The sequence below is a fragment of the Mustelus asterias genome, chromosome 1 (genome assembly GCF_964213995.1).
Source record: "Mustelus asterias chromosome 1, sMusAst1.hap1.1, whole genome shotgun sequence".
Lineage (NCBI taxonomy): Eukaryota > Metazoa > Chordata > Chondrichthyes > Carcharhiniformes > Triakidae > Mustelus > Mustelus asterias.
This window is the reverse complement of record NC_135801.1, coordinates 84,136,467-84,374,907: the sequence shown is the minus strand read 5'-3', so window position 1 is coordinate 84,374,907 and position 238,441 is coordinate 84,136,467. Positions and strand designations below refer to the sequence as shown.

Below are 238,441 nucleotides of genomic sequence, written 5' to 3'. Positions count from 1 at the left end.
AGCGTGGGGGGGGGGAAGGAGAGCGTGGGGGGGGGGAAGGAGAGCGTGGGGGGGGGAGGAGAGCGTGGGGGGGGAGGAGAGCGTGAGGGGGGAGGAGAGCGTGGGGGGGGGAGGAGAGCGTGGGGGGGAGGAGAGCGTGGGGGGGGAGGAGAGCGTGGGGGGGGAGGAGAGCGTGGGGGGGGAGGAGAGCGTGGGGGGGAGGAGAGCGTGGGGGGGGAGGAGGGAGAGCGTGGGGGGGGGGGGGAGGAGAGCGTGGGGGGGGGGGGGGAGGAGAGCGTGGGGGGGGGGGGGGAGGAGAGCGTGGGGGGGGGGGGGAGGAGAGCGTGGCGGGGGGGGAGGAGAGCGTGGGGGGGGGGAGGAGAGCGTGGGGGGGGAGAAGAGCGTGGGGGGGAGGAGAGCGTTGGGGGGGGGGAAGAGCTTTGGGGGGGGGGGGAAGAGCGTTGGGGGGGAAGGAGAGCGTGGGGGTGGGGGGGGGGGAGAGGAGAGTTTGGGTTGGGCGGGGGTGGAGAATGCGAGAATATGGGAGGCTAGGAGAGAAGAGGAAGAGCTATAGAAGGGACATCAGACCCCAGTAAGGGAGTTAAATACATTCTCATATTTATCATACTGAACACCAACAGAAAACAACGTGCAGCCACGGAAATACTGACGAATGTTTGTATCAGGGTTGATGGGCTTTCCCTGTCCTGTGTATCAGGAAACTGCAGGTACGACATGATTTGAAACCAGATGTCACCAATTTAAAATGAATGGCAAAAGAAGACAGGGGAAACATGAGGACATCTTTAAAAATACACGGTGAGTGGTTGGGACCTGGAATGCACAGCCTGGGATTGTGCTGGAGGTAAATTCAATTGGGGCTTTCAAAAGGGAATTGATAAGCAACTGAAGAGAAAAAGTTTAGAGTGCGACTACGAAATTGCTCTTGCAGAAAGCCAGCGCAGATACAACAGGACAAATGGCCTCCTTTAGTGCTTCAATCACTCTGTGAGAATATGGGGTGAATTTTCTAGATGTGCATAGTTGTCAGTGAGACTCCACACTGGGAATGCAAATCTGAAAACTTATGGGACGACTGCAGCTCATAAGAAACTGAAAATGGTCGAGAACAAAGCAGCCCACTGGATCAGCACCCCACCCATCACCTTAAACATTCACTCCCTTGACTACCAATGACTGCGTACCATCTACAAGATGCACTACAGTGAATCACCAAGGCTCCTTCAACCACACCTTTCAAGCCTGCAACCTCTTCCACCCAGAAGGACAAGGGCAGCAGATGCATGGGAACACCATCACCTACGTGTTCCCCTTCAAATCACACACCTTCTTAACTTGAAACTATGTTACTGTTCCTTCACTGTCGCTGGGTCAAAATCTCTCTTCCTAACAGCACTTCCTACCTACAACAGATCTAGTGCATCTGTTCAAGGAGCTGGCTTAACAGCACCTGCTCAAGGGCAATAAGAGATGGACAATAAATGCTGGCCTTGCTCACAATGCTTATATCCCAGAAGTTAATAAAAAAAAAAACTCTGATCCTACATCTACTGAAAAAGATCACACACTGCACAGGATACTTACTGTCTGCTGATGCATGAAGAGACTGTAAAATCCTTTCAGAGCATGTAGCACTGCTCAAAAACCTTTGTACTACCAGGTCTTTTCCAAAAATGTGGATACTGGATATAATGCAGGAATCTACCAATTCAATCTGTCTGTTGGTTTAACTGTGCATGTTGGTGTAGTGATCTTACGTGCAGTGACCATGACAGAGGAGGAATAGTCAGCAGAGGTGCCCTGAGGCACTGGTGGGGAGGGAGTGCCGTTGGGTTAGTTCACAACTCTGGAGAGCGTGGTGGGGGGGGGAAGAACAACTTCATATTAAAATTCTTTACCACGACTTAAGAATGCAGCATGCTGCCCCAAACATCACCCACTTCCCAGAAACCTACTTACTCGGTTGGTGTGGTCACTGACTTTCAGTATTGGCTCATTCTTCCGCAGGTCCCAGACAACAGCACGACCACTTGGATTAGCTGAAGCCAGAATATGCTGCACTTGCCTGTTCCAAGCTACACAACTAATGTCCTCAGGAGGCTAGGATATAAAATAAAATATTTATCAGGGAGAATCAAAAAAATGTGATATACATGGCCACTCTTAACTTCAGCCTCTATTTCATTAAGAATGATGGGATTGTGTAATCTGGAACAGAATATCAGTTAATAACACAGTATGTGACAGCTTCCAGATGCACAAAAAGACAAGTTGGAGGTTGTAACAATTATTTAGAATGAATATGATAATAAATGCTATGGTCTATGGTTTTGTGACTGCACTGGCAGAACAACTACCCATCAATAGAACCACCTAGTTTCGAAGAACATCATAGAATCCCTACAGTGAAGGAGGAGGCCATTCAGCCCATCACCGACCACAATCCCACCCAGGCCCTATCCGCATAACCCCATGCATTTACCCTAGCTCGTCCCCTGACACTAAGGTGCAATTTAGCATGGCCAATCAATCTAACCCACACATCTTTGGACCGTGGGAGGAAACCGGAGCACCCGAAGGAAACCATGCAGACATGGAGAGAATGTGCAAACTCCACACAGACTGTGACCTGAGGCCAGAATTGAACCCGGTCCCTGGCGCTGTGAGGCAGCAGTGCCATCCACTGTGCCACCATGCTGCTCACAGTATATCAGGCACAGTGACACAAATCATTTCAGTAGAGTGAACATCTGGCATAAGATAAAGATAAGTGTGACATACTTTCTGAACACTTCAATCAAAGTGGAAAGGGGTGAATGGGTTCTTTAAACGTCCAAGACTTCTAAGAAAGATTACGATCCCCCCCTCAATCCCGCCCCCCCCCCCACAAGCGAGCATCATCCTCAACTTTTAGTTAGAATAGATAGCTAAATACCTGCTGCGTCAAATCTCCCAGATAGAAAAGACCCGCATAGATGTCTAATCCAACAGGCAACCTCTCACCATACAACAAAAACAGCATTTATACAGCATTTTGAAGTACAAATAAATTTCAGTGTAAAGGAGCTGTCAAACCTTCAGCAGCGAGTTTGAGGAAGTGATTGAAAGCTTGGATGAAGAGCTTATTTTGGGAAGAAGGCTTTTTAAAGTTTGTGCAGTACTTCCACACACAAAAACCAAATGGTTCCTCCCTCCGAATGGGCAGTCACAATTTAAGATTTCCCAGCTTTCAATGGGGAATATCTCTATTCCACAAGCCCCAGTGCACTGAGAAAGTGGGCATTTTGTTACAGACCTGCCAAATGCATCTTCAAAATGATGGAAACATTTCAATTTCCTTCCCTGAAGTTATTAATAAGTGGTCTGATTTAAGCAGGAATTTCTATTTAAAATATTCAGAACATGCTGTGCATTCCCTTGAATCTAGCTAAACCCCACAAGCCACAATCCAAAGTTCTGCATGGCTGCAAGCTACAATCACTTTCAGGGCATACACAGCCAATGTCAGTAACTTGCTGTATAACAAAAATAAACAGATGACTGCTGTTTCACAAAAGCCCACAAAGAAAAAAAGAGCTGAAATGAGAATCACTTTGCACAGCACATTGATAGAATTCCACAGATAGCACAGAAATGTAAACAGATTTATTCTCAAGATTGTTGAATTTTCAAACCCAGAATTAAAAAAACTTAATTACAGTCAGTCATAAAAAATAAAACAACAGATACAGGATGGAGTGAGCCATTCAGCTCCTTGATACCCGAAGCTAACAAAAATAAAATAACCATTGTTGAAAGCTCTACTATCCACAGTCTTTTGGGGGGGTGGAGGAGAGTTCCATATTTCAATCACATGATGTGGAAGAGTGCTTCCTGCTTTCTCCCTGAATGGCTAATTTTATTATGTTTCTATGTTTCCGATTTCATTAGTGGAAGTAGTTTGCTCTCGATCTACATTTGCAAATTCTTTCACCATTTTAAATAACTCAATCAACCCAATAGGTGTCAGCAATCTGACTTCATAATTTACTTTAAACCTTGTTATTCTCCTGGTGAATTTCCTCTGCACCCCTCCAGTGTCAACATATTCTTCTTGAGATGCAGTGCCCAAAACTGAGCAGTAGAGTGGATAGAATCAGACCAAAGCTCTATACAAGTGAAGCAATACACACTCCTACTCCTGATTCTACACTGTTGGACATTCATCCATCTTTAATGGATTGTAACAAACTAAAATCAGCAGAGGTCAAACCTTAATTGGCATGACGATGGACACGGTGACTGAGTGAGATGTACCCATACTTCACCAGCTAATCAAAGACATATTGATCTGTTTAAAGAAGATGTTTTAAAATAAAACATAAGTGAAGACACTGATCAAAAGATGGCTGTCACAAGTCATAGGTAATTACGGGCCGGTGAGTCTTAGGTCAGTGGTAGGGAAATTATTGGAGAGGATTCTTCAAGACAGGATTTACTCCCACTTGGAAATAACTGGACGTATAGCGAGATGCAAGATGGTTTTGTGAAGGGGAGGTCATGTCTCACTAACTTGATCGAATTTTTCGAGGAAGTGACGAAGATGATTGATGAGGGTAGGGCAGTGGATGTTGTCTACCTGGATTTCAGTAAGGTGTTTGACAAGATCCCTCATGGCAAACTGATACAGAAGGTGAAGTCGCATGGGATCAGAGGTGAGCTGGCACAGTCATAAAACACAGAGGGTAGCAGTGAAAGGGTGCGTTTCTGAATGGAGGGCTGTGACAAGTGGTGTTTCTCGGGGATCAGTGCTGGGACCTTTGTTGTTTGCAATATATATATATATAAATGATTTGGAGGAAAATGTAACTGGATTGATTAGTAAGTTTGCGGATGACACAAAGGTTGGTGGATTTGCGGATAGCGATGAGGACCATCAGAGGATACAGCAGGGTATAGATCAGTTGGAGACTTGGGCGGAGAGATGGCAGATGGGAGTTTAATCCGGACAAATGGGTGGTAATGCATTTTGGAAGGTCTAATACAGATAGGAAATATACAGCAAATGGCAGAACCCTTCAGAGTGTTGACAGGCAGAGGGATCTGGGTGTACAGGTACACAGGTCACAAAGTGGTGGTCAAGAAGGCATATGGCATGCTTGCCTTCATCAGCCGGGGCATTGAGTTTAAAAATTGGCAAGTTATGTTGCAGCTTTATAGAGCCTTAGTTAGACCGCACTTGGAATATAGTGTTCAATTTTGGTCACCACACTACCAGAAAGATGTAGAGGCTTTGGAGAGGGTACAGAAAAGATTTACCAGGCTGTTGCCTGGTAGGGAGGGCATTAGCTATGAGGAAAGGTTGCAGGAACTTGGTTTGTTCTCACTGAACGACAGAGGTTGAGGGGCGACCTGATAGAAGTCTACAAGATTATATGGGGAATGGACAGAGTGGATAGTCAGAAGCTTTTTCCCAGGGTGGAAAAGTCAATTACTAGGAGGCATAGGTTTAAGGTGCGAGGGGCAAGGTTTAAAGGAGATATACGAGGCAAGTTGTTTTTACACAGAGGGTGGTGAGTACCTGGAACTCGCTGCCGGGGGAGGTAGTGGAAGCAGACACGATAAGGAGTTTTAAGGGGCATCTGGACAAATGCATGAATAGGATGGGAATAGAGGGATATGGTCCCCGGAAGGGTAGGGGGTTTTAGTTTATTCAGGCAGCATGGTCGGTGCAGGCTTGGAAGGCCGATGGGCCTGTTCCTGTGCTGTAATTTTCTTTGTTTTGTCACCTGATAGAAGATGCTGCAAAGGTGACCACTTCTGTGGAAAGTCTTAACAAATAACATTCCAGATCTTCTATAAGGAATTTCACACCTGGAAAGGGGTGGGGATTGTCAAGGCCCATTTTAAACAGGGGTTCTCGAGAGGATGGCATCAAAAATACAAAGTACTAGACTCTTAATCCACTGTAATTCTGTGAAGACAATGGGACTTGCTACCCAGCCAGTTACACCCCACCAGACACTCAACCCCATCTCAAAAATATCTCAACAGGTTTCTGAGATGCAAGATCAAAAAACTGGGATTACTAAAGATGGATGCAAGACCTGCCGATGGAATTCCCTTCCTATGATTTTATAGAAATTAGTTTAAAGCTGGTTCTGCAAATCATAGAGAGAAAAACACACAGGAGGAAAAGCAACAAGACTGTCATCTGAAAAGAGACTGTTGGGAGAGAGCAGTAAGATCTCTCTCTTCCTGGAAGCAAAAAGTGTGCTTTCAACAGAATGCAGACCTGAACTAAACCAACTCCAGAATTCTACCAGAAATCACCAAACTTCAATGGCCACAACGTTTCACAATGCGAGCCTTATGGACACACAAAGGAGGTACTCATATTCTTTTAACTTTTACCTGAGCTTGATTTTCTTCTGATCTGTGCATGTTGTCACATTGTTTCTTTTTCTCAGGTTTTAGTAACTAATAAACTTATTCTTTCTTTTGACTCAAGAAAATCTGGTTTGATTAGCTCATTAGAAAGCAAATAGCTTTGACCGGAAAAGGTATCTACAGGGGAAAATAATTTTCATTTTTATGTTGCGACAAACCAAGGGGGCTGAATAAAAAGGGAGTCAGTTAACTACTCCTTAACCCATTACAGCAGAATTAACAGGTAACTGATAGACCAAGAAGGTATATTTCACATTAACTAATATAACTGAAATATGCCTTACAAAATGCTTTTCCTTCATGCCATGCTTCAAGACAATATGTAGCATTAAAGGGACAGTCTCAAATTCACTCCTAGTTCTACAGCAGAGAACCTGCCATGCCAGGTCAAAACTTCTCGTCTCCTTCAACAGTAGTTTCATGCAATCTATATGGATACGATATTCATCAGCCAGAACCACTTTGACAACCCCCCATTCCCTAAATCTTCAAGAGCTCCATTTGTTCTCTTCCCTTTCTTTTGGTCAGAAACTACACCCTTAATAGCATCATTAGTTTTCCCTGCACTTGTGAGCTCTTTTGAAAGGTGCCAAAGTCTGCCACTCAACACCTCAAAAGAGTTTCTATTTGAGTTTCTCTCCCCTTGGCAACCTGACATGACCTGGAAACATCTCAGAACTGAGGTATTTTCCAGGAATTCTAATTACACCCCTTTCGCTCTGAAGGGACGTTTCAAAACATAAGCATTGTGTAAAGTTCAATGTTCATGACAATGAGTAAAACAAAGAAGGAAAGTATGCTGTAAAAATCTCATAGTAAGACAATGCCAAAGTCTCATCAGCAACGGACTGAAGAGCAAAGAGAAAACAATGTTCCTGACCAATAAACAGATGTGGAAATTAACCTACTAGTTCCAATCTGCAGTTAAAGACCATGAAACTGCAGCAGAAACCAATGGCACCTCAATATTTTCACTGCAAAAACTATAAAGTCCCAAATAAAATAATCCGTCACATTTAGAGTCTCTGATTGAGCAAAATCATAGGCAGGATATGAAGAAACTTTCCTCCAATAATCCTTTCTTGATAAAATATAGTCACTAACTTAATAATTTAATATTCTACTTCTAACTAGTTTCATAGATGAACAGACACAGTGCTATTATGCTGAACAGTGCAGACTAGGAAAGATGCCGGTTTTATCCCTGATCTGCACTAAGTGATCACAGTCAGGGTAACTAATAAATGGCCTCAGCATCTCTGAGTTAGGAAGAAAGATTAGGAGTGGGCAGGCAGGTTGGGGGAAACAATGAGATCGTAAAATGACCCATTGCCTATCCAGTGACTTTCTGTTAGAAAGTGGGCCGTTGGTGACGACTGGACTCTATTGTGATGACCTGAATTGTTTGACAGTGTGTCAGCCATCAAATGTTTGGCAAATATTCAACTGAACACCAATATATTTTCTATGGTACAAGTATTTGATATTGAAGATCCAGGGATAAAGTGCCAACAAGTCACAGCATGCTCCTTTTCAATGCCACTTTAAGATGAGAAGTAATCGCTTGTCAGGGTTTTTTTTTAAAAAAGTGAATTGCAATGGCCTACTGCTTCTTGAAAGCAAACAAACAAGACACATGTCCAGCTGAGTTTGTCAAAAAAGCCTCAATTTCAAATCAATTTGATTAAGATCCTGCAAGCTGTTCATTTAGTTAGTACTGGCCACAGAACAGTGACCTAGATTCACACATTATGTTAGAGCTGTGAAAGTAGTACCACCAATACTGAGACCAACTGAAAGCAGCAGGTTGAACAAGCTAATATATAATTCTTCTGATGAGTAAAACATAACCGCAATTAATAATTCTTAATCTTAAATCAAGATAAAATCAAACAGGTGGTTATTTTTGGGATGCATTCTAATTTAAATGACTAATTTCTGCTGCTTTGAAAAACACTGATTATCACTGGTGGATGGTTTTCATATTCTAAAAGAAAGCAGGAAATGCTCTTTGCACCAACTTCCCAACACTATGAGGAATGAAGCGTTGATTAAATACAAGGAAACATTAATGGAATAAACATACCTGAGATTTTGTTCCGGGTGTCAGTGGAGTATCAAAATTATTCAGATCCCAGATATAGATTTCAGACTCATTGGCTCCTGAAGCTACAAGGTTACTCTGGTCAAAAGAATCAATTAACACCTTATTAGATGTTCAAGAAACATTATCTCAAAGGTTTTCAGAAAGGCATAGAAACATGCATAGAAAATAGAAGCAGGCGTAGGCCATTCAGCCCTTCGAGCCTGTTCCACCATTCATTATGATCATGGTTGATCATCAAATTCAATACCCTGATCCGACCTCCCCCCGTCATATCCCTTGAACCATTTAGACCCAAGAGCTATATCTAATTCCTTCTTGAAATCACACAATATTTTGGCCTGAACTACTTTCTGTGGAGTGAATTTGCAGATTCACCACTCTCTGGGTGAAGAAATTTCTCCTCACCTTAGTGCTAAAAGGTTTACCTTTATCCTCAAACTATGATCCCTAGTTCTGGACTCCCCCACTATCAGGAACATTCTTTCTGAAACCGCCCTGTCTAACCCTGTTAGAATTTTATAAGTTTCTATGAGATCCCCTCTCACTTTTCTAAACTCCAATGAATATAATCCTAGCCAACTAGTAGTCTCTCCTCATACCACAGTCCTGCCACCCCAGGAATCAGCCTGGTAAACTTTCATGTACTCCCTCTACAGCAAGGACATCCTTTCTCAGATAACAGCGCCAAAACTGCACACAATACTCCAGATGTGCTCTCACCAACACCCTATACAATTGCAGTAAAGCATCCCTATTTCTATACTCAAATCCTCACACTATGAAGGCCAACATACCATTTGCCTTTTTTACTGCCTGCTCTACCTGTGCGCTTACTTTAAGCGACGGATGCACAAGGACACCAAGCTCTCGCTAAGTATCTCTCAATTTACACACATTCAAATAATAATCTGCCTTACTATATTTGCTACTGAAGGATAACCTCACATTTATCCACAGTATACTGCATCTGCTATACATATGCCCACTCAATCAGCCTGTCCAAATCATGCTGAAGCATCTCTGCATCCTCCTCAAAGCTCACCCTCCCACACATTGTATCATCTGCAAATTTGGAGACAACACATTTAGTTCGCTCATCCAAATAGTTAATATATAATGTGAACAATTGGGGTCCTAGCACAGATCCCCACGGAACCTCACTAGTCACTGACTGCCAATCAGAAAAAGACCCATTTATTCCAACTCTTTGCTTCCTGTCTGCTAACCAGCTTTCTATCCATTTTAGGATACCACCCGCAATTCCATTCTCATTGTGAAATGAAACCGATCCCTTGCAACCAAATTCCTTTTAGGCACAGATCCATAGCACAAGCCCCCTAATTTAACAATATTAGTTAGAGAGCTCACAAATAATGGCCTGTGCCACAGAGAAGGCCCACAAGGTTATAAAGTTAAGCAATATATTTGAGTGCAGCACAGTCACTGCCGCACAGCAACTGGGAGTGTTTTATGTTGACAATGCATTAGATGTTAGATGAAAATATACAAAGAACGGACTAGCTCGCCTTCCATCATCCTGGGAGTTGCACAATACAACATTAACGGAGCTATTGATTAATCATGGCAATCAAGCTCAATCAATTAGTCTAAAACAAACCAATTCACGAGATGAGAAAAATCCAATTGTGGCAGCCTTTGGAACTCAAGAATTATTTTCCCCAATAATGTCGCCCCTCACCTTGATCAAGGAAATAAATCATTCTTTCGTGAAAAGGTTTTTATTGAAATTTGTAATGAGCAGGTATTTTGAGCATTCGGCTAACTTACCTGAAAAGGATTGAAATCAAGTGCTCTAACCGGACCAGTGTGAGTGTCATTCTGGCCAATCACAACATCCTCTCCTCCTGCTATAATTTCAGATGGATTGTACAGAATTATATTCCCGTTTTCACCACCAGCAACCAGGATGCCAGAAGATAGACCATCAGATGTGATTTCATGAGCACCCCAAATAAGTTTATGGTATCTGGAGAATAAATTAGAATATTTATGATCGCACTAAGCCATACAGACCAAATACATCGCAGTTTGGCTATCGATTTGAATTGGAAAGGTCATTACAACCATCCATTGCATCAGGTCTACAGCACAGAAACAGGCCATTCTGCCCAACAGATCAATGCCTGCACAGATGCCTCCTCCAATCACTCTTTATTCAACCCTGCTGGCATTACCATCTATTATTTTCTCCCAGATGTGTTCCTCTTAAATCTATCAATGCAGAAAGGGTCCTAAGGGAACAGTGGGAGGGAGTCAACAGCAGTCAGCTCTCCAGTCATAGCCTCAGAAATGTCAGGCAGACAGTCACAAATCTCAGATGTTGGCAGAATGAAGGAGCATCCTTCTGTCGTCCCTCAGTCTGCTGTCACAAGCTAGCAGCATCCAGCTCAACAGCACAGAAGAACACCCCTGTTAACAACAGCGCACGGTGGAGGGAGCAACACTGATGCAGCAAAAAACCGTTTGAGCAGGATTACAAAGTAGTTTGGTTTTACCTGTGTGGGGAAGAAAAGGTACCACATGATTTCATATCCAGAGTAGATTCAACCAGGTCCAGCTCAAAGATCTCCAGGGAAGCATTTGTGCTAAAGGTGGCATCTAGCTGCTGGGCTGAGGTGCCTGCATTAAAAGTTGAAGAGAATGGAAAAAATTGTGCAATTAACTGATTTTTCTCAACAAGTAAATTGTGAGCACTATACCAAGGTAAATATTGTTTTTGGGTTGCTGGGTATGAACCAAATGTGCCTTTGCCAATGCTGGTTATTGACTGCTAATATCAGTTTTATAAGCATACACAAGCTACACAATCTTTCAAGCAATAAAAACTATTTCCCAATAAGTCTGCATAATGTTCAGGCACTCTCCCCAAACTCTATTCAGGTTCACAGCAAGATGCAGTTTCTACTAAATGACTGCAGCCCCTATAATTGGAAAATGATTAATCCTTTGCACATCATAAATATCAGAGATTTCACAAGATTTATAATTGTGGTTTTTATCGAGAGACTTCACACTATTTATTGCAAATGTTTTGCAACCCATCTTGCTGACCTCTCCGATCTGCAGAAAATACCATGGGTGCAGGACATAAAAACAGAAAATACTCAGCAGTTCAGGCTGGATGTTTGATGTAGGCCTCACCCACTGCTGATTAAATCCCAGCAACAGTGGGATAAGGCCCTTAAGTGGTCATTAATTGACTACTTAAAGGCCTCAATTGGCCCACGAGTAAGCAGGTCTCCTGAAGCCCCCCTACCACTAGTGAAAGGTCAATGGGAATAAGGACAGTTGGGTAGCAGTGGGCACAGCAATCATGGCACCCAATCTTATGGTTCACCCTGCCTGCCAATCCACACATTTGTGACCATGAAGTCCATGGAGTTTCCAGGTGATATACAATCATATTCACAGTCAGCAATGAAGCAGTGCACTCCAAATATTAGGGACGTCAGCAGGGTTTAGACAGTACAGTTTAGCCATGATAGGCAAGGTACTGCTCATGCACAAGCCACATGAACAGAGACTGCATTTCCCAAGCTGCCAACTGTAGCAATCAGCCACTCCATTAGACTCCTGCTGAAAGTGGAAGAGTTGGGATCGCTACCTGCTGCAGAGGCCTGGGGCTTGCTGTGCACTGAGAGGTTAAACAGCAACATGAAGAGAGCAGAATCTACTGACTGTGTGACCGTATTCTCTGATTTACCTTGTACAATTCCAAGGAAATTGACTGGTTATAAAATGTTATGCTTTGCGCACACTGTTTGCCACACTTTTACTATCACATTTTCCTGATATGCTTCTGTTTTACTTTGAGCCGATCGGAATTGAAGAAAAAGGTTTCATACGAATCAAAATGGCTTACATCTGGAAAACTGTGAAATTAATAAGGGCTTCTTCACCTATCATTTGCAGGCTTTGATGTCAGCCTTTTAACTAATCACAATTTAACCTTTCAAGTAACCAGGCCAAGTCACGGAGTTCTCTTAAAACAGTTGTTTTTAATCAAACTATAACTCGGTCCCTGGAAAGTCACAGGTCAGTGCCAGAAACTTTTAGTTTCAAATTTGATTGCAAGTAATTAGCATATACCAATCAAGGTATAGGCGTTATCTCCATCCACTCACAATTATTGATTAAGGTTACATCATTCATAAAGTACAGATATTAAAACCAATCACAATCACCTCACACTTGCTTAATATCCAATCAGCATGAAGACTTAATTTGACCAAATCCATCATTGTTACAAATTATCAGTGTCTCAGTTTGTGTCTGGGTCTGTGGATATCATTCCCTTTTTCCAGTTCCAGATGTCTGATTTAATGAATTCTCTCAGACTAAAGGCCCTGGTGATTATCTGTGAAGACTTTTATGAAGACCATTTTTCCTCATTGCAGCTTATGTGATTTTTAAACTTGTGTGATTAATCGTCCTTTCAGACCCAAGCTAAAGACTAGCAAATTCCATGAATCATTAGAGCAGGACTGTGAGGTCCTTCTCTTCACATCTGAAATAAATTCTTAATGGTGGAAACTAACAGCTGTACAGGAGCAATGAGGTTAGGTGTCGACAGAGTCAAAGAATAGCATTTTAACAGAAGTAGGCCACTCATCCATCAAGACTGCATTGGATCTTTCAAACAGCAATCCAGTTAGACCTATTCCCCATTTTATTCACAAGTTTCCTTCAAATATTTATCCAATTCCCTTTTGAAAGCCACTATTGAAAACACTTTAAAATGTGCCCCATCGATCTATCAGGTATTGGAAATTGTTCCTCAATTTATTTTACTTAAAACCTTAATGATCTATCAAGTCTTGTCTATTCAAAGAACCCCAGCATCCCCAGTCCACTCACATAACTATAATCTCCCATCCTTGGAACTGTTCCAGTAACTCTCTTCAGTACCCTCCACAGAATCTCATGTCCTTTCTAAAATGTGATCACTAATGGAGTAAAACAGATCTACATGCTGGCACCAATCCTTTTCAATATGTTTTTCTCCACATTGCTCTCCAATGCCTTCCAGATGGTGATCCTGGCATCAAAGTCAAAGACTGTATGGATGGGAAGTAGTTCATTCTGAGATGACGCTGTGCAAAGGCCATTGTCTCCAAGGACATACCTCATGATTTCCTGATTGCTGTGCACTGGCTGTGGTTCAGAACTGGACATGCAACGTAGCATGGACTTGTTCTCCAATACATGCAACAACTACAGCCTTACAATAAGCACAAAGAAAACTGAAGTAATGAACCAGCCTGCTCCAGGAAAGTCCCATTACAAGTCTAAGGTTTCAGTTCATGACCAGAACCTGTCAGCAGTGGCTAAGTTCACTTATCGCAGCAACACACTTTCTCAAGCTGTCTATATTGATAATGAAGCACAGGTAAGAATTACCAAAGCAAGTGTGTCTTTCCACAGGCTTTGAATATCAGTCTTGGAATGAAGAGGAATAAGTATGCTAACGAACTGAAAATCTATTGAGCAATCATTTTGCTCTATGTAGTTTAATGGGTATTTATAAAGACACCAGCAAAGCCTAATGGTTAAAAGGGCTAACTCTGTACCAGGTTAAGGACTGCGGGTAGAGCAAAGAACAAGATGCATAGCTATGGAACAAATACAGGAATCGATTGGACAGCGGCTGTTTCTATGCCTTAAACAGCCAGTGACTGAACACAGATCCCTGTGTGTTGTGTTCCTGAGAGAATTGCGACCCCAGACAGAGGCATGACTCACGGTATTTATGACCAAAATGACAGTGATTGATAGTGCCTGTCCTTGGAGTATGTGACTGGAAGTATGATCAGTGGCAGCAAGAACACCATAATAAGGAAAGACAAAGAGACATTGGTATCAGTAACCCGGGATCAACACTGTAGAAGCAATACTGCAAGTCTGGGACTCAGAGACATCGGAACAAAACCTATCAACAGGGAATCTGATCAATTCACCTCACCGGGGGTAGTATCTTTAAGTTTAAAGTCATGAATTTGAATATTTTGTGAAGTTTTGATACCTTGTGAAAACTTGTCTGTATAATGGAATAGGTCAAAAGTCAGTTACTTTGCGTTTGATTTTATTTTATTTATTGTCACATATATTAGTATCCAGTGAAAAGCATTGTTTCTTGCATGTTATCTAGACAAGCATACCGTACATAGAGAAGGAAAGGAGAGAGTGCAGAATGTAGTGTTACAGTCATAGCCAGGGTGTAGAGAAAGATCAACTTAGAGCGAGGTAGGTCCATTCTAAAGTCTGATGGCAGCAGGGAAGAAGCTATTCTTGAGTTGGTTGGTACGTTGGTAGTGACAGAGATTAAATACTTTGTGTACAGCAAAGTTTGATGCCTGGTGTAATTTTGTGGTAACTTGGAAAGGAGATTTGTTGTACAATAATTCAAGAGTTTGAGTGCCTTTGTCCATAGGTGACCCGAGTTTAAGGCCAAGATCTGTGTATGTGAGACTTGGACCAATGTCCTGCCCCGAAGCTCAAACACTTTCACTGGAGCTGCCTTCTGAAGATCAGATAGCAAGACAAAGTACTGGACACAGGTATTTTACACCCTAACTGGAATGCCAAGCACCCACGCCATATTGAGACAGGCACAATGGAGTTGAGCTCATTCTGTAGCCAGAATGACACACACTTACCAAAGCAAATCATGGTGTTTAAAGCAAATCCTGCATGGAAATTTTGATGGCTTCGCTGAGGAGTTTTGATATCGAATTTGAGACAACATAGAACATAGAACATAGAAAGCCACAGCACAAACAGGCCCTTCGGCCCACAAGTTGCGCCGATCACATCCCCACCTCTAGGCCTATCTATAGCCCTCAATCCCATTAAATCCCATGTACTCATCCAGAAGTCTCTTAAAAGACCCCAACGAGTTTGCCTCCACCACCACCGACGTCAGCCGATTCCACTCACCCACCACCCTCTGAGTGAAAAACTTACCCCTGACATCCCCCCTGTACCTACCCCCCAGCACCTTAAACCTGTGTCCCCTCGTAGCAACCATTTCAGCCCTTGGAAATAGCCTCTGAGAGTCCACCCTATCCAGACCCCTCAACATCTTGTAAACCTCTATCAGGTCACCTCTCATCCTTCGTCTCTCCAGGGAGAAGAGACCAAGCTCCCTCAACCTATCCTCATAAGGCATGCCCCCCAATCCAGGCAACATCCTTGTAAATCTCCTCTGCACCCTTTCAATGGCTTCAACATCTTTCCTGTAATGAGGTGACCAGAACTGCGCGCAGTACTCCAAGTGGGGTCTAACCAGGGTCCTATAAAGCTGCAGCATTATCTCCCGACTCCTAAACTCAATCCCTCGATTAATGAAGGCCAGTACGCCATACGCCTTCTTGACCGCATCCTCCACCTGCGAGGCCGATTTAAGAGTCCTATGGACCCGGACCCCAAGGTCCTTCTGATCCTCTACACTGCTAAGAATGGTACCCTTCATTTTATACTGCTGCTCCATCCCATTGGATCTGCCAAAATGGATCACTACACACTTATCCGGGTTGAAGTCCATCTGCCACTTCTCCGCCCAGTCTTGCATTCTATCTATGTCTCGCTGCAACTTCTGACATCCCTCCAAACTATCCACAACACCACCTACCTTGGTGTCGTCAGCAAACTTACCAACCCATCCCTCCACTTCCTCATCCAGGATCACTGCACCTGGTGCAGCCAAATAAAAAACGGTGCAGCCTTGTTTGAAAGCAAGAGGCAGACAGAAAACACAAGGGGGGGAAATCCCGGGCCAGAAACTCATCCAAAACTCAATCATCTGCCAAATCCTTTCCTATTTTCAGCAGAACCTTCCGGGTGCAGATCTGCTTTAACAGTCACCTACGTACCCACCAGAACCTGACTAAACACTCACAGGTGAAGATCGTGGTCATCTTTGCTCACCCAGAACTAGACATAGTGCTCCAGTTGAGACCAAACTGGCTTTTTCCTAAATATACAGATTCAATGCAACTTCCTGGCTTTTGTACTTAATGCCCCTGCTGATAAAGTCCAGATTCCCATATGCTTAATTAACTGCTTCGTTACCTGTGTTAATACTTTGAAAGGTTTGTGGACAAGCATCCACAACTTGTGCGCTTGCTATTCGTAATCAAATTGCAACTGGAATGTTAGCCTTTTATCTTTCCAGGCTACGCATTGATGCTTTAGTTGTCGAGTCTCAGCCAGGCCCCATCTGGAGTACTGTGATCAATCCCAGGAAGGATGTATACCGTTCAAATTCAATAGACAGATACAATTTATATGGTTGATGGATGGTCTCATAGGAATTTGATAGCTTGCCCCCATGCACCCGTTTCCCTCTGCTGGAGAAATCCAGAACAAAAGGAGAGGTAGCCCATTTAGAAGTGAAATCAGAAAGCACTTTTTCATATAAAGCGTAACCCAAATTTGGAAATCACATCTCCAAAAGTCTGTGAATGATGGTCAACTAAGATTTTTAATTCTGAGATCAAAAGAATATCCTTGGCTATGGAGCAGAGATGAATAGATGTCACTGTGGTACAGATTAACCACAATCTAACTAGTTGACAGTGCAAGCTCAGGAGGTTGAATGCCCTGCTCCTGTTTCCAAACATCTCTATGGCCCCATACCCAAGCTTTGCTAATCTACAGAATCTCCCCAGTGCTGCTGAAACCCACAACTTTCCCCCTTTCCTTTTGCTTCAAACCACCACACACTTACCTCAAATCTGATATGTGATGCCAACTATCATCCCATGTATCCTAAGCTTTTAAAATGCCAAGAGATAGAATTGAGGCGGCACTGTGGCGCAGTGCTTAGCACTACTGCCTCACAGCGCCAGGGACCCGGGTTCGATTCCCAGCTTGGGTGACTGTCTGCCTGGAGTTTGCACGTTCTCCCCGTGTCTGTGTGGGTTTCCTCCGGGTGCTCTGGTTTTCTCCCACAGTCCAAAGATATGCAGGTTAGGTTGATTGGTCATGCTAAATTGCTCCTTAGTGTCCCAGGTTAGGGGGATTAGCGGGGTAAATACGTGGGGTTACAGGGTTAGGGTCTGTGTGGGATGCTCTGTTGGAAAGTCAGTGCAGACTCGATGGGGCGAATGGCCTGCTTCGACATGTAGGGATTCTATGAGTATACGGCAATAATCAAGGATACTGATTAATGCTGGCACTGAAAAGTTGACAGAATCATAGAGTATAATCCATGTCATAAAAACATAATGTGATATATTCAACTTTTGCTGAGATAATTTTACAGTAAAAGCAGTTTGCCATTTGAAACAACTATACATGGGATTAATGTCAAATATCAAAGTGGAATCACTGTTTCTTTAACACACCTTAAACTGTCCTGAGATGCATTTTATTGGTATGTATTAGGACTCGAAAGCAACTGTTCACATAAACAGCTCGCAACCTGTGGAAAATTTGATCAAGTTTGACAGGATATCTAAACAAAATTCTTGACATATGAAGGCATTGAATTTTCACAGGTATTGTCCCAGGGTAACTTTGGTGAGAGATCGACAGAAAACCTGGAGAAATAGTGCAAATATTTAGCCATTCACATAATTTCATTGGGGAATCCACCATCTGCTGTCAAAGTTATGGCAGGAGGTTGGAGAAGCCACCAAGGGAAATCAGGGCTAAAGATGCTTCATTAATAGGTTTTATTTACATACACAAAATACTGTGATGGTGATATTTGGTACCTGAGGCAATATGGAGGAGGAAAGGCTAAAATTTTAAATATTTTATTGGCCTTCTCTATAATAAGTGACATCCTAGTATGTGGACAGTTTATTCCTATTTTACATGTCCCGATTTATTAATGTAAAAGTGGTGTCTATTTCGTGGTCAATCTCCTGTATAATTTTATGCAGGGGCATGCAAGGGTGTAGTCTTCATGTGAAAAGGGCATTAGACAATATGTGGCAACTGGATCAAGGCATGCAGATGGATTTCAATTTTCACTTAACATTAAGTATAAACATGAAAATGTGTGAAACAGGAGATTTATTAAGAAACAGAAAAGTAGAATTAGCTGAGGCAAAGGGCTTTCTATGCAGTACAGCAACCCCAAGAGGCAAAACAGTGGCTCAAGATGCCACTACTGGTGGGAGAATGTAATTCTAATACGATACATTTCCATACATAGTTTCCAGTATAAATATAATTGAAAAAGTTGAGAAAATTTGACAACAGGAACTTTTCGTATACTACATAGATGGATAAAGAACTTAATGTTTTTAAAATTTATTTATTAGTGTCACAACACTGCAATGAAGTTACTGTGAAAATCCCCTAGTTGCCACACTTTGCCGCCTGTTCGGGTACACTGAGGGAGAATTTAGCATGGCCAATGCACCTCACCAGCACGTCTTTCGGACTGCGGGAGGAAGCCGGAGCACCCGGAGGAAACCCACAAAGACACGGGGAGAACATGCAAACTCTGCACGGACAATGACCCATGCTGGAAATTGAACCCGTGTCCCTGGTGCTGTGAGGCAGCAGTGCTAAACAGTGTGCCGCACTATTGCCTACCCTCCCTGCAGGAAAGAATCAAAAAACACTTAGTCCACTGTCCGTAGAAAAATTTCTTTCAAACTCTTCATTTCCCTTTATAGATGTTCACTCTCTCCAAATTCCTTCCCTCAGCACCCACTCTACAACTCGCACACACAGTCAGCAGTGCCAAGAGCAGATATTTAGATTTTTTATTTTTTAAACTTAAACTCTTGCATCTATCACATCATTTGCCCATCGAACTTTAGTATCCCAATGCAAATCTCTTGCAACCAATTGCTTAAATGGTTACACCAGCTGTATATATCTGCTCAAATATGTCCATTGCATACTTCTAAATGTTACACAACGCATTTCAGAAAAGTCTGCGCTGTTGTATATTTTGATATGGAAATACTACAGTCTACACTTAATATAAAGTTGCTCAGCTCAATCAGCTGATCAGTTTTTAGCACTGAATTCACACTTTGCTATATTATGTGTGTTACGCCCTTCAATTACTGGACAAATCAACAATTGGGTAAAAATTGTGAATGTTAGAATTGGCCTTTACTGCAGTGTGGGTGATATTCAGCAGAACTCTATAACCATGTATGCATGTGGTACAAATTCCATTTACTTTGGTCCAACTATTTTCACTGAGTAAAAGATAAATCATTATTCACGACTCTTAATGCCTGAGTAACTTCTACAACTAAGGTCACAGTTATTAATTAGCATCATTGATCAATGCACAGCCAAGATGAGAAATCTCTCGCCAGGGTGTGTTCAACCAGAGTGAAAAGAACAAAGAACAAAGAAAATTACAGCACAGGAACAGGCCCTTCAGCCCTCCAAGCCTGCACCGACCATGCTGCCCGACTTAACTAAAACCCCCTACCCTTCTGGGGACCATATCCCTCTATTCCCATCCTATTCATGTATTTGTCAAGATGCCCCTTAAAAGTCCGCTTCCACTATCCCCCCCGGCAACGGGTTCCAGGCACCCACTACTCTCTGTGTAAAAAATCTGCCGCGTACATCTCCTTTAAACCTTGCCCCTCGCACCTTAAACCTGTGCCCCCTAGTAATTGACTCTTCCACCCTGGGAAAAAACTTCTGACTATCCACTCTATCCATGCCTCTCATAATCTTGTAGACTTCTATCAGGTCACCCCTCAACCTCCGTCGTTCCAGTGAGAACAAACCAAGTTTCTCCAACCTCTCCTCATAGCTAATACCCTCCATACCAGGCAACATCCTGGTAAATCTTTTCTGTACCCTCTCCAAAGCCTCCACACCCTTCTGGTAGTGTGGCGACCAGAATTGAACACTATATTCCAAGTGCAGCCTAACTAAGGTCCTATAAAGCTGCAACATGACTTGCCAATTTTTAAACTCAATGCCCCTGCTGATGAAGGCAAGCATGCGTATGCCTTTTTGACTACCTTCTCCACCTGCATTGCCACTTTCAGTGACCTGTGTACCTGTACACCCAGATCCCTTTGCCTATCAATACTCTTAAGGGTTCTGCCATTTACTGTGTATTTCCTATCTGTATTAGACCTTCCAAAATGCATTACCTCACATTTGTCCGGATTAAACTCCATCTGCCATCTCTCTGCCCAAGTCTCCAACTGATCTATATCCTGCTGTATCCTCTGATGGTCCTCATCACTATCTGCAAATCCATCAACCTTTGTGTCATCCGCAAACTTACTAATCAAACCAGTTACATTTTCCTCCAAATCATTTATATATATTACAAACAGCAAAGGTCCCAGCACTGATCCCTGAGGAACGCCACTTGTCACAGCCCTCCATTCAGAAACACACCCTTCCACTGCTACCCTCTGTCTTTTTTGACCGAGCCAGTTTTGTATCCACCTTGCCAGCTCACCTCTGATCCCATGCAACTTCACCTTCTGAACTATAATAACACAGTGCCCCACTTAAATGGAACTTGGGTCAACTCACTCAGTCAGTAAATAGAGATTTTCAGTTAAGAGCAGAGGGGAAATTCTCCGGCCATTCATGCCGGCAGAATTCTCTGGTCCCACTGGAAGCACACCCCCTCGAGCAGGTTTCGCGGTGGTGTGGTGTGACATCATTGGGCATTCCCATCAATAGCAGCTGGACCAGAGAATCCCACTGCCAATGAACAGCGCATCACCTCTCATCGCTGACAAACACAGGCCAGAGAATTCCCCCTTAGGTTTCCAATTCAGAACTTGTGAAAGAAGCCATGTTCTAGCAGAAAAGACACCAAGTAAAATAACTTCTCCCAGTGACAAAATTCAACTCTCTCTTCTCCAGTAAGTTAAAGTTAATTTATTTAGTCACAAGTACACTTACATTAACACTGCAATGAAGTTACTGTGAAAATCCCCTAGTCGCCACACTCTGGCGCCTGTTCGGGTACACTGAGGGAGAAGTTAGCATGAGCAATGCACCTAACAAATACGTCTTTCGGACTGTGGAAGGAAACCAAAGCACCCGGAGGAAACCCACGCAGACATGGGGAGAACGTGCAGACTCTGCACAGACAGTGACCCAAGCCAGGAATCGAACCCAGGTCCTTGGCGCTTTGAAGCAGCAGTGCTAACCACTGTGCCGTCCTAACCTTACTCGTGTTGGACTATGGTTACAGTGTCCCTGTACTTCGCCCAGATGATCATTCTTTTCTCGTGAAGCCAAACCTTAATGGCCAGCTGGACATTTTTATGTCTATTCCAGCTCTCGTCCTCACTCAAAATCCACACTTTTCAGCAAAATCACTGGATACGGAATAAAAACCTCACAATGTTATCCCAATCTCAGACATCATGGTCAATAATAATGGGAGAGTAATGCAGCAGTTATGATACTGGACTAACAATATAGTGGCCATGAGTTCAACTCTCACTGCAGTTGGCTGTAAAATAGAATTCAATAAATATGGTAAATTATGGCCAGAAAAATAACTACGGAAATTGCTTCACTAACGATCTTCAGAAAAATAAACTAGACAGGATGTCTAGTCACACTACATGGTTGACCCTTAATGCCCTTCAAAGTGGGCAAACCATTCAATATTCAAAGGACTATCACCACCTTCTCGGGGCAACTTGCCATTGTAAAGACCACATTTATTGTCCATGTTGCTCACTGGTTACACAGTGGTTAGCACTGCTGCCTCACAGCGCTAGGGACCCGGGTTTGATTCCCGGCTTGGGTCGCTGTCTGTGCGGAGTCTGCACGTTCTCCCCGTGTCTGCATGGGTTTCCTCCGGGTGCTCCGGTTTCCTCCCACAGTCCGAAAAACGTGCTGGTTAGGTGCATTGACCATGTTAAATTATTCCTCACTGTACCTGAACAGGTGTCAGAGTGTGGTGACTAGGGGATTTTCACAGTAACTTCATTGCAGTGTTAATGTAAGCCCTACTTGTGACACTAATAAATAAACTTTAAAAACTGGCAATGACAATTTTTTTTGAAATAATATGTCTCTTTTTGCCATTTTCCTTTCCACTGCAGCTCTGTCAAAGACCAATTGATTCATATTTACCTGGATCTATATCTGCTTGGTCATTTTACACAAACCAGCTATACTCTTTTTGTAAGATGCACTGACGATTTTTGTGAACTGTTTAAATTTCTCAAGCTGTTATTCTCCTGCTTCAGTTTTCTTACCTGCAGCCAGGTAAATCGGGTGTTGACGAGCTGGACTCCATGCCTGGATAGCAGTCCGATTGATTTCTTTAAGCTTCATTCTCACTGGTTGAGCTGAGAAAGAAAGAAAATAGCAAGTAGCTCAGTGCCATTAAAAACAAAAGGGATACGAACAGCAGCTTATTACAAAGTTGCTCAACAATTGAAATTTAATTCTGAAGCATCAAATACATTGAAGCAGCTGGAAAAGTCATTTATTTTTAAACTGAAGTCTAAGACCCAGTTTATAGCGCAGGTCCACACCAAAGTTGGTGGTGGTCACGCCAAGAAAGTAGGCGTGATGATGAGCTAAACAGTGTAGTCATGTAGAGCAACAGTTGTTAGCACTGCTAAGGGCTAAGATCAAGTGTAGTATGGATTGGATGCTGCACTTGGTTGAGGTCATTGGGTTACATTGAAGCTTCATATGTTTCATATGAAGCAATTTTTAAAAGCTGCATCCCGGCCTTTTGGCTAAGATGCAAATGAGCTCAAGTCTTGGAGGAGGTGTTGCTTTGCTCCTCCAATCAACTTGGCTCATGTAGATCAGGCCCAGGACAGGGTGGTTTGGTCGCTCGCCCTGTCTTGTCAGCCTGGATCTGAAATGTCTCAACTTGTTGAGACTCTGAATTGGATTTGATTTGATTGAATTGGAAAAGTATAAAAAAAAACAGTTGTTGGCACTGCTGCCTCACAGCGCCAGGGACCCAGGTTCGATTCCAGCCTTGGGTCACTGTCTGTGTGGAGTTTGGACATTCTCACCGTGCCTGCATGGGTTTAGTGTCCCACAGTCCAAAGATGTGTAGGTCAGGTGGATTGGCCATGCTAAGTTGCCCCTTAGTGTCTAAAGATGTGTAGGTGAGGCGGATTAGCAGAGTAAATGAGTGGGGTTAAAGGATTGGGGCAGGGGTGGGCCTGGGTAAAATGCTCTGACAGAGAGTCAGCGCAGATTCGATGGGCTGAATGGCCTCCTTTCGCACTTTAAGGATTCTATGATTAGGTGTTCCCCTTGGTTTTTAAAAGTTCATCACCAATGCAAAAGAATGAATACACTTGGGAAAGATAGAAGTTGACCAAGGTTCTAGGGGTTCCGCAGTCTTCCCCTTTTTTGTTTGTGAGAACCCAAATAATGTCAGCAAACTGTTTGATGACGGGAGGGGACATCAAAGTTAAACCTGGTCCTTTCCTCATCCAAAATCCATAAGCACACACTTTCCAACAAGGGTCATTGAATAGTGCTAAGGATTAGAAATATGGCTAACCCTCCCATACCCCAGATAGACCAAGATGAATCATATAGAATCTTACAGTGCAGGAGGTGGCCATTTGGCCCATCGAGTCTGCATCAACAACAATCCCACCCAGGCCCTATCCCCACAACCCCATGCATTTACCCTAGCTAGTCCCCCTGACAATAAGGGGCAATTTAGCATGGCCAATGGACCTAACCTGCACATCTTTGGACTGTGGGAGGAAACCAGAGCACCCGGAGGAAACCCATGCAGACACGGGGAGAAGGTGCAAATTCCACACTGATAGTGACCCAAGCTGGGAATCGAACCCGGGTCCCTGGCGCTGTGAGGCAGCAGTGCTAACCACTGTGCCACCGTGCCACCCATATTTGGTGTGGTAATTTGATGGCTATACTGGACAAGCGATACAGAGGTCTTGAGTTACCAAACCATCCTTGTGACACTAAACAATGCGTTTAAAAATTGTCTATGACACGATGGCACATTGGTTAACACTGCTGCCTCACAGCGCCAGTGACTTGGATTTGATTCCTGACTTGGGTCACTGTCCGTGCAGAGTCTGCACGTTCTCCCCGTGTCTGTGGGGGTTTCCTCCGGGTGCTGCGGTTTCCTCCCACAATCCAAAAGATGTGCTAGTTAGGTGCACTGGCCATGTTAAATTCTCCCTCAGTGTACCCAAACAGGCGCAGGAATGTAGCGACGAGGGGATTTTCACAGTAACTTCATTGCAGTGTTAACGTCAGCCTACTTGCGATACTAATAAATAAACCAAAACTATGGAACTCCACAAGCTGTCAACCGCTGAGTGCATTAGATAGCTATGCCCAACTGCACAAAGCTCCTTTTACCAGGAAGCAAGAATTCAGGATCGCCTATGACTTTCACAAAAAATTAAAAAAATATATTTTACAAAATAACTAAAATGCGCAGTAGTGGCAGCTCTTAATGACATTGTTCAGGGAAGGGGGAGAACAGAACAAATTGAACCCAGGTTAGCTGAGCTCACTGGATGGTTGTTTATGAAGTATAATTAATACTGGGACAGGATGCCAAGTGACTTCCTCAGGTCAGAAGCAGCAGAAAATATCACAAAATGGGAGAGAGAAATTTCATTCTTTAAAAAAATAAACAGTACTATAAAGTATTAGTAACTTGAAGACGAGTGTAACCGAAATACTTTGGCCATGCTAAATTGCCCCTTAGTGTCAGGGGGACGAGCGAGGGTAAATGCATGAGGTTGTGGGGATAGGGCCTGGGTGGGATTGTGGTCGGTGCAGACTCGATGGGCCGAAAGGCCTCCTTCTGCACTGTAAGGATTCTATGATTCTGTGAAACAGGGATACTGATTACCGGCAAGCAAAATATTTCCTAAAATCTTGTTTTTGTATTATATGCTGGGAACATATCAAAGTACATCTGAATGAAAAACAGATGGTCTTCAAAATCTCAGGGCTTCACTGCCAGCCAAATACCAAGATGACTGGCAATTTAAATTATACACCTTAAAAATCATTCAGAAACATGAGTCATTTTGACCAGATCACTGTCAGTAACTGGTGTGGGGAGAATGTATTCCTACAGAGAACAGTGTAGGGAATCAGCAGAATTTCAGTGCACAACCCAACAAAACGCGTTGACAAATTTCAGTGGAAACACTCAAAGAATGCTTTTAATTTTTAAAAATCACAATGGGAACTGAGGACAAGAAATGCTCAATTGTTCGCAATCCGCTTCTTTAAATAAAGGGATAGCATTGGACAGGTGCAAATTATGAACCAAAAAAATATTAAATTGAAATTCAAGAGATTGCGTGTTAAATGTTGACATGATATGAAACAAGAAATAAAACACTGCTTCTCGTGCACCAGGTATAATTTCTCCTGGAGTTGATTCTTTTATTCCCCTTTTTAAAAATCCCAATTTATTTAATCCCCGGTACAAGCTTTGATCTCAATTGGTGCTGATTTTAGTTGAGTCAGCAGTAGAACACTCCAATTGGCTTGAACAAACCAGGTGGTGGCGTAATGCAACATCTCTGGACTTACAAAATCCAGAGGTCCAGGCTAACTCCTGGGGAAATAGGTTCAAATCCCACCATGGCAGCTCGTGGAATCTAAATTCAATTAAGAAGTCTGGAACATAAAGAAAGTGACTGGTGCTCAATACTATTGTCGAGTGTCATCAAACCCGTCAGGTTCACTGATATCCTTGAGGGAAGGAAACCTGACCTGGTCTGGCCTATATGTGACTGCAGAGCCACAGCAATGTGGTTGTCTTAACCGCCCTCAGTTGAAGGGCAATCAGGGATGGACAAGAAATGTCTTTTAGCGATCCCATGAAAGTGTAAAGAAAAAAGACCTATCCAGGAATAAATGCTAGCAGCGCTCATGTTCAGGAAACAAGTGCAGGGGTGAGGTGGGAAGAAAACAAAGAATAAGGGAAATACAGAACCAGTAATAACAGAAGTCAGCAGGAAAGTAATTTCTTCCTCAAACAAATTGCTCAATAATCTCCTGGATTTCAAGGTTAGCTTCTCAATCCCTTTCTTTTTTTAAAAATTCATTTATGTGGCATGGGCATCGCTGGCTGCTCAGCATTTATTGCCCATCCCTTGTTGCCCGAGGGCAGTTGAGAGTCAACCACATTGCTGTGCCTCTGGAGTCACATGTAATGTCAGACCAGGTAAGGATGGCAGATTTCCTTCCCAAAAAGGACATTAGTCCTTTAGTCGGACATTAGACAATCGACAATGGTTTCATGATCATCAGTAGATTCTTAATTTCAGATATTTGAATTCAAATTCCACCATCTGCTGTGACGAGATTCGATCCCGGGTCCCCAAAACATTAGTTGAGTTTCTGGATTGTCTAGCAATAATACCACTAGGCCATCACCTCCCCAGGGGTTTGTTCAAATTTGATCAGCAATAGTTCTCTTGCCTATGCATCTTATTAGAGTTTTAATGCAAAATGCCATTTCCCTATCCCATCGGCAGTTAAGTTGTCTGTCTCATTGGGCCTGATTTTCACCAATTCAAAACCCAACCTTTTGCACCTTGGGCAGCACAGTGGCAAGCACTGCTGCCTCACAGCACCAGGAATCCGGGTTTGATTCCTGACTTGGGTCACTGTCTGTGCGTAGTTTGCATGTTCTCCCCGTGTCTGCATGGGTTTCCTCCGGGCGCTCCGGTTACCTCCCACGGTCTAAAGATATGCAGGTTAGGTTGATAGGCTATGCTAAATTGCCCCTTAGTTTATGAGGGACTAGCAGAGTAAATACTTGGGGCTACGGGGATAGGGGCTGGGTAGGGTTGTTGTCGATGCAGACTCGATGGGCCGAATGGCTTCCTTCTGCACTGTAGGCATTCCAGTGATTCCATGAAGAGTTAAAATTGGGCCCATTGTGTCTGCAAAGTATAATTGCCTTGAATGGGATGCCAATGTTGTCTAAAGTTGTTACAACTATCCTTATCGGCCTATCCATTCATTTCTTGCCTTTTGTGTTTTCTGTTGATTTTTGGGTGTGTTAATCTCATTACGCGACTCCCTCACCATCCAGTAACATGAAGTGAAAGCTCCTATACTGTTGCTTCTTCTAAGCATCTGTATGTGGAATGGAGGCAGAAGGTGAACGTTACTGATGAGGCCAGCATTTGTTGCCCATCCCTGATTGCGCTTGAACTGAGGGCAGTTAAGAGTCAACATTACCACTACGCCATGGTCTGATGTGTCGAAACCAACTGTAGTGTTCCGACTGCTGAGTCAGCAGAAATCAGCACAAATCAAGATCAAAGCTTGCACCGGGGACTAAATAAATTGGGATTAAAAAAAGAGGATAAACGATCAATTATGGGGGAAATCGTACCTGGCCCACTAGGGGCATTATTTCTTGTTTCAGATCATGCCAACATTCAACACATGTCCTATAGTGGGGGGCTATGCAAATTTAACTCACTATCTGATCTGCTATATATGCACTAAACACTGATTTACCATGCAGAAGCCATTCTCATCTCCCTCCCAAAAAAAGGGATTTGCATCTAGGCCTCTGCTAATACTGTTCTTGGTCACTGAGGTTATGCTGCAAAAATGGTACGGTATTAATTTTCCCTGTATTTTCCTGGAGAAATGTCTATCTGACACTCATGTAATAGTCTAACTTAACCATCACCTTCCTCAGTATTAACGCACATTATATAAATAAGGAGTGAATGCCCATATAGTGAAATTTTATGGTTGGATCAGATCTATAAAACTTAAAGGTAAGCCAATGTATACATTTTTAGACATCAATCTTTTTATTTAATTCAATTTTTGAAAAAGAATTCCTGACAAACTGATTAAACTTCACTGACTCTGGGAGGTGAAGTGTGGAATTGTAAGGCACATGCAGTTTGGTTAGATATGAGCCACTTGGAGTCAATTTATAGACAAACAGAAAATAACTGCACTCAGCTGCTACTATGGTCATCTGAACAAGCTTGAGCGTGGTAAAAGTTGCAAATTAAGTAATGATTTATGCTTGAATCAGAAATTCAGCACAGCCACAAAAATTGGAAGTGCGGTACATCAGAATTCTTCATTTCTAGATACTAAATTTCTAATCTGTGTTTTTTTCTCCCTGAACTAATTGTAATTGAGGCTCACAGCATTGTGAAAGCAAAATCTCTTGGCTCCCTTGAACCAGTGATCACAATATAAGCACAATACTAGCACGGTTCAAAAGCTACAGCTTTGAAGTTCCACATGGTTCTTCTTCTACTTCTGCACAAAAAAGGTCAACATTCAGAACACACTCATTAGTGCACTTTTAGCTGAAAGCTGTAGCTGATGGAGCATTTCTGTCAAAGGTTTTCTGGAGGTCACCAATAAACAATTCCATTAAGCTGTCAAAAAAGGCACACATTTAATGCATTTTCAAGGGGCGGGTGTACAAAGGGAAGGGAAGAGGCAAAATGGTTTTTTTTTTTACTCATGTCTCCCCGACAGGTCCCCCTATGAGTATGCATTTCTGCATTTAGCCATTTGCAGCATCCTGTGCGGACTGTTTCCAGTTCCAGACTAGCCTATCACCAAGAGCATGTCCTCCCCAGCCAATCCCAGGAGATCACAACATAAGCAATTTCATAAATTGATTCTGCACACATGACACTCTTGTGGCATGCTACAGTGCTGCTGAACAACCATGCTTTAAAAAATGGATTGCAGATTAATCAAAACTGCAAAATCTCCATCATAGACAATAGCACAGGAACTAAATCTTTACAAGGCCCTTCTCTAAAACTTCCCCCTAGAAGATTTACAACAATGACCCCAAGCAAACCCAACTGATTACTTGAGGATATTCAGTGCCAACTTTGCTCACTAAAATTTAATATTGTTATTGCTGATGACACTAAGATGTAAGCAGTGTAAATGGAAATATAAAATTACAAAGAAATTTTGAAACATTAGGTGAATGGGCAAAACCATGGCAAATGGATTTCAACGTAGGCAAATGTGAAAGCGCTCACTTCAAAAGTAAAAAAATGCATAGAGCAGGATATTTTCAAAATGGTAAAAAGCTTGTACAATGTGGTCCAAAGAGACCTTGGGGACCAGGTGCACAGGTTATTAAAATGTCATGAACAGAAAAGAAAATAAGAATAAGGGCAGCACGGTGGCACTGCTGGCTTACAGCGCCATGGACCCAGGTTCAATTCCGGCCTCAGGTCACTGTCTGTGCGGAGCTTGCATGATCTCCCCGTTTGTGTGGGTTTCCTCTGGGTACTCCAGTTTCCTCCCACAGTCCAAATATGTGCGGGTTAGGTCGACTGGCCATGGTAAATTAACCCTTCGTGTCAGGGGATTAGCAGGGTAAATATGTGGGGTTATGGGAATAGGGCCTGGGTGGGATTGTGGTTGGTGCAGACTTGATAGGCCAAATGGCCTCCTTCTGCACTGTAGGGATTCTATTCTAAGAATAATGGAATGCGGGGCTTAATATCTAGCGGACTAGAACACAAGGTGGGGTAGACATTATGTTTCAACTGCACAAAGTCCCTGTTAGAGAACACCTGGAGTACTTGAGCAGTTCTGGGCACCACACATTAGTGAGGATATTGGACTTGGGAGGGATTGCAGAGCAGATCTAACAGAATAATACCTTGACTCCCAAGAGTTAAATTAAGAGGAGATTACACAAGTTTGGGGTTGTATTTCCTGGAATTTACAAACTTATGGGGCGATTTATGAAGTTTGAAATAATAAGGGAAATGGATGAGTAGATCGAGAGAAATTATTTCTGCTGGTTGGGGAGTCTTAAGAATGAAGGCATAGTCTAATAATTAGAGTCAGACAGTTCAGAATTGAAATTTGGAAACACTTGTGCACGCACATATTAGGGCAATGGAAGATTGGAACTCTCTTCCACAAATGGCAATTGATCCTATTTAAATAGTTTAAATTTTAAATTGGACGTTTTTAGATTTTCATTAAATATGAGTATTAAGGAACATGGGCAAAGGTGGGTATATGAGGTTAGCTCACAGATCAGCCATGATCTCATTGTGCTTTTTTCACCATTCAAAGGGTTAAATGGCTTAGTCCTGTTCCCATGTTCCCTATGGTACTGAATGGATTAATTATGGAAGGGCCCATTATTACTTAGGAAAAAGTACACTCTTCCTTTCAAGAACAACTGCCTGTCCTCTCAAATATATTTTGACAAGTAAATGAACTGCAAAAAGAAGCGTATGCATATTTAAAGGGGTAAATCATGTGCTCAATTCTTGAAGTGAAACTCAAACACACAATCTCTGACTCAAGAGGTAAGAATACAAGAACACAAGAAATAGAAGCAGGCATAGTCCACCAGACCCTTCAAGCCTGCCCCACTATTCAATACCATAGAACCATAGAAAATTACAGCTCAGAAACAGGCCTTTAGGCCCTTCTTGTCTGTGCCGAACCATTTTTTGCCTAGTCCCACTGACCTGCACTTGGACCATATCCCTCCACATCCCTCTCATCCATGAACCCATCCAAGTTTTTCTTAAATGTTAAAAGTGACCCCGCATTTACCACTTTATCCGGCAGCTCATTCCACACTCCCACCACTCTCTGCGTGAAGAAGCCCCCCCTAATATTCCCTTTAAACTTTTCTCCTTTCACCCTTAACCCATGCCCTCTGGTTTTTTTCTCCCCTAGCCTCAGTGGAAAATACAATCATGAATGATCTATGCTGGCCTCAACTCCCTTTGTGTGCCATTTCCCCATTGCCCTCTATTCTGCAATCTATCAAATATTTATCCACATCCACTTTAAATACTTCTAATGATCCAGCCTCCACCACCCTTTGGGGCAGAGAATTCCAGAGATTCACCACCCTTTGTGAGAAGAAATTTTGACGCACCTCCGTTTTAAATGATCGGCCCTTTGTCTTGTAGCTATGTCCCCTGGTTCGAGACTCTCCCACTAGTGAAAACATCTCACCATCTATCCTGTCAAGCCCCCTCAGGATCTTATATGTTTGAATGAGGTCATCCCGCACTCTTCTAAATTCCAAGGAATACAGACTCACACTAATTAGTCTCCCTTGATAGGAGAACCCTCTCATCCCAGGAATTAGCCTGGTGAAACTCCTTTGGACCGCCTCCAATGTTATTATTTTTTTTTAGCAAAGAGGACCAAAACTGGGCGGCACGGTGACACAGTGGTTAGCACTGCTGCCTCACAGCGCCAGGGACCTGGGTTCGATTCCCGGTTGGGTCACTGTCTGTGAGGAGTTTGCATGTTCTCCCCATGTCTGCATGGGTTTCCTCCGGGTGCTCCGATTTCTTCCCACATTCTGAAAGACGTGCTGGTTAGGTGCATTGACCCGAACAGGTGCCGGAGTGTGGCAACTAGGAAAATTTCACAGTAACTTCATTGCAGTGTTATGGCTTACTTGTGACTAATAAATAAATTTAAATTTAAAATCTGTATGCAGTATTCCAGGTCAGGCCTCACCAACACCCTGTACAATTGCAACAAAACCTCCTATTCTTTAACTCCAACTCCTTTGCAATAAAGGCCAAAATGCTGTTTGCCTTCTTAACTACTTGTGGGACCTATCTGCCAGCTTTTAGTGAATCATGCACTAGGACACCTAGATCCCTCTGTACTTCACTCATCTGCAGTTTCTCTCCATTTAAATCATAATCTGCCTTTTGATTCCTCTTACCGACGTGCATGAGCTCACACTTCCCCATCTTAAACTCCATTTGCCAGATTTTCACCCAGTCACCCAATCTATCTATATCCCATTGCAGAATCATAGTATCCTCATCACAACATGCCCTTCCACCTATCTTTGTATCATCGGCAAATCTTATTCCTTTCTCCGGGTCATTAATGTAAATAGTGAACAATTGTGGGCCACGAACTGATCCCTGAGGTACTCCACTAGTTACATCTTTCCACTCTGAAAAGGACCCATTTATTCCAACTCTCTGTTTTCTACGTGACAGCCAGTTTTCAATCCGTGATAACTCACTTCCTCCAATTCTATGGTCTTTTACTTTCTGCACCAGTCTCTTATGCAGCACCTTGTCAAATGTCTTTTGGAAATCTAAACACACTAACAGTGCAACCAATAGGGTAGAGGCCACTATAAAAGATGCAAGTGATCTTTCTCCTATTTTATCATTAAAGAATGAGACCCAAATGAACTGAGCTTCCATACACAGAATATTTAATACAACTGCTCCAATTTTAAAGATGGCGTTGTCTGTCCCAGTAATGAACGGTTAAGGGCATCATCCAGATCAGACAGATTAGGTGGTCGTGGGGTTAATTTCCATTGTAAGCCCTGTACCTGATCTTAGCTAGGACAAGGGCATCATTAGACTTGGTTTCAGTGCCCCTGGGCTAGTGGAAGGGTGGAGGAAAACATTAGCCAAGAATATCACTTTTAGTGGAAGGTTGTGCATGCGGACGATGACAAGATTGCCCCGACTGTGATGTATCCAAATGTACCAGTGGTTCACACACAAAGAGTGTTTGATTTATTGTCACATGTATTGGTATACAGTGAAAACTGTTGTTTTTTGTGTGTATACAGCCAAAACATACCGAATATAGAGAAGGAAAGGAGAGAGTGCAGGATGTAGTGTTAACGAGAGTAAAGAATAGAATTAGAGCTTGTGCTGGGCACAGCTTGCAAGAAGTCGCCTCTCTCCAGCGCCATCTTGGATGCTTGAATATGTGACACTGAAGGTAGTAAAAGTTGACATGAAGTGATCAGAAGCAAACAATTGCAATTATATATCGCCTTTTATGACTTCAGAGTGTCTAAAGCGCTTGACATCAGGTGATACTTTTATTGTGTAGACACTGCTGTAATATTTAAAATGCAGCTGTTTTCAAACAGTAGTCTCACAAGTAGCAAAACCAACAAATAATTTTTTTAATGATGCTCATGTTTTTTGAAGGATAAATATTGGGCAGGAATCTAGGGCAAAATACCTCTCTTAAACAGCAGCATAGGATCCTATGTGTCCACCTCAGAACTCAGTTGAACATCTAATCTGAAAGACAGCACCTGTAACAGTGTAGCACTCTTTTAGCACTACATTGGTGTATCAGTCTAAATTACGTGGGGACCTCTTTAGAGTGGAACTTGAACCTACACCCACTTGACTCAGAGGAAAATGCTATCGCTGTGCCAGACTTGACACCTAGAGAGATACAGACATTACACAGTGTTCTACTGTACTGGGTTCAGTATCAAGATTCACTGTTTCCCTCCCTTCTTCGTTGGGCAAACAAAAGGATTCTAATCTTTAAAAGATTGTTGAAAACAACTTTCATTGTTTCGCAACACTCACTTTGCCCTCCATCCCTAGAAATTCATGTGTTCCATTGGCCTGTCAAATCATTATTTGCCTTGAGAGCAAGAGAGAAAAAAAAAGAAAATGTGTTGTGCTTGGTAGGTGCAGACACAATGGGCCAAATGGCCTCAATCTGCGCCGTAATAATTCTGTGATTAATAGCATCTTTCATGACAGGGCGGCACTGTGACACAGTGGTTAGCATTTCTGCCTCACAACTCCAGGGACCCCCGTTTCAATTCTGGCCTTGGGTGGCCGTGTGGAGTTTGCATGTTCTCCCTGTATCTGCGTGGGTTTCCTCCCACACTCCAAAGATGTGAAGATTAGGTGGATTGGCCATGCTAAACTGTTTCTTAAGTGTCCAAAAATGTGTAGATTAGGGGGATTAGCAGGGTAAATACATAGGGTTACAGGAAAGAGCCTGGGTGGGATCCTATGTTGGAGAGACGGTGCAGACTCGATGGGCGAACTGCCCTCTTCCTGCACTGCAGGGATTCTATGACCATAGGACTTTACAGACGATGAAGTACTTTTTTTGAAGTAGAGTCACTGTTGTGATGCAGAAAATGCAGCAACCAATTTGTGCACAGCAAGCCCCCCATGAACAGCAATGTGATAATGACCAGGTAATATATTTTGGAAATGTTGACTGCGGGATAAACATTGGCAAAGACACTCCCCTGCTTTTGTATGAGTGCCAGGGGATATTTTAGGTCTGCCTGAAGGAGCAGACAGAGCTCGGTCTAACGTCTCATCTGGAAGAAAGCACATCTGACAGTGCGGGCTCCAGAGTGGCACAACCTCCAGACCCAACTCCTGCCAGTTGAGCCATGGCTGGTTAATGTAAAGCCCTGCTCCTGAGTCTGAGTACAGCATAGTTAAAGGTGTAATTTGTTTTTGGAGGAACGATTATAACCCCTACCTGCCTGCTCACAGCCAGACATAAACAGAATTATGTGGAAAACACGAGAGAACAGGAGAGATCAGGTCAATATCCAGGGACCCAGAATAGTGTCCACACAGAGATTAGATACAGACAGGCCAGAGACAGGATAGAGTCCCAGTAATGGTGACATGTTGTATACAATGAGTAAACCCACTGACAATATATTTATACAGCGAGCCCGTCAATGTAAAAGAAACAGATACATTGAAACGACTGGGGGAGTCGAGGAACAGAGATTATCGCCCATGGAAAGTTACTAAGTGGAGAAATGAGTTAAGTTTTAAACCCCAGTAAAATCAAATCAAAACTCCCATTCCGTCCAGAGGAGTGGGCCCGCCTGCTGCTTTCCTGCGCTTCCCCCTTTCCCCAGCCGGCAGGGATTTAACCAGGTACCGAGGCCCAGGCTGAGGAGGAGCTTTCCACAGAGCAGCCCCGGGACCCCCTCCGCTTACCTCCGGCTCCGCTGTGTGTGTCCGCGCCGCGGCTCCGCTCCCCAGCCGCCGCCGCTGCCGGTGCCACAAGTCCACGTCTCCACCAACGTGGCAGCCAAAGCAGATTGGACCAACACAACAACACTTCCGCTTCCTCAGATTGCAGAGTCCGCCCAGCATCCCTGCAGCACACACTGAGTAAGGAAGGAATGCTGCAGCATAGCTACCAGCACACCCAGCCATGCACTGGGCACAGAGAGGTGCAACCCAGCCATGCACTGGGCACAGAGAGGTGCAACCCAACCATGCACTGGGCGCAGAGAGGTGCAACCCAGCCATGCACTGTGCACAGATAGGTGCAACGCAGCCATGCACTGGGCACAGAGAGGTGCAACCCAGCCATGCATTGGGCGCAGAGAGGTGCAACCCAGCCATGCACTGGGCGCAGAGAGGTGCAACCCAGCCATGCACTGGGCACAGAGAGGTGCAACCCAGCTATGCACTGGGCACAGAGGTGCAACCCAGCCATGCACTGGGCGCAGAGAGATGCAACCCAGCCATGCACTGGGCGCAGAGAGGTGCAACCCAGCCATGCACTGGGCACAGAGGTGCAACCCAGCCATCCACTGGGTGCAGATAGGTGCAACCCAGCCATCCACTGGGCGCAGATAGGTGCAACCCAGTCAGAGAGCAATCACACACAGGAACCCAGCAATGCAACGGGTATATTTACCTGTATCACAGGAGCAGAGCAATGACAAACAGGATCAAACTCCTGTATACCCAGCAATGTAATGGGCATATTTACCTGTATCACACTAACAGAGCAATCACACACAGGAACCCAGCAATGTAATGGGTATCACAGTAAAAGAGCAATCATACTGTAGTAGCAATGTTCCACCATGTAACAATCCTGGTTAAATGATTACATTTGAACAAATGCATATAAGGGATGCAGCACTAAGAAAAATATATCCTTAACGACTTGAAAGGTTTTCTGATGTAAGGTCATCAATCTGAAACATTAATTCTGTTTTTCCCTCCACAGATGCCGTCTAACCAACTGAGTTCGGTTTTTGTATGGTTTTCTTTTCCTTACTTTTGCAGGTTCACGTTGATGTTTTGCACCTGTTTTCTGTGAAATAATGAAATAACCCAGGGAAAGCTCCTATGCCTCTGCCATAAACATCGTTCTGACTTTAATTGCAGAAACTCTTCCCATGCTGCTAAAAAACCAAAGGCCCAGACCACATTTGTTGTTATTGGGAAGAGTTGGTATTTTCACTGGAGTAGATGATTCTCCACCCAGTCCACTCATAGGCACATAAAAATAGAGGTCTCAATTCATATAACATTTGGATTTACCTGCATCAGTGAACCACTTAGACCAATGGATGGTTTAACAGTCTTGCCATAGCTCATTTGTGGTAGCTCCTGTTGATACTCCTGGTAATTCTAGGTGCATATTGCAGTGGGGCGAGTTTTCCTGATTAGTCACAACACCAGAGGCCCCACCTGGCATGAAGCAGTCCCATAAAGTGAAACTTGCAATTAGTTGTACATTAACCACAATGATAAGGAGAGAAGATAGAGACCAGGAGTACATTTTCATTGCTAACGTCAGCCCATTATAAAGTATTACCCAGGCACAGTATAAGAGACTGGGCCAGGGAAGATTGCAGAACAGCTACAGAAGTTGCCTAATTTTCTTTCAATTACTTTAAAAGGAAGAAACAATATGTGGTTTCTGTTACAAATGTATGATCCTCCTACCTTGATCTTACTCTCATGTGCAATAGCTGTGCTTTACACCTAGACTTTACAAGATGACTATATATCCCTTAAGGGTAGACAGACCTAAAGCTGTGAGAAGAATCATAGAATTATGCAGCAATTCCCTTTTAATAGTGACTGCTGAATCAGCTTCTATTTCACTTTTAGGAAGTGCAAGCCAGATCAAAATAACTCACTATGTAAAAAAGATCTCCAAATCACTGTCCTCCAATTATAAGCTCACATATCAGTGGAAACAGTTTCTCCTTTCAGTCAAATCTCCCCTTGATCTTCTCCACTCTAAAAAGAACAATCCCAGCTTCTCCAGTCACGTTGAATGATTGAAAATTCAATGCCAGATTGTACCAATGATTACCTTTCTCAAAATAATTTTGCAAAGGATTATGAATTAAGTCTGTTGTTCTAACGCCAGTTCCCACATTCAGAGGATTTTCACAGTAACTTCATTGCAGTGTGAATGTAAGCCTACTTGTGACTAATAAATAAACTTTAACAGTTAAAAAAAATCTCCTGAGTGAAATTACTTGGTGTACAGCCAGAGATTCGATATTCAATTCTCTGTCTGTGTTGTGCTTATCTCAATCAGGAAAGCAATTTGGGGACTATAATTGACCTCAGCGCCCCAAGGTCAATAAGAGAAAAATCAGCCAGGATGCTCTTAATAGCCAACCAGTGACCACCGTGCACGGGGAAGCTTGATTTTCTCAGTTCTGAAACTCTCCGCTGTTCGCAAGCCTGCTGATACTAAGGGGTTGTATTTCCATGATGGTTGTGCTGACAATCAATTCCATTGCACAAGTGTTCTCCCTGGCATTCCCACACAGAGCGCAGAAGTGAAATGGAACATACTTCAAGATATCATTTACAATGCAGCACTCTCAACAAATGAGAAGCAAGAATGAGAAAAAAAAACGTTAACTGGTTTGTGGCTAACATCGCTGTATTGAAACTTGTTATTGAAGCCAACAACCCACTCTCATTAATTACAAGAGCGATTCGGATGAAAAGACTGACTGCACGAAGAGCTGTTTGAAGTCAAGTCCAACAGACTGCTAGGCCACTGATTACAACTTCGCCAGAATACCCAGATGTCCTCCAACATGGATCTTGGGATCAAAAAAGCAACAGGTCCAGGGCAAAAACAAACAATTGAAACAATGGCAGAGAAGGATATCATTGACTACAATAAACAAATGTGAAGATGGGTGGAACACTACCTTGAGTTGTACTCCAACAACTTACATTCAACTTCACCGGTGCATTATAAAATAAAGCACAACAGTGCATCGTATTACAAGATATCAGGTCAGTCAGGTAACTAAAAGTTTAGTCAAAGAGATAGGTTTTAAGGAATGTCTTAAAGGAGGGAGAAGCAGATGGGTGTAGGGAGTGTATTCTGGAGCTTGGGGCTCAGGCAACTGAAGGTAGAACCACCAATGATAGAGCAATTATAATTTTAAATGCACAAGTGGCCAGAATTGGAGGAGAACAGACATCTCGGAGGTTGAGAGGCTGGAGGAGATTACAGAGATAGGGAGGAGGTCAATCATTGAGGAATTTGAGAACAAGGATAAGAATGTGAAAGTTAAGATATTGTTTGACTAGGAGCCAAAAAAGTTAGCAAGCACAGGGGTGCTAGAATGGGACTCGCTACAAGCTAAGACACAGGCAGCTGATGCTCTCAAGTTTACGAAGAGCAGAATGTGGGGGACCAGCCAGGAGTGCAGTGGAATAGTCAAGTCTAGAGGTAGGAAGACATGGATGAAGGTTTCAGCAGTAGATGAGCTGAGACAGGGGCAAAGTTGAACAATGTTGAGGGGAGACAGTGGTGTTGTGACAATGTCACTGCAAAAGTAACCTAGAGGCCCAGGCGAATGCTCTGAGGACAGGGGTTCAAATCACACTACAGCATCTGGTAAAAGTTGAATTCAATTAAGAAATCTGGAATACAAAGCCAGTCTCAGTAATGTTGACCATGACAGCTATATCAATTGTTGTGAGATTGTTATAATTCAGGTCAGAAACTCCAAAATGTTTTATGAAGTCCGCCTGGATTGTAAATTTTGCACTTTGAATTTGACTAGGGTGAGTATGAGATATTTCACTTCAGGTATGATTCAACTGACCCACTAGGGAGCTTTTATCAAGCAAAGTTTATTTAAGTTAACATATAATGAAAAGAAAAGTGAAGTTTATTTATTAGTCACAAGTAAGGCTTACATTAAACCTGCAATGAAGCCACTGTGAATCTCCCTAGTCGCCACACTCCAGCGCCTGTTCGGGTCAATGCATCTAACCATCAGACTGTGGGAGGAAACTGGAGCACCCAGAGGAAACTCATATAAACATGGAGAGAACGTGCAAACTCCACACAGACAGTAACCCAAGCCAGGAATTGAACCTGGGTCCCTGGCATTGTGAGGCAGCAGTGCTAACCACTGTGCCACTGAAGAAAATTAGCAATAACTTTTACCAATTACAAACAAAACAACCATGATATTGTATAACCCTTAACAAATATATCTAAAATCTTCCAATCAAGTGTCCCATAGACAAAACCGTTTACCACGGGTTCAGCACAGAAAGTACAAATGTTCATGTGATGCTGCAACTTAGCCCTTTGGTTGAATGCTGAGGTTCTCTTGGTGCACACACAGACAAGCTTGGAGTCAGAACAGCTTCCCCAAACACCAGGGAGAGACTCTAGGCAAGCCAATCACCAACAGCAGAGTTTCCACTCCAGGAAGGCCAGGAACCTTGCTTCCAGCTAACAGCAGAATTTCTAAAACCAGGGAGAGACAGAAACACTGCTTTCCAGTCTGAAGGTCACCCTCTTCTAAACTAAAACTGCTGCTAGCAATCAAATTAAAAGTGAAACCTTGAATTCACGATGAAGAAAATAAAACTCTCCAAAGCACATGACCTGCCAACCAATCTTGCTCCTAACAATGTTGGGTCACAAAACAACTCCCAGAAAGAACCTGAGGCCCATAGTAAAAACGAACAAAACCCCTTTTAAGCCATTGAAGTAGCAATAAAAGGACTTCTAGCAGACGGCTCGGCAACAATGCAAAAAGTCCAAAAAGGCCTGCTTACCACTGTAGAGAACATGATTTTTTTTAAAAAATTCTTAAAGGTGCACTAACGTCACAGATCCCATCTGGTTTATTAATGCCCCTTTTAGGGAAGGAAATCTGCTGTCCTTACCCAGCTAGGCCTACGTATGACTCCAGATCTTCAGCGATGGGCAAACAAGCCAGATATTCAAGAGCAATTAGGGATGGCCAACAATGTTTTGTTTTGCCAACATCCCAAAATTAGGGAGGTGGGAATAGGTGGGTATGAATGTGAGGCTGACAGCTCACCTTGGGATCAAATGTGACACCAAGGCTGTGAAGAGACTGACTTAATCTCCGACTGTTTCTGGAGAGAACGATGGAGTCGGAATCTCAGGAAAGGAGTTTGCAGCAGAGACTGACAACAATGGCTTCAGTCTTCCCAATATTTCACTGGAGGAAATATCTGTTCATCCAGAGCTGAACATCAGAAAAACAGTGGAATAATTTACCTTCTGAGAATATACTGTCACCAATTAATCTCTAGACAGCAGAAAGAGTTTGCCTATCATGGAGGAGCTAGATGTTGAAGTTAAAGTTAAAAATCCCCAGCGGAGAAGCTTAGCTAAGCTATTGACTCGGTTCCCATTGGCAAAACTTCAAGTGATGATGCTATACTGCATGAACTCATCAATCTTGGGAAATGGGAACTCCTGCAGCATCTGCAAGAAGCTCTCTGTCTCTACTGGACAGAGGGGGCAGAGCTTCTGGATGCAGCGTGATGCAAATATCGAGGTCAAAATTTTCTGGCCATCCTTGATGGTGGGATCTTCCGGTCCTGCCTACAGTAAACCCCCGCTACGGGTTTCCAGGCAACAGTGGGTGCTTAGGACAGGAAACCCTATTGGCAGAGGTGTGATCTCCTGATCCTGCCGCTGGCCAATGGCAGGATTCCGCCATCGAGAAACATGCCATGGAAAATCCCACCCTGTGACCTTGTATAAAAACAAGGGCACCACAGCAATCACAACTATTGAGTTATAGCTCTGCTGATCATTGTGGGGAATGTATTTGCTTGTGCAGCCATTATCAGACTGCAGATCATGGCTGAATGCTTCTAGCTCAAGTCCCAGTGTGCTTTCAGAACTGGAAGTCTTACAATTAACATAATCCTCTAAATCTGGCAGCTGCAAGAGAAAAGCCATAATATATTATGTCTTATATATTGCCTTCATTGATCGCACCAAGGCACTTGATTATATTTTTTATTCATTGAAGGAATGTGGGCTTCACTGGCCAGGCCAGCATTTATTGCTCATTCTTAACTGCCCTTGAAAGGCAGGGGTGAGCTGCCTTCTTGAACTGCTGCAGTCCATATGATGTTGATGCACCTACAATGCTGTTACAGAGGGGATTCCACACTTTTGACAAAGTGACAGTGAAGGAATGGGGATATATTTCCAAGTCAGGATGTTAAGTGACTTGGAGGGGAATTCTGGGTGATGATGTTCCCAAGCATCTACTGCACTTGTCCTTCTGTCATATGAGCCTTGGTGAGTTCCTGCAGTGCTCACCAAGTTTCCTTATGTGAGCAGAAATGGTCTATTTAAGCTGCTGAAGAAAATTGGCTGCCCAGTGAAGCTGCTCAATGTGATGTCTTTCCATGACAGCATGGAGCTAGCATGCACGCAACATCAGAACTCTTCAAGATCCACAGTGGAGCCAAACAGGATTCCATTCTGGCACTGACACTCAAGCTTATTCTCTTTGCTGCTGTCTAATATCTTTCAGGTCATCTAGAGGGTGACTACTTTCATACCAGAACCAACAGAAAGCTGTTCAGCCTTGCTCCCTTGAGATCCAAGACAACGATGCACCAAGTTCTCATCAGAGAATCGCTTTGTGCTGATGATGCATTCGGGCATTCCATACTGAACAACACCTTCAGTGGCAAAGGGACAGATTCTCTCACGCCTAGAGTTCTATTTGACCATCAGTATAGAAAGATAAATATAAGTGCACAGAACATTACTAATGCTGATTTATGGCAACATGGCAATGTGATGCTGGAGTTTGTTGCTAGCTTCACATATCTAGTCTCCACTATGGCCAATAATCCATCATTAATTCTAGAGTCAACACACTGCAAAAGCCGCAGCCGTTATGTCCAAGCTGAATAAGGGAGTGTGGAATAACAGCAACCTGACTGAGAATATCAAACACCAAGCCTATGTCCTTAAGAGTGAGTTTCCACTGTTTCTGTCTGAGATTCATCCACGATAGCTCTTGGTTGGCCAAGAACACAAACTCTGAGCTAATTTCATCAGCATGCACTCATCACTAAGCCAACAAAATCTTTGCTAGCTCAGCCACTTTCATCATGATGAGTTCACCCAAAGACCTCCTGAACGATGAACTAGACACTGGGTCATGACCTGGTGGGAACGTCCATAACTCTGCCACAAGGACACCTACAAGTGAAATTTAATGACAGCTGACATTGACCATTTACACAGACACCCACCCATGACTCTCTGAGGAAGCATTGTCATAATTAAGGTGAAACAGAAAGCAGGCCTCAGAGGAAACGGAGGTGAGCGAATCCTGCACATTCTCACGCAACTGCCTTCATCTGCAACAAGTGTGGCAGAAATTGCCATGCCAGAGTGGGGCTCCTGAGTCACACCAGGGATTGTTTAACAGACTTGGCCACTAAGGTGGCAACCATTGTCTGAGGAGGTAAAAGGCTGCTAGAAGTTCAGAATCTAGAAAAGGAGATAAAAAGATAATAGAGAGAAAATAAACTACGAGGGCAAACTAGCAAGGGATATGAAAACTGACAAGATCTTCTTTGAATATATAAAATGGAAGAGAGGTCAAAGTGAAAATAGGTCCCTTAGAAAATTAATCTGGGGAGATAGTTATAGGGAACAAAGAAATGGCAGAGGAGTTAAACAGAAATCGTGCATCAGTCTTTATGGTGAAACATATTTTGAACATCCCATTAATACTAAAGGATGCGGGGAGGAATTAAGTACCATCACCATCACTAGAGAAGCAGTATTAGACAAACTAATGGGGCTAAAGGCAGATAAATCCCCTGGCCGTGATAGCTTGCATCCTTGGAACCTAAAAGAATTGGCTGGAGAGATAATGGATGCATTGGTTGAAATTTTCCAAAAATCCTTGGATTCTGGAGAAATCACAGTAAGAAGTCTCACAACACCAGGTTAAAGTCCAACAGGTTTATTTGGTAGCAAATACCATAAGCTTTCGGAGCACAGCTCCTTCGTCAGATGGGGTGGATATCCACCACATCTGACGAAGGAGCTGTGCTCCAAATGCTTATGGTATTTGCTACCAAATAAACCTGTTGGACTTTAACCTGGTGTTGTGAGACTTCTTACTGTGCTTACCCCAGTCCAACGCCGGCATCTCCACATTCTGGAGAAATACCAGAGGATTGGAAAACTGCCAATGTGAGTGGAGTAGGGGGGAACCAGTAGATGTGTTGTATTTGAACTTCCAAAAGGCATTCGACAAGGTACCTCACAAAAGGTTAAGTCATAAGAGCCCATTGTCTTGGAGGTAGCATATTGACATGGATAGAGAATTGGCTAATGGGCAGGAAACAGCGAGTGGGATAAGGGGTTCTTTTTCAGGTTGGTGACCTGTAACCAGAGGGGTTCCCCAGGGATCAGTGCTGGGACCGCAACTGTTTACAATACATATTAATGACCTGGAGGGCGAAGCAAATGTACCATAAACAAATTTGCAGACAACATAAAAATAGGTGGAAAAGCAAGTTATGAGAGGGATACAAACTGTTTATAAAGAGATATTGTAAGTGGGCAAAAAGTTGGCAAATGGAGAACAATGTGGGAAAATGTGAAGTTGTTCATTTTGGAAGGGAGAACAAAAGAACAGTATTATTTAAATGGAGAAAATCTACAGAAAGCTGCAACACAAAGGGTCTTGGGGGTACTAGTGCACGGAACACAGAAACCTAGCACACAGGTGCAGCAGGCAATCAGGAAAGCTAATGGACTGTTGATCCTTATTTCTATAAGAGTAGGGAAGTCTTGCTGCAACTGTACAAGATACTGGTGAAACAACTGGAATACTGTGAGCAGTTTTAGTCCTGTTATGACCAGGGCTACATTATTCCAAGGTGTGTCTATGAAGATAGCCTAGGCCCTAAATTTTTACCTTTGAATTTGGCACGGATGAACACAAGGTGTTTCACTCCAGTATGATTCAAGTGACCCACCAGGAAGCTTTTATCAAAAAGTTTATTTAAGAACACATTTAAAATATAATAAAAAGAATTAACATAACTTTTACCAATTGCAAGAATCAGACATGATATAGTATAAACCTATATCCATTATATAGTATCTATAATGTTCCAAGTCAAACAACACCCACAAACATACACCCCTTTCTCGGATTGGCACAAAAAGCAAATATGCTCATGTGATGCTGGATTGGATTCAAACTCTGAGGCTTCCCAGTCCTGGAACTTTCAGCAGACCTCTGGAGAGATAGAGACAGAGCCACTGCTCGCCTCCACCAACTTCTAGATCACAACTCACAGACAGCAGAATTTTCAACTCGAGAGAAAAGAAGAGCCACTGCTTTCCGTCTCACATCCAAACAGCATCTGAGCAAAATGAAACTAAAACCATGGATATTTCTGTGGAAAAAACTGTCCCAAGGCTGCACCTGACCTGTCAATCATGCTCAACCCAGCAATTACAAAAGCCTCATAAAACCCCAGGGCTACATTAGTCCAGATTAAAAATAATCAAGATGCCAATTATATTGCTTCAGTAACGATTAGAGGACACCGGTTACAGACAAAATGGTGCCAATAAAAACTTGCAAAGAAACATGATTAAAATACATCTCTTAAAGACACAGTATCATGACAGTTCCCTTATTTAAGGAAAGATATTATTTCATTGGAGGCAGTTCAGAGAAGGTTCACTGGGATGATCCCCAATATGGAGGAATTGTCTCATGAGGAAAGGTTAAATAGGTTGGGACTGCACTCATTGGAATTTAGAAGAATGAGAGGGGATCTCATTGAAACATATGGAATCCTTAATGGGCTTGACAGGGTAAATGCCAGGATATTTCCCCTCCTGAGAGTGTCTAGGACCAGATGGCATAGTCTCAGAAAAAAGAGGTGCCAATTTAAGACTGAGCTGAGGAGGAATTTCATCTCTCAGAGGGTTGTGAGTCTTTTAAACCTCTTTGCTACAGAGAGCTGTGGGGCAGTCATTGTGTATATTTAAGGCTGAGATAGATTTTTGATCGGTAAGGGAATCAAGGGTTATGGGGAAAGGACAGGAAAGTGGACATGAGGAATGTTGGATCAGCCATAATCCTATTGAATGGGGGAAGCAGGCTCGAGGGGCTGAACTGCTGATCCTTTTTCTTATGGTGTAAGTTATTTGCCATTAATCCACATAAATCCCCCAGAAACTTGTCAGAGAAATTTATGTCAAAGATTGAGATAGTGGTCTTATCACAGGCTTAGTATCCAGAGACCCAGGCTAATGCTTTGGTGACATGGGTTCAACTCCCACCATGGCAGCTGGTGAAATTTGAATCTAGTTAACGCTGGAAGTCTTAGTAATGGTGACCATGAAATTATCAATAAACCAACCCATCTGGTTCACTAATGTTCTTTAGGGAAATAAATCTGCCATCCTTACCTGGTCTGGCCTGTGTGACTCGACAACAATGTAGTTGATTCCTAAGTGCCTTCTGAAATGGCCTAGCCATTCAAGGGCAATTAGGGATGGGCAACAAATGCCCACATCCCATTAAATAAATTAACATAATTAAGGGATGAGCAATAAATGCTGCTCTTGCCAGCAGTGACACATCCCATGAGGGAATACCAAATGTTAAATCGGCTGTGCCAAAGGGATGAGAAACCCTCCATGTATGGCTTTTAAAGCACTTTTCAAACGTGTATATGCCCCTGAAAAACCTTTATTAGGAATCCTTGTTCACCCTCGGCAGTGGCCCCGGGAGACTTGGGTAGGGAACTGCAAACCATGACTGAAAGCAGCCGGTCTGATTTTTAAAAGCCTGCTTATCGATTCAACTGCTAAGTTTGCAGGCCTACCTCCACTCATATCAAACCACCACCCCCCCCCGCCCCCCGGCTTATCTTATCCATTACCTGGCTGCCTGCTTTAACCCTAATCCCTCAACAGCTATCTACCCGACTTCCCCCCCACATCAAATCAAAAGAGTGGATCTCAAGTACTTTCCCTATGCCATTGTCACTCCTACGCTCAGCCTACGATACCAAGGTGCCTTTTCTCCCAGCCAAGCAATATCTTTAAGAGCCTCACCTTCAAACTGTACCAAGGCCTCACCCTTCCCAATCTCAAATATCCTCCACATGTATGCTTCAGATTCTGACCACCTACGTATCTCAATTTTAATTGCTCCACTGATAGATGCCGAGGCCTTAAATGCTTCAAACCTTCCCCATTACTTTCTGGTTTTAGGACATGGTCATCTGCCATCCCCCAATTTAATGGGATGTGGGCATTTGTTGCCCATCCCTAATTGCCCTTGAATGGCTAGGCCATTTCAGAAGGCACTTAGGAATCAACTACATTGTTGTCGAGTCACACAGGCCAGACCAGGTAAGGATGGCAGATTTATTTCCCTAAAGAACATTAGTGAACCAGATGGGTTGATTTATTGATAATTTCACGGTCACCGTTACTAAGACTTCCAGCGTTATAACTAGATTCAAAGTTCACCATCCTTCCAAGCTTGGTAAGAATCCTGTGTAGTACCTCCTGACATCCTACTTTATACAAATGCAATTAGTTATGAGATTTTGTGCTCAGGTGCTTCCTTCCCTCTGCTACAGGCAAAATTAAGGGATGTTCCTTCCCTTTGTCAGATTCACCAGTTTGAATCAGTTTTGTGTTTACTGCAACCTCAACCAGACAAATGTTTTCAGGTAGTTAAGGTTCCTCTGGAGAGTTAAATGATTTCATAGAATTATATATAGAGGTAAAATGGGTGCAGTGGTATACTTCATTAGCTGCTCTCTGCAACAAAGAACCACTCCAAGTAGGATTAGGTGACGATTGATGTGCTCAATTAGGCCGTCATAGGCTCATCAAGCATGTGTGGAACTGCACCACACTATCAGGGAATAAATCACCTATTCTCCCAACAGGTTGAAATATATCTCAGAGGCCAATTAGCTATCAGTGAGGAAACTGCTATTACTCCTGCAGTAGTACTGGCCCCATCTCTTCCTTGAACTGCATGTGTCAAAACTGCACTGCTATAAAGCCAGGACAATATGCTTTTGCTAAGATTTGAATCAATGCTTTAATCTGCCTTTACCACTCATCATGTGGAGATGCCGGCGTTGGACTGGGGTAAACACAGTAAGAAGTTTAACAACACCAGGTTAAAGTCCAACAGGTTTATTTGGTAGCAAAAGCCACACAAGCTTTCGAGGCTCTAAGCCCCTTCTTCAGGTGAGTGGGAATTCTGTTCACAAACAGAACTTATAAAGACACAAACTCAATTTACATGAATAATGGTTGGAATGCGAATACTTACAACTAATCCAGTCTTTAAGAAACAAAACAATGGGAGTGGAGAGAGCATCAAGACAGGCTAAAAAGATGTGTATTGTCTCCAGACAAGACAGCCAGTGAAACTCTGCAGGTCCACGCAACTGTGGGAGTTACAAATAGTGTGACATAAACCCAATATCCCGGTTGAGGCCGTCCTTGTGTGTGCGGAACTTGGCTATCAGTTTCTGCTCAGCGACTCTGCGCTGTCGTGTGTCACGAAGGCCGCCTTGGAGAACGCTTACCCGAATATCAGAGGCCGAATGCCCGTGACCGCTGAAGTGCTCCCCAACAGGAAGAGAACAGTCTTGCCTGGTGATTGTCGAGCGGTGTTCATTCATCCGTTGTCGCAGTGTCTGCGACAACGGATGAATGAACACCGCTCGACAATCACCAGGCAAGACTGTTCTCTTCCTGTTGGGGAGCACTTCAGCGGTCACGGGCATTCGGCCTCTGATATTCGGGTAAGCGTTCTCCAAGGCGGCCTTCGTGACACACGACAGCGCAGTCGCTGAGCAGAAACTGATAGCCAAGTTCCGCACACACAAGGACGGCCTCAACCGGGATATTGGGTTTATGTCACACTATTTGTAACTCCCACAGTTGCGTGGACCTGCAGAGTTTCACTGGCTGTCTTGTCTGGAGACAATACACATCTTTTTAGCCTGTCTTGATGCTCTCTCCACTCCCATTGTTTTGTTTCTTAAAGACTGGATTAGTTGTAAGTATTCGCATTCCAACCATTATTCATGTAAATTGAGTTTGTGTCTTTATAAGTTCTGTTTGTGAACAGAATTCCCACTCACCTGAAGAAGGGGCTTAGAGCCTCGAAAGCTTGTGTGGCTTTTGCTACCAAATAAACCTGTTGGACTTTAACCTGGTGTTGTTAAACTTCTTACTGTGTTTACCACTCATCAGCAGGCCAGCAACCAACATTTGTCCCTTCTGAAATAATTAGATTGGGTGAATGTCTGCTAGAACAGAGCTTCAGTAAACAGCTAGAAAACCATTTGCATTGTTTTGGTATGGTTGCAAAATTACCACTTTTACTGACATATGTCCATTGGTACAAATCAGTGACAACTTCAGAATAGGAACTTAGGGTTGAAATCTCTAGTGACGAGTTCATTAAAAACACAAGCAATTAAAATTGCACTAGTTTGCTTGATCAATTTTTTATTTTTCACTTTTAGTCTCTGGAAATAGAATGTTGCAAGACTGCAGCAGCAGTTCTCCCAAGAGAAACAAAACATCTTCATTTGGTCCCAATAGTTACTTGCCAGACGTGGATCAGATGATCAGTTCAAATTGCAAACAGCACCTGTGGAGATGAAAACAAATCCATAAGTTGCGAAAAGAAAAAAACATCAAGTTTTATCAATATATTAATTGGCTATCTATTCCACAAACTTGTAACATGTATGATCTTCAAATATTCACTTGCATATACTATTTGGTTTGGTTTTTAAAAAAATTAAGACAAAAGTGCTAATCATCACTAGATAAAACAACTTCAAAGCTGCAATGGTTACAATACCAACTTTATAACATTCTGGACTGTACCCTCATTTGATAGGTTTATAATCTTGCCCCTTACAGGGTCAGCTGGGTAGTTAGTGACAGAATATAATCAATGGGACAGTCATGAACATCTCAATCAAGCTCCCTCTCTGCCACGAAACAAAAAACAATTACCTGAACAATGGCAGAATACACTAGTGCAAGGCCCTGTGGCACTACAGCCTTGCTCTTGGTGCTGACAATGTCTTGACACAGCTCTTCAACATGGTCTTGCCCTCTTAAAAGTCCCTTTGGGGAAAAATGAACAAGTTTAAAAACATGAACATGCAAAAATAACTACATCTGAAAATGTAACTAAGGACACAGAAGACTGAAATTGTCATCATCTTTTTAGCCAAGCCACTTCAGCGTAGAAAAGTCCAAAATGTCAGCAGAAAAGTGCCTATCAGAAATGCAGTTAGCTCAGGAACAGCCTCTGAAGTTTCTACAGATATAATCTCAGAAAGGCAAGAGACTCATCACTGCTAACACTGCACAATTTTCTTTAAAACAACCTTCATCAATTTGTATCATAATTCATCCAACCCAAAAAATCTATGGTGACCTACCCAAATCCAGATGCAGGGACCAGTAGCAAGTACAACACCAGTATCTGTAACGGTTGAAACAAAGTGTTTTCAAGACAGCCTCGCCATCCATAGTGTACAAACACTGCTTCTACATTCAGATCCCACAGAAGAGCATGACCATCCTACAAAATAAAGTGAGCAAGTCATAAAAATACATCCAAAATGGCAGTTGGAAAAGGCCATATATATTCCCTTTCAAATTGAGTGTTCGCTTCAAAAGTTTTGGGACACTAATGTCTGTATCTATTGCTAAGCTGCTTCAAATATTGTAAAGATCACTACTTTATTTTATTCTTTGTATGACACCATTAACTGGAAACCACAAAGTACAGCTTTATTTAGAATAAACAGCATTTTGTATTACTGTACACATGGCATTAAAACAAAAGAATGTTGATGCAATTTTCCTCACCATTCCAAAATGGGCAGCAAATAAGCCACAACACTGGATAGTACAAATGCCACGCATTTCTGTAACATCAATCCTTTAGCTTTCAAAATACTTTAACTTCAAATGTAAAGGTTTTATGATCTTACTAGCTAAGAATCATTAAAGACAGTTCAGAGTAAGTGCATACCTTTCCACCTGAGGTGCAGGGAACACCACCTGGAGACATTGCCACACAATTCAGGTACCCAGCCTGTCCAATGTGGTTGGGCGTTGCAGTTTGCAAGGTTCCAAACCTAGTGATCAGTAGAGAAAAAAATTAACACAAAAATCAGCCTACTCACTGAAGGAACAAAATGCTACATGGTGTGTGTTCTATTTGACTACATGTCCTCAGCTTTACAACATAATCATAGAATATCATGATGTGAACAGCAGTGAAAAGGTTCTCATCATTGGACATGCAGATTTAATCAATTCTACAAAAACCAAAAGTACAAATCACCACAGATGACAAGATATTTAAAAGTTTGGCTGGGTGACTATACAAGGTAGCCATGAAAGAAGCTAAACAATTAATCCTGAAATAGCCTTTAATCCACATTGGTTCATCTAATGAACTACACAAGTGTTCTCTTCTTACCTTCATCAGCTTGTGCCAGCCACAGGAAACAATGACTGGGTTATTGTTGTTTGGACAGAACCAGACAACAGATGACCACATGGCTCGTCCATCTTCCTACAAATGAGGAAATGGCAAGTTTAGAAAATTTTGTCTCTATTAGTATAAAAGAAAGAGCATTCTATTTACTATCGATCAATTGGGCAGACAAATGGCAGATGGAGTTCAATTTAGATAAATGTGAGGTGATGCATTTTGGTAGATCGAACCAGGGCAGGACTTAATTAATTGTAGGGCATTGAGGACCTACAGAACAAAGATCGAGGGGTACTGGTTCATAGCTCTTTGAAAGTGGAGTCACAGGTGGACAGAGTGGTGAAGGCGGCATTCAGCATGCTTGGTTTCATTGGTCAGAACACTGAATACAGGAGTTGGGACATCCTGTTGAAGTTGTACAAGACATTGGTAAGGCCATACTTGGGATACTGTGTACAGTTCTGGTCACCCTATTATAGAAACGATATTATTAAATTAGAAAGAGTGCAGAAAAGATTTACTAGGATGCTACCAGGAGTTGGTTTGAGTTATAAGGAGAGGCTGGGTAGACTGGGACTTTTTTCTCTGGAGTGTAAGAGGCTTAGAGGTGATCTTAGAGGTCTATAAAATGATGAGGGGCATAGATCAGCTCGATAGTCAATATCTTTTCCCAAATGTTGGGGAGTCTAAAACTAGAGAGCATAGGTTTATGGTGAGGGGAGATACAAAACGGTCCTATGGAGCAATTTTTTCAGAGGGTGGAGAGTGTCTGGAACAAGCTGCCAGAGGTAGTAGTAGAAGTGGGTACAATTGTCTTTTGAAAAGCAATTACGACAGTTACATGGGTAAGATGGGAATAGAGGGATATAGGCCAAACACAGGCAATTGGGACTAGCTTAGGGGGTTTAAAAAAAGAGGGGCAGCATAGACAAGTTGGGTTGAAGGGCCCGTTTCCATGCTGTAAACCTGACTCTAACACAGGATATTCATATTCATTATGTAGTCATCTTACAAAAAAAGTCACATGTGTTCTACCAAGCATCTCCAATAGACATTCAACAACCTACTCACCACCAAATCAGTGGTTTGTTTCCAATGACAATTGGAGCAGTTATGACATGATAAAAAGTTGAAATGCATCTGTAAAGTGTACTTAGACTCCTAATGTTCCACAGCTCGAGTGGCTGTGTGAGAGCCTGCCAAGGTGCTGAGGGTCAGCACTATTGTCTTGGACATCCTCCACATTATGGCAGTTATCTGTATTTATAAAAGATGACATTTAGTCAGACATGGATTCATCAGCTGAAGGACTGCAATAGGAGATCATCAACAGTCTCCCATGCCTATGTTTTGAATGAAATCAAGATCCAGAACCAACTTTGTGGAACATTGCAATGTATAATCATTGCAGCAGCATCTCTGCCGGGCATGTGGGACTGGACACATCCATGGATGGATGGAGGCAGAGAACAAGACACTGGCTATCGACTCTGCTGGTTTGACTGCACTGATTATGTCTTTGTCCTATCTGGCATTGGATATCCATTCATTACAGTCTGTGTTGCCAGACAACCCAGTGACTTGCTGGGTTTTTTCAGGCTGTAGTTTGTTAGCCACACATTGCAGTGGGGCTGGGAGGGAGCTGTGGGCAGAACCAGCAAGGGCTTCAGCCAAAAGGATGCAACGCAACCACCGGGCTGCTGGTCATTGTCCAGGCTGGCGGGAGGACGATCCGCCCGCTCCCTGCAGGGGGCGCCCGGCGGCACCACGTGGTGACAGACCGCGGCCCTGGAAGGGAGGCCGTGGCGTCCCGGGCAGAGGGAAGAGGGGAAAGGCCGCGGCGCCCGGAGCCGGCAATAGGCCTCCGCTCCTACGAGTCGAACCGATTTGCAGCCCCGGACCCACCTCCCCCACTCTCGGATCCCGGGCCTCGGAGGGGGTGACTGCGGCTTCAGCCCCACACGGCAGCCCGGCCTCATGTAGCCCCGATCCCCGCCTTAAGCGGCCTCACCCCCCTCGGGTACTTACCTCGGGCCGATGGCAGGCTGTGTGTCCGGTAAGCGCGGCTGAGGCCCTGAAGCCGAGACCGGAGGGGCCTTCCTCACTCCCAGTGCCCGATTGACTCCGATCCCAGCCGACTCGCTGCCGCCGCGGTGGAGAAGAGGAAATGTGGCGGCTCCCCGCCCCTTATAAAGGGCTGGGCGGTGAGGGCGGGGCTGAGCGGCTGAGTGATAGCTCAGAGCCCCGCCCCAACTGCCCCGGACCGGCCCCGCCTCCACAGTAAGCACAAATAGGCTCACATTAACATTGCAATGAAATACTGTGAAAAATCCCCTAGTCACTACACTCCAGCACCTGTTTGGGTACACTGAGGGAGAATTTAGCATGGCCAATGCACCTAACCAGCGCGTCTTTTGAACTGTGGGAGAAAACCGGAGCACCCGGAGGAAACCTACAGGGAGAACGTGCAGACTCTGCACAGTGATCCAAGCCAGGAATCGAACCCAGGTCCGTGGCGTTCTGAGGTAGCAGTGCTAAGCATTGTGGACCATGCCGCCATTGATATTATATTGATCCCTGGTGCCTGCTATGTGTGGGGGGGGGGGGGCTGGAGACTCTTGTTTGCAAGATTAGAATAATTCCTAATCCAATCTGTCAAATTCTTGTTGATATCACAATTTTACTTCATGAAGTAACCTAGGGTGAGGTAGCTCATCAATGGTTCTCTGTAGGACTAATTATCCATTATCACTAATCTACAAACTTCTTCAAACAACATCAATCTTGCAAGTTACAGCCTTTTCTGAGAGTTCTGTTATTTCCAATGGCTTTAAAGAAATAAGTAATTAATCCTTGTGTATAAAATCTATTATACCAAGTTTAAAGTTTATATGTAAGCACAATTTTCTGAATACACACTTTCATAGTACTTGCAGAGCTGTACATTAATTAGATTTGTTGGCACAGCTATGCTTTTAATGGGAGCACTGTTCACTCCTAATCTGGGGATCACCGCTGATTTGAGAGAAAAGAATTCCTGTCCTCGTTTTTATTGGAGTGTGACCACCCCTGCTTGGCTTTAAGTAGGTCAATTTGTTGGCTTATTTCACTTCCTAAATTAGCCTGCGATTTTTTGGGGATGTGTCATCTCCTTAAAGGAAAATACCACATCTAAATGATACTTAGCAACTCAAAGGCAGTAGCCAAATAACATTAATTTCTATTCTAATGGTCCCATAAGTCCCATTGAGTGGCATGGTGGCACAGTGGTTCGCACTGCTGCCTCACAGCACCAAGGACCCGGGTTCGATTCCAGCCTTGGGTTAAATGTCTAATGTGGAGTTTGCATGTTCTTCCCATGTTTGCATGGGTTTCCTCTGGGTGCTCCGGTTTTCTCCCACACTCCAAAGATGAGCAGTCAGGTTCATTGGCCATGATAAATTGCCCCTTGGTGTCAGGGGGATTAGCAGAGTAAATATGTGGGGTTACAGGGATAGGGCTTGGGTGGGATTGTCACCGCTGCAGGCTCAATAGGCTGAATGACAGCCTCCTGCACTGTAGGGATTCCATGATAAGCGAGAGTCGCATGTTGATCGGGGAAAATAATTTCTTGTCAACTATCATAGAGATAGCCTCTGTTAGAGAGGCCCAGTAAACTGAGGCATGGATCTTTAAAGATTACAATATCTTCAGTTTAAAAATAGCACATAATACATATCACACTGTGCACAAGTTTCTTTTCAATTAACTGGTCATTCTGTCACAGAGACAAAAGCAAGAAATCTGCAGTGAAAACAAAGGTTTGGAAATATACAGCAAGTTGCGATAAAGGGTTTAATATTTCAGATATTTTTTCTCAAGTGTCCTTTACTTATGATCGATTCCTATATCCAACCATTCTAGATTGAAGACACCAACATTTTCAAGCTTCAGCATGTCGAAATCAAGACAAATGAGAAATAAAGTGACCAATGATAGTTTTATTATAAATGCAGCTATTTTTCATATAAAATTAGCATAAGTACATACAAAAATCAGTTTATAATGTACAGAAGTTACAATTGAAGTTGATAAACATGAAAATGAAAGCTTCATTGAAAATGTGAAGTGGGAAATTATCAAGTACCTGCACAACTGATGAACCTTGCAGCGTAACACATTCTTATTCATTTTGTTCGGACCACTGGGACATTGTTTTCAGCTAAATACGCAACTAAAATCCTTTCAATAGGATACAGATCGCATGGGTGTTGCATCAAAAGTATATGCCAGTTATAATTAAAGCATATGTTATTCATAAAATTGATCTGATCTTAATTTCTCTCCAAAAGTCACCACTTTCAAGAAAAGCAAAATGAAAAATGCTGCAGATCCTTGGAGTGGTTGTATGTGAGGATTCCCTTCAAACATGAGAAGTAATGAATGATGAGGAGGGTAAAGAATTAGAAAACCTGTGGCAGGGTAGTTAAAGTTGATTTATTCTCCACAGAAAATGTGCGTGGAACAAATTTGACATTCATACCAATATCAAGCAATGCAGAAAGTCAGAAATCTTTTAGACAGCAACTGCAATTAAATACATACGTCAGTTTCAGCATATTACAATATAAAAAAGGATTAATTTAAAAAGTAGCATAGGAAAAGTAACTAATGAAAATGCAATGGTTTATGATCCTTATTTGCCTTTCAGTCTGAAGCACAGATATTCTTTTGCATTTGACAGCACCGGAGTTGCTCTCTGCCATAAGCGCAGAGTAAGAAGTGCATTTACACATGCAGATTTCATCCCCATCAGCAAGTATTAAATGTTGACAACAAATTCTCAGAACATTAAGAAAAATTTACTTCAGTTCCTAAATTTCTCAGGAGGTCCAACAGCTTGACAGCACAACCCCAGTACAGCATCAAGTCCAAGTGGTGTGAGATACCTCAATGAAGGGCAAAGTCTTAATTATTCCAGTCAAATTATGACTTAATTTTACAGATTTTGAACACTTCTATTGTACTGCAAAATGGAAACAATGTAGAAATGCACATATAACCTTTAAAAAGAAACCTCCTTAAGCTTGATTAAATGTTTTTCAGTCTCTTACTGAGATATAAGGAAGTTGTGCATTAAAATGCCTCCTTATTGTATTTAGTTAGATGGAAATACTTCACACACTAGTCTTTGATACCCCTTAAGCAGTGCAACTAGTAAGGCTGTCATGATTGCATCAGATCTGTACGATGATAAATGTGTCTCACATTATAGTCAATGCTTTTGAAAAAAAACCCTAAAAACACCATAGAACAAATTTTGTTAACGTGATTTATAATGGAAAAAATCTGGTATTCCCAATGATTAATGATCAAAGGTGAAAGGGCTCAGTTATAGCTTTAGGGTGGGAAAAAATGGTTTCAATTTCTGATCTGTCAGTGAAAGTCAAATATCACAACAGGGTCAAGTAGGATGAAATGATATTGGAAATCCTGGCACTAGCAACATGAATATCTACAGGAATTCTGAAGCAGTGCTTACTTTAGGAAACATAAACCCAATTTTCCCCCACATCTGCCTGGTCCATGCCTCAATTATGGCTAACCTCCTCTTAGGCCTTTGCCAATGACATTCTGAATTTGCTGTCACCAAGTATTCAAGGACAGACTGCTGGCCACTCTTCCCAGGGAGGAGACAGAAAGAGACACAGAGGTGTTTGGTACCTTACTACGACGCTGAAAGTGAAACACAAATCTGCATTTAGTACAGATGGGGTCCGTGATATGTCATCATAGTTGGAAGTTTTTAAAAAATCAGAGGCCCAGAAATATTTCTGCAAGTGATGCAGGACAGCATTTATCAAGTTTAACTGTTCCAGAGAGGCATAATAAGGGTTCAAACTCAGATGTTATTCCACTGACTCAATCATAAAATAACCATGTCCAAACCTTGCTTTGCATAATATGCACATCATGGTGTTTGCATGCTCCCTTGGCTGGAAAATGACATGTACAGATCAAAAAAATGAAAGCAAGGAAATTCAAACAAAAGTACAAGCAAGGTTAAACCAGAAAAATATCTCACTCAATTTTTCTTTTGGGAAGGTATGAAATCCTTTTCCCCTGGATCACACTGGGACTGCAAGTGAGAGGGTCAAGGGGCATTTGCTCATTGCTGTCATTTCAGTGCCACTTGACCAGCTGGTAGTAAGTGTCCAAAAGCAGAATACAGATGATCTGTGGGATTGGCTAGGCTTCTCCCATTACTTACCCCAGCAATAATGCTGGGGAATTGAAACTTAGACCAGAGAATAAAGGACACATGCCCCAGCAATCAATAATGGCATATATTAGTAATTCCTCCTACCGCCTGCAAAAATAAAGTTTCAATTCTGCAAGACTTTTCTTCCTTTAAAAGGTTACCGGCCACTCTTATTTAGCATATGCACTTTAAAACTGAATTCTTAAACATGAATTATCATGGGTTTGTTCCCTAAACTTTCTCATCCTTTACTAATCTCTTAAAATCAAGGCCTAAAATTTGTGGATATATTAAGATGGGCCCTTCAACATCATAAGCTAGTACAAAGCTGATCTTAGTGTGGCAACTCATTAAATAATGAGGGGTTAAATACAATAGTTCACGTATCTTGGATCTGTCTATGTGGGGCTCATTGAGCTGTAAAAATGACAGCAATGTCAATAACATATTGGTAATTATGCCTTTTTGTCCTGCCTAATCCTCCCAAAATTGAGACCAAAATGCAGTGAACAACAATAGCATAAATACATTACTTGTCTCATCACAAACAGTATTAAGGACAAACACTGCTTTACACCTCAAACTTGAAAATTGGAATCCTGAAGCTTGTATCTGAAATATCCAAATGTGATGGCTGTTTTTTGGACCTCATTGAATTATCCATTTATACATTGATGTTCAGTGATCTGTCTGGCAGTTTACGGTGTCACAGGATATTTAGTACTACTAATTTAAATAAAACATTTGATAATTATCTAAAGTGGCATCAATTATAACCTTCCCAGTTTGTATGAAATACAAGTCTAAACAAATGGATTTAACTGAAGCCGACAAAAAGCATACTTCTGCTTTCAGAACTGACAGAAGGCAATTAATCTATTTAATATTTGGATTATTACAAAAAGTTTCTTGCATTGTGTTTGACAAACGTGAAAAGAAAACATACACAAAATGAAGTACAGATAATTCAGAAGAAAATACAGAAGAATGAAATCTGTACCTTCAAATTAATGCCAGTGAAACAGCCACAGTAATAGTCACACTATTTTCACAATCTACACATGTATTCCGAATTCCATTTAGATAACCAAAAGTATTTTTGTATACAATATTTAAATATACATAATACAGCTGCATAAACTAAATTAACAGAATATATACAAATTAGTATTAGTCTTTCAATTCCTGGTACAGCAGAGAAAGACTACACATATCCCTACTTGAAACTTGATAAAGTACAAGCTTGAGAAGCCAGTTAGCTATTAATATACATTTTATACACCATTACTCACTTAGAATAATTAATCTAAGGCAGGTATGGATTTTAATTAGCATCAAATACCCTGTTCTAACATTCTGTAAAAATACCCTTTAAAAACATCCTCATCTTTCTTTATGTTAACAAGCTATTCCTTAAATGAAAATAGCAGTTTATTAACAAAAAGATTTTGTGAAGTTTAGGACACTGATCACTGCTGGTACCAAATTTTACTAAGTCGACTGTTCAATTGAAGTCAAACAGACAAACTTTCATTACGTCTTCCTTTAGAAAGCATTTTAAAAAACCATCAGGATACTGGAGCTTTAAATGTTAAATTGAAACAAGGAAAATTGTCAGTTTTGTCTATATTTACAAAAAATGTTTTAAGATTAAAAAAGGTGTGCCTTAAATTCTTGTATATTGCACTGTCACTGTTAATGGATATAATGACATGTTCAGAGAAACTCACTCACTTTCAGGTTCCTACCTCTTTTTATCTTTCTTTGAAATGGTTGTAGCATTTTTATTGAACAGAATACACTTAGAAAAAGGACGTGCAAATATGCTTTTTCATAAAATAAAACTTGCCCTAAAAAAGGTGTTGTTTTCCCACAATGCTCGGTGACTCATGTGACAAAATTATGTTCCACTGAAGACTTATTGTTTGGAAAGATAAAAGATGACCACTGTAGCATTTTCTTCCCCTTTCCTGATCTTCATTAATAGTTGAGACATCGCTTCTAGGCCTCTGCCCATACTACTAATCCAAAGGCAGCTCCATACTTGGATTTTACTTTCAGAAGACTAATGCCTGTGCCTCTGACAGCTTTCCATGACAAATGACCAAGATGGGCAACATAATTTTTTTGGAAGGGGGGGGGGGGGGGGGTCCAGAAAACCAATTTCTCCTTATTCCACTGTGCCACTTTGTGATCTTGTTAATTGGCAGTCTTGTTTAGAGGTGACTACATGCTGGAAAGTCTACAAAATGGTCAGAGGGTCAAGAGTGCTGATAATCAATAATACCTACATAGGTGAATTCTGTAACTCCTGATGCAAGGTGCATCCATCAGTTGATCAAGTGTGTGATAAAGCACCATTACAGTCTACTAATTACTCTCACACAGTAGGTTAACAGATTTTTGAAAGTGCCGTGGACCAAGTTACTAAATCCTTAATGAGGAGAAGTGGGTATATTTACATTAACAAGGACGGACATATGTAATGCAAAATTTACAGCCACACAACACCTTATTTCCATCCTCAGCCTCTGTTGCATTTTTAAAAGTCATTACGTCAAAAGCTTGTTCCTCATAAGTGCGCTTTGCAAGTAATTTCTGATAGAAACTTTAATTGAAGGGACTGTACTCAGATCATCCACTGCCAAGATCTTCATCTGCCCAGAGACAGTTTGCACTTCAGGCTAACAGATACACTCATCATTTGGGGGATAGAATATCCAGGGTGTCCATGACATCCTAGGGAAACGGTCAACAAAGAGAAAGCAACCTTGCATAGAGGGATGCAAAATATATAAAATGTCACCACTAGCATCAAAACAGTGTTTCCTTCATGACGGTTTTGCATATTCACACACTGATTTTACATCATAAAATCTACTTTGTATTTTAAGCATTTTGAGTTTAAAAAGGCACCTCAGACAGACATTGCACAGAAAGTCTGCTAAGAAGGAATAATCTGACTTATTGAAAGTTCTTGCTAACCGTACAGCTGTAAAACATCATGGCAAGCCCAAAACACTTCCAGCTTTTTCTTTTTAAAAAAAAATCTCAGCCGAAGTTTTCCTCACTGATTCGTCCTGTTCAGCTCTCACAGGAGAGCACAAGTGGATTAACAACTCAGAGCACAGCTATCTCCTTTAGCTTTCCCTGCGGAGTTTATAATTTGCATTAAACAGCGCCCAAATTCTTCTAGAATCATGCGTTCAGTGACAGCTTTAGTCTGGCTATTCTTCTCTCCTTCCTCTGCTTGTGCCAGAAGACATTCACAAGTTGCTTCTGCCACTTCTTTTGTCACAAACGTGAATGGCAATCTGGAAAAAAAAGACAATAAAAGTCAGAAAAGGTGAACAAATGAACCATTGGCTATTTCTACATTTTACTGACAAACAAACTTGAGATTTTTTTCTATATTTTTGGTGGTGTCGTCAAGCTATAAAATATGTTGCACACCTTATTGTTTGCTTCACAACTGAGACCCCTTCTTTTTGGATGGCAAAAGGGCCAAGTGATCTTGGGTATTGTGGAAGTTTTGCAATCTAATCAAGGTCCATTGGTCTGCCTCATTAGTTATGGAGATCCCCAAGGTGCAGAGAGGAAAGTAAATGAACCTGCCACTGCAGGACCTGGACCTCAGCAGGAACTAGCTGGCAAAAGACATAGGATTTGCATTAAGCGTATGTCAAACTCAAAGGATTTCTATTTATGCTTTTTATGGGAAGATTAAATAAAATCTTTATCCATCATGAAGGCTCCTAAAAATCTATGAAATAGTATTTGAAAGGTTAATCATTCATTTGATTCTTGATCCAAGTTCAAGTAGAGTCTTTTCATAATGGATCAATGGGAAAAAACTGTTGGTCCAAGCAATATAAAAACATGCTAAGTTAACGGGCTTCAGCAAGAATATGGAATAGGAAAGGTGAATTATTGTTCAACAGTTGAACAGCACCCAACCCATTCCAATTTTGCACAAACTGTGGTTTTATGGCACATAATTTATTCTCACTTTATAGTTGACACCCCCACCGAGAACAGGTCCTGAAAAAGTATGGCAATTTGTATCATAGAGCGACTGATGACATGAAACATTTTATTCTATGTAAAATTGTAATACTAAGCTGATCTGTATAATCAATTAGAAAAACATAATTTATTTTTGGTAATCATAACTTGAATGATCACGACAAGATGTGACTATGAAAAATTTCTAGTTTACCTTTAGGACATTGTAATGGTCCGGATAGCACATATGAAAGCAAAAATGACTCCTTTCCAATACAACAAATCCAAATCCAATCCAGACAAGTGGAATAAAAGGAGTTTGAACAACCTCAAGTCTAGTTCTTAATGGATATCAATGCGCACATTGCAGAACATCACAACTCTAACAAGAGGGAGTGGGGGTTGGAGACAAGATAGAGAGCAAGATTTCAGAAGTGGAAAAATAAAAAGAATAAAAAGTGATAAAAATGGATGTTTAGGATGAAAAGACGAAATTAAGTAAAATAAATGGAAACACCTCATGCTCATCCATGCCAAATTCAAATGTAAAAATTTAGGGTCTAGGCTTTCTTCATAAAACGCCATGCAGTTTCTGGCCTGCCTCATAACTTCAACAAATAAAGTCTGCTCTCAGATGTCAGAATCCAGTCTCAGCAGACTACATGACATGAGCCAATCAGTACTGGTTGAAACTCAACAGCATACCCCCAGATGTAGCTGCAGATTGTATGAGGGGGATGTATGAAGGAATCAAGAATAGGCCCAGCACAAACCAGATCAGCCTCTGAAAACAAAAGGATGATCATCACCAGACCTAGGAAGCAGATGGAGAAGTGGGTGGAGCACCATCTCAAATTGTACGCAGGAGAGAACATTGTCACTGAAGAAGTTCTTAGGCTTTTGTCATGGAGGAGCTGGACAGAGTCCACCATAGAGCTCAACAAGGCCACTGATCATCTTGCCAGTGGTAAAGCCACAAGAAATAATGGCATTCTATCTGAAATCATCTAAAGTGGAAAACTAGCACTGCTGCAGCTTTTCCGTGAGCGTGCGTGTCATTGTTGGACGGAAAGATCCATACCTCAGAACATGCGTGATTGAAAAATATTCAGACCAGCTTTCACAGACTGTACCAAGACCTTGGACCCTGTCAGCAGAGGCTGGCTCTTTAAAATGCTGTAGATTTTGGGCTGCTTGCCTGGACATCATTTCTTCTTTCCACAAGGATATGCACAGTTCCATCCATTCCAATGGAGGACCATTGGAAACTCTCAAGATCAGCAGTGGGTAGAGCAGGGCTGTGCTCTGGTGCTAACTGTGGCATATTTTTCTCCATCCTGCTCCTGCATGCTTTTGGCAACTCAAATGAGGATGCTCATCTGCAAGTCAGAGCTGACAGCAAGCTATTTACTGCATGCCAAGGCCAAAGTGCGTAATATCCTAGATCACAAGTTACTGCTGGCTGATGACACCAAGCCATCATCCCATACGGAAGCTCATTTTCAATAGTTTGAAGATAAGTTCTTCCAGGCCTGCAAGGAGTTTGGACTGACGATCAATGTCAGGAAGACCAACAGATCCTGGCCAGGGCACAGATCCTGGCTAGGCCCTTCCATCAACATTGATAACCTCAGTGTGGAGGCCACTAGCAGTTTTGCATACTTTGGATTAACAATTATCAGCAACTTGTCTCTTGTTGCCGAAATCAGCACCAGGATTATCCATATCAAAGTGGAGAAGTCGAGTATGAACCATCAGCACATTAACTGAAAATATAAAAGCCTGAGTGCATCAGTAGCAAGGAATGGATAACAATATGACGGTGCTGAAGGTTGCAAAGGTCAAGAATTACACTGACAACCAATTTAAGATCATCAGTCGGGCTCACAGTGTGGCTTCACAAACCAGGCCCTGTCCTTTGTAAACAGAAAGAGTATGTTCATGCACTGCACCTTTTTCAACCAAAAATTTGGGGACAGCCATTCCCTGGTTCATTCCCCATGGCAATGCCTTGACCAGAGTCAACATGCCTGGTTTGAATTTAAATAAAAGCTTGGCTATTAACTGTTCCCTGGTGCATGCATCATGGCAACCCCTCTACCAAAGTCCTCTTGTCAACCAATCAACATCTGCTTCTCATCCAGTATAAATTGTTGTTCCCTCTTGATTTGGCATTCTTGCAAATCTGTTCTGATGAGCACAAACCTTCAACAGGATGTCTCATCAGCAAAAAAATTACTAAATAGAAATGAAAACATTCAAAAAAATTATGGGGGAGCCAAGTAAATATGCTAAGGCAAAAATGTTCTATATAAAACTACTGTACTTCCATTCCAACAACCATGAAACAATGGTGCTTTGAGCTTCAGTCTGAAATCTGACCCAGGACCCAAGCTCTGAAATCAGTGAATGACCTACTTTCCTCCTCCACTTGTAACTGCTGGCGTTGTTCTGGTCAGTAGGTCAGAGATCTGTGATGAAAGCTTTGTTTTTGCAGCTGTCTGTTGCTGGACACGCACTTCTGCAGCATCTGCCAAATGCATCAGGGTCTTCCGCTCAGGGCTCTCCTCAAAATTTTTGCAGCCAATACATTTACATATCGATGAGCACATGATCTTTGCCTGAGGAGCAAAAATATGAAGGGAAAATATTAGATCTCAATCCAGTTTATTTCACTCATCCCTCATCATCTGACAGCAATGAGCTGGACAAAGTAATATGGGCTGAACAAAAGACCTTGATACTGGGTTCATTGATTCCTTCATTAAAATGCTGGATAAGTCTCAAATTCATATTCCTAACCGAATAAGTATCAGCTAAAATGATCAAATTCTTCAGAGGACACAATATTTGCCTCTAGATTTTCGTGATCTTTTTTGCATGACTTCACTGACGTGCTAGGTTGGACTGAAATTTGGCCTGAGGGTGGCAACAACTTGCTTCTTATTGGAGCTTCTCCCTGCTTGGCAAACATTCCACTATCTACAGCAAGTAATAGCAAAACCTTAGCCTCTCTTCCAATTCCTCTGGTACCTTCGCTGAGAACCTCATCTTGTTCCACCCCCTCACCCCTTTAAATTCTTCATTGTCTACTGATCCTTCAAAGACACGCCAATGATTCTGTGCCAATATCCCTTTTCAACATCTAAAACTATCCTTATCCTCCGATTTCTCCTTCTCGGCTCCCAATGCCTTCTCTCCTCAGAAGGTATTGACCTTTTATTCTTCTGACCTAACATCTACCTCCATAAAATTTCTTCTTGCGTTATTCAGCCCTTTAAGTCTATTCCACTATTCAATAAAATCATGGCTGATCTGATTGTAACCTTTCGTCTATCCCTGATAACATTCAACAACTGTTTCCACTGCAATTTTCATAGCAACTTAATTGCAGTGTTAATGAAAGTCTACTTGTGGTGTCGCTAATAAATAAACTTTTAAACTTAAAACTTTTGAGGAAGGCAGTTCCAAAAACTCGTGACCCTCAGAGAAACAATTTCTTCTCATCTGTCTTAAATGGGCGACCCTTTATTTTTGAACAGTGATCCTAAGTTTGAGATTCTCCCACAAAAGGAAACATCCTCTCCATATCCACCATGTCAAAATTCCTCAGGATTTTTTACAATTCAAATCAAGTTAATTCTTACTCTAAATTACAACAGATCCAAGCCTAGACTGTACAACCTTTCCTCATATGACAATCTGCCATTTCAGCTATCAGTTAAGTAAATCATCTTTGAATTGCTTCTAATGCATTTATATCCTTCCTTAAATGAGGCCAATACTGTACACTGTCCTCCAGGTGTGATCCTATACAACTGATGCATAACCTCCAACTCTTTTGTATTCAAATCCCATTGCAATAAATTAACATTTTATTAGCTTTCCTAATTACTTGCTGTACCATAGCCTTTTATAATTCATGCAGTTCAGAGCTCTGCAATATCACACCATTTCGATCATTGCTTCACTTTTATTCTTCCTGCCAAAATGGCGAATTTCACATATTCCCACATTATACGCCATGCCAGAATTTTGCCCACTCATTAACCTATCTCCCCATATATCATAGGTCCTCTTCAACTAGTATCATCAGCAAATTTAGCAACAATACCATCAGTCCCTTTATCCAAGTCATTTGTATAAATTCTAAAAAGTTGAGGCCCCAGCACTGATCCTTGTGACACACCACTCGTTACATCCTGCCAAAAAAAGACCCATTTATGGCTACCACATTTCCTGTTGGCTAGCCAATCTTCTATCCATTCCAATGTTATTCCTGACGTCATGAGCATTTGTTTTCAAAATAGCCTTTGATGTGGCACCTTATCAAATGCCTTCAGGAAATAATTCTCTCATCTTTGTCAACAACCATTGCTTCTCTGCTCCCATGGCCAATTCTGATTACTTCCATGCATCTCTCAACCACTTGCTGATAACCCTTTCCAATCCATTCCTGTTCTGCATATATCCTTGGGAAAATATAACTTTGCCGAGACCCCACGTTCTGGAATTACCTCCAGAAACCCTTTCAACCTATTCACCTCCCTTTTCTCTGTTACGACCCTTTAAAATTATTTAGCCTCATATTAAGCTGCTCCTCCAAAGATCTTCTGCTCCGACTTGGTGCATTTTTTCCCTGAAGCACCTTGAGACAGATTTTCTACATTAACGGCACTATATATATATTCTCTCCTCTTCAAGTCCCTTGAACTATATATATATATTTAATATATATTATATATAAATTCAAGGGACTTGAAGAGGAGAGAATATAGCATATGGAATGCAACTGTCCAGGGCAGTATACTAGGATACAGGAACAGATACTCTAGAGTATCAATATTGCCTTTTGGAATCCAGGATTAAAACCACTAAAGTTCCCAAAAATATGACACAAGTTGGGTACAGTCCATGGTAGAGAAAATTGTACAAGACATATTCAAATGGCAGATCTTGGTCTGCATCCAGACTATTGCAAGAGTCTAAGTGCTCCAAACCAGTTGCTGCATCTGTTCCAAGCCTCTCCCGTATTGTTGCACTCTAAAGTTCTTACAATATTTTTCACTGTAGATTATATAAATAACATCACAGAATCAAGTGTCCATCAAGAGGTGAAAGGGAGGGAGCAATTTAAACAATTACAATCACCAGGGAAAGGGTACTGAGAAAATCATAGAAACCCTAGAGTGCAGGAGGCCATTCAGCCCATCAAGTCTGCACCGACAACAGCCCCATCCCAGGCCCTATCCCCACAACCCCATACATTTATCCCGCTAATCCCTCTAATCTACACAGCCCAGAACACTAAGTCAATTTAGCATGGTCAATCAATCTAACCCGTACATCTTTGTACTGTGGGAGGAAACCGGTGCACTCGAAGGAAAGCCACACAACCAGGGAGAGAATGTGCAAACTCCACACAGACAGTGACCCAAGCTGGGTATCTAACCCAGGTCCCTCGGAGCTGAGAGGCAGCAGTGCTAACCACTGTGCCACCCCAGTGATTGGCACTGCTGCCTCACAGCAGAGAGTTAGTTAGTTATAAGAACTGAAAGCTGACAAATCCCCCAAATCCTGAAGGACTTCATCCTAGGGTCTTAAAAGAAGTAGCTGCTGAGATAGTAGATGCATTGGTTTTAGTTTTCCAAAGTTTCTTAGATTCTGAAAAGGTCCCATCAGATTGGAAAATACTAAACATACTTTATCTATTCAAGATAGGAGGGAGACAGAAAGCAGGAAACTCAGGCCAGTTAGTTTAACATCTGTCATCCGAAATTGCTGGAATCTATTAAGGAGATTATAGCAGGGCACTTAGAAAATCTCAATGGAATCAGGCAAAGTCAACATGGTTCTATAAAAAGGAAATCATGTTTGACCAATTTATTAGGAGTTCTTTGAGGAAGTAACAAGCAATGTGGATATAGGGGAACTTGTGGATGTGCTGCACAAATTTGTTCATTTTCAAATAATCAATCTATAAAATCTAGTGAGTTGGGTTGAGATTTGGACCCTCAGGCAGATCAGTGAAAGTTCTGGACTTTACTTCGTAATCAACCAAAAATGAATGTCCTGACCAAAATATCTACCAATCATTCTTACCTCATAGCATTCACAGTAATTCTTCAGACATCCTGATCTTTTACAGTTACATCCTTTGCTGTGCCGTCTATCAGATTCACCTTCTTTTCCTTTCCCAATCTTCGGTTTAAATGCTTCTGGATTTCTGTCAAGGCATGCCTGGAAAGGAATGGTGATTTTAGGACATTGAGGGATCCAGATTTATAAAAAAAGTCCAATGAACAAAAAATAACACAGTATCCTTTATGTTACACACCAACACCACAAAAGCATTGTAAAAATCCTTCCATAGTTAGATGGTATCGTGAGCAACCATGCAGCTAAAATACAGACTTCAACCAACCAAGAAATCTCAGACACAAGCTGGATTTGTGATATTTTCCTACAACTGTTACAATCCTTGTTAACACTTGCTTGGCTTCAAGTGGGGAAAGAAAATATTTTCGTAATACCAGAAAGTACCGAATCAAATAAGGACTATTTTGCCCTGCCCTGGAGTCAAATGCACAGTTGTCTGTCTCAGCCGCCGACTGATTTTCTCAACAAATGCTTCACCATCATTCCCTCTTCTAGAATCACAGAATTGTTACAGTGCAAAGGATGTCATTCAGCCCATCATATCTGCACTGGCTTTCCAAATGAGCATTTCACCTAGTGTCTTTTCCCTGTAGCCCTGCATATTCTTTTTTATAATTCCCTTTTGAATGCCTGGATTGAACTAGCCTCCACCAGACTCTAAAGCACTCCAGATTCCAACCACTCTGAAAATGTTTGTGCTCATTTCGCGATAGCTTCTCTTGCCAATAATCTTAAACCTGTGCCTTCTCATTCTCAATCCTTTCACAAAAGGAAATATCTCCATACCTCCTCAAACACATCATGGTTTTGAATCCTTCTAACAAATTTCCTCTGTCTTCTCTTCTCCAAGGAAAGCAGTCCCAACTTCTCTAATCTATTTTCATAACTGAAGTCCCTCATCCCTGGAACCAACCTCGTAGCACTTTTCTGCATCTTCTCCAATGCCACCACGTTTCCAAATAGGACACAATACTCCAGCTGAGACCAAATTAATGTCTTACACAAGTTCAACACAACCTCTTTGCTCCTGCACTCTATGTCCTTATTAAAGCCTAGGATATTGTATGCTTTATTAACTACTCTCTCAACCTATCTTGCCACCCTTCAATGACTTATGCACATATACACCAAGGTCTCCCTGCACCTGTACCCCCTGTGCAGTTGTACCTGTTACACTGTCTCTCAGTGTGCTGCCTACCATAATGAATCACTTCACATTTTTCCGCTTTGAACACCATCTGCCACTCATCCGTCCATTCCACCAACTTGCCTATGTCCTTTCAAAGTTCTACAATATCCTCTGCACAATTCACAATGCTTCCAAGTTGCATCTGCAAGTCTTGAATTTGCCTCTTGTATCTGCCTCTTGTATCATTTATATTGGGAAGAGCAAGGGTCCCATCGCTGACCCCTGGGGAACTCCACTACAAATTATCTTCCGGTCCAAGAAACATCCATTATATACACTACTCTGCTTCCCACCATTCAGTCATTATCTATGTCCTTTTTATCTCTGTCCCTTTTATTCCATGAGCTATAACTTTGCTCAAGTCTGTTGTATGGCACTGTATCAAATGCATTTTGGGAGTCCACCTACAGAATATCAACAGCGTTACCCTCATCAGCCCTCTTACATCTTCAACAAACTCCAGCAAACTGGTTAAACATGATTTTTCCTCTAGTCTGTGCTGGCTTTCCTTAATTTGTCCAAATGACTTAACTTTGTCCCGATTTAATTGTTTCTGCAAGTTTCTCCAGTACTGACGTTAAACTGATTGGCTTGCAGTTGCTGGGTTGACCTTTATCCCATTTTTTGAACATTTGCAATTCTCCAGTCTTCAGGCACCAGTCCAAGGAAGACCGTGAAATTATGGTCAGTGCCTCTACAATTTCAACTCACTTTCCTCAGTATCTTTCAACACATCCCATCCAGGTGCCTCAACCTTTACGCAAATCCACCACATCATCATTTTAAACCCTAGTGTATTAATTACTTCCTCCTTCACCGTGACTAGGGAGGCATCATCTCCCTTGGTAAAGATAGATGCAAAGTATTCATTTAATACCTGTGTCATGTCCCTGCTTCATGTGTTAATCGCCTGTTTGGTCCCTAATCGACCCGACTCCTCTTCTAGCACCCATTTATTATTTATATGCCTATAGAAGACTTTGGGATTTCTTTTCATGTTAGCTACCAGTCTCAGCAATTCACTGAAGGGCAATGGAGACCATCACTTACCACTGCATATGATTTTATTTCAAAACCAGGGCCATTTTGAAAAGTATACCAGTCGAATCTCACTTTAAATGGATTTGAAGAACAACATCAAACCAAGCAGACCAACAAACATCAACTTAGCTGAAGCAAGTTACACAGTCCTATTTTAATACTATCCAGTATTCAGGTAGGAACCTGAACATTACTCCGATTTCTATTTCACTTGTCATTTTAAATCTTCATTCACTCCCAAGCCGACTTCTCTGTTGTTGGCCTCCGACGCTATTTAAATGTAGCTCAACGAAAGCCCAATATTCTGGACCTCAGCATGGCACAACAGGGGACCAAAGTAACACTGCCAGATGCCAAGCTCCACACTCCAACTTGCCCACCGTTCTCCAGCACAGGATACCTCAGGGTGACACTCATTCCCATCTGCCTACTTGCATGCACCCGGAAGTAGTCATCATATCCATTGTCCCTTACTCCTCTGAAAATAAGCTACTCCTAACATTCGCACTTCCCTGCTTTCCCTCTTTGGAGGTGGGGTGGGGAGGGAAATCACATAACTTGACAAGAATCAGAGGCATGGGCTTTAGGAGCAGGAGAGGGGGCATGACAGGCACCTTGCTGGGTACTGGCAATGCACACAGTCACCTGCTTCATAGAACCCCTACAGTGCAGAAAGAAACCAGCCGACCCATCGAGTCTGCACCAACTCTCTGAAACAGCATCCCACCCAGGCCCTCCCTCTGCCCTATCCCCGTAACCCCATGCATTTAGCGTGGCCAATCCACCTAACCAGCACGTCTTTGGATTATGGGAGGAAACCCAGAGCACCTGGAGGAAATTCACGCAGACACAGGGAGAACATGCAAATTCTACACAGACAGTGACCCAAGACCATAATCAAACCCAGAGGAGAGGAGAATGGTGTTCCCAGGCCGCTCTGAGGCTGGCAGTGGGAATGTGCAATTGAGGGTGGGTCAAGTGCTGGTAGGGTGATGTGTCTTCCAGCCAGTTGGCACACATCTGCACAGCAATGATACATTCTCTGACAGTATCAGTGCTGTGCAAAGTAGCCTCAAGAATTTCTGTAACTGTTCAGTGTAACTACAAAACTGTCACAACTTGTCAGTTTCACTGAGGCAGCTCCTCCTGCTACGGTCTCATTTTCTTGTCACTACCAGATTGGGAACACAGACTGATTCCCATTGAAAAAGAGGGATTTCACTGGGAACTACTATTAATTGGCTTCTTAAGAAGTTCAATTGGCTGTCTGCGACTTTTGGCCAGTGGCCATCAGCACACAACTTGCCCATCAGCACACAACTTGCCCCAAGGAAAAGTGGGAGAAGGTGAGAGCACATTGGGATACCTGCCCAGAGGCATTTTTTCTCATTTTCCTTCTCCCCTACACCCCTCAACTTCATTCCCCCATCCTCACCTGTGTATCAGGCCTAGCTTTAAGTTTAAACTATTGATGTTATTTTACAAAAGATAATAGTGCTATCAAACCATATTTTAGACTTCTATTTACTTAAATGGAAAATTGATATGACAACTTTTTAAAATTAAACTAATCGTTTGCAAGTAACTTAAACATCATAATTTCCTTGAATTTCTTGAACAACACAAAGTCAAATAAATCTAAACTATTTTATTAATTAAAAGATCGAGCTAAAATTTCTCTGTCAGAAGTTTCAAACTGTTAAGTTTCCCCAGAGATTTTCAATCAAACACAGTAACTTGAATGGCTTTTTTAATGAAAAATAATTACTGGGTGTTGGTATCACGCGTGATGCTGACATTTGCTGTCTATCCATAGTTGTTCTGTATCACCGAGTTGTTAGCTAGGCCACTTCAGAAGTTTTAACTTTGTTTGGGAGATTGGAGTCACATATAGACCAAGCGTCAGGTTTCCTTCTCGAAAAGGAGATAAATCAACTAGTTGGGTTTTTATAGCATTCCAACAGTTTCCTCATCACTTTTACTGACACCAGCCTTTTATTCAAAATGTATATATATTTTTTAAAGCAGAATTTGTCATGCACACCACCATGGTGGGAATTGAACTAATGAGTCTTGATTAGTTCCGTCTTTCAAATTACTAGTCCAATAATTTAACTACATAACACTATTATTCTTTATATACAATGCAGATTGTCTGAATATTGCAGACACATGTAACATAGAACTGCCATATACAAATGAACTAATCACATCAAATTGTTTAAGTTTGAATTATTCCTCTGACAAGTTACTGCATTTAATCAGCATGCACATAATACAGGATTCTGATTTTTATGCAAAACATATCCAGAGACATGACTTATGAAATGAGGAGATAAAAATGTCGCACGTAATATGAAAAGAAATTACAGCTAATGTATTCAAAAATTAAAGGTAGGTAGACAATATGGTGGATATTTATTTTGCCTCACTGGAGAGTGAAGCAACCTTCAAAAACTTGAAGATGCTGACCCAGAAGGGCAACTAAATTTTATGCATGAACTAGGGACTTCAGGCAATAAAAGTTACATCAGCAAGAGCAGGAGCAAAGCAAGACCTCCGAGGCCTGAGAGGAGCCACAGAGTGAGATCGGTGACAGGATAAAACGCTAGGTCCAAAGTGGACAGATGGCATTCCAAAAACAAAAGAAAACAATCAAAGTGCAACAACACAGGAAAGCAGGCAAGTGATTGGCTGTGGACATTTTTCTTTTTTTCCCCCTCTGTAAACTAGGACACTGGTTTAAACTACAAGCCAGAAAATCGAAAACTTCAAATCAGGGCAAGTATAACAATAAGTGAATTTCTAAGAAAGTATGAACAGATCAGGTTTAAAAGCATTAATTAAATCAAGTTACAGCTAGGTTCTTAGATTCTAAAGAGGGAGTAGAGCTTTTTCTTTTAAAGAGACCATGGATGGATCTGTTGCTTGCAATTCCTGCACCATGTGGGGACTTCAGGACACTTCATGCGTCCTGTCAGCTGCTGGAGCACAAATTCAGGGCTTCCAAGCTTGAGAGGCAGCTAGAGTCATTGAAGAGTATCAGAGGATGAAAGTTACAGGATTGTATGTTCCTGGAGATGCCATCAGGTTAGTAGATGGATGGCCATCCAGAAGAGTAGGAAGAGGTCATCAATGCTAGATCAACCACAACATTGTGTGGGGGGAAAAACAATGGAAAGGAGTGTGCACAATCATCTTTGAAGTGGGATCAAAATTCACTTTTGCAAAAATATCCAAATGGCTCCCTGTGTCAAAATCTTTGCATTTTCTATGTACAGGACCTTGAGAGAAATAAGTTTCCCATGTTGCATACAAGTTATTTTATTTTGGGATCATGAATTCAACTAAGAATGGGGGCATTTATTTCTTCTGTTTGAGTAATTTAATATGTTTTGGCTGTTAGATTCCATGCTCAGCTTTGAATGAAAAGGCCAACCTAATCACCAAATTCATTCTCCCTAAAATGCAAAAGAATACCTGTAAAATTCGTACATCACTGCATCAACATACTCACTTCCAGCCAATACCATTCATCAACATTTCCGTTTAAGTCCTATGGTTAGTTGGTTACAAAAATACTTGGCAATGTTGGGTCCAAAAGATGTGCAGTTAGGTTGACTGGCCATGCTAAATTGCTGCTTAGTGTCAGGTGGATTAGCAGGGTAATTACGTGGGGTTACGGGAATAAGGCCTGGGTGAGACTGACGTCGGTGCAGGCTGGATGGCCTCCTTCTGCACTGTAGGGATTCTATGACACCCAAGTCATTAGTCAGCCCCAAAATCACATCTGACTCAACAGCCAAGAAAATGGTATTTTTTGCTTTTTTGTCCTGTTGTCAATTCTCTAATTCACTCATTTTCGGAAGTACTAAAACACTTGTTAGTCCAATTCAAGGTTCCATGCACCCTCTGATACCCTACCCAAGCATCTAATCTTCACGTGAATTTTAATTATTGAGCTACCGGGACATCACAACCGAGTCCAAACATCAGATCAATCATGATCTCACTGAATGGCGGAGAAGACTCGATGGGCCGAATGGTATATTTATGTTCTTATGGTCTATGTCCATCTATTAATAATGCACATATTTTCATCTGGTCTCGCTGGAGGGAAATGCAGAGAGCAGGGATGATTACTGGCAGAGTCCAAAATGGGTACTGGTAAGTGGGGTAAAAAGGATAAAAGTAGAATGGAGAGGTTAGGAGGCATCCTGGGCAGAAGAGATCCCAAAATCAACTCTCAGGATAATCAAGATCCCAAAATCAATTCTGCCAGATAAAATACAGTTTCACGTTCTTATCTCGAGGTACAACTACAGATTCTCACCTTTATTGCTTTTAGCCGCTCTGCTTCATGTTCCAGATTGTTGAAGCAGTTCGTACAATTGCAGTTATTGCAAAATTCTCCATTTGCAAAACAATCACAGTATCTAAAATAAAAAGTTTATATTTTATATTAATTGAAGATTAATGATTTTTATCTAAAATATCCACACATACATTGAAAACGACAATGAGTTAATCACTATCTTATTGCAGCTTGAGCAAAGATGTTAAATAAACTTAGCTTATATTTTCTAAAGACACTGCAATATAAATTAATCAGAGACATAACAAGGGGTTTTCACTTATTTTAGTTTTAATAATTTTCTGAGCTGGTCCAGGAGAATGAGGCAGTGTGTCTGCCATGCTGCCTATATTGAGTGCAAGTGATCAGCTTAATTCCAAACTTGCAGATCAACTGTGAACACAAGCTGTTATATTGCACAAATGATTTTCAGAGGCAACAGCTTTTCATTACTAGGACTTTTATCTTCACTGCGATTCTGCTGGAAAGCACCAATGGAGTCTGCTGATGGGGATTGTCCATCACTTGGGGAACAATCTGGCCCTGGAGAGATTCTGTCTCTGACTGGCAGCAGAGCTTTAGGCTCTCCAGTCTTCCGTTAAAAAAAGACAAAATTATCAAGATACAAATAGAACACAAAGTAAAGCACAACAATTAATTTAGCTTTATCAAATGTTCTGTGGCAACTTGTATCAAGTTTGCAAGATGAAAACATTGTGATGGTGAATTGCATTTTCCCCAGTATTAAATTGATTAATTTGAAATCTCTTCTTGACATTTTTTTAAAAATCATTAAAAATTTATTTTTAAAATAAACATGCTTTAAGTTCAGGGTGCTATGCATCATAATGTTATACAGAACATTTTTATTCAGGATGAAAAGAATTTGTAGGGCGGGGCAGTGGTGATGGAAACAAGACAACAAATGATCAAGTTTGATGTCAATTCATAAATGCCATAAATAGGTGTTGTGCAACTTCATGGCGAGATTAGACTTGGAGAATACATTACTCAACCATGGAATGACAAAGCGGTAGAATGGGTAAAATGTGGTGAAAAAATTGTGTTTCAAGAATCCTTTTTCCAGACTGGAGCTTCACACCAATTTTTTCTTTTAGTCATTTCCACACATTGTTTACCTTCTGCCCTCGGCTCGTTTAGTCATGCCACAGACCCCAGCCCTCTGTCAGAAGTGCCTCCCTGATTCCTTTTCCCACAATAATTTCTGACGGAACATTCTTTTCTACCAGCTTGCCAAAGTTTCACTGTTCCGCCCTCAGTATTTTCTGTCTGCTCAGACACCAATCACTGGCTCGGTCTTAGCAGCAGTTCCAACTGTATCATCTCAGAGAACCAGCCCCTCTAATCATCGCTCCATCTTGCCTATCCCACTGATTGATTTATGATCTGTCCACAGGATCAGGAGTCACATGCTTTTGTTATACTGTCCTCCAGAATGTTCACTCTCTTGAAAACAAAGCTCCCATTATCTATGACCTAACAGTTGATGAATCTATCACCATCTTGCTATTGACAAGAATCTTACTTAGATGTGGGGCATGTCCATCTGGTTCTATGAATATCTGCTACTCATCCTTGATATCTTATGATGACAAATCATCATTTGCCTTGCCTAAACAACCATGGAAGTAACATAACTCGAGAAGCCCCAACTTATTACTTGTCATTATTTCAAGTTGCAGCAAGGGTTGGGGTGCTTTTCAGTAAATCATTATAAAAATCAGAGAGAGTTTTGCACCATGACTGAAAACATCTTACTTACAGCTTGAGGCACTGAGATTTTGTACAATTACAAGGTTTCCTCGGCCGTGACCCAGATTCTGATGCTGATGACCTATGTAAAAGAGAGAGTTGGAGAGAGAAAGATGAAAAACAATAAAATCATCTGAACTGGCTGATGAATAATTACATTTCTTAAAGTAGGAATTGTGGTTAACAAAGCAGGATTAATTTCAACACCAAAATAATTTTGGGATTAAGACAGGTATGCAGATTGCTTTCCATAATCTACTGTTTGCTCAAACTGTTCTTTTCACCTTAATCTTTCTTAAAAATCTATTTGAAAGGACTATAAAAATATGGAATTGCTTCCTCAACCACTGTGGCAACACTGATGATTAAAGCATGTGTTTCAGTAAAGAACTAACACGCTGATATTTTCTCAATAATGAAACATTCATGAATTATAGATAGAAACGTCACATCAATTTTTGATACACCAAATGACCTGACTCAAGGCCACAAATGCGAAGGCCCTTCATAAATGCAGCTTAAGTTAATTTAGAAGGGAAATATCAAAATATTAAACTTGTATCCTTAACTTTTCTTTCCTCTCAAGTGGTTTATAGAATTAAATTTATGTTCTGCATGGCAAAATCTTGCAAATTTGTACAGCTATCAATACTACTTCACCTAAAAGGTGATGAATACAGAAAGCCTAGTAGACAGAAATATACCAGTTGATACAGGCATATATCCATTTCCCATCAATACATTACTGATCCATAAACTGAAAAATAAGGGACACCTGAAATTTAGGTTCATGGAAGTCAACAGCACAGCTCTTTGATCAGTGCCGGGGCCACGGTTGCTCAGAATTTACACCAATTATTCAGACTCGGGGTGTCAAAAATCACAGTTTCTAAGGTTGTGGTGACAACAGATTGGTGGGGAGGGGTAGTGGCGGTGGGGGAATAGCCAAGACTGAAGTAATAAATTACAAGATAACAATTTGCATAATTAGCAAACTAATATCAACATAAATGTCAGGTATTATAATTTGATAAGAAAAATAAGGAGGTCATTTTATTTGGGAGAAGAATAATCAAAATGGGATTGAGGAATAAAGAGATATGGGAGTGCAAGTACATGGATCACTAAAAACAGAGACAAGGGCATAAAAAAGCAGAGTGCTGATATAGCATTAGACTAGGGAGGAGAATGGGGCAAGAATGGAGCATAAATGCTGAAATGGACTGTTGGGCCAAATTGCCCGTTTCTATACTGTGTGCATTCGATGCAATTCTATGCAACTCCGCAAATATTATATAAGCTAACATTAAGATTTTTTTAATGACTTACCCATTGATTGGTAGCTTTGCTTGAGTCTGAATATTTGATGTTCCAGAAAAGCCATTATTACTGGATATCGAAACATATGAGGTTTGCTGCAGCTAATGAAAGGAAAAGTTAAATAACTTGAATATTTTGTCATTTGGCACATCCGTTTACTAGCATTTCATGTACTCCATAATAGTTTTAAAAACTTAAAACTTTTTAGTTGACAAAATATATTATCTATAGACTCTGGAGCTGTGCCCACAGATTGGAGGGTGGCAAATGTAACCCCACTATTTTTGAGTGAGAAAAAAGGAGAATTACAGGCCAGTTGGCCTGACATCAGTATTATAAAAGACATGGTAACAGAATGTTTGGAAAGCACTAACAGGATTGGACAAAGCCAGCATGAATTTATGAAAGGCAAATCATGCTGAACAAATCTGCTGGAATTTTTTGAGGATGTAACTGGTAGAATAGAAAAGGAAGAACCAGTAGATGTGGTGCATTTGGACTTTCAGAAGGCTTTTGACAAGTTCCCTCATGAGAGGTCAGTGGGCAAAATTAAAGCACATGGGATAGAGGGTAATGCATTGGCATGGATTGAGAATTGGTTGACATTCAGGAAATGGAGAGTGGGAATAAACAGATCTTTGCCCAAGTGTCAGGCAGTGGACTAGTCGGGTACCACAGGGATTAGTGCTTGGGCCCCAGCTGTTGATATATATAAATGACATGGATGAGGGAACCAAATGACATTTCCAAGTTTACTGACAACACAAAACTGGGCGGAATTGAGATTTGAGAAGGATGCAATGAGGCTTCAAGGTGACTTAGACAAGTTGAGTGAGTCAGCAAACACATGGCAGATGCAGTACAATGCAACTAAACGTGAAGTTATACATTTCGGTGTGAAAAACTGAAAGGAGTAGTATCTCAATGGTGCTATATTGGGAAGCGTTGATGTACAAAGGGATCTGGGTCTCCTTGTACACCAGTCAATGAAAGTGGAGAAGCAGGCACAGTAAGCAATTAGGAAGGCAAATGGTATGTTGGCCTTCATTGCAAGAGGATTCGAGTTCAGAAGTAAGGATGTCTAACTGCAGTTAAGACAGGGTCTTGGTTAGATTACTGCGTGCAGTTTTCGTCCCCTACCTAAGAAAGGATATACTTGCCATAGAGGGAATGTGGCCGAGATTCATTAGGCTGATTCCAGGGTTGGCAGGACCGTCCTATGAGGAGAGATTGGTTTGACTGGGCCTGTATTGACTAGAGTTCAGAAGAGATCTGATTGTCATGCATAAAATTCTAGCAGGGTTGAACAGACTAGATGCAGGGAGGATGTTTCCCCTGGTTGGGGAATCTAGAACTAGGGAATCTCAGATATGGGGTAGACCATTTAGGACTGAGGTGAGGAAACATTTCTTCACTCAAAGGGTAGTGAACCTGTGAAATTCTCTACCACAGAAGGCTATGGAGGCCAAGCCACTGAACGTATTCAAGAAAGAGATGCAATTTTTTGAGAGGGATATGGGGAGAAAGCAGGAATATGGCATTGAGAGAGGAGATCAGCCATGATTATACTGAATGGTGGAGCAGGCTCGAAGGGCCGAATGGCCTACTCCTGCACCTAGTTTGAATGTTTCTATGAAGAATTACTTCAACATACTTGAAAGGAGAAATTAAATATTTTTCAGTTTTCTCCCAAGTATAGTGTTAAAATGGGCATCATCATGTATTAATCAAAGCAACTATTCAGCTGCTGTAAAGATCACTGGGTTCCCCATTCTGTCATCTCCTGACCCAGACTTTCCACAAGCAGTCAATAATTGGGTAGTGGTGAGAAACCTGAATAATGTTTCCTTTCTATAAAACAGGAGGATTAATGCTATTTGTAGCATCACAATTTCTCTCTTTGCTGAGGTCAGCAGTGAAACCTGGGATCTTTTGGGCTTTGATAAACATTAGAATGAGCACTTATAAATTTGGGCATCATTCATTTGCATGCACTTCAATAATAGGGAGAATGGAATCCTGATCCAGCCGGTCAACGTAACTTGTCTACCAAGAATGAAAGAAATGATCAATTTATATTTTCATGATTTCAGAACATTCAATGGCACTTCACAGCCAATTAAATAACTTTAGAAATGTAGTAATGGAGGGGGGGGGGGGGGGGGGGGGGGGGGAAGAGAGAGAGAGAGAGAGCCACTGAGCTATTTGTTTACCATTGTTACACCTGAGCTGCTCAAACATTATATGTGCTAACGATTGAAGAGTTACAGGACTAAAGTCACGGTGTTCCGTGGCAATTGCTAGAAATATTGTTGTGTAGACTGAATTTAAGTTATCTTCAAGCTTAAATGAGATCAATAGTTTTATGTAAATACTGGAATATTGCAGATGCAATCCTTCACCAAAATTGATGAAGCATCTTACCTGAAATATTCTCTTCACAGATGCTAATAATATGTATAATTCCATTGTTTCAGATTTGCTATGTTTTTTTAAACTTGTTCTTTTATCTTAAATAAAGGCATTTGTAGAGACAGAAAAACTGAAAATTCTGTAATCATGAGGTGCAATCAATGGCATGATGATATTCTAATTGAAATGTGTTGATTATCACAGCATGCCAACCAATGCTTGGTGTATGAACTAACATCTTACATTGTTTTCAAGGCAAGGACAAGTATCAACCGGGAGCAAAAGCCATTGTTCTCCTGATCACAGACACACAATACCAAGAAAAATATAAATAATTAGTGAATCATGATTACAAATATAGTCTATGGCTGCTTTTATACCACACAAAACCAATGCACCTTCCATTTGGGCATGACCCTCAGCAAACCTTAATAGGTTTAATTTCCATTTGCAGCAGATTACATGATATAGTGGAATCCAAAAGTGCTGAAACAGAATCTTACATAGCATAAGAGCAGCTCTTGAGTTTCAAAAACAAAAAATTAAATTAAGTTACATTGATCTTAATTTATGAAAACAGCTCCATTTCTGAAAGTCCGAGCAAAATAATTCTTCCACTTGCCTGTGTAACGTATTGAGCTGGGACAACCGCATAGCCCATGCTGCCTGTTCCAGGTGCTGGTGCCAGAACAGTGCCTGGTGGGAGATTTGTTAAATTAGGCTGGATCTGTGGCAGTGCAGTTGCAGGCATAATGAGTCTCTGTTGGGGCTGGCTGGTGGTGACTATTTGTGTAGTGCTGCCGATGGGTTTAGGAACCATCTAAAGCCAGAATTTTAAAAAACAAGTGTCTTAAAAGTTTGAATATTAGCCACCGAGAAATAGAAAGTTACGTTTGGTTTGTACACAAACACAAAAGCATTCTTTTTAAATCAAGAATTAGCTTAATCCGAGTTCGAATTGCCTGAATTAAAGGAAACTTCAGCAAGAGACAAAGAATTCTCATTTTGGGAGAGGTTTGCAATAACTGTTTATGATTACATCTCATTACTTCACAGGCTAAAAACTGTGCAAATTGGAGAGAAAAAGTAAGGGAAAGGCTTTTCAGACTGAAAGGAAATATAGAGTGTTGCCTCCCATGGGATTGAGATTATTGACATAAACTTGGGTATAATTTCAAACTTTACAGATGACATGAAACTTGGAATAGCTAGATGGAAACTCAAAATTCAGTAGGACATGCATAAACTGATGAAAGGAGCAGACACACAGCAAATGAAATTAACAGAGTGAAATGATTTTGTCCGGAAGTATGGGAAGAGACATTATAAACTAAATATGATCTTAAAAGAGTGCAGGAACAGATATGGGTGAATATGCATAAATCTTTGATCCTTGGCCTTGTAAACCAAGGCAGAAAATACAAAAGCAAGGAAGTTATGGTAAATCTTTATAAATTGATGGTTAGGACCCAGCTGGAGTACTGTGGCCAATTCCAGGCGTCACACTTTCGTAGATGTCAAAACCTTCGGCAGGGTGCAGAAACAATTTACTAGAATGATCAGGGATGAAAGGTTTCCACTGTGTAGAGTGACTAGACAAAGGGTCATTCTCCTCAGGGCAGAGAACATTAAGGGAGATTTTTATAGAGTTGTTGAAAATCACAAAGGCTTTAATGGAGTAAATAAGTTAAAACTGCTACTAGTGGCAAAAAGGTAATGACTAGAGGATGCAGATTTTAAATGAATGGCAAAAGAACAAGAGGATGAAAGTAACATGGCACTGGAAAAAATCCTCTAAAAAGAAATACTGGTATAGTATACCTGTATAATGACAGGTAAATTTATGGTTAACATCTTAATTCTGTTGTACTGTGTTTAAAATGTTGGGTCAAACAAAACAGTCACCATTTTCCAAAACCTCATTAAACCAGTGAACAGTTATTGGAATGGCAGTTTCAGTGACATGGCTGACAGCACTGTAGATGGCCGTGTTCTCAGCCCCCTACTATACTCTTTATGCACCTATGACTGTGTGGCCAAATTCCCCTCCAATTCGATTTTCAAGTTTGCTGGCAGCACCACCTTAGTGGGTCGGATCTCAAACAATGATGAGACAGAGTACAGGAATGAGATAAAGGATCTGGTGAACTGCTGCCGCAATAATAATCTCTCCCTCAATGTCAACAAAACGAAGGAGATTGTCATCTACTTCAGGAAGTGTAAAGGAGAACATGCCCCTGCCTACATCAACGGGGACGAAATAGAAAGGGTCGAGAGCTTCAAGTTTTTAGGTGTTCAGATCACCAACAACCTGTCCTGGTCCCCCCATGCCGACACTATAGTTAAGAAAGCCCACCAACGCCTCTACTTTCTCAGAAGACTAAGGAAATTTGGCATGTCAGCTACGACTCTCACCAACTTATACAGATGCACCATAGAAAGCATTCTTTCTGGTTGCATCACAGCTTGGTATGGCTCCTGCTCTGCCCAAGACCGCAAGGAACTACAAAAGGTCGTGAATGTAGCCCAAACCATCACAGAAACCAGCCTCCCATCCATTGACACTGTCACTTCACGCTGCCTCGGCAAAGCAGCCAGCATAATTAAGGATCCCACACACCCTGGTCATTCTCTCTTCCATCTTCTTCCATCGGGAAAAAGATACAAAAATCGGAGGTCACGTTCCAACCGACTCAAGAACAGCTCCTTCCCTGCTGCCGTCAGGCTTTTGAATGGACTTACCTCGCATTAAGTTGATCTTTCTCGACACACTAGCTATGATGGTAATACTACATTCTGCATTCTCTCCTTTCCCTCTCTATGCTTTGTCTGTATAGCGAGCAAGTAACAACACTTTTCACTGTATATCAATATATGTGACAATAATAAATCAAATCAAATATAAATGTACTAACTTTTGACTTATTACTCACATTTTTTATGCCCTGTGCTGGTGCAATTGGGACAGACATTCGAACTTGTGGATTCAGTACTACCGTCTTGGCTGTTCAAAGACGACAAAAATGTGTTACAGAACAGGAAAAGGTGGAAAGATTACTTTAAATATAATATAAACTTTGCACAACACCCCATCCTCTCAAAAAAGCTATGAAATCATATATTGCTCTGAATATAATTTATAATTACTGGCAATATAGAGTAGAAGCATCTTCTGTATCATTGGAAAACATACTTTGAAAACTGCTCGGAGTTTGAGTTTTTAATCCACAGGATTCAAAACTTTTTTAAAAAAATGTAAAGTTGCTCTGGTTCATCACCAGATGCTTTGTGTAAAGAAAACAAAAACTATTTACAATCCTGTTCAACTATGGTTCCAGAGAATTTGTAAAAATTTCACATACACCCACTTGGAAAGTGTAGATGAGACAATCCGTTCAGACGTCCATGCAAATCTATAGGTCCTTCATTGTAACATCCAACTGCCCCTTGAATGAACTCATGATCTTGCCTTCCACTTTCCTTGTCCCGATTTAATTTCACATGCTCAGGAATAACTTTTTAAAATTCATTTCGCATCTTCCACATTTCTATAAATGTCTCCTATTATTCACCCCTTCTCAGGATTGAAAGACTGACCTTTTCATTTAACTGTATCTTGACAGAAGAATCAGCCTTGCTGGTCTTCTTGATAATGCTTTCTTGGACTTGTGCTTCAATGACCAAAATGAATGCAGTACTCAAAATATGGCCTGATCAGAGCAGTGTATGACAGCTCAGTTTTATGGTTTTGTATTTGCAATATAGCTCCGTATTCATAAATAAAAAATGTGAAATGCAGATAGAAACTTGAAGATTAGAAAGTGGAGAATAATAGTTAACACACGTTTCTTGGACTGAAAGGATGCGGTGTCAGTGTTGAAACCAATGCACTTTTATGGACTGGGCCATTATTGTCCAAAAATCAATATTTAAAGTTAGTGATAAATTTGAATGACTAAAAATAAACTTTTACAATCGTGGAATCTCATTACTTCAGATTTTAAATATTGTTGACAAAATAAAAATGCAAATAATTTAAAATGTTTTCTTTTTCATCTCAATCTCATCGTTCATAGAATCAGAGAGTTCCTACAGGGCAGAAAGAGGCCATTCGGCCCATCGAGGTTGTACCGACAACAATCCCACCCAGGCCCTAACCCCATAATCCCACATATTTACCCTGCTAATCTCCCTGACACTAAGGAGCAATTTTGCATGGCCAATCTACCTAACCTGCACATCTTTGGACTGTGGAATTTTTGGACTGTGAAACTTTGGAATTTCCTTCCATTTCATTTTCTTTACCTTGTATGAAATAATATGGTACATCCCTTTTCAGAATTGGTGCTGCACACTAACGATTCTTTATTCTGGTTGGTTGGGTCAGTCACTTGTCTGTTCACACAGGTCCCAAGTCACCTCTCAAGGGTGCAGTGCTGAATTCTCTCTTTTCTACAGCAAATTCCAGGGCTGATGTAGAGTGAGGTTTGAGTATTGTCAGAACATATGTGGAAGTGAACAACATGCCTGTGCATGATGTCATCAAGGGCAATCAAGTAGATGAAAGGGAAAAGGCAAATAAGGGGCACCTGAGGCAACATTGCAAAGTCAGAAAGTGTTATTTCTGGAGATATTCTGCCCATGATAAATTTATACAAATTGAAGCAAGCAGGGCTTTCCAATTGAGTTGGGCAGTGAGGCCAAGATGGTGACTGCACAAAGACTGCAGATGTGTCGAGGACAAGGAATAATGTGCTATGGTCATAATGTCATTTATGATTTGGATTAGGGTTGTTTCAGTGCATTGACTGTGGTAGAAACGTGATTAGAGACTTAAATGCATTCAGTTTTGAAAGTTAGATTGATACAGCTGTCTCATATGAAAGCTTGGCTGAATTCCAAACCTACTAATGGATTGAGTTCAGCTGGGGTTATTTATACAGCTGCTCAGAGAACTGTTGAGTTTGTTCATCTTGCTAGTTTTATGACCACCAAATATAATTTTTAAATGGTTTTTGAATGACTTTATTTTTACACATTTATGAACATCTCAAGACTTCCTAATATTAAAAAAAAGTTCTGTACATAAGCGATATTGGGGGAGTGGAAATAGGCAGGTGGGTGAGTGGGCATGAGGGGTGTTGAGTTGAGAGGGATGAAGGGGTAGGAGTGAGGGTTGGGGAGACTCTCATCCACAGACTGGACCAATATCTAAGTGAAAGGAGGCAGGCCTAACTGGCTGCCATGGCATCCATCAACCTGTTTCCTCCTTGGGCCTACTGCCATAAATGACAAGCCCAACTCCACACCCACTACTCTCCTCCACCATGAAAATAGCATCAGCAGGAGGAAGTACCGTGATGTTGGGAAATCTCCAAAGTCCCATTTCCCACATCAAAGATGAAAAGCAGACCACAAAAATTTTCATACATTTTAAAAATATATTTTCTAGCAGAAAAACATTTGCATCAAAATTACTAAAAATACGAGGCATATCTTCATGAGCTCTCTGGCTGAAGGTATGTCCTTGATGAATATGTGCGAACAATGGCAAAGTGTTGTGACCGTTTTAAAGCTATCGCTATGATGAGGCAGGCCCGAGACCACCTCAGCCAGAATGGAGATTGAACTAGAAATATATGGGCCAATAAATGAATTTACAGACGAAATATTTACTCATCACCTAGAACTATTACTACTCCTTGTAAAGTTACTACTAACCTCTTCCCAAATCTTGTACCTGTTATAATTATTGGTTGGAAAGCTTTTGTTTTAATAGACACCAAACAACTCCAAGATCAGAAAATTGACATTTCAGAAATATTTTAATATTGATTATTAAACCCCATGACACAAAGGAATTCCAATAAGTACATTTTTTCTTAATCAAACCTTGTGATAATGGTTGTGTGTTGGTGCTGGAGCTGACTGCCTGAGGGGAACAGCTGGCCGTCGTCGCGGTAACTAGGCGCACATAATGAAACTTGCTGCCTGGTACTTGAATCTGCTGAACGTTGGGTGGTGTTGCCAGAGGAATGATGGTTTTGAACTGGGTGGCATTCACTGTTCCCATTGTTAATGTTTGGGCAGCTGGTTTCACTGTCTGCTCAGGAAGTCCATAGAAAATGTTCAGTTAAAAACAGATCATGGTATACTTTATAAACTAGAATTCTCAAAACTGACAAAACAATTGCATTACCCGAAAACCTTTAAAGAGGGTTACTTACCAGGCCATTTCAAAAATCGTATAATTTGTGCAATTAAATAAATTTACTTTTCTGCTTCAGCTTTAAAATTGGTTTTGCATTTAAAGTAGCATTTTACCTCAGCACCAGCAGATCTCATGGCACTGCTTATCGTCATTCAGAAAATAGTCGGGCGTAACTGAAGTTTGGCAGTGAAAGCATTGCAGAAAATGACAATGTGCACAGAATATGCACAGCTTTTAATATATAATTAGTCAATGTCCCATGCAAACGGATGTGGTGAAGGAGAATAATTGTGATATTTAGGTGAAATGAGGTTAAAGGATTGGGGGAACATTTGGAGAAACACGATACATAGATATAATTCAGTCCCAATTTTAAGGTAATAGCGACATAATTTGCAGTTGCAGATAAACTTGCAATAATTTTGGAAGCAGAAATATAGAGATGGTTGGTGCATTGGATGAGTAATGGTGAGACAAAAAATTCTACAGCATCAGTGTTGGTCCCATTATAAACATGAACATATTATGAACATAGAAATTTATGATCAGCAGAAGCTAATGCAAGTGACTAGAATGTCAATGGGAACCAAGTTGTTACATATAGGAAGTGTATACAGAACAAATTTAATACATTACAGATTGCAGCAGTTACAACTCTTGTTTACGACAGTTATCTCGATTTGCAATTAACATGTGTACAATACAATGCTTGATAGGAGTACAAGAAAAGTAACTGATCCATTAAGTTTGCTCTTCCTACAAAATCACGGTTGTGGTTTCTTCCAAATTCATATAAAAAATTATAGCAAGTTATGCTCAAGCCATGGCAGCCATATTTCCACTATTAACATGCATTTATAGAGTGCCTTCAACACAGTAAAAATCCTAAGGCGCTTCAAAAACTAGAAACTGATTGAAATAGGACAGTAGATGAAAACATGGTTTAAAATCTCAGGTTTGAGGAAGTTTTTAAAGTTGGGGATAGTAAGTGAAGGGAGGGGCTTTAGGAATCCAGCAAAACAAAAAAGGAAAAGAAAGCACACGGAACAAGGGCTGAAGTACTTGAAGGTTATAAAACCACTGAGTACCAATTTCCAAAACTGTTTACCACCAACAAAATAGCTTTCTTAGCTGTTTAGGCTAAAATGATAGAACAGAACAGTAGAACGCGGCCTAAATTATTCCACTTCTAAATACAGATGGCACTGAGTGTCCTTAGCAATCAAGAAACATGAAGGTAGAGCTTAAACTACAAAATGTTTTCCTAGTTTTGTACTGCTGCAAGATCAAATAGTGGGTGTTTTCTGTGGGGTACATGGAGTCTTGCTGTTTGACCCTCCTCTGTTGCACAAGACTCCATCTGAAGTTAGTCAACAACCGGATATTCAGCCAGCAAAGTTAGTGTTTGAACATGTATCCAGCTTCTCCCCAAATAGCAACTCAGTCACATATGATTAAAACACTTGAGCAGGGTAGAACGATTAAACATGTCTACTTTTGTTTCTTGATCGTGTGACTTTCATCTCTATCACTTAATTTTTTTCTTTTTCTCTGCTGACATTTCATTCTGCACCATCTGAACTGCCCTGAGTTTTATTCTCTTTTTCACCTCATTTATTTTTCATGTTCCCCCTCTTCAAAAACTTTTTTTGTTACAACTGTGGCCAGATAGCAACACCAGCATCAGAACTCAGGTAACCAATTGAAATAGAAATAATAGCATTGGGATGCAAGGGAATTAAAGGCAGCTGGAGTTTGGTGGGAAGGATGGAGGAGCAAGTTTAATTGTTGAAAGAGTCTGGTCACTTCCAGCTACTGGATTTCCATAATCTGTTGAGGTTGCGGTGTTGTCATCCTCAACACAAGCCCCATGTGGGCTCCTTTCTTAAAAATGCTAAATCAAAGTTGTTGCTCATGCTTCAAAATAGGTGCACAAGCCCAACTGCAAGTCCTTGATGCTATGAAAAGAAGTCATTTCTAAAAAAAAACATGCTGACTGAAAATCTGATCTGCTACAAAAATTGAACAGCTAGCGTTCTCACCCACTTCTAAGAATTCTGCTTTCCCCTCAAATCGGGGCCTATATTATGGATTGAAAAAACAAAATCTCTGAGAAACATCCATCTGTGGTTTACTAATGAGGTTAAGGATCGCATTAGATTAAAAAGAGGAAGTTTACTTTGAAAAGAATGGTATGAGTCTGAGGTATGGGAGTGTTTTAGAAACCAGCAAAAGGTTTCAGGCTGAGATGACCTTTAATCAGAACTGAAGATATTTCGAAATGCAAGAGATTTTAACCCCATGTAAAGTGGGAAGAGGGGACAGATAGAACAAAAGAGAAGGTCTGTGATAGGGCCGATTGCAAGCGATATTAAAATAAAATACTACATGTTGCAAGAGCCAAATAGATATAGCAAATAAACAAAAGTCGTGTCCAAATGAGGAGTCATCAGCTACATAGCAGCCGCCTGAATACGACATGAATGGATAAAGAAACAAGATAAGACTAAACCTGCAAATTGAAAATTATAAACACACAGATGATGATGAAGGCAGATGTTCTATGTGTTCAAGGAACAGCACCGTATTTTTCAACTTTTAAGACTTCAATATTGAGCACAATTTAACTTTTGTCTTCATCCTGTTCCATGCGTCTTTTTTCCCTTTTGACTATGATGGAAGAAAATCTGCCACCCTTACCTCGCCTATATATGACTACATGCCACAGAAATGTGGTTAACTCTTAAGTGCCCTCCAATGGCCTAGAACGCCACTCAGTTGTATGAAAGCACTACACAGCGTAGGCCAAAGAGAGAGCTTGAGAGCTAACCTTATTTGGAGACTTCAGTGGTGAGATAGCAATCTTGTTGGCTGTCTGTTGTGCTGCAGAGGTGAGATTGGACCCAATAGTACCACCTTCAGAAATGGTGATAGTGTTTGGGGCAGTTCCAAGTGCATTCTGAGGAAGAACTCTACCTGCAAAATATCACAAAACCAAAAGTAAATAGATTTGAATACTTGTATATACATTCTGTAGGATAAAGTTCACGTTAAAAAAAAATCTATGAATGAGCGAACACTGGTAGAATGACCTGTTATAAGGTTCTTGCTGTGGACGGGTTTGGCAATGATGAATTTTGTGATCATTGGTCCTGCAGCAGAAGTAGGTGTGCACTTCTTGGCAATCTGAAAAATACATGAACTTCTGTAAATAGCAGAGTAGCAGACTTTAGGCAAAAATCAGAGTCCAATTATGTCATTGAGCCCCAATATGCCTCACTATCACATGGCACTGGATAGTTGGAAACCTCCTCTCCCTCATCCCTCTCCAAAAGAGATGGATATAGATCTGGTGCAATTCAAAATTCATTTAAGATTCTCTAGAATATTTGTTTGATTTCTTCAATATCAATTTTCCTCTCGTTTGACTTATTGCTCAATTTACTTCATTTGTGTTCTTTTTACAGATATCTTTGAATAAAAGTAGGCAGAAATCCTACCAGGAGAATTGACAATGGAGGAGACAATAAATTTGAGCAAAAGATTTGTGAAAATAGTTGGAACACAGAAAGAATGTCTTTCTGCAGTAAATTGGCATGGGGATGGAGGAGAAAGGGAGGAATCCAATATGTGCTTCATGTAAGAAGATTCATGCAAGAAGATTCAAGCTGCATATTAATTTAGCCTCAAAAAAAAAGGAAAACTGTGATTTTTAAAAATTTATTCATGTCACAAGTAGCATTAACACTGCAATGAAGTTACTGTGAAAATCCCCATGTCACCACACCGACGCCTGTTTGGGTACACCGAGGGAGAATTTAGCATGGTCAATGCACCTAACCAGCATGCCTTTCGGACCGTGGGAGGAAACACACGCAGACACAGGGAGAACTTGCAGACTCTGCACAGACAGTGACCCAAGCAGGGAATCGAACCCGGGTCCCTGGCACTGTGAGGCAGCAGTGCTAACCACTGTGCCATGATCCATAATTGCAGAACATTCAGTCCAACTGATGTATGCTGGCCTCAAATCCAAACAAACTTTTCATTTACTTGCATTACCCATTTCATCAGTATATGAAATTATGTAATTCTTTTGAATATACTAGAACCTTCGGTATTCATAGTCTACCAGAATGAGAGTGTGTGTTACAGAAGCTATTATCCCATTGCACTGTGCCTAACATTAACCTCCTCTGTCCAATATGAATCAATCTCAGCCTATAAGTCTCAATTCAATCCTTATTGTCCTGCACTAGCCCTTATTTGTAACTAACATGTTGTTATGCCATATAAGCATTGCCAAATGTTATACTTCTTCCTAATCTGCTTATTTGCTTTCAGTGGTAAAATTATGTTTCACTGTTTAGTCATTCAAGTTCAAGTCCTCCAGCCACCTCAAAAGACATTACATTGAATAGTAAATCCAACATGACGAAAATGCTTGGTGTGGGCCCCACTAGAACCACTCATCTCCAGACCTCATTCCAGCCTTGGGCCAAACATGGACAAAAAAGTTGAATTACTGAAAAGAGGCAAGGGTGACTGCCCTTCACATCAAGACAACATTTGACCGAGTGTAGTATTAAAGAGCCCCAACTAAAAAACTGAAGTCAATGAGAATTGTGTGTGGTTCCTCAGGGTAGTGTCGTGGCCCAATCATCTCCAGCTACTTCATCAGTGATCTTTGCTCCAGCAGTACAGACCGCAATCAGTAAGGATAGGCAACAACACCACCTCCATGATCGTCAACACTGGTGCCCCACAAAGCTGTGTCCTCAGCCCACTACTATACTCCTTATACACCTATGACTGGGGCAAAATTCCCCTTCAACTCAATTTTCAAGTTTGCTGATGACACCATTGTAGTGGGTCGGATCTCAAACAATGATGAGAGAGTACAGGAAAGAATTAGAGAATCTGGTGAACTGGTGCGACAACAATAATCTATCCCTCAATGTCAACAAAACGAAGGAGATAGTCATTGACTTCAGGAAGCACAGTGGAGAACATGCCCCAGTTTACATCAATGGAGACGAAGTAGAAATTATCAAGAGCTTCAAGTTTTTAGGTGTCCAGATCGCCAACAACCTGGCCTGGTCCCCCCATGCCGACACTATCGTTAAGAAAGCCCTCCAATGCCTTACTTTCTTTGAAGACCAAGGAAATTTGGCATTGCAACTTTTACAGACGCACCATAGAAAGTATTCTTTCTGGCTGTATCACAGCTTGGTATGACTCCTGCTCTGACCAAGACTGCAAGAAACTACAAAGGGTCGTGAATGAAGCCCAGTCCATCAAGCAAACCACCCTCCCATTCATTGACCATCTACGCTTTTCGCTGCCTCGGAAAAGCAACCAGCATAGTCAAGGACCCCATGCACCCCAGACATACTCTCTTCCACCTTCTTCCTTCGGGAGTCTGAGGTCACGTACCAACTGACTCAAGAACACCTTCTTCCCTGCTGCCATCAGACTTATGAATGGATCTACCTTGCATTAATTTGATCGTTCCCTACTCCCTAGCTATGATTGTAACACTACATCTGCACTCTCTCCTTTCCTTCTCTATGAATGGTATAATTTGTCTGTATAGCGCGCAAGAAACAATACTTTTCACTGTATACTAATACACATGACAATATCAAATCAAAATCATTAGGCCAGAAGTGAAGATGTCCACTGATAAAGCAGATTCATCTCAAATTGCAACTATTTGAAGCAATGAAACAGAAATTGCAAGGCTAGAAAGATCATCTCCCTTTCTCCACAATTGACAACATATCTTGAACTGTCATAGCTGTACACTCCGGAATTCCTCCCAAGCTTATTTATCTTTCAAACGCCTTTCTCTTTCTTAAAAGCCACCCGTTTGATCTATTTTTTTGCTGCCACTCTAACATCTCCTTCTGTGAGTTTACATCCATGACGCACCTTGGAATACTCCTGCACGTTAATTTTGCAATACAAATGCAAGTTGTTCCGAAAATGCTGCATTTTATTTTTTTTATACCTGCAGAAAGCTTTGCGCACACTTTCTAAATACAAGTCAACGTACTCTGCAAGGGTTGTCTATCAGAGGTTAGAAGAGGAAATCCTCCAGCATATATCAATATTTACAGGGTGAACACAAAACTAACATCCTATATACTGATCAGCTCAAAATATCTGTGATATTACTGACACTATATTCACATTTCTCTTGATCATTCAGAATTAGTTTACCACTATGCATAATCATTAAATCACTTGTTCCAAATTGTCAATAAACTACATTTGAAGTTTACTATGACAATGTAATTTCAATATAAATGAGATGGAATTACTTCATATGATTAAAGTTCTGATAGCCAACTAAATTTTCAGGCTTAGCTAGTACATAGACAATAGAGACTCAGATTTGCGAGACACTAGCAATTTTAGGCCTGCAAGGAATACTAAAAGATCGGAAACAGACTCTCTTCAAAACAGGTGACAGAACAGACACAGGCAACCACAGGGTCATGAGTCTTACTTCAATTTTTGAGCAAATTAAAAGGAACTGACAGGAGTAAATTTGAGGAACATTAGTACATTAATTAACAGCAGTTAATGCAGATTTTAATAAAGAACATCCTGCCGGAACAACCCACCTTGATTTCTTTGAGGAAGTGACAACCCAGTCACCTACAGCAAATCCCATAACATTGGCTTCCAAAATAGTCTAAGATGAAGTTTAAAGAAGCCTAAGAATATTTTTAGAAGACTTTATGTTCCATATGTATTGTGAATGCAAAGCAGCAATTAATAAAGCTAATTGGTGATTGGCTGAACTATTTTGTCAAGAATGTAGGATGCAGAGGAAATCACATCAAACCGTGCAATGTTCTATTCAGACAACACCAAATATATGTCCAGTTCTGGTTGCTGAGCAACAAGAGATATTCAGATGTCAAAGGTATTGCAAAGAGCCATGAGGCTGATCCCTCATCAGGAATACGATCACTATTAAATGGTAGAGAACCCTGGATTAAGTCTAAAAATAGACATCGAAAACAGGATCTTAGAGTTATATAAAAATAGCATGCAAGTTGTTAATCATGAATTTAAATTAAATAGTGACACATGAACAAAGGGAAACAAATTGAAACTGATAAAAACTAATGTTAAGACCGATGTAGGAGGGCTTTTTACTTCAGACAATTAATGGTCACATGGAATTAGTTTCTGTTTATAGTGGAGGCAAAGACATTGGAATCATGAACAACTGAAAGCAGCAATGAAATTAAAATAAATACTGGCATTTAAAAAAAAATTCACGGGATGTGAGCGTTGCTGGCCAAGCCAGTATTTATTGCCTATTGCTAATTGCCCTCGAGAAGATGCTGATGAGCAGCATGCTTGAACCGCTGAACTCCATATGGGGCAGGCACACCCCAATGCTGTTAGGAAAGGAGGATTTTGATAATGCTTTTCACAAAGTCAGGACACCCAAAGAGTTTTGCAGCCAATTAAGTCATCTTTGGTGTGTAGTCATTGCTGCAGTACACAAAATGCAGCAGCCAATTTGTGCACAGCAAGCTCCCACCAACAGCAATGTGATAATGACCTAGCAAAGGCTGGTGATTTATTGGAAATCACATGACAGAGACACGTTTTAGGCTTTGGATCTGTTGTTTTTGAAATCAGTGCATCTTGGGGGATTAGCTGAGAAGGAAAGCTTCCCTAACTCAATCTCTTCCTGCCCTGTCTGAAATTCCACGTGTGGTTATCAACCCATGGTCAGAGTATCTTCATCTGAGTATTTTATTCTGCATTTGAAAGTTCAGACATGAAAGTTCAGAATTGATCCAGCTCTATATTCTCTTCCATTCTGAGTGAGAACTTCCAGACATCCACCGAGGCCAGCAGCCCATCTTCACACGAGGGAGCTCCACATTGACAGCATCAAAACCCTGCAAACTTATATTTTTTATTTTAGAAGCCTATCCTCCAACACCCATCGCTGCAGAGACTCCTTTGTTTGTACATGCATGCACGAGTAGAGTATTTTAAAAAAGAGGTAGGTAGTTATACTTCGAGTCCACTTGTGTGTGCACCATTTCTTGCAAATTAAAAAGTTGTGTTTTATAATCAATCATTCTAGGTTTATTGAAAGAAGCCTGATTAAAGTCTCTTTTATTCTGGGTCTAACAGCAGTGAAGGTAAATGATTGGTCATTCTAACAAGTCACTTTAATTTTTAAACTAATGGTGCGACCTGTAGTGTAGTGGGCCTACTAAGAGCTAATCCAAGAGTCAGGGAGGCTGTGGAGCAAGAAAAAGGGAAATAGCGAGATCGGGAGATAAATTAGCAAGACAGAGAAAAGCAGGGAGAAAGGGCAATATTCTGATGCTGCTAAGTCATGGCCGATGACCCACTAGATGGGCACAGCTCATTGCTTTTATTCAGCCATGCTGCAAAACATCCTCACACAGTATACAGTTCACTATTGACAATGTCACACAAGGGTTTTCCTATGCTGACACCTACAGGTCTGTCAGTCATTCAACAACTTCACCAACTACTCAATCTATAAAGTTTCAGTATAGTGATTGAATCTTTTTAGAAACAGCTCACTTACCTGGTTGTGTGTAGACTGAGCTGATGTATTAAGAGATGGGTTTCCAGAAGCCAACACATTTGATACACCAGTTACTGCTTTTCCCTCAACTATTCCACCAAGTGTAACCACCTTAATTTGTTTCTGCACCTGTGGATCCATAGCTTGTAACTGAGATGAAACTTGAAGGTGGGCTGCTTGACTTGGCGGTAATGAAAGTATAATGGACTGTCGAGACTTTCCGAGAGTGGTCACAACCAGCTGCTGTCCAACTGGCTCTGACTTAATAGTTTGGCTGCAGATGTTGTAATCAGAGGGTTCTGATATTGGGTTAAGGATAATGTGACTTGCTGATAAAGACATTGGTGTTCCAGCAGTTGTACTTGGGAGGCTGGTTTTACCAGTAGCCGTTGGTGTACTGTCATCGGGATTAAGTTCCATTTTTATATTTGGGTTGCCTAAAACTGGAGTAGCATTATTTGTCCACACAGTGACATGGTCTGCAATGTTAGACAGAATCTCGGAGCTCTTGCCTTCATTTGGATCTATAATTTCCTCGAACTCAGTTTCCATGGGAACTGGATCCCCATGCTCTGATGTTATTGTGACAGCCTCAATACTGTCATCTTCGATGATGGTCGTGTCCATTATCTCCTCAGGTAGCAGGCTGTTCACCTCAGCCGGCACCACCTCCATGTTAATAATGCAGATACTTCGCAAGAACTGGATAACTGAAACAAAGAAGGGGAAAAATAAAGTAAAAGTTACTTTTGCAGCAATTGAAATAACCATACATCAAATTTAAAGAGCAGACTTGGCAAAAAGAAAAGTTCTCACAGGATTCGCTTTTGGTGGCTGCCAACACAATGAGTATTCTACTTCCACTAATATTAACATTAGGGACTGAACTTTACAAGATACAGCAGTCCCTGCTCCCCCTGCTAAAATGTAGATGGGTGAGGGGGGACTTCCAATACCAGGTCTAATATAGCTTCTTCCCAAGTTGGGCTATGTACATACTGTTTCAAGAAATCCTCCTGGACGCTCCATACACATTCTGCCCCATTCAAGCCCTTAGCAGTAAGCGAGTCCCAATCAATATAGGAAAAGTTAAAAAATCACCCACCACAACAACCCTGTTGTTTTTGCATCTTTCCAAAATCTGTTTGCATATCTGCTCCCTTATTTTCCGCTGGCTGTTTGAAAGCCTGTAATAAACCCCCAACATTGTGACTGCACTCTTCCTATTCTGAGCTCCACCCATATTGCCTCGTTGCCTGAACCATCCGAGATGTCCTCCCTCTGCACAGCTATGATATTCTCCTTAATCAGTAATGCAACTCCCTCACCCCTTTTACACCCTCCTCTAACCTGCCTGAAGCATCCAAATCCTGGAATGTTTAGCTGCCAATCCTGTCCCTCTTTCAACCGAGTCTCTGTAATAGCAACAACATCATAGTCCCAAGTACTAATCCAAGTTCGAAATTCATCTGTCTTATCTATTATACTCCTAACATTGAAACAAATGCACTTCAGACCACCAGTCCCACTGTGTTCATCAACTACTCCCTGCCTGCTCTTCCTCTTAATCTTACTGACCTTAGTCTGTAGCTCTCCCTCAGTTATTTCTCCTACTGCTCTGGCTCCCAGCCCCCTGCCATACTAAACTCTCCCGAGTGACTCTAGCAAATCTACCTGCCAGGGTATTGGTGCCCCTCCAGTATAGGTGTAACCCATCCTTCTTGTACAGGTCCCACCTGTCCCAGAAGAGATCCCAATGATCAAGATGTCTGAACCCCTCCCTCCTACACCTGCTCTTTTTAGCCATGTGTTTAGTAGTACTATCTCCCTATTCCTAGGCTCACTGGCATATGGCACAGGAAGTAGTCCTGAGATTACAACCCTAGAGGTCCTCTTTTTTAAAAAAAAACTTACTACCTAACTCCTTGAACTCCCCTTGCAGGACCTTGTCACTCTTCCTGCCTATATGTCATTATGACTATTTCAGCAACATCATCTTCCTTGCTAAAACTGATACAAAGTACTCATTTAGTACCACATGCAGAACCCATTTGGTCCCTCATCAACCCCACTCCTCCTCTTACTGCCCTTTTGTTAAAGGAGAATTTAAAGATGACTTTTGGATTCCCTTTTATGTTGGCTGCCAGTCTCCTCTTCTACTCCCTCTTTGCTTCTCCTATTTCCTTTTTCCACTTTCCCTCTGAACTTCCTACATTCAGCCTGGTTCTCATTTGAATTATCAACCTTTGATTATCACTCTTTCCACTTTATGGAGACTGGCAAGGAAATGTTTAGAATAGTCCAGTCTAAAAGAAACAAAAGCACGGGTCAGGGTTTCAGCAGCAAGTGAGGGAGAGGTTGGGGTGAAGGCAGTCAAAATTGTGAAGATGCAAGTAGGCAATAGTGCAAATGGCAAGGATAAGGGATCAGAAACTCAGCTCTGGGTCTTAGAGGGTTTCAAGTTTGTTAATGGTCTAATTCAGCGTTCTCCAACCTTTTCACCCGAGGGGGCACATTTCAAGATTTCTCTCAGTCAGGTGCTGCTGAGTAAAATTTGGAAAGATTAAGTTTGGCACAACATTACATATCCCCTTTTTAAGATAAACATGTAAAGAAAACTTGAGCAAAAATAAAGATGAGCATTATCATATTGGAGTGTATTAGCGTGTTCAGAATACTCCCAGCCCCCCTTTAATACCCCCACCCGACCCCCTTCCCCCATCTAGCCCCCTTCAATACCCCCACCCACCCCCCTAATACATGCACCCCGCCCTTCAATATCCCTATTCTAACTCCTTCAATACCCACACCCACCCACTCACGGCACAGTGGTTAGCACTGCTGCCTCACAGCACCAGGGACCTGGGTTCAATTCTGGCCTCGAGTCACTGTCTGTGTGGAGTTTGCACATTCTCCCCATGTCTGCGTGCGTTTCCTCCGGGTGCTCTGGTTTCCTCCCACAGCTCAAAGATGTGCAGCTTAGATGGATTGGCCATGCTAAATTGACCCTAGTACCAGGGGGATTAGCAGGGTAAATATGTGGGGTTACAGGGATAGGATCTGGGTGGAATTGTGATCGGTGCAGGCTCAATGGGCTAAATGGTGTGCGCGCGCGCAGTGGTTTTGGGATTTGACCCTTGATCTGAGAGGAGTTAGCTCATTTCACTACGGTGCTAAAACTGGCCTCTGGATAAGCCAGGAATAAATCCTGAATTTCTTAGGAATTCTTCAACATTCAATGAGACGGATTGAAACAAAAAGAGAAAGCAGATCAGGGCACATTCTAGCTTAGCTGCGATACCCGATGCAGAACAGCCCAGCAACCCATTTAGACCGACCAGATTAAAAGAGTCAAGGATGTATTTTTATGAGGATTGGGTGATGAAAGGGAGGGGACCAAAGGAGAATAAACCTTTTACAATTCACTGCCATGGAGGCTCCTGCAATGTCCGTGAAACTGGAGTCACCTTTTAGGTGCAGTTGAGTTTCTCCAGACCTCTCCCCCACACAGTACAAAGCCAAACAACATTTGACACTGAACATGGAGCATTACTTCTCCCTCACCTTTCTTGCAGCTTTTGACACAACTGATCATGCCGTTCTCTACCAATGCCTCTCTACTATCCAGCTCAGTGGGACAGCTTTCATTTGGTCCTATTATCAACTATTCAATCATTGCCAGAACATTTGTAGCTATACCTCTGTTACAATCACTACACAGTCATCTTGGGAGTCATCCAAATATTCATCCATTGACTATAACCACAACCTTCCCTCCAGCACACTATTTTATCTAAATGTCATCCTTTGACATCATCCACAGAAACCGAGTTAGTTTGCATATGTATGCAGTTGTCCACTGATAACCTGGATGGCCACTAAAACTTTAGCTCATTCAAAATTCCTGGCTAGTTCCTGCTCCACACCAAGTCCGAGTTGCTTAGAACCCCAGTCTTTGCTGTCTTAAAACTGGTTTCCAGTTTCACATTTAAAATTCCTTCATGGTCTTGTTCCTCCCTATCTCTAAAGTCCCCCTGCCCCAAAAGGTTGCTAGAGAGGAAAGGAAGGTTGGCATCTTACTTTGAGAGAAAAGATAGGGTTGATGACAGCAATTTTCAAAGGGAATCGGGCAGTGCTTGAAATTATAATCTTAGGTAGCTTGGAAGTTGAGAGCTGAAGTTGAATAGTTAAGGGTTTAGTGAGTAGGATGTTGATTTCTTGGATGAGATAAGCTTGGAGAGGGAAGAGTTAGACAAGGAGCTAGTGAGACAGAAGTTCTGGCTAGGCTGATGTGGGATAATATTTGACTAGCGGGAAAAGATAGGAAAATAACAGCAAAGGCATTTGAAGGCATGGTGCCTAAATGACAAAATAACTTTGTTAGTGACAAAGGTGAAGAGACTGGCAGAGAGGTTTAAAGATTTAGTTAACAGCAAATAAAAGGAGCTTCGGCTTATCTTTATTCTCCAGAATGCTGCAAACATGGTGGATTGCTTTGTCAGAAAACAGATTATAAATGAAGGATTTGGGGGGAATGAAGAGTCAGATTAGACTAGGCGATTTGAGAAACGGTCATAATATGGGCCAAATGCCACATTTGAGTACAAGATTCTAGAAGCCTGAAGTGATACCTCCAGAAATGTTCCCCCTTTTCTTTTCACTATTTTTCAGAACCTATTCCTTCATCACTGATGGTGCATTTGGTCAATGTTCAGCTCTGTCCTAACCAATGAATTACTTTTGATGATTAGTCAAAATTCATTATGTATAATGTCACGAGATCTGGCCATTAATTTGCATGCGTCAAAGTCGACAAACAACGAAAAAAGTCAGTTAGACTGCTTTCATCATGTTGGTTGAGTGATAAATGCTGACAAGAACATAGGAAGAACTCCCCTGCTCTTTTTTGAATGGTGCTTCGAGGCTAATTTTTGACCACACTAGGGGCAGGAGTTGTTTTAAGGAAGCTTTTCACTGTATATAGGTTAAGTGCATACTAGAGATTTTTTTCATGAAATCTAGTTTGCCAATATTACAAAAATAAGTGTTGCTCTTTTTAGGGACCAGCACATACTAACCCAACAAAAAAGATGAGCAGGTAACCCAATCTTTTTCCACATGAAGTGGTGGATTGTGGAAGCAGCAACTTGACTTCCACAAACTGCCATTCAATTTCCTTTGGAGAACCCCACCCCCACAGTATTCTAATATCAACAATGGTGAAGAATACATCATGAAACATGGGCATAAATGCACATGGTACAACTCCTTAGGAAGCAATTCATCGAACCTCCAAATAGTGATGTTTCCCTCACAACTGACAGGACTTATGACAACCCAAGATTCTAGAAGTAATTTAAGTGAACGTCAAAATGGTAGCAATGCTAAAGCATTTTATACGAGATACTTCCAGCTGAGCAGACTAACAGGCAGCCACTGTTAGCGCAACAGCTGCTGTTTCTGTACATTTGCATCAAAAACTGCATTGGCCCATGGTTGGCTGCACATTCCTTCACCTCAACAGGCCATGCAGCAACTACAACCAAGAGGAAGCATAAGTGGTTTCCTTGATTTCTGCCAAGTGTTCTCTAAACCAACCATGGAAGCAGCAAGAGGAATGATGTTACCCTTTCACACTATAGGAAGTGGCCTAGTCTCTGAACAGCAATTTCCGACAACATCACAACGGAAATAAGTACCATGTCAGACAGCAAAATCCCCAGGAGCACATTAATGTGACGCAAGCTGATATCACAAATTGCTGCATCACCATTCTAGAGTAACACTTTGTTTTTACCATTAAGTTCCTTTACAAGTTGGCTTACTAAAATAGATTACTGATAGTTGATTTTGGATTATTGATTCTCAGGATATCGCTGACATTCAAATTATAAAAGGTTATTCTGGAATAATATGATTTCTATTAGTTATATGGTAACAATTAATATCATGCCAACCATATCTTAATTTATACATACTTTCTCTGAAATTAATACATTGAATTAGTCAGGTTGTTTAAATAGTCAAATAACCACAACATGAGGTCAGGTTTGCAACGAATACACTGACTTCTTCCCTAATCGTCATTGTGCAAGATTCTTTGGAGTTTTAATTTCCCAGTTTCTTCAACTCCTTGTGACACACACACACACAAGTACAAGAAATGGTTTGCATACAGAATGCAATTCAAACAACAACTCTACATTTTGACACTTGACAATGAACATTAATGCATATAATGCATGCTATTAGACCTATTTTCTAGGTGCTCTTTGCATTTTGTAGGTCTAACAAGCTTAAAAAAAAGGTTAATTTATCAGTTTCTTCAGTCAAATTACATAATTATCTGGTTTCCTAGAATTTTGCTCATCTCCCTTGTTTTAACATTGAATAATTTGGACAGAATGCAAAACACTGCATTGCTGGAAATCTGAAATAAAAACAAAATGCTGGAAACACTCAAGTAAAGAAACAAGATAAAACCGACATAGCAAAACAAAAAAGGGGGGAAAAAAATAATTAAGGTAATGAAGGCAAAGGTTATGATCTAAAGTTGTTGAACTTGATTTTGAGGCCAGAAGGCTGTAGGGTGCCAAGTCTATTCCTCAAGCTCGCATCGAGTTTCACCGGAACACTGTAGTAGATCACGGACAGAAAGGTCAGCAGCATGGGCGGCACAGTGGTTAGCTCTGCTGGCTCAGCGCCAGAGACCTGGGTTCAATTCCGGCCTCGGGTTATTGTCTTTGTGGAATTTGCACATTCTCTCAGTGTCTGCGTGGGTTTCACCCGGGTGCTCCGGTTTCCTCCCACAGTCCAATGATGTGGGGGATAGGTGGATTGGCCATGCTAAATTGTCCATTGGTGCCGGGGGATTGGCAGGGTAAATGTGTGTGGTTGCGCGGATAGGGACCAGGTGGGATCGTTGTTGGTGCAGGCTCGATGGGCCGAATGGCCTCCTTCTGCACTGTGATTCTATGATTCAAAGTGGAAAATTAAAATGATAAGCAACCGAAAGCCTGAGGTTGTGCTTACAGACTGAATAGTTGTTGTGCAAAGCAGACATCCAGACTATCTTTGGTCTTCCCAATATAGAGGAGACAACATCATGAATAGCAAATATAGTACACTAAACTGAAAGAAATAAATCACTTTCACCTGAAGGGGTGTTCTAGGCTATGGAGGGTGAGAAGGGAGGAGGTTAAATGATATCTGTTTGTACAGAAAGGTGCAGTAGGGAACAGAGGAAGTTAGCAGTGACTAATGGATTAGGGCGTCATGGAGAAAACGGTTCCTCTGGAATGCTGTTAAGGGAGGCAAAGATCTGTTTGGTGGTGGCATTATCCTGGAGTTGGCAGAAATGGTGGAAGATAATCTGTTAAATACCGAGATTGGTGGGTTGGACAAAGGGAATCCTGACATGATTCTGGGTGAGGGGGAAATGAGCAAGAGGAGCACGTGAAATGGGTCAGACATAATGGAGGATTATGTAAATCAGGCTGGGGTGGAAGGCTGCATCATCAGAACAGACGTGATGGAGACGGAAAAACTGAATCAAATCCTCACAGGAAGTAATCACTGTAGCTGTGGAAGTCCATGGGCTCGCAGTGAATATTAGTTGATAGCTTAGCTCTAGAAATAGAAGCAGAGAAGAAGTCAAAGGTGGACCAAATGAAGGGGAGGGAAGGATGAAAACTGGAAACAAAGTCAATGAGGCTTTCCAGTTCATGGTGAGAGAAGGAGGCAATACTGATTCATCCATTAACATACCAGGAAAGAGACGAGGCAGGGGGCATGAACAGAACTGGAATACTCAACATTCCACATATCTCACAAGGCAGACAGGCATAACTGGAACCCATTTGGGTACTCATAGCAACATATTTAATTTGGAGGAAGTGAGTGGAGTTGAAGGAAGAGTTCTTCAGAGTGAGAGCAAGTTCTGCTAGGTGGAGGAGGGGGACTGGCTGGGCCTCCTATCAAAAAAAGCAGAGGGCTCCGAGACTTTTCTGGTGGGTATAAAGAGACTGGACATCCAGAGTGAAGAGGAAGTGATTAGGGCCTGAAGTGACTGAAGACAATGTCAAATGAAGAAGAAGGGAAGGGGGAGTGGAAAATGTACAGGTGGTCAGTCAGAACACCCGAAAACACAAGCTGAAAAAGGTCCAACGATAAGGGGATATGGTCATGATAGAATTTATATTGTATGAGAGATTGAGGATTTAAAGTTAATGTGTTGAGGGATGACAACTCAGAACAGGCCAATGAAACAAGGGGTTAGTAGTAATGGTGGGAGAAAGACATGAGCAGACGTTACCCATGTTTTGCAAGTGGAAGCTAGTTCTGTGATGTTTGTTAAAACATGCTGTGAAATAATTTGGGTTGGACAGGACATCATGGCTTTGTATAGCCTAGTTTAGCTGGGTGTGCAGTAACCAAAAGGAATGACGCCAGTGCCAGGCATTTTTTTTCTTGGTGTCATTGGAACGGCCAGCATTTTTATTGTCCATCCCTAATTGCTCGAGATGATGATGAGCTACCTTGTCAGTACACTGCAGTCCATTTGGTGTAGGTACACCCACTGTGCTGTTAGAAGAGTTCCAGGACTTTGATCCAGTGACAGTGAAGGAACAGTAATACAATACCAAGTCAAGATGGTGAGTGGTTTGGAGGGGAACTTGCAAGTGGTATGTTCCCACGCATCTGCTGCCCTTCTAGGTGGCAGAAGTTGTGCAAATGCAAGATACTGTTGAAGGAGCCTTGTTGAGTTCCTGCAGTGTATCTTATAAATGGTGTAGACTGCTGTCACTGTACGTTGATGGTGGAGGGAGTGATTGTTGAAAGTGGTGGATGGAGTGCCAGTGAAGCAGGCTGCTTTGTCCTGAATGGTGTTGAGATTCTTGTATTATTGGAGCTTCACTCATCCAGTTAAGTGGAGAATATTCCATCACACTACTGACCAGTGCCTTGTGGATGGTGGACAGGTTTTGGGGACTCGTGACGAGTGACTCTCTGAAGAATTTCCAGCCTCTTAGGGCGGCACGGTAGCACAGTGGTTAGCACTGCTGCTTCACAGCTCCAGGGACCCGGGTTCGATTCCCGGCTTGGGTCACTGTCTGTGTGGAGTTTGCACATTCTCCTCGTGTCTGCATGGGTTTCCTCCGGGTGCTCCGGTTTCCTCCCACAGTCCAAAGATGTGTGGGTTAGGTTGATTGGCCATGCTAAAAATTGCCCTTCGTGTCCTGAGATGCGTAGGTTAGAGGGATTAGTGGGTAAATATGTGGGGGTAGGGCCTGGGTGGGATTGTGGTCGGTGCAGACTTGATGGGTCGAATGGCCTCTTTCTGTACTGTAGGGGTTCTATGATTCTCTAACCAGCACATGGCTGAATGGATGGTTATGTCACCATCAATCCACTGGCTTCTCTTTGTGCTTGACCACAGAGTGAATTACTGCAACAATTTGACTGTGAAGGCAAACGCACCTAAATCCAATCTTTGCCTTACCCAAAGCACACATGTACTTTCCCAGGATAGATCTATGGATAGCAATGAGAAGCAAGAATCCTTGCTGATGTGTTCTCTTTGCTAGCCCTGTGGGGATCATGCTAGCATCCTAATAGCTGCCCTGGCTGAATTTCCCTATTCAACACAGATTGTTGTGCAAATCAAAGACATTCTGGCCTGTCTCTCTCAGTGCAAGAACTTTGCCACTTGAACAACTGAGAAGCTCCTTCAAAGTTTTCTTTTGCTTTTTAGAACTTGGGTGGGTTATTTTGCACACACCAGGATGAGAATAATAATTACTGCAGAATGGAAGCACTCACTTTTCTCGTTATGTCACTTAGTGCTAGCATTACACATTTCTGCATCAAGTACAGAATGAACCACATGTACAGCAATATCATGCACTTTATGCCTCTAGAGTAGCACACGGTAACTATCAGAAAGCAAAATATGGTGAATGATACAAATCTAAAAATAAAAAGTACTTAAAGTATGCAGCAAATCAGCCAGCATTTGTGGAAAGAGAAACAGAGTTAGTGATTCAGGCCATGACCTTTCAACAGAACAGATGAAAGCTCATGACCTGAAAAGTTAATTCTCAGTTCTATCAGGTTAACGGACACAAGTGCCAAGACATGACCACTTCCAACAAGTGAGAATCTAACCATCTCTTCCCCTGACATTTGTTGGCATTACCATTGCTAAATACCTGACCAACAACATTCCGGGGCCACCACTGACTAAAAACGTAGCTACTGTGGCTACAAGAGCATGTCAGAGGCTCCGAATTCTGCAGCAAGTAACCAATCCCCTGTTTACCCAAAGCCTTTGCATCATTTGCAGGACAACTCAAGAATGTGAAAAATTACTTGCCACTTGCCTGAGTGCAGTTCCAATGACACTCAAAGCTTGACAGCATCCAGGACAAAATAACCCACTTGATGGTGACCCCATCTACCATTTCAATATTCAGTTCCTCCACTAACAATGCAATAGTTGCAATCTTTACAATCTACAAGATGTACAGCAGTATACTTTGTTTTTAGATTTGTATCATCCACCGTGTGCTACTCTGGAGGCATAAAGTGCATAACAACATCAACTTCTACAACGACACCCCCAAGCCACTGACCTTTACTATCAAGTGCAGCACTGGAACCACTCTTTGCTTGTTTTCCCTTTCAAATAACACGTGACTCTGGCTAATTTTTAAAAATTCATTTGTGGGACATGGACATCGCTGGCTGGCCAGCGTTTATTGCCCATCCTTAGTTGCCCTTGAGAAGGTGGTGGTGAGCTGCCTTCTTGAATCGCTGCAGTCCATGTGCTGTGGATTGACCAACAATGCTGTTAGGGAAGGAATTCCAGAATTTTAACCCAGCGACTGTGAAGGAACGGTGATATATTTCCAAGTCAGGATGGTGAGTGGCTTGGAGGGGAACTTGCAGGTGGTGGCGTTCCCATTTAACTACTGCCCTTGTCTTTCTAGATGGAAGTGGTTGTGGGTATGGAAGGTGCTGTCTAAGGACCTTTGGTGAATTGCTGCAGTGCATCTTGTAGATAGTACACACTGCTGCTACTGAGCGTCACTGGTAGAGGGATTGAATGTTTGTAGATGTGGTGCCAATCAAGCAGGCTGCTTTGTCCTGGATGGTGTCAAGCTTCTTGTGTTGTTGGAGCTGCACCCATCCAGACAAGTGGGGAATATTCCATTTCACTACCGAGTTGTGTCTTGTAGATGTTGGATAGGCTCTGGGGAGTCAGGTGGTGAGTTACTTGCCAAAGTAATCCTAGCTTCTGACCTGCTCTTGTAGCCACTGTGTTTATGCGGTGAGTCCAGTTGAGTTTCTGGTTAATGGTATCCCCCAGGATGTTGACAGTGGGGGATTCAGTGATGATAACACCATTGAATGTCATGGGGCGGTGGTTAGAGTGTCTCTTATTGGTGATGGTCATTGCCTGGCATTTGTATGGCGTGAATGTTATTTGCCACTTGTGAACCCAAGCCTGGATATTGTCCCGATCTTGCTGCATTTGAACATGGACTGCTTCAGTATCTGAGTAATCGTGAATGATGCTGAACATTGCACAATCATCAGCGAACATCCCCACTTCTGACCTTATGATAGAGGGAAGGTCATTGATGAAACAACTGAAGATTGTTGGGTTTAGGACACTACCCTGAGGGATTCCTGTAGGGATGTCCTGGAGCTGAGATGAGTGATTGTCCACAACCATAACCATCTTCCTATGTGCCAGGAATGACTCAAACCAGCAGAGAGTTTGCCCCCTGATACCGATTGATTCCAGTTTCGCTAGGCCTCCTTGATGCCATACTTGGTCGAATGCGGCCTTGATGTCAAGGGCTGTCACTCTCACCTCTTTTGTCCATATTTGAGCCAAGGCTGTAATGAGGTCAGGAACTGAGTGACCCTGGTGAAACCCAAACTAGGCAGGTTATTACTGAGCAGGTGCTGCTTGATAGCACTGTTGATGACACCACCACCCCCCCCTCCCCCAACCACCATCACTTTACTGATGATTGAGAGTAGACTGATTGGGCGGTAATTGGCCCAATTCTAGAACGCTCTAGCCAACTGCACTGTGGGAATATCTACACCACAAGCACCGTAGCTGTTAAAAGCAGTGGCTTACCAATACTTTCTCACGGGCAACTGGAAATGGGCAATAAATGTAGGTCTGGTCAGCAATGCCACCGTCACAGTCGGGGCTAAATAGATTACAGTACTTGCCATGGCCAAGCAAAGTATGATCTGTAACAACCAACCACACATTGGAATATCAGAGAGAGGAGACAGATATTCTGGAGGTTCACTTCAGTTACTGGTCAGAGATAAATTAGAGTCAGAGTTTAACAGCATGGAAAGAGGCCCTTCAGCCCATTATGTCCATGCTGGCCATCAAGCACTTATCTATTCTAATCCCATTTTACAGCACTTGGCCCGTAGCCTTGTGTATGGCATTTCAAGTGCTCATCTAAATACTTCTTAAATGTGAGGGTTCCCACCTCTACCACACTTTCAGACAGAAAGTTCCAGATTCCCACCACCATCTGGATGAAAAGGTTTTCCTTACATTTCCTATAAACCTCCTGCCCCTCAACTTAAAGCTCTACCCCCTGGTTATTGACTCTGTTGCTCAGGAAAGTTCCTTCCTATCCATTCTGTGTGTCTCAATTTTAAACACCTCATCAGGTCCCCCCCCCTCAGCCTTCTCTGCTCCAAGGAAAACAACTCCAGCCTACCCAGTCTCTCTTGATAGCTGAAACACTCCAACCCAGGCAACATCCTGGTGAATCTTCACTGCACCTTCTCTAGTGCAATCACTTCCTTCCTAGTGTGGTGACCAGAACTGCACACAGTATTCCAGCTGTGGCCCAACCAGTGTTTTATACAGCTCCATCATAACCTTCCAGCCCTTATATTTAATGTCTTGGTTAATAAAGGCAAGTATCCCATCTGCCTTCTTAACCACCTTATCTACCTGTCCTGCTGTCTTCAGAGATCAATGGACATGCACACCAAGGTCCCTCTGATTCTTTCCAGGGTCTGACCATTCATTGGATATTATAAATTATACTTGAATTTTCTCCTTGTGCTAAAACAAGAGAATTAAATAATTGGAGAAGAGTTGAACAAAGAATCTGTGGTGATGGGAAGCTTGATGGAATAAACAGCCTGTGCTTATTCTATGCTTTTGACTAACCCCCAAGATAAAAAGTAAAATACCCTGTAACTAAATTGACTGACAAATTTGACTGACAAATCCCCAGGGCCTGATGGAATCTATCCAAGGCTCCTCAGGGAGACGAGAGATGAAATCGCTGGGCCTCTGACGCAAATCTTTGTCTCGTCACTGGACACAGGTGAGGTCCCAGAGGATTGGAGGATAGCTAATGTGGTCTCGTCATTTAAGGAGGGTAGGAAGGATACCCCGGGAAATTATAGGCCAGTGAGCTTGACGTCCGTGGTCAGGAAGTTGTTGGAGAGGATTCTTAGAGATAGGATGTATGCGCATTTAGAAAGGAATAAACTCATTAACGATAGTCAGCATGGTTTTGAGAGAGGGAGATCATGCCTCACTAACCTGGTGGAGTTTTTTTGAAGAAGTGACTAGAATGGTTGATGAGGGAAGGGCCGTGGATGTCGTCTATATGGACTTTAGTAAAGCGTTTGACAAAGTCCCTCATGGTAGGTTGGTTCAAAAGGTTGGATCTCATGGGATAAAGGGGGAGGTGGCCAGATGGGTGGAGAACTGGCTTGGTCTTTTGCTACCAAATAAACCTGTTGGACTTTAACCTGGTGTTGTTAAACTTCTTACTTTGGTCACAGAAGACAGAGGGTGGTAGTGGATGGGTCTTTTTCCGGCTGGATGCCTGTGACTAGTGGTGTTCCGCAGGGCTCTGTATTGGGACCTCTGCTGTTTGTGATTTATATAAACGATCTGGAAGAAGGTGTAACTGGGGTGATCAGTAAGTTTGCAGACGACACGAAAATGGCTGGACTTGCAGATAGTGAGGAACATTGTCAGAGGCTACAGAAGGATATAGATAGGCTGGAAATTTGGGCAAAGAAATGGCAGATGGAGTTCAATCCAGATAAATGCAAAGTCATGCATTTTGGTAGAACTAACGTACGGGGGAGCTATACGATAAATGGCAGAACCATAAAGGGTGTAGATATGCAGAGGGACCTGCGTGTGCAAGTCCACAGATCCTTGAAGGTGACGTCACAGGTGGAGATGGTAGTGAATAAGGCATATGGCATGCTTGCCTTTATAGGACAGGGCATAGAGTATAAAAGTTGGGGTCTGATGTTGCGGTTGTATAGAACGTTGGTTCGGCCGCATTTGGAATACTGCGCCCAGTTCTGGTCGCCACACTACCGGAAGGATGTGGAGGCTTTAGAGAGAGTACAGAGGAGGTTTACCAGGATGTTGCCTGGTATGGAAGGGCTTAGTTATGAGGAGAGATTGGGTAAACTGGGGTTGTTCACACTGGAAAGACGGAGGATATGGGGTGATCTAATAGAGGTGTATAAAATTACGAAAGGCATAGATAGGGTGAACACTGGGAAGCTTTTTCCTAGGTCGGTGGTGACATTCACGAGGGGTCATAGGTTCGGGGGGGGGGGGGGGGGGGGGTGGCAGCAGAGGTTTAACACGGATATCAGAAGGACGTATTTTACACAGAGGGTGGTGGGGGCCTGGAATGCGCTGCCGGGCAAGGTGGTGGAGGCGGACACACTGGGAACGTTTAAGACTTATCTAGATAGCCACACGAACGGAGTGGGAATGGAGGGATACAAAAGAATGGTCTAGTTTGGACCAGGGAGCGGCGCGGGCTTGGAGGGCCGAAGGGCCTGTTCCTGTGCTGTATTGTTCTTTGTTCTAAATTGGGATTTTTTTTAAATTTCCTACATCAAATATTAGCTTCTTTACATTGCAAGATTGTCATTAGTGTTACTAATGGTAATAATGTAGCCAACGTAAACAAATGGCACAAGTAGCAGCCAAACTTTAAAAATTTCATCCCGTTGCCTGCAATAACAAGTACATTTTGTAATCAATGGCACATAAGCTGGGATTCCCACTTTGGAATCTCTGTTCAACTTGTATACGTGGGCTCTCTCTGTCGTGTCCTGGTATTAGCTCATCTGTTTTGATAGTCACCCAATATCAGAGACATTTCACAGCTGGTCTGACTAAACGGGAGTTTGTATTAACTTTAAAGGTGTATTGATTAACTTTTGAGAAATGAAATGTACCATAAACCTCACATGCAACCTATTCTGTGGTGTTTTTATTCCAATTCGAACATATTACTGTATATCTGTTCTCCTGCAAAAATTTCAATAGACTAACATACCAAATCCCAATCTGTTCACCAAATTATCCAACTTCTCCCAGTTTCCTGGTCAACAGTTATCTCTCATTCAACACTAAAATAGGTTGAGCGATAATTTACTACCACACTGCTGTTTGTGGGGACTTGCCATGTGAAAATTGGCTGCCACATGTACGCAGCATGGATTCATGAGGGGAAAGTCGTGCTTGACGAACATGTTGGATTTTTATGAAGATGTGACTAGGGCGGTTGATGGAGGAGAACCGGTGGATGTGATGTTTTTGGATTTCCAAAAGGCGTTTGATAAGGTGCCCCATAAAAGGCTGCTGAAGAAGATTAGGGCACACGGAGTTGGGGGTAGTGTGTTAAAGTGGATTGGGGACTGGCTATCCGACAGGAAGCAAAGAGTCGGAATAAATGGGTGTTTTTCCGGTTGGAGGAAGGTAACTAGTGGCGTGCCGCAGGGATCGGTACTCGGGCCGCAACTATTTACCATTTATATAGATGATCTGGAGGAGGGGACGGAGTGTAGGGTAACGAAGTTTGCAGACGACACAAAGATAAGTGGAAAAGTGAATCGTGTGGAGGACGGAGAAGATCTGCAGAGAGATTTGGACAGGCTGAGTGAGTGGGCGAGGATATGGCAAATGGAGTATAACGTTGATAAATGCGAGGTTATACACTTTGGAGGAAATAATAACAAATGGGATTACTATCTCAATGGAAACAAATTAAAACATGCTACCGTGCAAAGGGACCTGGGGGTCCTTGTGCATGAGACGCAAAAGCCCAGTCTGCAGGTACAACAGGTGATCAAGAAGGCAAATAGGATGTTGGCCTATATCACGAGGGGGATAGAATATAAAAGCAGGGATGTCTTGATGCACCTGTACAGGGCATTGGTGAGGCCGCAGCTGGAATACTGTGTGCAGTATTGGTCCCCTTATATGAGGAAGGATATATTGGCATTGGAGGGAGTGCAGAGAAGGTTCACCAGGTTGATACCGGAGATGAGGGGTTTGGATTATGAGGAGAGCCTGAGGAGATTGGGTTTGTACTCGTTGGAGTTTAGAAGGATGAGGGGGGATCTTATGGAGAGTTATAAGATAATGCGGGGGCTGGATAGGGTGGAGGCGGAGAGATTCTTTCCACTTAGTAAGGAAGTTAAAACTAGAGGACACAGCCTCAAAATAAAGGGGGGTCGGTTTAAGACAGAGTTGAGGAGGAACTTCTTCTCCCAGAGGGTGGTGAATCTCTGGAATTCTCTGCCCACTGAGGTGGTGGAGGCTACCTCGCTGAATATGTTTAAAGCGCGGATGGATGGATTCCTGATCGGTAAGGGAATTAAGGGTTATGGGGATCAGGCGGGTAAGTGGTACTGATCCACGTCAGATCAGCCATGATCTTATTGAATGGCGGGGCAGGCTCGAGGGGCTAGATGGCCTACTCCTGCTCCTATTTCTTATGTTATGTAACTAGAGGTCACATCAAAAAAAATCTCTCGTTGAAAGCATTTCCCACAGGCTTCTGTACACAAGTACAAGCTCTTTCTTATTCCCATTTTCAAAATCATCCAAGGCCCTGTTTCCCAAACTGCTCCATTTTTCTTTCCTTTCTGTACCCTCGTTTAGTTCAACTTTTGTCATGTTCTCCTCCTACCACTGATGACAACCTATAGTATAGAATGGTGTACACAAGAAGACATTTGTACCTAAGCTATCTTGAGAAGCTGAGCTTCTTTGTAGTTTGCTCCTTGCTAGATTTCTCCTCACATTTAAAATCTACCTCTTCGGCAGCACTTTGACCCACCTTCTGTCATCTTGTCCCCAAGTGAGATGTTTTGTTACATTAACATGGTGACACCATTAACTTATAGATGCTGAAATCTGATAAAACATCCAAAGATTGGAGCTAAACATCCATGTCCACCACAACATCAGTTGTTAAATAGGATCAATGCATCCAATTCTGGAACAGGGATGCAGTAATCACGTTAACAGAGTTGAATAGGATTATTAGAATTTAGCTGCACTTTTTTTTGGGCGGGGGGGGGGGGGAAGAGAAATGGTGGTCAATGTCTACATATGGGGTGCGCTCTAAACAATATTAAATTGACAGCAGAATAAAGAGTTCCAGGAATTAGGATTTTTGAAGCATACATTTTCTGCGTGACCTCTATTTGCTAATTAGGTTTATTCGTGAAAACCCTAAACAGAAATGCCACGAAGTGCTACGGTTTGGCCCTTGAAATTTATCACACGTTAAGTGAATGATTTCACACCGCACTTGGAACAGGCGAACTTGATGGCTAGACAACTTCGAAACGTAACCTTTGAGAGGTGGAATCTGGGCATACGTTACTGTGTCTTTAAGAGAGCCACGTCTCTCCGGACCATCTCAAAAGGAAAACAGAACGGCAGGCCTTTGCACCCGAATGATTAGTGCCTGGCCAAGAAAACCTGGCGTCTTACAAGCGTGACATCTGGTTGCAAAAAGGGAAGAATGTGTCATTTTGTGTAGGTGCGGCCGGGGAGAGCAGAGCTGGCTCGGCTGTTTCAGACCAAGCTCGGGGTGTATTTATTATTAGGCAGGGATTGCATTTCGAAAGGTCCGCCATTTTCACCTCGTCATCACATTTCCAGAGAAAGGCAGGGCCTGAGTGAGACTGGGAGACACACAAAATAATACGAAAAAACCGCGGAAAAAAAACTTAACAGGAAATCACACAGTTGTCAGACAAACCCCGCAAACATTCAACCTGATGTTCTGGCGCATTCCCCCAACCCGGGGGGGGGTAAAAAAAACAAAACTTACAAATCAACAATATACCTGCTTGGAAATAAAATCTCGAACAGATGCGTTTCAGCGACTCCCAACACAAAAATATACTTATTCCTCCAGTGCTGGGCGACTTAAGGAAATGGTTCCTGCTTTACGAACACAGCACCAAAAGAAAACCAGAGCCCGGGGTTTGGACTGCCCGCTCCTGATAACACTGACAGTACAAAGCCTTTCGGATCATTATCCCAGGGGCGGGGGGAATCTGTAACTAGGGAGATCAGTCGGGAAGCAAGATTAAACTCCACGAAATGTTACAGCTGCCAAAACACACATTTATTGGCACCGCTTGAAACCAGTACAATTAGTCTCAAGCAATGCCTATGATGTGTTGCTGCAACTATTTAGATTAACAACATTTTAACTGAATGTAGGCCATTTTTTGAAGTGCCCATCGTTGTATGTTCTAAAGCTGGGTTATGATGGGTGACCGTGAACCTCTCATGCCCCAGAAATGTATTAAAGTTACACAATATAAAAATTATACTTTACTGTAACAGAAACGAGACACTGGAGGATGGGGAAGGAGTTTCAAACATACTAAAGCGGCATAAAAAGGAGGAACAAAGGGGCAAAAGGACGATACAAAAGAGCTGTCACACCGGAGGAGGAGAGTCAGTGAAGGGACTGACCCAAGACGGCGGTCAACTTCCACTGGAGACACCTCAAGCTGGTCACCGTGTGACACAGAGCAGAGACCCGGCTCCCGTCCCGGCGACAGGCTCTCACTCCCATCCAAGCCCAGTTGGAAGACACCCAGCCGCCGCCGCCAGTCACATCAGGGGCAGTGACGAAGCCTCACTCCGCTCTCCCTCAGACATAAACACACCCGTCTCGCTGAATGCGCTCCCGGTAACTCACCGGCTCTGCTGCCCGGCCCGCCCACACCACAGAGCGGGCGGCATGGAGGGTCCTGCCTTGCTGCTTGGTGCCTGCGGCCTGGGCCGGCGCTGCCGCTCCCGGTTACCACACACACACAGCCCCCGTCACCGGGACACCGATCGTGTTTGTTCAAAATCACGCGCCCAGCGCCATTCCTCCAGCTCTAACATCCCATAATATCACTCGGCGCCCCGGGAGACCACGATCCCGCTCCGCGAAGCACGGCATGTGCGGCGGCATTGCGTCATCGTCTCCCCAGCACGCACGGCGCAGCTTACGTAGCCCCGCCTATCCGCCCAGTGTTCAGCTCTAACCTTGCCCACTTCTCCACCAACGCTCTGCAGAGTAATTATGGGTTAGAGTCATTTATATCTAGTATCATTGAGAATTACATGGAAATGGTAACATTCAGAAGTTGAGCTCGAGGTCTTTGTCAGCTTCTTTTCTAAGCATGTGAGAAAATGGGTCTTTCACCCATTATACCCATTATCACCCATTATTTCACCCAGTAAATGGGCGGCACGGTAGCACAGTGGTTAGCACTGCTGCTTCACAGCTCCAGGGACCTGGGTTCGATTCCCGGCTTGGGTCACTGTCTGTGTGGAGTTTGCACATTCTCTTCGTGTCTGCATGGGTTTCCTCCGGGTGCTCCGGTTTCCTCCCACAGTCCAAAGATGTGCGGGCTAGGTTGATTGGCCATGCTAGAATTGCCCTTAGTGTCCTGGGATGCGTAGGTTAGAGGGATTAGTGGGTAAATATGTAGGGATGTGGGGGTAAGGTCTGGGTGGGATTGTGGTCGGTGCAGACTCGATGGGCCGAATGGCCTTTCTCCGTGCTGTAGGGTTTCTAAGATTTCTAAGACTAAACACCCAGAAAGCAAATGTCCTCTTCCAACCAGCTCCCACAGCAAAATACTTTCCTTTCAGTCGATTCAGATTAATGGCAGGTTCCTGGACCATGTGCTCCATTTTCCATATCTTGGGAGCCTCCTCCGAACTAAAGAAGACATAGATGACAAAATTCATCATTGTCTCCAATATGCTAGCTCAGCCTTCAGTCAACTGAGGAATACAGTGTTTGAGGACCAGGATCTCAAACCTAAGTCTAAGGTAATAGTGATCCCCATGCTCCTGTATGCTGAGAAGGCAGTAGTGATCCCCATGCTCCTGTATGCTGAGAAGACTTAGATGATTTACAGCAGGCAGGGTAAAGAACACTGGGAGAAGTACCACCAGCAGTGCCTTTGCAAGAACCTTTAAACCCAATGACAAGAAAGATGGTCAAATAGCAATGTCCTCTCCCAAGCCAGTCTTCCTGATCACTCAAAATGAGCTCAGGCATGTAGTTTGTTTGCCTGATGCCAGACTCTTGAGATCATGCTCTACTTGGAATTTGATCACCCGGGGGATTTCCAGGTGGATAGTGGAAACGCTATCAGGATAGCTTCAAAACATCCCTCACTACTTCATGAGAGACTCTGGCTTGTGACCAACCAAAATGGAGAAGGTTCATCTGAGAAGGTACCGGACACATCGAGAGACTTCATCAGGAACATACAAAGGTAAAATTGAGGCATGAGATAAGACTATAAGATGTAGGGACAGAAAGAAGCCATTCAGACCATTGAGTCTACTCTGCCATTCAAAGAGACCATGACTGATCTGATATGAAAATCCTCAGCTCCACTTTCCTGCCTTATCCCCATACCCCTTGATTGCCTTACTGATTAAAAGTCTGTCTATCTCAGCCTTGAACAGGCACCTCCCTCTGCGACTGGATCCTGAACTTCCTAACTCACAGACCACAATCAGTAACGATAGGCAACAACACCTCCCCCACGATCATCCTCAATACCAGTGCCCCACAAGGCTGTGTTCTCAGCCCCCTACTATACTTATATGACTCTGGCCAAATTCCCCTCCAATTTGATTTTCAAGTTTGCTGATGACACCACTGTAGTAGGTCGGCTCTCAAACAATGATGAGACAGAGTACAGGAATGAGATAAAGAATCTGGTGAACTGGTGTGGCAACAATAATCTCTCCCTCAATGTCAACAAAATGAAAGAGATTGTCATCTACTTCAGGAAGCATAAAGGAGAACATGCCCTGGTCTACATCAATGGGGACGAAGTAGAAAGGGTCGAGAGCTTCAAGTTTTTAGATGTCCAGATCACCAACAACCTGTCCTGGTCCCCCCCATGCCGACACTATAGTTAAGAAAGCCCACCAATGCCTCTACTTTCTCGTAAGACTAAGGAAATTTGGCATGTCAGCTACGACTCTCACCAACTTTTACAGATGCACCATAGAAAGCATTCCTTCTGGTTGTATCACAGCTTGGTATAGCTCCTGCCCTGCCCAATACTGCAAGGAACTACAAAAGGTCGTGAATGTAGCCCAATCCATCCTGCAAACCAGCCTCCCATCCATTGACTCTGTTTACACTTCCTGCTGCCATGGCAAAGCAGCCAGCATACTTAAGGACCCCACGCACTTCGGACATTCTCTCTTCCACCTTCTTCCATCGGGAAAAAGATACAAAAGTCTGAGGTCACGTACCAACCGGCTCAAGAACAGCTTCTTCCCTGCTGCTGTCAGACTTTTGAATGGACTAACCTTGCATTAAGTTGATCTTTCTCTGCACTCTAGCTATGACTGTAACACTACATTCTGTACTCTCTCGTTTCCTTCCCAATGAACGGTATGCTTTGTCTGTATAGCACACAAGAAACAATAGTTTTCACTGTATGTTAATACATGTGACAATAACAAATCAAATCAAATCAAAATACCGAGGTGTAATTGAGGCATGAGATAAGACTATAAGATGTAGGGACAGAAATAAGCCATTCAGGCCATTGAGTCTACTCTGTCATTCAAAGAGATCATGATATGAACTGGGTGAAGGTGAAGATCAACTCCACTTTCCCGCCTTATCCCCATACCCCTTGATTGCCTTACTAATTAAATGTCTGTCTATTTCAGCCTTGAACATGCTTAACGACCCAACCACTGCAACCCTCTCCGGTTTACTAATTATTGCCCTATATGAGGTCAACTAATTCAGCACAAACCAGAAATTGACTTGAGTACTGTCTGTCACTGTCCAGCACCAATTACAGAAGTTCCAACTTCATAATATGAGTTTGAAAAGATTGATGCAGTACTGAAGCTAAATATAATGTTGAAGTAGAATGTTATCATATTTTCAGGTCATAATATATGAATGATTTGTGTAGCAGGAATATAATCATGAAAATAAAGTTAATGCACAACTCTTTAGTCTATGGCTTGGATGAGTAGATGGTTCAATGGCAGAAACACTGAGATTTTACATCTGAGAATTGGATTCAAATACAGCCCCAATCAAGCTGACCAATTGAAAGTAGACTCATGTTAAATTAATTGTTTATTTTCCAATGAAAAATTATTAATCTGCCTAAACCACAGGATATAGGATGGCTGATGTAGGAAACAATAAAATGTCAGGTAAGTGTATTAGAGAGTATTGTGAGTTAAAACTGACGTACTTTGATGGGCAGAAAGCAAAATGTATTCTACATTTAAATGTGTTTGGTGTTGGATCCTGGAAAATTATTTTATTTTCTCATGTGCCGTCCATCAGAACAGAAAACGTGCCAAAAAAGTGCCAATTTAATAAAAAGAACTCAGCAGACACAACAGATTTCAAAGTTCATGATTTTTAGGTCAACATTACTTTTATGTTAACATTACTATTTGTTTGAAAAGTGTTTTGGTGTTTTCTAAGTGTGAAACCTCTGTTCAACAATTGGTTGTGTATTGGGCTATCAGTTCAGAGCTTGTGGAGCTGTACAATGCTTTAATAATTGCTATATCTACAATGGTGAGTAAACCCAATTAAAACAATACATACACCGTTCAAAGATCTGATGACAGAGATACATATATTATAATCAGCCTTCATTGGACTTAAATACAGCTTTTGCAGAGAGAAGATTGTGAGAGGGGTTTTGCTTTGGTTTTGTGCCAGAACTGAAAATTCTGCAGTTACCTGGAGAGAGAAATATCACTTAACGCAGATCAAGGCATCTTATTTTAATGTTTCTTCTTCATCAAAGCCTTTTCACTTGCAAAAAAATGATCGTGCACCGTGGGGTGCATGTCCATGGATCCTTGAAGGCAGCAGGACAGGTAGATAAGGTGGTTAAGAAGGCATATGGGATACTTGCCTTTTTAAGCTGGGGCATAAAATATAAGAGCAGGGAGGTTATGATGGAGCTGTATAAAATGCTTGTTAGACCATAGCTGGAATACTATTTGCACCATGTGCAGCCACATTATAGAAAGGATGCAGTTGTACTCGAGAGGATGCAGAGATGATTCACCTGCTCGTTGCATGGATTAGCAGGGTAAATGTGTGGGGTTATGGCATGGCATGGTAGCACAGTGGTTAGCACTGCTGCTTCACAACTCCAGGGACCTGGGTCAATTCCCGGCTTGGGTCACTGTCTGTGTGGAGTTTGCACATTCTCCTCGTGTCTGCGTGGGTTTCCTCCGGGTGCTCCGGTTTCCTCTCACAATCCAAAGATGTGCGGGTTAGATTGATTGGCCACGCTAAAATTGCCCTTAGTGTCCTGAGATGCGTAGGTTAGAGGGATTAGTGGGTAAATATGTAGGGAAATGGGGGTAGGGCCTGGGTGGGATTGTGGTCGGTGCAGACTTGATGGGCCGAATGGCCTCTTTCTGTGCTGTATGATTCTATGAATTATGCTGGCTGCTTTGCTGAGGCAGCGGGAAGTGTAGACAGAGTCAATGGATGGGAGGCTGGTTTGCTACATTGGATTGGGTTACATTCACAACCTTTTGTCGTTTCTTGCTGTCTTGGGCAGAGCAAGAGCCATATCAAGCTGTTCAGGTAAGCAGCAGAGATTTAAAAGGGATTTGAGGAAAATCTTTCATTCAGAGGTGTTGGGAATCTGGAACACGCTGCCTGAAAGGATGGCAGAGGCAGCAACCCTCAAAACACTTTAAGAAGCATTTAGATGAGTACTTGAAACACCACAAGCCTACAGACCAAGTGCTGAGAAATGTGGTTAGGATAGATGCTTGATGGCTGAAACAGACACGATGAGCTGAAGGACCTCTTTTTTGTGCTGGAAAACCCTACGGGTTGGATTCTACGGCCTCGTTCGGGCGGAATCGTAAGATCATAAGATCCCGCCTGAGGCCAATGGATATTTCCATTGTGGGACCCTCGCCCATGCTGATTCCGGGGCGGGCGAGGTGGTAGAGTTTGCGCCTATGACTCTGAAGTTGAGTGAACTTTATCGAGTCCACCAATACTGAAATTGGAAGATAAATAGTTTTAAATGATTTTGATAAACTCATTGATCGATGCTCACTTCAGACTGTCCAGAGTAAATGGGTTCCACATACATCATGCAGAAATTCTTATCAGTGTTTGTTCTGCAGGGGAAATTAGCCATATGTTGATAATCGGTGGATTTTCTCATTTCCGTAACTAGGAATTCAGCATACAACAATGGTAATGCTAAATAATAGTTTTATTAATATTCTTTGTGGTAACACAGCTGACTATAACACTGGCACTCATTGTCCATCCCTATATTCATCTCTCCAGTCACAATTAATTTTGTGGAAATCAACTCGTGAAGGATTGTTTTTCAGTTGCTATCTTATATTTGGTAAGTTCTTGTCTGAGACCCTGGAAACCCTGAGAATAAGGTGGAACAACTGCATGCACTATGTTCTATGAAGCCAAGGAACGACTGAGATATGTGAAGAAAGATGGTAGGTACCACAATGGTACAAAAACAGAAAATGCTGGAAAATTCAGCAGATCTGACAGCATCTGTGGAGAGAGGATAGATCCAATGTTTTTAGTCAAGATGACTCTTCGTCAGAGCGTTTCTTTTGGAATTGAGAAGGAAGGGTAATAAAAATGGATGAATGAGATGAAAAGAAGAAATGAAATAAAATAAATGGAAATGGGGTGAAGGTGGAGGGGAGAGATATGTGTCAAGCATTGATTTAGAGTCCTCCCTTCCAGGAGACGAAGCTCCGACTGCTAGAGGATGGCTGCAGACCTCCCAGGGCGGATGGCGCTGTTGTGCCGTGGTGACGGTGGGAGAGGCGCTCTTGTCGCCGACAGCAACTCCTTGTTGGAGGTGGGGGAAGATGGCGGCGGGGGCGATGAGGCAGGAGTTGGTCGTGCTGATGAACTCCACCGGCTCCCACAAGGATCTAGCCGGCAAGTGAGTAAAACAGGGAGAGTGGGTGAGCGTGAGTGGGCCGCGGCTCGGGCCGTCGACAGCTGCAGAAGGCAATTGGCGGAACTCTGCCTCCTAACGGCCCAGCCTCAGCAGCCGTCGCCCAGCCTGGAGAGCGGTTATCATTACAGAGCTGTCCGCCCGCCAGCCAGCCGGCACCGAGGGCAGTGAATGTGACCCGGCGCTGACTGTCTCTCCACTGAAACTATCTCATCTCCTGCCTCCAGGCTGGGAAGTTAAAATCTATCCTCACATTTGATCGGTCTGGGAGGGGGTCAAATTCCTCCTGTCAATTTTTGTCAAAATGTCCACATAGTATCCGTTTTGACTCGTTAACCTATTTTGTTAAAATGAACACCACAGAGATTTGTGCTTCCACCAATCATGGATTCCAGGAGCTTCCCCACCCCATGGCATCAACCCATGTTGACATCTAGTCTTCGACCTGTGCAACAACTGCTGTCGGATAGGCACATACTCGGTACCCGAGCTCAGAGGGATTTTTGCTGTATGGATTTAAACTGGAGTGTAATATCTTTTACTGTCAAATTTCCTACAAGGACTAATTGTTCATGAAAAAGGACCAATCACGCAAAGTACCATAAGGTACTAGTGGCCCCCGTGTGACACGAACGTTGATGTAGGATTCGTCCCTTAAATGCTGAGATTACTGGTGGAAAGTACCATTATTGGCCAATAACTTCATGCCACGTTGGTGGTCCCTGGTTCTATCTATACGACTGATATGAGCACAACTATTGTACTCTTTAATTGTGAACGAATGATTTGAGTTTTTTTGAAGTGTAGATGTAAGAATGTTGATCCTCCGGAAGGAACTAGTAGATCTGTCAAAAGGCAAATGGAGAAAAACAACCCTTCCTACTCAGGCTCAGGATTCCCATTCTTGACTGTAGTGTATTATTTCCTAGAAAAGAGAAGTGTGTGAATGGGTCATGAGTCTCCATACCCAACAAATTTGATTGAATTTTTCAAGGATATGATCAGGTATGTGGACGAGGGTATTGCAGTTGATGTCAAAGGCTTTGCTGAAATCCATGTAAATTACAAGGTCCCATAAGGGAAACTGATAAAGGAGACAAAAGCATAAGGGATCTAGGGTAAGTTGGATCAAAAACTGGCTTGGTGGTAGAAGGCTGTTTGTGTGACTGGAGGCTGGTGTTCAGTGGTGTACCACAAGGATCAGTGTTAGGTCCCTTTATTGTTCATGATGTTTGTAAACAATATTGATGAGAACGTGGGGGAGAGTGATAAGTAAGTTTGCAGATGAAACAAAGATTGGCAGAATGATTAATTGTGAAGAAGAAGGCCTTAGGTTGCAGGAAGATATAGACGGGCTGGTCAGATGGGCAGATCAGTGGCAGATGGAATCAATCCTGAAAAGTGTGAGATGGTGCACTTTGGAAGGAGTAACAAGACAGGAGAATACTCAATAAATAGCAAAGACTAAGAAGCTCAGAGGAACGGAGAGATTTGGGATACTTGTCCACAGAGTCCTGAAGATGGCAGGACAGGTTAAGGCATATGGGACACCTTTTATCAGCCATGGCATAGATTATAAGAGCGGGGTGATTATGTTGGAGCTGCACAAAACTTTGGTTAGGCCACAGATGGAGTACTGTGTGCAGTTCTGGTCACCTCACTATAGGAAGGATGTGATCGCAATGGAGAGGGTGCAGATGAAGTTCACCAGAATGCTGTCTGGGATGGAACATTTGAACTATGAAGAGAGGCTGGATAGGCTCAGGTTGTTTTCTTTAGAGCAGAGAAGGCTGAGGGGGACCTGACTGAGGTGCATAAGATTGAGAGCTACGTATAGGGTGGATAGGAAGCAACTGTTCCCCTTAGTTGAAGGGTCAATAATGGTGGGGCATAATTTCAAGGTGAGGGGCAGGAGGTTTAGGGGGGATTTGAGGAAACCCACAGAGGGTAGTGGGAGTCTGGAATGCATTGCCTGGGAGGGTGGTAGAGGTGGGAAAACTCAGAACCACTAAAACGTATGTGGATGAGCACTGGAAATATCATAACATTCAAGGCTATGGGCCAAGTGCTGGAAAGTGGGATTAGTGTAGATTTAGTGTAGTTTTGCCAGTACAGAGTTGACAGGCTGAAAGACCTTTTCTGTACTAGATGATTCTGTGACTCCAGAAAGAGGGAATCCAGCAGAAAATGTTATGGCAACCTTTATCCTAGATTGTGTCAATCACTGCCTTAGCAGAGAAAGAGGAAAAAAAGCTGCTCTTTTAAAATTGTATAAAAGAACTGCAACTTAGTCTTATACAGGATGTATAGATTATCTGTACTATATATTCTTGATTATGTTCAGTAGCATTAAGTTAATTGCATTTTCAAATGCTATAAGTCACAGGAACCTGCCATCTATTGAGATCAAAAAACAAGCTGTTTATAAGTCACTATTTCAAAACATAAAATGCCATTGAAAAATTTCCACATGAAAGGTGGTATATAAATCCAATTATTTAATTTTAATGTTGTTAATAGGATTTCATTCAAACATAATATTGGACAGCCAATTATATACTTGCCCAAATTTAGGTGTGATTGAAAGGACAGTTTGAGTTAGAACAAAGAACAATACAGCACAGGAACAGGCCCTTCGGCCCTCCAAGCCCGTGCCGCTCCCTGGTCCAAACTAGACCATTCTTTTGTATCCCCCCATTCCCACTCTGTTCATATGGCTGTCTAGATAAGTCTTAAACGTTCCCAGTGTGTCCGCCTCCACCACCTTGCCTGGCAGCGCATTCCAGGCCCCCACCACCCTCTGTGTAAAATATGTCCTTCTGATATCTGTGTTAAACCTCCCCCCCTTCACCTTGAACCTATGACCCCTCGTGAACGTCACCACCGACCTGGGGAAAAGCTTCCCACCGTTCACCCTATCAATGCCTTTCATAATTTTATACACCTCTATTAAGTCTCCCCTCATCCTCCGTCTTTCCAGGGAGAACAACCCCAGTTTACCCAATCTCTCCTCATAACTAAGCCCCTCCATACCAGGCAACATCCTGGTAAACCTCCTCTGTACTCTCTCCAAAGCCTCCACGTCCTTCTGGTAGTGTGGCGACCAGAACTGGACGCAGTATTCCAAATGCGGCCGAACCAACGTTCTATACATCTGCAACATCAGACCCCAACTTTTATGCTCTATGCCCCGTCCTATAAAGGCAAGCATGCCATATGCCTTCTTCACCACCTTCTCCACCTGTGACGTCACCTTCAAGGATCTGTGGACTTGCACACCCAGGTTCCTCTGCGTATCTACACCCTTTATGGTTCTGCCATTTATCGTATAGCTCCTCCCTACATTATTTCTACCAAAATGCATCACTTCGCATTTATCAGGATTGAACTCCATCTGCCATTTCTTTGCCCAAATTTCCAGCCTATCTATATCATTCTGTAGCTTCTGACAATGCTCCTCACTATCTGCAAGTCCTGCCAATTTTGTGTCGTCCGCAAACTTACTGATCACCCCAGTTACACCTTCTTCCAGATCGTTTATATAAATCACAAACAGCAGAGGTCCCAATACAGAGCCCTGTGGAACACCACTAGTCACAGGCCTCCAGCCGGAAAAAGACCCTTCCACTACCACCCTCTGTCTTCTGTGACCAAGTAAGAAGTCTCACAACACCAGGTTAAAGTCCAACAGGTTTATTTGGTAGCAAATACCATAAGCTTTCGGAGCAATGCTCCTTCGTCAAATGGAGTGGTCTCTGTTCTCAAACAGGGCACAGACACAGAAATCAAATTACAGAATACTGATTAGAATGCAAAACTCTACAGCCAGCCAGGTCTTAAATGTACAGACAATGTGGGTGGAGGGAGCATTCAACACAGGTTAAAGAGATGTGTATTGTCTCCAGACAGTACAGCTTGTGAAATTGTGCAAGTCCAGGAGGCAAGCTGTGGGGGTTACTGATAATGTGACATAAATCCAACATCCCGGTTTAGACCGTCCTCATGTGTGCGGAACTTGGCTATCAGTTTCTGCTCAGTGACTCTGCGCTGTCGTGTGTCGTGAAGGCCGCCTTGGAGAACGCTTACCTGAAGATCCAAGGCTGAATGCCCGTGACTGCTAAAGTGCTCCCCCCCACAGGAAGAGAACAGTCTTGCCTGGTGATTGTCGAGCGGTGTTCATTCATCCGTTGTCGTAGCTTCTGTGACCAAGCCAGTTCTCCACCCATCTAGCCACCTCCCCCTTTATCCCATGAGATCCAACCTTTTGAACCAACCTACCATGAGGGACTTTGTCAAACGCTTTACTAAAGTCCATATAGACGACATCCACGGCCCTTCCCTCGTCAACCATTCTAGTCACTTCTTCGAAAAACTCCACCAGGTTAGTGAGGCATGACCTCCCTCTCACAAAACCATGCTGACTATCGTTAATGAGTTTATTTTTTGTAGAATTTTAGGGAAAATGCACAAGTTATTAAGACGAATTGTAATTTGATGTTTTGATTTATGGTGGCACAACTTTCAGTGGCCTTTGCTTGGAATGATTTCCTTTCCAGCAGCATTTATTATGAATTTTATATTGTTAGTTCTTTGGCGAGTTAGAACATAGTAATAGTTGGTCTTAGTTTGCACATAAGATGTCATAGAATGGGAATCTTCACTTACCCATTCTTTGTTGAAACATATATTCAAAGAAGAAAGCTTTCTTTAAAAAGTCTTAACATTGTTTGAGATTGTTGTAAATTTTATTTTTAGGTTGTCAGAATTTACTTTTGCAATGCAGGCTCTGATATCAAATCTTTCTGATTTGAATGTAATAGATCAAACACAGACATCAGAATAGTCCATAAAGCTCCTTAAAAACGTTTGGCAGCACTTGAAATTAAACTTCTTGTACTTAAGAAGCCTAATAGATATTCCTGTGAAAATGCAAGAAAATACATTATATGCTGTTCCTTATGATGATGTTTGAACCCTGATTTGATTGCTACCTTAACCCGATTGCAAGTCCATGCTGAGTAAGCTTCCTTATACTATTACTTTGGATAGGAGTTTGTGAAAGTTGTACTGTACTGTATTTAGGGAAATCTTTTGCTATTTTCTAGATGCCACGCTTGATTTTTGTTCATTTGGGGATAACCTTAGCAGATAAACGTCTATCAAATTTTGCTCTCTATTGCTGGTGAAACCAGATGAATACAGAATACGCAGGGTCAGCATGGTGGCACAATGGTTAGCACTGCAGCCTCACAGTGCCAGGGACCCAGGTTCAATTCCAGTCTTGGGTGACTGTCTGTGTGGAGTTTACATGATCTCCCTGTGTCTGTGTGAGTTTCCTCCAGGTGCTCCAGTTTCCTCCCACAGTCCAAAAATGTGCTGAATTGCCCTTTAATGTCCCAAGATATGTACGTCAGGGGGATTAGCATGGCAAATACTTGGAGTTACAGAGATGGGGTGGGCCTGGGCAAGATGGTCTGTCGGGGAGAGGGTTCAGACTTGATGGGCCAAATGACCTCCCTTCTATGATTCAGTGATATCAGGTTTTGAGGAGCGAAATATTTATTCAAAGGCTGATTTAAGTTGAATAATATTACAAGTGATGAAGTTGCAACATCAGTCATATTCATGCCTTTTTATTGTATGGAAAAGGTCCTGCGGTTTGTTCCATGGGTTGCAGAAATTTAAAAACTTGTTTTTGGGAGAAAAACCAAAAGCAGCTGCGAGTAACATGTTGATCACACTGGGGAGTACAACCGTCAGCATAGTGATCGTGGGAACTGCTTTCCTTGTATAGTATCAGTCTCTTCCATGTGCTTACATTGATGGTACTCAGTTGCAAGGGAGAGTTTTTTAATTCCTCGTGTTTTCCTACAATACGTTGATGAAGAATGGCCAGCTATTCTTTTGTTTATAAATTCAGCATGAATCAAATTGACGCATTGGAGAGGCCTCAAAGGAAAGCAACAAAGATAATTTGCAAATTACTATGGATGCTGGAGTCTGAAGCAAGAACAGAAAATGCTAGAAAATTTTAGCAGGTCTAACAGCATCTGTGAAGAGACAACAGAGCTAATGTTTCAAGTCTGGATGACTCTGTCAGGATAATTTAGGATTTTGCTGTTATAAATTATGGACAACATCTTGTGACACTGTTTTAGTTAAATAAACAATACGATGCAGGTTTTTAAAATGCTAAATAAATAATATAATGGCGAGCAGCTTTCTTAAATTGGGCTGGGAATGAAGAACTGGATTGAACAGTTGAAAATGAACAAGGCTCAGGCAGGATTTGAGACCAGAATTTTTCCCACAGAGCTGTGGATGTGTGGAATCGATTTCTGGCTTACAGTGGATAGGTCCTGTTAGACTAGTCTCATTGGCTGAAGATGATGTCCTATTGGCTGGGTTTTTTAAGTTTTGATTTGATTTGATTTATTATTTCACATTAGGATACAGTGAAAAGTATTGTTTCTTGTTTGCTATACAGACAAAACATACTGTTCATAGAGTACATAGGGGAGAAGAAAAGATTAGAGTGCAAAATAGAGTGTTACAGTTACCGATAGGGTGTAAAGAAAGATCAGCTTAATATATGGTAGATTCAAAAGTCTGATGGCAGCAGGGAAGAAGCTGTTCTTGAGTCGGGTGGTACGTGTTCTCAGACTTTTGCATCTTTTTCTCAACAGAAGAAGGTGGAAGAGAGAATGTCTGGGATGCGAGGGGCCCTTGATTATGCTGGCTGTTTTTCTGAAGGAGCGAGAGGTGTAGACCGTATCAATGGGTGGGAGGCTGGTTTGCTTGATGGACCGGCCTATGTTCACAACCCTTTGTAGTTTCTTGCGGTCTTGGTCAGAGCAGGAGCCATACCAAACTGTGACACAACCAGAAAGGATGCTTTCTATGGTGCATCTATGATAGTTGTAGTGGATATGCCGAATTTCCTTAGCCTCCTGAGAAAGTAGAGGCATTGGAGGTATTTCTTAACTATAGCTTTGGCCTGGAGGGACCAGGACACGTTGTTGGTGATCTGAACACCTAGAAATTTGAAGCTTTCGACCATTTCCACTTTATCACCATCGATGTAGACAGGGGCATGTCCTTCATTGCATTTCTTGAAGTCGATAACTATCTCCTTCATTCTACTGATATTGCGGAAGGGATTTTTGTCATCGCACCATTTCACCAAATTCTGTATCTCTTTTCTGTACTCCATCTTGTCATTGTTTGAGATCTGACTCACTGCAGTGGTGTCATCAGTAAGCTTGAAAATGGAGTTGGAGCAGAATTTGGCCACATGGCCATAAGTGTATAAGGAATATAGTAAGGGGGTGAGGACACAGCCTTGTGGGGCACTGGTGTTGAGGCATAATTGTAGAGGAGATGTCATTACCTATACTTACTGACTGCGGTCTGTGGGTTAGGAAGTCTAGGTTCTCCCTTTGTTGGTGGGGGTTTGCTGGGAGAGAGGGGCAGTTGAAAGCAGCAAGACTGATGTATCTAGACTTGCAATAATGTTTTTTAATTAAAGCAATGCGTGCAAACGTTTACAAACTAAGTGTAGTGGTAATCAAGGATAGATACTAATGTATTAATTAGTAAGTGGCTAAACAGGAGAAAAGCAAGAGTTGAAAGCAGAGCTAAATTGCCTTAAGGAGAATAATTGAATGAGGTGCCAAGATCTCTGTAATAGGATTCTGTCCCATGTTTGATGTGCACAAATGATCTGGACCAAGGATCAGCAGACTGTGGCTCCAGAGCCATATGCAGATCTTTAATGTCCACTTTGTGACTCTGAGCTGTTTCTAGTTGAATTGCATTTGCATGAAAAAAGCTTAAAAGGGTGTTTTATTGTGCATTTAAAAGGCTTAATGGTGCTTCACCTTATGGTTTCAAATCATAATTTTAAAGAAAACATCATGTTCTTAAAAAAAACTATTGGAGTGGTATAGCTATATCATGGTTATAAATAATATCGCTGGTTCAAGGAATACACCTGAGATGATAAATTCTTCTGAATGTGCTAAAATAACTATTTTTTAATCATATAAATATACGACCAAGCAGCAGGAGTAGGCCATTAAGCCCCTTGAGCCTACTCCGCCATTTAATAATATGGCTCATCTGATATTAATCTCAATTAGCCCACTTAGCCCCCAATAACCTATCACCCCTTGCTTACCTAGAATCTATCCACCTTTGCCTTAAAAATATCCAAAGACTCAGCATACGTACAGCATGCTTGCCTTCATTGGTCAGGGCATTGAGTATAAAAGTTGGCAAGTTATGTTACAGCTGTACAAAACTTTAGTTAGGCTGCATTTGGAATATTGTGTGTAGTTCTGGTCGGCACACTACCAGAAGGATGAGGATGCTTTGAAGAGGGTGCAAAGAAGGTTTACCAGAATGTTGCCTGGTCTGCAGGGTTTTAGGTCTGAGAAGAGGCTGGATAAATTGTTTTCGCTGGAAAGAAGGAGGTTGAGGGGGTGACGTGATAGAAGTCTACAAAATTATGAGAGGCATTGATAAGGTGGATAGTCAGAGGCTTTTTCCCAAGGTGGAAGGGTTGACTACAAGAGGGCACATGTTTAAGGTGAGAGGTGGTAAGTTCAAGGGAGACGTACGGAGAAAGTTTTTCCGTAGCTCCCCTGAGAAAGAGGGTGGTAGGTGCCTGGAATGCACTGCCAGTGGACATGGTGGAAGCAGGCACGTTAGCAAAGTTCAAGGTGTATCTTGATTGACACATGAACGGGAGGCGAACGGAAGGATAGAAACAGCATATCAGTAAGGCTTGGTGTTCCTGTGCAGTGTTGTTCTTTGTTCTTTGACTTTGCTTCCACCACCTTTTCAGGAAGCGAGTTCCAAAGACTCATGAACCTCTTGAGTGAAAATAATTCGCCTCATCTTCATGTTAAATGGGTAACCCTGCATTTTGAACAGTGACCCCTAGTTCTAGATTCTTCCACAAGAGGAAACATCCCCTCCATAGCCACCCTGTCAAAATCCCTCAGGATTTTATGTTTCAATCAAGTTGCCTCTTGCTCTTCTGAACTCCAAGCAGACAAGCCTAGCCTGTCCAACCTTTCCTCATAAGACAACTTACCCATTCCTTCATCGGGTAAAGGAGCGGCACTCCAAAAGCCCGTGCTACCAAATAAACCTGTTGAACTTTAACCTGGTGTTGTGAGACTACTTACTGTGCCATTCCAGGTACTCATCTGGTAAACTTTCTCTGAACCATTCCCAACACATTTACATTCTTCCTTAAATAAGGAGACCAATACTGTACATAGAACTCCAACTGTGGACTCACTAGTGCCCTGTAAAACTAAAGCATAAACTCCTTACTTTTGTATTCAATTCCCCTCGCAATAATAACATTCATTATATTTACTAATTACCTGCATAATAGCTTATTGTGTGTGATTCATTGAAGGGAAGACGGTGGCATAGTGATGATGTCACAGATCTGGTAATCCAGAGACCCAGGGTATTGCTGTGGGGACCCGGGTCTGAATCCCACCATGGCAGATGGTGTAATTTGAATTCAATAAAAGTTGTCATGACCATGAAACCATTGTTGATTGTCGTAAAAATCCATCTTGTTCTTTAGAGAAGGAAAACGGCCATCTTTACCTAGATGTGACTCCAGACTCTCAGTAATGTCGTTGACTGCATGAATGGGATGGAAGTTGCAGCACATTATAAAGATCCAGAATATTAATATGAATGTGGTGTCAGTAATGAAAGATAATATGACCACATTTCCAGCTATATTGATACATTTTTCTAACTGTGTAATGATATGCGTTTAGAACATAAGAAATAGGTCATTAGACTCTTCAAGCCTGCTGTGGCATTCAATAACATCATGGCTTATCTGACTGCAGCCTCAACTCCACTTTCTGTCTGCCCATCACCACCGAGACCCCCACTGCCTCCACATAATCTTGATTCCTTTCTTTACCACTTAGCCAATCCATCTATCCCTCTGGAAACATTTTACTTACTGCTTACTTTAATTTTTTTTTGAAGTTTATTTATTAGTCACAATTAAGGCTTACATTCACACTGCAATGAAGTTACTGTGAAATTCTCCTAATCGCCACACTCTAGTGCCAATGGTCAATGCACTTAACCAGCACATCTTTCAGACTGTGGGAGAAAACTGGAGCACCTCAGGAAACCCACACAGACATGGGAAGAACGTGGAAACTCCACACAGACAGTGACCCAAGCCGGGAATCAAACCCAGGTCCCTGACGCTGTGAGGCAGCAATGCTAACCATTTTGCCCCCATGCTGCCTCCCACCTAACTTCTGTACTATATTGTTGCAATCTTGGATACGTTTCATTCAGCCTCTTTATCTAATTGATTAATATAGATGTAAATAGCTGAGGCCCAAGTGCTGATTGCTGCAGTACATTATTAGCTACAGTATATTGGCCTGGAAATGTCCCATTTATTCCTACGTTTTGTATTCTGTTCATTAACCAGTCTATTCATGCTAATATATTACTTCAGTCCCATGAGCCTTATTTTTGTGTAATAACTTCTTGTGTGGTACATTACCGAATACTTCTTGAAAATTCAAATACATTATATAAGCATTTAACAGAAGGAATAGAGAGAGGCAATACATACTTAATGGCACTGTTGTAAGGAGGGTGCAAAGACAGAGAGACCTAGGGGTTCATATGCTTGGATCTTTGATGGTGATATAATATATTGAGAGTGTGAGCAGAAAAACATGTGGGGTCTTGGGCTTCATGAAGAGAGGTATTGAGTACAAAAAGCAAGAAAGTTATACTGAACCTTTATAAAGCTCTGGTTAGGCCACAATTGGAATATTGCGTCCAGTTCTGGCATCACGTTTTAAGAAAGATATGAGGGTCTTTGAACAGGTGCAGGGGAGATTTACCAGAATGGTTTCAGGAACGGTGGATTTTAGCTGCCAGATTGGGTTGGAGAATTTGGTGGTATTCTTCTTGGAACAAAGAAGGTTGAGGGGAGATTTGATAGAGCTGTGCAGGATGACATCAGGTTTAGATACGGTGAACAAATAAACTCTATTCCCATTAGCTGATGATACAAGGACCAATGAACACAGATTTAAGGTTTTGGGGGGAAAAAATGAGGGGGAATGTGAGTCAGGACTTTTTTATGCAACAGCTGGTAATGAGCTGGAATTTACTGCCCCTGAGGGTAGTCGAAGTGGTGATGATCGATGATTTCAAAAGAAAATTGGGTGGGCACTTGAGGAATTAAACTTGCATAACTATGGGCTTAGAGTGGGGGAATGAGATTGACTGGATTTGTCTTCAGAGAACTGACATGGACTCGAGGCAGAATGGCCACCTTCTGTGCCATAATAACTCTGCGACTACACTAGTTCCTCCTTATCCATTCTGTTAGTTACATCCTCAAATTTATCAAAAATGATTTCCCTTTCTTAAATTCATGTTAACTCTGCTTAATCATATAATGACTTTTTAAGCGCCCTGTTACCACATCTCTAACAATAGATTCTAGTGTTTTGTTTACTATTGATTTTAGGCTGGCTGGTCAAGAGATCCCATTTTCTCTCTTCCTTAAACAATAGGATTATGTTATTTCCTTCCAATCATTGGGAATGGCCCTAAAATTGAAGAAATTCTGGTGGTTCAAAACCAATGCATTCACTTTCTGTAGCTAACTTTTTTTTAAACCCTAGCACACAGGTTACCGGGTTCAGTAGGTTTGTTGCCATAAAGTCCCACTAATTTTTCCTGTACTATTGTTCATTTTGATTTCAATTTCTCATTCTCACTAAACTATTCATTCCCCATTATTTCAGAATGTTTTTATGTCTTCTATTTTGAAGCCAGACATTAAGTATTTGCTTGTCTCGACCATTTTCTTGTTTCCCATTACAATTTCACCCTTCTCTGCCTTTAATGGGTCCACATTTACTTTCACTGATCTCTTCCTAGTTACAGACCTGTAGAAATGTTAACCATCGGTTATTGTACGTGCTCTTTCCCCTTTCATTATCAATTTTTTATCCCTGCTTTGCCGAATTCAAAAGTCCTTCCAATCCTCAGGCTTACTACTCTGTTTGGCAACTTTATAAGCCTCTTCCTTAACTCTTCTTGATGGCCATGGTTGAACCAAATTTTCTGAGAGTTTTTGTGCTGTAAAGAAATACATTGTTATTGCAAGTTATGTATTAAGTTTTTTCAATGTAGTTTCCCAATGTACCTTACCCACTCAACTCTCATTGCTTTGTTCAGATTTAAGAACCTGATTTTGGAATTATCCAAATCACTTTTAAAGGCCTCTTTACTACAAGATTATTAAATAACACTTTCTCATTGCACAATACAAGATCCAAAATAACCAGTTCCCTAGTTGGTTCCTCAATGCACTGATCTAGTAAACTAACTTTTATATATTCTGTGAACTCATCCTCCACGTTTCTGAAAAAGCTCATTGTGACATAATCTGAATGCTAAGACCCCACTCCAAAATTGTACTAAAAACCTTGTTTTCTGTGAATTTATTAACCAATGTTCAGTTTTGATTTCAATACAAAGTGCTGGAAATACTCAGCAGGTCTGACAGTATCAGAGAAGATAAGACATACTCAACTCAAAACATTCACTCCGTTTCTCTCTCCATGGATATTCCAGATCTGTTGAGTATTTTCAGCAGCGTAAGCTTTTATTACCGAGTTCTAGCATCCGCAGTATTTTGCCTTTAGTTCAATACTGCCTAGTAGTCAGAAACTATAAGATGTAATTTTATGTATATGAATATATTTTCTGATTATAGTACAAGTTTAACCTTCCATTATTTCTGTAAGATCTATTTATTTAACCAGTTACGCTCTAGTTCACATTAGGATGATAGTATAATATGATCGATTATAATCACCCTCTTTATTCATCCTGTGCTGAACTGCTTGTTCCAATTTTTTTCTATTGTTTTACTGACTTATGCTGAGATGCAGTCCCCTGTTGAATGTAAACTTCCAGTCTCTTATGCAAACAATATTTCTCATGTGCCTAGCTATTGAGTGCCAATAAGATATTTAGGTGGGGTGGATCATAGCTTAACGCAGCATCCTCAAATGTGCATTCTTTAGTAGGATTCAATTTGGAGTAAGAACCTTGAGCTTTCCCCTTACTCTTCTCAGCCGAGGAGGTCCTTTGGTTCAATTGCAGGTGACCCTTTGGCCAGCTGTTGCTCTGGTTGAGTTTAGCCGGCTAAAATGAGAATGACTAAGATCTGAACCTGGGATCCCCTCATTCTTATGGCTTGGAACTTAAGCTAATAATGTTAATTCTCTTTGACACAGATATCCTTGACTCCAGTTAACTTGAATGAAAATTAGTTTATAAAAACAGAAATTATAGTATCTTTATAAATGGTGTCAATTTCCATAAAAATCCTGAACTAAAGTTTATTTATTAGTCACAAGTAAGGCTTACATTAACGCTGCAATGAAGTTATTGTGAAAATCCCCTAGTCACCACACTCTGGCGCCTGTTCGGGTCAATGCACCTAACCAGTACAATTTTATGTAAGGACTGTGACATTTGTAAGGAGATTGATGCCAGACAGCTCTTTGTCCTCTTTAATAGGTATCGCCAGATCCTGGAAAAAGCCTTGCAACTAACAGGAACTGAGCAACTGGAGGCTTTGAAGGCCTTTGTTGAGGCTAGTGAGTATTGCGCTTTAATATATTTATTGTGTACAATATTCAGCAAAGATTGAATTATGTATTACGTGCTTTGTACTCTAATAATCCGATCAAAATATGTCTCCACCACACCCTCCCAGTTTGAGTGGCTCTCTTCCCCTGTGCATTGACACCCTGCCTCAAGTTCAAACAGACAATCTTCTCATGCACATCCCAACTCAAGGTGACATTTTTCTCACCTTGTCCTCCTTTTCACCCTCCAACTGCAACTTGTCCCATCTCCACTCTCCCCAATTTTGGGATGGCAATCTATTTGTGCAGCTCATCCCACCTACTGTTAACCAAAGTAATCCAATATGACTATGCTGTTGGCAGGAACTTTCTCCATAATGTGAGGTAGTGGGACTCCTGCAACAGTACCTTTGAAATCCACAAACTCTACCACCAACAGGCACATGGAAACATCACCATTAGCAAGTTCACCTCCAAGTCACACACCATCCTGATTGATTGACATCCTTCCATCTGTGAGAGATAAAATCCCACATAAGAGACTGTTAACTAAGGTAGAAGCCCAGAGAATTGAGGGCAAATTACTGACATGGCTGGGAAATTGGTTGAATGGCAGGCGACGTAGAAGGTAGGGATAATGAGTAGGTACTCAAATTGGCAGGATGCGACTAGTGGTGTGTCCCACAAGGTTCTGTGTTAGGGCCTCAGTTGGAGTTAGGCCGCAGATCCACCATGATCTAATTAAATGGCAGAACAAGCTCAATGGGCTGAATGGCCTTCTCCTGTTCCTATGAATGCAGCCTCAAAATGTGGGTGAGGTTGGATGAGATTAGCTGCTGTACTTGTTTTAATGAGCAAGCCGATTCTGGAAAAGTAAAGTCTGCCACACATGTTGTCCCTTGCTCGTGGTGTAGGATGATCACTGCTTATGTCTTTTTTACCAGGCTGGCATCTGCTATTGAGCTTCTAAAACCACACATCATGATAGTGATAAATGCCTGTCCACAGCTGGTGTCATCATTTGCATTGGTTTTCTGTTCGAGTTTCCCACTTATTGGGATTGATGTTAGAAAGATGGGAACATAGGAAATAGGAACAGAAGTATTCAGATGCTCGAGTCTGTTCCCCCAATCAATTAGATCATAGCTGATCTTCTAACCGAGTGTTATTTTCCGCACTATCCCCATATCCCTTGATGTCTACACTATCTAAAAATCTGTCAATTCTGTCTTGAGCACACTAAGTGACTGAGCTTCCACAGCCCTCTGGGGTAGAGAATGCCAAAGCTTTACCATCCTTTGAGTTTTTAAAATTCATTCACGGTATGTTGGATGAGCAATAAATGCTGACTAGGCCAGCATTGCTCATCCCTAATTGAGTGGTGGTGAGCTGCCTTCTTGAACCATTGCAGCCAATGTGGTGTAGGTGTCAGGGAGGGAATTCAAGGATTTTGACCCAGCGACAATGAAGGAACAACTCTACTTCCAAGTCAGGATGGTGAGTGGAAACTTCCAGATGGTGGTGTTGCCACGGGTTTGCTGCCTTTGTCCTTCCAGATGGAAGTGGTCGTGGGTTTGAAAGTTGCTGTCTACGGAGGCTTGGTGAGTTCCTGCAGTGAATTTTATAGACGATACACACTGGATGAACAGTAATTTCTTTCAACTAAATGTTGGGAAGATTGAAGCCATTGTTTTCAGTCCCCTAGTTGTTGACTCCATCTATGACTTAATTAAATAAATTAATTTACTTAGTTTAGTTGGTCTACATTTTTTTAAACCAAGTATTTCCAATAAATGTGAAGTTTGGACAACAGTGAAAATTTGTATAAAAATCAGACAATTGTGTGGATATTGGACTGACTGTATTTAAATATCTGGTGACAGTCGTGGAGGGTATCAATTATGAATACAATGCAGAATTAAACTGCTTTTGACTTGTCAATAATTTTTGCCACTGTTTTTGGCATTGGTATGTTACATAAGCCCAATGACAACATTGCCTTATTAAAAATTAGAAATGATTTTTGTTTCTCATCAAATACATTAAATTGTCCTGTATGATTTTGTGATACATTATGCTGAACAGAATATCTAATTCTGTTAAAAGCTCAGGTTTGGAAAGTTGATTTGTCTGCATAATAAATGTCGCCATGGTTAATCATGTTTCAAGCTTTCAACTTGAAAAGTTGTTGTCAAATGCTAGCTTCACTGTGTGTTGTATTCAGAATACTAGACTCCTCTGTCACACTTATGATGATTTTGGATCTTTTCTATGCTTCTCTCACAAGATTATTTTGGCTTTCTTGTCATAGATCATTATAAGCAAGACCCAATTCCTTAATTCCTCAACGGTGTCTGAACAAGTCCTGAGAACTTAAGTTACTTGTTCAATAACATAACTGGAATAATGGACAGCACATAGTCTTCAAAAGCGTCACATGGTGTCATTTTAAGTTTAAAATATGAAATAAACTGCAAATGTGCCTAATTTAACATTAGTATAATACAATTATGCATTTAGAGTAGGAATGCTGTTATCATCAAGTTTAAAAAAAAATAATTTTAAGCTATTCTATTATAAACATTTTTTTCTCATCCTTTCTATGAGATTTCTACCTTGTGAAGGTTCTAATTGATTTAATTATCTTCTACTGACTCAACTTAATCAACACAGCCAGCTGTGTCTCCATCCTGTTCCTCGTTCTGGCTTGTGTTGATTGTCATAACTGGCACTCTGATAAAAATAATTGATTTCTGTATAGAATTGGACAAATGACATCTTCTGTGTTTAATCAAAGTAAGAAGTTTAACAACACCAGGTTAAAGTCCAACAGGTTTATTTGGTAGCAAAAGCCAAACAAGCTTTCAGAGCTCCAAGCCCCTTCTTCAGGTGAGTGGGAATTCTGTTCACAAACAGGGCATATAAAGACAGAGACTCAATTTACATGAATAATGGTTGGAATGCGAATACTTACAGCTAATCAAGTCTTTAAGAAACATTTACATTGATAATTGTGAATTGTGTGTTTCAAGGAGCTTAACTCTTCTGACAAACCATAATGAAATCTAGCAGCTAGTCTCAATAAATTGTCAGCATTATATTATCTGTAGAAGGCTTGTGATTCAATGTTTTCTTTTGTTTTAATACAGTGGTCAATGAAAATGTCAGTCTGGTGATTTCCCGGCAACTGCTGACTGACTTTTGCTCCCACCTACCAAATCTTCCAGATGGTACAGCCAAAGAAATCTATCACTTTACTTTGGAAAAGATCCAGCCTCGAGTCATTTCATTTGAAGAGCAGGTGAGAGCGTGGCAGGCAGTAAGCAGCAATATTTATTTTTGTTAAAGTAAATGCGGTTTGATTTTTAATTGTGAAAATCTTTAATTGACTTATTTTCTTTGAACCATATAAAGCAAACAAAAGCTCACGATATTTTGTGAATTTCCTTGTTCTGTGTTGATATGAATAAATTGTAATGTGAAACACTCATCAAATCAATTGCCTTTTGATCCAAGCCACTGAAGAAAGTATGAAAACAGGAATGTGAAGCATGAAAATCCTCTCAATCTCTCAATTCAGAATGTATTAAAATACGTGGTTCAGGTAGAAAAACTATGAATTGAGAGGGCTTCCAGAATAAATGAAGCACAAAAATATCTTACCCATTCTGACCTAGTTCAAGTCAGCTGGAAATAACTTCTAAGTTCTAAAACAGGGCAATACCACTTTTATTCTATTTTCAGTTATCTCCATTTAAATGTTCTGTGGCTCACATACCCATAATCCAAAATCCATTATTATACTCTGAGCTGCCCTTTGTTGAGGATGATTAAATGGATGTTCCCAGTACAATACTTGAGAGAGTTACAACAGACAGTTTATATATTCAAATATATCGTTCAATTCTTCATTTACCATATTTGCTAGCTTTGAGGCGACACAGTGGCGCAGTGGTTAGCACTGCTGCTTCACAGTGCCAGGGACCCGGGTTCCATTCCTGGCTTGGGTCATTGTCTGTGTGGAGTTTGCACGTTCTCCCCGTGTCTGTGTGGGTTTCCTCCGGGTGCTCCGGTTTCCTCCCACAGTCCAAAGATGTGCATGTTAGGTGAATTGGCCAAGCTAAATTCTCCCTCAGTGTACCCAAACAGGCGCGCCGGAGTGTGGCGATTAGGGGATTTTCACAGTAACTTCATTGTAGTGTTAATGTAAACATACTGTGACATAAACTTTTTAACTTTAGCTGTCTGTTCAAAATATTTAAAATTTTAGTTCAATTTTTTTTGCCACTTTAGTGTCACTGCTCATTGTTGCAAGTGTGGATAGTGAATTGGGTGTGACAGTAAGTCTGGCAGTAAACATATCTATGCTGAGGTGGTATAACAGGTTGATATTCAAAAATACTGTGCTGTAGAGTGAGGCATAACTGCAATTTCACATATGGTGGGTGGGATTTTCCATGTAACCTGCCTTGTGTTTCGCAGAGGTGGCCTGCCATTGGCTGGCAGTGGGATCTTCTGGACCCACCATTGCCAAAAGGGTTTCCCATTGAATTCACCCCTTGCCGCGGGCTTTGCCATCGGTGGAACCAGAAGATCCCACCAGCGTGAATGGCCAGAAAGTTCCAGCCAATTAGCCCTGGGGGTGATGGTGAGGAGCACAACTTAGCTCTACACAGGTGAATTGCTTGTTCCTCTTGAGTATTATATGTTACTTGGATCAAGGGTAGCATTTGTACAACCTTTGAAGCAGATCCTATAATTTTAATTTTGATTGTGGATTGTCATAGGGAAGCCGAATGAGAATATGAGCGATCTAGAAAAAAAATGCTCTAATTTCCCATGCAATAATATAAAATATTTTTTATATAAAAATGTGTATAATCTTAAAATAGGTTCAATGACAACTTCTTCACTAATTACTAATCATTGACCTTTGTCTTATCATAAATTGTATTTATGGTTGTTGTGCTTAATTCTCAGGTGGCTTCTATAAGACAGCATCTAGCCACCATCTATGAGAAGGAAGAAGATTGGAGAAATGCTGCACAAGTTTTGGTGGGAATTCCACTAGAAACTGGACAAAAGTGTGTATTGGGCGGGTCTCCATTTTCCTTGAAATAGTGTGCCGTATTGCTATTTTAATCAAGGTGGTTGCTTTTAAAATGATTGTCCACAAATCATTGCACAAAGAAACATTTTAAATTTTCCCTTGAATAAGATTGTGAATAGTAAATATTGTGTAGCTGATTTAGTTGACAGCTGTAATTGGGTCCTTGGCATTCTTGAGACAATTACATGGTCACAGATGACACATTTAGCTCATTGAATATAAGCAATGATGTAGAAGAGTTGCTGCTTTATAGGAACATAAGAACTAGGAGCAGGAGTAGGCAATTCAGCCCCTTGAGTCTGCTCTGCCATTCAATATGAACATGGCTAATCTCATCTTGGCCTCATTTCCACTTTCCTGTCCGTTCTCCGTAACCCTTCATCCCATTGCTAATTGAAAATCTGTCTCCTTCTTAAATTTACTCAATGTCCCTGGCATTCTGAGGTAGTGAATTCCACAAATTCATTACCCAGAGAGAGAGAAATTGTTTCTCCTCATACTCAATCATCTCTGTTTTAAACCTGCTACCCCTTATCCTAGAACTGTGACCTCTTATTCTAGCTTGACCCACAAGAGGAAGCGTCTGCTCTACATCTACTTTATCAATACCTTCTTTCATCTCATATACCTCAATTAGATCTCTTATTCTTCTAAATCTAGAGAGTATAAGCCTAAACTGCTCAATCTGTCTTCATATGACGAACCCCACATCTCTAGAATCAATCTAGTGAATTTCCTCTGAACTGCCTCTAATGCCACTACATTTTTTCTCAAACAAGAAGTTCAAAACTGTACACAGTTCATCAGATGTGGTCTCACCAGTGCCTTGTATAGTTGCAGCAACATTTCCTTACTTTTATACTGTATTCCTTTAATTATAAATGCCAAAATTCCATTTGCTTCCCTGCTGTTCCTGCATGCCGGTTTTCTGCGACTCATGCACAAGGACACTTAGATCCCTCTATACCAAAGCACCCCGAAGTCTGTCTCCATTTAGGTAATAAGTTGCCATTCCATTTCTCTGATCAAAATGGATAACCTCACACCCATTCATGTTAAACTCCACCCGTCACATTCTGGCCCACTCGCCTAACCTATCTATATCTATTTGTAAATTTCTTATTTCCTCATTGCAACTTACTATCCCACCTATTTTAGTGTCATCTGCAAATTTGGTTATAGTATCTATCCCTGCATCCAAATCATTAATATAGATTATAAGTAGTTGGGGCCCGAGGACCAAACCCTGTGGCACCCCATTAGTTACATTTTGCCAACCAGAGAAAAAAATATTTATCCTAACTCTCTGCCTTCTGTCAGTTAGCCAGTCTTCTATCCAAGCTAATAAATTACCCCTAACCCCATGTGTTGTTACCTTGTGAATTAACCTCCTGTGCAGCACCTTATCAAACACCTTCCTGAAGTCCAGATATATTACATCTACAGGATCCCCATTATCCACTTAGTTTGTTATATCTAAGAATAACTCTAGCCAATTAATCAAAATTGGTTTACCCTTCATAAAACCCTGCTGACTGATGGATTGTGTTTTGACTTTCTAAACGTCCTGTTATTACTTCCTTAATAATGGATTTTAACCATTTCCCAACAACAGATGTTAACTAATTGGTTTATTGTTTCCTACTTTCTGCCTCCCTCCAGTTGAATAAGTGCATTATATTAGCATTTTTCCAATCCACTGGGACCTTTTCCTGTATCCAGGGAATTTTGGAATATTATATCCAATGGATCTACTATCTCCACTGTCACTTCCTTTAATATCCTAGGATGTAGGCCATCAGGCCCTGGGAACTTGTCTGCCTTCCAATTCCAATAGTTTGTTGAGTAGTATTTCCCAATTGGTGATGGCTGTTCTAAGTTCCTCCCTTTCTATTACTTCTGCATTATTGGGAGAGTACTTGGTGTCCTCCATCATGAAAACTGAGGCAAAATATTGATTTAGTGCCTCCGCCATTTCTGTGTTCCCCACTATTAACTCCCTGGTATCATCCTCCAAGAGACGAACATTCACTTTTGCTACTCTCTTCCCTTTACTATACTTATAGAAGCTTTTGCTATCCTTTTTATATTTTGTACTCGTTTTCATTTCATAATTTACCTTTGCTATTTTTATTTCATTTTTAGTAACCCTTTGTTGATCTTTAAAAGTTTCCCAATCTGCCAGCCTGCCACTGATCTTTGCAATATAGTATGCCTTTATGTTGTCCTTAAATGTCTTGCTTAGCCATGGATGTTTTTTCCCCTTTTACAATCTTTCTTCCTCTCTAGAATATATTTTAGTTGTGAGGAATTGAATATCTCCTTAACTGCCACTGCTCATCAACTGTCCTACCTTTTAGCCATCCAGTCCAGTCCATTAAGGCCAAGTCTGTCCTCATGCCTACGTAATTACCTTTGTTTAACTCCAGAATGCGAGTGTGCAACTCCGAATTTCACGCCCTCAAACTGAATTTTAGATTCTATCATATTACGATCACACTTCCCCCGAGGATCCTTAACTATGAGATCACTACTTAATCTCTGCTCATTACACAATACCAAATCCAGAATATCCTGCTCCCTGGTTGGTTCCACCACACATTGCTCCGTGAAACAATCTCTAATACATTCAATGAACTCTTCCTTGAGGTCATCCTTGCCAATTTGATTAATCCAGTCCATTTGCATGTTAAAATCACCCATGACTATTGCCTTCCCAATATATACATCTTGTTTTTGCGGTGTACTCTGTTGGCTGGCTGTCAGCCTTCCCCTACCGGGGTTCTCTGGGCAACATGTCTTTTAGGAAGAGAGTGGGTGGGTGAATGACCTGCGTTCAGCCTTCTGCCAGTGACATGGTGAAGCTATCCACAGGAAATTGTGTGAAATTGGCTTGGTATTGTCTCCTGATTTTCCCTTATTGGGCATGTTTTGATGTCTATTATGTCTCTTCTAATAATAACATGGCCAAGATAAAATCTCAGTGGAGTGGGGAAACTGGCCTCCATTCCCATCATTGCACAACATGGTTTTGTCTGAAATTACCAGCTGCTTCCGTTCTTTGGTTGAAACCGTGCCTTACAACCTACAACAGTTCAAACAACCTCATGGTCTGACATGTCCCCCATTCTACCATTACCATCAAGCCAGGGGGCCAGTCCTGGTTGAATGAGGAGTGCAGGAGAGCATGCCAGGAGCAGCACCAGGCATACCAAATAATGCGATGCTAACCTGGTGAAGCTACAACACAAAATTACATCCATGCTAACCAACAGAGTAGCATGCAATAGGTAGAGAGCTAAGTGATCCCACAACCAAATAAAGCTCTGCAATCTTGCCATATCCAATTGTGAATGGTGGTGCATAATTAACCAACTAACTGAGGGGGAAACGCCAGAATGGTTCTCGGGGGCAATTGTAAAGTTCACACCCCAAGAACAAATAAAAAGGAAATGTTGGTTGGAACTTGTAAAATAAAACTTGAAATTTGCTGAATGTTCAGTAAATAAGGAAATGCACAATATTTACCTTGAGTTTAGTATCCAAAGGAAATACATTTTTAGTTTAAATCCTGAATGTATGCTCATATTTTGCAACATATCAGGATTTCTTTTGGTTTTAAGTTAAAAATATTGTTTGTTTACTATTAAATCTTATTCTTTTTGAAGACAATATAATGTGGACTATAAACTGGATACCTATCTGAAAATTGCTCGTTTGTACCTGGAAGATGATGATCCTGTGCAGGCAGAAGCTTACATAAACCGGGCTTCTCTACTTCAAAATGAGTCAACCAATGAACAGCTACAGATACATTACAAGGTAGAATGACACTTTTGAAAAACAGCTGTTACTTACATGGATAAAGACCAGTGAAGCGATGTGAATATTCCTACAGTATGAAGAATGCAGTAATTCTCGGTTATCATCTGAAATAAAAACATTAGCCTCAAGTTAAATTCCCTATCTGATCTGAGTTAGCTGATTATAGCTAAGGGAGCAGTATGAGCATTACAGCTGGAATCTTACCACCATTCAAGCTGGCAGAAATTTCCCATCCTGCTGCAGTGAATGAAGATTTGGCTGCCTGCCAAATTCTCCAACTTCACTGTAGTGGCAGTATGGTGTGAACGGCAGGTAAGATCGCGCCCTACATGTGTCTTAGAATCCTTGGGTCAGAGAGGGGGAAAGTCCGTTAGGGTGCTCACAATTTCTTTTTCTGTTTTTAAAAGCTAATTGGCAGTCCTGTGACTGTTCACTCAGGGTTTCATCCTGGGACCTTCCCGTCCTGTAGTAACATCAAATGGATTGTAATAATCTCTTCAAATTTCTCACTTAGTTATAATTAAATTGCATTACTTTCAGATGTATTGTGTTTTGAGAACCACGTAATGACAAATGTACAGATAGAAAAAGATATCCGACTAATTTTCTTAAAAATTGGAATTGTTGATTTCATTATTTGTGCTCACATTTTTAGTTTTTAATCATTATTCCACTGTATAAGTCATTTGTTTACAAACATATCACTATTCTTCACTTCGCCATCCCTTAATAAGATATTTTGTATCACTGCAATTTAGTTTGTGGTAGTCTAAGCTTCAGACTTTTTAATTTTTTAAATGTTAATCATCATTACCATTTTGATAACTAGCTTAGATATATGCTATCTAGAAAAGTAAAACAGGTTCATGTTTATCACCTAGTCGTTTTAGAACTTTACAATGGTTAAAAACTTTTATTTTCTGAAAGTGAAATATTCTTCTATGATTTTGTCTTCAGGTGTGCTATGCTCGTGTCCTCGACTACAGAAGGAAATTTATTGAAGCTGCTCAGCGATATAATGAACTTTCGTACAAGTCTATAGTACACGAGACTGAGCGATTAGAGGCATTAAAGCACGCACTACACTGCACCATTCTAGCATCAGCAGGTAATACATTTATATTGTAGACCAGTAATACCAAGGCAGTGGATAGTTCTAGCAGCAATGTGGGCAATAACTATTAGTTGAGTTGACCTATTTTGGTTTGCAGTCCCAAGTTTGAACCAGCATGCTTATGGATTTGTTCATGGACTAGAGTGCAATGTGCTAGTCTCCATTAATGGATAAGTACACTAATAAATTAACATTTGGTGGTGTTCTAAAAAATTATAATTATTGTAGTGTAAATTTTCTCTCATTTTGATCCCTTTTTGAAGTTTCTGTCTTCAAAACTCCTCCTGAATCAGTAACACAAAAATGATCTGAGATCCAGGCTCCTTCAAAGCTGATCTCAAATCTCTGTCCAGTAAACCAGTAGCGAGCTCAGGAAGCATTTCCATAGAGAGATATTTTGAAAAGAAATTGAAGCCTAAGATATGAATTTGACTGGTGGCTGGAAATCCAAGCATTATGGGTAGAGCAATTAACTAGCTTCAGTAACAATATTTTGAAAGAATATTTAGAGATGTTGCATTTCATTGTCATGCCATCAATTCAGAAATACATAAAATTATAGTTTTGCTGTTTGATATTAAAAGTTGGCAAATCACATTGTTGCTACATTTGCATGTTTGTAAATGGCAAACCAATTGTTCAGTTCTGGAAGCAGACTTAACTTTGGTAAATCATTTTTTGAACCATTATTTATTTCAAATGTAAATGTATCAGATGAGATGACTTCCTGCAAAAGCCAAAATTTAGTGTAGAAAATATACTAGTTCTGTTATTTATTGAACTTTGGAACTGTTATCAGCCTTTCTAGTTTTGATTTTAATGTTATAGCAGAAAACTACAGAATTCTGTTGAGTAAAAATAACTTTTTAAAGTGAATTTTAGGCAAATCAGAATTGATCCAAAAAGAGCCCTAGTAACTTTTGGAGCTATACGTGGAATATCGAATCTGCAATAACAAATCTTTGCATTTGCATTCAAATAAAACTTAACGACACTTGCTTGTCTAACTACACGTATATGTTGTGGTCTCATTTTGCTTTTGTGAACATCTGTATTGAAATTCATAGGACAGATGGGTCATAAAGTGAGGCCAAAAGCTAAATCCAGGGCATGCATATAAATATTTTTTCTCAATTTTGGAAAGAGATCTGGATGCACAACTGTAGAAACGTATTCAAATAAATTTGGCTAATGTTTCAATCAGATGCATCTAGGCCTTTACATTTCCACAGTTTGTCATAGATTTGGCAAAAGGGCTAGGTTTAAACTTTCCTTTCATTCTATTTAATTTAGAGTTTTATTCGGTGTAATGTCGAGGATTATTAAAAAGTGGGTATGTCATAGAAATATTTATATATTTAAATTCATTCTATTTTATGTCTTATTTTAATGCAGCAGATTGTTTTTTAGGCAAGCATGAATGGGAAACCAGATTCCATGTATAGATGTAACATTGTGAACAAATACTGCAGTGCAACAAAGTTTAAGTTTTAAAATTCACAGCAATTCTGTTGGTTGTATTTCCCCTGCAGGACAGCAGCGTTCCCGTATGCTGGCAACCCTGTTTAAGGATGAACGCTGCCAGCAACTTGCAGCTTATGGCATTCTAGAGAAAATGTATCTGGATAGAATTATTCGAGGGAACCAGCTGCAGGAGTTTGCTGCCATGCTGATGCCTCACCAGAAAGCAACGACTGCTGATGGTAAAGTCTTCACAGTCAGTTTTTGTCCTGAAGGTGTGTGTTTCACACCTTTTTTTGTAGTGTGTAGCGGAATGTTTTGTGCATGATCCACTGTATACTGTTGGTATTGTAAACTTTATTTTTGACAGAGTGAATATTAACATTCTGCCAGGCCAAGGACGCACATGCGGGCAATGTTGCTCAAGTCCAGCCCGAGTGTTGGTGCGTTGTGTTGAAGCACTATACGTTGTTGAGTTCTGCACGTAACCGTGTAGAAAACTTCAATGCAGTACATCTGTTAAGGCCTGACTGCAAAAAAATGCATGTTGCTCTTCTTCATTGGTTGTATTATTGTCCTCCTCCTTCCTGGTAGAGCAACTAAAATTCTTGTTAATTACTGAATGATGAGACTAAGTGCAGACTGCTATACATTTAAGGTTTTCATCAAGGTCACTGATATATGGTTTTAAATGAAAATGAATGGTACTGCAGAACTTAATCTCTAGAAAAGCAGCAAAAGTTTCACAGTTCCATGTAATAAAAACATTTTTTGTTGATGCAGATCAATAGCCCTGGTTATATTCGTTCATCCTGAGGGCGTTAGTTAATTGTTTAAAGCCATTGTGGATTGGGCAACTTCAACTCAGTCCATTTGCTTCTGGTATTCGTTTAGGGGAAGTAAAGGAAGAGATATAATATTTTCCTCGGAATGTAGCACACTATAGGAGACTAGCATTTTCCATTGCCTTTCTATGTTGAAAGTGGCAATCTTGATCAGTGGCAAAAAGCTATACATATATTTCTAAGATTAATTGAAGACACCACCTATTGTAGAACAGCTGAGTTAGCTGATTTCAGTCTGGATAGTACTTAATGTGTTATAATTCCCTTGGGTGGGGGGAGGAATCAACCAATTTTCATTTCTGACCAGAGTGCAATGCAAAGTTTAAGTAAGTGGAGAAAATCTGCCAACCTGATCAAGTTTAACTGTGATGCCCTGCACAGTAGAATTTCCCACCATTATTAATTGCCTAGGTTCACATATTAAGGTTAGTCACTTTTTATGCATAAAATGGCTGGCATTTCCATTGAAAATATACCTTGGCATGAATCAATGCCTTCACGTGAGGAAGAGGGGAAGGGACAAAATTGGATTTTTAAAAAGTTCAAAATCTTAAAACTGTATTTGTATGGCAGCTTGTTACTGGTTAAATTAGCATGTTGACAATTCAGTCACTGATAGTAATTAAAGTTTCCTACTTCTTTAATTGGAAAACACTTTCATAAATGGAGGCTATGTAATGGAAAACCATTGATTCATTTATCTCCTGGGGTGAATTGCATTGTTTCTGTTCTTTCAGTTCATGAGGGGGATAAATTGTCTGTACAATGCTTTGTCATCAAGTATTCCTCATGAACCAGAAGCTCTGGGTTCAAGTCCAACACCAGGACTTGTTGGCCACTGAAGGAGCATTCATAATGCAGTTCAACAGGCCGATAATCAGTTCCGGATTCCTTCCACCACTTCCCCACTATTCCCCCCAAGGGAAAAAAGTGTGCGTGTGAAGAAACGTCAAAAGAAAAAAATTCTGTTTATATTTTATGATAGCAAAGATTTTTTGAAACTGTATAAATTTTGTTTTAGGTTTTACGATTGTGGTAAGTAGTTTCAAGTCTCAATGGATTCTTATTGTGTATGTGGCTCACAAGCTTGAAATGACCAGAAATGAGAGATTGTGAGCAGGTATAGCTATCTGTTGAGTCTAGATATGTCTGTCCATAATTTCTAATTCACCTTGCCCTTTTCATTTTGAATTTGCCAAGCCAGGCTCTATCTTTTGTGCTCTTGGTGCAGACATTTTGACTGTGCCATTGTTTAACTGACTAGCACAGAGCTATCCACCCACTTGCAATTGTAAGCTGGGTAACTGCATGCCAAGGAGCCTTAGGCCACACTGCATGTTTAAATTCATGCTCACATAATTTGCATGCATTTCAAGCTTTCAACAGAGATAGTGTCCTGTTTTTGATAAATTCATCAATGTGTTAACAGTGCTAAAACAGCTCTCTTCAAATCTCTTCAAACCTCCAGCCCAATAAAGTTCAAATCAGACTAGCCAGTATATCAGAATTATAAGTACAAGTAGAACTAGAAACAAATTCCCAAATCTCAGAGACTGTGTGTAGCCCGAAAGCTGTGATTTCGGCATCTTCACAGTCTACTTCCTCAGAAGTGCCTGATGGTTTTTAAGTTTAGTGTCCTGCCTGCATAAACTTTGTCACATGCTATGCGACATTGTGGATCACCAGTGTAACCCTAATGTTTTAAAAATGTTATGGAGCTAATTTAACTTTGTAGAAATAAACTTAGATTTTATTTTTTGAGTATCAGTTGAGCAAGTAATAGGATTGAAATGGTATAGAAGGAAATACATGCCATATCCACAGCCAAATAAATCAAGTAAGTTAAAGGTGATATTAAATAATGAAAATAGTCGAATTCAACACATGCTACAAATTATGGTTTCTTCAATAAATTTGGTGTTGCATGTTGTCCTTCCTGGCAGCAGAAACTTCATTTGCAATTTATTTAAATAGGTTTCATAGAATCCCTACATGCAGAAGGAGGCCATTCGGCCCATCGAGTCTGCACCGACTCTTCGACAGAGCATCTTACCCAGGCACACCCTGCCCTATCTCCATGACCCCACTAATCTCGTTAACCGACATATCTTGGACACAAAGGGCAATTTAGCATGGCCAATCAACCTAACTTGCACTCTTTGAACTGCAAAAGGAAACTGGAGCACCCAGAGGAAACCCATATAGACACGGGGAACGTGCAAACTCCACATAGACAGTGACCTAAGGTTGATATTGAACCCAGGTTCCTGGCGCTGTGAGACAGCAATGCTAACCATATGCCACTTCTGTATCAGTGTGTTGCTCTAGGTTTTCTTTAAAAGAGTTAATTTATCATTTGCTTTAGCCTTATTAGGATGCTACTGTTGAAACTTAGTTTTGCCAATTTGGAGATTTATTAAGTCACCATAGATTGAGTAAGATGTGCTTAAGCTCATGATTCTCCATATTTTGCTACATCTTTAATAAGATTTATCATGGAATGTGTAGAGCAAAGCAGATGCTCACCTAAAGGGAAATTAAAAACCTTGGACTTTTATTCCTAGTGGTTGGATGTATACCAGCTTTGTGAGAGGCCTAAGAGATCCTCCCAGACATATAAACACAGTATGGTGAGGGTTTCTTCTCTGATTATTGCTCCCAATGGGAAAGCTGAGAGCTTGCCATATGTAAACTAACACCATACTGCAATTATTGCACTGTCTCAAAGTTGAACATTTATTGCAATATAATTCCCCTTTCTGATTACTTAAAATGTTAAAGACTTTGGGCCAGCAACTGACAACCCTCAGGTTTCTTTTTAATCAAAATTTAATCATTTAAAAAATCCATGTGACATTGTATCTATTGTAATGATGTGATGTTTCCTCCCTAATACCAGGTTCCAGTATACTGGACAGGGCAGTCATTGAGCACAACCTGCTTTCTGCCAGTAAACTGTACAATAATATTACATTTGAAGAGCTTGGAGCTTTGCTAGAAATACCGCCAGCCAAGGTAAGCTCTCAAAGTACTGAACTTATTTTCTTATATTTAACCTTGATGGAAAATCCCAGGCAGCCAGACACCAAACCAACAGACAGTATGAGCCTTTAGTGTTTCTGTTTTGCCATTTCTTTTTCGTTTAATTTATGCAAGAAAAACAGCTTCTGAAGTGAGTATTTCCTACTTACTGAGAGCACTACTTAGGGTAGATTATTTGAACTTGGTTTCCATGGTTTTTCTCATCGGGCGTTGAAGAGATGCTGGGTGCTAGATACTGCAGCTACATTGTGGCAGCTCGGAATTTTCTTTCAGATTGGAGATTATGGGAGACCAATATTGCAGTGGATTAGGATATTGTCTCTTCACCTCCCTGCATTCGCCTCTATCCTAGATTAATGAACAAGAGTGACTTATAAACTGTATAACTTTGTATTACTAGTCAATCCAATTGAGAATTTTGCCTGAATTGGAAATACTTCACCATTGAAGTAGGGGACACTTTTCTAAGGTTTGGGTCGATCTTAATCTCATTGTGAAGGTATTTTAATAGAGGTTGACGATATTCCTATTATATTGGACTGTGATTGATTTGGTTTCTTTATCAAATGTTAATTGGAAACCATATGCAGAATAATTAGGTATCTGGTATCTTTAAAGAAGCACTCTCGGGACCCAAGCACTGCGGGTAATTTTGACAATGATTACCCATCCACCTTCTATCTGGAAAATAACATCTGCAACATAGAATCATCTAATTGTTGATTGCAAAGCAAAACAAAAAAATCACTAACCACTCTCCTGTGCTTCATTGTTACTTTTTCTTTTACTGGACTGTTTTTCTCCACACCAAGAAGGACTCCTGTTTAGATTTAGCGTTTATTAACTCCCCTATTATTTGAAAGTGCTTAACAAAATACAAGTTGCTTATGATCAGATCTTGATCTGTATCCAAATAATGCAACATTATTGGCAGCTTGAAAGTAATGCAGGACTTGTGTTTTTGGTGAAACTAATTGAAGCAGTCTCAGATATGGAGTTGTCACCATTGGACTTTCATTTAAAACTGAAGGTTTCAGGATTTATCTCACTCAGAGTAAAATATTATACTTAATGATGTTCAGCCCAACGAAATGGTTAACAGTGGCTCATGACCTGGATTTGTGTAAGATATGTTGCGGAATCCAACAGTTCAAAGAAACATGGAAAATCTTATGAGGGGGCAGTGCCCCAAAGATGCCCTTCGGATTTCAGAGGTAAGGTTTGAAAGGCAATTGCCTAGAAGTGCAAACTTCCCCTGGGCAATGGCCCTGCTTCTCTCTCTCTCTCTCTCTCTCTCTTCCCCCCCCCCCCCCCCCCCCCCTCCAAGTGCTATCCACTTGCCTTTGGCACTTACCATCTCTCTGACCTCTCAAGGATCTTTAAATTCAATGGACCTTTAACTTATTTGGTTTACAGCAGATAGTGCCACGATAAAGGGGGCTTGGCTCCTGAAGCTCGACGCTCAGCCTCAGAAACATGCTGCGTTGCCTGGAACTTTCCCAGCCTGTGCCTGACAAGTCTAGGTATTAAGCCAAATCAGTCTAGCATTACTTTAAATCATCAGTCTATTTCAAGAGTATTGCACCCATCTCAGCTAATCAAAATTACATCATAAAAAGATCTTGTATGTGAAGAAGAGGAAAGAATTGCAAAGCTTGGTTGGTTAGTTGAACTGGTTGTGGATTCAAACTAGACCAGATGCTAGTTTTGTTGTTGGCATTAAATATTATGATAAAACATCCTGAAGTAGAGAATATTTTTACGGTAAATAAAATGTTGCAAATGTTATGGAAATGTGCTGTGAAGTGGCATTGAGGACATCCTTCTGCACAATCACCTCATGCAACATCACCTTTGCTTCAACAGGAGACTGTGTGCTTCCCTACAGGCACAGCTGTACCTTGGATTCCTTTATTCATTTTTACCTGTTATTCCTTACTGTTAATCACCTGACTTCAGTCTTGGCAATGATTGCTTATAGGTTAAGATAACCTCTGTGTCTTTCTAAAGGTTTTCAAAATCATTAGACAAGGTACAGGGAATGGAAGGAGTTTCCTGTGAAGTAGCACCAGCACACAGTAGTTGGCCCAAATGACTTGTTTCTATAATGTATGTTCCATTCTATTCCCTTTAATTGTCCCCATTGTTTTGGGTTTCACTTGCACAATTTTTTGTTCTGATGACCAGTTTGTTCCATAAATGTAACCAGATCTGTAGCTGGTTTTGCTAACAATTATGCACATGTATGACCTGAACTCAGCATCAATGAGCAGGTTGTTGTTGAGCAGATGCCATTTAATACCATTGTTGATTATAACTTCCTTCACTTAGCTAATGATTGAGTTTTGGCTTATGGGACAATAATTGGCTGGATTAAATATATTCTGCTTTTTGTAGACTGGAAATACCTGAACAATTTTCCATATTGCCTGGAAGATGCAGGTGTTGTATCTGTACTGAAACAACTTGGCTAAAAGAGTAGCTGGTTCTGAAGCACAAATCTTTGACATTATAACCAGGATGCTGAGAGGGTCAGTAGACATTGATGTATTTGGGCTCTCGGCCATTTCTTGACATCATATAAAGTGAATCGAATTGGCTGAAATGCTGGGAACTTCAAGAGGAGACATCTGCTTGGCACTTCTGATGATGGTTGTGAATCCTTCAGCATTGTCTGCAACCTCTTGGAGCTTGCTATCTTATCTGAGTGTGAGGTTCTGCACTTTCTAGTTTAATCTGAGTTAGCAGCCTAAATGGGGAAATGCATGAGGAACAGAGTCAGAGTTGAATAAGACAGACTTCATGTGCATGAGCCAAAACTCTCCATGTTTTTTCTCTGTGTTTTGGAACTGTGGGACTTTGAAGCAGAAATGGGTTGATGGTGCTGGTAAGCTGTGCCTTAGAAAATCATAATATGGTTAGATAGAGTCAACATGGCTTAATGAAAAATAAATCATTCTTTACAAATTTGTTATTTTTTTCAGGATGTAACTAGCAGGGTAAATAAAGGGTACCAGAGGAGATGGTATATTTTCGAAAGATAAGGACGCATGGGTGTTGAGGGTAATATGTTAGCATGGGTGAAGCATTGGCCAAAGGACAGAAGTCAATGAGTAGGAATAAGAGAATCATTTTCAAGTTAGTCGGCTATTCCTCTGGTGCCACAAGGATAGGTGCTGAGTCCTCAGCTATTTTCAGTGTTCTATATTAATGACTTGTATAAAGAAATGGAGTGTAATCTGTCTTTAGATTTGCTGATAATATGCTGATGGGAAAGTAAACTTTGAGAAAGTCGCAAAGAGTCTGCAAAGAAATATTGACAGGTTAAGTGATTGGGCAAGAAGATGGCAGATGGGGCATAATGCAGAGCAATCTGAGGTTATTCACTTTGGTAGGAAAAATAAAAGAATATTTTTTTAAATGGTGAAAACTATTAAATGTACTCTATTCATCAGGATTTAGATCCATGTACATAAAACACAAAGTGAACTTGCAGGTACTGCAAGCAATTAGGAAGGCAAAAGGTAGGTTGGTCTTCATTTAAAGGGGGTTGGCGTACAAGTGTACGGGTGACTTGCTTCATTTGTGCAGGGTTTTGGTGAGACTACACCTGGACTACTGTGTACAATGTTGGTCTTGGTTTCCAAGGAAGAATATACTTGTCTTAGCTGAGGTGCAATGAAGGTTTACTAGGTTGATTCCTGGAGTGAGCGTTTGGTCCTATTGAGATTAGAGAGTATAAACCCATTCTACTTGGTGTTTAAAAGACTGAGAAGAGATCTTGTTGACACATCTAAGATTGAATGGGCTTGACAGGGTAGGTACTGAGAGGTTGTTTTCCATGGTTGGGAGTTTAGAACGACTGTTGTTTTGCCTCTTGTCAGTGGAGCTGAGTTGTATCCTTTCATGTCTTTCGGCTCTGCAATCATGGCTTTTTCTTCTATTCTTCTCATTGAGCAGTTCTATTGTTGCCCATTTGAGTAGTTCATTCTGTGCAAGCACCTAGGGACAGCAACAGATGAAAAGGGAGAGCTCCTAGCCTAGAATATGTATGAGCAAAATATTAGTCAAACACTTGGTATATGTGATGGCCAACTTAAGTCAAGGCCTATAAAATAAATCAAGGTGTATACAATTACTTTTTCACCTACCTGATCAGACCTCTGCATACCATAAGATTTCTGGAGTATCTGCTTTCAGATCTGCGCCATGCTGCTCCTGAGCTAATTGGCAACAGCCAATTGTGATGCAGTGCTGTGGTACAGTATTGGTATATCTAAGCAGCAATGGTGCATAGATTACTGGAGATTCGAACGGACTGTAATTAAAAAGTAATGAATGGTTCTTGGGGAATGAATATTCCTTCCTACAGTTACTGCACAAAACAATAAGATTCTATGGCATTTATTGGGTTTTATAGAGACCAGGTAAACATTAATAGATAGTATTACTGATAATGACACATATGCCATGATAACTATTGATAGTTAAGCCATACTTGTGATGCAAGACCAGAAAATTCAACATGTTACCATTTGAGCTTGAAGATTTGATGGCTGATCAGACTATTTAAATATCTATTCTAATGTATTTTTTAAACCTTTCTTTCACAGTGGCTATGGGAGAATCTACATGGTTCAAAGTATTACTTAATCCAATTAGTTGGACTAATGCTTTAATAAGAATAACTCACATAATTTGACTCACACTCCTTAATTTTCCAGATCTATAGCAGATATCTTTTCAAGTCCAGGCCTAATAAAGGCAGTTTGTTTTTTCAACTGATCTCTTAGCACAGATTGTCCTACTTGTTGTGTGTCTAGGTGCTAATTGTTGCCAGCCAATCGCTGATTGTATTTCTTTTAATTTAAACTGTCCTTCTAAAAGAAAGTTACTTAACAGATAGAAGTCAATAAGTATTAACCACATCCTTACTCTAGTGTGAGTGCACTTTGTGCTGTGGTACAGAGCCAAATAGACAGGTTTTCGATTTGATTCTTTGTCCTCTCCGCCAGGACAGTGGTGGAAGCAGCTGCAACAACAGTATGCATTTATGTTGCACTTTTAATGCAGTAAAGATGTTCCTTGATGTTTCACAGGAGTGTTATCAGACATAATTTGATATCAGGCTTCATAAAGAGGTATTAGGACAGGTGACCAAAAGTTTGGTCAAAGATTTGGGTTTTAGGGAGCAACTGAAAAGAGGTTAGAGAGGTAGATAGGTTTAAGGGAGTAGCGTCCAGAGGTAAAAGCTTAGATGGTTGAAAGCATGGTCACCAGTGGAGAAGCGATGAAAATCAGGGTGTGCAGAAGCCAGAATTGGAGGCAACACAGACCTTGAGGGATTGTAGAGCTTGAGGAATTAACTGGCATAGTGCTGGGTGGAGACATGGAGAGATTTGAACTGAATGATGAGAATTTTAAAACCTCAGGTTGCTGATCTGGCAACCCATGAGAAAACAACCACGGGGCTGATGAGTGAGCAGGAGTTGATGTGAGGAGGTAACAAAGGCATGGGTGAGTGTTTTAGTAGAAGATGAGTTGGGATGAAGATGGATGATATTATGGAGGTGGAGTGAGGCAGTCTCAGTGATGGAGACGATATGGGATTAGATGCTCAACTCAGGGTTGGTGATTAAACTACAGAGTTTGGGGTGAAGACAGCAGCTTTAGTCTTCCCAGTATTCAACTGACGGAAATTTCTCTTCATCCAATACTCCATATTGGACAAGCAGCATAACAAAAAAAGTCAGTAGAGGAGGCGAACTGGTGAGGTAGAGCTGCAAAGCTCAGTGTTCATGTGGAATCGGATGCATTTTTGGATAATGTCACCAAAGCATGTAAATGCAAACTAGGCTGGGACCAAGGACCAAACTAAAGAATAAAATGGATAAAACTATGACAATTGATTGATCATATTAAATGTATTCCTCAATTAGGGATCCTGGAGGTAATGATGAAGGGAGAGAAACCATTGGAGTGGGTTTTCTAGATAGGCAGATATTGAACCAAATGAGGACAGCCCCACTGGGCTGGTGAAAGAGTAATTGAAGGAGGATGGCATGGTCAACAATGTCAACGGCTGTAGGAAGGTTGAGAAGGGTCGGGAGAGATAGACCAGCATGGTCACAGTCACATTAGGATATAATTTGTGACTTTGTTTCTATTCTAGTGTGAATCGGAAGAGTTCAAACTCGGAATTATAGGAAAGGTGGGCATGGATTGAGGAAGCCAACATGTTCAAGTGCTTTGGCAAGAAAAGGGAGTTTGGAGCTGAAGCTGTAGACGGCAAGGCGTTTGGGAGGGAGGGGGCGATGTTAGGGTAGGTTTCTGAGATGGGTGGTGCTGATCGCAGGCCATGGTCTCCCTGAAGATTGAAAAATCAGTCATATTCCCATTTCTGTTCACTTTCCAGTGAAGCGCATTGGCAAATGAGCCCCACTGTCAAATAGCCTGCTGACACTCAGTCTGTGCACAAACATAAAGGAACACCAAGTAAGTGAGATTTGTACATTTGAGTGCCTATGAAACCAATTCTCCAGTGTGATTCCACAGTTTGAATCGCTGACTTTAATAGAATGTGAAAAGAAACTGGAAAAACAACTGGATGAAAATCCTTCCTATCCTACCTGTGAACATTATGGCCTGGATTTTGCATTCAGCAGCAAACGAATGATCCATCACTCATTATGCCTACAGCAACCCACACATTTCTCATGGACTTTGGGTGGCAACTTATAGTCATTGAATGTTTAAAAATGCAATAGGTCCTTCTGTAAGGGTTCTGGGACATGTGTGAATGTGGCAAGCAACAGCGTATTCTCAACTAATCAGACTGAAGAATCCTCAGTGAAACATGCAGAGTTTAAACTAGTAACAAAAATTATGTTCAGAAAGCAAAAAAACTGATTGTGAGAGAGAGATGAAAGACAAGAAAATTTTTTTTTAAATCCCCTAGAGTTAATTCCTGAAGAAATGAGACTTCATACTTGTGAAAATTAATTTTCAGTGTCAGGGTGTTTGATTGTAATTTGAGCTTGTGCATGTACTGACGTCAGATGTTGCTGCCCAATTTACTCATTAATCGTGAATTCTGTAACCTCGCTGTTATTCTTACTGCAAATTCCAGGCCTGTGTTTATCCCATCCTATAGAACACCTTCAAACATTCCGATTTTCCATTCGGCTGTTGCCTGACTTTAATGGTCAGAATTCAGCCGTATTGGAACTACATTTTTATCCTCCACTGTTTGAAAGTACTCCAGTGTTTATGGACGTTGAAAAAAAAATCTGAACTATCTTTAATTTACTGCTTTAATTCATCAAGGATTCTAACATGCAACCTAGCTGGGTCAGGAGCTTTATGAATATTATAGTTCTTCTTGCATTTGCAACATATTATTCTTTAACTTGCACGTACCCTGGATCTTGTAACCACACTTGCTGTGACTATTTTTTTTTCATATTCTTTCATGGGATATGACAGGGCCAGACTTTGTTACCCATCCCTAATTGCCCTTGAAAAGGTGTTGATCAGGTGCCTTCTTGAACAGCTGCAGTGCAAGTGACATAGAAACAATTATAGTGCTATCAGGAAGGGTCTTCTAGGTTTTGACCAAGCGACAGTAAAGGAAATAATATATTTCAATGTCAGAATGCTGTGTGGCTTGGATGGGACTTTGCAGTTGGTCAGTCTTCCCAAACTACTTCTGCCTTTTTTCTTCTAAAAGTAGAAGTCACTGGCTTGAAAAGTGCTGTCAAATGAGGCTTGGTGAGATACTCTGTACATGTTAGAGGTGGCACATCCTGTTGCCATTGTGCATTGATGGTGGAGGGATTGAATGTGGAAGGTGGTGGATGGGTCCAATCAAATGGACTGCTTTGTTCTGGATGGTGTTGCGCTTCTTGAGTGTTAATGGAGCTGCATTCATTCAGGCAAGTGGAGAATATTCCATCACACTTCTGACTTGTGCTTTACAGATTGTGAACAAGCTTTAGGGAGTCATGAGGGGGCGGCATTTTGGCACAGTGATTAGCACTGCTGCCTCACAGTGTCAGAGACCTGGATTAAATTCTGGTCTCGGGTGACTGTTTGGAGTTTGCATGTTCTCCCCATGTCTGCATGCGTTTCCTCCTGGGTGTTCTGGTTTCCTCCCACAGTCCAAAGGTGCGCAGGTTAGGTGGATTGGCCATGCTAAATTGACCCTTAGTGTCAGGGGGATTAGTAGGGTAAATACATGGGGTTATGGGGATAGGGCCTGGGTGGCATTGTTGTCAGTGCTGACTCGATGGGCCAAATGGCCTCCTTCTGCACTGTAGGGTTTCTATGAATTTCCTGCATCCCACCTCTGCATGTAATGACAGCATTTATTTGGCTGATCCAGTTCAGTTTCTGGTTAGAGGTAACTCTTCAGGATGTTGATGTTGGGATGTTCAGCAATGGTAATGCCCTTGAGTGACAAGTGGAGTTGGTGAGATGCTCTCTTATTGGAGACATTGCCTGGCACTTGGGTTGTGCAAATGTTACTTGCCATTTTTCACCTTTTGCTGCATATGGACACAGACAGTATCTGAGGAGTCATGGATGGCATTGACCACTCCTTCATAAAATGGAATGTGAAGAATTAATTTAATGTAGCAAATCAACTGCATGTTATTTTATAATTTATGCAATTGTCCCTTTATCTTTCTATTAACGTAGTAAAACTTATCAGTGGGTTTCAGTACAAGCTTTCCATTTGATCAGCCAGATTAACACATTGTTGAATTAATCAGTTCTTTCCAACTCAGCGTAGTTCAAAACAGAGGAATATGCCAACCCTTTGGTGAACCTATATTGTTATATGTTTATTTACTTAAGGATTGCACTCTTAAATTCATTGAGAGTTTTTATTCTGCATTTGTTTTTGCAAAAGCTATTTTGCTTTTCTTCAGATAGGTGGTATTAATTTTTCATGTCTATTTGTGATGCTTCTATTCCAATGTGGGTCAGACTGGTGCAGTGCTAAGTGCAAAAGCAATCCATGAAATAAATTTGTGCAATATCACTCCTGCTCGCAATGCGCCAAACTAGCCATAGTGTCAGATTGATTGTCAGGCCCACTTTTTGGTCCATCGATGCAGCTTTATAAGACCCTCGTCAGACCCCACTTCGAGTACTGTGCTCAGTTCTGGTCGCCTCATTACAGGAGGGATGTGGAAATGATTGAAAGGGTGCAGAGAAGATTTACAAGGATGTTGCCTGGATTGGTTGGCATGCCTTATGAGGATAGGCTGAGGGAGCTCGGTCTTTTCTCCTTGGAGAGACGAAGGATGAGAGGTGACCTGATAGAGGTGTACAAGATGTTGAGAGGTATAGATCGGGTGGATTCTTCGAGGCTTTTTCCCAGGCTGAAATGCTGCTATGAGAGGACACAGGTTTAAGGTGCTGGGGCGTAGGTACAGAGGAGATGTCGGGGTAAGTTTTTCACTCCGAGGGTGGCAGGTGAGTGGAATCGGCTGCCGTCAGTGATGGTGGAGGCAAACCTGATAGGGTCTTTTAAGAGACTTCTGGATGAGTACATGGAACTTAATAGGATTGAGGGTTATCGGTAAGCCTATATATAAGCCTAGGTAGGTAGGGACATGACCGGCGCAATTTGTGGGCCAAAGGGCCTGTTTGTACTGTATTTTTTCTATGTTCTATGTTCTAATTCATTAGAATGACTGTTATTGGGGTTGGAATTATCATATCGGTGCAGTAGGGTATGCTTTTCTGTGTTTGAGGCACATTGGGCAAAATCAATTAATCTTTGTCCCGCAAATTAAAAATTGCCCAAACACTGGAAAACTGAAATAAACTCAGGAAATGCTAGAAAAGCACAACAGTTGAGGCAGCTTTGGTAAAAAGGAAAGACAATTTAATATTTTGGGTATAGATGTTTTGCATGTACAAAGATAGTAACTTGTGTTTTCTCCTGACATTGCAGACCAATCAGTATTTATATCTCCGGTACCTCTGCACTGTGTCTATGCTATACCTAGTCTGAAATCCCCTACCTTAAAGAACAATTAAATAGTTTGTTTAAATTTTGGTGTCAAAAGCACAAAAAAAACTTTATCAACATTTTTTTAAAAAATGATCCTCAAGTTTGTACAAGCAGTGAAAGTTAAATACTTTCCATGCTGACAGCAAATTATTGGTTACTGGCATTAGTTTCCTTCATTTTAATGTCAAAGGCTATTTATTTCATCGTATAATTTTATATGATCAGAAATGTCAGAGGAGATCACAACTTTTGTGATATGCATCATAACATTTATTACACCTATTTTCTCTGGTACTTGCATGTATATATGAAGTATTGCTGCATTTATACAGGAGTTTATATTCAAATAAAAGTTGGGTTTGACATCTGAAAAGGTAAGAGCAAGAACTTTAAAATAGATCTTTTTTGGTGCATAGTTTCAATTCTTGCTGAAGATTTATGAAGTGAAACAGGCCTATCATCAGAACTTAGTTCAACATTTATCCTAGATTTTGATATATAATCTAAAACTGTGAATGAAGGGACTACTATTTAATTTATTTAATTATAAAAAAGGCTACTTTTATGTAAACATTTGGACCTTGACATTAACAATGTGACAAGAGGCATTTAATTGGCATGCTATTGGTCTGTCTCTGGCATAATAGCCACCCAAAATATCAGCCTGGCTAGCCGGCAGCGGGGAAGCTAGCAGCAGGAAGCCGTTGGCACTTGGAAGGGAACTTGTGGTTGAGATTGGGAGACATTGGAGTCAGTACATACTAGGAAATGGGGGCAGGCAGGCACCTCCTGATCCACAGAAGAGTGCAAAAAGAGTGACTCCTCAGCAACTCTTGCCTTAGATCAGCAGCCAGACAGCTAGCAGCTCAACCTCTCCTCCTCTCTCTCTCTCTCTCTTCCCCCCCCCCCCTAGTGATTTCTCTAACGGAGATTTCTGTGAGATTTCAGTTAGTGAAATCTCACTAACTGTCCTGGCTGGAGACAATACACATCTCGTTAACCTGTGCCTAACCCTCTCTCCACTCACATTGTCTGTACCTTTAAGACTTGATTACTTGTACAGACTCGCATTCCAACCATTATTTTGTGAATTGAGTTTGTGTCTTTATATGCCCTGTTTGTGAACAGAACTCCCACTCACCTGATGAAGGGGCAGTGCTCCGAAAGCTAGTGTCTTGTGCTACCAAATAAACCTGTTGGACTTTAACCTGGTGTTGTGAGACTTCTTATCCCATTGATGTAGACAGGGGCATGTTCTCCACTATGCTTCCTGAAGTTGATGACTATCTCCTTCATTTTGTTGATTTTGAGGGAGAGATCATAGGGACAAGGACAATTTAGAGAAAGCTAACTGTCGACAAATGGAGATGAAACCAAAATTTTTAAAGCTTTAGCTGAGATCTTTTTCAAATTTTTCAATTCCAATGCTTTTCCTATGACGCTGGTACAGCAAAATTATAATCGTCACAATTAACCTTTTATACAAAGAAAACTAAATATTTCAGTCGCGTGTAAAACAAAGTCTTTGTTTAGCCCCAGTAAATCTCTGAGAATATCTCTCAGCTGTAAATTTACATTGCCATTCATTCTGTATCTTGTTTAAAGGACAAAAAACAAAGAACATTACAGCACAGGAATAAGCCCTTTGGCCCACCAAGCCTGCACTGACTCAACGAATACAAAAAATATATAATTAATTCAAAAAACTTTCATCATTTTCTCCACCTTTAGCAGTTTCAATGATAGTGTTAATTAATTATTTCCTTCAACACCTCTCAGCTGTTGATTCACATAAATTCTTTGCCTTTTTGGAGTGTTGAGTGGGTAAATGAATTGCTTATGTCAACTCCAGCATGATGCCACCACCATACACATCTTCCCGCACCCTCCCCTTTCAACATTCTGAAGGGACCGTTCCTTTCTCAACACTCCTCCGTCATACCCCTTACCTTCCCCATGACACCAAGAAGTTCTACTCTTCTCTCTGATGGGATTTCCGGTTGTCTCTTCTATCTTGTTCACCTACTTTGCTTCCTAATTTCCTTCTCGTGTTTGATTAGATATCTTTAAAAAAAGCCCACTTCCACAGCCACATTTTCTTCCTGGATAGTTGACTCTGTGTTCAGCTTATTCCATGTAGATTCCACCTTAAATTCCACCCTTCGTGTTATGGGTAGGGGCAGCATGGTGGCGCAGTGGTTAGCGCTGCTGCCTCACAGCTCCAGGGACCCATGTTCGATTCCGACCTTGGTGCCTGTCTAGAGTTTGCATGTTCTCCCCATGTCTTCTTGGGTTTTTGCCAGGTTCTTCCCACAGTCTAAAGAGGAGCAGGTTAGGTGGATTGGCCATGGTAAATTGCTCCTCAGTTTATCTATGAGTGTGTGCCATGTGATGGACTGGCATCTTGTCCTGGGTGTATTCTGACTAATGCCCAGTGTTGCCGGGATAGGCCCATGACCCTAAATTGGAGTAAGCAGTTAAGCGAAAGTGAAGTGTTATGAGTACCGATATCGTCAAGACATCCCGAACTCCTTGGACTCTTGTTCTCGCTGCATCCTAAGATGCACACTCAATGCCATGTGCTGCCATGTGCACACTCAATCTCTCCCTTAAGCAACATCAATTCATCCTAACACAAAGCTGTCCTGGTTTACAATTTCATTTTGTCTCTCACTTCATTCAGCACTTTAACAATAAAGTTTTCTCTTCCTTTCAGATGCGAAGGATCATAAAACTTCACGAACTCGAGGGTATCGATACCCTTCTAAATCTTCCTCTCCTTCCCTCCAATTCCCTACCTCCCTTGTGCCTCACCCCTTGTTATGTTTTCACATGCTTCGGCTCTCTGACTCTGAATGCTCTGCCTCAGCAAAGGCTTTAGTTTCATTCAATTATGTCTTCACCTCCATGCCAACGTTTTTGACCAGTAGTCCAATCACCCTTTCGAACAGACCCTTTCACCTGTTTCCAATGTTCTCCTTCCACGGACACCATCTCCTGACCTTCACTAGATACTTTCATTGACAGCTGCTGCATGACATGATCATCTCAATTTCTCTGCTCCTCTCATTTCCTCTAACCTATCTGTCTCAGAACTTGCTGCACTCCATTTTCTCAGATCCAAACCTAACATCATCATCAGATATACTGACAAGCGGGCAGGTTATCTGACATCCTGACCTCTACCTTGCAGCTGCCAAACACCAACTCCCTGGCACTTCCTCCTACCTCCCCCTAGGCAGTGACCCCACTACTAAGCATCAAGACATTGTGTCCAGGACTGTCATTGACCTTGGAGATCTTCCATGTACAGCCTTCAGTTTCATAGAACCCTCAGCCCCAAACGACCTGCTTCTAGCTTCTTCCCAATTATTTCAGTCTGTTCATGTCCCACTGAACTTATTCCTCACTATCTCAGCACTTTTATTTCTCCCCTTCTAGACTCTTTTCCTACCTACATCTGGAACTCTTTCAATGCCCTATGTGATTTCAACAATTACCAGTTTCCTGCCCTAATGATCTCCTCTTCACATTCAATCACTCAACACTTCCATTTCCCACCAGGATGGTCTTCGAGCTCTCTGCTTCTTTCTCAAACAGAGGTCAGGCCAGTCCCCATCCACTACGACCATCCTCCTCCATCTGGCTGAGCTTGTTCTCATTCAAAACAACTTCTCCTTCAACTCCACTCACTTCAAGTAAAAGATGTTGCTGTGGGTTCCCACATGGGTTCCAGTTATGCCTGGCTTTTTGTAGGATATGTGGAACATTCATTATTCCAGTCCTACTCAGGCCCCCTCCATCATCTGTTTTTCTGACTCCTGCTCTTACCATGAACTGGAAAACTTCATTGACTTTGTTTCCAATTTCCACACTTCCCTCCCCTTCTCCCAGTCCAGTCTGCGTGGGTTTCCTCCAGGTGCTCCGGTTTCCTCCCACTGTGAAAAACATGCTAGTTGGGTGCATTGACCATGATAAGTTCTCCCTCAATGTTACCAAACAGGCACTGGAGTGTGGCGACTAGAGGATTTTCACAATAACTTCATTGCCATGTTAATGTAAGCCTACTTGTGGCACTAATAAATAAACTTTAAATTTTAGCTTTGACTTCCCTTTCCTTCCTCGATTTCTCTTCCATTTCTGGAATTAGGTTACAGACTACTATGCACTACAAACCTATGGTCTCCCACAGCTATCTCGACTACTTTTTCCCTCACCCTATTTCCTGTAATGACTCTCTTCCATTCTACCAGTTTCTTTTTCTCAGTCACATCTGTTCTGATGGTGCAACCTTCCACACTCGCTCACACTTCTGATTTGTACTGCATTTTCCCCAACTGAGGATTCCAGCTCACCATGGTTGACTGGGCCCTCCACCATGTCTGATCCATTTTCCCATTTCTGCTTTCACCCCTTCCCCTTCCTCCCAGAGTCAAGATAGGGTTCCTTTGACCTCATATCCCACCTCACCAGCCTCCATGTTCAATGGATCATCCTCCCCCAGCTCCAATGTGATACACCACCAAACTGGTTTTCCCTGCCCATGCTTTTCAACATTCTGAAAGGACCATTCCCTTTGTGACATTCTTGTCCACTCTTCACTGACCCCTTCCCTTCCCTACAGCACTTTTTCATCACCTGCTCTTTCATCTCCTCCCTTCTCACTGTCCAAGGACCCACACACACTTTCCAAGTGAAACAGTGAGTTAGTTGCTTGTAGTTTGAATTTAGTGTATTTTTTTCACTGTTCACAATGTGGTCCCCTCTACATTGGGGAAACCAAATGCAGACTGGGTGACCACTTTGCAGAACACTGACATTTAGTCCATAAGCATGACCCCAAATTTCTGGTGGGTTGACACTTTAATTCTCCACCTTGTTTCCTTGCTGACCTTTCTGTCCATGGTCTGCTACATTGTTCCAGTGAAGTTCAACACAAGCTTGAGGAACAGAACCTTATCATTCAGCTTGGCACTCTACAGCTTTCCGGCCTCAAGTTCAATGGCTTTAGATCATAACCTCCGCATTCATCATATATTTGTTTTTTCTGGGATGGTCTTTTCTTGCTTTTTTCTTTATCCTTTCGTGTTGCATCCATACGGCTGCTATGTAGCCATTCATGTCTCATTTGAACACAACCTTTGTTTCTTTACCATGCTTATGACCGCTTTCTTTGGCTGTTGCATTATGAAATCTTTTGTTATTTCATTTCCCCTGCCCACCACCCTATCACAAACCACCTCCTGTTCTTCCTGCCCCTCCCCTCACCTCTCCCCCTTCCACTGATTTTAAAATCTCTCGTATTTCTACCTTTTCTCATTTCTGATGCAAGGTTATCGACCTGAAACATCAACCCTGATTCTTTCCACAGATGCTGCCTGACCTGCTGAGCATTTTTTCACTTTAGTTTTATTTCAGATTTCCAGCATCTGCAGTATTATGCTTATGAATTAATTGTTTCCTTTTGTTTCCCCCCCCCCCCCCCCCGCCCCAACTAGGCAGAAAAAATTGCCTCTCAGATGATCACAGAAGGGCGAATGAATGGATTTATTGATCAAATTGATGGAATTGTCCACTTTGAAAGTAAGTGCTTTTGTAAGTGCCTTTTTTTCTGAAAATTATTCTCTTTTTATATTTTTGACTTTTCATTGCATGTTTAAATTCAGATGCTGACCTCAAACAAATCTGACCACAACAACCTCTCAATCACTTTTCCCAACAGCAGTTTTAATGAGGGGGCTGCCCTGGCATGCAATGATTTCGCAGCCAAATAGACAATCAATCACATTGCAATATTCATATCCAGTAAACCAGGAACTTAAAAGCACCTAAAATATTTAACTCTAAGTTTCAGAAAGCAAAATAAATATATAATTCTATTAAGATTGAAGCTAAAATAAAGGTTAACAGGCTTTAAAAATGTCTTGTTTTTATATATGTGTGGATTTTTTTAGCACTGTAAAGACATTTGACATTCCACAAATATAAAATTAACTATTCAGGGTTACTAAGGGTGTTCTGCAGTAATTTTGTATGCTATTTAAAAATTCAAGTTACACCTCATTCAACAAGGTGTTGTACCTGTTAATTCTCAGATACTTTCAACCAGTTTACTTACTCCAAGGTTTTACCCCGGTGCCCTTATTTGCGAGGTGGACAAAGGACAAACACAAGTAAAGATTCAACAAGTTTATTAAATAACACTATTAACCCTTAAATTACCCACATAAAACAAGAGGATACCCCAGCAGATTCAAGTATACTACCCGTAAAGATGGCTTGGTTAAACTGCAGGCCCGATTCTCTGAGTCCCTCTGGTCTGTCGTCACGAAGGTGAGTCTCGATGGCCGCTTCTTCCTTCCTTCCTTCTCTGGTCAGTCTTCCGAATGGTCACGGCCGTCTCCCCTGTCGAGTCTTCGCTGTTGTGTGCCTCTGAGTGTGTCCCTTTATCCCCAGCCTGCTTGCCTTTCCAGAAACTTCTCTGGCTTCTGGCCAATGAGGTCCCAGGAGGGGGTTCCAATACCCAGTGGGTTTCTTGATGTCTGCCTGACAGGACACCAGGGTCCGCCCCCAGGTGTCCATCTCCATGTTGTTAAACTTGTTATCAGGTAAGGTTTCTACAGGATCTCTTGGTGACAGAAAGTCTGGCCCGATCTGGGCTTCTAACAATCGACCGATGCATTTCAATGAGGTGCCATGATCTCCTGCTAAGTCTCAAGTAGAGTGTAACGACCTTTGATGGGTGGTTGATGGGTCAGGCCCAGACACATTTGTGTATTGTACAATTGGCCTGCCTGAGGTGTGACTGTGTTTGATTTCAAAATGCTCAATTCTTTAATTTAGGATATCCAATTTTATCAGCCTTAAAACTAGGCCCTGTTTATATCACCACAAAGGGGTAACTTTTTTTTTAAGGGCTTTTATAGCAAGGCAAACTATGTAGAAGTGGAAGTTTTAATCAGTTCATGGTTGAAATGGAGAACACAGCCTGGGAACCTTTAGAGCAAACCCTTCAGAAGAACATAGACTCTCAGGCATTAGCTCTGGATTTCTGCATTGCATGGAGCATATCCAGACTCTTGACGTTACCACCAGTTTCAGTGGAGTAATGACGGCTTGACCAACATTATCAAAGCAAAAATCTTAGGTCCCTATGACAATTTGATATAAATGTGTATAAATGAGTATAAATGTGACAGGGTATGGCTGACTCTTGCGCCTATTGTTTTCAATGCAGTAAACTCCCACCTATTCTGGATTAAGGATATTTTCAAAGATATTACGCCAAATCTTGCTGGAAAAATTATGATAAGTAATAATGGTAAATGCCATTATTGATGTACAAATTAGCCAGCAGATTCAAGGGATTAAAATATATCAGCATGAGTGTTAGCTTCCAGAACAAGCAGTGGAGGGGTGCGTTTCTGAATGGAGAGCTGTGACAAGTGGCGTTCCTCAGGGATCAGTGCTGGGATCTTTGCTGTTTGTAATATATATAAATGATTTGGAGGAAAATGTAACTGGTTTGATTAGTAAGTTTGCGGACGACACAAAGGTTGGTGGATTTGCGGATAGCGATGAGGACCATCAGAGGATACTGCAGGATATAGATCGGTTGGAGACTTTGGCGGAGAGATGGCAGATGGAGTTTAATCCGGACAAATGTGAGGTAATGCATTTTGGAAGGTCTAATACAGATAGGAAATATACAGTAAATGGCAGAACCCTTAAGAGTATTGATAGGCAAAGGGATCTGGGTGTACAGGTACACAGGTCACTGAAAGTGGCAATGCAGGTGGAGAAGGTAGTCAAGAAGGCATACGGCACGCTTGCCTTAATTGGCCGGGGCATTGAGTTTAAAAATTGGCAAGTCATGTTGCAGCTTTATAGAACCTTAGTTAGGCCGCACTTGGAATATAGTGTTCAATTCTGGTCGCCATATTACCAGAAGGATGTGGAGGCTTTGAAGAGGGTACAGAAAAGATCTACCAGGATGTTGCCTGGTATGGAGGGCATTAGCTATGGGGAGAGGTTGGAGAAACTTGGTTTGTCCTCACTGGAACGACGGAGGTTGAGGGGCGACCTGATAGAAGTCTACAAGATTATGAGAGGCATGGATAGAGTGGATAGTCAGAAGCTTTTTCCCAGGGTGGAAGAGTCAATTATTAGGGGGCACAGGTTTAAGGTGCGAGGGGCAAGGTTTAAAGGAAATATACGAGGCAGATTTTTTTACACAGAGAGTAGTGGGTGCCTGGAACTCGTTGCCAGGGGTGGTAGTGGAAGCGGATACGGTAGTGACTTTTAAGGGGCGTCTTGACAAATACATGAATAGGATGGGAATAGAGGGATATGGTTCCTGGAAGGGTAGGGGGTTTTAGTTAAGTTGGGCAGCATGGTCGGCGCAGGCTTGGAGGGCCGAAGGGCCTGTTCCTGTGCTGTAATTTTCTTTGTTCTTTGTTCTAACGTGCTGGTGCATTTAGTCCTGCATATGGCATCACGCCCTTAACCATCCCATTTACTAATTACTGAGAATTTGCTAATTAATCGCCTATTAAGCACACTGCAGAAAGTTAGGCTGCTGATTAAGAGCACATGTATCGTTTAAACAATATAATTGCTAATATAATGACAACTAATCTTTCTGGCCCAGAAAGGAAACAATTTAAAATATTCAGTCTCATTCCAGCATATAGTAAATTCATTGAGATTTTAAAAATGTCAAATTTTAGATTTTTTTCCTTACTTTTTCTGTCTTTTTCTTAATCCAATCTATCCACCTTTCCCTGTTACAGTTCCTGTACTTAAATGGCCTCTAATGCACCTCCCTCCCTATTATTCTACTTTCTTTCTCAGTTCTTGAATCTGAAGGCGTAGAGAGATATATGTTGCTCACTAACATTTCAGATGCCCTGTTGCCCTCGCTATGGTGTTGTTAGCTCACATTCCCAACAAGTTATGATTTTTGAGCTGAAAGATTGTATGAAAAATTCTAAACGATGCTGTGCATCCCCCCCAGTGCTGCACTCCAATGTTTAACCTAAATATAGCACACTAATGTCTGTTTATAATCTAGTAGTGCTCCAAATGAAAGGCGGCCCTAATTCACATTAAGACTTGGACTCCTAATGGTGCACATGTAATATCTTCAGTTTAAATTCCCCAATTTTACCTTTTCCTTTCCTGCAAGCAGTGACTTATTTGGTTCCATGGATATAGGCCATTCTCCAATAGTTTATTTATATGACCAATCTTCATCTGTAAACTTAGACAGTGAGTAATGACAGACTGTTAAACACTGGAGGCATCTCAGTCAAGACCACTGTTACCGATAGCTCATGTCCACAAGCTCACCGAGTATCATTTAGGAGTGGAAATCTGATCATATTTTCCTCACCACTTCTATAGCCCAGGAGCTTTGAGGAAAATTGTGAAGACTCATCTGCTGTTAAGCTAAACTTATTCCAAAGCAACTGGAGAAAGAACGGGCGGCATGGTAGCACACTGCTGCTTCACAGCTCCAGGGACCTGGGTTCGAATCCTGGCTCGGGTCGCTGTCTGTGTGGAGTTTGCGCATTCTCCCCGTGTCTGCGTGGGTTTCCTCCGGGTGCCCCGTTTTCCTCCCACAGTCCAAAGATGTGCGGGCTAGGTTGATTGGCCATTCTAAATTGCCCCTTAGTGTCCCGGAATGCATAGGTTAGAGAGGTTAGTGGGTAAATATGTAGGGATATGTGGATAGGGCCTGGGTGGGATTGTGGTTGGTGCAGACTCGAGGGGCCGAATGGCCTCTTTCTGCACTGTAGGATTCTATGATTCTATGAACCTGCATCTTTCCTGATATGCATTGGTCAATTCTGCACTATTCCACAACTTTTACTAACTAAACAATTGAAGGAGCCCCATATTCAATTCAGTAATTCCAATATTGTGAGCACAAAAACAACCAAGGCATCTACCCTACATAAGCAGAATGTTCTTCAGGATGGCTTGCTAAATGATTATTTTTCATTAATTAATAGATAGGTATGCAAACAGTTCATCCCTGATCTTGATCATCTTCTGAATGAAATCAGCAGGCTTTTTAACTGGGGGGAAGCATGGTTAAACCTGTTCTGATTTTATTTTATTTATTATTGTCACATGCATTGGGATACAGTAAGAAGTACTGTTTCGTGTGCACTATGCAGACAAAAATACAGTGCATAGAGTACAAAGGGGAGAGGGAAAGGAAAGAGTGCAGAATATAGTGTTGCAGTCACAGCTAGAATGTAGAGAAAGATCAACTTAATATAAGATAGGTCCATTCAAAGTCTGATGGCAACAGGGAAGAAGCTGTTCGGTTGGTACGTAGTCTCACTTTTGTATATTTTTCCAGACGGAAGAAAGTGGAAGAGTGTACGTCCGGAGTGCAGGGGGTCCTCGATTATGCTGGCTGCTTTTCTGAGGCAGCAGAAAGTGTAGACGGAATTAATGCATGGGAGACTGGTTTGCGTGATGGACTGGGCTACGTCCACAACCCTTTGTAGTTTCCTACCAAGTCTCTTGCCATAGCAAGTTGTGATGCATCCAGGAAGGATGCTTTCTATGGTGCATCTGTAAAAATTGGTTGAAGTCATAGCGGACATGCCAATTTTCCTAAGCCTCCTGAGAAAGTAGAGGCGCTGGTGGGCCTTCTTAACCATAGCGTCAGCTTGGAGAGAGTAGGACAGGTTGTTGGTGATCTGGACACCTAGAAACTTGAAGCTCTCGATCATTTCCACTTCACCACCGTTGATGTAAACAGGGGCATGTTCTCAACTATGCTTTCTGAAGTCGATGACTATCTCCTTCATTTTACTAACATTGAGGAAGAGATTATCGTCCTCTCCTGCCAAGTGTAAAATTCCAGTGGGAATTGCCAAATAGTAATCTAGAGCAGGAACTGTGGCTGAAATTTGCTTCCTAGACCAGGGCATTGAGACACTCTTACTTTGGTGAAGGTGAGTACTTTGGCATAGTGGTAATGTCACTAAACTCTCAATAACAAAGTGCCAAGCTAATTCTCTGGGTACATGGGTTCAAATCCTACGATGGCAGTTGGTGGAATTGAATTCAATTGATAAATCTAAAATTAAAAGCTAGTCTCTATAATAATGACCATGAAACCATTGTTGTAAAAACATATCCGATTCATTCATGTCCTACAGGAGATGAAATCTGCTGTCCGTACCTGATTTCTCTTGCATGTGACTCCATATTCACAGCAATGTGGTTGACTCTTAACTGCTGTAGGAAGCCATTCAGTTGTATCAAACCACTACAGAAAAGTCAGTAAGGAATGAAACTGGACGGACCACCTCCATCAGCCTTTGCAGGGTCAACAGGGCTGGGTTTGCCTTGCCCAACTAACTAACATCTGGTCTTGTGCCAAAATTGGAATTACTGAATTGAATTTGGAGCCCAATCAATTGTTTAGTTAGTAAAAGTTGTGTGACGATGAAGAATTGACGAATACATACTAGGAAAGAAGCAGGTTCTTGCTCCAGTTGCTTCAGAATGAGCTATCAATGTGAAGAGCAGGTAAGCCGTCACAATCTTCCTCAAAACTCCTAGGTTATAATAGGGGCAAGGAAAGTGCAACCAGATTTCCTGTCCACAGACTAGTCAAGCAACAGCCTAACAGAAACATACTCTCAGGGTCATATCACAGGCACCACAGTCACCATCCCTGGATATATCCTGTTGCACAGGCACAACGGATCCATAAGAGATGGTAGCACAGTGCTTTACAGTCGTGAGGGAAAAGCCCTGGGAGACCTCAACATTGACTCCAGAACCCGTGAAGTCTCTTAGCATTAGGCCAAACTTACTGATTTAGCACTCACCCCCATTCTTGCCTAAGAATCAGTACTCCTCAATGTGGAACACACTTGGAAGAAGCACTGAGGGTCGCAAGTGCACAAAGTGTACTCTGGGTGGTGGACTTCTGTAGCATCACTGCTGACCAAGCTGGTCAAGTCCTGAAGGACATAGCTGCTGGACTGAATTTGCGGCAGATGGCGAGTGAATCAACAAAAGGGAAAAAACCTACTTGACCTCATCTTCACCAACCTGCCTGCTACAGATGTATCAGTCCATGATTGCATTGGCAAAAGTGACCAACGCAGAGTCCTGGTGGAGACAAAGGCCCATCTTCATATTGAGGACACCCTCCATCAAGTTGTGTGGTATTCTAATGTGCTAAAAGGAATAGGTTTCGAATAGATCTGGCAAAAGTGGGAATCCATGAGGCATTGTGAACCATCAGCAGCAGCAGAATTCTGTTCAACCACAATCTGTAATCTCATAGCTTAACATATCCCCCACTCTACCATTGCCATCAAACTGGGGGATCAACCCTGGTGTGATGAAGAGTGCAACAGGACATGCCAGGAGCACCTAGCAACTATGCCTAGTTTAAGGCATAACTAAAAATTAGGTGTCAACCTGGTGAAGCTACAATGCAGAACCATCTGTGTACCAAAAGGGCTGAAGAATTTGTAACCATCTTCATCCAGAAGTACTGAGTGGATGATCCATCTCAGCCTACTCCTGTGGTCCAGGGGATCACAGATATCAGTCTTCAGCCAGTCTAATTCACTCGACGTGATATGAAGAAACAGTTGAAGAAACTGCATACTGCAAAGGCTATGGACCGTGACAACATTTTGCCAATACTGAAGACTTGTGCTCCAGGACTTGGTGCTACAACACTGGCATTTACCTAGCAATGTGGAAAATCGCCCAGGTATTCCTTGCCCATAAACAGCAGGACAAATCCAGCCCAACCAATTATCATCTCATCAGTCTACTCTTAATCATCGACAAAGTTATGGAAAGGATCATCAACAGTGTTATCCAATGACATTTTCTCACTGACGCTCATTTTGGGTTCCGCCAGGGCCACTCAGCTCCTGACCTCATTATAGCCCTGATCCAAACATAGACAAAAGAGCTGAACTCCAGAGGTAAAGTGAGAATGGCGGCCCTTGACATCAAGGCAGCATTTTACTGAGTGTGGCATCAAGGGGCCCTAGCAAAACTGAGTTAATGGGAAACGGGGAAAACACTCCGCTGGTTGGAGTCAAAGTTGTTGGCGGTCAATCATCTCAGTCCAGGGACATTATTGCAGGAGTTCCTCAAAGTAGTGTCCTAGGCCCAACCATCTTCAACTGTTCCATCAATGCTCTTTCCTCCATCACAAGGTCAGAAGCAAAAATGATTGCTGATGATTGCATAATGTTCAGCACCATTTGCAACCCCTCAGATGCTGCAGCATTCCGTGTCCATATGTAGCAAGACGTGGCCAACATTGAGGCTTGGGCTGATAAGTGGCGAGTAATATTTGTGCCACACAAATGCCAGTCAACAGCTACCTCCAGCAAGAGAATTTCACCATTTCCTTTTGGCACTCAGTAGCATTACCATTACTGAATCCCCCACTATCAACATATTGGATGTTCCCCATTGATCATAAATTGAACTGGACCTGTCATAATACTGCGACTACAAGAGCAGGTTAGAGGCTGGGAATTCGGTAGTCTGTTACTCACCAGCTGACTCCCAAAGCCTGTCCGCTACCTATAACGCACAAGTCAGGTGTGTGATGGAATATTCTCCACTTGCCTGGATGAGTGCAGCTCCAACAATGCTCAAGATGCTTGATACCATCCAGGACAAAGCAGCCTGATTGATTGGCAACCCATCCAACACCTTAAGTATTCATTCCCTGTATCACCAATGCACAGTGGCAGCAGTGTGTACCATCTACAAGATGCAATGCAGCATCCCACAAAGACTCCTTCAACAGCACCTTCCAAGCCTGCAACCTTGACCAACTAGAAGGACAAGGTCTGCAGATGCATGGGAACACACACTATTCAGATTTGTAACTAAATCACTGTTCCTGAGTTAAAATCCTGGAACTCCCTAACAGTCCTATATGACATGGACTGCAGCGATTCTAGAAAACTGCTCACCACCACCTTCTCAAGGCCAGTTAGAGATGGACAAGAAATGCTGGCCTAGGCAGCAAAGCGCACATCCTTAGAAAATAAATAAATAACAAATCTCTTGCTGCTAGCTCAAGACTGACCAGCGGTCAATATTGGAACCTTCCCTTGTTGATACGGCTAAGCCACACGCTGCCTTTATGAAAAGAGTCACTGAGGAAGTTGATTTAAAATTTGTAATGATTCAATTCAATATGTTTGAAATAATTCACATTTTTAAGAGAGATGATGGTTGAAGCAGACAATGTCTTTTCCCTGTTTCTTGCGGAAAAAATAATCTTAGCAATATTGAATTACTTTTGGTGTTTTATAAAGTTATTGTTGCTCACTTTCCTGAAGATTTTGATGATAGAAATTGAATATATCAGTGCACACAGAGTACCATCATCCTGTCATGGTCTCCACTATTTTTATTTATTTATCTTTTAGTGCTATAGTGGAAGCAGCAAGCTTTTTTACAAAAAGGTGTATATTAATGGATGTATTCTGCACAATAACTTTAATAGTTAATTTGCTTATAATTCTTTAAAATGATTTAAACCTTGATGCATTTTAAAATTGATTTTTTTTTTTTTAGAAACATAATTCAGAACTGACTTAGCCAAAGAAGACAGAGGGTAGCAGTGGAAGGGTGTTTTTCTGAATGGAGGTCTGTAACTAGTGGTGTTCCGCAGGGATCAGTGCTGGGACCTCTGCTGTTTGTAATATATAAAAATGACTTGGAAGAAAATGTATCTGGTCTGATTAGAAAGTTTGCAGATGATACTAAGATTGGCGGAGTTGCGGATAGTGATGAAGGTTGTCAGAGAATACAACAGGATATAGATAGACTGGAAAAATGGGCAAAGAAATGGAAGATGGAATTTAACCCGGACAAATGTGAGGTGATCCATTTTGGTAGAACCAATTCAGATGGGAGCTATAAAATAAATGGCAGAACCATCAGGAGCATGGACACACACAGGTCTGCGAGTACATGTCCACAGATCCTTAAAAGTGGCAGCACAAGTAGAAAAGGTGGTGAAGAAAGCATATGGCATGCTTGCCTTCATCGGATAGGGCGTCAAGTATAAAAGTTGGCAAATTATGTTACAGTTATATAAAACGTTGGTTAGGCCACATTCGAAATACTGTGTCCAATTCTGGTCACCACACTACCAGAAGGACGTGGGAGCTTTGGAGAGAGTCCAGAAAAGGTTTACCAGGATATTTCCTGGTATGGAGGGTATTAGCTATGAGGGAAGATTGAATAAACTGGGATTGTTCTCCCTGGAAAGACGGAGGCTGATGGGCGACTATTAGAAGTTTATAAAATTATGAGAGGTATAGACAGAGTGAACAGTTGGAAGCTTTTTCCTAGGGCAGAAATGACAATTATAAAGGGGTACAAGTTCAAGATAAAGGGGGGAAGGTTCAGTGGAGATGTGGGGGGGGGAGCTTTTTTTACAGAGGGTGGTGGGGGCCTGGAATGCACTGCCAAGTGAGGTGTTTGAGGCAGACACATTAGCCACATTTAAGACTTATCTTGATAGGCATATGAACAAACGGGGAATAGAGAGATATAAGCGGTTGGTCTAGATAGGACAATGTGATCGGCACAGGCATGGAGGGCCGAAGGGCCTGTTCCTGTGCTATAGTGTCCTTTGTTCTTTATATAGAAAATATTCGGCCCTTAGTGCCTGCATCACCATTCAATATGATCATGGCTGATCATGCACTTTCAGTATTCTACTCCTGCTTTTTCTCCATTCCCCTTGATCCCTTTAGCCGCAAGGGCCACGTCCAATTCCCTCTTGAATATATCTAACAAAAGCTTTTTGTGGTGGAGAATTCCACAAGTTCACAACTCTGAGTGAAGAAGCTCTTTCTCATCTCAGTCCTGAATAGCTTATCCCTTATTCTTAGAATGTGACCCCTAGTTCTCTACTTCCCCAACAATCGGGATCATTCTTCCCACATCTAGCTTGTCTAGTCCCATCAGGATTTTATATGTTTCTATGAGATCCCCTCTAGTTCTTCTAAATTCCAGTGAGTACAAGCACATCGGTCCAGTCTGTCTTCATATGTCAGTCCTGCCATTCCGGGAATCGGTCTGGTGAACCTTCGCTGGACTCCCTCGATAGCAAGAATGTCCTTCCTCAGACTAGGAGACCAAAACTGCACCCAATACTCAAGGTATGGCCTCACCAAGGCCCTGTATAACTGCAGCAAGACGTCCCTACTCCTATACGCAAATCCTCTTGCTATGAAGGCCAGCATGCCATTAGCTTTCCTCACCGCCTGCTGTACCTGCATGCCAACCTTCAGCGACTATTTCACCATGACAGCCAGGTCCCGTTTTCCTAAACTACCACCATTCAGATAATCTTCCTTCCTGTTTGTGCCACCAAAGTGGATAACCTCATATTTGTCCACCTTTTATTGTATTTGCCCACTCAGTCAGCCTGTCCAACTCACCCTGCAGCCTCTTAGCATCCTCCTCACAGCACACTCTGCCACCCAGCTTAGTGTCGTCTGCAAATTTGGAGATATTGCATTCAATTCCTTCATCCAAATCATTAGTATATATTGTGAACAGCTGGAGTCCTAGCACTGAACCATGCGGTGCCCCACTCGTCACTGACTGCCCCTCTGAAAAGGACCCGTTTATTCCCACTCTCTACTTCCTGTCTGCCAACCAGTTCCCTATCCACATCAATACATTACCCCCAGTACCATGATCTTTAATTTTACTCATTAATCTCTTGTGTGGGACCCTGTCGAAAGCCGTTTGAAAGTCCAGATACCCAACTTCCATTGGATCACCCTTGTCCACTCTACTGGCCACATCCTCAAAAAAATCCAGAAGATTTATCGAGCATGATTTTAGTGAATCATGCTGACTTGGACCAGAAATCAGCATGGTACATAGCTGCTTGCGATTTCTTGTCTCCCTACTTCAGAAGAAAATGTCAGGCTAACTGATTTATAATTCCTTGTTTTCTCTCTCCTTCCTTTTTTAAAAAGTGGAATTACATTAGCTACCTTCCAATCCATTGGAACTCTTCCAACATCTATAGAATGCTGGAAAATGATCACCAACGTGTCCACTATTTCTAGGGCCACTTAAGTACTCTGGGATGCAGAGCATCAGGCCCTAGCAACTTATTGGGTTTTAATTCCAGGAATTTCCCCAATACAATTTCTAGACTAATAAGGATTTCCTTCAGTTCCTCCTTCATGCTAGACCCTGTGTCCCCTAATATTTCTGGAAGGTTATTCCTTCGTGAAGACAGGTCCAAAGTATTTGTTCAGCTGGTCTGCCATCTCTTTGTTGCCCATTGTGTATTCACCTGATTCTAACTGTGTGGGACCTACATTTATATTTGTCAGTCTTTTTTTTTCTTCACATACCTGCAGCAGCTTTTGCAGTCAGTTTTTATGTTTTATGCAAACTTACTTATTCTATTTTTCCCTTCCAAATTAACCCCTTTGTCCTCCTCAGCTGAACTTTAAATTTCTCCCAGTCCTCAGTTTGGTGCTTTTTCTGGGCAGTTTATATGTCTCCTTTCTGGCTTTAATCCATAAAATTCTGAAAGTGAATTTACTTTAGGAAAGAGGTCATTGTGTTGGTAAAATTAGCTTAATAGATGGCTATGTTTTTATGTATTTTGGAAGTCTTAACAAATGAGAGTCCCAGCTGATGTAGAAACTCTGGAGAAAGTTAATTGGCACATATTCACAGGTGTAAATGAATAAAATTATGACATTTACTTAAAATATGTAGAAAGAAAATGATTATTAAAAAAATTTCTGATGCAATTTATTAATTGATGCATCCGCCGTAGAAGGATTTTTATTGATTCATTTGAGTCGTTGTCACAAAAATGTGTAATTTCCCTCTACCTTCAACTATTGAACTATTTTCTTCTGACGTAAAGAGACAAGAAATTGCAAGCAGCTATGCCCCATGCTGATTTCTGATATGAGTGCATTACATTCATCAGCACTTAAACAATGCTACTGATTTTTAACCAATTATTTACATTCCCCCCCCCCCAAATCCATTATCCATTCTGAATGGAGTATACTCATTTCACTACTTGACTGACAGCTAACTCGGCATCTCCATTGAAAACAAAAAATTAAATGTCAGAAAAATCTATTGTTTGAAATGTGTCCATCCCCCTGAATAGAATATTCAAGAAATGGTCCTACTTAATTGGCAATAATTAGTTTAGTCTGCGTATTTTGGGGTAGAAAAGACAAAATGGGAAGGGATACTTGGTTTTTAAAAAAGTAATGATTAAGTGTATTTTTCAGTGGAAGGAAGGTAGCAATAAGAAAACCTATAGTGGCTCACCTGTCATCTGAACCCTAATTGAGCTGAAATGAGACTATGATGTGTGTTTTTTTAATTCCCTCACTCGACAAGTGGCTGGAGGTAAATGTACAAACTTCAATGTACAGTAGGTTTTCTGGCCTCTGAATTGCATACAAGAAAAACAAACATTTTAATTAAAGTTTCTTTAACTACCTTTTTTTCCCCCTTCTAATTATCACCCTTTCCTGGTTTCTTCTGATGCTGGAAAACTGTTATGGACTTTCTGGCAACTTGCCTAAGTGACGTTGTTCTTATGATAACCTGGATTCATTGACTTACTAACTGTTCTGGGGGGGCGTCAGTAAATATTGGTCAAGACTTGGTGCCTTGATTGATTTCATTCTCCTTTCTGTAGCCCATTAAACCTGGATGCTGGGTCAATTGATACTTTCAAGACTGAGATTTTTATTGGATAAGGGTATCTCAAGAGTGTTGGAGCAAAGCTGGGTTAATGAAATTAAGATACATGGTGGCCATGACCTAATTGAATGGGGAATAGGCTCAAGGGGCTCACTAGCATATTGTAGTTCCTATCTTTCTATATAACTTACCTGCTCCCCCTGCTTTACATTGTCACAACTAAAATCAGAAACCTACTATTAGGAGAAGTCACAACTCTATCATTCCAACACAATACATTGGTACTTCAGCACCCTTCAAACAACATTTCTTTTGTTTTTGGAGAACTAGACTGATATTATGTCTATTATTATATCTTTTTTTTCTTCCAGCTCGTGAAGCTTTGCCCACATGGGACAAACAGATCCAATCCCTTTGTTTCCAAGTGAACAATCTACTGGAGAAGATCAGCCAAGCTGCCCCAGAGTGGACAGCACAGGCAATGGAAGCTCAGATGTCACAGTAATAGCTCCAACCAAATTTATGGAATTGCAGCCGCCATCAAGATTTCAAGATTCAGTTCTCCCCGTATTTAAAATATTGAATTTGTTCCTTCCAGAACTTAATTTGCAGTTGTTTATTTAAAATCTTTTTACAAGAATAGGGAGCTCGTTTCCATCACGCCTGCATTGAGTTTGGAAGTATTTTCTTCAATTACACTGGATCCAAAATAGCACCATAGTCACTAGTGAAGGGGGTTCTGTTGTGAATGCAGCAATGGGATTTGTTTCCTGTGAGTTTGGTTGCTCTTTGTTGAATTCGAATAACTGTAGCCCAGTTTGCTATCACAGTGTGGTTTAATTAGGAAACAGCAAACCTTTATTTTTGACCCTCTTATCAAAGGAAGTCAATCCAGAATCTTTGAGAATTGTTTGCTGAATTCTGAAGAAAAGAACGGATCGAGTCTGTGCTAACACAACTTGTTCAAGAAAATAAACCCTTACTTTGAGAATGTCTTCTTTTTCCAATGAATTAACTGTATATTTAAAAAGCCCCTTTGCCTTTGCTATTGCTATGACAAAACTGTTTTTGTTTTACAGATTTTCCTTTTTTAAAAAAAATAAAAGGTTGATTTTTCTTTTGCTCTTCAAGATGACTGATCATATTTGTGAATGGAACCTTTCTCAATTCGTTCTAGTTATAGTATTTATTCATTTAGTGCGTTCATGGTCCCAGAACCAAGCAATAATTTTGTCATTGGCTAAATGGAGTTCTTTAAGACTCGCATCAAGTTTAGCCAGCGGACACTCCTCGACAATGTGAGTCATTGAATTGACTATACTCTCAGCTGCAGCCTGGATGGTCTTGGTGACCCCACTGGTGTTGGATAGCTGCGCAGAGACCTTGGCCTATCTGGAAACAGTTTGAAAAGGCCTACTTATGCCATGGGAGATTAAAGCCGGGTAGACGAGCAGTGAGAGAGTAGTGTCTGATGGATGTTTTCTCCTGCTAATCCTCCTGCCTGCAGCTGGTTACTCTTTAGCGTGCTGGCTTTGACATATGGGGTGACATGAGGGAAAGCATATTTCTAGTGGGTTGTACAGAACAAAGATGCCTAACTTTCTAATTACAGAAAATTATCACCCTAACTGTTACTTTCTGCAGCTGTTTACTTTGTTAGTTTTGAATTAGGTAGGCAATTCATTGGATAATGGGCACTTTTGTACTGGAGAACTGGATTGGGATGCTCACTCAAAACCTAGCTCAGCTTAATATATGTCTACATTAATCGCATCATTTTCTCACTAGCAGGTAAATCTATTTTAATTTTCTTTAAACAAAGCAAATAATGAGGTCATACAGAAAGTTTACACTCTGCACGAATAAACGATTATAATTGGTTATTTCCCAGGTACTCAGACCAAAACTGTGGGCGGCCAGAGGTGGTGATAGCGAAATCAGGGATTATCTTACAGCAGAACTAAAAGGCTGCTTGAAAATATATCCTTGGTTATAACCATGGGCCCGATTTTGCCAAAATTTCGGGCGCAAAATCGTGGTAAAGTTGGGCGTCGGGCCTAAAACGCGGTCCAGACCCAACCCAAGGCCAATCGCGCCTTTACCAACGGCCGATCCGGCACTCGCCCGAATCGGCCAGCGGGCCGATTTAAATGCATTTGCATGCATTTAAATCAGCATAATGAAGCCCGCGCCCAACTTGCCCAAGGATTCCCACTTTACGAGGCTCCGATCTGATCGGCGCCCGTGCATTTACCATGTTGCTGAATTCAAGTCCGATGGGGCTTCAACTCAGCAACCGAATCGCCCCCGACCACCCTTCGCGGACCGCCCCCACAAACCACCCCGGCAGTCCAATCGGACCACCCTGGGGTGCAGGCCCCATCAGCAGCCTCCCCCCCCCCCCCCCCCCCGCCTTGAGATCGGACCCCCCGGGCCCCCGACCTACATTGATCGTTGGTGTCCGTCGAAAGCATCTTGCGATCCTGGATCCTGGCCTTGCTCCGGGGGTCCTGATGGGTAGGATGACGTCTCTTCACTGGGGGGGGGGGGGCGGGGGGAGAATGTGACATCTCTTCCCTGAGGGGGGGGGGGCGGGGGATGTGACATCTCTTTCCTGAGTGGGGGGGGCTGTGACATCTCTGCCCCTGGGGGGGGGGGGTGGAGACGTCACATCCCCCCCACTCCCCCCCCCACCCTCAGTGAAGAGACGTCACATGCCCCCCCCCCCCCCAAAAGGGAAGAGACGTCAGATCCCCCCCTACCCCACCCCACCCCCCCCCTCAGGGAAGGGATGTCAGATCCCTGCCCCCCCCCCTACCTCAGGGAAGGGATGTCACATCCCCACCTGCCCCCCCCCTCAAAGGGAAGTGACGTCACATCCCCCACCCCCACCAGGGAAAGTCAAAGGCAACGCAGACAGCAGTGCTGTCAGCGCTGCCTTTGACTTTCGCGCTCTGGTGCGCTGAGTGCTGTCGGCTTCGAACTGCGCATGCACAGTTCGGTGCTCCGACAGATGCAAATGCGCTAGGACCCGCCCCGAAAAAAAGCGTATGGGCGCGCTGGAGCGCGGCTGCCGGGCGCGGGTCTGATTTACGCCCGCACCCGGCACTTAGAGCCGATTTGGTAAAATCGGCCCCCAAGTCTTAAAACTTGCATTTATATAAAATACTTAATTTCTCAAGGCCAATCTGAATTTTTCAGGCCAAGCAGGGTTGGGGAGGTAGGAGATAAGCATGGGTGGGGGAGAGGGAAGATGTGCTGAGGAAAGGGAATGCAGAACAGCAGGGTTTAGAACATCTGAGATAATTGAATAGCTGGCATTTAAGGAAGTGAGAAATGCATCTCGATGTCACTATGTACGGGAAATTGCAATCAGAAGTGAGGAAATGAAATAAGGTTAACGAGCTGGTGGAAAAACTACCGTATGTAGCTGGTTGGCAGTGGTGAGTGTTGGTGGTGGAAGGCAGGCATTTAGATAGGGGATGCAGCCATACTGCTATGTTGGGAGAGAGGGGGGGGGGGCGGGGACAAATAGGGGAGGTCCATGACCCCTGTTCAGGGTGGCGGAAGTTTATGTTCAATTGGGTAAGAAGATGAAGTTTCTGATCAGGTAGGGAACCTTTGGATCATGTCATCGTTTAATTTTACCAATTGTTTCTGATGTTGCTTCAAAGATTCTTGCTGCTTGGACTTGCTGTTGTTTTCCAAGAGTTTTAAGGGGGTTCTGTTTCTCTCCAATATATAGGTTTGTTTCTACACGTGGGCTGCATTCCTTTGTGCACTCATGAATGCACACTTTGAAATTCTTTTACTTTGATTTCAATTTAAAGGTGCAATGCATTGAAATTAGATTAAATGTATTACCTTGTTCATTTGTCCATTTTTATTGACACCATAATCATTGAATGTTTTCTGAGACTATTATTGATTCAGAGTACCTTTCGGGGTGATGCACAAACATTAGGTGTACACCAGTCATTTTACATGTCAAATAATACATTAACAGCACCATTTACCAGGACAACACTATTGAAATTCTGAAACCACTTCCCTCCTGAAGGAAAGTTCTGCATAAATATATCCTGATTCTCTAAGCCAATTAATTAAAATTCAGAATATTTATCCATCCGTAGCTCTGTTACTCAGCCTTAGCCCGCTGCCCTGCACAGATGATAAACCTTTGGTCTTAGTAATACAAAGAATCTTGTATCCTATTAAATGTTTGATCATCTCAGTATGTGCTTATGCCTGTTGCAACCCATCAGCTTTTTCTTCCCCCTATCTTAAGACATATTAGATCATGAGACATAGGAGCAGAATTAAGCCACTCGGCCCATCGAGTCTGCTCTGCCATTCAATCATGGCTGATATTTTTCTCATCCGCATTCTCCTGCCTTTTCCCCATAACCCCTGATCCTCTTATTAATCAAGAACCAATCTCTGTCTTAAAGACACTCAATGACCTGGCCTCCACAGCCTCCTGCAGCAAAGAGCTCCACATATTCACCACTCTCTGGCTGAAGAAATTCCTCCTCATCTCTGTTTTAAAGGATCGTCCCTTTAGCCTGAGGTTGTGCCCTCTGGTTCTAGTTTTTCCTACTAGCGGAAACATCCTCTCCACGTCCACTCTATCCAGGCCTCGCAGTATCCTGTAATTTTCAATAAGATCCCCCCCTCATCCTTCTAAACTCCCAACAAATACGGACCCGGAGTCCTAACCGTTCCTCATACAACAGGCTCTTCATTCTAGGGATCGTTCTTGTGAACCTCCTCTGGACCCTTTCCAAGGCCAGCACATCCTTCCTTAGATATGGGGCCCAAAACTGGGGTCTGACCAGAGCTTTATACAGCTTCAGAAGTACATTCTTGCTCTTGTATTCTAGCTCTCTTGACATGAATGCTAACATTGCACTTGCCTGCCTAACTGTCGACTGAACCTGCACGTTAACCTTAAGAGAATCTTGAACAATGACTCCCAAGTCCTTTTGTGTTTCTGGTTTCCTAAGCATTTTCCCATTTAGAAAATAGTCTATGCCTCCATTCCTCCTTCCAAAGTGCATAACCTCACACATTGTATTCCATCTGCCAATTCTTTGCCCACTCTCCTAACTTGTCCAAGTCCTTCTGCAGTCCCCCTGCTTCCTCAATACTACCTGTCCCTCTACATATCTTTGTATCATCTGCAAACTTAGTAACAGTGCCTTCAGTTCCTTCCTCCAAATCATTAATGTATATTGTGAAAAGTGGTCCCAGCACTGACCCCTGAGGCACACCACTCATCACCGGCTGCCATCCTGAAAAAGACCCCTTTATCCCCACTCTCTGCTTTCTGCCAGTCAGCCAAACCTCTATCCATGCTAGGATCTTGCCCTTAACACCATGGGCACTTAACTTATTTAACAGTCTCCTATGCAGCACCTTGTTAAAGACCTTCTGGAAATCTAAATAAATCATGTCCATGGTTCTCCTTTAACTTCCTTGATACCTCCTCAAAGAACTCTTAACAGATCTGTCAGACATGACCTCCCCTTGACAAAGCCGTGCTGACTCTGTCCTACTTTATCATGCACTTCCAAGTACTCTGCGATCTCATCTTTAATAATGGACTCTAAAATCTTGCCAATGACCGAAGTCAGGCTAACCAGTCTATAATTTCCCGTTTGCTGCCTCCCTCCCTTTTTAAACAGCGGGTGTTACATTAACTACTTTCCAGTCCTCTGGTACCCTCCCTGCCTCCAGTGATTCCTGAAAGATCACCTCCAATGCCTCCACAATTTCCTCAGCTATTTCTTTTAGAACATTGGGATATAGTCCATCCGGCCCAGGTGATTTATCCACCTTCAGACCTTTCAGCTTCCCCAGAATCTTCTCCTTAGTGATGGCCACTACACTCACCTGTGCCCCCTGACTCTCCTTGAGCTCTGGCATCCCACTGGTGTCTTCCACCGTGAAGACTGATGCAAAGTAACTATTCAGTTCCTCTGCCATTTCTTTGTTTCCTATTATTGTTTTTCCAGCCTCATTTTCCAGTGGTCCAATGGCTATTTTTGCCTCTCTCTTACCTTTTATATATTGAAAAAAACTCTTCCTATCTTTTATATTACTAGCTAGCTTACACTCATTTAATCTTCTCTCCCCCCTCTCTCTCCTCCCCCCCCCCCCCCCCCCCACCTTATTGCTTTTTTAGTTGTCCTCTGCTCGCTTTTAAAGGCTTCCCAATCCTCTGGCTTCCCACTAATCCTTGCCACTTTGTATGCTTTTTTTTTTGCGTTTATGTTGTCCTTGACTTCCCTCATCAGCCATGGATGCCTCATCCTCCCCTTAGCATGTTTCCTCCTCCTTGGGATGAATTTCTGTTGTGCCTCCTGAATAACTCTCAAACTCCTGCCATTGCTGTTCCACTGTCTTCCCTGCTAGGCTCCCTTTCCAATCAACTCTGGCTGGCTCCTCCCTCATGTGTTTGTAGTTACCTTTATGTAATTGTAATACCATTACATCTGATTCCAGCTTCTCCCCCTCAAACTGCAGGGTAAATTCTATCATATTGTGGTCACTGCTCCCTAAGGGTTCCTTCACCTTAATTTCCCTAATCAAGTCTGCCTCATTACACCAAATCCAGAATAGCCTGTTCCCTGGTAGGCTGTGTCACAACCTGCTCCAAAAAACCATCTCTTAGACATTCCACAAATTCATTTTCTTGGGATCCGCTACCTATCTGATTTTCCCAGTCCACCTGCATATTGAAGTCCCCCATGATTATTATAATATTGCCTTTTTTTAAATGCCTTTTCTATCTCCTGATTTATTTTCTGCCCCACATCCTGACTACTGCTAGGGGGCCTGTACATAATCCCATCAGGGTCTTTTTACCTTTGCGATTCCTCAACTCGACCCACAGAGATTCTATGCCTTCTGATTCTATATCACTTCAATTTAACTTCATTCCTTACTAACACATATCCTTGGATATTTAGATCCCAGCCCTGATCCCCTTGCAGCCACGTCTGTGATGCCCACAACATTGTACCGGCCAATTTCAATGTGCGCAACAAGCTCATTTACCTTGTTCCGTAAACTGCGCACATTTAGGTACAACACCCTCAGTCCTGCATTGACCACCTTCTCATATTTGTCACCTTTTTTGAGGTTAGATTTCTGCCACCTTCTACACACTCTGTTCTATTCCCCCCAATATTTAGTTTAAAGCCCTAGTTATACGATTCGCCGGGACTCTGATCCCAGCACAATTCAGATGAAGACCATCCCATCAGAACAGGTCCTCTCTTCCCCAATACTGGTGCCAATATCCCATGAATTCAAACCCATTCCTCCCACACCAATCTTTGAGCCACGCATTTACCTCCTTAATCTTATTGACCCTGTGCCAATTAGCTCGTGGCTCAGGCAGTAATCCAGAGATTATTACCTTTTTGGTTCTGCTTTTTAATTTAGCTCCTAGCTGTTCATACTCCCTTAGCAGAACCTTTGTACCTGTTCTACCTATGTCATTGGTACCTATGTGGACCACGACAACTGGGTCTTTCCCCTCCCACTCCAAGTTCCTCTGCAGCCCAGATGAGATATCCCGAACCCGAGCACCAGGCAGGCAACACAACCTTCGGGATTCTCAATCCTGGTCACGGAGAACAGTGTCAATGCCCCTAACTATACTATCCCCAATTACGACTACATTTTTTTTTCTTCCCCCCCCCACTTGAATGGCTGCCTGTACCACGGTGCCGTTGTCAGTTTGCTCATCCTCCCTGCAGTACCCGTTCCCATCTACACAGGGAGCAGGAATCTCAAACCTGTTAGACAGGTTCAGGGACTGAGGCTCCTGCAACTCTTCAGCCTGGATCCCTCTACCTGCCTTACTCGCAGCCACACCCTCCTGTCCCTGACCACTGGCCGAATTCAAGGTATTTAATCCAAGAGGTCTGATTGCCTCCTGAAACACAGTGTCCAGGTATCTCTCCCCCTCCCTGATGTGTCGAAGCTCAGAATCCAGCTTATCCACTCTGAGCCAGAGTTCCTCAAGCAACCAACGCTTACTAGAGCCGCGCTCACTGGGAACCACAATGGAGTCCACCAGCTCCCACATCATGCATGAACAACACATCACCTGACCCACCATCTCTATTTTATTTAATTAGTTTTTAATTTGGGTTTTAAATTTTTAAAAGTTACATATTTCCTTATTACCTCAGTCTCAACGCAATGTCAGTAATTTAAATTGGTTTTCAGATTTAGTACATCTCCCTGTTAGCCAATCAAATCACAGCCCTCCTGTGATGTCACTTTTAAGTATTTTTAGTCCAAACTCTTTGTCAGTTTCAGAGAATTAAGAGTAACCCTTACTGACCAATCAGCACTCTCCCTTACTGACCAATCAGCACTCTCCCTTACTGACCAATCAGCACTCTCCCTTACTGACCAATCAGCGCTCTCCCTTACTGACCAATCAGCACTCTCCCTTACTGACCAATCAGCGCTCTCCCGTACTGACCAATCAGCACTCTACTGACCAATCAGCACTCTCCCTTACTGACCAATCAGCACTCTCCCTTACTGACCAATCAGCACTCTTCCTTGTAGCCTCTGCTGCCTGTTTCACCTAATGCCTCACAGCCAGGCAGCACTCACCGCGCAGTCGGAGCAGCAGTGTGAGGCCTTTGTTTTTATAGGCGCAACTTACAAAGCCCTGGAACTGGTTTTAACCATTTGTACAAACAACCAGCCAAGTTCAGTTGAGAGCTGACTCAGCTGATTCCTGTTGCAGGAATGCACTAGAGTGTAGCTTTTAACTTCCCAAATAAGAACTAATTTAGCTCACCCTGAAAGCAAGTTTAATGACTACTTACCTCCTTATAATTTACCACTTGAACTCCCTGTTTTCATCCAACACCAAAAGCACTCCTCACAGTCAGGCAGCACTCACCGTGCAGTCAGACTCATGTTAGACTCATGTCCTAAAATCTTGCAGATTGATAGCAAATGTAACTACACTATTTAAAAGAGGGGTGAGGGAAAACAAAACTACAGGTCTGTTACCCTGACAAGCAGTAGAGAAAATGCTAGAATCTATTCTGAGGGATGTGATTGCTCAACAAGGTAGATGCTGAGAATATGGTTCCCATGGTTGGAAAGCCTAAAACAGAGGTTAGCCATTTAGGACTGAGGTGAGAAATTCATTCTCTTGGAGAATTGTGTATCTTTCAATTTCTCTATCCAGAGGAATGTGGATGTTTCATTGTTGCGTATAGACAAAGCTGAGATTGATAGATTTTTGGACATTACGAAGATATGGGGTCAAGCAAAAAAGTGGTTAGAGTTGAAATAGAAGCTTGGCAATGATCTTATAGAATGGTGGAAACGGCTGGAGGTTCCAAATGTCCTGCTCCTGCAGTGAAATCGCAATATGTCATGGACTCAAATGATGCAAAATTGTGGTTATGTAAAGTCAACCATTCCCTGCTGAAAGAATAGCAAATCCCATAGGACGATGCCCATGATAGCAGAAATTCAGAGGATGACTGATGGCTGCCTATCCCGATATTGAAGAAGCTCTGTTGATGTGGTTCAAGGCAGTGCAAGTGCAGAACAATCTCCGCTATGGGTCCAATTCTACAGTAAAAGGGAGTTGCCCTTGCAAAGAAGTTGGACCAAGTGGAGTTCACCTGCAGCGACGGGTGGCAGGACCGATTCAAGATGAAGCACACAATGCAGAAAAAGATTCCAAAGCTACCACCTGATGTTTTTCAATGCTTGTTACAAGTTTGGGCCATTGTAAGGTTTGAACAAAATAAATAAAGACTTTTCACACGTGCAGCATTATGCATTTCCATTTGGCATTTGAATCTGTTGTTTTTGACTTGGAGCACATTTGCAGGCATATTGGGTTACATAGAGATGCATTCAGATGGGAAAGGGGCCTCCTTGGCTGTCACAAAGCTCTGCTTAATGCAGATTCGTGGGTGAATCCCTTGGGATTTGACTCATTGGGATTTTACTGTATTTTATTGTACCCCATTGGATTGGAAAAGTTGCCAAAGTCATTCCATTATTTAAGAATAAAATAAATTATTGGATGAAACATGATGTTTACTGGCGTTTTGAAGATTGTTTCCCGCAATTTATCCAAGTTTCTGTATAAAGCTGGCCTTGGAGATAGAATATTTTCTTTTAATGTTCCAGCCAGACACTGTTGCAGCCTGAATGTGCTTTCACATGTTAAATCATTAATAGTGTTTTTCATTCAAATTCATGAGAAAAAATAGTGCGTATCTTGAGAATGTTTAAAATTCTTGTAAAGCCTGTGGAATTCTAGAGACTGGACAGAAACCTGTGTTGCAGGCGTCCAAAATGGGGCTGATTTTTTTTTTTAACACTGTACGCCTCACTATGGCCAGCAGATGAGGCTATTGCAAACCTTTTGTAAAACCACTTACCACTGGGCAAAAATGTTTTTCTGGTTTCTGTTCTAATTTTTCATTGATTCTTGTTTATACCCCACAGCACAACTTTATTGGCCTACTTCAAAATAATTGCCTGTAGTTAATTTAAAGTATTAAAGTTATAAATACAGTTTAATCATCATCATTTTAGGCATAAGGCAAAAGCTGCTCTAATTTCTTCTAATTCATCTGTTTTAAATTTGGAATCTCGTCGTATTAGCTGCTGTGTACTTTTAGTGTGAGCCTATCTACTTTGTGTTAAGGTGCAGTGCCCAGAATGCTCCGAATTGAGTATAGTATTCTAACTGGTCTCACCAGCATACTATAAAGTCTCAGTATTTTATTTTCTGGGTATATATGTCATTAAACACAAATGTATTTACTCACACCTGATCACAAGGAAGTTTCCAGCCTCTCCTCATTTCTTTTATTTCTCTCTTGCATTTTATCTTTACATTTGTCCTCTCTCCCGGATAGTGTCAGTCTTCTTGAGTACTGTTGGAGCTGCGCTCATCCAGGCAAGTGAAGAGTGTTTTGTCACACTCCTGACTTGTGTCTTGTAAGTGGTGGACAGGTTTTGGGAAGTCAGGAAGCGAGTTACTCTCCGCAGATTTCCCAGCCTCTAACTCATTGTTTTACTCAGTATTTATGAGGTTGGTCCAGTTAAGCTTCTGGTCAATGATGGCCCCCAAACTGCTGATGTTGAGATTGAGCAGTGATAGTTCTGTTCAATGCCAAGGGCAGGTGATTAGATTCCCTGGCACTTGTGCGTTTGAATATCACTTGACACCTATCAGCCCAATCTTGAATGCTGTCCATGTTTTACCACATGTGAGCCTTCAGGGATCATCTTCAGGAATGTCCTCGGGGCTGAGATCAGCTTTCAACAACCGCAGCTACTTCCTTTGTGATTCCCATTGACATCAATTTTACTGCGGCTCCTTGATGTCACAATCTGTCAAATGTTGCCTTGAGGTCACAGGTAATTATTCTCAATTCATCTCTGCAAATCAATCCTTGTTTGTGACGAAACTTTATAGCTGAATGAACTTAGTGGAACCCAAACTGAGCATTGATGAGCGTATTAATGGTAAGTACTGCTTGATGACACCTTCCATCATTTTGCTCATGATTGAAAGTAAACTGATAGGGCAACAATTGGCTAGATTGGATATGTTCTAATTTTTTGTGGACAGGACATACCTGGGCAATATTCCACAGTGTCAGGTAGATGCCAGTGTTGTGACTGTACCGTACCCACAGCCTTTAATGTATCCAGTGTGCTCAGCTGATTCTGGATATAACTAAGAGTAAATTTAATTGGCTGAAGAACTATTTTTTTGTTTAGGATTTTACTCACTTTCCTAATACGAGGAGAACAAGCCATCTTAGATTTAGTGCTGAGTAATAATTAGTTAATCTAATTGGAAGAGAACACAGACAGTGAATGTAATGTAATAGAATTTAGTATCAGTTTTGAGAGTGAATAATATGAATCAAGAACCAAGGCTTTAAACTGGGATAATGCTGAATTTGGAGAGATGAGGCAGAAATTGAGTGCAATAGACTGGACAGAAACATTAATGAATAAAAGCTATGGATGAGCGATGGGAGACCTGAAATACCCTTAAAGGGAAAGAGCCCTGTTTGTATAATTGTACAAACTTGGTCAACAAACGAAACGAGAAAAAGCAAAAGAAAATGGCTGTAGAGACCATCTGGAATTGGAGAATTATAAAGGGATACAAGGGAAGTTTAAAGGCTTTTTTATTCTTTATTTTTTCATAAGCTGGGAACCTCACTGGTAAGGATGGCATTTGTTGCCCATGCTTCATTGCTCCCATAATTGAGAGGTTTTCCAGACCATCTCAGACGGCAGTTAAGAATTAACCACATTGCTGTAGGTCTGAAGTCACATGTCAATTTCTGCTTGCACCTCTACTTTCTAATATCACTATGTTGATTTATAAGGTATCCCAGTGTGCTTGGTTTCCAATTTTCCTTGCATTGTGTAAATCATTTCTGTTAATTTGATGCTGTCTTTATCTCATTTGTTGACCACAGTTGTTCGACTACACAAGTGGTTCCTTATAATGGTTTTGTATTGTGCCAAATACTTTGAATATTTCCCAGTGGTTTACACAGTTTACACAGTAACAGTTATTGTGGCCAATACATTTTTCAGACATTCAAAGTTTACCATACTTAAATTTAAAACCTTGGTTTGTCGGTCTCCATGCTCCCCATCAAACCTATTTTAACATACAATAATATTACAGTCCCCATTTGTAAATTGTGCCTTTACCATCGCAGGGCATCATATAATCCCTATCGTGCAGAAGGAGGCCATTTGGCCCATCGAGTCTGCACCGACCACAATCCCACCCAGGCTCTATTCCCGTAAGCCCACATATTTACCCTGCTAATCCCCCTGACACTAGGGTCAATTTAGCATAGCCAATCAACTAACCCACACATCATTGGACTGTGGGAGGAAAGCAGAGCACCCGGAGGAAACCCATGCAAACATGGGGAGAATGTGTAAACTCCACACAGACAGTTAGCAGAGGCTGGAATTGAACCCAGATCCCTGGCGCTGTGAGGCAGCAGTGCTAACCACTGTGTCACTGTGTCGATTTTAACTAATTCTGGTTCACACTTCAAGACTAAATCTAGGATGGCCTATTCCTTATCAGCTTTATTGGCCTGGAGTTTTCTCTTTGTTGTTTTTCTTTCCAGCGGACTTGATCCAAAATTGGCCAAAGAATGCAAAAGATTTCAAACACAAATTAAGTCCAGTGCAAAAGAAACTTTTGTGATCTTTTGTGCCAGTCACTTCAGCCCAGTCTAAATTTGTGGTGAATTTAGTTTGTACTGACCAAGCAAGTACAACAACTTGACACCATTCAACACATTGGTCCTCACCTGAAGTTGTTGTAGCATTTCTGCATGAATAGTGGTGAGTGAAATTAGCTCTGTGATTACTACGACAGCAGGTTTGGGGCCAGTAAAGGGCACAATCATGTCTAAAAGGCACCCCATGCTTATAGGAACAATCTTTTATACCAGACAATTAACAATCATCATAATTTATAATCAGCTTAGAAATAATTTTCAATGGCATCATAAACAATGCTCTAAGTGAGACATCAATTTTGGACAATACAATAAACAGTGTTGCAACTTTGTTATTGATAAGCGGAATTTGAAATCTAAATATCCTGATTTTTGTGGCAAAATTAACTAAGCAAAACAAAAGAAACTATGTGTACTCATTTCACAATACAAGAGATCAAAGGACATTGGGCAACACTGGTTGCTTTCTATGAACTACCCTGGTTATTTCTGTGGGCGTCGCTGGCAAGGCCAGCATTTATTGCCCATCTCTAATTTCCCTTAAGGAGGTGGTGGTATGCCACCTTCTTGAACCAATGCAGTCCATGTGATGTAGGGGCACCCCCACAATGCTGTTGGGAAGGGAGGTCCAAGATTTTGAGCTGATTTTGACAGTGAAGGCACGGGGTATATTTCCAAGTCAGGATGATGAGTGCCTTGGAGGGGAACTTGCATGTTGTGGTGTTCCCATGAATCTGCTACCCTTGTCCTTCTAGACAGGCTTGGAAAGTGCTGTTGAAGGATCCTTGCTGAGTTGCTGCAGTGCACATAGTAGATGGCGTACACTACTACCATTTTGAATGTGTTTCAAAACTTAATACTTAATAAAGTAGGTGATTCAAATACATTAAACTCAACTTGAGTGTTTCGTGTAACTTTTAAGAATCCTGGGGATTTAAAGTGAGCGACTTTAATTAAGCCAGTGGTGGTTTTATTGTCCAGCGCTCATAGTGGACAAATTAATGAACACCAGTGCATCCACAATATGTAGTGTGTGGGCTCTACCTGGAAAGAGTAGGGAAGTGAAGCTAGAGTAGTCAGAGTTCTAGTTTTAGTCATACTCTGAAGTTCACCTACAAGCAGACTTTAGCAGAGTTCAAACATGATGTGAAAAGTAGAAGCACAAACAGAAAATGCTGGAAAATCTCAGCTGGTCTGTTTTGAGAGTAAGAAGTCTCACAACACCAGGTTAAAGTCCAACAGGTTTATTTGGTAGCACAAGCCACTAGCTTTCGGAGCGCTGCCCCTTCATCAGGTGAGTGGGAGTTCTATTCACAGACAGGGCATATAAAGACACAAACTCAATTTACAAAATAATGGTTGGAATGCGAGTCTTTACAGGTAATCAAGTCTTAAAGGTATAGACAATGTGGGTGGAGAGAGGGTTAAGCACAGGTTAAAGAGATGGGTATTGTCTCCAGCCAGGACAGTTAGTGAGATTTTGCAAGCCCAGGCAAGTTTGAGAGAACAGAGCTAATGTTTTTAGTCTGAATCCAGACTCCAAACGTTAGCTTTGTTCTCTCTCCACAGAAGCTGTCAGACCAGCTGAGATTTTCCAGCATTTTCTGTTTTTGTTTCAGATTCCAACATCCTCAGTAATTCACTTATGTGAACTTTCAACAACACAATTCATTCAGCTGAATGCTTTCAGTTCCAACATTTCTGTATGTTCCATTCTTATAGAACACCATTCTAAATTATTCTTATAGTAAAACACACACAGTTAAATTTGTAGTGTTTTTATTTGAATGCAAGAATACGTACACTAAGTTTGTTGATATCTGCGATGTATCAGAAAACAATTCCAGAAATAATATCCATATATTTTTCTTGCGTGTTCTAAAGGTGACATTAGATGGACCATTTCTCTTCTGTGATACATGATTTAAGAGAAACAGTATACTGCTAACTCACATTTAATGATAGAGATTCTAATGTAAAGGTGGTCATTGGGCAGGGGGGAGGGGAGGGAAGCGTGGGTTGTGGGGGAACACATAGGGAGGAATTGAAATTTGGAGCAGACTCAGCAATGTATCAAGTCATCATTTTTTATTCTGCCAGTGTGATTGTTCAGATCATTCAAATTGTTCTTTGGAAAGCAGTTTTAAAAATGTCATATACTTGCAATTAAATATGATAAATAAAATGAAGATTTCTATTGCTTTAAGTAGTTTCAGATTTGGGTAGTTCCTGGAAAATTGTTCTGAAGGAAATAATTATAGAAAATTGCAAATTTTGAATCTGACATAAAGAAATGAATCCTATATTTGAAACAAGTCTATCTGGGCCATTCTGGGATCATTCTTGAACATCCAACTTTGGCCCAATTTGGGCCAGCCTGGTTTCGGGTTGGTGTGCTTCCTTCAACAATGCTAATGAAAGAGTTCACTTTCTGTGGCGCTGTATGTACGTCGCTAGAGCATTTACAGAGTGTAACTGGCACAAGCTGAGAATTCCCTTGCAGGCTAACCACATGCTATGTGACTCTGGCGGATAACTTCACATCTCAGGACAATGATTTTAAAAAGTTTAATGGAAAAAACAAATTGCATATATGCTGTTGGTTGTCAGATTTTAATCTGTTGTCGATGCAATTTTCGATTGTTTGCTCTGTTGTTCTTTTTGTCAATCTTCATTTTGTATTGGAGGAATTTAACATATAAAGGCTTTACCTGCCAGCAAAGAAAGAAAAAAATAGTGGAAAGCATGAATATTAATCAAAGTAAATATTAATATTATGAATAGTCACAGACTTTATGAATGTAAGAAATAGAAGTAGGAATAGACCATTTAGCTCTTTAAACTTTTCCATCAAAAATACGACCATGATTCTCCACTCCACCTCTGAAACTGATAGAAATGGATCCCTCTCCCCTTCTATTGGTGCTGACTCCTTGCGCTTCAACAAGCACTAGCAGTCTCTGGTGCCTTGCCCAGTCTCCCATCCTTCCTGTATCAGACTAAACAGCGAGTGTTAGCAGACTGTTCGATGTAGAGTAAAGGTGAGATTCTAGACATACTCTGAAGATTACATAACAAGCAGACTCTAGCAGAGTTCAAACATGATCTGAAAAGGAGAAACAAAAACAGAAAATGCTGGAAAATCTCAGCAGGTGTTTTGAGTCTGGATCCAGATTCGAAGTGTTAGCTCTGTTCTCTCTCCACAGATGCTGTCAGACCTGCTGCGATTTTCCAGCATTTTCTGTTTTTGTTTCAGATTCCAGCATCCGCAGTAATTTGCTTTTATCAGTAAAGAAGACCTTGGGTGATTTGAAAACTCCTTTGCCCAGGGATATGATGGGTAACTGCAGTGTTCTACCTGAGATGAGATTTTAGCATGGAGAAGAAGAATTGAACACAGGACCTTCCTGGTTTGCCTGTCTTCTTGCAATCCATATGGTATTTTTACCTACTACAACATTAGGGGAGCTTAAACTTTGTCTTCTCATTAGAAAGCTAAAACATTGCAGGATAGGGTAAGCAAATTTGGTTTCATCACTGTTATTTTTATAGACTGATGTTTTTACCTATGGTCTTGTGACTTATTATATACTATTTCAGAGGGGCAGCTGTATATATATCCTTTATCATACAATCTTACTAGTAGTGTTACTTAAAAAAAAATCAGGAACCTCAATGTTTCCACATGCTACTGTTTTGGTTATATGCTGTTAGACAATTAACATATAGTGAGCAATTAATATATAGTATATGATGTAGCTGTGCACATATTGTTGGAAGATGCAGATTGAGTAAGTGGATGATAAGGCATATGGGATCCTGGGCTTTATAAATAGAGGGAAAGAGTACATGTTGTGAGGCACTACCACCATGCTAAATGGGATAAACTTTGAACAGACCTAGCAACTCAAAGCTAGGCTCAAAGAGGGGCTGTGGGCATCAGCAGTAGCAGAATTGTATTCAATTACAATACATAAACTCATGGTCCAGCATAGCCCCCACTCTACCATCTAACTGTGGGATCATATTTGGTTCAATGAAAAATGCAGAAGGGCATGCTAGGAGCAGCACCAGGCATATCTATAAATGAGGTGTCAACCTGGTGAAGCTACCTGTATGTCAAACAGCATAAGCAGCATGTGAGAATCAGAACTAAGCAATCCCACAAGCAATGAATCAGACTTGAGCTCTGCAACCTTATTAAAGAGACCTATAAGATAATGAAGGGGCTGGATAGGGTAGAGATGGAGAGATTCTTTCCACTTAGAAAGGAAACTAGAACTAGAGGGCACAGTCTCAAAATAAAGGGGGGTCAGTTTAGGACAGAGTTGAGGAGGAACTTCTTCTCTCAGAGGGTGGTGAATCTCTGGAATTCTCTGCCCACTGAAGTGGTGGAGGCTACCTCGCTGAATATGTTTCAATCACGGATAGATGGATTCCTGATCGGTAAGGGAATTAGGGGTTATAGGGATCAGGCGGGTAAGTGGAACTGATCCACTTCAGATCAGCCATGATCTTATTGAATGGCGGGGCAGGCTCGAGGGGCTAGATGGCCTACTCCTGCTCCTATTTCTTATGTTCTTATGTTCTTAAATCCACAATGGATGGACAATTAAATTAACTGGATGAGGAGGCTCGACAAATATCCCCATCTTCAATGGTGGAGGAGCCCAGCACATCAGTGCAAAAGATAAGGCTGAAGCATTTGCAACAATCTTCAGCCAGAAATATGGAGTGGATGATCCATCTCAGCCTCCTCTGGACATTTTCGGCATTACGGGTGCCAAGCTTCAGCCAATACAATTCAATCAATATGGTCTATACAACACCTCTGCCCAAGAAGGAATAAAGGAATAAATTGGGTAGCTAGAGATTTAAGAATGGTAGTGCTTGCAAATTTGGAAATCATAATACAAGAAAAAATCAATGCTTAGAAAGTAATAGTTAATTTAGGTCATATTTCTTCTTTAAAAATTTAATATAATAGTTTATATATGTAAATATTAGCTTTTTCATCACAGAGATTACAAATATAATAGCACCCTCTTCAGTATCTTTGTAATAGAATCATAGAATGGTTACAGATCAGAAGGCCCTCATGTCCGCACCAGCTCTCTGTGACAATATACAATTATATAATTCCCCTTTGAAAGCCACAGTTGAATATACCTTCACCACATTTTCAGGCAGTCCATTCCAGATCCTAACCATTTGCTGTGTTAAACTGATTTTCCACATGACCTTATGAGGAAAGTCATGAATGAAATAGCAGAAGAGACTTGGGCCCAGCACATAACTCTTAGGAATTCCTGCAGCGATGTCCTAGGGCTGAAATGTTTGCCCTTCAGCAACCACAAAATCTTCCTTTGTATTGGGTGCCCCTATTTTGCTGCCTTCTGCTCCTGTTTCTTATGGTCTCACTTCAAATTGGAAAATTAATATCCAAAGATGTGCGGGTTAGGTTGATTGGCCAGGTTAAAAATTGCCCCTTAGAGTCCTGGGATGTGTAGGTTAGAGGGATTAGCGGGTAAATATGTGGGGGTAGGGCCTGGGTGGGATTGTGGTCGGTGCAGACTCGATGGGCCGAATGGCCTCCTTCTGCACTGTAGGGTTTCTATGAATTGTAATATAAAATTAATATTAATTGTAATTATGAATTGTAATATAAAATTAATATAAATTGTATTCTGCAGCATGAAAACGCATGGAAACCATTATATGTATATATTTACCACATCTGTTTAGACCTCGGACCACTTCATATGTGGTGAATATCTGCATGCAGAGATTATTTTTATGCAGGCGCAGCAGACTTATGTGCATAACAAAGTACCACAAAAAAAACAGAGAAGATTGACCATTTAATCTGTTTCTCTGGAATTGGTAAGGAAAGAGGAAAGTTCTCAACGATACTGGGAGAACTTCTCACTCTTTTCTGAATGACACCATAGGATCTATAGTACTCTACTGATCAAGCAAATGGAACCTCAGTTGATCTGAGACATTAATCTAATGTCAGACTAGATTTTATGCGCACATCCTGAGGTGGAGTTTTTTTCAAGGTTTTATTTCAAGACAAGTGTATTGCCAATTGAGCCAAGCTGATTCTACCTTCAATTATCCTTGAAAAAAATGTTTATAACTGGATTCCTCTACTCACCAAATCTGATGTGATGTATGCAGAAAACCTTGAACCACATTAATTATGGTGATTTATTTCTCGTTTAATTTGGCAAAGAGAGCACGGGAGGCAAAGCATTGTTGTCCACCAATCACCACAAAGGCTTCCCTGTGCAGCAGGTACAAACAGATATTTTTAAAAAGTACAATAAATAAACACTAAACTACTTTTATTTATTGTTATACCTTTCTTTATTTTGTCGTCAATCCAATTCTCGTGCAGCCTGGGTTCCAGAAACAGGAGAAATGTCTTAACATGTATTGGTAGGTCAGGGCAGTACGTTTCAATGTTGTTCTGTGGTCTGAGAGGACGTTTAGCTGGTAATCTCATTTTTTTCCTACACCTAACATTAAACCTTTCATCCTTCCCTTATAATACAATAAATCATATCTACATTGATGTCACACCTTGTTGCCACACAGCATTCAAAGGTCTTCACCTAATGAATGCTTTTGCAATGCCCTGCCTGTTACATAGGAAAATGTGTTAGGTATTATGCAGGCACCTAATATGTCTGCTTAGTGTCAAAGCGATCATCTGGACCCGAAGTCCAGAGGACCAAAGGGTCATCTGGACTCGGAAAGTCAGCTCTTTTCTCTCCTTACAGATGCTGCCAGACCTGCTGAGATTTTCCAGTATTTTTTCTTTTGGTTTCAGATTCCAGCATCCACAGTAATTTGCTTTTAAAGATTTGTGATATCTGATGACAGATGAGTTATCATGCCTGGTCTTGGAAATATAGCTGGCCCAAAATGCTTCCAATCTCTCTGATATTATAGTATTTTAAGATTAAAAGATAAACAACTGTCATCAGCTCCACCACTTTGTTCTGTTAAAAATTACACCCGGTAGTCTCTGCATCAATCTTGCAGACTTCTTCAGTGGACATGGGACTTTTCCCATCCAAGATTATAGCTCCTCCCTTGTTGATGTTCCTGGGTTCTTATCAACAGTTTACAGCAGTGATGGAAAGCTTAGGCTAGTGAGTGGGCTACATGGCAGCATTGGTGGTTCAGTGGTAGAATTCTCGCCTCTCACGCAGGAGGCCTGGGTTCGATTCCTGGCCAATGCAAGACCAGTGTTTAATTCCTCTCCCTGTTCTTGCTGCTGTGTTATGGCGAGAGACTGGATTGACTGCGCTTGTACTCACTGGAATTTAGAAGAATGAGAGAGGATCTTACAGAAACATATAAAATCCTGATGGGACTGGACAGACTAGATGTGGGAAGAATGTTCCTGATGTTGGGGAAGTTCAGAATTAGAGGTCACAGTCTAAAAATAAGGGGTAAGCTATTCATAAGAACATATGAACTAGGAGCAGGAGTAGGCCATCTGGCCCTTCGAGCCTGCTCCGCCATTCAATAAGATCATGGTTGATCTTTTTGTGGACTCAGCTCCACTTACCCGCCCGCTCATCATAACCCTTAATTCCCTTACTGTTCAAAATATTGTAATTTTAAGTACAACTGCTGCATCACCAGAAGACTTCTGTTAAACAAACCTTGCGAAATGTTGCCATTTTCGTTATCAGAGAGAGGGAAAACTTTTAGATGGACTGAGATGAGGAAGAACTTCTTCACTCAGAGAGTTGTGAACCTGTGGAATGCTCTATCACAGAAAGATGTTGGGGCCAGTTTGTTAGATTTGTTCAAGTGGAAGCTGGACATGGCCCTTGTGGCTAAAGGGATCAAGGGGTATGGAGAGAAAGCAGGAGTGGGATACTAAAAGTGCATGATCAAATTGAATGGTGGTGCAAGCTCAAAGGGCCGAATGGCCTTCTCCTGCACCTATTCTCTGTGTTTCTCTGAGTGACCTCCTTCATCTCAGTGGTCCACAAGATTGAAATCAGGCTTGCTCACTAATCATGACCCCATGAATAAAATTATATACATTTAATACATGCTGAATATTTCATAATGAGTGATAAAAAATGCTTAATCATTTTTATATTAATAGAACTATCATCAGTTTCAAATGGTAAAAACAAAATAAATATTTACACTTTGGACACAGAGGGAACGCACAGCTCTCACAGTCAATGTTGTGAGCAATCAGCACGCACCTTGCTTTACATACGAATTACTTCAGTTATACCGGTAGGAAAGAACTACGAGGATGGAAATCAGCAGAATGTGGCAACTCTGTGTGTGGGCAACAGTCAACAAAATATCTTGTGGGCCACACTCAGAGCCCAGATGGGCTACACGTGGACCCTGAAACACAGGTTGTCCACTGCTGGTTTACAGATTTCCAGATTTCTCCTGCTGGAAGCTCCAGGCTCCATGCAACCATCCCAATTTCCCATTAGCGGAGGCTCCATGCTCAATTAAAAATAGGCCATTACTCTCTGAAGGATCCTCACTTTTGTCAAGAGCTCCCCCCTCCTCCAACATAAAATTAATTCCTCAAAAATCAATAGTAAGTACAATTGCTACATCACCGGAAGACTTCGGTTAAACAAACCTTGCGAAATGTTGCCATTTTCATTATAAGAGCAAGGGAAAACTTTTAGATTTATTCTGAAACTTAATCTACATTTATTTTTCTAATTTATACACAGTAACCTTTCCAGTCCAGAATGCTTGAAGCCCTGTCATTTCTGGATTTTGGAATTTTCTGGATTATACAATGACGTCAGAATATCTAACCACAAGTACGTGAACTGGAAAACTGCGTAGGTATAAATATTTACCTGAAACATAAAACAGTGATAAAATACTATAAAGCTGGAATAAATCATTTTAGTTATCCAAATACTGTACCTTCCATGTTTTTACTGCCCAAAAACTGTACTAAAATTGTGCTAATGTCCATTATCAAGGATTTTATAGCACGGCATTTGGAAAGCAGTGGTTTAATCAAACAAAGTCAGCATGGATTTATGTAAGACAAATCTACTGGAATTCTTTGAGGATGTAACTAGTAGAGTTGACCAGGAAGAACCGATGGATGTAATTTATTTAGACTTTCAGGTGGCTTTCAACAAGGTCTCACAAAGACCTTTAAACTTTAAAGTTTAAAGCACATGGGATTGTGGGTAGTGCTTTGAGATGGATAGAGAGCTGGTTAGCAGACAAGAAGCAAAGAGTTGGAATAAATGAATCTTTTTCCAATAGGCAGGTAGTGTGACTAGTGGGGTACTGTAGGGATCGTGCTAGGACCCAAACTGTTCACCTTGTATATGAATGATTTGGATGATGGAACTAAATGCATTATTTCCAAATTTGCAGATGACACAGTGTTGGTTGGAATGGAGCTGTGAAGAGGATGCAGAGGTGTTTCAGTGTGATTTGGACAGGTTGAATGAGTGGGCACATACATGGCAGAAGAAGTATAATGTGGATAAATGTGAGGTTATCCACTTTGGTAGCAAAAATAGAAAGGCAGATTATTATTTTAATCTATTATTTGAATGTGTGTAAATTGACAGAGGTGGACACTCAGCAAGACCTTGATGTCCTCGTGCATCAGTCACTGAAAGTAACTGCACAGGTACAGCAGGCAGCAAAGAAGGCAAATGGCATTTTGGCCTTCATAACGAGAGGATTTGATATAGAGATAGGGATGCTTTGCTGCAAGTTACAGAGATGGGAGAGGCAACTCCTGGGAAGACTTTGGAAATAAAATTGACCATTTTAAAATCAAGGTACTGATGTACCTGGAGTGCAAGTGGATCAGTGAGTGCAGTGGTAATGGGTGCATGGGACTGGATATGAGTTGGAATTATGGGCACTTAAGCTTTGAATAAGTTTAAGTTTATTGAGGGTGGAAGATAGTAAACTGGCAGAAAGAGCATTGGAATAGTAGCAGCAAATAATCTGAGGCTGACTGGAGATGACAATAGTAAGGAAGTTTAAAAGGGAGATGAGATAAATAGAGACTCTGACATTTTGCTTATTCGCTTTTGGGATCCAAGGGATATTTATGCTGAACATTCCTTCAGGAGATTGAACGAGAATGGCTAGATGGAACAAATGGCTTTTTATTTAATCTTTTCACATGTCCTTAAAGTCTGACCTACTTACAGTAATGCGGTACTTTGTTCTGACGAGCGTTCTCATAGCCATGGAAGTACCACAGAGACAACACTCGTTCATGCTCCCTGCAATTTGACAGCCTAGGCACAATGTACAGAACGTACCACAGCAACCTAGAAATAACGAGAGAAAACATAAAATGCAAATGTATCACCAAACTTCCAATGGAGAAAGCCGAGAAGTTTATCTGTTTGCAGGCAATGTTGTAAACTTTACAGCAATGAATGGAATGGGTTATTTGCGCTACTGACCCTGTTTGTATATTGTTTAAAAATCAAGGAAAGCGCTTTCCAAAGCATTTGAAAATCTTAGGGTAAAATTTCCACGGACATTTTCCTAATCTTCTGCCATATTTGATTGGAAACCGTGCAATAAAAGTGCAAATAGCCATTGTTTGCTATTTTTTTTCCATGGATTTCTCCAATTTTCCACAGCCAGGACCATTCCCGCACTCCTTGGAGACAACAGACATAAGCAATTTCAATGGAGATTTTTCGGAGCCCACTATGGAAGAGGCGTCAGAGCTGTCACCAGCGCAGATACTCACACCTCGATGGGATTACCTAGTAGGCAGGCTTATGTACCATGGCACGATGTCATGCTGGTGCCTGCTAAATATTCAGTGAAGAGGGAACATCCGGAGTGAGTGCCTGATAATGATGTGCTAATGTATTAAAATGAGGTTCCTCGGCTCCCGCAGCACGTCTGAATTTACTCCAGTGACGAGGGGTGTTGAAAATTTGAAATCGCGATCTCACTGGCGAGATTCGTGTTTTCTGACTCTCTCTAGATTTTGCGGCCGCGCCACTGATCTTGCGCATGGAGAGTTCAGGCTCAAAGCTCCCCCCAGTATGTTAGAAATAACTGAAAATTAACGAGCAAGCAGATAGGACAAGTTAATGTGGCTATGTCAAACAATCCAAAACTATATACATAGACTGGGATTTTCTTACATATTCCCACATCAGCACAACAGTTGCACAGTCCGGTGTCCCAATCCCTTTTTTCTGCGGAGACAGGCTGGTTTATTATAACCACGGGGTTGACTCCAAACTGTGCCATTTTGGGGCTTCTTTTTTTGCTTCACAGTGATGCAGACAAAATCTAGAAACAATGAAGAGAATTTTTTATTGAGAAATGAGTAATGACAATGGATTTTTCTACAACTCTTCTCATGTAACGTTTCCAGTCTCCCAACATTATTTTTCTCTTTGGATTAGAACATCAGGCTTGTGGGGAAATGGCCACAATACTGCCATATTGAAGTTAGCTAGATGTGGCCGTCAGTCTAATCCAACAAACATTCACATTCAATCTTCCCCAACCTGGTGAGAGAATCTACATCTGGAGAAAATACTTGGGAAATGTTTCTTGCCTTTGGCGGTGATGGTGGGATGGGGCAGTGGTTTTGTGAACTCGGAGCAGCATGGACAATGAACTGTATTAGCTTGATGCATGAAATTAGGGCAATTGTGAAGAATTACATTTAGTCGGAATGAAATTCCAGAAAATCAAGTTCAATTCACTGTATGAATGGAATCAAAAAGCAAGTGATACACTGAGCAATGCTTCAAGAAACAATTACCTGTAGGTATAATTTTTCAAGGGGAATTGGCCCATGTCTCTAACCTGAGTTCAGGGTTGTGGAGGGTCCCTGGCGGTGGCAATCAGTTCATCAGAAGTTTAAAATCTGTGGGCAATTATAATACCTGTCTGTGCCTCAGGACTCTCGCGAGGTCCTGATATCTACCTCCCAATCTGACAATTTGGAGACTGGAAGATTTGGGCCACATTTTATTTATTTCATTGTTATTCATCTTTAGAAAAGAGATCTGGTCTGAAATTTATTTTTTACTGTTCTTCCAGGTTAGGGTAGTTCCCTGCATCATATGCTTTTACAGGTGAAACAAAGAGTACGCATCCACCATCAACATATTGGGTGCAGGAAACTGCAGCTTTTCCATCTTGTACTGTGCTTTTTCAGTCTTTGATGGGATGTGGGCCTTGCTGGCAAGGGCAGCATTTGTTGCCCATCATTAATTGCCCTTGAAGTAAGTGGTTTGCTCAATCATTACAGAGATATTTAACAGTCAGCTACATTACTGTGGATCGTGGAGTTAGCCAGATTGGGTAAGGATGGCAGATTTCATTTACTAAAGGGCACTAGATGGGTTTTATAACAATTAATGATAGCTTCATGCTCACCATTACTGAGACTAGCTTAAAAAAATCCAGATTTTATTAATAGAATTTGAATGCATGGCTGGATTTGAACCTAAGTCCTCAGATCATTACCTTAGCCCCTGGATTGCCCTCTTTTTAGGGGGCCCCTGGATTGCTAGTATAAGGACATTTCCACCATCGCCCCCTAACTCTCTGATGACCAATCTTTTCCAGAATTGATATAGTGGGGAGTTTTAATTCCCCAAAGGGTGTGGGGGGGAGAAGGAAAATATTTTCATAATATCAAAGCCTGACCCCCATCTGCCTTCAACCTCTGACCTGTGGTTTTACTGGGTGGCAGGTTGAAGGGAGAAAGACCAATCCACTCTCTGGAGGCGAGCTGGTCAGTAGAATCCTTTAGGCAGCCGTGTGTTTTCACGTTAACAGAATTAATATTTTTAACATGTGGATGCTGACATTCCCTGGTTTTGGGAACCCCCGGCGGATAAAAGAAGAAGAGAAGGACTGGATTCATGAGATAAGTGCCGCTATATTGCATTACTTGTGGACTAGGATGAGTGGGAGTGTTACCGCCAGACCCAACAAGCTTATCTTCAGGTAATTGGAATCAATGATATCCAATTCATTCCCTTCACTCCCCCTGCATTGTCCACTCTCCTTTATAACCCATCCCTAATTGGCCGGCATTTAACCTACTAGCCAATTTCTTGTCCAAGAGGCAGCAAGCCCATCAATTGGAAAACCTGTTGCAAATATTTAAAAGATGTCCTTGGGTTAAATTTCTGCTGGATGTCCAGGACGTCAGTGTTTCCAAGTTTCCTATCCGAATATTCACAGCACTGTTCTCTTCCTGGCCCTGAGTAAGCATCATGACAATAGATTCACGGTGAAATTTTCCTAAGAAATGGCACAGTGTCAGGTTCTGACTGAAAATCAGTGTGTTTCTCCCCCAGAAACAAAGCCAGGTTTTCTCTCCACATCTTCTGACGCTTTGTCAAAAAAAAGCCGGGAGGTATGTTTTATGCCGTCATTCTTGCAGGACGGCATCTGATAGAGTCGGCAAGGCTAACTCCACAGAGATCAGGGAGCCCTTTTTAAGGGCACTCAATCGCAAAATAATGTTAAAGGCTCCCCTCCCCCACCTCCCATGGACACTGGCACCCCTGGCAGGCAAGGGGAACACCCCTAACCCTCAAAAACACAGACCGCCAACCTCCTCCCCGAACCACCCAATGGTCAGGTCACTGCTGCCCCCCACCCCGTCAAACCATGCAAGCATCAGGGTGACCCAACCGACCCCCTCCCCACCCCCCCCCCCCATCCTCACTGGCATCATGGGGGACCCCCCCAACCCCCCATCTTCACTGGCATCAGGGTGCAAACTCCCCTCCATTCTCAGTGTCTGGCAGCTTCCCCCCAATGCCATGCAAACCCCCCCCCCCCATTGCTCCATTCCCACATAATGGGAACCCCCACAATGAGGTACTCTAGAATCTCCGTCACTTGCTCCATCATCTGGCCCCACCCTAGGGCAGTGCCAAGCTGCCTGGGAGCCAGGGGGCAATGTCTGCCATGTAACTCATCCACTCCATCTGACGAAGGAGCTGTGCTCCGAAAGCTTATGGTATTTGCTACCAAATAAACCTGTTGGACTTTAACCTGGTGTTGTGAGACTTCTTAATGTAACTCATCAACCAGGGGCTAGACCTATCTCTGCGCCTCGGCCTGGTCATCATTACTTTTTTTGTTTTGTCACTGGGGCGGGGATGGGGGGGGGTGGGAGACGGGACATCTAACACCCCTGGAAGCAACTGCATTAAAAGCCATTCAGTAATATTAATATGTATTTAGATTCATGGTAATCATGTTCACACCCCTTCCAGGCTGAAAGTGCTGGGAATACTCAGCAGGTTTGGTAGCATCTGTGGAGAGAGAAACAGTGTTAACATTTTAGGCCTGATCTGCCAGACCTGCTGAATAATTGCAGCATTTTCTATTTTTAGTTCAGATTTCCAGTATTCACAGTATTTTGCTTTCGTATTCATGTTTTATTATTCAACGGGATATAAAATTAGCTGAGTGGCAAGAGTCAGGGATCAGGGACAGATACTTAGCTTTACAGAGTTCGGACAGTTGTGTGCCACAGGAATCTTTGTTGGGACCTCAACTATTCACTATATTTATTAACAACCAAGCTCCTAGATCAGAGAACCACATATCCAAGTTTGCCAATGGCATGAAAGTAGATGGAATTGCAAGCATTGATGGCGGGAATATAAGATTACAAAGAGACATTAATAGATGAACTTTTCAAAAATTTATTTTAATGGGATATGGGAGTCACTGGCAAAGCCAGCATTTGTTCCCATCCCTAATTGCCCTTGAACTGAGTGGCATGATAGACCATCTTGGAAGGCGGTTAAGAGTCAAGCTCATTCTGTCGGTCTGGGGTGTCTGGGTCTGCAGGAAAGACCCAGTAATGATGGCAGATTTTCTTTCCGAGTGGTGGCACGGTGGCACAGTGGTTAGCACTGCTGCCTCACAGCTCCAGGGACCTGGGTTCGATTCCCGGCTTGGGTCACTGTCTGTGTGGAGTTTGCACGTTCTCCCCGTGTCTGTGTGGAGTTTGCATGTTCTCCCCGTGTCTGCGTGGGTTTCCTCCAGGTGCTTCAGCTTCTTCCCACAGTCCAAAGATGTGCAGGTTAGGTGCATTGGCCAAGCTAAATTGCCCCTTAATGTCCCAGGATGCGTAGGTTAGAGGGATTAGTGGGGTAAATTTGTGGGGTTGCAGGGATGGGGCCTGGGTGGGATTGTTGCTGGTGCAAACTCGATGGGCCGAATGGCCGCCTCCTGTACTGTAGGGATTCCATGATTCTATGAAAACACGCTAGTGAACCAGATGGACTCTTTCTACAACTGATGGTATGGTCAACATTATTGAGACTAATTACCTTCCAGATTGATTCATTGAACTTACATTCCACTAGCAGCCATGATGGGATTTGAACCCAGATCCCCAGAGCATCAGCCTAGGCCTCTGGATTTCTAGTCCAGTAACAATACCACTACACCAAAACTGTGAGGAAAAGAATTTAAATGTAAGGTACTTAGGCCTAAAAAGGTTGGATCATGATACTTTATCGAATCATAGAATCTCTACAGTACAGAAGGAGGCCATTTGGCCCATTGAGTCTGCACTGACAACAATCCCACCCAGGCCCTATCCCCGTAACACTCTTAATCCCCCTGACGCTAAGAGGCAATTTAATATGGCCAATCAACCTAACCCACACATCTTTGGACTGTGAGAGGAAACCGGAGCACCCGGAGGAAACCCACGCAGACACGGGGAGAATGTGCAAACTCCACACAGATAGTCATCTGAGGCTGGAATTGAACCCAGATCCCTGGCGCTGTAAGGCAGCAATGCTAACTACTGTGCCACCGTGCTGCCTGTGAAAAGTTAGCAACAGTGGAGGGTCCAGGTATAGAGATTGTTAAAATGTCGTGGACAGGTACAAAAGTAAATTAAAAAGACTATAAGAATTTAGGGAATTAGGAATTAAAGTAAAAAGTGGGACCTCAAAGGTAGTAATCTCGGGATTGCTACCATGCCACGTGCTAGCCAGAGTAGGATTGTCAGGATAGCTAAGATGAATACCTGGCTTGAGGAATGGTGCAAGAGGGAGGGATTCAAATTCCTGGGACATTGAAACCCATTCTGGGGGAGGTGGGACCAGTACAAATAGGACAGTCTGCACCTGGACAGAACTGGAACCGATGTTCTAGGGGGAATGTTTGCTAGTGCTGTTGAGGAAGGTTTAAACTAATGTGACAGGGGGGTGGGAACCGATGCAGAACAGAAAAGGCAGTAAGGGGAAAAGTGGAAGTCAGAGAAACCAAAGACAAAAATCAAAAAGGGCCACAGTACAGAGCACAGAGACTGTGGAGAACTCAATGAACGTGTCCAGTAAGGCTAGTTTTCTTTCGTAATTTATCTTAGCTCCTTTTATTACTTTTTAGTATCCCATTGTTTATGTTTGAAAGTTTCCCAATCTTCCAGCCTGCCACTAGCCTTTGCAATATGGTATTCTGTAGTTTTTTGTCTTTATATTGTCCTTGACCTCCTTGAGTAGCCATGGATGTTTTTTACCCCCCTTATCATCTTTCATACACAATACCAAATCCAGAGTAGCCTGCTCCCTGGTTTGCCCCGCAACATACTGTTCCAAGAAACAGTCTCTAATTCATTCAATGAACTCTGCCTCTAGGCTACCCTGGCCAATTTGATTCTTCCAATCTATGTGCATATTAAAATCATCCATGATTATTGCTGTACCTTTCTTGCAAGCCCCCAGTATTTCCTGGTTTATCCTGTGCCCCACTGCGGAACTACTGCTTTGGGACCTATAGATTACTCCTACCAAGTACTTCTTCCCTTTGCTATTTCTTATTTCTACCCAGGCTGATTGCACATCTTTTGTGCACTCTCCTTCTTTCTACACTCATCATCCACAACATCCTTCTCCTTTGTGAATACTGATGCAAAGTACTTGTTAAGAACCTTGCCCACCTCATCTGGCTCCACACGCAAATTCACACTACTGTCCTTGACTGGACCTACCCTTTCCTTAACTACCCTCTTTCCCCTTATATAAGCATTAAAAGCCTTGGGTCTCGTTAATCCTGCCTGCCAAAGACATTTCATGGCCCCTTTTAGCCTTCCCAAATCCCTGTTTAAGCTCTTTCCTGCTATCTTTGTATTCCTCAAGAGCCTTATCCATTTTTAATTTCCTGAAACTTATGTATGCCTCCTTTATCTTTTTTACTAAACTCATAATCTCTCTTGTCATCCAGGGTTCCCAAATCTTGCCATCTTTATCTTTCATTTTTACAGGGACATACTTGTCCTGAATTGTTAACAACTGATGTTTAAAAGACTCCCATATATTGGATGTGGATTTACCCTCAAACAGCCGCCCCCAGTCTACATTCCCTAGCTCCTGCCTAATATTGCCGTAGTTATGAAGAAAGGTTGAATAAACTTGGATTGTTTTCATTGGAGTGTGGACGATGAGGGGGGACCCAATAGAGGTTTACAAGATTATGACAGACTTGGATAGAGTGAATAGTCAGAGTCTTTTTCCCAGGGTCAAAGAGCCAATTAGGGGCATAGGTTGAGAGTGAGAGGGGGAAAGGTTAAAAGAGGTGTAAGGGGCATCTCACAGAAGATGGTGAACGCCTGGAATGCACTGCCGGAGGAGGTGGTGGAAGCAGATTCTATAACAACGTTCAAGAAGCATCTGGATAGATATATGAACAGGCAGGGAATAGAGAGATATGGACCACATAGAGGCAAGAAAATATTAAATTAGAGAGGCATGACTTGGTGGGCTGAAGGGCCTGTTCCTGTGTTGTACTGTTATTTATTGTTCTTTGTAAAAGAATATAGGCCTTTATAGCTGGAGGACATAGAATACAAGGGTGCGGAAATAATGCTTTGACTATACAAAACTCTGGTTAGATACTGTGAGCACTTCTGATTACCACGCCTTAGGAAGTACATGTTGACCTTGAAGGGAGCATAGTACAGATTTATTAGGGTGATAACTGGACTCCAAAGGTTGAATTACAAATAGAGATTACACAAACGAAGGTTCTATTTCTCATTTCCTTCACCCCCGCATTTTATCTCTATTCCTGCTCCTATTTTTTATGATTTGATTCTTATGATACCCTGACAAAGCCATATAGTTTTCTTGCTGCTTTCTACTTCGTGAGAAGACTATGATATCCCCAGTCTTTGTGCACAGGGTCATGGTCACATCCTTGATGTAGCGGCGGACAGCGATCAGTGAGACGTTGATGACATCACCGGCTCCAGCTTGGAAGGATCCGAGAAATCGAGGATGGCAATATCAATTACGGCAACTGGCAATGCCATCCTTGCCCTAGTTCTGGGGGTTGTAGGTCTGGTTTGAGAAGGTGGCACAACCCCAGTGAATACATGCTTAGTGAATAGCAGCACCCTTAGACACTGCTTCAGGCTGAGGTGGAGGTGGGAGGAAAACACAGATCTCCATCAAAATCTCCATCTCCATCTGCTGTCCCACCAACAGGACAGAGCCAGGACAGTCGGGAGGCTGTTGACCTTGGAATCCTCCATATTGACTCTGGGCCAATTAAGTCTTATCACATCGAGTCAAACATGAGAAAGGAAGCCTGCTGATTGTTGCCTACCATTTGCACTCAGCTGATGAACTCCTCCATGTTGAATAACACGGGGAAGACGCACTGAAGGTGGTAAGGACACAGAATGGGGACTTCAATATCCATCACTAAGAATGGTAGCACTGATATTGACCGAGCTGGCTGAGTCCTGGAGGACATTTCTGTCAAACTGGTCCAGCGGCAGGTATTGATTCAGCCAACAAGAGCGAAGAACCTAATTAAATTGTCCTCACCAACCTACCTGTCGGAGATGTACCTGTCCATGACAGTTTAGGAAGGAATGATCACCAAACAAGGATTGTGAAGACCAAGTCCCATCCTCACACTGAGGATACCCTGCAGCGTGTTGTGTGGTACTACAAACATGTTAAATTGGATAGATTCGCAACAGATGCAACAACTCAAAACTAAGCATCCGTGAGGTGCTGTGGGCCTTCAACTACAGCAGGAGTGTATTCAACCATAATCTGTAACCTCATGGCCCAGCATTTTCCCTCCTCTACCATTATCATGAAGCCATGAAGGGGATCAACGCTGGTTCAACGAAGAGTGCAGGAGGAAATGTCAGTGACAGCACCAGGCTTAGATAAACATGAAGTGTCAACCTGCCAAAACTACATGCCTGCCAAACAGATAAACAGAGCTAAGTGATTCCACACAGGAGCGAAAATAACAGGGTAGTTGTACCGGGGGACTTTAACTTTACAAATATTGACTGGAAAAGCTACAGTTCAAGTACTTTGGAGGGGTCGGTTTTTGTCCAGTGTGTGGAGGAAGGCTTCCTGACACAGTATGTAGATAGACCAACAAGAGGCGAGGCCACATTGGATTTGGTACTGGGTAATGAACCAGGCCAGGTGTTAGATTTGGAGGTAGGTGAGCACTTTGGTGACAGTGACCACAATTCGATTACGTTTACCTCAGCTATGGAAAAGGATAAGTATATACCAAAGGGCAAGAGTTATAGCTGGGGGAAAGGAAATTATGATGTGATTAGGGGAGATTTCGCTGGCATAGGTTGGGGAAGGAAACTGCAGGGAATGGGCACAATTGAAATGTGGAACTTGTTCAAGGAACAGGTACTACGCGCCCTTGATAAATATGTACCTGTCAGGCAGGGAGGAAGCAGACGTGTGAGGGAACCGTGGTTTACTAAGGAGGTTGAATCTCTTGTGAAGAGGAAGAAGGAGACTTATGTAAAGATGAGATGTGAAGGCTCAGTTAGGGAGCTTGAGAGTTACAAGTTAGCCAGGAAGGACCTAAAGAAAGAGTTAAGAAGAGCCAGGAGGGGACATGAGAAGTCTTTGGCAGGTAGGATCAAGGAAAACCTAAAGCTTTCTATAGGTATGTCAGGAGTAAACGAATGACTAGGGTAAGGTTAGGGCCATTCAAGGACAGGAGTGGGAAGTTGTGCGTGGAGTCTGAAGAGATAGGAGAGGCATTAAATGAATATTTTTCATCAGTATTCACACTGGAGAGGGACAGTGTCGAGGGGAGTACTGAAATGCAGGCTGTTGGACTGGATGGGATTGAGGTTCATAAGGAGGAGGTGTTAGCAATTCTGGAAAGGGTAAAAATGGATAAGTCCCCTGGGCCAGATGGGATTTATCCTAGGATTCTCTGGGAGGCTAGAGAGGAGATTGCAGAGCCTTTGGCTTTGATCGTTCTTTCGTCATTGTCTACAGGAACAGTGCCGGAAGACTGGAGGATAGCAAATGTTGTCCCCTTGTTCAAAAAGGGGAGTAGAGACAACCCTGGTAATTATAGACCGGTGAGCCTTACTTCTGTTGTGGGCAAAGTATTGGAAAGGATTATAAGAGATAGGATTTATAATCACCTAGAAAGGAATAATTTGATTAGGGATAGTCAGCACGGTTTTGTGAAGGGTAGGTCGTGCCTCACAAACCTTATTGAGTTCTTTGAGAAGGTGACCAAAGAGGTGGATGAGGGTGAAGTGTTTGATGTGGTGTATATGGATTTCAGCAAAGCGTTTGATAAGGTTCCCCATGGTAAGCTTTTGCAGAAAATATGGACACATGGGATTGAGGCTGATTTAGTGGTTTGGATCAGGAATTGGCTAGCTGTAAGAAAACAGAGGGTGGTGGTTGATGGGAAATATTCATCCTGGAGTTCAGTTACTAGTGGTGTACCGCAAGGATCTGTTTTAGGGCCACTGCTGTTTGTCATTTTTATTAATTACCTGGATGAGGGCATAGAAGGATGGGTTAGTAAATTTGCGGATGACACTAAAGTCGGTGGAGTTGTAGACAGTGCAGAGGGAAGTGGCAGGTTACAGAGGGACATAGATAAGCTGCAGAGCTGGGCTGAGAGGTGGCAAATGGAGTTTAATGCGGAAAAGTGCGAAGTGATTCACTTTGGAAGGAGTAACAGGAATACAGAGTACTGGGCTAATGGTAAGATACTTGGTAGTGTGGATGAACAGAGGGATCTGGGTGTCCATGTGCATAGATCCCTGAAAGTTGGCACCCAGGTTGATAGGGTTGTTAAGAAGGCGTACGGTGTGTTAGCTTTTATTAGTAGAGGGATTGAGTTTCGGAGCCAGGAGGTCATGTTGCAACTGTACAAAACTCTGATGCGGCCGCACTTGGAGTATTGCGTACAGTTCTGGTTGCCGCATTATAGGAAGGATGTGGAAGTGTTGGAAAGGGTGCAGAGGAGATTTAAAAGGATGTTGCCTGGTATGGTGGGAAAATCGTATGAGGAAAGGCTGAGGGGCTTGAGGTTGTTTTCGTTAGAGAGAAGAAGGTTAAGGGGTGACTTAATAGAGGCATACAAGATGATCAGAGGATTAGATAGGGTGGATAGTGAGAGCCTTTTTCCTCGGATGGTGATGGCTAGCACGAGGGGACATAGCTTTAAATTGAGGGGTGATATATATAGGACAGATGTTAGAGGTAGGTTCTTTACTCAGAGTAGTAAGGGCGTGGAATGCCCTGCCTGCAGCAGTAGTGGACTCGTCAACATTAAGAGCATTCAAATGGTTATTGGATAAACATATGGATGATATTGGAATAGTGTAGGTTAGACGGACTTTAGATTGGTTTCACTGGTCGGCACAACATCGAGGGTCGAAGGGCCTGTACTGCGCTGTTATGTTCTATGTTCTACGTTCTATGTTCTACAACCAATGGATCAGATCTAAGCTCTGCAGTGCTGCCACATCCAGGCATGAATGGTGGTGCAAAGTTAAAGGACTAAATTCATTCTAACAGGAGGGGAAGGCTCCACAATTGTCCCCAATCTTAATGATTGGGAACCCAGCACATCACTGCAAAAGGCAAGGCTGAAATATTTGCATCTACCTTCATCCCGATGTGCTGAGTGGATGATTCATCCCAGCCTCCTCCTGAAGTTCCAGCATCACAAATGCTAGACTTTGGATATTTCAATTCATTTCATGTGATATCAAGAAATGGCTGAATGCACTGGATGCAGGAAAGATTAGGACCTTGACAACATCCTGGCAGTAGTACTGAAGATTTGTGCTCCAGAAGTAGCTGTGCCTCTGGCCAAGCTGTTTCAGTTCAGCTACAACACTGGCATCTACCCAACAATGTGGAAAATTGCTCAGGTAACTCCTGTCAGCATAAACAAGTCAAACATAGCCAATTGTCACCCCAACAGTCTACTTTCAATAATCAACAAAGTGATGGAAGGGGTTGTTACCACTACTATCAAGAGGTATTAACTCAGTTATAACCTTCTCAGTGACGCTCAGTTTGAGTTCTGCCAGGGCCAGTTGACTCCTGAGAAAATGATAACATTGGTCCAAAAACGGACAAAAGAGCTAAACTCAAGAGGTGATGTGAAAGTGATAGCATTTGACCAAATGTGGCATCAATGAGCCCTAATAAATTCAAAGTAAATGGGTATCAGGGAGAAAATTTTCCATTGGTTAGTGTCATACCTGGTGCAAAGGAAGATGGTTGCAATTGCTGGATGCCAATCATGTCAGTCCCTGGACATGTCTGCAGGAGCTCTATATGGTAGAGTCCTAGGCCCAACCACCTGCAGCTAGTTCAACAATGACCTTCCCTCCATCGTATGGTCAGAAGAGGGGATGTTCACTGATGATTGCACAGTGTTCAATACTATTTGCAACTCTTTAGATACTGAAGCTGTTCATGTTCATATGCAGCAAGATCTGGACAGCATTCAGGCTGGGCTGGTAAGTGGCAGGTAACTTTCATTCCACGCAAGTGCCAAACAATGACATCTCCAAAAAGAGAGAATCTAACCATCTCTCCTTGATATTCAATGGAAGCGTTGCTGAATCTCCCACTATCACATCCTGCAAGTTACCATTGGCCAGAAACTGAACTGGTCCAGCCATATAAATATTGTGGCTACAAAAACAAGTCAAAGGCTGAGAAAGTTGCAGCAAGTAACTCATCTCTTGGCTCCCTAAAATCTTGTCCACAATCTACAAGGCACAAGTTGGGGGTGCCTGGATGGTTGCAGCTCCAACAACACTCAAGAAGCTTGACAACAACCAGGACATAGCAGCCCTCTTGATTGGCATTCTGCCTACCACTTTAACCATTCACTCCTTCCATCATCATTGCATAAAGGAAAGGAACATCTGTAATTATGGGTGATTTTAATCTGCAAATGGATTGGGCAAATTAAATTCGTCACAATACCGTAGAGGCAGAATTCCTGGTGTACGGGATGGTTTTCTAGACCAATACGTTGAGGAACCAACTAGAGAGCAGGCCATTCTAAACGGGGTGTTGTGTAATGAGAAAGGAATAATTGGTAACCTAGTTGTGCAAGACTCCTTGGTTATGAGCGACCATAACATGATAGAATTTTTCACCAAGATGGAGAGTGACATAATTGATTCTGAGATTAGGGTCCAGAATCTTAATAAAATAAACTATGAAGATATGAGGCACGAGTTGGCAATGATAGATTGGGAAATGTCACTGACAATAGTGGATAGACAATGGAAAACATTCAAGGAATGCATGGGTGAACTTCACCAATTGTTTATTCCTGTCTGGCGCAAAAGTAAAGCTGGAAAGGCGGCCAAACCATGGCTTACAAGGGAAATTAGAGATAGTGTTAGATTCAAGGGAGAGGCATACAAGTTGGCCAAGGAAAACAGCAGACCTGAGGATTGGGAACAGTTTAGAATTCAGCAAAGGACGACCAAGGGACTGATTAAGAAGGGGAAAATAGAGTATGAGAACAACTTTGTGGGGAACGTAAAAACTGACTGTATAAGTTTCTACAGGTATGTGAGCAGTATAAAATTGGTGAAGACAAATGTAGGTCCCTTACAGTCAGAAATAGGAGAATTTAAAATGGGGAACAAAGAAATGGCTGCCCAACTCAATACATAATTTGGTTCCATCTTCACAAAAGGAGGAGACAAATGATATACCAGAAATGTTGGGGAACATAGGGTTTAGTGAGAGAGAGGAACTGAAGGAGATAAAGTTTAAAGTTTATTTATTAGTCACAAGCAGGCTTACATTCACACTGCAATGAAGTTACTGTGAAATTCCCCTAGTCGCCACACTCCGGCGCATGTTCGGGTACACTGAGGGAAAATTTAGCATGGCCAATGCACCTAATGAGCATGTCTTTGGACTGTGGGAGGAAACCGGAGCACCCAAAGAAAATCTATGCAAGATTAATATTAGTTGGGAAATTGTCTTAGGGAAACTGATAAGATTGACAGCTGATAAACCACAGCACCTGATAATCTACATCCCAAAGAATTTAAGGAAGTGGCCCGAGAAATACTGGATGCATTGGTGGTCATGTTCCAAGATTCTGTACATTCTGGAACAGCTACAAATTGGAGGGTAGCTAATGTAACCCCACTATTTAAAAAGGGAGGTAGAGAGAAAACAGGGAATTATAGACCAGTAAGCCTAATGTCGGTAGTGGGGAAAGTTTTAGAGTCCATTAACAAAGATTTTATAGCAAAACACTTGGAAGACAGAGGCAGGATCAGACAGAGTCAGCATGGATTTATGAAAGGGAAATAATGTTTGACAAATATATTGGAATTCTTTGAGGATGTAACTAGTAGAGCTGATGAAGGGGGGGGGGGGGTGGGGGGTGGGGAGCTGGCCAATGGATGTGGTTTATTTGGACACATAAGAGATTAGTGTGTAAAATTAAAGCACAAGGAGTTGGGGTAGTGTATTGAGATGGATAGAAAACTGGTTGTCAGACAGGAAACAGAGAGTAGGAATAAACTGATCTTTAACTGATTGGCAGGCACTGGTTAGTGGGGTACTGCAGAGATCAGTGCTAGAACCCCAGCTATTCACAATATATATTAATGATTTAGATGAGGGAACTAAATGTAATATCTCCAAATTTGCAAATGACACAAAGTTGCGAGGAGGATGCAGAGATCCTTCAGTGTGATTTGGACAAGTTGAGTGAGAAGGCAAATGATTGGCGGATGCAGTATAATTTGGATAAATGTGAGGTTATCCACTTTGGTAGTAAAAACAGGAAGGCAGATTACTATCTGAATGGCCATAAATTAGGAGAGGGGAATGTGCAATAAGACCTGGATGTCCTTGTACACCAGTCACTGAAGGTAAGCACGCAGGTGGAGCAGGCAGTAAAAAGGGCAAATAGTATGTTGGCCTTCATAGCAAGAAGGTTTGAGTACAGGAGCAGGGATGCCTTGATGCAGTTATACAGGGCCTTAGTCAGACCACACCTGGAATGTTGTGTGCAATTTCGGTCTCCTTATTAAAGGAAGGATGTTCTTGCTCTAGAGCGAGTGCAAGGAAGATTTACCAGACTAATTCCTGGGATGGTGGGACTGACATATGAGGAGAGATTGAGTCAGTTAGGATTGTATTCGCTGGAGTTCAGAAGAATGAGTGGGGATCTCATAGAAACCTATAAAATTCTAACAGGGCTAGACAGGGTAGATGAAAGAAGGATGTTCCCGATGGTGGGTGTGTCCAGAACCAGGGGTCACAGTCTGAGGATACAAGGTAGACTGTTTAGGACAGAGATGAAAATAAATTTCTTCACCCAAAGAGCGGACAGCCTATGGAATTCACCACTACAGAAAGTAGTCGAGGCCAAAACATTGAATGTTTTCAAGAAGCGGTTAGGTATAGCACTTGAAGCAGAGGGGATCAAAGGATATGGGAGGAAGTTGAGATCAGGCTAGTGAGTTGGACGATCAGCTATGAACATATTGAATGGCAGAGCAAGCTTCTATGTTTCAATGTTACATTTCTATGATGACAGCAGTGTGTACCATCTACAAACTGCAATGCAGCAACTCAACAAGGCTCCATTCACTGCTCTTTCCAAGGCCACAGCCCCTATCACCTTGAAGGGCAAGGGCAGCAAATGATGGGAGCACCACCGGCTGCGAGTTCCCCTTCAAGTCACTCACCATCCTGACTTGGGAGTATATTTCTGTTCCTTCACTGTCGCTGACTCAAAATCCTGAAACTCCCTCCCTACTTCTCTTATCCTTTCCCTTTTCTTTCTCTTTCTCTTCCAAATGTAAGTTTATTGAATTATTACCATACAATAAACTATTTTCTGTACTGTTTTTCATTATGATTGTTATTAAAATTTAGCAAATAAAGAAGAAACTAAAACCTGGAATTCCCTCTCTAACAGCACTGTTGGTGTAGCTACACCAGGTCTGGTTCAAAAAGACAGCTCACCATCACCTTTTTCAGGACCATTACGGATCGGCAACAAACGCGAGCTTTGTCTATGTTGCCCACACCCCAAGAAAGGTTAAAAAAATTATATATTCACCTCTGAGGGAGTGCAGCAGTGATTTGCCAGAATGATACTTAGACACCAATAGTTAAATTACAATGAGACATTACACCCACCAAGCTTGTAATCCACGTGGTTTGATCAATATTTTTTGGGATATTAAGGTGAACTGATAAAATTGACGGAGATAAACTATTTTTGCTATTTGTGGAGTCTTGCGCTGGAAATTTACCGCCCCACCCACCACGGAATTGGAGCGGGCGAAGGGCGGACAATGGAAATGTCCTTAGGCGGAATTTTCCAGTCTCATGTCGAGTGAGGCCATAAAATCCTGCAGGACTTGGAAACATTGTCTAAAAACTGAAGATATTTTTCTGGACTGAAATTAGGAAACAAAGGGTGGTGGAAGTTTGAAACTCGAATGCAAATGGCAATTGGTGCTACCATATTTATTAATTTTAAACCTGAGATGGATAGATTTAAGTTGCTAAGTCAGATGAGACAAAGGAGGGATGGGTGCAGTCTGAAGGTGAATCACGATCTCATTCAATGATGGGATAGGCTCGAGTAGCTAAATGGACTTTTCCTGTTCCTATGATTTCATAAGGCACAACTACCTTAAGGGACACTAAATTGTTCTCACTGACTGATTCACAAATTAAATGCTTAACGCTACTTCAGCTTCAGAATCCTTTGCTCATCACTGGCCTTTTGGCTAAGATCAAGTGTAGTATCTGTTCTTATCAGGGGCCTTTTGGCTAAGATCAAGTGTAGTCTGCTGATGCTGCACTTGGTAGTGGTCATTGGGTCACATTATAAGCTTTATATGTTTCATATGAAGCAATTTTTTAAAGCGGTATCTCGGCCTTTTGGCTAAGATGCAAATGAGATCAAGCCTTGGAGGAGGAATTCTCCGCCTGCTCCAATCAGCTTGGCTCATGTAGATCAGGCCCAAGACAGGGTAGAGGATTGCATGCCCTGTCTTGTCAGCCTGGATTGGAAATGTCTCAACTTGTTGAGACTCTGAATTGGACTTGGTTTGATTGAATTGGAAAAGTATAAAAACAAAAAAAAAATTTGTCATCAAAAATGCAGTACATTTTCCTTAAAATTTGAACTTATTTTTACAGTTTCCTTTATGTTTTCATAACATAAGTGGTGCTTTGGCACCACTTCTGACTTTGTGACTTAATCAGATCAGTGTGTTTTTGGTCGAATTAAGGAGCCTGCTGCTTACAATGCGCCGACATGTTTCCCCTGCGGGAAGTGCAAGTAGTGCATTATTCATTAGTTTCGAGTTGATCCCTTGACTTTACCAGCATTTCCCTTTGAGAATAAGTATCTGCTTTGTACACCCCATGCAAGTTACTGTTAGAGTGCCCTAATCATTATGAAAGCACTTCAGTTCCCTTTGGGAAGGTCAAGTTTTAAAAATGTTTTTGAATATCTAAGTCCAAAGTTCATGCTCTACTCCTCCACTAACCAGCACCGAAAAATCTCAAGGTTGCCTGTGTATAACAAGTACATTTTAAATAATGAGTCAGAAATAAACCTATCCAGAAAAAAATCGAAACAGAATTAAATTCAGCTCCATTTGTATCCATTCCTTGTGATATACCAGGTATATTAGTTTGGGGTCAGTAAATGTTTAATATATGTCACACAAAGGTGACTGTATTTAAAATTCTGGATCTGGTTTAATTTTTACCCTTCCTTATCTAACAGTTACTTACCGTCTTTAGTAAAGAAACGAGTCCCGGAGACGCTTTCCACTCCACTACGTTGAAGAATCAGTTGTGCTTTCTATCTTCAGTTTTTATATGGGAGTAAATAAAGAGATGGATCTTTGCCAAACAGTTACGGTTGTTAGTTTATGCCTCACACGTGATTGCTCAGTGAAAAGTCATGGAGGTGATAAGGGCCAGTATTTCAACATTTGCCTTAAGTGCTTTTAAATTGTTGTACTGCTAGCACATTGCGAAGCGTTGAAGGGATCCAGTTGGAATATCAAGAAATGGTTGAAAACACTGGATACTGCAAAGGCTCTGAGCCCTGTCAACATTCCAGTAATAACACTGAAGATTTATGCTCCAGAACCTGCTGCACCCCTTACTAAGCTGATCCAGTACAGCTATGATGCTGGCATCTACCTGACAATGTGGAAAGTTGCCCAGGTATGTCCTGTACACAAAATGATGTGGAGATGCCGGCGTTAGACTGGGGTAAACACAGTAAGAAGTTTAACAACACCAGGTTAAAGTCCAACAGGTTTATTTGATAGCAAAAGCCACACAAGCTTTCGGAGCTGCAAGCCCCTTCTTCAGGTGAGTGGGAATTCTGTTCACAAACAGAGCATATAAGTTCTTTTGTTTCTTAAAGACTTGATTAGTTGTAAGTATTCGCATTCCAACCATTATTCATGTAAATTGAGTTTGTGTCTTTATATGCTCTGTTTGTGAACAGAATTCCCACTCACCTGAAGAAGGGGCTTGCAGCTCCGAAAGCTTGTGTGGCTTTTGCTACCAAATAAACCTGTTGGACTTTAACCTGGTGTTGTTAAACTTCTTACTGTACACAAAAGGCAGGACAAATCCAACCTGGTCAATCAGTCTCTCAATTATCAGCAAATTGATAGAACGGGTCATCAACAGTGCTATCAAGTGGCACTTATTCAGAAATCAACTGCTTACTGGCGCTCAGTTTGGGTTCCACCAGGGCAACTCAGCTCCCGACCACATTACAGCGTTGGTCTAAACATGGACAAAAGAGCTGAATGCCAGAGGTGAGATGAGAGTGACTGCCTTTGACATCAAGGCAGCATTTGACAAAGTATAGCATCCTAGCAAATCTAGAGTCAATGGGAATCAGGGGGAAACTCGCCGCTGGTTGGAGTTACACCTAGCATCAGAGAAGATGGTTTGTGGTTGTTGGAGGTCAATCATCTCAATCCCAGGACTTCACTGCAGGATATGGTGTAGGGTTTCCAGGGTGCACGGGAGGGTCACTCCAGCACCTCCTATGTAAAAGCTTTAAAATTCACCGCTGGTTGGTAAACTCTCCTTTGATGATTGGCTATCCATAATAGGCCACACTTGATTATTCTTTCCACTGATCTCAGTGGAATCCCCTCCGTTAATTGTCTGACTGGATTTTCACTCTAAGATTTGAATCCTCACTGCCTGCAGTATTGAAGCTACTTGTTTCCAGGAGTAACACATGCAGAGGGATTTGGCTCACTGACGGCAACAATCAGAACTGGAGGGAAATCCTCTCCCAACCACGTGGGACTGCGTGACTTGTGACATGGAGGAGGCTGCTGCGGGGATCATGTTGAGTGAATTCTACCTGCGTAATGATGCGGAGCACAAGGCTAAGTTTGCCCATGAGTTCCTGGAGTTTGGGTTCAGGCCGGATGGTAACAGTTGACCAGAAGGTCCGGAGCTTGTGGTGCGGCTGTGAATCTGGAACCTGGGGAGGTTGAGAGGTGGCGGAGGGAAGGCCAAACCCAGGGACCCAGGCCTCAAGCTGCTGCTGAATGTCTCTGAGTCAATGTACAGCAGCAACAGCAATAACCATCCTATACAGCTCCCTCACTGTAAAAAAAATACAGACATTGCAATTCCCTGCACACAGCTTTCCCATAAACAGGCATTTCAGGATCTTAGAAGCTCAAGGTTCCCTAAAACACCATCAATATTTCCAAACACCCTGTGCTGTGTTTGCCTATTGAACATTAATCCCTTGGCTGTGATGGCCTGAGGATGTGAAATGCAATATAGTGTTTGTATTCTGTACTGGCAACTTTACATGGAATTTGCAGCATAGAAACAGGCCATTTGGCCCACCTCATCTATGTTAACTTTCAAGTTCCACACAAGCCTCCTCCCACCCTTCCTGATCATACTATCAGGGTAACCTTCAACTTCTTACTTCCTCAGATGGTTATTAAGACCCTTGAATGCCTCTGTACTATGATGTGGAGATGCCGATGCTGGACTGGGGTGGACACAGTCAGAAGTCTCACAACACCAGGTTAAAATACAACAATTTTATTTGGAATCACAAGCTTTCGGAGTCTCGCTCCTTCATCAGGAGGATCTCCTTCATCAGAAGGAGCAGCGCTCTGCAAGCTCATAATTCCAATTAAACCTGTTGGACTTTAACCTGGTGTTGTGAGGCTTCTACTGTATCTGTACTAGAATCATAGAATGGTTCCAGCAGAGAGGAGGCCATTTAGCACAATGGAAGATTTTCTGGTTACTGGGGTTGGAATGCGGGGGGGGGGGGGGGGGGGGGGGGGGGGGAGGAAACAGGAAATCCCACAGGAATTCCAAAACACAGTTTATGCCAGTGAGATTTCCTGTCCTGATTGTCCCCACCCCTCGCTAGTGACATTATGGGAATCCTGATGTTCAGTGTTGGGGAGCGGGGTGGGGGCTGGTTTCTTAGAAGAAGGAAGAAATTAAATCTGTTCAGTAACCAGTTTTATTTTGAAGATTCACTTCTGAAGAGTGTGGCTATTTTTGGATCATGTGTGGCAAAATACATAGGCAAATATTGAGCCTGTTTTTTGATCCCTGATTTACAATGTTGCTGGTTCTTTGTCCTTTTTCTGCTGGGAGCAGAATCCGAGGGGAATTCCATTGTGCCGGTGGGGGCGGGGGAGGGGGAGGTTCTGTATCGGGGCACCCTTTAAAAATGGTATCCCAATCTTAAAAAAAAATGATTGAATACAAACACTATAGTGCATTTCACTAATTGCCATTGAGAAGGTGCTGGTGAGCTGCCTTCTTGAACCGCTGCAGTCCTTGAGGTGTAGGTACACCCACAATGCTGTTAGTGAGGGAACTCTAGGACTTTGACTCAGTGACAGTGAAGGAACGGCAGTATAGTTCCAAGTCAGGAGGGTGAATAACTTGGAGGGTAACCTCCAGGTGGTGGTGTTCCCATCTATCCGTTGCCATTGTCTTCTAGATAGTAATGGTCGTGGGTTTGGAAGGTGTTGTCTGTGGAGCCTTGGTGAATTTCTGAGGTGTAGATGGTACTCACTACTGTCACTGGAGGGAGTGAATGTTTATGGGTTGCTTTGTCCTGGATGGTATCAAGCTTCTTGAGTGATGTTAGTTTCACTCAACCAGGCAAGTGGAGAGTATTCCATCACACTACTGACCTGTGCTTTGTAGATGGTGGACAGGCTTTAGGGAGTCAGGAGGTGAGCTAATCATCACAGGATTTCTACCCTTTGACGTGCTCTGGTAACCACAATATTTATATGGCTAGTTCAGTTCAATTTCTGGTCAATGGTGACCTCCAGGATGTTGATGTGATGGATTCAGTAATAGTAATGCCATTGAATATCAAAGCGTAATGGTTAGATCCTCTCTTGTTGGAGATGGTCATTGCCTGGCACTTGTGTAGCGCGAATGTTATTTGTCAGCTCAAGCCTGGATATTGTCCAGGTCTTGCTGCATTTAGACATTAACTACTTCAGTATGTGATGAGTTATGCATGGTGCTGAACATTATGCAATCATCAATGAACCTCCCACTTCAAGGCTGTAGCGTGGTCAGGAGCTGAGTGACCCTGGTGGAACCCCGTGTCATTTTCCCATGTCTGCGTGGGATTTCTCTGGCTGCTCTGGTTTCCTCCCACAGTCCAAAGATGTGCGGGTTAGATGGATTGACCATGCTATATTGCCTCTTAGTGTCAGGGGGACTTGCTAGGGTAAATGCATGGGGCTATGGGGATAGAACCTGGGTGGGACTCAATAGGCTGAATGGCCTCCTTCTGCACTGTAGGGATTCTATGAACCCAAACTGAGTCGTCAGCAGGTTATTGCTGAACAAGTGCCACTGGATAGCACTGTTCATGATCCCTCCTATCATTTTACTGAAAGTTATTTCAGAGTCCAGTCACTAATTCACGGATTTACTCTCGCACCTCGTCGAAACAAAAAGCTTACCTAGGATGGTGAGTTCCATTCTCACCACAATTTCCAAAGCAGTATTTCTGAATTAATCATTGACCAAGCGCTGTGTTAACAAAGGTGATTGATGATCACTTGGAACTAAAATATGCACTTATCTTTTGTATTAAATAAAACGTAACCATACAGGAAAGGGCACCTTTATTTGGTGTTGATTGCTCAACAAGTGATGCTTGTACTTTTAGGATGTATCTTCACGGACTGTTTCCCTTGGGTAATAGCAAGGAGGTAATGAAAGGACTCCCGAGAGAATTATCAGCCCACTGAGCTGGGTCATGAACATTACTTCCAGGCCCAACAATCCTTTACTCTGGGATGAGAATTGAAGAGTGTTCCTTATTTGATGGTGGGGAAGAAGGAAGTAGCAATACTATTGACAAAGGGGCTCTGTGTTAGACAGAAGAGATTAGTAATTAAATGTGTCCTGATTCCTCATTGCAGTGACTAAGGAGTTTTTTAAGTTAAGGTTATCATATTTTCCTCCAGGTAGCTTTCCCACCAACGCAGCTTGGGCCAGCTAATAGGAAATGTTCAAGCCCAAACCCATTTCTAAGCTGCAAAATAGACTACAATTATACTGATACAAAAGTGTACTGAACTTTTCCTGCCACCTTATGTAGGCTGTGCAGGAGACCTCAGACATACTCTCAGTGATGACTCCTGCAGAGGCATGAGGAGAAACTTCCTTGTGCAACAAATGATTTGGATCTGGAATGCACTGCCTGCGGGTATCTGGTGGAGGTAGTTTCAATGGCAATTTTCAAAAGGGAATTGGATTAACTGAAGAGAAAAGATCTTACTGGGCTACAGGGAAAAGATAGAGCAGGGTTGGCTGAGAACAAACATAAAGACAATGTGCTGAATGGCCTCCTTGTGTGCTGTAACATTCTGCGATTCTAGTATAGATACACTCAAGGAACTTGATAAACACTTGGAAGAAAGAAGCTGAAGTTTACTCCTGGAAACAAGTAGCTTCAATACTGGAGGCAGTGAGGATTCAAATCAGTGCCAATCTTACAGAGTGAAAATCCAGTCAGAAAATTAATGGAGGGGACTCCACTGAGATCAGTGGAAAGAATAATCAATTGGGGTCTATAGGTGCTGGAGCAGTGCTTCGGTGCGGCAGTACGACACCCATGATTCCCCCCACCATGTTTGGCAGGTCCCATTCTTAAGTTCGTTTTTCACAAGACTCTTCCGTCCTTGATACAAAGGCAAACACCAACCGTTGTCAGAATCAAAGTTCTTTATTTGTCCTACATATGTAGGCTGGCTAACCTTTACTACTTAACCTCCACTCAGTGCTGGAAGTCAGTTAGTAAAAAGCACACGAAGCAACAAGGCTTTTATACAGTTTACAATTCCATCAGGTAGATGTGATTTCAAACAAGACTTAAACACACATCATCTGATTCAATCAAAAATGTCTAGACTTAAGCACACATCACCCGATTCAATCAAAAACGAGTAGTTACAGGAATTGCTGCATAAGAAAGACCATCCTATTAAAATACACATTTACTACTTACAACCCCCACCCATCAGAACATAAGCATAATGTCTTTAGGATACGCCATTTGTTAGCGCAAAAGAGAACATTATCACGTACTCAGCTAGACTCGCACCCCAGCCGGGCTCAGCAAGCTGGAGCCTTTGGTTAACCTGTTTTGTCAGTTTGCTCCCATGAGCTGTTTCTCTGCCGTTCTTGCAAGCCCAATAGTTCACCTTGCCCTCTACAGTGGACATTAACTCTTTAATATCTCACCATTTCCTACACTTCTGATCTCACCCTTTCTTCTCCCTCCCAGAACCATGCGAGGGGTTTCCCGCATCCTCCCCTTTCACCCCATCAGCTTTCGGGTTCAAGATCATTTTCTGCCATTTCCAACACCTCTAGCACAATGCCACCAGCAAACACGTCTTTCCCTCTCAGAATTCCGAAGAGACCGTACCCTCCGTGATACCCTGGTCCACTCCTCAGTCAATCCGAACATCCTGTCTCCTTCCCAAAACACCATCCCATGCAAACGCAAGAGATGTAACACTTGCTCTTTTATCTCCTCTCTCCTCACCAGAAGGCCTTAAACACTCGTAACAGGTGAAGCAGTGATTTATTTGCACCTCTTTCAATTTGGTTTATCCTGTTGGTATTCCTTATGCACAGTGTGGTCTCCTCTACAGTGGGGAGACCATTTTGCAAAGCACCTCCATTCAGTCTGCAAGCATGATTGCGAACTTCCAGTGGCCTGTCATTTTAATTATCCGCCTTGCTCTCACGCTGTCATTTCTTACCTTGACCTGCTATGTTGTCCCACTGGAGCTCAACGAGTGATCGAGAAACAGCACCTCATCTTTCAATTAGGCACATTATATCCTCTGGACTTAACATCAAGAATTTTGGACCATAATCTCTGCCCTCATTTATTTTCTTTCCTCATTTTGTATTTTCTTTATCTTTGCTTAAGAAAGAAAATAAAATGCATCACCTGAAAAAAACACCAGAAGCACACCTGTCCTGATCCCTTTACAATCACAGAATCGGAGAAAGTATTAAGGGGCCTGGAATGTGGCAAAGCAGTGGACTATTGCACCAGAATTCCTGAAATAACATGGCCCCTGTGCTTGTGCCCGCCTCCACAATGCTCGTGCTAAAAAGGAATTGCATAGCTACATGGATGTCGCTTGCCCTCCTTGTCCTTCTCAACCTGTCTGTAGCCTTTGATACAGCTGAGCACAGCATTCTGTCCCAACCTCTTCGCTATCATCCAGCTGGGTGGAACTGCTGTCACCTGGTTCCACTCTTACCTTTCTATTTGTAGACATGGCATCACTTGCAATGGCTTCTCTTTCTGCTCCCGCACCATTACCTCTGGATCTATCCTTGGCTTTCTCGTATCAACATGCTGCCACTCATCAACATCATTGGAAAGCACAGCATTTGTTTTCACATGTTCGCAGATGATATCCAGTTCTACCTCATGAACACCTCCCTCCACTCTCCCACTGTTGTTAACTTATCAGACTGCTTATCCGACATCCAGTAGGGGATGAGCAGAAATTTCTTCTATTTAAATATTGGGAAGACTGAAGTCAATGTTTTGGTCCCTGCTCCTCCGTTCCCTCGTGATGTGGAGATGCTGGCGTTGGACCGGGGTAAGCACAGTAAGAAGTCTCACAACACCAGGTTAAAGTCCAACAGGTTTATTTGGTAGCAAATACCATGAGCTTTCGGAGCACACCTCCGTTCCCTCACCACCGACTCCATCCCTCTCTGTGGAAAGAGTCTGAGAATAAGCCAATCTATTCACAGCCTTGATGATTCTGAAATGAGTTTCCAACCTCATATTCTTGCCATCACTAAGACTATCTATTTCCATCTCTAACATTGCTCGACTTCATCGTTGTTTTACCTCATCTGCTGCTCAAACCCTCATTCACGCTTTTGTTATCTCTTGATTCGACTATTCTAAGGTGCTCCTGGCTGAGCTCCAAAATTGTGCCCTCTGTGAATTCAAGGTCTTCCAAAACTCTGCTGCCAATGTCTCCATTCGCACTCTATCATCTTCCCCTATCGCCCCTATTTGGCTCCCGGACATCAATGTCTTGATTTTAAAATTCTCAACCTTGTTTTCAAATTCCTCCATGCCATACAGTCTTTCCATCACAGTAACCTCCTCCAACCCCACAATCCTCCAAGATACCTGTAGCTCTTGAAAACCGTCCCTAGACCTCTCCCCATTTTAATTCGTGCCTTTAAGACACTCCTTAAAACACTTTAATCAAGCTTTTTGTCATCTGGTCTAAGGTCTCCATGTGTGACTCAGCATCAAACTTTGTGTGTGATTCACCTGATATATATTACTCAAGGTTTCCGCCATCTGTGCAAATAAACTGGAAATTTAAGCTCTAATAGAGATTTCTACTTCTTCTGATAAGATTTGCATTTCTGTCGTCCACCTTAGAACATAGACATAGAACATAGAACATTACAGCGCAGTACAGGCCCTTCAGCCCTCAATGTTGCACCGACCTGTGAAACCAATCTAAAGCCCATCTAGCCTACACTATTCCAATATCATCCATATGTTTATCCAATAACCCTTTAAATGTCCTTAATGTTGATGAGTCCACTACTGTTGCAGGCAGGGCATTCCACACCCTTACTACTCTCTGAGTAAAGAACCTACCTCTGACATCTTCCTATATCTATTTAAAGCTATGTCCCCTCATGCTAGCCATCACCATCCAAGGAAAAAGGCTCTCACTGTCCACCCTATCTAACCCTCTGATCATCTTGTATGTCTCTATTAAGTCACTTCTTAACCTTCTTCTCTCTAACGAAAACAGCCTCAAGTCACTCAACCTTTCCTCATAAGACCTTCCCACCATACCAGGCAACATCCTGGTAAATCTCCTCTGCACTCTTTCCAATGCTTCCACATCCTTCCTATAATGCGGCGACCAGAACTGTACGCAATACTCCAAGTGCGGCCGCACCAGAGTTTTGTACAGCTGCAACATGACATCATGGCTCCGAAACTCAATCCCTATATAAATAAAAGCTAACACACTGTACGCCTTCTTAACAACCCTATCAACCTGGGTGCCAACTTTCAGGGATCTATGCACATGGACACCGAGATCTCTCTGCTCATCCACACGACCAAGTATCTTACCATTAGCCCACCTTACAACCACAGGATGTTTTAAAACTCTTTGCAGCCGTCCAAGGCGGCTTTCACGACACATGACAACACAGAATCGCTGAGCAGAAACTGATAGCCAAGTTCCGCACACGAGGATGGCTTCAACCGGGATCTTGGATTCATGTCACACTATCTGTAACCCTCACGCTTGCCTGGGCTTGCAAAATCTCACTAACTGTCCTGGCTGGAGACAATTCACACCTCTTGAACCTGTGATTATCCCTCATCCATTCGCATTGTCTGTACCTGTAACGACCTGATTACCTGTTAAGACTCGCATTCCAACCATTACCTTGTAAATTGAGTTTGTGTCTATGTATGCCTGTTTGTGAACCCAATTTTTCACTCACCTGATGAAGGAGCAGCGCTCCGAAAGCTTGTGCTATCAAATAAACCTGTTGGACTTTAACCTGGTGTTGTGAGACTTCTTACTGTGCAGCTGATTGAGGTAGTTTTGAAATGTTACTGTTGTTGGCAAGGAAATGAGGGAGCCAATTTATAAACAGCAAATCTCACTAACAACAAAAAAACAATGGCCAGAACATTGTGTTTTTGATGTTGATTGAGGGATAAATATTTACCAGAGCACTGGAGGATTTTCCCCACTCTGAATTATAATCCTAGGATTTTTTATGTCTACTTAAGAAAGCTAACAGATCTGTTTAACACCGCAGCTAAAAGACCACAACTCTGACAGGGCAGCATTCCCCTGGTGGTGTATTGACTGAAATGTCAGCGTAGATTACACACTCAAGTCTCTGTAGTGGGTTTTTGAATCTGCAACCTTCAGATGTGAACCTGTCACCCCTGAGTTTAGGCTAATGGCTAAAGAAGTGAAAAAGATGTGAAGATTGTAGGAGGGAAATAAAATGAGTCGAGCCTTGGAGACCGTGTCGAACTTCAAGAAAAGCTTTTATTCCACATGCATGAGGGAGTGCTGAACTCGGGCCTGCAGTCTCAGGTTGCCTGCGTGTCCTCTCTGCCCTGGTAGATTTGGTAAGAGTTTTGACAACAACAGGTTAAAGTCCAACAGGTTTATTTGCTACCAAATAAACCTGTTGGACTTTAACCTGGTGTTGTCAGAACTCTTACTGTGTTCACCCCAGTCCAACGCCAGCATCTCCACATCATGACTGGTAGATTTGATACAGATTAACATACTGTTTCGAGTCACAAAGGTTTACATTAACATATTAATTCCTTGAGTTGGTTACAGAATGGCTCTTTTAATCTCGTTATGCAGTATACATTGTTCAGTACAACTTTGTTATTCAGTCTCTTGGGCAGTTTTGTTTACCTAATTATAATGTCAAAGCGCTTTATCTGCCCAACCGATTTGCACTTATGTGTTAATCGTTATCCCCCTCTGCTAGATGGTTGTGATTTATGGAAGACTATACCCTCCCTAGACTGTATGGAACCTGGCTGTCTTGATGCCGGTTCTCCCATTGTTATAATAATCTCCTGCACATCAGAAGTTGATAGCATGCGTTAATTGTTATCTGTTGGCAGAGTAGGCTCGAACTGTCTGTATTAACCCTTTCCTTCCTTCTGGTGAGGTCTGGCTCTCTGGGCTTGCTCTATGTAGCCCTGCATGTATGGTACTGAAATTAAATAAAATATCAACGGACATATAAATTAAAATATAAAAGAAACAATCCCTGCTATTGCCGTACAACAAATATTTAATTTTATATTTGCTTTATTTCTTGATTATGAAAGAAATATTGAAGTGTCAGGATAAGGTTAAGTGCACAGCTAACCTTAAAGACTGCTTAATATAAATAGTATATGACATTGGGTGGCACGGTGGCACAGTGGTTATCACTGCTGCCTCACGGCACCAGGGATCCAGGTTCGATTCTGGCTTGGGTCACTGTCTTTGTGGAGTTTACACATTCTCCCCGTGTCTGCGTGCGTTTCCTTTGGGTGCTCTGGTTTCCTCCCACACTCTAAAAATGTGCGGGTTAGGTTGATTGGCCATGCTAAATTGACCCTAATGCCAGGGGATTAGTAGGGTTAATAAGTAGGGTTATGGGGATAGGGCCTGGGTGGGATTGTGGTCGGTGCAGACTTGATGGGCCAAATGGCCTCCTTCTGCACTGTAGGGATTCTATGATTCTAATATTTTCATCTACAGCTTGCTCTGCCTTCAGTGATTCAATTGTTAATAACGTTTTTAAGATTAAATATTTACACAATCTAAATATTGATTGCAACACAGAGGCCATTGTAAGAAAATTGTCTTTTATGGAAGTTACAGGGTGTTTCTATGTTACGCCCAGCATTAACCTACTTCCTTACGAGAGTGTAACTATTTAATGGGCTGACTTATCTGTGTTTCAGTTTGTTTCCAGCAAACTAAAGCAATGACGGGCTATGTCAGTTATTACAGGCTGTTCCTCTTAGTCATGTACATGCTGCCCCTTAGTGTTATCATCTGCAGATATGGAGCCACCTTTTATATGTGATGGTACCCCTTAAACCTCTGCAACAAACATATATATGCGTTACTTTATGATGATCATTGCACTCACTCAATCCTGACTCCTAACATGTCAGAATAATTAAACCTTGCGATATTTTTCTACATGGATGACCAAATAAATGCAAGTTACTGTGTTCTATGTTATTCATTGGTGGTTCTATAATCCTACTAATCAGTGAGGTGTGCACGGCGGTGGCTGGATTGAGTTTAAGGCTGGGGCAGGTGGGAAGAAGGGAGGGCGGCTGTCCCCACCCACATTCCGCAAAGGGAAGCCCAGAATGATCACAACCCCTCCCCCTTCCTTCCAGCCCCTTGATACTTTCTTAAAAAGGACAGGCTGCCCACTCCTGGCAGTGAAGGTAAAAATGACCCCCAGTGTCTGGAGGAGAGGAGGACGGGAAAAGAGAAAAGTCAGTAGAGAAAATATCGTGAGAAAACTAAAGCAATGATGCAAAATTCTGATTTATAAAATATCCTTGATGCATGTCAGACTTATTTTAGACGTTACTCAGAAAATCCAGGGATCTGAAGTGAAAGCAAAACTACAGAAACATTTAATGAGTTTAACGAGGTTAATGGTTTTATCAAAAGAGAGAAACATTTATAAATGTAAAATTTAACCCGAATCATCATACATAGAATTATTTTTAAATACACACCTTCCTGAATGCCTCGTGTTACTTCAAAACAAACAGCAACAAAAACCAGAAGAATGTTCCTCTTTTTCCTCTAAATGTTGGCTCAGGTGAGAAAAGCAATGTGTAGCTCGCCAGCTGCACAGCCGGCTTTTCTCACCATATTGTCCAGCACTTAGAGAAAAAAACTCCTGGAGGCCTGTCCAATGTGGTCACTCTGGAGCACCTGGCCTGAAAAAGCCAGCAACGTCAGGTTTCCAGAAACAGCAATCGATCCTCAAGTATAAACACCCCCCCCAGCACCCTGACACACACAGGACACTGCCCCCATGGACATAGGGAATTCCCCCAGTAGAACTCCCCAGAGGCAACCCTTGGCATTGCCCCTGCTACAGACACCTGGTACTACAGTGCCAGAGGGCAGTGCCAAGAGCTGTACCAGGGTGCCATGGGGCAGTGCCAGGGTACTGGTCCAGGCATGTCCCTCGCAGCTTCCCCCCCCTCCCCCCCAAACCTGGTAGGTTCTCTTTACCTGTTTCACATTTTTAAAACGTCACGGCAGTGAGGGGGGAGATCAGGGTAGGGGTCTGGCTCTCACTAAATTCCCGCCAAGCCCCTCCGAGTCAGTACATATGAGGTATGTCCAGCACTCCTCAAGGCTGACTTGCAGAGTTTACACTTACTCCTTGACTAACTGGGCTTCATAAATTCTGCTGTTTGTTCATCATACTTAACAGACACCTGGTTCATGTTTCAATTGCTAGTCAGTCGCCTCTATTCCTGTTCAACCACTTGAATCCTTGCTGTCATGTGGGCTACGACCATCATAATTCAGGTTCAGGTGGGATGTCTGAGAATATATGTGACTTTTGGGGTTTGACTTCAGAGCACATTTTAGTACCTTCTTATTGAGTCCACCCGGGATGCCAAATATTGTCTGGAGATTTTAGACACTTCAACCAGTTTACTATAACTCTTTTACCAAGATGCCCTTTCTTGTGCGATAAACAGAGGACAGTCGACTCGTGATTATATTGTGTTGGCTTGTCCTAATCCCCATCAGGCCTGGCTGCTCTGGCTGTTGGCCTCCTGGCCACAAAATGGACCCTGAGCTGCAGGCTGTCCACCACTGTTCTACACTGTCTTCTTCCCAGTTCACAATGCTCCCAAGTTTCGTGTCATCTGCAAGTTTTGAAATTGCACCTTGTACACCAAGGTCTAAGTCATTAATACATATCATGGAGAGCAATGGTCTCAACACTGACCCTCGGGGAACTCCGCTGCAAATCTTCCTGCAGCCCGAGAAACATCCATTAACCTCTCCCTGTTTCCTGTCACTCAGCCAATTTTGCATCAAAGTTGCTACTATCCCTCTGGTAACTATTGTGCAGCACGCTATCAAACTCCTTTTGGAAATCCATGTACACCACACCAACAGCATTGGCCTCATCAATCCTTTGGGCCTGATTTTACCATTTTGAGTCTAAGTGCCGAATCTGGGCGTCAAATAGATCCGAGCCTGGAATCCTCTTTCCAGCGCGCCCAAACGCTTTTTGCCGGCTCCAGTCCGATTCGCGCTGTGGGCGGGGCTTAGCGCTGCCGGAACGATCGGAGCTCTGAACTGCGCATGCGCAGTTCGAAAAAAAATCCGAAGCAGCGCGCCTGGGTGGGGAGAAAAAAGCAGAGAGAGCGGATCTCTGACCCAGATCATCTCGGGGTGGGAGGAGGAGATGGGGCGGGACCCAGATCACCCTCTGGTGGGGGTGGGGGGTGGAAGAGAGGGGGTGTGACGGGTCCATCTGGCTCACCAAGTCAGTTACAATACTGCGTTCAGCATCTACTGAACCATCTTGGATACAAAGGATAATGGCATTAGGGTTCTGCATGTAAGCCTTGCTTATGCTAAAAATTATATCCTTGGTGTCGGCAGCCATTCCTGATGTTACAGTACTGATAGCACCAGGAAGATTGACCAGTACTATTCATTATCCTTTGTATCCAAAATGGTTCAGTAGATGCTGAACGCAGTATTGTAACTGACTTGGTGAGCCAGATGGACCCACAAGGCAGAAGGAACATCTTTGTGTTGACCAAAATGGATCTAGCTGAGGAACATATGGCTTATCTTGCTAACGGAAGGATGGTGGAGGGAGACCAGCGATCGAGGTAGGTTGGGGGTGTGCTCTGCCGAGGGGGGCCTGCCTCCCAGGGGGGTCCGATCCCGGGGCGGGGGGCGGGGGGGGGGAGGGGGCGGGTCTGCCAGGGGGGCCTACCTCCCAGGGGGGTCTGATCCGGGGTGGGGGGGGGGATCTGCCGGGGTGGTTAGTGGGGGGGGGTCTGCGAAGGATGGTTGAGGAGGATGATGACTTCACAAGGGCAGAGAGGGATTCGGAGGTTCCCCTGCAGAATAGAAATCTGCTTCAGACTTTTATTCTGCAGGTCGCTAAAAGCGCGGATCCGGAATGGGCTGGAAGACGGTAAAGTGGGATTTGGTGGTAGGGTTGGGAGCGCGGTTCATTAAGTCGATTTAAATGCATGCTAATGCATTTAAATCGTCGGGCCGCCTGATTCCACGCCCGAATCGGGTGTCAGGTGCAGATCACGGTATAGGCCCGACGCCCAACTTTACCGCGCTTTTGCGCCCGAAAACGGGCGCAAAGTTTTGGTAAAATCGGGCCCTTTATGTAACCTTTCCAAAAAACTCCAATTAATTAAATGCAATATTCACAAAGGAAATAAAAATCTGTTGATTCATTCGAATAGGCTGAATAAATAAAATAAATACTTTTACAGTAGTTGGTTTAAGCATGGTTCATTTGTCTGGCTTTGTGTCAAAATCAAATGTACATAACAACAGCAACGACTTAAATTTCCACTGAACTCATTATGCGAGATCAATTTTTATTGAACTCCCAACGTCAGCATTGAAGTTTGCATTAAAGCTCCACAGTTAATTAGCAATTGTAGAAAGATAGATAACACCTCAAGTTAGTTAATATTTACCAATTTGCAAGGCACTTGTTGAATACTTTGGGTTTAAAAACTTCTGAGGTGACCAAGGTGCAGTCTTAAGCAGAAATGCTGGTTTTGCACAGTAAGAAGTCTCACAACACCAGGTTAAAGTCCAACAGGTTTATTGGTAGCATGAGCTTTCAGAGCATTGCCCCTTCATCAGGTGAGTGAAGAGTTCAGTTCACAAACAGGGCAAACTCAATTACAAGATAATGGTTGGCATGCGAGTCTTTCCAGGTAATCAAGTCTTAAAGGTACAGACAATGTGAGTGGAGAGAGGGTTATGCACAGGTTAAAGATGTGTGTATTGTCTCCAGACAGGACAGTTAGTGAGATTTTGCAAGCCCAGGCAAGTGGTGGGGGTTACAGATAGTGTGACATGAACCCAAGATCCCGGTTGAGGCCGTCCTCATGTGAGCAGAACTTGGCTATCAGTTTCTGCTCAGCGACTCTGCGTTGTTGTGTGTCGTGAAGGCTGCCTTGGAGAACGCTTACCCGAAGATCAGAGGCTGAATGCCCTTGACTGCTGAAGTGTTCCCCAACAGGAAGGGAACACTTTGCAACCTTGGTATCATATTTGACCCCGGGCTGAGCTCCTGGCCACATATCCAAGCCATCACCAAGACAGATTCCAGCATCCACAGTAATTTGTTTTTGCGTATTCACATCACTTGACTTAACTCCTGGGTAAGATCATCTGCTACTGAAACACTCATCAATGTCTGTTACCTCTTTGACAATATTCCAAAGCACTACTTGCTGGTCTCCCACCCTCTGTTGGATATGAGCAGGTGTGTGGAGTGTGGTGTGTGGAGTTTGCACATTCTCCTCGTGTCTGCGTGGGTTTCCTCCGGGTGCTCCGGTTTCCTCCCACAGTCCAAAGATGTGCGGGTTAGGTTGATTGGTCATGCTAAAAATTGCCCTTAGTGTCCTGAGATGTGTAGGTTAGAGGGATTAGTGGGTAAATATATAGGGATATGGGGATAGGGCCTGGGTGGGATTGTGGTCGGTGCAGACTCGATGGGCCAAATGGCCTCTTTCAGTACTGTAGGGTTTCTATGATTTCTAGGTGCAGGAAAATGGAATTAGTGCTCGTTTAGTGGAAGATATTGTTGGTGCAGACTTGATGGGCCGAAGGGCCTTTTCTGCAGTGTGACTCTATGGCCGGAATTTTACTATCCTGCCCACCACGGGAATCGGACCAGGCGAGAGGCGGACCGTGGAACCTCAGCGGACCTCGGGCAAGATTTTACGGTTTTAGGACGAGCGAGGCTGTAAAATCCCACCCAAGATTCTATGATTTTACATTCTACCCTTAGTAAACTTCTGGTCATCACACTGCTGCCCATGTCTTAACTTGTTCACTGACCTATATTCCTCACATCAATCAACGCCCTGATTTTAAAATTCTCATCATTGATTTCAAATCCTCAATGGCCTCGCCCCTACCTGTCTCTGTAATCACCTCCTGCGTGCAACACTCCAAAGTAATTACACTCATCTAATTCTGGTATCTTGAGAATGCCTGATTTTAATCACTCCATCATTAATGGCTGTGCCTTCAGCTGCCTATGGCCCAAGTTCTGGAACTTCCTCCCTAAGCCTCTCTACCTCACTTTCCTCCTATAAGACATTCCTGAAAATCTACTCCCAACCAAGTTTTGGTCATCTGCACTGATATCTCCTTCTGCAGCACAGTGTCATATTTTTGTTTTACGAAGAGTCTTTGGACATTTTATGTCAAAGGGACGATACAAGTTGTTCAAAATCAAAATTCTGCAGCTGCTCTAAACCTGAAATAAAAAACAAAAAATGCCACGATCCTCAGCAGATCAGGAAATAGAGTTACTGTTTCAGATTGAGACCTTTCATTGGAAATGATTCTATATAAGTTGTTGTTTTGAAAAGTACTTCAAAAGACATCAGGAGACAAAGCTAGCAAGGGAGGAAGTCTCCAGGACAGTCCGGATTCAAGTCCAATGTCAGGGATGGTTGGCCACCGTAAGGAGCGTTCAACAGTTAAACAGGTTGATAATCAGCTCAGGAATCCTTCCACCATTTCCCCCATTATTCCCCAAAGGGTGTGGGTGTGAAGATATGCTAAAGGAAAAGTGCCCACAGCGTCCACCAGGGGACTGCTCTGCAGCAAAACAAGTGGATTAATGACCTCACCCACTTCACCAGAGTAAGTGAAGCCTCAACCCTCACGCTCATCTCACTGAATGGTGCAGGGTACATGGGACAATGTGATAAGGGGACACTTCAAAGCCTCACTGTAGTCCCATCTCCTCTGCAGGTGGAAAGGCCACTAGTTTCTGACCCTTCCATACACAGAGCTCACATACTGTCCAGGAATGGGGGGGAAAGAAGTGAGGGGATTTTGGCTTTGAGGGCATCATTAATGACATGCTTCTGTGGGCCTTATCCTTATATCACTGCTCTGGAGAGTGCTGCTCCTGAACCCTTGTTGACAAGCTGCAGGGCATCAATCACATGATACACAATCCAGTGGGTTATTTGTAAAACTGGAAGCATGAGAAAGATACCCCAAACCCAATTGCTCTCAATCCCATCTCTCTTTGCTCACGATAAGTTAATGCATATTAGAAGAAAAAGCAATAAGACAGGAGGGAGCTGGCCACATCTCAATAACCTAACACACTTCGAGGAGCAGGCAATCCAGCTGGCAGGGGAAGGACAGGACAGAGCCTGCAGAGATGGAGGTCAGTGGTTTCCATCCAGTAAGGAGACACGCATGTCATGTTGAAACCTAAAGGTCACACCTTCCTCCATGGTGCATGCAGTCACTCACTCTGTCCTCTCTCACATACAGGTGCCAACAGGTCGTAGCCCAGTCCATCAATAAGAGGATCGTGAGGAAGAGCATGTACCTACAGAGGCTTCACAACAATCACTGCACCCTCCACCAGTCCCTCGGTGGGTACTAGATGTATTTCAGGCTGGGTCTCACATTGTGGTTGTCACTGCATGGACATGTGCTGCAGTAAGAGAAGGCAGGGTCAGCCAAGCTCACTGGCACTCGGATGACTGCTGCGGAAGAGGCATTTGCGACATCCAAGACAGATGAGGTGTTTCTAAAATAGTTTGCCCACATGATGCTGGTGAGGCAGCAAGAGGTGGGGGAACATTAGGCAGACTTAGCCGAGGCTCTCAAAAGAGTGGCACGGGACGAGGTCTCCATAGAGAGGGTGGTGGACTCCATGGAGACTCAGGTCCAGCAGATTCTGCCGGATATCCATGCAGACCTGCATTTCACCTCTTGTAGTCCCGGGTGAGCTTTTCTAGTGGTTATGTGAGAGGGTATGTGGCACTTCAACATCCCTCCTGGTACCCTTTCCCTTCAAGGAGTTAGGCAGAGATCCTTGTACTCAAAAGGAGGAGGTGCAGCAGTTGGGGTGTGCAACTCTTCTGAATCTCCTTTCCCTGTGACCCCTCCCTGTGACTCCTTCAACCGGTCCTCTGACCAAAGAGCAGCTTCTCCACAGCAGGACAGTCAGAGAAAGCCTGGCTCTCAAGCCTCAGGTCTCCAGAAGACAACTACCAAGGTCATCCAAGGAAATATGGCCAACTGGTCAGCAGACTGCCTCCACCCTTGCTGCAGATGTCGGGGGAATACTTAGAGGAAGTGGTTGGGAAAGAAAAATGAAGAAGTTTTGATTTCGCATGTGGCTGCACAGGTGTGCTGATATCACACTTTTGTAAATAGTTTAATCATGTGATTTATTTGTTGTGGTAACCTGGCCACAAAAAGGTAGTCAAACAGAATGTGATATTCAATCTTCTTTTCTTGTAAAATATCGAAGTACAGTACAGCACAGACTCAGAACTGGAGGCAGTTAGTTACACAGGTCCCACGCTACCGATGACATCAATCGCGCATACTCATACCTACTAAAGACATCAGTGTATACATTCAAATAGGAAGATGCTTACTATATAACACGTGAGTTTTTAACCTTCTGAGTGCCACAAACTCCCTTGCCCCCACCACCATCTTCTGTAACCTGGAAGCAGGCATGTGCTGGGCAGCAAAGGCCTTTACCCTTGCAAGTCATGTGCAAAAGTCTCCCACACAAGCTTTGGTTTTCACACATCAATCCATTTTAACGCCCTAGTATTGTCAGTCCTACACCTGGGGTTCCCCTTCAGTTGCCCAATTGAGCTGACTTGCATCTCCACCCTTCCCAATGAGCCAACTGCCATGCAACATCCAGAGATTGCCACCACAAACAGCCATGGTTCAAATAACATTGCACGTTGAACATAACTTCACTCCAGTCCCTCCATCTCAAACAACCCTCTCTTCATAACCGTTGACCCCTCCCCCGCCCCCCAGGAATCAGTGATGACCCTCCCACAGTCAAAGTAACAAAGAACAGTACAGCACAACACTTTTCAAACCTCCAAGCCTGCGCCGACCACATTGTCCTATCTAGACCAACC

The 238,441-nt window shown here is 42.1% G+C and overlaps 4 protein-coding genes, 1 long non-coding RNA gene, 1 other non-coding gene and 1 pseudogene across 26 annotated transcripts in view; 3 read left to right on the top strand and 4 right to left on the bottom strand.

The window, feature by feature from the left end:
• Window positions 1-35,414, bottom strand: part of sec31a (SEC31 homolog A, COPII coat complex component) — a 100,512-nt gene extending 65,098 nt beyond the window's left edge. For 13 of the 16 annotated variants that reach the window (XM_078214664.1, XM_078214673.1, XM_078214572.1 and 10 more), the window contains exons 1-6: window positions 35,260-35,369; window positions 22,741-22,833; window positions 11,053-11,176; window positions 10,325-10,523; window positions 8,516-8,611; window positions 1,960-2,100 (exon numbers count right to left, since the gene is read on the bottom strand). In XM_078214664.1, the coding sequence (XP_078070790.1) occupies window positions 1,960-2,100; window positions 8,516-8,611; window positions 10,325-10,523; window positions 11,053-11,176; window positions 22,741-22,819 (639 nt within the window). In that variant the 5' untranslated portion in view covers window positions 22,820-22,833; window positions 35,260-35,369. Of the gene's footprint in view, window positions 1-1,959; window positions 2,101-8,515; window positions 8,612-10,324; window positions 10,524-11,052; window positions 11,177-22,740; window positions 22,834-35,259 lie in introns of all 16 variants that reach the window. The other 3 variants (XM_078214679.1, XM_078214621.1, XM_078214699.1) reach the window with 3 other exon arrangements.
• A 13,467-nt stretch (window positions 35,415-48,881) lies between these two features.
• LOC144494931 (uncharacterized) lies at window positions 48,882-53,080 on the bottom strand. Its single transcript, XR_013498178.1, has 6 exons — window positions 52,947-53,080; window positions 50,904-50,999; window positions 50,451-50,556; window positions 49,852-49,994; window positions 49,418-49,531; window positions 48,882-49,043 (listed from the first exon to the last, which is right to left on the bottom strand). It is a non-coding gene; the product is annotated as an uncharacterized LOC144494931 (long non-coding RNA).
• Window positions 53,081-54,884: 1,804 nt separating this feature from the next.
• On the bottom strand, window positions 54,885-113,534 carry lin54 (lin-54 DREAM MuvB core complex component). Its single transcript, XM_078214331.1, has 13 exons — window positions 113,293-113,534; window positions 94,226-94,935; window positions 88,716-88,809; window positions 88,454-88,599; window positions 85,305-85,515; window positions 82,346-82,416; window positions 80,035-80,232; window positions 77,010-77,101; window positions 75,691-75,762; window positions 73,887-73,989; window positions 67,267-67,404; window positions 63,583-63,785; window positions 54,885-60,473 (listed from the first exon to the last, which is right to left on the bottom strand). The coding sequence occupies exons 2-13, from the start codon at window positions 94,898-94,900 to the stop codon at window positions 60,272-60,274; spliced, it is 2,205 nt and encodes a 734-aa protein (XP_078070457.1). The 5' UTR covers window positions 94,901-94,935; window positions 113,293-113,534; the 3' UTR covers window positions 54,885-60,271.
• Window positions 113,535-119,427: 5,893 nt separating this feature from the next.
• Window positions 119,428-178,585, top strand: cops4 (COP9 constitutive photomorphogenic homolog subunit 4 (Arabidopsis)). 4 transcript variants are annotated; one of them, XM_078214402.1, is made up of 10 exons: window positions 119,428-119,572; window positions 133,211-133,290; window positions 136,431-136,582; window positions 138,262-138,365; window positions 142,060-142,213; window positions 143,174-143,324; window positions 144,863-145,066; window positions 148,536-148,651; window positions 164,204-164,300; window positions 177,827-178,585. In XM_078214402.1, exons 1-10 carry the CDS (start codon window positions 119,496-119,498, stop codon window positions 177,958-177,960), a joined length of 1,269 nt encoding a protein of 422 aa, XP_078070528.1. In that variant the 5' UTR covers window positions 119,428-119,495; the 3' UTR covers window positions 177,961-178,585. The 4 variants fall into 4 exon arrangements, with proteins under 4 accessions (XP_078070528.1, XP_078070555.1, XP_078070546.1 ...); XM_078214429.1 differs by having other exon boundaries at window positions 119,442-119,572; window positions 144,863-145,033; window positions 164,204-164,288; XM_078214420.1 differs by having other exon boundaries at window positions 119,442-119,572; window positions 144,863-145,033.
• A 13,944-nt stretch (window positions 178,586-192,529) lies between these two features.
• LOC144494918 (placenta-specific gene 8 protein-like) lies at window positions 192,530-227,941 on the bottom strand. Of its 3 annotated transcripts, none has more exons than XM_078214529.1 (5): window positions 227,824-227,941; window positions 201,937-202,087; window positions 200,972-201,096; window positions 196,926-197,054; window positions 192,530-193,476 (listed from the first exon to the last, which is right to left on the bottom strand). In XM_078214529.1, the coding sequence occupies exons 2-4, from the start codon at window positions 202,043-202,045 to the stop codon at window positions 196,965-196,967; spliced, it is 324 nt and encodes a 107-aa protein (XP_078070655.1). In that variant the 5' UTR covers window positions 202,046-202,087; window positions 227,824-227,941; the 3' UTR covers window positions 192,530-193,476; window positions 196,926-196,964. The 3 variants fall into 3 exon arrangements, with proteins under 3 accessions (XP_078070655.1, XP_078070663.1, XP_078070646.1); XM_078214537.1 differs by lacking the exon at window positions 227,824-227,941 and adding an exon at window positions 225,942-225,961; XM_078214520.1 differs by lacking the exon at window positions 227,824-227,941 and adding an exon at window positions 218,884-219,021.
• Window positions 197,948-198,018, top strand: trnae-cuc (transfer RNA glutamic acid (anticodon CUC)). The gene has a single exon. It is a non-coding gene; the product is annotated as a tRNA-Glu (tRNA).
• Window positions 217,843-217,999, top strand: LOC144502114 (U2 spliceosomal RNA; annotated as a pseudogene).
• Window positions 227,942-238,441: the final 10,500 nt, after the last annotated feature.

What these genes read in the sequence shown, in the direction of transcription:
- cops4 (XM_078214402.1), top strand. Translation starts at nt 119,496, where the DNA reads ATGGCGGCGGGGGCGATGAGGCAGGAGTTGGTCGTGCTGATGAACTCC. An exon ending in TAGAAATACCGCCAGCCAAG is followed by an intron (nt 148,652 to 164,203) that starts GTAAGCTCTCAA and finishes CGCCCCAACTAG; the next exon opens with GCAGAAAAAATTGCCTCTCA. An exon ending in CTTTGAAAGTAAGTGCTTTT is followed by an intron (nt 164,301 to 177,826) that starts GTAAGTGCCTTT and finishes TTTTTCTTCCAG; the next exon opens with CTCGTGAAGCTTTGCCCACA.
- lin54 (XM_078214331.1), bottom strand. Translation starts at nt 94,900, where the DNA reads ATGGAGGTGGTGCCGGCTGAGGTGAACAGCCTGCTACCTGAGGAGATA. An exon ending in CAGCTCAATACGTTACACAG is followed by an intron (nt 77,102 to 80,034) that starts GCAAGTGGAAGA and finishes TCCTTTCATTAG; the next exon opens with CTGCAGCAAACCTCATATGT. An exon ending in AGCGGCTAAAAGCAATAAAG is followed by an intron (nt 67,405 to 73,886) that starts GTGAGAATCTGT and finishes ATTCCTTTCCAG; the next exon opens with GCATGCCTTGACAGAAATCC.
- LOC144494918 (XM_078214529.1), bottom strand. Translation starts at nt 202,045, where the DNA reads ATGGCACAGTTTGGAGTCAACCCCGTGGTTATAATAAACCAGCCTGTC. An exon ending in TTGTGCTGATGTGGGAATAT is followed by an intron (nt 201,097 to 201,936) that starts GTAAGAAAATCC and finishes CGTTATTTCTAG; the next exon opens with GTTGCTGTGGTACGTTCTGT. An exon ending in GAACAAAGTACCGCATTACT is followed by an intron (nt 197,055 to 200,971) that starts GTAAGTAGGTCA and finishes CCTGCTGCACAG; the next exon opens with GGAAGCCTTTGTGGTGATTG.